Genomic DNA, 219,640 nt, shown 5'->3' with positions numbered 1-219,640 from the left:
TGTCTGATTTGATCTTTCACAAATTAATTTGTTCTGTGTGCACTGTAGTGTATACCTAGAAGTCACCTGAAGCACCATATTTCAAAGGTCTCAATTTGCTTGTCTGGTGCCCTAGTGAGTGTCCAAGTCTCACAGCCATAGAGAGTTGTTTAAATGACAACAGCATATAGTAGACGGAGCTTCATTTTCATTGTGATGTTACTAGTCCAGATTTTCTTCATTTTGCGAGTTGTCCGATGGCGATGGCTATTCCTGTTTTTACTTCTTTTTCTGATGTAGCATGTTCTGTGATGGTTGCTCCAAGATATTTAAAGTGTGTTACTTATTCTAGCTTCTCATTACCAATTTTTATAGATATATCACTGCTACTAGCTTATGTTATCATTACTTTGTTCTACTCTGTACTAATTTCTATTCCATATCTCTTTGTAGCCTTTTACAGCCTTTCCCTAAGCTCTTCTGCAGTTCTAGCTATTAAATCAATGTCATCAGCAAAACAAAGGTTGTTAATTTCTCATCTTCTAACTGACACTGTTCCAGTGAAGTTCTCTAAACCATCTGACATAATTTGTTCCAGATATAAGTTAAATAAACATGGTGAGAGAAGACAGCCTTGGCGTAATCCTACTGATGTTGCAAACCACTCCACAATGCTGTTGGCAAACAGGACTCCACTACTTGTATTGCTGTACAGTTCTTCTGTAAGACTTATCAATGTGGGACTGATGTTATACTTTTTCAATGGCAACCAAAGAGCTTGTCACTACACCCTATCAAAAGCTTTTTTTAAATCTATGAAATTATGATGAAGTTCTTGTTGGTGGTCCTGGTACTTTTTACACATTTCTAAGGTTGAAGATCTGTTCTGTAGTGCTTCTTCCAGATCTAAATTCAGTTTGTTCTACCTGTCCCATGTGGCAACCAGCAAAGTGCAAAAGCATGGGAAATATAGAAATACCTGTAGAACACAGGCACAGCTATGCCTAGATCATCCCTGACCACTGGCTATCCAACCTCTTCCTGAATACTTCCAGTGATGGAGAGTCCACAGCTTCCCTAGGCAGTCTAATATACTGCCTCACTGTTCTAACAGTAAAGAAGTTTTCCCTGATATCCAATCCTAACTTACTTTGCTACAACTTCAAGTCATTGCCCTGTGTACTAAACTCTGCAGTAGGAGAGAAATGGTTTTCCCTCATCTTCATGGAAGGCCTTCAAGTATTTCAAGACTGCTATCATGTCCCCTCTTAAGTGCCTTTTCTGCAAGCTGAACATGCCTAGATCCTTCAATCTCTCCTCGTATGACTTGCCTTCCAAGCCCTTTATCATTTCTGTCACCCACCTCTGGACCGTCTCTAACTTCTCCACAGTCTTTTTAAAATACGGAGCCTAAAACAGCACACACTACTCTAGATGAACTAATGCTAAGTAGAGAGGAACTATCACCTCCTATGTTTTGCACCTAATGCTTCTGTTGATGTATCCCAAAACCACATTTGCCTTTTTTTTCGGCTGCATCACACTGCAGACTCATGTTGAATCTGTCATCTACCAAGCCTCCCAGACCTTCCATCCACCTGTGTCACCCATTTTATATTTCTATTTTCGACTATTCTTCAAACACCTTGCATTTGTCTGCATTGAACTTTATCTTGTTAGCTCCAGCCTAGCTTCCCAATCTGTTGAGATTCCTCTGAATTGAACTTCTATCCTCCAGCATGTTCACAGTCCTACCCAGTTTCATGTAATCTGCAAACTTGTTCAAGCATCTTTATCATTAATAAAGCCATTGCCTGGGCCCTTGTCTTCCACAGGATCAGTGAGAACACAACTTGTGCTCCAAGCTCCTTAGTCCTCCTGCCAAAAGCCTCTGATCTGTTCAGTGTCATTCCTGGTAATATTGTTGGTGCCTGCATGGACAGCAGGAAAGGGTAGTGGCCTGAGAGATGGATGAACTTTGGCTGTCTCTCTATGATATCCTGAATTCAGGGTCCAGGCAGACAGCAGACCTTCTGGAACCCCAAATCTAGATGACAAATTGCTGCATTTGTCCCCCACAGAAGGAAGTCACTAACCACCACCACTCTTCCCTTCCTTCCTGGTGCAGTGGTCCTAGAGCCCCCATCCCTGAGTCCCTGCACTTCCTGCTCTCTAGACTGCTGAGCCCTCTGCCTTGTGCCTGCAGTTGTCCTCTCCTCTGCCTTTTCCTCAGCTGTTCCACCACAGTACTTAAAAGCAGCTGCTGACTTCAATCTGCTTCTTCTCATTTCCCTTTGGCTTCTCCATTACCATTCTCTCCTAACTCCTGTCCAAGTAATCTTCCTTTTCCTTGATGCAATGCAGAATGGAAACCCAGAACCATCCTTAAGTGGGGGGTGAATCAGGGCAATCACCCCAGGCCCCACACTTTGGGGGGCCCTGCAGAGCCAGGCAGAGTGGCCGTGGTAACTCTGTGCCGCTGGCTTTGTGTCCGGCCACTCACTAACCCCCCACCCACACGCCCCCACTGCCGCCAGTGGCGGCAGCTTCCTCACATCCAGGGCGCATGGGATCAGGGGGGAGGCAGGGCCCCACATGAGGGGATTTGCCCCAGGCCATGCACCCTGCTTGGATCAGCTCTGTATAAGACTAGGCCCTATACTGCTGCAAGCACAGCAGCAAGACGTTTCTTTACTGTAAATATTTAGTTATATAAATACCTGTAAATAATAAAATGTTTCTACACCACACACCTCATCAAGATACTGCAGACTACATGTGACAGCTCACTTGTCCTCATCCAGCATAACTGCTGCTTCAGACACAAGATATAGTGCTCAGCCAATAGCTACCACACATTCCTTAGCAACTGTGAGAGGATTAAATAAGGACTCTGTCCCTTCTGCTTGCTGAGACCAGAGGGAAGTAGGAGTCATCTTGCTAGCCATGAGAGCACAATGTCTTCTTACTTCTATTCCTCTCTGCTTCCTTTCCAGTGTAGAGAAATCAGGTTTCCTGCTTAGGACACACCCTCCAATTTTGAAAGGCTGATTTGAGGGAAAAGGGTGCATGTAGTATGCAAGTAAATATGGGAACTTTCCCATAACTAAGGAACCATTACCCCATTCACAACCTCCTCACTCTTCTAAATTAAGGAGCATCTCTAAATTGTAGGTTTAAGAGATCTTACAGTGCTGGGGATGACCACAAAAGGGATAGCTGGAAAAGGCAGCTCAGCATTGTGTATGTGGACATACAGCTGCCAACAAGGGTCTGAGCTGGGTTTAAGGCAGAGGTGGGCAAAATATGGCCCATGGGCTGGATTTGGCCTGCCACACCATTCTATCCAGCCTGCCAGGCCCTTAAAAAAATTAGTAAATTAATATTTATTTGCTCCTGGCTGCCTGTCAAAGCTGACAGGAGACAGAGGCAGTAGGACCCAGGGGGATCCCTCAGCAGAACTGAGCAGCCCAGCCTTACCCCACCCCCCAGCCATTTCACTCTCTTCCTGCCCCTGCCGTGCTTCAGCACCATGTGGCTCCTGGCTGCATTGTGGGACCCAGGAGCACTGGGCCCCACTGGTACGTGTATGTGTGTGTGTGTGTGTGCATGCATGTGCAGGCAGGGGCAGTGTGTGTGTGCAGGCAGGGGCAGAGTGTGTGTGTGTGTGCAGGCAGGCATGGGCGACTGGTGCCACCTTAGCTAGGGGGGGTACATGCCTCCCCAGTGACCAGTCAGCCTGCAGCCAGTATTGCTGATGCCAATCCCGTCAACCAGAGGTGGGGGGTGGTTCCAGATGGGCGATCGCTGAAGCTGATCATTGTGGCCACTTCCACTTCATGGCACTCTGCGCGCGCGGGGGGGGGGCCACCGGTGCTCCTGCCTGGCTCCCCCTGCCCGTCATGTAAGTAGCAAGTGCTGCTGGACGGGGTGCACCGGCACTCTCAGGGGGTGCACATGCACCCCTGTGCACACCCTACACGTTGCCAGTGCAGGCAGGGGCAGAGTGTGTGTGTGTGAGAGTGTGTTCATAGGGCAAGTCCCACATGCACACCCCACCATACACATGCACCAACACCTCCCCTCACACTGCTATACACATAGACCCTCACACCCCGTCATACAACCCAGCCACCCTCCCCCCCCACACAGCCCCCACAAACCTCAAACCCACCCACACCGCACAGCCTCCCACAAAGCTATACACAACCCTCAGGATATACAAAAATAAGACTTCATTTTAAGCTATTGTTCAATCACCTCTGTGGAAAAATACCAAATTATATTCTAAAAATCAAACATCTACTACAACATTCATTAATTTGATTTAAAAAAATATTTTGCCCTGATTTACTTGTGTTTGTGTAGTGTACATAGAAGTCATTGTATAATAGCTTAAAACGAAGTCTTACTCTTTATATTGTGGGGGCAGTGTGGCAGGTGTAGGTGGGTGGGTATAGGTTTGCAGGGAGTGTGGGTGTGTGTGTATGTGGGGTGTGGGGGAGGGTATAGGGGTGTCGGGGGCGTATGTAGAGTGAGGGAGCATGTGGGTGTCTGTGTGTATATATGGAGTGTGGGTGGGTATGGGGTTTGTGGGGGGCGGGCTGTGTGTGAGAGGGAGGGTGGCTCGAGAGGGTTGTGGCATGTATGGAGAGGGACTGAGGTGTGTGACAGGGTGTGGGTTCCAACAACCCCTGCCACCAGTGAGGCCTTGGGGCGCTCAGAGCCCACGGCAGGTGGAGCCCCTACCAGCACTCCTGCCAGCCCAGGCTCAGCACTCCTGCTTCCCCTGGCCCCAGGGCACCAGCACAGGCCCCGTGCTCCTGTCTGCTTAGTCACCGCCACTTCCCCCACTCCTGTCTGCCACTGCTGCCCTTCTCCTGCCACTTCCTTACCTTCCCACTCATTGCTGCTTCCTGGCCCCCACCCTACACACCACTCCGGTACCATGAAGTTCCCGGCTGCATGGCTGGGACCGCAGAATGCAGCAGAAGTGAGCCTGGCCCAGAAGACATCAGAGAACCAGCTGGGAATTGCAGGGGCTGGGCCGGGCTGGTTCCTGCTGTATCCTGCGGTCTTAGCAATGCAGCTGGGAACTGCATGGTGCTGGAGCAGCCAGCAGCTGGGCAGGGAGAAGTGGTGGGCAGGAAAGCAGGGAAATGTCAGTGGCAGCGGTGGCAGGCAGGGGGATGGAGTGGCAGCAGGCAGGCAGGAGTGCAGCAACAGCTGGGCTGGAGCACAGGGCCCACACCATTGGACCAGGGCTAGGGCCAGTGAGGGCCCAGGGCAGGGCAGCAGAAGTGCAGGCCTGGGCTGGCAGGGGCTCTATGGAGCAGGGCCAGGCTGTGCCAGCAGGAAGAGAGGCAGAGCCATCCCAGCTCCATAGAGCCCCTGCCAACCTGGGCCCCGCTCTCCTGCTGCCCTGCCCTGGGCCCCTGCTGGCCCTGGCCCAGGAGCACCAGCATGGACCACACACTCCTGCCCAGCTGTCACTGCATTCCTGCCCACCTTCTGCCACTCCCCTCCACCTGCTGCTGCTGCTGACACTGACATTTTCCTATTTTCTTGCCTACCACCGCTGCTTCTCCGCTGCTCTGGCACCATGTGGTTCCCGGCTGCATTGCCAGTACAGCAGGATGCAGCAGAAGCCAGCCTGGCCCTGGAGCAATCACCAGTAGTTCTTCACCCCCATGTTCTTAGCTGAGTTGCACTCCCAGATGAAGGGGAGAGAGGGGAATAACCCCAGGGTTGTCAGGCCAGGCCAGAAGCCTGCTAGGCAGAGGCTTCTGGTTGCGGGGACGAGGTGGGGAGGGCTGTAGGTGGACAGGGCCAGGCAGGCCTTGCTGCTGCAGCTGCTGGGTCCTGCCACCAGCTCCCCCTGGGTTCTGCTGCCACTGTCACCTTGTCATCTTTGACAGGCAGCCAGGGGCAGATAATAATTAATTTTCTAAATTTTTCAGGGGCCTCATGAGCCAGATAAAATGGCCTGGCCATTCCTGTTCTAAACCATCTGTTCCTAAAGGTAAAAAAAACAATGTTCCAAGGTTTCTGTAACTCCTGGAAATAGTTCCATTCATGGACACTTCTTTCCTACTTAGGAATAGCTTTCCAGATATTCTTAACTGCTAATTCACCATACATTATTCACAAAGCTGCTTCTTTATACTTATAGGGCACATCTGCATGTTACCTATGTCACCAAAGTGACACACTATGTCGCTGTGCTTCATTTTGCTCCCCTATGCTTAACCCTTTTTCCCCCATAGGCATGGTACTACTTGGCCTACTCCTCTAAGCTGATGTGCTCTCCCTCTCCCCCTCCCCTCCCCAGCAAGATCAGGATACCTACCATAGTCCCAAATAACACCTCCTTTGTCCACAATTTCATGACCAAAATAACTCCCTCCATCCTCCTCTCCTTTGCCCAAACCTAACCCTAGCCATGTTTGCCATATCATAGGCAGGCCCTGAGCCTCACTCCCTGAGTGCAATCCTAATTCCACCCACCTTCCCTGTCTTTTGGCCAGCCCTACTTAACCCTCATGCTATCCACCCATACTGCTGGGAACCTAACTAGTGTGTAGCGGCTATGAGGGTGTAGGTTGTAGCTGTGTTAATCTAAGGACATAGGCAGACAAGGTTCTTTAGGTAAATCCGATAACTTTTATTAGACCAACTCAAATAGTTGGAAAAATTCTTCTTAGCAAGCTTTCAGTCACAAACACCCTTCATCAAGCTGAGGAAGCGTCTGTAGATGGTCTGTGCTCTTCCTGGACGGAGTGGTAAAGTATCCAGAGACCAGTACGTATGCAAGAAAGCCAGTCAGTTAAAATGTAAATTGAGGTGGTCAGTAGGTGAGACACGGGGGCGGGGGGGAGATTTCCCCTCCCCCTTGCTTTTTTTCTGCCCATCCTAAGCCTGAGACCATCTCCCCCAGCTAACTCCTTCCCTGGGGAATCCATAGTTTAATGTGGATTGTCAGCCCCAGAGATGGTATAGGAACTGTCAGGCATTGGATAAAGGTGATGAGAATTGGTGGGAAGCAAGTGCCCACACTGACTCCTGCTGCTGCTGCTCCCACCCCACCTACCTGTCCCATGGTTTCCCAGTAGGGTTTTGTGAGCAGCCAAACTTCACACCCTGCCCCCCATCCACATGCTCCCATGCCGAGCCATGCACAAGCAGGACCAAAATGAGCCTCTTGCCCCACCCCACTCAGTGCTGCAGCTACCCCTCCCTACCTGCTGTCCAGAGCACTGCAGCAGGGACAGGATGAGGAGTCGCTGGAGGCCATGGGAGCCCAGTAGTTTCCTGGGAAGTTGCAGCAGTGGTAGCAGCAGCCTTGCCTTGGAAGCTGTGCCTGCTGGCAGGGGCTGAGGCCCACTGGTGAGGGAGGCTGGGAGCACAGCACACGCTGCCCCAGGTTGAAGCGGGCGGGACTTGGTCCCAAACAGAGCACAGCAAGTACAGCCATATAAAATTAATGGGTGCCTGCTTGTGAGTCTGATCCAATCAGCTGGTGGGCTGAATCCGGCCTGCAGGCCATATTTTGCCCACCCCTGCTCTACGCTGTGTTGGCTGGAATATATGCAAAAGGTTACCTTCATGCATGTGTGGTGGAATTACTCCTTTATACAGGGTTTCCAGATTTCTGGAAAAAAAAAAACATTTGCAAAATAACTGGCTTATTGCTTCCTCTTTCACCCCAAAATTTTTCTCCTTGGGATATTTCCCAATCGTTCAACCATGAATCACTGCAGATCACTATGCACCTATCTTATCTCAGCAGCTCAGCATGATACAGCTTGGAAACAAGCAACCCCACCAAACAAGAGAGAATGGACAGAAAAGAATATGGTACATATTCACCATGAAAAAAACTATCTGCTTTGCTAAAGGACATACATGAGGACTTTTATGCCACCTGGTTGCCATGTTACAACTGTCTAACACAAGGACTATAAAAGCATCACAGGCATACTGCAATGTGGAGATACAAGCCGATTAAAAAATGAAGACGGCACAAAACATAGTTGTCTTCTCTCTAAGAAAAACTTAATGGGCAGTCACTTTGAGAGAAACCACTGAAACATGTAGATGATCACAGCTTGTGCCCCAAACGTGCTTTTTATTATGTTTTCTTTATAGATATGTTTTTGATATGACATTAACAACAATAGGAGTAACAACAACAACAACAACAACGTAGCTTTGTTGTTGTTGTTGTTGTTTTCAAACAAATAAGTGAGATTCCTTTTGAATTTCTTTGGGCTGTACAGCATGGTGCATCTCCCATGCCCAACCTGGTACTGCTGGGATTTGTTACCAGGGCCTCCCATACAGGACTGTCCTAATATGTATGGTGCTTGAGGGGCTTCGTTGTTGGGGACTGATACTGGCTGATGAGCTTCTAGTGGTTGGTAACAGATTAGACATTTTTGAAGATGTCCAACTTTCATGTGGTTGCTTCTTCATGGTCAGTTGGTGATATGCTTCTGGAGTGGCAGGGTCAACTCAGTACAGGAATCCAAAGTGGTCCTGTCCATTCTGAAGTTCTGCCACCACTGTTTATTGTCTCATGTCCTTAAGGCTATCCACTCCCACCTGTCAGTGCTTATTTCCCTGTCCCAGAAGTGACAATAAACAGACTGCAGGTAGTCCCAGAGAAGGCCATCTTCCATGGTGTGCTTCACTTAATCCTCTTCAGTCATGCAGCTTTCAAACATGAAGAACATGTAGCATAATGCAAGAAAGGAACTTTTTGAGTGCCACGGTCATGGAGCCTTGAGCTGTCATGCTGTATGTAGCATACCTGTTAGCAGATGTGTTGGACAAGGTGTGAAAGCCTGCCTAAGTGTGTGAGGTCTCTCCATCTTGAACATGAATAAAGTCAGTGAGAGTAGAGGGTGAGAAGTACTCATAGATTTTCTCCTCTCCCTGGGAAGGTGATGCATATAAACCTGCAGTGCAGAAAGGACTGAGCAGAAGCTTGAGGAGATCAAATACCCATAAGACTTTGCCATGCCCACCCAGCTGTCCTCAGAAGCCTCCACAGACACCTGTTCACTAGCCCCCTAGCTGTGGAGTAGCACAATAGCATGAGTTCATCTCACTGGAAGGGAATTCTCCAGGAGCATAGCAATACGTGCAGTTGGCTTGAAAGGCATGGCTGATCCCCAATTATATATTTGGGGCCAGATTTGATTCCACCTAGTAAGCATCTAAGGCTACTTACAGATATAAAACAAACAAACAAACAAATGGCACTTTACTTTAAACTTGGCACGCCCCCACACTGAGCCCAGTGCAACAGGACTTTTGGGGGACATTTATCTAATAGCTGATTGAATCAGCTATTAGATAAAAGTGCCAGAAAGCCCTGCTGAAGCACCCAATCTATACAGAGGCGGTGGAGCTGGGCTGAACTAAGTCTCTGCTTCTTCTGGTAAAGCACATTTTGGGTTTTCCCCCCACATCCATCAGCAGCCTAAGTGAACAATAATCACACTAAGTACTGTTCAAGTCCCTGAAAATCCATTACTTCTGCAAACAGAGGCAGCGGAAGGCCAGGGCCAACAGGGCTTAGCTCCTCAAATGTGGAGCAGTGGGTAGGGCTGCAGGGCAGCCTGGCCACAGGCTATGGGCTGCTGCAGCAGGGGGGAAGGGGGAGGGGCATGCACACTCAGACAAGCAGCCAGGATCACAGCCCCAGTGCGTGGATTACTGCCCAGCACAGCAGCCAGCCTACTCTGTGAAGGGGAAGGCTTGGGGGAGGGCAGATTGAGGCCCCCACAGTATGGGAGGGAGTGGGGCAGAGGCAAAGGCAGGGGTGAATGGGGCCCTGGCCAGGTTGTAGGACTCTTGGAGCCTCGGGCAGCTCATCGGGGGGGGTGGTGGGGGGAGGAGGGCAGGGGCTTGCGCCGCTGCATGCATCCTGCACAAAGCATCCAAATGAGCTAACTGTTATAGGTGTCTGAGCCTGAAGCCATACAAATGAGCTACTGGATGAAGCAGGATTAAAGTTGGAGGGGGCTTGCTATATTTGCATAGCTATAGGCTCATCCATGCATAGCAGTTAAGAGTGTAACAGCTCATATATATGCTCCTGAACAGAATTCCTTTCCCATTTGAATCTTCTACAGATATGTTCATCCATACCCTAAATCCTACATGCTTATTAGGTGGAATATAATCTGAACTTTGTCTCTTAAGGGTGTTAAACACTGATGTAAATTAGACTAGATAGAGGGCTCCTGTAACTTACATGGACCAGGGCATACTTGCTAACATGGTACTCAGTAGCCCAAACATCAAGAGCATGGAGGTGGACTTTATGCTGTCTTTGCACCGTCTCATACCCAACCAGTATTCTATACACTTTAGCCCTAGGTAAAGACCTGTTTTCTCATTTATTTTGAAAGAATGTTGGAAAGATGGAAGACTAAACCAAACTGATGTTGGAACACTGCAAATATCTTTAGGACAGACACCTATTTGGCAAAATGAACTAACTCTACAGCACCCTTTACAATCACCATGCTACTACACATATCAGATTCATACAAAAACACCGAATAATTTTCAAATGTGTTAATTATGAAGAATCTTTTGGCAAAACCAAATTATCACAGTAGTACTCCAAAATAATTCAGAAGTTACAAATGCAGTTTATTTACAACAGCTCTTGTTGCATTTATTATTTAGGAGAGGCGATCAGAATTCATTTTCCGAAGTTTGGCAGGAAGATTATCCTCTAGCCTTGACCCCAAGGTGAGCATACCCGGAGACTTTTGCTGGAACTGAAGATTTCCAGTAGACTGAGTCAAATTCTCGGGTTTGATTTTAAAAGCCTTTAGATGTATTCTTCCATCATCATCTTCACTGCTGGGCGTAGAACTTACTTGCTGAATTTTTAAGAGATCTCCAGTGCTGCAAGCTTTCTCTACATTGCTGGAACTCATTCTCAGGACTCTTTTCTGAAGGTCTTCCTTTGTTGAACAAATTTTCTGAAGTTTATTAGGAAGCTTGTTTTTCTCTTCTAACATATCAATGCAGTCAAGAGAGAAGATCTGTTCCCTTCTGCTTCTATTGTTACCAATGGGAGTATCCAAAGGGGATGGTAGAGACAAGTTTTCTTCCTGTTCCTTTACACTGTAAGGCAGAGTGGGGACTTCAAATGTGGCATGAAACTGAGAGTAATCTACACGAAAAAAGCCATCCTCTAAGGACATTACAGGGAGAAATCTATGGCCCCAGAGGACTTCATCCTCTGTGTAGGAGGTCCTAGCTTGGCATGTCATTCCTATAAAAACATACAAAAATATCAATATTATAAAATGCATGCATAGATAAATATATGACAGAAAATATATAATGAGAGTACATAATAAAATCAATCCTTTTTACAGCTAACAAATACATGAAAAAGAATCATCTAACAGCTAATATTTGACTAATTCTTTTGTGTAATCATGCCAAACTATTATAGTTTGAATAACAGGTAATGTGGGGCATAATTAAGATGAAAGCAAACATACATTTTAGGACTTTTGTCTCAGAGACACTGGTCTGATATTTTATTGATACTAGCATCTCTGAGATGTCAGGTTAGAAGTGAGCTGAAAGATTTATTACATAGCGGAAGTGGGAGGGGAGCCTCATGAAATGATCATGAAAGTCTAGCCAATCTACTCCAATCTTGCCAAACAAAAATCTTGATCAAAATAAATACAAAGTTTTCCAGGAGAGAAGAACTTTGAAATACTAAGTACACAGATTCATAACTAATTAAAAGAAATACTAGGACTGAAGAGAAGGAAGCATCAAAATTAAATGAATAGGTAGACCATATACTTTGTCAAGAATCTTACCAGTAGTTTCAACAATCCCCTCAAGGATGACCACTATCTCAAATTGCTCACTTCTCAGTGATCTTTGTGATAGACAAAAAAAGGGGCTTTTTGAGTTGATTTCGTGACATATTGTTAACGGAGAAACTAAAAACAGTTGGTCAGCTCCAGTTCCAAATCCAACATCCAGCTCACATTGATCTAATGGCAGGAATTCCCCTTCTGGTGTCTGTCGGGACTAAATATAAAAAGATAGTTAGAGCCTATTATGTAACATAAAAAACCATAATATTGTGATTAGATTTAAAAGCGCAACTCTGATAACAATATTTAATACAAAAGCTATGTGTTTTGTTACATGGAGATACGTGCATTATACAATATGGGAACAGTATATACAGACTTATCTTGTTACTTACCACTCCACTAGACTTTAGTATATATAAACTTTACAAGAAATTTTATTGACTCTTCAGATCAATTAGCATTTTGTCTTTGAAGTTACACTCTGTTTAATGATTCTTCCTAAGATGTACTTAGTGTGCATTTAAACAAATTAATGTGTGCTATACTAATGCCATTTAGTCAGAATGCCACATGGCATTATTAAGCCTTGCTGGAGTACTGATTAATACGACCATTCATTAGGACATATACTAATCAGACTTAGTTGAAGTATTGACCAATGTAGGCCTTACAAGAGCTCTGACTGATACATAAACTGCTTACACAAGCTTAAACTGGAATAAGCATATACAATTAGGTTATGTAGACCCCTCACAAAGCTAATAAAGAAGGCTGGTAAGACTGATAGATAGTTCAGGACACCAAAATAAGGATGAAAGGTACAAGGATTAAAATAACCTGGTATAGATGTTCTATTATTTGTTAGCAACATGCTACAGATGTGCATGATGTAAATGAAGGATGTCAAACATAGCCCTGTCATTTGGCACATGGGACTCCTGGAGAGGCTGGGAATTTAGGTGTGAGGTGGGCTGGGGTAGGGCCCACCACCAAAATCCAGGATATGGAGCCCTACTAGGGATGTGTGTCAGTAGCAGGGGGCAAGTGATGGCTGGATTAATAATTCTTGTGGGTCCCCAACACTGCCTAACCTGCCACTGCCTGTCTGCTGCTACTGGAGGTAAATCTGGATTTGGACCATGAAGAGACCCACAGTCTGGATCTGGCCTGGGATGTAAAACCAATTTGACATTCCTGAAATATTGTTACATGTTACAATTACTGTATACTAACGGCATTTAAAACACAAGCATCCCAATGTTAAAGCAGGAAAATCTGGGGTCCTGTTCACTAAAGTCAACAGGAATTTTACCTTTGACTAATATTTTCACTTGAGAGGTTTTTGTCTTTAAGTTTTTGAGTGACTCTCTCTTCCTCACTAGTACCACAAAAACAGCAGAATGATTGGTTGTCTGGCAATTATATAATCAGTCAAGCAGCTATTTAGATATTTTGGCTTTATTTAAGATGATACCAGTGTCAGTCCTTCAAATTCTAGTGTGTTTTTCATATTTTTCTGCTACAAAAATGTGAGTTTTTATCCAGATAATCAAGCTTCCCCTCCCTTAGACAGAAATTACTGTTTCCACATGACTGATGAAACCAATAAAAATGTTAGTAGTATATACCTTTTAAAAACATTCTGGGTGAGTTTCCATGCTTTGAAGCTCAAACAAATGACACCACTAGAAACTGACAGATTTCTGTCTTATAGGGATAGACATTACACATAAACTGGTTTAAGTGATCAGGAACTGGTTTAAAACTGTAACAGAACATGTTCAGTGCACATAAACCAGTTTGAAAATGGCCGAAACTGGCTTGAGATAAACCTGGTTGAATGTAGTATCAGACTTAAGTGATTTCGGTCAAACCAGTTTATGCAATGTCTGTCCCAGAACCCTTCCTGGTTTAAGGTAAATCAGAATCCTCCAGCATCCTAGATGCTTTGCAACCCTGGGCAGGGCTCTGCTTTCTGCAGCTGGCCCCTTCCCTCTGCTCCCTGGCTGCAGCTCTAGCAGAGACTTGCAGGCACAGCAGGGTCTGCCTGGCTTCCTCCAGCTCCACCCCCCTACCCCCCACTCCCTTCTCCCCACCCCCTCCCCTCTGCCCTACCCAGACACCTCTCAGTATTAGCATACCACATGATGGCTACAGTCCTACTATATACGGAAGTGAAGCCCACAGTTGACCCCTGTGAAAAGGCAGAGCTCCTTAATACTTACTTTGCATCAGTATTCCTGAAACCAGGCGAGAACTTGTCACCTGTCTAGAGGCACAGAGAATACGGCAATGATAGCAGTCCACATAAAATCAGTCCCGAACAGGTTCAGATACTTTTAGATCATATGGACATTTTCAAGTTGGCTGGGCCAGATGACCTTCATCCAAGAGTGTTGAAGGAACTGGCTGAGCTCATAGTGGTGCCTCTGGTGAGGCTGTTCAAAGAGTTGTGGAACTCAGGAGTGGTCCTGAATGATTGGAAGAGGGCTAATATGGTACCCATCTTTAAGAAGGGAAAGAAGGATGACCCTGCTAACTATAGACTGGTCAATCTGACTTCGATCCTGGGAAAAATCTTTGAAAAAATTGTCAAGGAAGCTATCAACCACAAGCTCGCACCTGGTGGGGTAGTGAGAAATAACCAGCGTGACTGTGTCGAGGGGAGGTCATGCCTAACAAACCTGGTGTCCTTTTATGACCAGGTAATTAACCAGCTGGATGTGGGACAGGAGGTGGATGTCATCTACCTAGATTTCAGCAAGGCCTTTGATACTGTTTCCCATTAAATCCTCTCAATTAAGTTGGAGTACTGGCCTAGACCAGGCTACAACGAGGTGGGTTGGCAACTAGCTCAGCAGCCGATCCCAGCAAGTGGTAATTAATGGGGTGGCCTCATCCTGGAAGGCCATCTCCAGTGGTGTCCCCCAGAGATCAGTGCTTGGATCTATGCTCTTTAACATGTTTATCAATTACTTGGATGAGGGAGGGAAAAGTGCAATGCTTAAGTTTGAGGATGATACCAAGCTGTGGGGATAAGCAGGCACATCCAAGGACAGGACAAAGATCCAGGATGACCTTTACAGGCTGGTTCTATGGGCTGAATGCAATCAGATAAGGTTCAACAGGGACAAGTGCCAGGTCCTTCATCTGGGTAGAAAGAACCTTTATCATATCTATATGATGGGTGGTGGCTCACTGGCTGGCACTGCATCTGAAAGGGAGCTGGGGGTGACAATTGACCAGAGGATGAATATGAGCCACCGGTGTGATGAAGTCGCCAATACAGCAAATAGAACTCTGGCATGTATCAGCAGATGTTGCAAACAGATCCAGAGAGGTGCTCCTCCTCTTCTAGTCAGCATTGGTGAGGCCACAAGTAGAGTACTGTGTCCAGTTCTGGGCATCACACTTCAAGAAGGATGTGGACAAGCTTGAAAGGGTGCAGAAAGGGGCACCCATATGATCAAGGGCCTGGGGGATAGGCCTTATGAGGAGAGACTTTGGGATTGGGCTTGTTCAATCTGAGTAAAAGAAGGCTGAGAGGTGACTTGATACCCGCCTACATATATGTCAAGGGAGAACACCAGGATCTGGGAGGGCAACCTTTCAGAAAAGCACCTCTTGGGAGGACAAGGTCCAAAGGGCACAAGCCAGTCAAGTAAAAGTTTAGGCTAGACATAAGGAAAAACGTCTTTTCCGTACAGGTAACTAGAATCCAGAACATACTTCCAGCAGAGGTGGTGCAGTCACCAACCCTGGTGTTGTTCAAGAGGAAGCTGAACAAGCAACTCGTTGAGCTTATGTGAGCCCAATTACCTCCTGCCCATGGCAAAGGACTGGATTTGATGATCTTACAGATCCTTTCCAGTCCTTCTTTCTAAGATTCTATGACTAGGTCTGGGTGGATGTGGGGGCATGGGCATACAGGGTGCTTTTGAGGGTAGTGCTTGAACTGGGAAGAAATTCTATGGGAGACTGACAGAAGCTGCTGCTGGTATCTGTGGCTGGGAGGTGCCATTGCTGAAGGCTGGGGAGGGTAGCTTACTCCATGGTGCATTGTGGAAGGGAGCTGGGCAAGACTCATGGTGCTCGGGAGAGGTCCCAGAAGACTGGAAAAGGGCCAATGTGGTGCCAATATTTAAGAAGGGGAGGAGGGAGATACCTCAACCCTGTTGAGGGTGCTGCTGGCCCAGAACTGTAAGGGATACAGCTGACACTGTGTAGGGAGCCCTTGATGGATTCCTTTGATATGGGTGGTGCAATAGCATTAAGTTATCTAGATGCAAGCTAAGCTTTTGATACCATGCCTCATGGGAAATTATTGGCTAAAGTGGAGAGGATGACTGGAAAGAATGGCATCAGTGTTACAATCATGAGGGGGATAAAGCATATGTTTAAAGGAAGCCTGCAGCAGGTTATGCTGAAAGGGGAGTTAGCTGATTAGAAGACAAGTACCAGTCATTGTCCACAGAGAGCTATCCCTGATATTGAGACTAGTCTTGAGCATCCTAAACCATCCATGCACTACATGCCCTTGATGATTTGTCAAGTTGTAGCACTAGAGTCTTGCCCCCACCATGCCCATTAACTCACATGCCATCCCTCTCACTGCCTACAGTGGTGCTGTGATGCTGTTACAGGTACTAGTGTTAACCATGCAATCCTCCTCCTCTGAGTGCCCCAGACCCACTCACCAAGAAGCACACTACAGATGCTCAGGACTGCCAGCTGCCAGTAGCATAGGTGCACAGTTCCACTTGTACTATGATTAACTTGAGATAAAGTCTAAGGCAGGACACTAAGCAAATGGGAGGGGCTGGGTTGGTGTACTACAGTCAACTCCCAAACCTGACTGTAACAAGGCGCCACTCCTAGGGCTGTGGAAAGCCTTTCGAGGCACCCTGGAGTCCCCCTTTTTCTGCCTCACTCTGGGAACAGTCTCCCCTTCACTAGCCTGCCATGTCTTGATGTTCCTTCTGGTTCTCAAAAGGAAGGCTGCCCCAGGACTTCCCATATCTGGTCTCACTATAAGGAACACATGGGAGGTATGGAGGTATGGAGCCTTAAGGGCTAATTGCATAGCTCTATACTATCCCTAGACCATGCCCATGTGTCACAAATTTCGAATCTCCAAAAATGGATAAGACCCTTGACCCAGTATCTCCAAGCCACTCTAAGCCTTTCTTCTTCCTTTTGTCGGGGCTTTAGCCTTCTCAGTTTCTGCCCCTCTACTCTGGCTGGTCCCGCAGCCCTGGCATACTGCTCTAGATCTGGCTTCTGGGCCCCAGCACTCCGCCCTTCTCTGGGTTCACTGAAAGCTCAGGCCTTGAGCCTGCCTGTGGCATAGCTCGAGGCAGTCGTGTGCCTCTTGGGCCATGTGTAGATGAAACGAGGGGCATGTGTGCATTACATTTTAAAGTGGGTTAAATGCTTTTGCACTGCTTTAGTGGTATTGGTGTTTGCACGCGTTGGCAGTGTATTGCGCAGTAATTTCAGCCGCTGTAGCAAATTCAGTGGCGTAATGTGCCTTAAATGACTTGGGGCGCAGCAAAACAAAACTCCTCCAAGGAGTTTTAGTTTGCTGCCCTTACAGCCGTGGAGCGAAGCACCAGGCTCTGTGCAGCTCAGGGGCTCTGCAGGAAGCCTGGCAGCAGCTGGGAAGGCAGGCTCCACCCAAGAAAAAAAAAGTAGTGATTTTTTCTTTTTTTTTTCCTGGAGCCTGCCTGCCTGAGCTGTGTGGAGGCCCAGTGCTTCCTTCTGCAGCCGCGGTGTCCCCCTGGGACCACCCGAGCTGGGTGCCTGCAGGCAGGTGCCACCTGGAGGGGAGCTGCTGCTGTCACAGAGGGAAGCATCAGCCCTCTCCACAGCTCAGGGACCGCTCTGCCTGCCGGCAGCTCTCCCTCCCCTCCATGCCACCGGAGAGGCAGTTATGCACATGGGTGTGTGCACAACGTGGGGGTTTACTTGGCCCTAAATTGAAGCGGTGTTTTTAAACCCCACCACTTTGACTTAGGGCCCCCGCTACACATGCCCTCGGGCACTAATGGGACCTCCAAAAGTACCCCTTATAGTCCCAACCCAAACTACCAGTTTAAACTGCAACCTAAGTGCTAAGCCCCTGGGCTATAACAAGAAAAACAATAGAGGCAGCATGTCTGCTTACCAAGCTTCTCTTTCTCTGTGGGTCATTCTGTCCTATTCCCTGGCCAGCAGAGCTGTTTTCTTCCAGTCTCCTGGCCATTCAGGAGCCCTGCACTCTGCCAGTGCCAGGGCTGTCTGTCTGTCCTGGCTAGCTCAACCCAGGGCTTATATAGCTCTGGTCTGAGCTCTCTCCCAGTCATGAAATAGCCCCAGTTAGCTGCCGGTGGGTGGTGCTCTGAAAACTGTCCTTAAAAGGGCTGCCCCGCTTTCTAGTAACAGGGCTATACACTGCAACTTAATGCCTGCAAATCATGGCCTGGGAACCCATGACTGGCTCCCCACACCACACCCCTGGCTTCCCCATCTCATTCCACCTTGCTTCCCCTGTTAGCGCCTGCCTTGTGCCCCACTCAAATAGAAACAATTTATAAGGAAAGATTAGGCCTTTATTTTTACAGATTAGTAGGCATGTGGGAAGGAGGGAATTTGCAAGGGAGGCTGGCAGAGAGAGATGAAGGAATAGCAAAAGCTGAGGAAGCTGATTCAGTGCAGCCAACCCCCACATCCAGCACCTCCTACCCCCAGTCCTGTGGGTCTTTTCTGACTAAGACAGACCTTAAGTACCGTGGAGTGTGCTTTTAGGCAACCACATGTGTGTGAAGTACTCTCAGTTACATGGTCCAAGCCACAGCTTCTTTCTAGACTCAGACCCAGCGCCAACTTTCAGTCCCATGTATCCAGTGAGTCTAGGGTTTGTGGATGGCAGTGATGGGAGGGGTCTTGGTGAGTCCTACAGTCAAAGTCCCAAGGAAGTGGGTGTCTAGTCATCATGGAAAAGAATGAAGGGGTAGATGCTTACAGTGTTGACAAGCCATACATTTTGAGCCAAGCATTCTGCCAATGTGTGGTTGTAGGGGCTGCCCAACCTATGAACTAAGTGACAGCAAGGTCAAAGTTGTTTTCCTCATGACCCACTCAGTCACAAATGGACCTGACAGCATATTCTCAAGCAGTCTGTCTGCTAGGAATTCATATTCCAAGACAGGAGTCTTCTTTTCATGGATCCCTCATAGTGAGCTTGCCCCTTTCAGGATTCCTGTGGACCATGTCCTCCAGCGAGAGGAGTGAGAACATGGCAGGACTGCCTGCCTCTCCTGGAAATGAATGGCTCCTGCTTTGATGTGGGGAGATTGTTTAGGGTGTAGAACAGAGGGAATGGATAAAGTCCTACCAAGCCCAGTGCACAGACCTAGTCAGTAGCAGCATCAGCCAGGCAAGGCACTGTACCATCTTTCAGGTGCTGCATCTGAGCAGAGTGGTTACAGGAAGAGCTACCCCCACAGCTGTCCCTCCACACACCACACAGTTGGCAGCAGTGGGAGTATGGCTTTGCCAGGCACCCTAACTCATTTGGACACCACAGTGGTAGCAGCCATCCCCAGGACAGCATTTAGCTCGTGGCCGCTAGTCACTGACCCCCAGCCACAATCACTGGTAGCTGTAGTCACTCTGCTAAACCCCTTCAGCTACTTCCCAGTCTCTTTCCTGGGAGTCCTGGGGATAGAGGTGGAGAGGAGAAGGGGGGTGGAGGAAGGGGGTGGGAGGAAATGGGGCGCAGCTGTTCACAGCAAGAGGCAGGAATGCTGCACAAGCAGCTGCACTGGGGTCCCAGCCCAGGCAGCCAGGAGGCTGCCAGGAGGCTGCACTGTGGCAGGCAGCCGGGAGGCTACACTGGGATCTGTGGAGCCCTGGCCTGGCTTGTTGCACACGTGTACCCACTGCCAGAAATGAGTCAGGCCAAGGCTCCATGGACCCCAGTGCAGCCTCCTGGCTGCCCGCCACAGCCAGCCCAGGACCCGGGGGCAGCTGCTTATGCAGCATCCCCACTTGGGGATGGTCTGAAACTACAGTTTAATTACCCTGATTAAGGCTGGAGAAACCATTAATCCACACATTATTAAGCATGGATTAATGGCTTCCCTGGGCTTAATCAAGGTAATTAAGACATGGTTTGGGGCCATTGGGCAATGTGTAGGGAGAGGCAGGACTGCCAGGTCTCCTTAGACAGAGGCCTGCCACACTAGGCCCATAAAAATGCTGGCCAGCTCCAGGATCTGCCCAGAATACGTCAGCCGCTTCCTCAAGTTCAGTACACTTCAATTTATATCCCAGCTTGCCACCAGTACCAGGACCCTGTCCTCCACAGAGGACAGAGGCGCTTGGGGGGTGCAACATCCCCAACCCTGTCCAAGCTCCTTGTCAAAATGCTGGGAAAAGGAAGGGTTTAGGTAAGGTTAGTGCAATGCCTTCCACCCATCCAACATGCATACAGTCATGGCCCATGGCACTCCGTGCCAAGGGGCACCCCATCTCCCTTGAGCACTCTGTGAACAGGGTACAGCACAGGCCTCAATAACAGTCTTGCAATCCTTCATTGCCTCTCACTTCTTCCTTCATAAGCACATTATGCATTTGTTTTGATTTGGTTAATGAAGAGCTTATTTTGGGGGGTTATTTAATACTGCTCGTTTATGAAGAATTTTACTTTGAGCTTTGGTTTATTTAATAAAGGTATACTTGTTAAAGAAAACATTTTGATCCCCTCCCAACCCCCCCCACAATCCCTTGCCCACAAGTCAGCACCCGGGGTAGCTGTCACAACTAGTCGCCCTGCCCTAGTTATCCTACTTGTCCTTGGGAACCTCCAAAGACTGGGCCACTTCAAGGCATATTGCTCTCACCTGCCACCTGCTGGTGAAGCATCAGGACCCCATTCTGCCACTTGCTGAGTAATGCTTGGAAGTGGTTTGCCTGTCTGTCTGAAGCCCTACATTTTGGAACTGCTTCAAACCCTGTGACAATTTAACCCACTACAAATGTCACATCTAAGGGTGAAATTATATTTCCTTTTGATTATCTAGTGGACTAAACCAGGGATCAACAATGTTTTCTGGATGTGGGGGTGGAAAGCAGCTTGAGTCAGAGATGGGCAAGCATTAGGATGCAGTTGCAGCAATCACTTCTCCCTTCCACTCAGCTGCAACATGGTGCAGTGGAAGCCCCCTCCCACCAGTCAGTGCTGTGGCACAGTACAAGCCAAGCCCCCTGCCACTGAAGCCCTAGGCAGCTGACTACAGCACAATGCAGGGAGAACTCCAGGCAGCTGGCTGCAGCACGGAGCAGTAATAGTCCCCTGTTATCAAAGCCATGGCTCCATGGGCCTGATCCAAACTCTAGAGAGGCCAAATTCAGCCTGGAGGCCATAGATTGTCAACCCCTGGCCTAGACACCAGTGGTGTCCAAATGATCCAGCTCTGAGTGGCAAGGGGCATTCTGTGGGCTCGATCCAGAGAATGGAACTGCAACATCTGGCCCAAGGGACTGGAGTTTGATGGTGGCAGTATTACATGGAATTTGATAGGGAAACCTGCAAGCCAGATGACACAGCACCATGGGCTGGATCCAACCCAGAGGCTGTATCTTGGTCACCCCGGATGACATGACCAAAGAAAATAAAACCTAGACCACCAACCGTAATAGTGTCACCCCTTATATTGAATGTGCCTAACTTTCAGCTATTTGTATTCAAAGATATAACCAGAACTAGACCAAAGAACTAACTATCATATTTCTGTGTTCCAAGTACGTGTTTAGTCTGTGATCCAGCCACCTATAACCTCTTATTTAGTAACTACATTTCATGCCCCTTGAGTCTTTCACTGTATGTCATGTTTTCCAATGTTGTGACCATATAACCTTACTATTAACCTTCCTCCCACTGTTTATACCCCAAAGGACTGCATTAACTCTTTTGACCACAGTGTGGCACTAGAAGCTCATGTTCAGCTCATCCACCATGAAACCCAAGTCCTATTCAGTAGGCCTGTGCAAGTCGGCAGTCATCCCATCCGGCTTTGGATCCGGCTGCTTCGGATGGCTGCGATCTGATCTGGAGCTTTGGACCGGGTTTCCGCAAAGCTTCGGAGATCCGGCCATAGGGTATAATGGGGAATCAATGAAATATCTATAACTTTGTTGTTTCTTGTCTGATTTAGATGGAACTTGCAGGGATGGTAGCCTTTGATGAGAGCATGATACCTGTCAAGTGTCAAGAAGATCGGAGCAGAAGTTTGAGGGGAAGTGTACCCCAAATGCTTGAAAGCAAAGCTCCTGTCACGTCTATGTGTTACAACACAGGGGGGTCAAAACTGCAGGGGTGTAGCTCGTAGTGAGGCCACGAAGCCTGCCAAGTTTTAAGGAGATGGGTGCAGGGGTTTGAGGGGAACTGCCCGTCAAGCTGCAGATAAGCAAAACTCGTGCCATGGGTGACCCTGTGTGTGCTAAGACGCAGCGGGGTGACAGCTGCAGGGATGGTGGCCCCTGCTGTGACGCCTGCCAGCTGTGGAGGAGATGGGTGCAGGGGGGTTCTGGGGCCCAGCACCCCTAGCTGCTGACAGGCAAAACTCGTGCCAAGACGGTCTGTCTTGGGGCAATTGATTGTCTGTATTCATTCTTTCTTCTCCTTAGCCTGGTTTTGTAGGTGCTAATTGACGCTCGTTAAGTCGTTATGTAGTAGCTAGGCCCTGTGTATTGAGCTGGTCCCTGAGTCCCTGCGTGAATCACGATTGATTGGTAACTGGGAACACAGCAGCTTAGCAGCCAGGCCTGCAGCAGTGTCTCCCCTCCCTGCCCCAAGACAGACACAGTCAGTGTCCCACAAGCACCCATGGCACCAGTTTTGCTTGTCCTCAGCTTGAGGGGCACTTCCCCCCAAACCCCTCCACCGATCTTCTTGAAACTTGGCAGGCTTTGTGGCCTCAGTAAGAGCTACCACTTCTGCACTTTTCACCCCACTACGTTTTAACACCTAGACGTGACATGAGTTTTGCTTTCAAGAATTTGGGGTGCTGTTACTCCCAAACCCCTGCACAGATCTTCTTGAAGCTTGGCAGGCTTCATCCTCTCTGCAGAGTCTACCATCCCGAAAAATTTCATCCAAATCGGACAAAAAACAACAACGTCATAGATTTTATTGTTTCCCTATTATACCCTATGGCCGGACCTCCGAGGCGGCTCGGAACCGCTTGGGGAAGCCGAACGAGGCAGCGCTGTGACCCGGATGTGCTGCTTCGGACCCCGAAGCCTCTGAAACTTCTCCGGATCCGAAGCTGTGTCCAAAGCCTCGCACAGCCCTACTATTCAGTGTCCCTGTTCCCCAGAAAGCAGAACAGGGTACCTTATAGACTAACTTGTTCAGAGTACAATGTAACATATTTTCTTGTATACAACATGCCCAGAACTAAAATAAGCACTTTTTGAGAGACAGAATGAAGGGAAAAAAAGATCTTTCCTTGTAGCAATCAACTGAATAGAAGCAGCTAGGGAGCCTGTTCTGCTCCCTGTTGATTATAGGCAAACTTTACTTTCGCTTTAACCTGGTCAAACAGCAGAAACTGCTACTACTGTACTTCCTTGCATATAATGCATACGCCATTTCCAGCAGCTGTTTTTGTTTTTTTTTAAAGGTATGTTGTATGTTAGAAAACACAATATTTCATCAGATGTTATGGTAGAGTTGCTAACACAGCCTATATTCTTTGTTCTCAGAGGCATGATTTTACATGTAGTCCTATTAAGACATATGTTGCTTCCTTGCACCACATTTATCAATAAATCCAGATTACTCTGTCAATTACTTGTCCTCTTGCATATTTATCATTCCCTGAATCTTTCTGTTATCTGCAAACTTTCAGTAATATTTTTTTCATCCAGATCACTGATAAACACGTTAAATAACAGAGGACTAAACAATCAGTGCCAGTGGAAACCCACCAGAAAACCCCCCACTCAAAAATTCCAGATTCATGATCATGTTTTGACACCTATCAACCGGTCAGTTTTTAATGCACATCATGTTAATTTAAACAAAATGTCATTCAGTACCAAGTCAAAGGCCTTACAACATCAAAGGTCTTACAAAAGGCCTCTAGAAAGTAAACTTGTAATCTCATAATGAAAAGAAAAAAGTTAGTTTGGAAGATCTATTTTCTATCAGCACTGATTGGAATAGTAGGACAGACAGGTTGCTGCTGCTACCACTAGAGCATTAAAAAAAACCAACAAGAAAAGTTCAGTTGTTAAACAGTTAAAAACTGCTGATATCCTTTGGACAGGCCTGGAGCCTATCCAGCTACTCCTCACTTAATGACAGCTATGTAGGAGTGCAGGGCCTGGGCTGGCAGGGTCTCTATGGAGCCAGGCTGGGCTGTACCAGCAGGGAGAGGGAAGAGCCATCCCACCTGCCTGCTCACTGCCACTTGCCCTTCCACCTGCCGCTGCTGCCACTGCCATTTCCTCACTTTCCTGCCCGCTGCTGCCACTTCTCCCCACCTCCCTGCCCACCAGCCGCTCCGACACCACATTGTTCCCGGCTGCATTGCCAGGATCATAGGACTCAGCAGGAGCCAGCCCAGCCTGGTCCATCCCCCACAATTTTTGGCTGGCTCTGCACGGTGCTAGCTGAGCCAGGCTGGCTCTTGCTGCGTCCTACGGTCTCGGCTATGCAGCTGGGAACTGCATGGTGCCAGAGCACTGATATGAGGGGGGAAGGGGGGAAATGGGGAAGTGACGGCAACAGATGGGAAGGTATGGAAGTAGCAGAAGAAGGACAGTGGTGGCAGACAGGAGTGGCAGCGAGTGGGCAGGCAGGAGCACAGGGCCCACACCAGTGCCCTGGGGCCAGGAGTGGCAGAAGCATACAGCCTGGACTGGCAGCAGTGCTGGCAGGGGCTCTGCCTCCTGTGGTGGGGGCTGTGGGCAATGAGGAAGGGGGTGTGTGTGTGTGTGCTCAAAGGGTGAGTCCCACATGCACACCCCACCATACACATGTACCCACACCCCCCCTCGGAGTGCCATACATGCACACCCTATACCCCCTCACACACCTCAGCCACCCTCTCCCTCCACACATGCTGCAACCCACTCCAGCCACCCTCCCCACAACACAGGCCCCCCACAAACCCCATACTCACCCACACATCCACATGCTCCTTCATCCCACATACACACTCACACACCACAACCCCATACACACCTACACCTCCCACACCTATCCACCCCCCGACACACCCACACCCTCCCCCATACCCTCCATGCCCATGGCAGTGTCTGCAGGCAGTCTGTGATTGCTGCTGGCAGCGGTGTCTGTGGGTGGTTGCCGCTCGCCACCATCAAGATCACCTCTGGCAGTATCATTGGTAGCTACACATAGATGAGCAGCATGAGGTAGTAGTCAGAGAATCTGGTAATCCTTCTGTGACATCTCAGATTTGGACTCCAGACAAGTAGCAGACCTCCCAGGACAACAGGTCAGGCCATGAGATGGCTCCCTCCATCCCCTTCAGAAGGGAGTAGCTAACCACCATCATTACCTGTAACTTCCTCTTAGTGGTAGTGGTCTTGATCCTCCCTCACCTTGGGGATTCCTGGCCTGGCCTCTTCAATCAATGGAATGCTCTCCTCCTCCTCTGTTGCTAGCGCTCCATATCTGTTCTCCAAACAAACCACTGCAGGTGGGGATGACTACTTTTTCTTGCTGCCAGAGGTCACAAGCTTCCAACCTTCCTGGGAGTCCATGCCCTCCCCCTTTCCTAGCACCACCTCTGGCAGTCCTTCCTCCACAGCCCTAGAGGTTTTCTGCAGCATGGAATTGATGAAGTCCCCATTGCAGAGGATGCTTCAGAGCCTTGCTACCTCCTCCTGTAGCTCTCTTACCTTCTCCCTGAGGGACACCACCAGACGGCACAGCTTACATTGCAGGCACTCCCCCACCTGGCTGACACTGGAATGAACTTGAAAGCTACAGTATACACAGCACCAAGCCAGGGCCTGGGTGGAAGAATCGATGGTGTGGTCCCCCTTCCCTGACCAATCTGCTGCTCTGCTTTCTAGTCATCTCCCTGTGATACCTGCCCAATCGTTTGCTCTGCTTTGTGCTTCATGCCCCAGCTGCTATTGCGTACCCTGGTTCCTCTCCATTCTGCCAAATGCACACACAGAGGCTGTCCATGCCACTTGTGGTACCTGCTCTTGCCTGCTAACTGGCAGATGAGCTGGAAAAAGACTCAAAGTGTGTCTAGGTAAGTGATGATGATGTTGCACGTCAAGCAAGTCAGGAAAGACAACACCACCTCGTGCTACTCAGCCATGGACTGCAGGACAAGGAGATGGGAGGTATCCATTCCCAGGTCCCTGAAGTGACTTTACTGCTGCTGTAACTGACCAGCCCTCCAGAGGTGAAACTGACTTGGCCTGCAGAGGAGTACTAAACACAAGCTGGGGATGCAGAATAGCCACTGAGCTCTGCCCTTTGCCTGTAGCCATCCTCAGGAATGTCTAGAACAGTGATTCTCAATGCAGGTACTGTGAGTTTCTTTTAAGAGTTCCACCCTGCCATCACTGCCAGGTGGAACTCCCTTGACATGCCTTTGTTTCTAGATGTCATGTGGAATCAGACTGAAAAGCAGCTCCAGCAGGAGGGGGCGCTCTGCTGCAGCCTGGCATAACATGAGGGTCTGCCATGAGGCTGTTGCTACTGGCCTGCCTGAGACTGGCAACACCACCATGGTTCACAGGGGGCGTGTTTACAAGTGCAATTAATGCACCTGAATTTTCATCACAGAAGATTCAGGCTCATTGAAGCTCTCTGGGGTGCACATCTACACTCGTACACCTGTTGGGAGCAAATTGCACCTGACAGAAGCAGCCCAGTCCAGGGCTTCTCCTGCCCTGCTCCGCCCCCTCACAACAGCTGGATCCCCCTTGAACAGGGACAGTTCTCTTGTCCACATGGGTCTCGGAACCCTCCTGATTCTCATGTGGCTGGCAAGCAGCATTCTGCTGAGCCAGGACAGCTTCCCCACTCCCTGTGGCTTCTTGCTGGCTAGGATGACCAGGATCAATTTGCTCCTGGTCAGCATCCACATGTGCACTACTACATAGTACCTAATGCACCATTAATCTGGTACCTGTATTTGTTAGTACTAGCATATGGCACATTAGCCTAATTTACTGCATAGTAAATCCTGCACACATGTAGACACTGATGCTTTACTGTGCATTAGATTAGTCTAATGCACAGTAAAGTGTCTTATGTAGACACACTCAGGATACACTAAGTGCGGCTCCTGCTCCTGGACTTTCTGGTGGGTGAGGGATGGCCCTGGGCTTCATGCATCGATGCAAAGGTGTGGGGGGGGCTTGTTTACTTACATGGAAGAAAGAAGGGGCTCCCTCTGCTTGCTTCTGCAGAGGATGCCTTGAATCTAAAAAGGTGGAGAAACACTGCTCAAGAGACTTGGGCCCAAAAGGGATACTAGGATTTCTGCTTTCCATCCCCCTAGCTGGAGTCTCACCACAACATGGCCAACCAGCCATTTTGAAGCGCTTCAAAAGGGAGGAACTGGTAAATCTGCACAATGCTGACTTGTTTCAAATTTGAAGCGCTCCAAAGAAGAGTGACATTTGAAGTATTTCTAAAGAATGCCTGTATAAACCTTTGATTTCGGAACCTCACCTTGTAAAATGCTTCCTATTGTTCACTCCAGGAACAACAGCACTGCACTATTTGTCAGTGTCGCTAGGTAACACTGCACAGCCCCAAAGGGTAAGAGCCACCACTATGTAATGGTACCCTTTTAATCCAGTGAGTGCCCAAGGACATAAAGCACACATTCAAAATAAATCGCAAAAGATTAACAGAGTTGTTTTTTTAAAAAACTGCAAAGCATTTAGTGATTCTGACCCACACAGGAATCTTGGAAACCTTGTGCTCACTGGCTAAATATGGGTTCCCTTAAACATACAGAAATTGATAAGCGATATCTCTTAGCATTGCTTCACTCTGAGAGAAGTAAAAATCTGACTGACTAATCAGGTGCAAGAGAAGATCAGCTGTCAGCAAGACTGGACAAAACATAATTGGAAGAGCACAACATGCAAAAAGCACAGGACTCATTAGATAACTCAGTCTATTTTCTAACATGGCACAAGCAGAATATAGCAGTGCGAGAGCAGTGAATATGCCCGCTTTGAGCTGCCATACTTTACATCAAGAGGGGTAAGTTACTTCAGAAAACATGATTTTAGAAAGGCATGGTTAATTCCTCCAATAAACTGGAGCAACCTGTACTATGCTGCCAGCTTCCTAAAAGCTTAGGTGATCCAGAGCCACAACAGGGCCTCCACTTCAGCCTGCTTCCCCCATAACCTGGAGTAGGGTGTGTGGCTGAGCATGTTTCAGCTGCCACAGCTGACGTAATGGGAACAACTGGTAGTTTGCAAAATATCAAGCTACTTTAAAGGGATGTATATGGTAACCATGTTGGTCTGAGACAAAAAGAAATGGAAAACTCTAAAACTTAGTTCAGAGAATGATACCTTTTATTAGACCAACTAAAAACATCACAAAAAAATCTTTTTCTGCAAGCTTTCAGGGGCACATGCCCTTCCTCAGGCTCAGGGAAAATTAAAGATGGTAAAGTCCCCACAGGTAGAAAATAAATTTCATTTTTGCACAGGGGAAGCTGAAGGTGAAAGTCTGTTCCTTTGGGTCCATGACAGTGTCTTTGTGAGTTGCTCTTTGATGTTCAGATTAAAATGATTTGCAAACCATTGAAGTTCTCATTTTGGCTAATATGATGTGGGATCTCTTCCACACACTTTTCTTCAGAATTTCATCATGCTCCACCTCAAGAGAATCTGGGCTCATAATAGCATTTCCTGACAATATAATTGCAGAAAGTCCTGCTTTTAGAAACTGCCTCAGTCTGCCAGACACAACAATGCACATTTGGTTTGAAATCATTGCAGATCTCCAAAGGCCTTGTTGTATGGGACATTTAACACGTGTTTTCATAGTTAGTAGCAATACTGCAAGTACTTGTAACACTACAAGTTAGAACTTCTTCTATGCAATTGCATAGAACTTATGCAACTTATTACAATCTGGACAAGTCTGTAGCAGACTGTGCAGCTGACAAATAGCTGTATTTCAGTCTCAAGCCTGGCACCAGCACCGCACAAGAGTTGGTGAGCACCACTCATATTTAGGGACCACTGTAATTCAGGTTCTGGGGGAAGGGGTGGAGGGAAGCGGGCTCCCTGCAGGGTTGCCAGTGCCAATTTCAGCCTAGGGCGGGCCTTCCCATGCCTCTAATCAGCTGAAGGAGCCTACCACGGGGCTGATTACTATTGAACAGCAGCACAGAGGTTGTTCTTTAGCTGTTTTAAGAAAGTAGAGTTCACCACTTATTAAACAACTTTTAAGTAAAGCTCACTACTTACAATTCTTGATGAAACCATAATAAATAAATGGTGTTAAACAACAACTTTTGCCGAGTGCTAACTTTTACGGAATGCTGACCCTCATGCCTATGCTCACAGCCCCTAGAGCAGGGGGTATTTACCTGCTGTGCTCTGTGCAGGGCTTTTAAACTCCCTGCCAAAGCAGGAAATTGAACAGTCTAATAGGCTGAGCCCTATACTAGGCTGCCCCTGGAAACACGTGGAGCTTCAACAATGTTTCTGGGGCTCTGCTGCCTTTCTTCTCTGTTCTTCCAGTAAGGTTTCTGTTTCTTCCAGTTTGGTTTTTTGTTGTTTTTTGGGGGAAGGAGGGGGGGGGGAGCGGGGGGTTACTTGTTTTAAAGCTTTTTCCCCCATCCTTCCTCTCCTCCCTTGGTCTCAGGCCATTTCCAGCCAAATCACAGTTTTCCAGAGCTTCAGGCAAAATGCTAAATTTCAGAATTTCCCCTGAAATCCAAATTGCAGTAATCCCTACTCATATTATGTCTGTGGAGTGGTCTCACGATAGCTGAACACATTACTTAACACCACCTAGAGATAGTCTTCTTGTGAAAAGTACTAACTCTGCTATGATACATTGGCACTTAGCATGTGTTTTACTGCTTGAACATGTGGACACTTTCATTTTAAATTCAGTTAACACATCCTAAGTGTAACATACAACAAAACCCCAAGAGACATGAAATACCTCTTCTACTCTGAGGTGTCACGTAGGGCCTTTGCTAAAATAGCTTGACTTACCTCTGATGTCCGTGAAATCGTCAAGCTTTAGAAGTTTAAATGACAATACATTTCCTGCTAGCATGAGGCAATGGACTTTATCTGTGTCAGTAAAATAATAAAGGTTTTAAAAACATGACAGGTTTACCTTACAAGTTGGGACAAGTTGTGCAGCTCTTTCTTCAAGATCTCTAGACCCTAATTGCCTTAAAGGCTTTAACTGTGGCCTCCCCTGCATTTGCAGCCAACTACTGTCCCACAGGATCCCCAGTCATCACCTTCTATGCTTACACATAACTACAGAGTGTGATACCCAAAACACCAAGATGACCCTATCCTATGACACAGATAACAGGGTAGATGTGGTCACTGCCAATGCCCTGCCACAACAAGGAAGTAGTCGGTTAATACATACTTCGAAGATCTTAGGAACAGGACCATGCTCCATACTGCAAAAGAAGGCAAAACACTATTAGCCATGCCATTCTGACCAGGGGAAATAATGCCTTCCTGACCCAAATTTGGAAGTCAGTCAGCTGTTGAGCGGAAGGAAAAACCTAAAAAAACTCTAGGTTTTATTGTATCAGCTGAAGCATCAATGCAAACCAGGCAAGAAAATCAAAACGAAATGAAAATGTCTACTGTTGTACTGAAGCATGCAAGTATTTTCCCAAGTGGCCCCGTGCTGCTGTCACTGTTGATATGCAAGTCTGTGTGTTATGGAAGGCCAACTTTAGCAAGCAGTTTTCCAGATTCCAGAGGCGACAGAAAAAAATTACTTGAATTCATGTTCAGTGGCAAAGCGAGGTTTGTTGTCTCTGGTCCCTGTTCTTACCAGTTTTGATTGTCACTTGGACAGTTAACCAGCTGGTCTATTTAAGAATCAGCTCAACTTAGTGAATCTTGCCCATGACAAGTAGCAACACAGTACGTAAGTTATGCCCCCCAAGGTCGCTACAAAAAACAAGTTTTGCAGTCCCTGTATTTATACCCAAAATGCCCATATCTTGTACTAATGTTTACTTATCTTTCTATTGAGATATTCATTTCTACTCATCTCTTTTGGCAAGTGAGGACAACTGCACCTTTGGTTCTTTTTATCTTTGCCTCATTAGTGTGTTTTTACTTTTATGTTACTTCTCAAGTTATTCAGCTACTGCTTTTTGCAACTCTCTTTTTTGACTCACCCTTTTTACTCAATGTGTTGGGGGTTTTTTTGATTTACATTTGTTACCAGGTCAATTAGCAGTCAAGGCTCCTTTCCAGAGCTTTATCTTAACTGTAGCTTGGCCTAACTATGGCTTAGCATCACTGGAAGTCCTACACCTACAGCTTTACCCATGGCCAACATCTCATCTAAATTAATCCATTGGCACTTTGATAGCCATTTGCTTTTGTGTTGTCACTGGGGTTTTGTTTTTTACTCTAAATCTCTCTTCTTCAGTCCCAAGATTCACCCCACCAAAGTATTTGTAAAGAGTAGCCATATGCCCCCCTCAGTCTCTATTTTGCTAAACAATCCAAGCTCCCTCCATTTTCTTTCAAAAGAAAAGGTAAAAGGGTCTTTCCTGGAGATAAGACTGGGAGGTGGAAGAAGTAGGAAGAGGCTTCTTACTTTTGGACTTAAATGGTGATTGGGAAGCTTGGTTAATAATGGCCAGAAAGTTTGCTTCCGTTGGGGGGGTTAGACAAGGAAGCAGTAGTTGGGGAGGAATGGTGGGGGAGTATAACAAGTCGTCCTTCCCAGCACCGTCTTCCCAGTACTCCGCACCTTGCGTGGGGCACCCTTGGATCTTTCTTTAGGGTTATGTCCCGCCCTATATTCATCTGCCACGTCTTGATGGAAATTATGATGATGTTCTTGTGAGCAGGAGGCTGCCTATTGTATTGGGTATGTTAGGGCCTTTCCCCTATGTGAGACTGACTCCTGATTTTCTCTAGCTAGGCCTCCCCATCTAAACCCACTAACCAGGGTTTGACTCCGAGGCTCTAGCCTTTTCTATTGTCTTGAGGCCCGTACCCCTTTTCCTGTTCCAATCTGTAGCCTGGCCCAGAGGCTCGGGCACCAGTCCCACAGCCAGAGGGTCGCAAGCCCAAAATTAGGGGACTACCCCGAGCCCGCAGCCTCCCAGGCCACAAAAAAAACCCAACTACCAACACCAAGCTGCACCACAGGTGCACCTGAGCTGCCCAGCTTCTTTAGGATTGCGCCTCACTGGCGCCAGGGTCTGCGCACCTCTCCGGGGCTTCTCGCTGCCCCCTCTCCGGGGCTCCTCCAAAATGCTGCTCAAATGCTGCCCCCTTCTCTAGGGCTTCTCAAATGCTGCCCCCTTCTCTAGGGCTCACCATACCCGCACGTATCGGCTTCTCACCAATACTCCCTCTCTGGGGCTTCTTGCTGCCCCCCTCTCTAGGGCTGGGGTCAGTGCACCCCGAATGCTGCGCCCTTGCTGGCACTGGGATCTCCACACTGCTGTGGGTCCCCTATGAGGCCTCCTCCAACCCCTAATAGCCTCTCCCAAGCCACCGGTATTAAACAGTAAACAAAACGTGAGTGCCTCGGCTATAATATAAACTTGAGCCACCTGGCTTTAACAGCCTTCACCCTACCGGGAAATACTCCATCCCTCAACAGCAACAGAAGCTGTTCCTGCCACTAGGCCTCTCCCCTTCAGTTGCTCTAGGAGAGCTCCTTCCCCTTTTGCAGCAAGGAGGGAACTGCCCCCCGGCCTCAGTCCTGGTGTTTAAATGGGAGCCAGGCCCTCCCCTTCCTGTCAGCTGACCACCAGCAGGTGTGGGACACTGGCTCCCTCTGGTCGTCCTAGCAACTGGCACCTGAGCAGCTATTCCAGCTCTTCAAGTATCAGGCACCTTAATACCCTGCTACAGGGAGGGATCTGGAGTTGTAGGGTTCTGTGTGGAGAATACCATCTGTAGGTTATTTGTCTGTGGCCCTTCTTTGATCTGTTTCATTTTAATTTAATCTTTTAGGAATGTCAGTGACCAGAACTGCACACAGTATTTCATGTGGAGTCTTATCAACGCCTTGTACAATGGGACAAGTAACTCCTTGACTCTACCGCATATAACTTGACCAATGTACTCTAAGATTGTCTTAGCTTTTTCAGACTTCATTGCACTAGCTGTTTTTTGTCATCTAACCAATACACCCTTTCTTCCTCATTTGTCTCCAGCCTATGCACCCACATCTTATCCTGAGATCCATGGTACTGTTGGCACTGGATTTAAGAACCAGCTACCTTGTTCCAGGAAGACCCAAACCCTCAGACTAACCACTACCTTTCCATTTGATAATAGGTGACTTTTATTGATACACAGTGATAGCAGATAAAAATAATGCAAACAATTCTATATCTACCAGTCCTAGAGCTGTCATCAGAGTCAAGGTATGTCTGGCCAGGACACAAACTTCACCCTGAGGTTCTCTCTTGAATGTCAGATGTCAGCAGCCTGGAGGTAGGAGGCTGAAACCCCCTTCCTTCCCCCACAGTGGAGTGGGTAAGAGGGGCTAGTGGTGTGTCCTCTGTCCATGGTGCCTCAGGTTCCCCTCTCTTGGACCTTTTGCTACTCTGAAATACCTTCTTTTGTAGTCCTTTCCCCTCCTGATGACTCTTCATTTCTGGCCATTGCTGATTGGTCTCTCAGTCGTCATCATACTGTCCATGTTCTGTCCTGTCAACATATTCCTTTGTTTCACAAACCCATCACATGCTTACATCTTAATTTGGGCTTTATCAGTCTTCAATTCCCAGCCTGCATGTCTGCTCACTGTTTGCCTGTATCAGATACAGCGGTCCTTGAAGAAACTTTGTCACAGACAGGCTTTTTATAAATCAGTTAACCCTTGCAGTTGCCCTGGACCATTAGCCTAATGCATATCTACTTTACCTATAGGCCAATTCCCAAAAGCAAACCTCTAAATACCATTTTCTAGCCACCAGGTACTGGTCCTTAAGTTCATGACTTTGGCATTTCATGCTGATATATTTCATTTCTTCTATTCCACAAGATTATCTAAATCTTCCTGTTTAATAATCTGGCCCTATTTCATAATACTCTCAGTTCAGGGTCATTAGCAAATTCCATAAGTTCCAGTATTGAGGTTGCAGATAAAACTGTTGAAAAGGATGGGTCTTAAAACTGATCCCTGACGAGCACCACTGGTAACCACCCTCCAATCACAAAAGTCACCTTTCAACTTTCTTTAGTCTCTCTTTGAGCCAGCTCCTAATCTATCTCATGCTTTGGGCATTGCATTGGTGCCCATCCTCTCTAGTTTAACCAATAATTTCCTCTGAGGAGTGGTACCAAAAACGTTGCTTAAATCAAGACAAAGCAAGTGAACTGCATTACTCTTACCTGGGGAGGCAATTATCTTTTTACAAAAGGATAGCAAAATTATGATTCTCCTCTGACAAAACCATGCTGGGTTTTGTCCCGTTTTCCATTTCCTTCCATATATTTAACAATCCTTTCCCTCAATATCTGCTCTGAGAGGTTCCTTATTGTTAAGGTCAAGCTAACAAGCCTACAATTGCTTGAATCATTCTTTCTCCCTTTTTTGAAAACTGAAACTACATTTACTATTTTCCAGTCTTTGAATATTATGCTGGAATTGACAGATTCCATGAAGATTCATCCTAGTTGCTATTTTCTATGACAATTCCTTCATTATGATGGGATGGAGATGATCTGGACCTCCCCTCCCCTAAATTTTGCTTCTACCTCAAGTATGGTAATTTCCATATTTATGTCCTCCTTGCCAAGTAGCAATCTTGCTAATGTCCTCATTTCCATCTTCATCCTAATTGATGACTGAGGGAAAGTATTTGTCTAGCTCTTGAACCATGCTTAAGTGGTCCTTGATCTCAACTCCATCAACATATAGTGGTTTCCCTTCCCCCTACTGATTTTATTTTAGACGACCCAAAATCTTTTGCGATTATTTTGAATATGCTTTGCAAGATCAAGCTCAGCTAAGCCTTTTTCCATTCTTACTTTGTGTCTGCATTTCTTGACCTCAGAAAGATATTGTTCCTTACCAGGCAGTCTCATTTTCCAATGCTTGTAGATCCTGTGCTTATTCCTAATGGCCTGTGTAAGGTTTCTGTTTATCTACACAGGTTTATAGACCTTGCCTTCCATTTTTTCCCTCTTGCTTGGGATACAAGTCCTGATAGTATTTGTACTTTTGCTTTAGTTAATAAGTTCCACACTACCTTCACAGACAAGTCTCTTAGCTCTTCAGTCCAGTCAAACACCTTAAATAATTGTCTTGTTTTCTCAGAATTAGCCCAAGACCCTTGTTATTTATCCTTGTCCCTCTTGTAGTTTAGTCTAAAATGAATCTGCTTGTGATCACTTGATCTCAGATTACTTCCCACAATCAGTTCTTCTACAGAGTCTTTGCTACTTGCCAAAACTAGATCCAAAGTACCTGTAATGGGTACCCCTATATGCAGTGATTAATTTTGGGGGACATTATTTACATGCATAGATGTTTCTTAGAATTAGATTGACTACTGTCATGTTTGATCTTTATTACAGCTAAGGTTAAGCTATGTTAAGCTATGTTCAGTTTTATCGTCTGTATGAACCTTGGTATTTGGTATGAATATATCTTTGTATTTTTTGAGTCTGAAGTAGGATTATCCCTATCCAAACCATCATGCACAAATCCAAAAAGTAACCCAGGGGTGGGCAATTATTTTGGCTGTAGGGCTGCTTAACAAGTTTTGGTGCACTGTTGAAGGCTGCAAAGGTAGCCCTGACCCTTAATAGGTGCCCCCTCCCCCGCCCCAGTTGCCATCTTGGTACAAGAAATCCCACCCCTAACCCCTCACCTTTGCCACCTGAAGTCCCTCCCCTTGTCTCGGAAGTACTCCTTTGGGGGAGGGTCCCATCGTGGAATCGGGGAAAATAAATCATATACTAAAATAATCAAACATCTATTTTAACCTATTTTATTTCAAAAAATATTTTTGTCCTGATTTATGTGCATCTGCATTATATATATATATATATATATATATATATATATATATATAGAGGCAATTGCATAACAGCTCAAAATACAGTCTTACTCTTGTATATTGTGCAGGTGGAGGGAGGTTTATGTGGGTGGGATTGGGGGAGTGTGAGGTTGGGGAGTGGGTGGATGTGTGTGGTGTGATATGGATGGGTGTGGGTCTGGGGTATGTGGATGGGGTGGAGGGGATATATACAAGGATGTGGGTGTTTGAGGGGGTATGGTGGGGGGTGGGAATGTGTTGTGGCTGTGGGAGGGCATGAACGATGCATGCCCCCGGAGGCTGGGGAGACACGGTGGCTGCCCATAGGCTGTGGCAGCGGTGTGGGGTGTGGTGGCAGTGAGTGGGGAGTTCCCGCAGGCAGCCATGGCAGTGCTGGCAGCAAGCAGGGGGGTGGCAAGCACCAAACGGTGATCAGCAACCATCCACAGATGCTGCTGGCAGCATCTGCAGCAGCCAGCACTGATTGGCAACCACCCACAGATGCCGCCGGTGGTGTCAGCAGTGGGGGGTGGTGAGTGGTGACCGCCTGTGGGCGCCGCGAGCAGTGTCAACAGCACTTCTCTCAGGGGGTGCACCACCAATCTCAGGGGGTGCACATGCACCCGCATGCACCCTCTATGCATCGCCAATGTGAGAGGGTGTGGGTGTGTTTGGGGGTATGGTGGGGGGGTAGAAAGGTATGGGTGTGGGTCCTCAGAGTCCCCAGAGTGTACAAGTCTCTGGAGCTGCATATGGTGGCAGCATGTGGGGCCAGCCTACCTAGTCCCACAGTGCGCATCTTCTGCACTCCCGCCTGAGTCCCCAGCCATATGTGGCGGCAGCGAGCAGGACCAGCCTGATTCAGCCTCATAGTGCACAGCTCCTGCCCAAGACCCTGGCTACATGTGGTGGCAGGGTACAGAGCCAGCCCCACCTGGCCCCACAGCATGCAGCTCCCATGCTCCCGGCCAAGTGCCTGGCTGCACATGGTGGCATCCAGCAGGGCCAGCCCAAGCCAGCACCACAGTGTGCAACTTCTGCAGTGTGTAGGGCCAGCCCAGCCTGGCCTCATAGTATGTAGTTCCTCGCACTCCCTTTCCCACAGTGGGAGTCCCTGGCCTGGTGGGCCCTTACCTGAATTTCCAGTCTCCCAGCAAGGAAGGGCTGGGAAACAGCCACAGGGTCACCAGGCAACAGCCTCTGCCAGGCAGAAACTTCTTGTCTCTTGCACCCCCTACCTTGAGGCTGGGAGTGGGTCAGGCCAGGTTGGGGTGGGGGTAGGTTGCTTAGCAACTGGAGCTGTACTTCAGCTTTCAGAGGGGTAGGGAGGGCTTGGGCCCATGATCATTCTTTTGGCTTACAGAAGGGCCCCACGGGCCAGATGGTATCACCTGGCAGGCCGGATCCGGCCCACAGGCCAGATTTTGCCTGCCCTGACCGAACCTCTTAGCAAAACTACTATCAATCCTAACACACCCTTAACACAACACAAGACATAACACCTTAATCTGCCACAGGTAAAGCAGTGGGACCACGCCAGCCAAAATCCTGCTTCTGTAAAAGCTTGCTTATATGGGCTCAAGAGATTCCAAGTGGAGGGCCATACCCCCTGCTACAGAGGAAGGCAAAAACCCCACACACTGTACCAGTCTGACCAGGGGGTAAAAGTCCTTCCTGACCCCAAATATGGCGACTGGGCTGACCCTGAGCAGAGGGGCAAGACCCACTAGCCAGGAATCTCTGGCTTTGAGTCCTAGCAGGAGCACTGCCACACACCAGTCAAAATACCCAGCCTTGGCTAATACCAACACCCAGTACCTCTGAGGAAGGCTTAAAAAACCCAACACAGGAATCAGAAAAGGGAGTGGGAAGCAGTTGGGGGGGGGAGGGGGGCATGATGGAATTTCAGCCAATGCAGCAACCAATAAAGCCCACAAGCGTGACAAAGACCCAGGGGAGAGCATAGACCTAGCTATACTTATTTCAACCCTGATCAAGTGCCAAGAACACTTCTCATCAGACATTAACAATCTGCATACCAGAAAACTGCTGGCATGCATATAACTACCCAATAGAGTGAAAGCAAACTTTGTTCCTATCGGTATCTTCAGCCTCAGGACTACATCTCACATTTTTCAGTTGTGATAGACAACTCTCCTGTTTTCCCTTGTAACTGGTCTGTCTACTCACCTCAAGAGTGAATCTGGTAATACAGAACTGTCTTTTCCTAGTTTTCACATCTCAGTAACATTTTTCCTTTCACTCTCCTTCTGCCCATCAAACACATGATCTCCCTTGCCATTTCCTTTCTTTTTCCTGGGCTGAGGTCACTTTTAGACTGCGTTCATCCCTTCTTCCTTCCCCCACCTGTTTTGGGATTGGCCCATGCATGACATCCCACTGTCAGATCTCACCTATGTCTCCTCTTCATCCCTCAGTACACTAAACCAATTCCTCTAGTTTACTTCACTTCTGCTAGCTAGTCACTTCTGTTACTTAATTCTAACATTCACAATCCTCCTTGGGTTCCCCTCCTCTTCAGAAAAACTGTCCATGAGATTATCAAGCTTAGCAGGCATCCAAGGCTTCTCATTTGTATGCACACCCTCACATCTCCTTTCTTCCATCACCTGTTCAAATTTCTATCCAAGCTCCAACATTTTCTTGTAGTTACATGTCCAGCCCTTTAATTTTCTCCTCCAATATAACATCAGGCAGCAGTTCATGCACATGTACCAGCCATTTGGCACTGATGCAAGGATAATATACATGCTGCATCTTACACATCCTATCACCTTCATTTCTTATCTTGCTTGGAAACTTTCACATGCATACCAGAGTTGCTATCCTGTGTTCGAGAGAGAGAGAGAGAGAGAGAGAGAAAAGATACCCGTGCAAAGGAGAAAAACAGAACTCCAGTACACAAAACATGCATGCATGTGTGCACCCAAAGAAAGAAAACAAGTGAAACTCATGACCACTACACTACATACTGTCTATGAACTCCCCTGTTTATATTCTGTTTGCTAGCTCTCTTTTTGCTGGTTACTTTGAACTGGATCTGAAATTCTGTGGGAAATCTGCGTGGGAGAATGGAGAACGTCTGAAGTGCTTATATCTCTCTGTGTTACTGAGGATACGTGCTACAGTTCTGTGCAAGCTGAAATTTTCTAAGCAATGAACACATGGGCTACGGACAGAAGTTACACATAAACCGGTTTAAGTGATCAGCAACTGGTTTAAACCTGTAACAGAACAAAAGCTCAGTGCACATAAACCAGTTTCAAAATGGCTGAAACTGGCTTAAGATAAACCTGGCTGAAAGTAATATCAAACTTAACTGATTTGGGTTAAACTGGTTTATGAAACTTCTGTCCCAGGCCCCTTCCTGGTTCAAGCTAAATCAGAGTCCCCCAGCATCCCAGCATGCTCTCCATCCCTGGGCTGGGCTGTGCTGTCTGGTCTAGCAGAGAAGGGGTGGGGTGGGGTGGGGCGGGGCCGGGGGGGAGGGGAGAGGGAGAAAAAAGGAGATAGAGAAGCAGGGGCTGCCTCCCTTCCAAAGCAAACCCTGGCTGGGGTCTGGAGTCAGGGAGGGGGGGGTGAAACCCCACTTCCCCTGAGTACAGAGCTGCCCTGCCCTGCTAAACTTACTGAAAGTTACTGCTGGCTACAACCGTAGACTATAAATTCCACAGGCACCTGGAAGCAGGAAGAGAAAGTGATGAGCAACCCTGCAGAGTTCTGCTACTGTAAGTCTGGTCTGCAAATCCCAGAGACCTCAGGGGCAGCAAGGAAAGTAAGTGCTGTGCTCTAGCACCCCCTGATTTCTGGCCTGAGCCACTGCAGGCATGTGGCTGTGTTTCCTGAATCAAAGGTAAATGTGCATCCAGTTGTTTCTCAGTTTAATCTTTGCAGCTTAGACTAACTTGCAAAGACTGAATTGATTCAGCCTTGGGCTTTTTGACTATCTGTACTTAGCCCTCGTGCCCAGGTATAACCATACTGTGCTGCCTTCCATCTTCTAACAAAATATTCAGATAATTTCTGGTTTGCTGTGTAAGAGCAGAAGCTATGGACTGAGCTGAATAGTTGTTGATTCAGACACCTTTAACCACAGAATACTGGACCATGGCTGCTGACTCTCCAGAATACTTTCCTTTGCTCACCATCATCACCTCTGTCTTGCTCAGGTTCAGCTTCAGCTAGCTGTTCTTCAACCATGAGCTGGCCTCATTCAGCTTGGTGGTAAGAAAATGATCATACATGCTAGATCTGTGTATTTTCTACATATTCCTGTCACTTAATCCCATGCTGTCTAATTCACCTAGGGGCTCCGTGTCAATATCTAAAAGACTTGAAAGAAAATAGATCTTTGTAGAGCGATGCAATAATGATACACCGTAACCTTGATTCCTTTTCCAGTATGAATAGCGATGTTGTCTTTTTTGCAGGCTTTCACATTTCTTGAAACCCATGAGTTTTGAATGATAAATCTGGTAAGTCTTTGTTGCCTGGGAGGCTAAAGGTCTCAAACCACTGCCTTGATGAGGTGATGGTCTGTCCAAGACAATGACTTGGATATCCAAACTGAAGACTGAATCCAATGTCTGACCAGCTGAATGCGCTGAACTAGAGATAACCTGTGAAAATCCTAGGGACGCAAATGAGCTATATTTGCAGCTGCCTCCTTGTCAGTAATGTACACATACTGAAATCTCCCAGGACAATAAGACACATTTAATCACAACTGCTGATATGATATCAGTAAATTCCTTCATTAATCCTTCCATCTGTGATGGTCTGTAAAGGAGCATAAAACCTGTCCATTCTGACTTTGGTCAGGTGAACAAATGTGAATTAAGTTGTCTTAACTCTCTCTGATATGATGTTTGAAAATAAGCATAGTGCTGCTTGTATTCTTCTCTCAGGTTCGGCAATGAGCCAAGCAGTTTCAGGGGAAACAGTGAGCTAGCACAGGGCTTGAGTAGCCCTTCAGTCAGGTCTCACTGCTGCAGAGGGTATCAAAATATTCTTTGCAGATGAGCTTGTGGATTTTTTGTTTATTGGTAACAGATCTTTTGTTGATCAACATCAACTTTACTTATGTGTTGTTTTGTGCTGCTTCCAATCAAGGCCTAGGCAGCATTAGCTATAGGCATTAGGTGTAAGTACCAGATTCCAGACATCTGCTTTTTGTCTCATTGGGTAGTCAAATTTGAACTGTGTTAGGTGACAAAGTGCACCGTGCTCTGGCATGATCTAAGCAGAGAAATGGTTGTCTGGTTTACCAGATACTGTGCAAAAGACAAGTCTGTTGGTTAGCTTTTGGGCAAGCTGGTTGAGGGCTGTAAATGGGTTGAGTTGGTACAGCAGGTTTCAGGAATGGAGGCAGAAGCAGGAAAGGAAATAATAGTGACAATAATATTTGGTTTGAACCCTCTATTTGAAATGGGCTTTCTGTGTTACCATGACACCCTTGTGGAAGGAAAAGGAGAGATGCTCTTATCATTTAGTTATGTCTGAGTTCAAGCTATGAGCAGCTCCTGACCAGCAGCCAGCAGCAAAGCTGGAGAAACAAGGTTGGGCTCCACAATCCCTCTTTGTAAGACAACACAGCCCTTGTGCACCCTGAATCCTGGCAGTGGCCCTGTGCTGGAATTACAGTGAGGTAGGGGGTCACAGCCTTGCTCCCATTGTCCAGAAAATGTCTACATTCCCAAACTTTCAAAGGTGAAATGCAAGCAGAGGCCCAGGGGCCCTTCCACATCGTGCAGACAGTGCTTTCAGGGCTCTTGAGATCCTCTGCTGTTTGGGTGCTGGTACTGGGCCCCGCCATAGGTAGATCCAGGATTGGGGTGAATGGCTACAGTCCCTTTGACTGTGTGGCACATGCACAACAAGTTCTCTTTACCGTGCTTGTAACACACTGCCAAAGGTGTGCAGCTGCACACCCTCACTGCAATCCTGGATCCTAGTGAGCTCTCTGACAGCTCTGAGCTCCCAGGTTGGTCAACACAGGCTCTGGCTGGAGTTCCTGATTTTGCAAGATTCCAGAGCCCAGGGGGTAAGCAATACTGCCGTTCATCCTTCCTCTCCTGCCGCCTGAATTCAGCAGCAGGGAAAAAAGACAGGATCAGGGCAGATCTAGGGTGTCCCAAAGAGGGTGTGGGAGCAGAAACCAACACCACAAAGGTGGCTGCACCCCTTGCTTCCAGCCTCTTTTGCCCCATTAGTGTGGGCAGACCATGATGGGGGAGCCATTGGGGAGTTTTTGAAGTCATAAAGTAGCTGAAAATACCCCCTCCCTGCTCAGAGGTGGCCCTCTCCTCTCCTCTTCCTCCCCCTCCCCCACATGCCGCTGCTGCCTCCTCCATGGTTGGGGGTCAGGGAAGTTCCAGAGCCAGCTGGGCTGAGCAGGGCCTGGGGTCAGCTGGGGAGGAGACAGCAGCAACAGGGAGAGAAATTTCCCCCCAACCTGCCTGGTAACAGAACAGGGGAAGAGGAATGCCCATCCATCCCTGCTGTCATTGTCCCTATCCCCAGATGAGCCAACCCCCTATGCAGCAGGAAGGGATGACTCTGGTGCTTCTCTGTCATCCAGACTTTTTAAAATCACTGCCAGCTTACCCTTAAGACTGAGCTGCAGTGAGGAGGAGGACCTACCCACTTTTTGTATCAACAGTTATTCAAAGGCTCAGGCAGGAATAATTTGGAATAAACTGCATTTAGGTGCATAAGTCCATTCTTGTGCCAAATAGGTAGAACAGAATCCTGCTGTAGGTTTCCATCATCTTGTAGGGAGGCAGTTAGACGGGCCAAAGCTACCATGGAGCTGAGGATGGCATCCCAAGTAAAGGATAACAAAAAATTGTTTTTAGATATATAGGGAGTAAAAGGAAGGCCCAGGGTAGAATAGGACCCCTCGTAAATGGGCAGAAGCAATTGGTGATGGACAGGGGGGACAAGGCTGAACTCCTCAACGAGTTCTTTGCCTCAGTGTTCCTAAGTGAGGGGCAGGACAAGGCTCTCACTGGGATTGTAGAGAAGCAGCAGCAAGGCGCCAGACTACCATGCACAGACCCTGAGATGGTGCAAAGTCACTTGGAAGAACTGGATGTCTTTAAGTCAGCAGGCCCGGATGAGCTCCATCCAAGGGTACTGAAGGCACTGCCTGATGTCATTGCACAGCCACTGGCGGTAATATTTGAACACTCATGGTGCACGGGCCAGGTCCTGGAGGACTGGAAAAGGGCCAATGTGGTCCCCATTTTCAAGAAGGGGAGGAACGAGGACCTGAGCAACTATAGGCCAGTCAGTCTCACCTCCATCCAAGGCAAAGTCTTCGAAAAAATTATCAAGGCTCACATTTGCGAGAGCCCAGCAGGACAAATTATGCTGAGGGGAAACCAGCATGGGTTCGTAGCAGGTAGATCATGCCTGACTAATCTAGTCTCTTTTTATGACCAGGTTACAAAACGCCTGGACGCAGGAGTAGGGGTTGATGTCGTATACTTAGACTTCAGGAAGGCCTTCGATATGGTATCCCACCCCATACTGGTGAACAAGTTAAGAGGCTGTGACTTGGATGACTACACAGTCCGGTGGGTGGCGAATTGGCTAGAGGGTCACACCCAGAGAGTCGTAGTGGATGGGTCAGTATTGACCTGGAAGGGTGTGGGCAGTGGGGTCCCGCAGGGCTCGGTCCTTGGACCGATACTCTTCAATATCTTCATCAGCGACTTGGATGAGGGAGTGAAGTGTACTCTGTCCAAGTTTGCAGATGACACAAAACTGTGGGGAGAAGTGGACACGCCGGGGGGCAGGGAACAACTACAAGCAGACCTGGACAGGTTGGACATATGGGCGGAAAACAACAGAATGCAATTCAACAAGGAGAAATGCAAAGTGTTGCACCTAGGGAGGAAAAATGTCCAGCATACCTACTGCCTAGGGAATGACCTGCTTGGTGGAACGGAAGCGGAAAGGGATCTTGGAGTCCTAGTGGACTCCAAGATGAACATGAGTCGTCAGTGTGATGAAGTCATCAGGAAAGCTAATGGCACTTTATCATGCATAAGCAGATGCAAGACGAACAGAACCAAGGAGGTGATACTTCCCCTCTATCGGGCAGTGGTCAGACCGCAGTTGGAATACTGCGTTCAGTTTTGGGCGCCACACTTCAAGAGGGATGTGGATAACCTGGAGACGGTCCAGAGAAGGGCCACTGGTATGGTTAAAGGCTTGCAGGCCAAGCCCTATGAGGAGAGACTGGGGCACCTGGACCTCTTCAGCCTCCGCAAGAGAAGGTTGAGAGGCGACCTTGTGGCTGCCTATAAGTTCATCACGGGGACACAGAAGGGAATTGGTGAGGTTTTATTCACCAAGGCGCCCCCGGGGGTTACAAGAAACAATGGCCACAAGCTAGCAGAGAGCAGATTTAGACTAGACATTAGGAAGAACTTCTTCACAGTTCAAGTGGCCAAGGTCTGGAATGTGCTCCCAAGGGAGGTGGTGCTCTCCCCTACCCTGGGGGTCTTCAAGAGGAGGTTAGATAAGCATCTAGCTGGGGTCATCTGAACCCAGCACTCTTTCGTGCATATGCAGGGGGTCGGACTCAATGATCTATTGAGGTCCCTTCCAACCCTAGCATCTATGAATCTATGAATCATGTTTCACTGCATATTAAATCATAGAAGCTTTTATGACCATTTCAGTACAATCAGCCTAGTTATTTTTAAAAAATATAATCACTTATATAAGTTCAAACTCGTATTAAATTACATTTGAAGATGATCCAAGAGAAATACACATGAACAAAACCCTCAGGGTTAATACTGTAATTGTGGCCACAGCTTGAATGCTTCTAGTGTCCTATCAAAATCAATCAACAGGCCTTGTGGAAGATCCAGATGAGATCTGGATGCCTGCCAAAATTTGTTACCATTATCAGATTCTTCACAAAGACATGATAACAACCATCCTACACAATGGCACGAAAAAGACCCCTTTACTGCTAGAACTGGAGGCAAGCAAAAGTGTATGATTGCATCAACACTCTTGACCATCTATATTGCAGCTTTTCTGCATCTAATTACCGACAGACTTCCATCTAGAGTCAGCATCCAGGACATCTCATGGATGGGAATCTCTTTATCATCAACTAGTCACATTCCAAAATCCAAAGCAACTAACACCTTCATTACTAAATATGCTGATGATTGTATTGTGTGTGTCCACTCAATTAGAGAGCTCCAGGTACTTCCTGATTGCTTTTGTAAAGCTTGGACTCACTGAGTATGTCTACACGAGATGCTTTACTATGCAGTAGACTGATCAATGCACAATAAAAGTGTCACCGTCAACAGGTGCGCACCATTCACTGCACAGTAAATTACTCTACTGTGCAGTTAGCTATTACCTGTTAATACAAGTAGTAAACTAACTGCACAGTATCTACTACAGTATCTACACATGTAGATGCTGACATGGAGCAAATTTGCTCCCGGTCAGCTCCAACACTAAGGGGCCACTTTATAGCATTAATAGCATATGTAGATGCACTCACTGTCAACTTCACAAAAACCAGTATACTTTTACCAACCCTCCACTCTCTCAAACCAGCTAGCTGCTTTTCCACATATTAGAAGCAGAAGACAGTCCTTGGAGAATGCTGTGTATTTGCTCTACTTGAGTAGGTATCTTTCCCAAAAAAACATACATGATGGTCTAGAACACCAGATAAAATCTGCCAGGACTGACTTTGAGTGCTTCTGATTATGACGACATCAGGACCCAAGCCAAACTTCTCACCTACCAGGTTGTTGTCACATCCTGTAGTATGGGTATGCCACTTGGATAACACATTGGAAACACCTGAAAGCTTTGGAACATTACCTTGAGTGATGTCTTTGGAAAATCTTCTGTATCAATTGGAAGGACAGAAAAATGAAAGCCAGTGTTCTGTTTCAAGGAAATACCACCAGCACTGAAGCCAAGTTTATACAGATCTAGCAAGAAGCTGGACAGGACATCATAAGGATGCCTGATACCTGGCTCCCAAAATAGATCCTATATGCTCCCAACTCACCAATGGTCGCCATTCCAGAGGTGAGCAAGCGGAGAAATTAAAGGTCACTTTGAAAGCCAGTCTGAAAAAATGTGATATTAACATTAATACCTAGGAGACTTAAGCACTAAATCATTCCCAATGATACTACGATGGATAAGGCCTCTATCATTTCAAGCATATTCACCTCACAACAGACATGGATAGACAAGAAAGACCGAAGGAAAGAACCATGATCCAATATCACCAGGATCTACTTCTTCCTCCCAGAATTATTTACCAAATCTGTAACCAAACGTGCAGATCACAGATTGGCCTCCTCGGCCATCTATGGACTCACTGATGACTTCCCTGTTTACTGAAAGACTGTCATCCTTGTATTGAGGGACTGCCAATGAACAAGTGTCCCGTACATTTCAGATTTAAAAGCATTATTGAAAAATGTTAACATTAGTTGACATGGCTTTCATAGATATAGATTAATTTATAGGGTGCCAGACCTGGCAGAACACAGCACTTCACCACTGAGAGGCTCAACAGATCTGAAAACAGTGGCTAATGCACAAACATTTTCTCATACTACAAATTCACTAATCTATCATCTTGTCTCCAGTGACCTATAATAGTGATTGCTGACAAACAGTTTTCTTATGTAAATAAGAGATCTGATGATATGAGAAAAATGATCATTTAACAATTTAAGTATACTACAGAGCTCTAAGAGGAAAGTGTTCATGCAAGAATTCCATGCCCTCTATCCCAAATATCTAAATGCTAAGCAATGTGGTATAATGGAATAAATGAAAAATAGCGTGGCATGACAATGCTTCATCCTACGCTACTACACTACAGTGCACATTTGCTGTCTTGTTCTTTAGGGCATAGTTAGAGCAAGACTCCTCTAGACCTTTTGTTAAATTAATATTGTCATAAGAACACAGTTGCCATGCTGAATCACATTCATATTCCATTTAGTCTAGTCAAGCATTCTATCTCTAACAGTGACTAGCATTAAGTTCTGCACAGGATTTTGCCCATAGTAGGCACTGGTGATTATCTGCCCACATGAAAGTCTCATAATAACCACTCAGAAGTGATTTTCTTTCTTTAACAAATCTTGGTAATTATTAACCTTGTATCCATATACCTATTAAATTGTTCAAATTTTGCTATGTTATTTGTTTCAATGACATTATATGGCAACAAGTTCTACAAGGAAGCTATACAATTCATGAAAAATACTTCCTTTTATATTTAACATTATAAAGTCATCTAAATATTATGATTGATTCTGCATATCAAACCTGCAAAACAAAGTTTCTCCAAAAAACAGCAGGAGGGCATCCTTGAATAGATTAATTTACTACATTATTTCCTTATTCTAAAAACTGAACAACCGTCTATTTATGCATCTTTCTGAACTGATTGAGCTATAAGATTCTCTCCACCCAGCACTCCAAACAGAATACCTTCTTTCTCAAAAACTCTTGTCAAACATTTTTTTCAAAAGCTGTCATGCATGCGGCTTTTACAGCTTTCTGAGGATTTCTATGTTGGTGGTTCTGACTTTTTAAAATTGTCTCTTTGGGTGGTTTTATTCAAGCCCTGGCTTCCTTTATACATGTTAATATTGCCAACACTTCAATTAATTTTGATGATGCCTTCTTTTTTTGCATTCATCCAATAAATTAGAAGTCAGTATTACACTTTGGATGACTTGTGACTATGAGGTTTAGCACAGGCAATCATGTGTCTTGACACAGAGGATATAGGGTCCTTCCCACCTCAGGTTCATGGAGACAGTTTAGCACGTCTTCATCATGAAGTGTCATGATATGGCTGTACCCTCCCTTCCACTATTGTGGCTGTCTCTGGATGAGCCCAGCAACTTGTGCACCCTTTCTCTGTAGCTGGAGCCACTGTGCCTGCAGGGGACACAGGAAGAAGAAACCCACCCTCTGACAGCTGAGCCCAGCATTCTGCCAGCAGCTGCTCCCCACAGCCACCTCACTTTCCATGAAGCCCCATGAGGTGAGAGGAGCAGCTCTTGGGTTTTCCCATGTCCAGATCAACTGGGGACAGCAGCAGTGGGCAGGTCCACCTTCCTGTGCCTGCTTCCTGGTGTCATCCACTGACACAAGGGCTCCACCCACAGGCAACACGTAGGGGGGCATGTGCCCCCCCTGAGATTGGTCCTCACTGGCCGGGGAGTGGGGGTGCTGAGAGAAGCTCCCCTGAGACTGGTGGGGGAAGGGCACTTCCAGCTTTGCTGGCGGCGCTTCCGGGGTTGGTGATTGGCTTCTGGGGGACTCCCCCCCCCCAATCGGTCACTGGTGCCCCCCAAGACTCAGGAGGTACCAATCGCCCATGGCTCCAGCCATGCTTCACCTCCATTTCCCCATCATCAGAGGAGCAGCATGCCACATTCCACATTCCCTTTTAGTGAATCCTCGACCCACCTATGCTCATCAGTACACAAAATCAGGTGGGGTCACCGAGGGAGAAAAGCCACCAACTAAGAAAGCTCCCCAATTCTGAAAAGGTCTGTAAGGAGTCCACACTGCTCCCAAAATAGCTCATGACTAGGGATGTTTTCTCTGTTTAAAAATCCCAAATTCGCTGATAAAAAATTCCCAAATTACTTGATTAAAACCCCCAAAATCCGCATTTTTCCATGATTAAAATGAAAAGCCCCTACTCTATATAAAGCTGAACACAATGTTTTGTTGATATATTTATAGTGTTAAAGCAATTTGGAAGCCTACCACTGCCTCAATCATTATAATAAAATCAATTCTAAATACCTCTATATTTTGGCATTTGACTTTGGTTTTTTGATCATGGAAAATTAGAGCTCTCTCTACCCCCTTCACTCACCAGGAGGCAGGTCTGGCTGCAGCGGTCCCCCTCCACTGCTTTGTGGTGCTGAGCAGTTCTGATATGCCCTGCCTATGCCACTGCCCCTTGCTCTGGACCCACAGCCCCCTGGCCCCTCAGCTGTGCTAGAGGGGGCCCCCAGCTGCTCCCCGCCCCACCTGGCCTCACAGGATGATGATCTGTGGGGACATAGCAGGGATAGCCTCCAGCGTGAGGGGCATATACCATACCTCACACAGAAGCACAGGCAGTGGCTGGGGCACTATATGCTGCCCCGCACCAGCAGCTGGGGCTGGGGTGCCGCGGGTATGACCAGTGCTGTGCTCCACAGCAATGGCATTAAGCCAAACACGGCTCTGGCCTGGGCCACTGCAGGGGCAGGAATCTCTAGCCAGGCCCTGCTGGCAACAGCATGGAGCTGGGCTCACCGGCACCAGCGAGCACTGCCTCAGACCCCCTTGCTCAGACATCTTCCCACAGCACCAACATGCACATGGCACCCCCTACCTCCAATAGCCCTCCCTGCTCTTCCCACCCCCAAGCAGCTTCTTGCAGGCTGGAAGGCTGCCAGCCTGCAAAAGGAAACCCATGGTTTCCCGTGTTTATTTCCTTTAAAGGGGAAATCTGCGTTTTTCTCCTTTAAATGAGAAAAATCTGCATTTTTCCACAGTGAAGGGAAAACCTGGATCCATGCTCATGACCAAATGCAGCTGAGAAATTCACTGATGCAATACAGCCCTCCATGGACCCCCTTAATAGGTCTCATATGAAATTCTAACCATAACTTAAAGCTGCTCTCCTGCCTATTTAAATCCCTATGTAAGTGGAGTGCCACTGAATTGAGAAAAAATATGGAGGTGCCTTGAGTCTAAACAATTTGAGAATCACTGTCCTAGTGAAATTAATTCCAGAAGAATGCAAAGTGAAAAGGCAATGAAGCTATTGCATGCACTACCAACAAGGGGCAGATTCAGGTGGTGCAGCAGTGCAGTCATACCCCTCTTCTGCCATCACCGCTGTCCCTCGGTGACCTGGGCACAGAAGGAACCCCATAGCCACTCCTGCCCCGCTCCACCCACTGGTTGCAGCCATGTGGGGTATCAGGCTTGGCAGTGGACAGCATTGGTAGTGAGTGGGCAGGTTTCTTCTTCCTATACCTCCTCTTTGCCATTCCCCTGTTGTGATCCCTGCTAGTGGGGAATAGGTTTCTCCTCCCAGCACCTGTCTGCCACTGCCGCTGCCCGGGGCTGATATGGGCCCACAGGAAGCCCCCCCAGTCACTGTTGCCCTGCTCCAGCCACAGGCTACAGGGAAGAGCTATGAAGGGAGCCCAGTTCAGCTGGGGACAGCAGTGGCAGCATGCGCATTTCTCCTTCCAGTGCCTTCCCCTGGATACATGTGGGCAATAGGAGCTGGCAGGGAACAGTCACTGGAAGGAGGAACCCATGCACTGTCCCCAGCCCATCCCAGCTCCCTGCAAAGCTGCCTCCCACAGCTCCTAGCTGGAGCATGGCAAGAGAGGCTGTGGGACTACCCCGTCCCCAAATCAAGCCAGCTCCTTTATGCACTTGCTCCCTGCAAGGCTTCTCCGTGTTCTCTGCCAGCCGAGGGGCTGCAGGAGCATCCATCCCCGCCCCGCCATGGTCTGGATCTGCCCATGATTACCAGTGAAATGTGAAAGTCAGCAAGCAGGTTTCCAGCTGAAGAAACGTACCTACTGTCATAGCTCAAACCATAAACCAACTGGGCATAAACTTCCAGAAAACATTTCCTAACACTCTCCAAATAATTATATTCAGAAACTGAATATATTCATTAATTTGTGTTCAGGTGCAGAGTGCTATAAAACACTACAAATACAGAAATCTGTCTTTATCATGGAACTGCATATTGCTGGACCTTACCAAAAAGGGAGGATTTGTCTAATGAGGAGTGAACAAAGAACTCAGAACATTGCTGAGTCTAGCCTATTGCATTGTTAGAGTCTGGGCAATACAAAACGCCCACTCAAATATCAATTGCTGCCCCTGTTGAACCCTGGGTTCTGACAATCAAAGTAGTTCCAAGGCAATTCACCTCCCTTTTTTTTTTTGGATTAAGCTTATTAGAAGTGTCCCTCAAAAGATGATAACTGCTAGATGGAACAGAAAAAACATCTTTAAGATCCTGTTAAATTTACAACAGCTGATGTTCATAAAATAGTGTAGGCTTATCCTTTATTTAGAATCAAAAGGATTCACTCCCTATTAGTGCTGGTTGTTGGGGGTTTAGTGACAGCACAGTCCTAAGTGTGTGCCTCTCTATGAATTTCAGCATCAAAAACTTTTCAAATGGAAAATTCCAATACATTCACCAGCAAAACACTTGCCAGAGACAGCCTCTGCCTGAGTTGTACTTTCACCTTATTTTTGTGCATCAAAAAAATTCGGTTCCTTAGGAAAATAGAATGAGCTATTGAGATATAAGGCAGGGGCAGGAAAATGCTTAAAGGGACGATCAGAACTGAGATCTGGGGGAAACAAGGTGCGTGAAGCAGGAAAAGGGCTGTAGGTTGTAGCCCTATTGATCTAAGGCAGTGGTAGGCAACCCCTGGCACGGGTGCCAGAGCAGGGCACTTGAAGACTTTTTGCTTGGCATGTGTGCCTCTGGGTGGATGGCGGGGAAGAGGCCGGGGCTACGTGGCCACAACAAGGATCAGGCCCTTCGTCGCTCGCCCGCCATCTACCCTTGGCACGCCAACATCTTACATGTTGAAATTGTGGGTGTTTTTGGCACTCTGCCCAAACACGTTGCCAATCCCTGATCTAAGGACATAGGCAGAGGAGATGAAGCTGATCTTCCTTATTAGACCAAGTTGGTTTACTAAAATCGTTGGCCCGAAGCAGGAAGAGTCTCTGGTGCTTTCTTTACCACACTCACTTCGACCCCGTTAGAATTGAAACGCACCTCAGTTTCCAGCCACGTCCTTATTTCCAAGCAGCTGCTAGTTAAGTAACAGCTCCTCTTTTCCCTGCCACCCCCGCCGATGCCTTCGTCCCCGAAGTGCTGCTCAGCCAGTGTCACAACACCCAGCCGAGGACGGAGCTGCTGGCTGGTGCGTTTATTTCTAGCCAGGGGGGAAGAGGAGAAGCAAGCAGCCTCCCTGGCCCCGGGGGCAAGCGGCGGGGTGTCCGCGGGGAGCGGGGCGCCGGGACCGGCCGGCAGGAGTCGCCCCTTTCCCTTCCCCTTCCCCTCCCTCCAGCTCTGCAGCAGGTCGCAGCGGCCCGGGGAGAGGCAGAGCACGGCCGTGCCCCGCCGCCCCTCACCTTGATGAGCTTGCAGCGGATCTGGGCGGACACCATGTGGCTGTTGCGCAGGTTGCCCACGCGGAACATGAGGCAGAGCTTGCCGTCCCGCCGCGAGATGACGGCGGCGCGGCTGAACACGAGCGTCTCGGCCCGCTTCTTGGGCTGGGACATCTTGATGAACATGCAGCCGATGAGGAAGGCGTCCACGATGGAGCCGAGCAGCGACTGGAAGAGGAAGAGCACGATGCCCTCGGGGCAGCGCTCGGTGATGTAGCGGTGCCCGTATCCGATGGTGGCCTCGGTCTCGATGAAGAAGAGGAAGGCAGACGGGAAGTTGTACACATTGGCCACGCAGGGGCTGTAGCCCGCGTCGTGCGCGCGGTGCAGGTCGCCGCGGAGGTAGGCGATGCCCCACCACATGGAGGCCATGACGAGCCAGGCCACCGTGTAGGTCAGCAGGAAGATGAGCAGGTTCCAGCGCCACTTGAGGTCCACCAGCGTGGTGAAGAGGTCGGAGAGGTAGCGGCTGCTCTCGCCGCCCAGGTTGCCGTGCTGCACGTTGCAGCGCCCGTTCTTGTCCACGAAGCGCTGGCGCTGCCGCCGGCCCCGCCGCGCCCCCCCCGCCGCCTCGTACTCCTCGCCCAACTTTCTGCGCGCCGCCGACATCCCGCCCGTCTGCACCCGCACCCGCCGGGCGGCCCCGGGACCGGAGCGCGCGGGGCGGGGAGGAGCCCCAGCCCGCGCCCGCCCCCACGGCTGGCGCCCAGCGACTCGCCGGCGCCGCGGCGGGGGGGCCCGGGGCTGGCTGCAGCGCCTGGGCGCGGGAGCAGCGAGCGGCCCCGGCGCCGCCTCCGGGGACCTGGCGCGGGAGACGGTCTCCTCGCGCCGCCCGAGCCCGCGCCCGCGCCGGCTGCGCGAGAGGAGCGGAGTGAGCAGCGCGGTGAGTCATCCCGGCCCCGGGGACGCGCGCTGCGAGCCGGCCGCCCACGCGACGAAGGCGTCCCGGCCCCTCGAGGCGTCTCGGCGCCTGCCCGAGGGCACCTGCCGCGGCTTGGAAGGCGGTTCAAACCGAGGTGGGTATGTGCAGGCCTGTCTCAAGAAGCTTCAGGTGCGGCTTGGCTTGAGAGGGGAGCCGTGCATCACAGGACGGTGTCTTCCCTTTGCCTCCACCCTGCCTTTTCTTCATGCGAGGCTGGGGGTAGCTTGTCACAAAGCACGAGCGTTTGAATCTGGCGGTCAGTTGTGTGAGTGATGATGGCGCTGGGCGGCATCATTTCCATGCTTCGTTTTCCGCAGGGCTTGATGAAGTTGTGACCCCGGTTCACTGAATGGTTGATGCATTTTCAAAAGTTTTATCATGAGCACCAAGAAAGCTATAATTGACAGCCGGACTGTCTGATACCACCAAGTTTGCACCCAGGAGAATACCCATGAGCGCCGCCTCGCACATCTCAAAAGGGCCTTCACCCAATAAGACATGGGCAAGTCCTGAGTTGGGGGGGGGGCACTTGCCCCCCCAGTGGCCAGCCAGTGACGGGGGGGGGGGGGGTCCCCCTGCAGCTGACTGTGCTGACCGGGGGGTGGGAGTGTCCCCACAACCAATCATGCTGATCCGGAAGTGCCGGGGCACTTCTGATACTCCCACTCCCTGGCCAGAACCCTCAGCAGGGGCACTAGCACTCCCTCCTGCCCTCCCTGCCTCCCGCCTAAGCGGGGAACGCTGGCTGCCAGGGAGTGCACCAGTGCTCTCAGGGGGTGCACATGCACCCCCGTGCATCCCCTATACATCAACCCCCAAGTCACCACTGCAACAAGAACTGAGAGAGAGAGATTGCACTTTTGAAAGAGCCACCCGGATATCACATGAAAATTTGCTGCAGTACAAAAAGAAAATCCCCACAAATCGCACACTATTAAGTATGACCCTTCCCTAGAACCTACACGGAAAATCCTCAAACAATTGCAATCCATACTAGAAGAATACCCAATTCTTACAGAGATCTTTGCAGAACTACCCATCCTAGCTTTCAAACAAGCACCAAACCTCACTAACCTCATCACCAGGGATCCTTGTTTTCCCTGATAAAAAAGATGCATTCTCCACTAAAAAACCCACAAATTCTATAACAAACCCCCCAAAATCTGTGATTAAAATTAAAGGTCCCCCACGCCCCCCTCCCCCCCCAGCTGTGCTCATGCCTCTTACTCCCCCCCCATATTCCCCACAGCCTTGCTGGTGCCCCTTGCCCACCACCCACAGCCCCTTCTCCCCCAGCCCTGCTGGAGGGGGCCCCGCTGCCAGGGCTTCAGACCCAGGTCCGCAGCCCCCTGCCCCCGCTCCCCCCCTGCTGCAGGCTTCGGTGGAGCAGCTCCCTGCCACAGTGCACACTCTTAGGGGACCTGTGCCCCCCAGATCTGTATGCAGGGCAGGCGCAGGCTCTCCCAGGGCCTCCGCAGCCCAGCGGGCACGAGCCAGCGTGGCAGCGAACAGCAGGGCTGCGCAAGGATCTCCTCGCCACTGCAAGCTCTGCACTGCCCTGGTAACACGCCTCCTGTGCATGCCGCTGCTTTGAGGGGCGTGGCCCTGCACTGCTGCTCTCACTGCAGCCCTGTGTGCAGGAGGTGTGTCACCAGGGCAGCATGGAGCTTGCAGAGGTGAACAGGTTTTCCATGCAGCTCCGCTGCTCCCTGCTGCGCCAGGTCATGCCTGCTGGGCTGTGGAGGCCCCAGGGGAGAGAAGCAGTGTGGAGCTCGCAGCAGTGAGCAGCTTCTCCACATGGGCCCACTGTTCCCTGCTGCCCTGCTTCCCTCCCCCAGGGCCTTCACAGCCCAGCGGGCACGACTTGGCGTGCCAGGGAACGGTGGAGCTGTGCAGAGAAGCTGCTCGCCGCTGCGAGCTCTGTACTGCCCTGGTGATGAGCCTCCTGCACGCTGGGCTGCAGTGAGAGCAGCAGCACAGGGTTGTGCATTGCAAGGTCAGCACAGACCTTGCAGTAGCAAGGAGATCCCTGCATGGCTCTGCTGTTCCCTACTGTGCCAGGTTGTGCTGGCTGGGCTGCGGAGGCCCTGGGGAAGGGAAGCAGGGCAGGAGCCTGAGCTTGCAGCCTGCGCCTGCCCCATGTATAGATCTGGGGGGTTCAGGTACCCCCTGCCCACCTAGAGTGCACGCGGCAGTGGGGAGTCGGCCCTCCCTCTCCCCCCAGATGAGCCACCCATGGCCCTGTGCTGCTCCCTGCTAGGGCTTTGCATCCATGCATTGCAACTCCAAGCACCACCTGGCTGGGTAGCAGCCCCAGCCCTGCCCAGCTCCCTCCCTCTCTACAGGGGCCTCTATCCCCATCTCCCTTCCCCCACCCCTTACCTGCTGGAGCTTCTCTGCAGGCTCCCTAGCGCCGTGTACATGCACATGGCACCCCCTGTCTCACTGCCTTCCTCCTGCTCTGCCAGCCTGTAGGGAGATCATTGCAAAATTGCATAATCTGTGGGTTTCTCTGGTAAAACAAGAAATCTGTGTTTGCCTCTGGTAAAAGGTAAAATCTGTGGTTTACTCAATTTTTCCATGGGAAATAGAAAACTGAGATCCCTGCTCATCACCAGAAGCAAACTCCCTATAACCCAAACCACACCTAATGGATCCAGAACATGCCAGGACAAGAAATGCAAAACCTGTCAACACATCTCCACCACTCCCACAATAACTACACCTCACAACAAAACCATCATAATTCCTGGATCTTACAACTGCACCTCCAGAAATGTTATATATCTCATCCAGTGAACCAAGTGCCCTGATGGAAAATATGTAGGAGAAATCAAACAATAATTGTGCACCAAAATGAATGTGCACCATAAATCTATCAAAGACAAGAACACCCATTTACCTGTGGGGACACAATTCTCACAAGACAATCATTCCCTCTCCGGTGTCTCAGTTCTAATCCTCAAAGGGAACTTACAAAACACCTTTCGTAGTTGAGCGTACGAACTTCACGTCATAAATCTACTGGATACAAAAAATCATGGACTCAATGTAGACTTTGGATTTATGACACATTACAACCTGCCTAACATCTGATGTACCAGGTGCCTGCCAGACCTGACCTCTTACACTATTCTCTGCCTCTCCCCCGGCTCCTTATTCTGCCCTTTGTCGTCCTAATTTGCAGCTACTTTTTCACAGACAGCCTCTTTTCTACCTAGAAAATCTACTAATGTACAGCCTCCCTTACTCACCTTTGGCTTTTTCCCCTTTCATTCCCCCCCCCTTCCTTGCTCTACCTTTTGTTTTCCTAATTTCCACCTGTTTACATTCTCACTGACATCCTGTCACACTTTTAGCTTCTTTCCTTCCTTAGAGTCTCGGAATAGCAGAGACTTCCTATGCCTGAAGAAGGGTGATTGTGCCCAAAAGCTTGCAAAGAACCTATTTCCAATGACCCAGTTGGTCTAATAAAACCTATCGCATCTACCCAAAGAGCCTATAATTAACACAAGCATTTCTTAAAAATACTGACTGTAAAATAAAGAGTTAAATCCAATTTCATTTCAGCATCTAAATCAATTGTTCTCAACCTTTTTAGGCTCAAGGCACCAGTCACTGGATTCAAGACACTCCTCCATAACATTTGGGAATTAAGCAGTGAGCTATTTCAAAAACGAATCTGAGTGCTTACCTCTTTGCAGAGGAGCCAGGCAGTGGGGGCAGATTAGTGGCCAGACAAAGACCAACCTGAGCCTGTTATTTTCTCACACCTCCTTATCTCTCAACTGCCCTGGCACCCTGGTCTAAATGTAGACACCTAGCCACATACCTAAAATTTTTGGAACTGATTTGGTTTTAGAATTTAGCAGTGTTCTTCTAGTCTGTTAAGCGTAGTCAACAGGACTGCACTCCAGCCAGACTAAACAAAATTACGCAGGTACTCACAAAGGACCAGTCAAATCCTGAAATATTTTTCAAGTAAAGACTGCAACTAGCCTGTGCTAGATGTCACAGAAAAATAATCAGAGTGGGTCTTTTCAGCTTGTAGCCAAATAGCCTAGTACCCTCAGCAGGGGTTGAACCTACATCTCGTAGTTTTTTAGCAAAAGTGCTCGAGTCACTATGCCATGGACTAGATCTTTACTCATGCTGTTTCCAGCCCCCCTTTTGAAGTTGGCCCACCAGGAAGCTAAGTGTGAAGGAGTAGAGGGCTAGGAGGAATAGCCTAAGCCTGAGGGTGTGTGACTCAATAAGATAAATTTTACCCCTGGATGGGTGGCAGCCTTGATTTCTGGCTGAGTACCTGTCCCCAGTGGTACAGGAATTTCCCAGTCCAGTGCTGCTTGTCCATTTTATCCAAAGAATAGAAAATAGCAAGGTATATTGGATAAGCTTCAAGAGAGAGGAGGGGTATTTGAGTAGTACCTATCCCAAGACTGTTCAGCTGGCAGCCTGTGAAGGACCAGCATGTGGTCTATGGGGTGCATGCAGTCCATGAGCAGTGGCCCACAGGGCGTGGCAGCTGCCTCTCCAACTGCCTTGCAGTGAAGCAGAACCTGTGGATCTGTGCAGGGCTTGCACAGCCCTCTTGACAAGGGGAAGAGGTCCACGCATGATTGACACAGCTTATGTGGTAGGGGGCATGTGCTATGAGCACTACTCAGGAGGCAGGGGACTGTGCGCCATTGGCACGGCTTATGAGAGAGGGAGGTGGAGGAGCTGCATGCTATTTGGGGTGGGGCATCCGAGGGGGGTGGGGAGGGGGAGCCACATGCTGGTGTCACATGCAGCCCCCAGCTATGCCAAAGTTGGACAGCCCTGATCTATCCCATGGCCTGGTGTCTGGAGCATTCAGTGAGGAAGCAGGGGATGCATATTCAACATCCATCCCTCACTGGAAAGAGCCCCACAAACAAGATCTGCTTTCCTGGGCAAGTGCTTGACTACTGGCTTAAAAGTGGGCAAACCACCATTCTTCTCTATTTCAAATGCAGTCACAGGTTGATTCCATTTTGCCATAGGGGGAAATAAAATCCCAAACTGTTTTCAAATGCTAAAAACTGGCTAAGAACACACCACTTAAACACATATAATGAGAAACAGAATTTAGACCAACGTGAGTCTTTCAGGCTGCTTGGGATTCAGTTTTGCTACCTTCATCATATCCTCCACTATTGTATCCAACTATATCTCTTTTTACTTCTCACAAATGTCCATGTGAATGCCTAGCTGCCTTCCAGGAAGAGCACACACCAACTGCTGAAGCTTCCTTAGCCTGACGAAGGGTTTTTGAACCCAAAAGCTTGCTTAATAACTATTTTCCAACCATTTGGGTTGGTCTAATAAAAGATATCAAATTCACCCAAGGAACCTTGTCTGCCTAATTGCCCTCAGTCATTTTGTGGTATTACAGGAGCCATGCTTTCCAAAAGTATGCATAGCACAGACTCCTTTGTATCTCATTTTCTTCAAGATCAAGCTACATAAACTTAGGGTATGTCATAAGCAGATGATCAATTGATTTTCAGATTGAGATTAACAGTGTTTTGCCATTAAGAAAAGAAACAGACATTATAAAAATATTTTCCTTTCTCCAGGAGTCTCTAAGCTAGGAATAGAAATGGCTTTTCCTTGGGAAATAGCAGTTAGAATTTTTGTTAAACGCAATAGCATCTTTCAAGACACAACATTACCTAAAACAGTGACAAAGCTCCCTCATTTATCTCCAAAACTGTATATCTCACAGTATGACAGCAAACATTTTCCTCTGTCTCTAGGCAAGTGTGTCATTCATCCAAATAGGATCTGAATATCACAAGAGGCAGTAACAGAAGCAGGATCTTCCCTTCTGATTTAGTAATACAAAAATACATATATTGGCTTTATTTGGGATTGTAATATCTAAAGCACTTGGAGTAGAAGTTTCTTCTGCCAGTGCTGGAGGACAATGAAGATACAGATAGGCACACAAGATACATTGATCGTAATCCAAACCAAGTTGGTGGTGATCAGAATGTACCACTGTCTGACAGTCGCTCAGGCTATGGCTACATCAATAGAACTGCCACAAAACAGGAAACGGTGAAGTAAAAACCTGGAGGAAACTGTCTACCCTGTGTGCAAAAGAATAATTGCTGTTGGAACAATACTTTGCCCCACAGAAAAATTACCTTAAATTGGAATAAAGATACATTTTCAAAAGTTAGGAGAGATTTACTTTAGTTCAAGTGGTTTCAGCATGTGGCTGTAGCTTTGTTTTACTCAGGGCAGCTGGGGTTTTCTTTGACTAACCTGTTCATGTGTCTAGGACCTCAGCAGTTTTTATCAAGTGTCTTTGTGGCCTCAGAGAATGGAGAAGTGTGTATATTCCTTCTCCTGTTGTCTACTAACAATGGAATGTCTTCTTCATCATTACTCATCAAGCCACTAGCCTTTCCTTCAATTCTCTGTTAAACAAACAATAACAACAACAAACATTTCCATGCAGAGTCTTAGAAAAATAGAGTTGGAAGGGATCTCAGGAGGTCCCCTAGTCTCAAGGCATGATCATTCCTATGTAAACCATGCTAGAGCAGTGTTTATCTAACCTGTTGATTCTCAGCTAGTGTGCTGCAGCATGCTGGGGTGGCTTGAGATCCTTTCAAGTGTGCTGTGGGGTGCTACAAAATGTTAGCACAATTAGGCGTGCAAACATGATTTACAGAATAAACCCAGAGATTTCAAATAGGAAATCCATAGTGTTAAACATATTCTGACTTGTTGCCCATGTCCACATGAGCAGGGGCATGTGTTTACAGCAGCACAAATAGTAGCGGCTGCGGCCGACCTCTTCCTTTCTTCTGCCCCCCCTCTGGTTGCCCTTTCCATCCTCCATTGCCATTAGTACTCTTGCTTAAGGCAGCTGCTAGCATGGCCATTTGCTTCTGTCCATGCTTCTCCTCCTTCTTTTCTGCTATTTGATCCTGGTTCCCATAGACTTTATACACAATTTCCACTAGCTCTGAAAGGGGTTTCCCTGGTCCTCCTTCAACTTTTTGCAACTTCTTCCTTATACCTGGGGCCGCCTGCCCAATAAACAGCATATTCACCATGCGGTGATTTTCTGAAGCCTCAGGGTTTATTTCACTAAATTTCTTAAAGGCATCATACAACCGCTCGAGGAAGGCTGAGGGAGATTCATCCTTTCCTTGGCGGACCTCGCATATCCTGGAAAGGTTTGGTACCCGTGGTACTGCCTTACCCAGAGCTTCTACTATAATCCCCAGATATTGACGATTCCCTTCCTCTGAGTCGTTATCCCAATTGGGACTCTCAATAGGACATACAGCACACAGGTCCCCTCCAGGGGCTACTACCCGCTCCTCAGCTATCTTATCCGCTACTCCCTGTACCATCCGCCTTTCCTCAGAGGTCAGGAGGGTATGCAGCATCATTTGAACATCAGCCCAGGTAGGACGGTGGGTTTGCCCTACTGACCGAAACAGATTTTGCATCTTATCGGGGTCTTCTCTAAAAGAAGGATTTTGATTCTTCCAATTAAACAAATCTGACGTGTGAAAGGGTACGTAAACGAAGGTTGTTCCCCCCCCTTCTCCTGGAGTCACTACTTGTCTCATGGGACAATTGTAATTGGGGTTCTTGTTACGGGAACTCCGGGGGATTTTATCATGCCAGGATTCCACGAGCTTTAACGCTGATTTGAGCTGAGCCAGCCCCTCTGGGAAGCTGTCCATTTCCTCATAAGGGGGAGCTGTTGGTGGGAGATTCTCTGGGTCTTTTCCCTTCTTTTCTCCTGAAACCCCGAGGCCAGTTAGGGGTACTACTGAGGGACTTTCTGACCTCTCCCTGCCCAACAAGTCAGGATCCTCTTGGAATGATGAGGATGATGGTGATGATTCCTGGCTCCTGGAGCTGGGGCTAGAGTCCGTCTGAGATGATGATGGTGACTCCTGACTCCTGGAACTGGGGCTGACAGGTGACTGTGTTCTAACTCTGTGTCCTGGTCCCTGAATCAGATCTCCCTCACTACCAGAATCAGGAAGGACTTGGGCTGTTCTCCCAGTGTCTTTTGCCAATAACATCTTACACATTTTCTTTTTACACTTCTGAACCCATGGGGGAACAGGATTCATTATAGCACTTATCCAACAATCTATATACGGCCACTGATCCCAGTGGCCGTCCCGGGTTATCACATTTGAAACTGCATTAGCTAATTTTACATTGTAAGAACCAACTTCCGGCCATCCAACCCCGAAAGTGGGCCATTCCTTCTGACAAAATATAATCAAGTCATCCTGTGTCATTTCTATTCCATAGTCTCCCTTAAATTTACCAAAATTCCTCAGCATGCATCCTAATGGGGAAGCAGAATCTTCTTCTTGGGAGCTACTTGAACCCATTGTGTCTACCAATATACAAATGCACTCAGGTCCCTGTCCACTGAGTCACGAGGTTCCAGCTGAGCCCCCTTGCATTCGACTCTACCTTGTTGGGCAGAATCGGTGCGGCTAGGCTCAGCTATAGTCTCAGACTTGGTCAGCGGCTCATTTTTCTAAAGGGATTCCCCGGATCCAAAATCCAGACCAATATGCTGGATACCAAAACCAACACTTAAATCCTCAGGGCTCCCCAAATTCCCTTAGAGACCATTCAATTGACACAAGGAAAGCGAATACTCACTCTGCTGGACCCCTGGCGCCGTCTCTTCGGACCCACTCAGCCTGGATGACTCGTTCAAAGGAGTGCCTTTGACCTTTCAGGTGCCCGACTCACGGACCCGGGGGTCGTGACGGACTCCAAGATCAGTCCGGTGGCCACTTCACGACTCCCCTTTGCCAATCTCGTCGTGCCCTGAAGTAGTCCAGAGGGCTCCTGGCTGGCTCGCCAAATGGTTGCCAAAACGGCTAGTTTTGTTCCCCTGGAGGCTTGTTCAATTACCCTCAAGGAAAGAGTCACACATACAGGCTGGGTCCATCTAGGTTTATTGTTTGCAAACAGTTCGACCGAGGAGCAGAGAGCTCAAATCAGGGCCGACGATGAGTCCGGCCTGGAATCACATTTTTATAGCTTACATTCAACAGAGTCTTGACGTACTAGAAGTTTATTGGCTGCAGTACCAGTTCCTAATTGTGACGTCTTATCTTGTAGGCTGTACTTAACTAGTTATTGGTTAATGTGACTTATCAGGGTTAGTACGTGCGCACTCAAAGGTAGAATTGCAGCATGCTCAGAAGAAAAGAGCAATTTCAACAAAGTTAGTTAAACTTTAGTAACTTCTTATCTTAACGTAACCTTAAGGCACTGGACAGAGATGATTTCAAAATGCAAGGCAAGCAGTAAGAACCACAGCTTGGACATTAGACCTCCTGATCTTTACACAAAAGGGTCATAAGATGGTCACAAGACACTTCTATCATATGGTTGTTGCTCAAGCATTACTGCAAAATTATGGGGGCTAACGTCTTTTTACTACAATGCTCCTTATCCATGTGGGCACAAATGACATGACTCAGAGCAATCCTGGCCAGGTCATGAGTGACTACAGGGCTTTGGGGGCTGGGCTTAGAGGGTTTGGGATGCAGGTAGTTTTCTCCTTGATCCATCTGGTTACGGGTCATGGGCACAGGAGGGAGAGGCGTACTGAAGAAGTCAACAGAAGACTGTGGCGTTGGTACCATTGCGAAGACTTTGGCTTCTTCGATCACAGTCTGCACTTCAGAGAGAGAGACAGCTGTTTGTTGGGAAGGGACGGCCTCCACTTCACTCCGATGGGAAAGCTCTTCTTGGCCAGAATGGCCAACCTGCTTGACAGGGCTTTAAACTAAGATTGCCGGGGGACCTGCAGACAATCACCAGTGCAAGCCCAGAAAGTGACAACCACAAAATCAGCAGGTCAGGTAACACAAGGGAACTCACTCCTACCCCAGCCCAAGGACGGGACTCTTCTAAGAGCACGGGGAAGCCCAGGGCTTCCAATGGCAGGCCTAGCTGCCTATTAAAAAATGCCAGGAGCTTGGGGAACAAACAGGAGGAACTGGCCCTTCTGCTAAGCAAAAATGAATATGATCTTGTAACCCAGGCGGTACTCCAAAAGGTACCCCCTCTCCAATTGAAGGGATCAAAGCAGGTGCACAAGCGCTGCGGGAGGTGTAGGGACTCTCCTCCCGCTATAGAGCAGAGCCAGACCACCACTGGGGACTTAAGTATATACCTTTTAATGAGGGAACAATACTGGGGACATAACAGGCATAATCAGGGGGTATAGTGGACACCACAATGCCCCAAGGGGGCAGGATTCAACAAAGGTTAGACACTTACAATCATTGGCAAAAGACAGGGTTAACAAAATACAAAACACAAACAGCAGAGTAAACAATACTGGTTGGGGAAGTATAAAAAGGCACAAAATACAAAATATTAAAGGACAAAGAAATATAGGGCCTAGGTACCTGGAGGGGGAGAAAAGTGGAAAACACAATGGCTCCTTCCTACTGCAAGAGGATTTTTCCCTTGTTAGCTCATGCACCCCAAGTCAGGAGTTGAACTCAGATCTCCCACATGCTAGGCAGGAATGCTGCCACACAGCCACCAGTGCTGGTACTGCTCTAAGCTGCTAGGGGTCTTGACCTTCCTGGAGCCCTGGCCTCATGTCAAGCTGCCTGGTCTCTGATTGGAGGAGCTGGAAGCCAAGCTGGGAACCCCTCAGGTCGCTGCTCAGATCCTCCTGCTGGCCACAGCCTCTTGTAGGAGATCCTAGAGCCCAGAAGGAAGCCTCTCCTACTGGCCACAGCCTCTCATAGGGGATCCTAGAGCCCAGCAGGAAGCCTCTCCTGCAAGCCACATGCTGTGCTGCTGAGGGTCCAACTGCTGCCTGCAGGTCCTGCTCCTTCAGGCTCTTCTGGGGCAACTGTTTCTGCCCCACTTGCTCAGCTCTTTGAAGCTCCTTCCTCATAATCCCTCGCTGGTCTCTCCCTGAGTCAGCCGTGCTGCCCCTTTTATCCCCCTCCAGGTGACCCAGGGGCCAATCAGGGGACATGAGAGGTGAATCTCTGGGGCCTGATTGGTGAGGAAAGGGAATCCCAAGTCTTCCAATCATCTTTTGCCCTTTCAAAACCCCTGGGCTAGGTCACTGCCGGCTAGCCCGTCACAATCTCATAGGGATAACGGAGACCTGGTGGGACTCCACTTATGACTGGACCACAGGTATTGATGGCTATAATTGTACAGGAGGGATTGTGTTGCAAAGAAGCGTTGGGGTATAGCTCTCTATGTGAAGGAGCAGTACACTTCCCCACAAGCAGAGATTGGTACCCAAGGAGGGCAACTTGAGACCCTCTGGGTTAGAATACGGGGAGAGTGGGGTGAAGGGGATATAACTGTAAGAGTCTATTACAGACATAACTGGGAGGAAAAGCTTGACCATGAATTCTCTAGGGAACTGGTAGAGGTTGCATGCTCTTGGTACATGGTCATCATGGGCAACTTCAACCACCCTGACCTCTCATGGGAAGAGCATTCAGCCAAATCTGATCAGTCGTGAAGCTTCCTCACTTGCATTGATGAGCTCCATTTGACTCAAGAAGTCTACAGGCTGACAAGAGGTAAGGCACTGCTGGATCTGGTAGTGGCCAAAGGGGATGATTTAGTGAGCGACCTGAGGATTGAAGGGAAGCTTGATGACAGTGATCACGAGTTGATCACTTTATTCATTGCAAAACTGGCAAATCAGTCAGCAATGCAGAAATCCTCGACTTTAGGAAAGCTGACTTTCACAAGCTCAGGAGGTTGGTTGTCGAGGCCCTGAGAGACCATGATCTGACAGGGAGGGGAAACCATGATGAGTGGTCGCTTCTTAAGGACACAACCATAAAAGCAAAAAGGGAGTCCATTCCAGGTCGTAGGAGAGGTAGCAAAAGGGCTGGGAGACCCCCTCAGTTCAATGGGGAACTCATGGACCTCCTGAATCTGAAAAGAAAAGCTTATAAAGTATGGACGTTGGGAACTACCACTAAGGAGGATTATGCAGCACTTGTTTGCACCTGTAGGGAGTGCACCAGAAAAGCCAAGGCTGAAATCAAACTCAAACTGGCTACAGGAATCAAGGACAGTAAAAAAATCTTTCTTCACATATGTGGGAAGTCGGAAAAAAACCAAGGGCAACATTAGACTTTTGCTGAACCAAATGGGGCAGCTGACAATCGACACCATGGAAAAAGCTAATCTCCTCGACGATCAGTTTGTGTCAGTTTTCCATCAGCCCAAGGGAATCACTCTGCCTGACAGGATGCAGAATTACCAGGGTAAGGGTGAACATATGCCTATAATTGGTGAAGCTGTTGTGAGGAAACAGCTTGAGAGGCTGGACATCCACAATTAATAGATTTCATAGACATTAGGACTGGAAGGAACCTTGGAAGATCATTGAGTCCAGCTCCCTGCCCCAAGAGCAGGAAGTCAGCTAGGGTCAAAGGATCCCAGCAAGATAAGTGGCCTGGATGGAATACACCCAAGACTGCTAAAAGAGTTGGCTGATGTCATAGCACAACCAATGCTGAGGATAGCAACCAGGTTACAAAACACCTGGACGCAGGAGTAGGGATTGACGTTGTTTACTTAGACTTCAGGAAGGCCTTTGATACGGTATCCCACCCCATACTGGTGAACAAGTTAAGAGGCTGTGACTTGGATGACTACACAGTCCGGTGGGTGGCGAATTGGCTAGAGGGTCGCACCCAGAGAGTCATAGTGGATGGGTCGGTATCGACCTGGAAGGGTGTGGGCAGTGGGTTCCCGCAGGGCTCAGTCCTTGGACCGATACTCTTCAATATCTTCATCAGCGACTTGGACGAGGGAGTGATGTGTACTCTGTCCAAGTTTGCAGGTGACACAAAACTGTGGGGAGAAGTGGACACGCCAGAGGGCAGGGAACAACTACAAGCAGACCCGGACAGGTTGGACATATGGGCGGAAAACAACAGAATGCAATTTAATAAGGAGAAATGCAAAATGTTGCACCTAGGGAGGAAAAATGTGCAGCATACCTACTGCCTAGGAAATGACCTGCTTGGAGGCACGGAAGCGGAAAAGGATCTTGGAGTCCTAGTGGACTCCAAGCTGAACATGAGTCGTCAGTGTGACGAAGTCATCAGGAAAGCTAATGGCAGTTTATCGTGCATCAGCAGATGCATGACGAACAGAACCAAGGAGGTGATACTTCCCCTCTATCAGGCGCTGGTCAGACCGCAGTTGGAATACTGCGTGCAATTTTGGGTGCCACACTTTAAGAGGGATGTGGATAACCTGGAGAGGGTCCAGAGAAGGGCCACACGTATGGTTAAGGGCTTGCAGGCCAAGCCCTATGAGGAGAGACTGGGGCACCTGGACCTCTTCAGCCTCCGCAAGAGAAGGTTGAGAGGCGACCTTGTGGCTGCCTATAAGTTCATCACAGGGGCACAGAAGGGAATTGGTGAGGTTTTATTCACCAAGGCGCCCCCGGGGGTTACAAGAAACAATGGCCACAAGCTAGCAGAGAGCAGATTTAGACTAGACATTAGGAAGAACTTCTTCACAGTTCAAGTGGCCAAGGTCTGGAATGTGCTCCCAAGGGAGGTGGTGCTCTCCCCTACCCTGGGGGTCTTCAAGAGGAGGTTAGATAGGCATCTAGCTGGGGTCATCTAAACCCAGCACTCTTTCCTGCCTATGCAGGGGCTCGGACTCGATGATCTATTGAGGTCCCTTCTGACCCTAACATCTATGAATCTATGATATTTGAGAACTTGTGGCGCTCAGGAGAGGTTCCTGAAGATTGGATGGAGGGACAATGTGGTGCCTATCTTCAAGAAACGAAGGAGGGAAGATCCAGGAAACTACAGGCCAATCTGTTTGACCTCAATCCCTGGAAAGATCTTGGAAAAAAATCCAAAGAAATCATTAACAACAGGCTAACAGAAGGCATCATTCTGAGAGATAGCCAACATGGCTTTGTTGCGTGTCTGTCTTGCCTGACCAACCTCATTTCCTTCTATGACCAGGTGATGCATCACCTGGACAAAGGAGAAGAGGTTGATGTAATATATTTAGATGTCAAAAAAGCCTTTGACTTGGTCTCCCATAATATCCTCATGGTAAAATTGGGGAACTGTGGCCTTGACAACCTTACGGTCCGGAGGCTGAGGAACTGGCTCCATGGTCGGACCCAGAAAGTGATAGTCGATGGAACTGAGTCAACATGGCACATGGTGACCAGTGGCATACCCCAGGGTTCAGTATTCAGTCCAGTACTCTTTAATATATTCATAAATGATCTGGATTCGGGTGTCAGAAGCAGGCTGGCTAAATTCACAGATGACACCAAATTATGCGGAAGTACAGTCATGCTAGAGGATAGGCTGGTGATTGGGGCTGAACTGAACAGGCTTGTGAGGTGGGCAGATCAAAACCTGATGACATTCAATCCAGAGAAACGCAAAGTGCTTCACCTCAGGAGAAAAAACCCACATTATACTTATAGGCTTGGCAGTGCTGCATTCAGTAGCACCATGACTGAAAGAAACTTGGGGGGTCATGATTGACCACAAGTGAACGTGAGCCACCAATGTGATGCTGCAGCCAGCAAAGCAAATAAAACTCTGGCTTGCATCTATTGATGCATCTGAAGCAAGACCCAAGAAGTCATCCTCCTGCTGTACTCGGCCTTGGTGAGGCCACAGCTAGAATACTCATGAAAGTTGTATGCCTCCCAAGGTTGGGGGGGCACAATGAGCACCCAGAGGTGGTGGTGGTGGTGGCAGTGGAGGCATGGCAGGGGTGAGCGGGGAGCTCCCACAGGTGGTTGTAGCAGGGGCTAGGGGTGGCAAGCGCTGACTAGCAATTGGCAACCACCCGCAGATGCCATCAGCTGTGTCAGTAGCAGGGCGTGGAGAGTGGTGACCGCCCACAGGCACCACCAGCAGCATTGGTGTTGGCCACTCTCAGGGGGTGCACGTGCACCCCCTACACATCGCCAATGGGAGTATTGCATCCAATTCTGGGCTCCACACTTTAGAAAGAATGTGGAGAAGCTTGAGAGACCAGAGGAGAGCCACACACATGATTAGAGGTCAAGAGAGCAGGCCTTATGAGAAGAGGCTGAGAGGCATGGGATTCTTCAACCTGGAGAAGTGAAGGCTTGGGGTGACTTGGTGGCAGCCTATAAGTATATAAGGGGTGTGCATCAGGAACTGGGAGAATGTTTGCTCACCAGGGCACCTCAAGGGAAGACAAGGTCTAACAGTCACAAACTGCTGGAAGACTGTTTTAGACTGAACATAAGGAAAAACTTCTTTACTGTCCAAGTCTCCAGAGTCTGGAATAGACTCCCCCCAGACGTGATGTAAGTACCTACTCTGGATACCTTTAAGAAACACTTGGATGCTTATCTTGATGGGGTCATCTGACCCCAGCTGATTTCCTGCCCCTGGGGCAGAGGGCTGGACCCAATGATCTCGCGAGGTACCTTCCATCCCTAATGTCTATGAAATCTATGAAACAACCCTGCGGCACGAATAAGGCACAAAGCTTAAAAACATCAAAAAACACCTTCATTTGCCTCAGTTAAAGCATGGAGATGAGGGTACTGTCAGCACTCTACCACTGCAAAGACAGAAAGCAGTTTGTTAAAACACCATTTCCCAACTGGTATGTCATCAGGCACATCCAGGGGTGCCACAGCATTCTGGGCTGGAGCCATGCCCCCCGCCCGTCCGCTGCTAGGGACACAGACAGACAGGGAGTGTGGCTCCAGCCCAAAATGCCGTCCAGCTGGTCATGTGCCACCCCTCCCCGTCAGTGTCCAGCTGTCCGTGTGCCCCCACCTCCCCACCCCCGCTCCACATCCAGAGTGCCGTGGTGCTTTTTAAAATTTAGTTAAGTGTGCTGTGGGGCGAAAAAGGTTGAGAAACACTGTGTTAAAATACATTTGAGATCCAAAGAAGAGGACCATGCCTCATACCACAGAGGGAGACAACCTGCCCCCACAACACACACACACACACACACACACACACACACACACACACACACACACACACACACACACACACACACACACAAAATCCATGCCAGTCTGGCTTTGGGGTAAAATTCCTTTCTGATCCCAGGTGCAATAATCATTCTGACCTTGAGTGGAGGAACAAGACCCTCTAATCAAGAACCTCCAACACACCCCAGTCAAAATCCCTTGCCTTGGCTATAGCCTACACACCCAGTATTTCTAAGGAAGGCCAACCCCCACTTCCCCACCCCCATCCCCACTCGCAACACCTGTATCAATAGGAAAGGGGAAAAAAAATGCTTTCCCAGCCCTCTGTGGCAACAAGGAAAGCCCAAAAACATGGGAAAAACAAACACCCTCCACTCTAAACTATAACTTGGGGACTGAAAAGACATCTCTACACATCATACATACTAACTCAAGAGCCAGAAATCCCCTTTCTGTCATCCTATGCCCCTCATAAATATGCCCTAGCTTTCAGGGACCAGGGCATCAGGCTGGCCAAGCTGCCATCAGCTGGCCCTACTAACCTGAGTTGGCCTGGTTGCCAGTAGCCTAACTCATGGCCCCAGTGGCCTGTAGTGGGTGGCTGTCTTCTTTCAGGCAACAGGCCTTTCAGCACCCAGCAGACTGTTAGGTAAGACAGATATCTCCCTAGCTAGCCTGGGTTTTTAACCCTCTTTTTCTGGTTTCCTGTGCCTTGGGTCCTGCTTCCTGGCTTCATCCTTGTTCTACCAAGGCCCCTTGTACTTCTGGATTGTCTTGCTACATTTTTAACCCCTTGTGCCTCCAGATTCCTATCCTCAAACAGTTAAATACTGGTTGAGCCTTAGCCATGCCGTTGCCCACATCCCAGTCCCATATAGCTATAGCTGCCTCTTCGAGACCCTTTGGTTAGTGACATCAGTCTGGATCCCAGTTCTCTCTCGCTGACTCTACCTTGGTCTGTGGCTTCTGGTCCCTTAGACCTCAGTCTCCTGATCTGCCTCTAAAAGTCAAGATCCCTTGGGGACCTTTGCTTCCTTGTCCTTGCCTGTTCCTGATCCCCTGCAAGATGACCTTCTAGGGTCAACCCCTGATAGCCTATATCCTGTTGCAACCCTGATACCAGCACTTTAATAGTGTTTATTAGCTAAGATGGTTGTGGAGCTCTGTTTTATTCTGCAGCTGAGCACTGAACTCTCCAATTTTCACCTGCTCTATGTAGCAGAGTTCTCAGATCTCCAAGCAATGCACATGTTGCAGTCTCCATGGATTCCAAGTGTTGCTCTTTCCTGCCCACTCTAGGTATCACTGCTCCTAAATCAACTGCAGTAAGCAATTTACCAGTTTTTAAGATTATAGGCTTAATCCAACCATTAAGATCCACACTTACCATATCAAAATAACCCAGGGATAACTGCTCTGCCTTCTCCTTTTCTTCATCCCATTCCCTCATTTGTTACTTATTTCCATTTCTTGTGTCACATCTTAAATTAGAGCATCTTATAATCAGTATTCTTTGGAAGAAGGCTGAGTCTAAGTCTTCCCTTTGGCAGATGAACAAAATGACCACTAGCCTATAGAATCTTGCATGTATGCTCTCTCTATTTCTCTCTCTGTGTTCCAGTAAGAATTTACTTGTGGTATGTAAAGTGCAACAAATTCAAAAAGCCCCATGACAAAACACCCTGTAGACTGGTTGTTGTGGCATTTTGGGGTAGTTGTAAGAGAATTTAAATGCAGGAAGAAGAAGACTTTTAATCTAGGTCTTGCACACCTGGTTGAGAGTTCTAACAGCTGATCAATTGGGTAAGAAAAGACAGGAGCATAGGTACCTACTCCTATGAGGAAGGTGTTTTGTGATTAAGGGCTAGTTTTTTTGCCTAACTCCAAGAAGGAGGTTGTGGCTATGAGTTCCAAAAGAAAGGCCATGTATCCCTATAAGCCAGAGTCAGATGTCCAACTCCCTGAGGTAGGAGTGCAAACTATGCACACTCACCACAGCTCTTCTTCCTGGCTAACTTAGGTAGCTCCCTAACCAGCCTACTGGTTTTTATGGTTCCATTCTTGGATGCCTAACTTGGGTGGTGGATTTCAATAGGCAGAGAAGCACTTGAAAGCTGGGTGGTACTATAACTAGTTTTGAAGCACTGAAGTTTTTTGCAAACCTATCCCTAAACTCTTTTTTTTTTACCTTCTGGGATAGCCTCTCAGTTGGGATTGTAGCACACTATCATTGGTATGTTGCAAATATTTGGAGCGTATGGAGGCTCAGAAGGAGCATTTTTCACCAGCTGGTGGCTTTTATTTGTTCAAAAAGAAAAAGAAAGGTACCTTATATATTTTAAGTTATCTTCATCTTAATACGTTTTTACCAACAATCATAAAGTTAGTTTGTTCTACCTAGAGTTAAAAGCATAACTTATTTGAACGTTTTTCTCCAGTGCAATGTAAGTAGATAGAATGACTTGGGCAAAATATTGCAAACAATGTTCATTTTTTAGGGTTTTGTGGTCAGATACACGGCAAAATACTTTTTTTAAACATACAAATATAACAACATTTTGTTTGGTTTTGATAGGGAGCGGTTTTGTAAGGAATGAAAAAGGTGGTAAAGAAAACTTGGAAACAGCTACATCCAAAGTAGTGTAGGATGGTTACTATGCAATATGCAGTCTAGAGAGGGGCTTGGACCCTCTATATTAAAAAAGTCAAAGCAGAAATGTACAGCCTGTGGGCTGGAGCGACTTGGGACCCTCAGGAATGGGAATTTGGTGATGAATTGATGTTACCGTCCCAGAACTGCACTCTGTGATGTTTACACTTAAGTACTTAAATTCATCTCTAGCATAGTACTTCCCCTTCCCTACAGCAGGTCTAAGATGATCCCAGAACACTTCGGTCAGCAGCTGTCCCTTCCCTTCAGCAGCTACTGAAATGCTCCACACTAGCCACCTGATGCATTTTAGCAGGGGAAGGAAGAAAGTAGCTCCAAGTTGCTCCACAGCTTGTCCTTCTCTGGGTAGCCCTCTATCCTTTACTAGACAACCCTGTGACTAAAATGGATGTATAAAACTAATACAAAGTGGGTTCCTATCCAGTTTAGGGCCCCATGCAACTGCACAATTTGCAGTACCCTAACAACCCTCCTGTTTGTGGCAGCCCCAGAAAGAACATGCACTAAGCTAAGAGAGGTCTTAGCAACACCCTCCCTTTACACTCCAGGAGAGAAGCAGCTGAGAACAGATGAGATGACCAATTACAGCTTCTTGATTCTCTAGTCCAGCTCAGCAGAGGCAGCTTTGACATGCAGTAGCTGACTACAATACTTTTGGGACCATGCACAATTCCAGGATAGTCGTAATGCATCACACTTTAACATCTCCTCATGTCCACCTACAATAGGCCCCCTACGGAGGTGCTAGCATTGCAAGACGTAGGAGACCTTTGTGCTGAGGACTAATCAACAGGAATTTCCTGGTGATATTTCACAAATAATCTGATTCTAGAATTAATTATCTCCCCTTTGACTTTTCTAAGTAGAGGAGATTGGACTTTGCTGTCTTAAATAAAATCATCATGTGGCACAAGGGTTTTTACATTTTTGGTTCATGGGTAGGTTTTCCTTTAGGGCATGGATTTTTCATTTCTGTCTCCCAATAAGTGTTGAAAGTTAGCATATGTTTTGGAAAGATACTGTTCTCTGTGGTAAAAAGAAAATGCTATTTACTTCCAGCTAAAAAAGATAATTATGGGAGATGGAGTGGCCTATAAAAGGGCAGCCAGCTCAGCTTAAAAGGTAGAGGTTTTTTATTGAAGTAGAAGACAGATTGTTATACTGAGCACTGTGACTCACAGGAACCAAGTCACATTGAAGAGATTTAAATAAAACTAGAACTAATTAATATGATGATCCTCTATCTATGCAGTTTTCTTAAGCTTTTGAGCTCTTTTGGCTTGAATTATAATGATGAAATGCAATGTTTCAAGTGTCTTTGTGTTCCCTGTTATTTGGTGACTGACTTTGCATCCATCCAGACTGTAGTGATGTACATTAAAAGTTTTAAACTATCACCAAATATCAGAGCTGTTTCTCTATGATGGATAGCTATTGGAACTATTCAACTTACAGATCTGCATGAAGTTTTTAAAAACAGATATGCCAGAAGGAGGGTGGAAGAAGAATTCATGCAGTATTGCAATAGACACAGGTGGAATACTCCCTCCAAAATCTAATTAAAAAAAAAAAAAAAGCTAAAATTTCTATCTTCTTTTCTTTTACCAGTAACCCTATATACCATGAAGTTAAGGGTGTGGACAGATATTCTGCTTCAATTTTAATTGTTTCACATTCGAAACGTTGTATTATCATTGCAACCAATCATCAACTGGTTTCATATAGATGTACAGGCCCCTCCCAGCTCAAGCACTTCACAGTAGCTGGGAGGCCATGCTTGCAGCATAGCAAAAATCCCAGCATGCCTTTCAGGTCCGGTTTTCTGGAAGCCCCTAAGAACTGCCCAGTAAGACAGGGTGAGTGCTGTCTGCCTGCCTCCCCACCCCCTCTGTTGTCCTGGGTGCTCCTTATCATTGTAGGTCTGGTCAGTTACAGGAGTGGAACAGTCATGACAGGGACCCAGGAATGGACTTTGGCTGAGTTGTTGTCTCTCATGTCCTGCTTGAGGCAGAGTCAAGACACATGTGCTGCAGCCTCTTCCAGCTTGTGCACCAGCTTGTGACGTACAGCATGGCAGAACAGGACACCATGACGGAGGCACTTGAAAGATGCCTCTTTGAGATGTGTTTCCTGCTCTGTGCTGCTGGTTGTAACATGCTTAAGGATGATGTTGCACCAGACACCGTGGGGAACGATCTTCTCTGGAACCAGCTGTGCACTGGTGCCTTCTGAGCCAGGGAGATGAGCAGTGACTGGTGAGAGCTCATAGTCCTGGGGACATGGGATAATGAGCAGTGGTGGCAGAAATTTAGGCTGTGCTGTAGTATCTCCATGGAGATCTATGCAGAGGTGGAAGTGGTGCTTAAGTGGTGACCAGCATGTGAGTACCCCAGCTGTGGAGAAGCTCATAGCTATCCTCTGAAAGCTGGCTTAACCTGCCAGAGTGTGGGCAAGTCTACAGTGAGATAAGCAGTATGTGGGTATTCTGTGCCATCCTAAAGGTTAGCAGCCATGAGCTTCAGACTGCCTCCCACACAGCATCTGTGAGGCCTTTCTGGGGGACTGGGAAGAGGAAGCTTGGTGGATCTGGGGATCAATAAACAGTACCCTTGGGACACAACTATTAGGGACACCCTAACTAGCCACTTTCAGCAGTGCCAGGCCATGGAATAGGAAAACATAATCAAACAAGGCATGGGACACATTCAGTGATTCCTTTGTGAGTCAAAAAGAAATTTTATTCAGCAGCTGAAGTAGTCTGTAACTAAACTATGAAAAGGCATGGAATAAACTGAGGATGCTTTACTAACTGGAGGTAGGGAAAGGGAGTGGGAAGTAGAGCTAAACTGAGACCCACTTAACTGGTGTCTGAAGGGCTATGTCCTTTGGGGTGTTGTGGGGAGGCACAAGGTTGATAAGATGAATCAAAGGAACATGAAGCCCAAGCTGTAGTCCCCTCCCACCTCCAGAATGTGAGAGGGAAGGGTGTTGCTCCAGACCGCAAAGCCCTGACTCCTCAGTGAAAGCTGGGGCCCTTGAACTTGAGCCCCACCTGATCTCAGCCCAGGATCAGGACTGCAGGTCCTCATACTAAGGGTGGAGGTCGGGGTACAGGAAGGCTGTGTAAAGGCTTATCTGAGGTGTAATTGCTAATGTGCCTATAGTTGCAGTTTGCAGGCCTCAGCTATTGTGTAGGCCTTCTGGAGAGGACAGGCTTGCTTTGGTGGCTCTGTGTGAAGTGTTGCCTGACAGTATCTGCAGAGGGAGTTCCAGTATCTTTCATCAAAGAGTTGGGAATTGATGAACATCATCCATTTTTTTTTTTGCTCAGAGAGTGCAACATAACCAGTGCAATGACTGCAAGCATTGCACAGGACCTCCAGGCTCTCCACATCTTTCACATCACGGCTGCAAGCATCCAGAGCACGCTTGACACTACCATTGTAAAGGTTCCCTGCTGAACCTCTGTAGCTCTACAAGTTCCAAGGCAGCCAGCTGAACTGGCCACCATAGTTCCCTGTGCCTAGGGGATTAGTTGACTTCATGAGGTTCCTTCCAGCCCTACTTTCCTATGATCCTATGATCATTTAGTCTAATCCTGTGCCAGGATACAGGATCTGCTGTTTTTAACATCCCTAGCAGATGCCTATTTAGCCTCTACTTGTACATCTCTAAGGAAGGAGATTCCACAGCTTCCCGGGCAACTTGTTTTACTGGCCTACTATTTGGATAGTTAGGAAGTCATTCCTGAAATTTGATCTAAATCTGCTTTGCTTCTGTTTAAACCCAATGCCTTGTGAAGCAAGGAAGAACATTTTCCCTCTATCATCTGTATGGCAGCCTTTCAAATATCTGAAAACTACTAGTTCCCCCTCTCACCCAAATCTCCTTTTAATCAAAGTAAATATACCTACCAATAGTTCTCTCAATATTTTCCTCAGGCAATTTGGATTCCAACATCTTTATGCCTTTATGGTCCCCTCTTGATCCTTTCCAGGTTCTTTACATCCTTCTTAAAATGCAGTGCCCCAAAGCAGACACAGAACTCCAAGGTCTAACTAGCACAAAGTGGATTGGTACTATCACCTCTCATGTCTTGCACTAATGTACTCCTAATTGTATTTTTTTTTATCAAGCTATGTAGTGCAGACTTGAGCAGAGTTTGTGATCTTCCATAACCTCCAGGTCCTTATCAACAGGGCTAATGCCAGCTCAGTTTTTCTATCCTGCATTTGTGCATGTGACTTTTCTTTCCTGTGTGTAGTACCTTACAGATGTCTTTGTTGATTTTTTTGTGCTCTGCAGCTCAGCTCTCCAGTGTATGACCCTTCTGAATGTTATCCTATCTTTGCAGCCCCTTCTAGTGTTGTGTCATCTGCCAGTATGACTGATATATTTTCAATCCCTGCATTTAATGTAGTTAATAAAAATGATAAACTGCACCAGACCCAGAGCAGACCCTGGTGGAACCTCAACTGAGAACTTATTTCAGTCTAATATTGACCCATTAAGAGTTACCCTATGCTTGGGGTTATGAAGTAACGCACCTAATGCTGATTCAATCTAGTCTACATTTCTTCAGCTTTCTGGAAGAAAGGTGTTCCATTAAAAATAAAAAGAGCAGATGGAGACTGGCAATTTTTAACATCCTTATTTGGGGAACTGCTGCAGAGTTGGTGTAGTACTATTATCTGTCACTGTAATCATTAACTTATGTTTGCAGAAATTATATCCTTTTGACTGACTTTATGCATTTTGTAATAGCCCCTCCATCAGCTTATTTGCAAAACCATGGTGAGTAAATCCTTTAAGCATCTGCAGCCAAAAGCAAATATGCATAAAGAATAGTGTCTGACTAATAAAACCATATATACTTTTTGGGCGGTTATTTTACAAATTAAATGAGAATCATGATTAAAGTGATCTATTGGGTAAGTCTGTACATCACTCAGTGCATTATACTTCCATCTATTTACCAAAGCCTTTCCATACCTTTAAAGCATCAGGCATATGAATTTAGAATCTGCAAATAAGTGAAATAGTAGATATTGGGGTCAACAGAGACTGACCCCAATCATGTGACAGAAGTTCTAACCTTTGTACCCAGGTGCAGATGAGGAAATCAAATTGGTTTCTCAACTGTTTCAGTGTGTACCTGACTCTGGGGAGAACATGGGAAAAACTACATTGTTATTTTTGCTTAAGTAAAGCAATATGATGCAATAGTGAAGGAGCACTAAACAGAAAACCCGCTACAAGTAAACATTAGTATCTAATATTGTAGTGATAAACATATCCCTTTCTTTAGGAACAACTTTCCCAACTGCAGATTTGCCTTTTCATTACCATTTTTGCCAGCATGCCTTGTGAGGATTGGTTTTATAAATCTGGCAGACCCAAGCAGCTTTTACCCTAAAGTGGCTACTGTGCAGCTGTTAAGTACCTATTATGTTTTTCCTGTTCTTATTGCTTAGGAGAAGGCTGTCCAACTGGTGGCTCATGGGCCACCTAAGGCCCACATGGGGTTAATATGCAACCCCTGAACTCCCACTTGGCTGCTGCTGCCCTTATCACTCCAGCTGCTTGGGATTCCCCCTATCTCCTCCGGTTTCTGCTGTATGCCCCCACCCCACACAGCCCAGGGTACGCAGGGAGCCAGGAGCCTGAAGTACCCATACAGCGTGGTGCATCAGGGGAGCCCATGGCTGGGCAGCCAAAGGTAAGGTGCGGTACCACACACAGTGCAGCAGAGGGAGGAGAGCTCACCTGGTTGCCTGTGCACACAGTGCAGCAGGGGTGGGAGAGAATACCCATGTGCATGTCTGGCATGCAGCTTGGGGGAGCCATGGCTCCTGCTGGTATGGCCCCTGTGGCATGCATCCCCTGGCTGCTAAGTTGGACAGGCCTAGCTTAGGAGATGGCATATGGTACTTCACAGAGAGAATAGTGATGATGGGTCAGTAAGGTTAATCACTTTCTGGTACAAGACAGGGCTGGGGCAGGGGGTAGAAGGTGAGTAAACCATCTTTGTGACATTTAGATTCTGGAACTGCCTGACTAATATGGACCTGTGGTATAGGTTGATGTAGCTAATTGAGCTCTCTTTCTAAATGTTGATATTGGTGGCTATGACTGCATGTGTGACATCTCCCAAGAAAAAGATCTCCCTTTCCCCTTCTGGCTTACTAGAAAGAGGTAATTTTTATATGTTCGTTTTTAGGATTTTTATTTTTTGTAACTGCATCTTGGAGAATAAGTGTACATTTATGGATAAATAAGAGAAAAACTGTTGCTCTAATTTAGGCTGGTTGCTCACAGTTACCATTAAAACCACAGGAGGTAGGCAGAAAGATAATAGCCAGGCACAGAGATGTTCTGGCTATACCTCATCCCTTAATGAGAACGGAAGCTCAGGGTGTTGCAGCATAGGAGCCATTTCAGTCTGTTAAACCAGTTACTATGCCAATATTTACTGTAGAGAAGGCCTGAGGATCTGACCCAATATTCCTATTCCAAACAGTTTACAATCCAGACTCACTATGATATAGAGCAGGGGTGGGCAACATGAGGCCCGTGGGCCAGATGTGGCCCACCAGGCCATTCTATCCGGTCCGCAGAGCCCCTAAAAAATGTAATATTTATCTACCCCCAGCTTCCTGTCATGTGGCCCTTGATGGCTTGCCAAAACTCAGTAAGCAGCCCTCCGCCCGAAATAATTGCCTGCCCCTGACATAGAGCAAAGAGAAATTATGAAAGGAAGTATGTTACCACCATTTATTTCTAATAATTTTTTTTTTCTCACTTGCTGTGGTATACTATTTGTAGTTTTTCATCTTCTTGGAGCTATTACATATAGCATGTATAGAAATTGTGCATGTGTATGTGTAGAGCTTTTATTGTCACTTCCTCCTTCTACCCTTTACTTGAGATACTGTATGAAATATAGCTAGCAAAATTTGACCTATATTCACTGGAGGAAAAAAATCTTTGACTAATTCTATGCAGGTAATTCACATGTCTACTTAAAAAGGGAAAACCTACGAAGTAAATATTCATTCAAAGAAGCAAAATAATGAGGTACAAAAATGTATGTGCTGTGCTTTTTCAGACTGTAATTTGAAAAGGTGACATAATTCATTAACTAACAAGTTTCTGACAACAGAAAATGCTCCAGAATGAATACACATTACTGTAACTGCATACATTCAATAGCTGCTGCAATCTGATTTCATGATTATACATATTTACACTCTCAAGGGTATAAACTGTTTAATTACGCAAGTATTCAAAAGCCTCTGGACTTATATTTTTAATAAACTGTTTAATTACCAACTGAAGTATTCAAAAGCCTCTGGACTACATATATTTTACTATGTCACGTCACAATTTTGAGAGCCTGAATTTGCACCCTTGATGTCAGTCAGTGCTTTTTGGGGGGGGGGGGTTCCAGGTCTATGTCTTGAACACATGTGAAGGAAAGAGGAACATGAACAAAACTTATAAAATAGGCTTCTACAAACACGTTATTGGATGCATTTATCGTGTTCTAAATTTTTTTTAAGAGCAATTCAATACAAATAAATAAGAGAAGGAAATTGTGCATATGTGCTGCTCATTTTAGAACTTAACGGGTTATCCAGCCCAGAAGGCTTCAGTAAATGAAACAGTCTTTTTTTTAGAAAATTGCATGTCACCATAACAATTATATATTTCAGTCTCCTAATAATATAAAAAGAAGGGTTTATTCTACTCCTATATTGTACCTAAGCGGAGTTGTACATTCATAAAGAATTAAATCATTTAAAATGCAAGTTACAAAATAGCTTTTGACCCAGTATCAAGAGTTGCAACATTTCTGTGCATAGGCTGAAATCAGTATGAATGTGTGAAACTTTCATATCTAAATGTTTGTATACACAGGGAGCTAAATACTATTTCACCTATTAGATCAGTGAGGGCCAACCTTTCTGGCAGGAATGCCACAATTTAGTCCTGCACCCTTCCCAAGAACCATTCTGATCCCATTCCCCCGCCAGATCTGTTGCTCTGCTTTCTGCCCTATTTGCTGTTGTCTCCTGCCTGATCTAGTGTGTGCCACATAAGTAGGGACTTACTGACTTTGTGAGTTCAGAGTTTGTGGATTCCATGAAATCCAGCATTGCCCTCAAAATGTGGGCAATGCCTGTGGAATCCACAGGGGAAAAAAACAACTTATTAAAAATAAAGTGCTGGCAAATGGGAGTGGCTATCCACTCAAATTGCTGCTGGCAAGATGGCTGCAAGCCCTCCTCCTCCCCTTTGATTAGCTGCCAGGGCTACCTGTTATGTGGCCTCATCCTCTGCACCAATCAGCAGTGAGGGGTGAGACCACAGTCAATCAGTGGTGAGAGGCAGAGCCACTGAGGCCCCTGGGCCAATCAGAAGGATGGGGGCCCTGCCACGCACTGCCTGTGAGATGGCTGCGCAGGCCTGCAGTCTGCCTGTGCAATCAGGGGACAGACAGCCCCTGCGGATTAGGTAGGTCCCTACACATAAGGCTGCCTGTTCCACTCATGGCACTTAGAATCATAGGGTGTGTGTAGATGAAACGGGGGCCCTAAATTGAAGTGGTGGGTTTTTAAAAACACTGCTTCAATTTAGGGCCCTTTAAACCCCCGTGTCCTGCACACACCCAAACTTACCTGCCTCTCCAGTGGCGGGGAGGGGAGGGTGAGCTGCCAGCGGGAGGAGAAGTCCCTGGGCTGCAAGGGGTGGGCAGGGAGGGACTGGTGCTTCCCTCTGTGGTGATAGCGGCCCCCCGCAGGCGGCACCTGCCTGCAGGCACCCAGCTCAGGTGGTCCCAGGGGGCACCACACCTGCAGAGGGAAGCACCGGGCCTCCATGCAGGTCAGGTAGGCAGGCACCAGAGGAAAAAAAAGGTCAGGCTGGCCACTTTTCTTGGGCAGAGCCTGCCTTCCCAGGCTACTGCCAGGCTGCCTGCACAGGCTCCCTGCAGAGCCCCTGAGCTGCACAGAGCCAGGTGCTTTGCTCTGCGGCTGTAGGGCAGCAAACTAAAACTTCTTGGAGGAGTTTTAGTTTGCTGCAGCCTAAGTTATTTAAGGCGCATTATGCCACTGAATTTGCTACAGTGGCTGGAATTACACATGCAAACACCAATACCATTAAAGCAGTGCAAAAGCATTTAATCCGCTTTAAACTGTCATGCACACATGCCCCTCGTTTCATCTACACATGGCCATAGAAAATTAGGGTTGGAAGGCACCTCAGGAAGTCATCTAGTCCAACCGCCTGCTCAATGCAGGACCATCCCCAACCAGATCAGCCCAATCAAGGCTTTGTCTAGCCAGGTCTTAAAAACCTCCAAGGATGGTGAGTCCACAACCTTGCTGGGTAACCTGTTCCAGTGCTTCACTACCCTCCTAATGAGAGTTTTTCTTAATATCCAACCTAAACTTCCCTTGCTGCAACTTGAGACTATTGCTCCTTGTTCTGCCATCTGCCACCACTGAGAACAGTCTAGCTTCATCTTCTTTAGAACCTCCCTTCAGATAGTTGAAGGCTGCTATTAAATCCCACCTCAGTTTTCTTTTCTCTGGACTAAATAAGCCCAGTTCCCTCAGTCTCTCTTCAGAAGTCATGTTCCCAGGTCCCTAACCATTTTCGTACTCCACGTAGTACTCCATATGTGGCCTCACCAGTGCCAAATAGAGGAGAATAATTACTTCCTTCAGTTGCTGGCAATACTCCTACTAATGCAGTCAAGTATGCTGTTAGCTTTCTTTACAACGAGGGCACACAGTTGACTCATATTCAGCTTATTGTCCACTGTAACCCTCAGACTCTTTTTTTTGTAGAGCTGCTGCTTAGCCAATCAGTCCCCAGCCTGGCTCAGTGTTCCATGCTACACTTGTGACTTAGGTTGGCCACCCATATATTACATGATTAAAATGTGGCTAGCAGCGCCCTTGACTTGCATGACTGGGCCCAGGACAATCCAATTTCCTACACTGTTTAGCTAGGTGCACTCTGTTCCCCAGCCCAGGCTGCCTACCTCAGCCTTCCTCTATGCCTCCCTCATGGCCTCCCCCACCTGCTTTGGTCTCTTTTCTGCTCCCTCACACCTGGTCTCTACAGCTACACTGCCTGTCCTGTACCTCTCTGATCCAGCACAGTTGCCTATCTCACTGCCTGGCTCATGCTACAGCCAATTAATGCTGGTCTTAGCTGCATGAGGCCCCTTGTAGGACCTCATTTAGGCTATATAATTTTTACATATGTGGGCTATATAAGAATTGGTTGCAAAGCAGTACCAGCATCTGCTGCAAACAGCTATCTCCTTCTCATGTTCAGCTGTAGGAGAACTATATATGCTGTCTTTGAAAATTATGTAATTGTATGATTAAAAATTACTGTAATGCAGACAGGATCAGATAGGCCAGATTTGAAGCTGTAGAAACAAATTTAAATCTGTTTTGCTTAGACTTTTCATGTAGATTTTAATGGAATTGCCAAGTTTGTTAAGAAAAAAATGTAAAAACCCTAAATGTTTCATTAGATTCTGTAATTTGCAGTCCTGAGCTAATACGTCATGGGCTCACTGAATGCACAGCTTCAAGGACTGAGGAAGAGCTCGCTATTCCATGCTACACACAAGCCACGTCTACACAAGCAATGGACTGCACAGTTGTTACTGTGCAGGCTTTTAGTACTTGCCTAACCAAGTACTGAATGATTGCGCAGTAACCGGCATTAATGTGCAGTAGTGTCTCTGCATGTTTTTTCTTATGTTACTGTGCAATAGCTTGTTACTACTATGCCTTAGCACAGCCCCAGTGTTGTTAGTTATGAGCCAACATATACTGAATGTCTAATGCATACCTTAAAGAGATGCCCAGATTTAACAGCTGTAAAAGCCATGTGAACATGAACAAAATAGCCTTTCTTTGCTTAAAATGAAATTCATTCCTGTTTTGTCTCCTCCTACATGCTAAAACTCTAATTCAGTGCTTCACCTTCTCAGAACATAATTGCTGTAATTTTCTTGTTTTGGGACTTAAATGCAATCTGGTTTCCACTTATCCTTTCAAAATGATGCTGCCAAAATAACTTCCTGGCTTACTGAACAGACTGAGGCTGCCCAACTTCCAGGCAGCCGGGGGCCAAATGCCATGTGGCCACAGAACCGGGGGTCACATTCCACACAGGTATCCCCTTGGATCCCCCCCCCCCCCACTCCATGGGCTGTCCACTGGCACTGATTTCCCAGCTACATGCACTGGATGGGCTGCGCAGCACCTTTTCCACCACCCCCACAACTCCTCCCTTGCACATAGCCCAGGTCCCGGCACAGCCACACAACCCAGATAGGCAGCCCCTGTTCTGTACAGGCAGCCTAGCTCCCCCTGCAAGGTACATATGAGGCTGGCAGTGCAGGTAAGGGGCAAGCTGCCTATGCTATAGCGCTGCCCATGCTGCTCACAGGATAAGCAGGGTGCTGGCCAGCCCAGCTTCCCCTCCCCCAACCCAGAACAGGCAACCTGGCTCCTGCATGGTGCACCTGGCCTGCAGAGGAACTTGCAGCACGCACAGCTGGGAAAGGGTGGAGCCAGGCTGCCCAGTGCCATCCCTGCCCTGTCCATGTTCACAGCATGGGCAGCAGCATAGCACAAGCGCAAGTCTCCCCACTGGCTCCGAAGGATGGGGTTGCTGCAAGTGTCTGGGTAGGGGAGAAGCTAAGCAACCCCATCTCCCCATCCTGCATCCTGCATGTACAGCCTGACACCCTACTCCCAGCTGCATGCACCAGGCACCCGCAGTGTAGGTGGGAGCCTGTAGGCCTCATACAATCCCTCTGGGGGCCACATGTAACCCTTGGGCTGCCAGTTGGACAGCCCTTGTGCAGACTACCAGGGATGGCCAACCCATAATATATATACCATAAGTATCATGGGCGGCCTTTGTGTGTGTGGCACATGGCAGATTGTGGAGGGAGCAGGGAGAACAGCACCATTTAAGGGAGGAATTCTTCTCATGCTTCTACACTACATTTGACCATTTTGTTACACATGCTTTTGCTCATTTGTTGTACCTTGTGATGTCTTTCATTGTACACGTGCCTTCAAGCAGGTGTTGCATAGTCTAAGCCTCTGTGCTGCAGTCACAGGTGGTTGAACCAATGGTGTAGCCCCTCTTCTTCATTAGTTCCTTGAAGCATCCGACTCCGGTACATAGGCAGTTGAGGCATCACCACCTTTGCCATGGTTTCTAAGCCCCCAGTGGCTTGGCTGCTGCAATGTCCATTTTCTGCTGTCATGTATTTTCTTTTGCCTCTCGCTCCACACTTGTAGTTGTGTCTCCTTGGGTGCAGCATCAAGCAGTTGGGTGCTGGTGAGGAAACTCCTGCATGACTTAAGATGTTTGTGTGCTGTGGGATGGTCATATAGCAGGTGTCTCGCACCTTCAGTTTGTCTCAATTGTTCTCTCCTGCTGGCCACTGCTCTTCTCATGTCAGGTAGAGTGATGCCAGCCAGCATGCTGTTTAGGCTGGCAGGCTTCAAACATCCTGTGAACCATTAGAAGCTGTTGTTCAGAATGAGGTCAAGGCGCTTAGCGTGTATGGATCCGTCCCATACAAGGCATGCATACTTGGCAGAGGCGAAGCTGAAAGCCAGAGCTGTGGTTCAGATGGTTGAGGGGCTAGCTCCCCATTTTGAATTGGCGAGCTTATAAAGAATGTTGTTCCCAGTGCTCACCTTTGCATTTGTCTTCATGATGTGTTCTTTGTATGACAGGGTTTGATAGAGGGCGACTCCAAAGTAAACTGGATTTGGACAGTACGATAGTCCCAGACCATGTAAAACTGAGCTGGCAGTTCACTAGGTTGGTACGTAATTGGTTTTTAAGGGAAGAATAAAAAAACAGAGCACCAGATTGGGCAGGAGAAGGGGATCAGACTGGTCCTTAGGGTGGCTACTCTGTCCTCTACTGATACGAAACCCGATGCCTTTATATCCTCTATTTTGATCTTCAAGAGAAAAACAGAAGACATAAAGGTGTTGGATTTTGTATCAACAGAGGACAACCGGACTGTCCTCTAGGATGGCCACCCTACTGGCACTCAGGGAGGGTGCAGGACTTACCTTTGGCATGCTGTGACCCCCGGCACGCTTACCAAAAGGTTGGCTCCCTTCACTGGACTACGCCATCCCTCTTTTTGCATCTGTCTACTGGCTCCTCACTTTCCGCCACATCAAACACAAGTTAGCAGTCCTTACCTTTAACGTTTTCCATGCCTTTGATTGTGCCCGACCTATGAACTCAGCCATGGTATCAAATGACCATCTCCTGCTTTTGTCCTGCTTAGTGTCTTCCAGTTTTCTACTAGGCCCTACCATCATGCAAAGGAGCTCCAGGTGCATGAACACCACGTGCCCCTGGAGGCTGGGGGGCACGGCGAGCTCCTGCAGGCGGCAGCAGCACTGTTGGCAGTGAGAGCGTGGTGGCGGCAAGTGGGGAGCTCCCACAGGCAGCCGCGATGCTGTTGGGCGGGGGCAGGTGGCGAGCGTCGACTAGTGGTTGGCAACAACCCACAGACGCTGCTGGGAGTGGCAACGGCGGCCAGTGGCAATAGCGGACTGCCCGCAGACACCGGCAGCAATGTTGGTAGCAAGGAGGGGGCAGCAGTGAGCGGTAACTGCCCGCAGGAGCTGCTGGCAGTACCTTTCCTCAGGGGGTGCACCGCCATGCTCAGGGCACCTGCGTGCACCCCTGACACATCGCCAATGTCCAGGTAGAAATAATACTAATAAAAAGGCAAGACTCCTTAAAACTGTCACAATACCCTGCGATACGGGCGCAGTAATGGCGGCTCATGACAGAATCTGCTTGCCCTGCTTCACAGCTGTCCTTTCTGGTCATGCTGAGCTCTCAAGCTCCTGGGAGCAGGGACACCCTATGATGGGGTGGGCAAAATGTGGCTGGCGGGCCGGAGGCAGGCCCGGCAGGCCATTCTATCCGGCCCGCGAGGCCCCTAAAAATGTAGAAAATTAATATTTATCTGCCCCTGGCTGCCCATCATGTAGCCCTCGATGGCTTGCCAACACTCGGTAAGCGGAGCGGCCCTCCGCCTGAAATAATTGCCCGCCCCCGCCCTGCGCGGCCAGACCCTGAACCAAGGTGTGCTGCAGGCCTGGGGCCGCTCCTCGCTCTCAGGACAGGACGGGCCTGGGCCTGGGCCTGGGCCTGTGCCGAAGGGCCCCTCCTTCCCTTCCCTTTCCTTCCCGTCCCGTCCCGTCCCGCCCGACCCTGGCTCTCGCTGCCCGGGAGGCAGCGGCCGCGGGGTCGCGCCGGGCTCGCTGGCCGGCGGCTGCGCGCGGCGAGGAGCGGCGGCCGGGGAGCCCGGGGGCGGCGCGTGCGGCTGGGCGCTGCAGGGGCGCATGAGCGCGGGGACGCTCCGCTCCTCCTTCGCGCGCGGGAGGAGGCGGCGCTGCAGCAGGGACGCCGGCCCTCGGCCCAGCAGCAGGTAACGGCCCGGGCCGCGGCGGGAGCCCCTGCCCGCAGCGCTGCCCCGCGCTCCCTCGTGCGGCCCCGGGCCCCCGCGCCTCCGGCTCCGCTGGGCCGCGGCTGCACCGCCCCAACCTGCGGCGGCCGCCTCAGGACCGGGAAACAAAGCGGGGACGCGGCGGCGGCGGGCGCCTTGTTCGCCCCGCGCTGCCAGGTTCGGGCCGGGCCGGGCCGGGCCGGGCCGGCGGGAGCCTGGCGGCGGGGCGGGGCGGGGTGTGGGGGCCTGGCAAGTATCGGAATTCGCACCCCGGGGTGCGGGGCCGGGGCCGCGACTTGGGTTTCATTCTTCGTGCGCTCGCATGCCCCAGGTCTGACATGTCTGAAGTGATGGGAGGAGGATGATAGCGAAGCACCGAAAAAGGCCCGGCCTAATGCAGCTGCCTTGTGGGAATTAGCATCTTCGCCGGAGCAGCAGTGATTTGCATACCAAAAAAAAAAAAAAAAAAAAAGATCCTAGCGACTTCATTCTGCTTTCCAATACCGTACTTAAGCGCATCCCACGGTTCAGGAAAAGATTGGGTGGGCCATGCATTGCATTTTTTGGTGAACAAAGAATTGCCTCACAGCTGGAAGGCATGAAATTGCAAAACACCCCAAATCGTTTGCAGGTGCCTTTCCTGCGCTGCTTTCCAGAGGGCTTTCTTTGGAAAAGTTGTTAAAATGCAAAAGCTTAAAAAAAAAAAATAAATAAAAATGATTTTTATTATCCATTTTGGAAAAAATACCTCCACAATCCTGAAGCTACATTGTACGTTAACCTATGAACCCAGATTGACAGGTAAAACCATAGGGCATTTATACACATGCTCAAAAGGGGCATCACGTGCATCAGCATCCCCATGCTGAAAAATGGCAGCTTTAACTAGAGCTCATTGGACGAGCTTTATTCAAACAACTCCGCCACCATTTTTCAGTGCAGGGGCAGCAGTACGTGTGACGCTCAAGTCTGCTGGAGCGCAGTAATTACCACGCTTCTGCAGACTTGATTAATCAAGTCTGCTCCAACGCACTGTAATTACAGTATGGCCAAGCAGCCTCACCGCATGCCTATAGGTCCCCATTATAGCAGGGGTAGGCAATTATTTGGGCTCAGGGCCACTTAAATAGTTTTAGTGAGCTGCTGCGGTGGTTGGGGGGGGGGAGATGCTGACCCCTGCCTGGTGCCCCTGGCCTATCCACCCTGCACCCATTGCTGGGGGTACTGGGCGAATAGGCAGGCAGGGTTTCCATGGAGATCGGTCCAGGACTGGCTTGGGCAGGGTGTGCTCAGCTGTGTGGTCAGGAGCAGGACAGATGGGGTTGGGGCTGGGATTGTAGGACTGGGGTCCGGGGCAGAGCTGCAATCCACTCCCCACGTGTCCCTGCTTGCAGAACTGGCATTGGTCATAGGGATGTGCGGGGAGCCGCCCTGGCTTCATCAACCTATTCCACTCCTGATGCTGCTCCCCACCCACCTGTGGCCCCATCCCATATGCCTAGCCAAGCGTGCTCTGCCTTTGGGGGTCACAGATGAGCTTCCGTGGAGACCCTGGCTTCCTGCTCTGTTCAGCACCTCTGGCCATAGGTGCGGAGCAGACAGGCTGGGGTGCCTGAGCAATGGGGCTGGGTCCAGTGGTGGTGAAGATACTGGCACTGGCAACCAGGAAGGGTGAGCCACTGCCGTGGGGGCTGCCGGGACCCTGAGTCTAGCTTCTGCGCCACCCCCACCCTGCTGTGTGCCTGCGGGTGGTGGGACTAGCTGCATGCGCCACAGCCTAGGCTGCCACCTGTAGCTGGGCCAGGCAGGGCTGAGGGACCCACCGCAGACTGGATAGAATCCCTTGGCACTTGGATCTGGCCCAGGGGCCGTATTTTGCCCATCCCTGCATTATAGCAAAAATTAATTTAGCTAAAATGTTTGGCTCTCCAATGGGGTTATGCCGAAGTGTGTTAGAATAATATTCATGTTTCTCAGACCACACACAAGGTCACGGTGGACCTTGTAAAGGGTCATACTTTCGAGGGATTGCAGGTTAATCATTTGCACGTTCTCTATTTTCAGTACAAGAAATACAAAAATTACTCAATTCAGCCTTGGCTACATTCTTAAAGCTCCAGTCTCCTCCCATCATTTTGAGGGGGTTGGGCTGGGGAGGGAAGTACAGAGGAGAAATTGCTGCATATAAAGCATTTCTGTACAAATGACAGGTCATAATATTTTACAGTATGAAGCAAGAAATGTTAAGCATAATATAAAGTGTCCAACTGGATATTGATAAAGGAATAGTAAAAAAAAAAATGCTATTTTGGTCATACATAGATATTGCCTTGAAGACAAGGTTTACTCACCTGGAATATACAATAAATACAGCAAACAATGCAAAAGAAAATCTGAAATAATGAAATTCCCGATCAACCATGGTTCAACCTTGGCATAAATCTATTTAAATCAAATGGACAATATTACAACCTATTACAGCTACTTGGATTTTGTTTGAAGCGAGTCATTGCACAATTCTGAGTGTAGCCATGGAATAACTAATGTAAAATTCAGTTTGGATGCTAAAAGATTCAGCTTTAGTTTAGTAATGGATAATGGCCCACAGTTCAACCATACAGTAACTCACTTCAGCAGTTCTTACTTAGATGCATGGATTCAAGTGTCCCATGTGCTTATTAAACATCACCAAATAGTTTAGCAGAAATAATTAGTATGAGCACCCAGTTTCTTTGGTTTGCTTTTGAAATGTTCATATGGCTTCAAAGAATCCGTGTTTATCATTGTCATAATTCTTTATTTGTCCATCAAGTATGATCAGGATAAAAACCGTGGTGTTAATATAGTGAGCCATACAGTCAAGCCTGGAGTAGTTACAAGAGAGTTATATGACAAGAAATACCTAATTGAAAATGCCAAATAGGATACTGGCACTGCAAGTACGATTTCAAGTGGTCACTGCTGTCTTGTTAAAGAAACAGCTGTATCGCTTACACCAAAATTCTGTATTGTACCTACTTCCATAATTTAAAACACTTAAGATCTGCAACCTAATGTATCAATCTGAATTTGGACAGAAACCTTACCATAATCTCTTGATGTTGTCGGAGACAGACTATTGGGTCATATGATCTATAGCAGGGGTTGGCAGTCTACAGCCAGTGGACCGAATCTGCCCACGGAGCATTTTATCTAGCCCATGGACATGGGAGTTTGGTGGCATTAGGTGGTGGGAGACTTAAACAGCAGTTACTTTCCCCTCATTGCACAGGGAAGAGTGGCAGTGGATGTTTTTCCTGTGCCGGTGCAGGGGAATAGCAATGGTGGCAGGCACTTTCCTCATGCAGGCACAGAAAAAAGTAGCAGCAGCCAACATTTTCCCCCATGCCAGCAGGGTGGAAAAACTAGAGCAGCAGCTGGGCTCACCCTCTGGCACACCTCTCACCTGAACTGGTTCAATCCAGCTGGCAGCCTTAAAAGATTGCAGACCGCTGGACTACAGGGCAGTACTCAAATTTAGGAATACTCTAGCCCTGTTCTAGTGAAGCACTTAAATCATGTTTTGACTGTATAGCATGCGAGTAATCTCATTAACCTTAGTGACACTACTTATATTTGGAAGAAAACACATATTTAACGTCTCCTTTTGGCTTTGTTCTTATGTATTTTATTAGAAGGTTTGCATTTATATAGCTGGCTGAGGAAAGAAAGGTCTCACTGTTCTGATGCATGCACCTCAGGAAGGAGCTTTCTTTCCATTAAAGATATATTGAGTGTGTTTAAGGTTTCTTGTGCTGCAACAGATTTTCATTAGAAAGCAAGCCTGTGGTCAAGGGCAGCATACAAATCAGAAGTTTCCTGCCTTAAAACAAAAAGCTCAAATGAAATTGGGTAGAATAGTTGTTGAACCAGCCATTTAATGGTTCAGGAGCATGGTGGAGCACCTTTGGGTACCTCACTAAGGGCTTGAGCAGGCTGAAGACCAGCCTGAAGGTGGGAGCAAGTCCAATCAGGCAGTCACATGGCATGACAGGTGAGACAGGTGGGCAGACTTCCCTAGACAGGTGGGCAGTCAATGTTGTGAGTTGTAACCGGCCTCATGACGGCTCCGTCACAAGGAGTTAAGGACTTCTTTTTATGGCATGTGGTGTGAGATGTGCTCTAAGCAACCATAAAAGCAAATGATCTAAGACTCTTGATGATGACCATTTAATACTACTTAATATGTAGCCCTTGAAATGTTTTCAAAGGAAGTGATCCATTAATTGAAGAAAATTTTCATTTCTGTCACTATTCATGAACTTGAAAGGACTGACGTAAATTTTCTTTGGCTTAGTCCATCTGGTTACTGACAACATGGCATTTAAAAACGTGGTGAATCAATATGTCAGAAAGACAAGTGAATCATAGAAAATTAGGGTTGGAAGGGACCTCAGGAGGTCATCTAGTCCAACCTCCTGCTCAAAGCAGGACCAGCCCTAACTAGATCATCCCAGCCAAGGCTTTGCCTAGCCAGGTCTTAAAAACTTCCAAGGATGGAGAATCTACATCCTCTCTGGGTAGCCTGTTCCAGTGCTTTACTACTCTACTAGTAAGAAAATTCTTCCTGATATCTAACTTAAATGTCAATTGCTGCAACTTGAGACCATTGCTCCTTGTTCTGTCATCAGCCACCACTGAGAACAGTTTAGCTCCATCCTCTTTCAAACCTCCCTTCAGGTAGTTGAAGGCTGCTATTAAATCCCCTCTCAGTCTTCTCTTCTCTAGACTATATAAGTCCAGTTTCCTCAGCCTCTCCCCAAAAGTCATTTGCACCAACCCCCTCACTGTTTTCATTGGCCTCCTCTGGACTCTTTCCAATTTGCCCACATCCTTTCTGTAGTGGAGGGCACAACTGAATACAGTACTGCAGAAGTAGCTTTACCGGTGCTGAATAGAGGGGAATAATCATGTCCCTTGTCCTGCTTGCAACACTCCAGCCAATACAGCTCAGTATGCCATTAGTCTTCTTGGTAACAAGGACACACTGTTGGCTCATATTCAGCTTATTGTCCACTGTAAACCCTAGGTCCGTTTCTGCAGAGCTGCTGCCCAGATAGTCAGTCCCCAGCCTAAACCAGTGCATGGGATTATTCTGTCCTAAGCGCAGGACTTTGCACTTGTCCTTGTTGAACCTCATGAGATTTCTTTTGCCCCAATCCTCCAATTTGTCTGGGTCACTCTGAATCCAATGTATCTATTACTTCCCCCCAGCTTGGAGTTATCTGCAAACTTGCTGAGGGTGCACTCTATGCCATCTTCCTGGTCATTGATGAAGACATTGAACAAAACTGGCCTCAGGACCGACCCCTGGGGCACTCCACTTGATACCGGCTGCCAACTAGACATCGAGCCATTGATTACTACCCTCTATGCCTGATGCTCGAGCCAGTTTTCTATCCACCTGTGAGGGAAAAGAAGAACAGAAGGGGTGGGGAACGAGCTTACCATGACAGGAAAAATCACAAACAAGCTGTGACCAACCTGAACATTATCAGGAGTGCACAGTGACACCCCACCCCTTTTTGAGGAAGCAAATAGCTTGCATGTGGGCAGGCACTGAGGATAAAAGGAGGAGGAAATGGCAGCCCAAGAGAGAGAGAAGGGGAGTGAGGACCCTTGAATGGGATTGATGGTGTGTTTACAGACAACCCATTGATTAAGGACTCTGTAGAGATGAGAAACTCAGGTGGTATTGACTTCAAGTTTAGTGTGGTGTGCTAGAAGCACTTAGACTTTTCTGTTGCCTTAAGCATTTTACTTGTTGCCTGTGGGTACCTTAGCCCCCAAAAGCACTGTGGGGATAGGCTGACAGTGTTTGTATAACTGAATGCTTGACACAGGGGGTAGGAGGGTATAGTGTGGTCAGCAGCAGGGGTGGTTTTGAGGCTAATGGACATGTATATGATATTATGGAGCTGAGACCAGGAGAGAACTCCAGGAAGTGGTGGATTTGGGTGCATGGTATGACAAACCCAAAGCTGGTCAGAAACTTCAGGGATCTGAGCCTTAGAATATTTCAGGAATGGTATAGTAGCTGGGCAGAGTTAATTTTGGGATGCCCTGGATACTTTAGACCCCTATAACATCAACAGGACTTTGGGTAAGAAGTGCTCATAAAATTAACAACAAGAACTGCACCCCAAGTGGGTTCGTTTTGTTTTGTTTTGTTTATCAATATTGTGTAAAGGAAGGCTGCATGCTTTCATTTAACGTTGGACTGGACCTATTTTTAACATTGAGGTGGAGGTTGGAGCCCCAGACTCCTACAAATGGTTAATAGTCCATCAGCTTCCATATGAAGGACTTAGGACTGGAATAAATGGAGCTGAACACTTAACATTGGTAAAAACAAAAAAAGCGTGGCAGGCATTTTTATTTTGAAGACAGCCCTGAAATCCAAAGAAAAGGAAGCATGGTGGCTCCTGTATGAGAAAAGACATTTGGAAGCAGTTGGTGAGGTCGGGGATGTGGTCCAGTGGGAACATCACCTTACAACAGTCCATTCATCAAGGCCATACTTCCTTAGCTTGCCTGAGAGAATGTTGTAGGAGACTGTATCAACAGCCTTGTTAAAATCAAGGTGTTACCACATCCACTGGTTTCCCTGCATCCAGAGAGCCAGTCATCTCATCACAGAGGACAGTCAGGTTGGTCAGTAATGACTTGCCCTTGGTGAATTCATGCTGACTTTCCTAATCACCTTCTTCTCCTCCATGTGCTTAGAAATGGATTCCTTGAAGACCTGCTCCATTATTTTTCCAGGGACTGAGGTGAGGTGGACCTGTTTGTAGTTCCCTGGATTCGCCTTTATCCCTTTCTTAAATACGGGCACTGTGTTTACCCACTTCCAGTCATTCAGGACCTCTCCTGATAGCTGTGCATTTTCAAAGATAATGGCCAGCAGCTCTGCAGTCACATCAGTCAACTTCCTCAGCACCCTCGGGTGCATCCCATCCAACCCCACAGCCCCATGGACTTGTGTATGTCTAACTTTTCTAAATAGCCACTAACCTGTTCTTTAGCCGCTGTTGGCTGCTCATCTTCTTCCTAAACTGGGGAGCTGACCTTGCTTGTGAAGACTGAGGTGAAAAAGCCCTTGAGTACTTCAGCCTTTTCTGCATCCTCTGTCACTAGGTTCCCTCCTCCATTCATTAAGTGACCCACACTTTCCCTGATCTTCCTCTTGTTATTGACATACGTGTAGAAACCCATCTTGTTACCCTCCACATCCCTTGCTAGCTGCAACTCTAATTGTGCTTTGGCCTTCCTGACTTTGTCCCTGCATGCCTGAGCAATGCTCTTACACTCCTCCCTAGTTGTGTGTCCAAGTTTCCACTTCTTATAAGCTTCCTTTTTGTGATTTAGTTTACTGAAGAGTTCCCTGCTACGCCAAACTGGTCTTCTGCCATACTTGCTAGTCTTCCTGCTAATTGGGATTGTTTGTTCCTGCACTCTCAGTAAGGCTTCTTTAAAGTACAGCCAGCTCTGCTGAACTCCTCTCCCCCTCAGACTGGCTTGCCAGGAGATCTTGCCTATGAGGTCTCTGAGCAAGTCGAAGTCTGATTTTCTGAAGTCCAGAGTCCTTACTCTGTTGCTCTCCATCCTTCCTTTTCTCAGGATCCTGACCTCAGTCATCTTGTGGTCACTGCTGCCCAAGTTGCCATCTGCTAGTGCATTCCTGACCAATTCTTCCCTGTTTGTGAGCAGCAGGTCAAGAAGAGCACAACCCCTAGTCAGCTGTGCCAGCACTTGTACCAGGAAGCTGTCCCCACACATTCTCCAAAAATTTTCTAGATTGCCTGAGCATTGCTGTATTGCCTCCCCAGCTGATGGCAGAGTGATTGAAGTCCCCCATGAGAATCAGGACCTGTGATTGGGAAATTTCCACTAGCTGTTTGAAGAAAGCCTCATCCACCATGTCCTCCCGGTGTGGTGGTCTATTGCAGACCTCAACCATGACATCACCCTTGTTGTTCTCTCCTCTGACCCTAACCCAGAGACTTTTGACAGGCCTGCCTCCAGTTATACTGGAGCTCTGAGCAATTACACAACTCTTTTACATAAAGTGCAACTCCTCCTCTTCTGAATAGTTTGTACCTATCCATGACAGTGCTCCAGAGAGTCAGGTCTCTGTTATTTCAGTCACGTCATAGTGCTGTGACTGTGCAAGGATTTTCAATTCTTCCTGCTTGTTTCTCAGGCTTTGTGCATTCATGTACAGGCACCTAAGGTAGCTAGTTGATTGCCCTGGTTTCTCAGGAAGAATGAGAACACCTCCTCTGTTGCCCCTTCCTGCCTGCTCTTCCTCCAGGTCGCCCACTTCCCCACTTACCGCAGAGCTTTGGTCTCTATCCCCCAGCAAACCTAGTTTAAAGCCATCCTCACCAGGTTAGCGAGCCTGTCTGTGAAGATGCTCTTCCCTCTCTTTGTCAGGTGGATCCCATCTCTTCCTAGTGATCCTTCTTCTTGGAACATCATCCTGTGGTCAAAGCAGCCAAACCTGTACTGGAAACACCACCTGTGTTGTGGCATTGATTTGCAGGATACACCTGCGCCTGCCCAGGTCCTTTCCCTTAAATATGTCAGAAGTCTCTTCAAGAATTGGAAGAAAAGCTTTTTGCATTTTCAGCATTTTATTACCCTCCATTCTAGCAAACAATTCTAATTTGGGCAGATAGGAAAGACTGAATAGACACTTATATTTTTTTGAATACCACAATTCAAAAAATGGAAGAAACAGGTTAGAGTGATCACTGTAGGAAATGAGAAGCAGGAGATAATTGTAATACTCTGTGACAGCATATGGACATAAATTGTCTTTATATGTAGTTTGTGAGTGCAAAAGCCAGCCATTAGAGAAATTTTCAAAAGGAACTTTTGTTCAAGCACAGGTAAGAGGATGGATAACAGAAGAGCTTTGATCCTGAATTGGCCCCAGCAAGTATGGTTTGGGCAGTCTGCTGTCTGTTTGAAACTAAATTCAATACCTGTGATGGATTCTTAAGAAAGACATACAACTGATGATATTTAGAAAACCTGACCCCACCACAGATTTGATTATCATTCAAGGTGGGATGATATCACAGACTCAGCCTTTGGATATCTGTGTAAGCAAGTCTTTTAAAGATACATTTTAAAATCTTTATCAGAAATGGCTTCCAAATGGCAGAAACAGCTGATTCTAACTAGCCAAATACAGTGTGTGATTCTTTCTCTTGTGTGAATGGATTATTAAGGCTTGGTGATCTATGAAGATGGAGACTAATGTGATGCTTCAAAGATGTTACATCTCTAACTGACTCGGTGGAAGAGAAGTTAACGTTGTTTGGGAGATGTCAAATATTGTTCAGTTTTTTGCAATGAAGTGCTACAAATATATTTGGTTATGTGTATTAGATAAAAAAAATCGAATAAAGGCATGTTTGCAAGGATATAAATTACTTGCCAGAATTTATAAAGCATATAAGTGCAAGTGTACGTACACACATGCACACGCACACTTACTGATTGTCCGAAAATTTGGGTGCATCTTTCTGTTTGAATTAATACAGTAGAAATGAATTTTCATTACCCTTTATAATATACAGATGGCAAAGTACCATATAGGCATAAGTAGCACTTTGGGCACATGCTTATAGTTTGCAATTCCTTTAGCTGTGCAGTTTGAATGTATATACTGCTACACTACTACTGATCATGTGCGGTAGGCTGCACAGTGGCCAGGCAGGTACATGGCTATGTATCCCCTGGCTGCACGGACACCTTCCCCAGCAGTGGCATCTCCCAAGTAGTGTGGTGCTGATGAGGGGCTGATGAGGGGACTAAGGACATGAGCCCTCAGCTGCTGGACCCAAATCATAGGTGCCACACATCTCAGTAGCAGCATCAAGCAGCCGAAGAGGGTGGTACCCCCTTTCAGTCCAATCTGGTACCCTCTTAACATCGGAGCCTGGGGCTTATGCCCCAGTTGCCCACTGTTAAGTTAGGCTATTGGGTGCAATGGGACCAATTTTAGCTCCATTAGCTGAGGGGTTAGGGCGTTTACCCAGGAAGCAGATGATCTGGGTTCTAAATTCCCATCACCCAGAGGGGATTTGAATCAGTGTCTTGGACTTTTTAGCACAGTGCTTCAATTGCCACACTGCAGGTTAGGCATTATCTGCAGCCTTTATCAGCCTTGCTCTTGAAGCTGGATCACTGGGGATCTAAAAGAGGGAGATAGGTGGGGCTTAGTGAGACAGATATTGCTCTGTGTGCTAGCCTGGATTGTTTCTCCCAGTGGGGCCAAAAATCCATTGCTGTACTTCTCGCCATCAATTTTATTCAATAACTGTCAAATGCAAGGTGCAGTGTCTTCGCTTCAGAAGGAGCACTGAAGGGCAGCTGTACAATATCTATCCTGTACTGTTGGTTACAGTACTGTGCTGGAAAACCAGTGATGTACAAGTTCAAACCCCCTCTGCCTAAGATGAGCCTGGGGCCCAGGTCATCTGCTTTCTGGTCAAGTGCCCTAACCACTCAGCTACTGGGGCTAAAACATGGGAGGGTCCTCTGTTTGTTTTTTTTTCCAGGACATTCAGGGTGCTTGTATATAGCCCTGTACCTGCCTGGTCAGCGTGCAGCCTCCTGTGAATGCTCCGTAGAATGAGGTATATGGTTATGCAAATGAAAGCAGAACTACATTACTTACTGGACCCTGAACCTAAGAAAGAAAGAGGCACTGTATGAAGCTTTAGCCCTACTTTCATAGATGGATATAACTTTTACAGGAAAGGCAGGAAGAGGTGGGAGAAGGAGACAGTGTTGCTCTGTATGTAAAAGAGACATATGCCATGTCTGAGGTGCAGTATGAAGCAGGAGGAAGACCTGTTGAAAGCTTCTGGGTAAAGGTCAGAGAGGAGAATAGCAAGGGTGTCTGCTGAGGTCTGTCAAAGCAGGAGGAAGAGGTAGACGTGGCTTTCTTTAAACAACTAACCAAAGTTCCCAAATCTCAGGACTTGGTTCTCATGGGGGGACTTTTCATTTTGGGTATTAGGAATAACTTTCTCACTATGAAGTCAGTTAAGCATTGGAACAGGCTGCCTAGAGGGGACCTCTGAAGGTTTTAAGAACAGATTAGACAAACACTTGAGTACTATTGGTTTTTTCACATGGCTAAGATCAAATGTAGTTCCTGTTTTTATCCGTTTAATATCTGACTTGTTCTATCAGTGAGAACTTCACATAATATTGGTTTTGTCAAGGAGGATCCTATCTTCAGCAAGCATTTGATCTAGATCTTTTGAGGTCTCCTCCAGCTCTACTTTTTCAATGATTTTGTGATCTCTTTGTGCCTGATACCAGACTTCAAACATTATTTTTGCTTATTTTAGGATTTACTCTGAATCACAGTCCAGGAAAAAGAAATACTCATTTTGATTGAAGTTGAACATTTGCCTCCAGGATTAAGAACAAACAGCCATGCCGGTGCTTTCAGAAGATGCAGGTATTTAGTTTGAATTTTTCTCTAATTATAAGAGTGTTTGAAAACTTAGGGTGATTACACAAATTATTTTTCACAGCATCGGGCCCCTGAAAATTCTCTACAGTCATGACATAACACACATGCATGGCTGCAAAGCACTTTTAAAATGGCCATCGCATGATAAATGAACCCTGGTCAAATCATGAAATAGATGAAGACACTCCAAGGCAGAGTGCCTTAGAGAAATAGTGTTCCCTCCAGGATTAATTTTTCTTCACTTTGAGAAGGAAAAAAGCCCCTTATCTTGGATTAGAGCAGGGTTCAGCAACCCCTGGCACGCGAGGCCATTTTGCTCGGCATGCCACTACCAGCCCCGGCTCTGAGTAACTGCTGCCAACCATGGAGCCCGGGCTGCTCCCAGCGGAAGCTACAAGCCCTGCTGGAAGGAGGCCAGGCTCCATGGTTGGCAGCAGCTACCCAGAGCTGGGGTAGCTTCCCCCCCTCACCCCCCTGTCTGCTCTGAGGCGCGTGTGCACCTGTTTGCAGATTCCTGGCTGCAGCCAGCCCCAGCTCTGGGTAGCTGCTGCCAACTATGGAGCCCAGGCTGCTTGCAGCAGGGCTTGCAGCTGAGCCAGCCTGATTCCCACCCACTCCAAGCCCAGCACTGGCTCAGCCCCCCTACTGGGATGAGGCTGGCACTGCCCCTTGCCAGGAGCGCCGCACCTTTGCGGGCTTAGCTGTGTGGAGTGGGTAAGTGGTTGGACTGATGGGTAGGCTCTGGGTCAGGGCCTCAGCTGGCCGCACTGCAGCCCGGGGGCTGGCTCCCCAGGGAAGCACAGGGGCTCCGGTAGGCCCAGGACATTGTTGGGTCGGACTTTGTCCGGTGGCCCAGCAGCTCGACTCTGTGCACCCATGCATCTGGTTCTGTATGTTTGTCTGCCTCTGGTTCTGTGTGTCTGTGTGTGCACACATGTGTCTGGCTCTGGATGTGTGTGTGCATGTGCCTATTTTGGTTCTCTGTGTTTGTGCACATGTGGTTCTGTGTGTGTGTGTATGTGCCTGATTCTCTCTCTGCTCTCCTCTTTTTTTTTCTCTTTCCCTCTTTCTCTCTCTCTCTCTCTCTCTCCCACTGCAACATGCTTAACAAAAAATGTACACAGCAACAAAGGCAACATTTATGATTATTAAATATACTAATATGCAGTGCGACCTGCCATGTACTGTGCCCCACCCCCAAATTTTGTTTTTCTGGCATGCTGGCACTCCGGCACCTTCCAAGGTAGACATTGTGGTTTTTTGGCACTCTGGCCAAAAAACGTTGCCTACCCCTGGATTAGAGTATGAGGCAGCAGGGGAGCAGGCAGCTGCTGTGGTTTTGGCTCTGATCCTGCCCCAGGCTTGGGGCCACAACCTGCCCCCACTGCCTCCTCCTCCTCCACACAACTTCTGCTCTCCACGCTCCCTCTTCTCCTTCAACAACCTCTGCTCAGCCCCCCTCATGCTCTCCCCACCTGCTCTCGCACCTCTTACCTTTGCTGGAGCCAATTTATATGCAAAGGTAAGTGGCAGAGGTGGAGGTGTTGTGGGGGATGGGAAGGTACTCAAGGCTTTGGTGGGGCATGCACATGGGGGATAAGATGAGGTCAGGTAGTCAGGGCAGAGACGCATTAGGGGACAAGAGGCAGGGGTCAGGCCCCACCAGCACTGGGGAGGATAAATTTAAAATGAACCTCTCGTCCATGTATAGAATCTAATTATGGGGGGGGTCATCTTAAATTCTGGGTTGTCTGGGATTTGAGTAAATACAATAATTTTCTCTCATGGGATACAATTTTAGTTTAAATCAATTCAACAATCTTAGTTCTAATTCAGTTAAATTTTCTGTCAATGCAGTTACTGGAAATCAAATATATTTTAGTATAAATGAAACTGGAAAGAGAAGATCAGATTTCAGGAGGGACCTAGTTTGGTATGACACTTGGATCTCAAGGGTGCAAGCTGTTGCCAGGCTCCCACTGGACAAATACAAGTCTCTCTCAGCTGGTAACAGTGTAGTCAGTCACACCAGTGTTAAAATCTCATACCACTTTCTACCCAATGAAAAAAATGTAATAAGCATTAAATCAAATGAGGAGAGGCTAATGTCCTAACCTAACAACAAGTGGTACAACAAGCATTAGAGTTATAGGAGGAAAAAGATCTTTACTGAGCTTGCACTGAGATTGCTGTTACTAGGGAAAGGTCTGTTTGACCAGTGGGAGGAAATATAAGATAGAAGGCATAGGAGAAAGCAGTTGGCAAGGAAAATCCCAGAAGGTTTGTATCCATTTGTCAGATGGATGCAAGCTCATCGCCTGTTGTCCACCAGGAAAAAAACTTACTAGGTTTAACTCTTAATCCTCTTTGGACGACACCTGCATTATTTGCCAACTGAAAATGCCTTGCTCTCAGAAAAAGAGCTACTGTGTGCTCTCCAGGCAATGCTGTCCAAAAGTCTCCTGTCTTTACCTCTTTGCACCGCACCTTAGTTTCTAACAGGGGCCAAAGAATGAGTAGGGCCAGGGTGGTATTTCTAGGCAAAGTTACCTGATTAATATAAATTGTAGTTGTGCTACAAAACAGGCAGTCATCTGATGAACCTCCTATGGCTTTCCCAAGTGGAGCCTAGTCTGGTGGCCCTTATTAGGTCTGAGATCAGATCTTTCATGAACAAACATCACTTGGGATTACAAGGACATAATGATTAGGGTGAAACACTTAGAACAAGGAACATCAGTATGTAAAGAGTACCATATTGAGTCAGGCAGTATCCTGTCTTTGACAGTGGCATAAGTAGGTGCTTTTGATCAGTGGGACCAACCTTTTTGGCAGGCATAGACAAATTAGCCCTGCACCCTTCCCAAATGCCAGTCTGATCCCTTTCCCTTACCTGATCTGCTACTAAGCTTTCTGTTCCTTGTCTTATGTGCCCTGGCTAAGCTGCTGCTCTGCTTTCTGATTTCTGCCCTTTGCTTCTTGCTTGATCTCATGCTCTGCTTTCTGTTCCTTGCCCTGTTTACTATTGTGCTGCCTGTCCCATCCCCAATCTAATGCATGCCACACACAGGCTACTTGGGGCACTTGTGGCACCCATGTTTCAGGTTGGCCACCTCTGCTTTAGAAGGTGAATGTATATATATACAGGGCATGTCTAGAATAATCCATGCCCTGTCATACCCTCCAGGCACATCTACACATGTGTTTTACTGTGGAGTAGTCTAATTTGCTCTGCAGTGGGTATGTATACACATGATTCTTTACTGCGCAGTAGACTAATCTACTGCGCAGTAAAGAGTCATCATCTACACATGCATAGCATTTGCTGCACAATAAGTTAGTCTACTGCATGTTTGGCTACTATCTGTAGATTAACCTCACAGTAAATACTGTGCAGAAGTGTGCATGTAGATGGTGACTCAGGCATAAATCTGTGCCCTGTCAGACTCTCACTCTGGCCCCTGTTCCACCACCTGCCTGCCCCCTGGGCATCATGCTCCTCAGCTGCGGGCATGTGCTAAGCCCTGCTGGCACCCAGAGTTTCTGCCTGAGTCCCCAAAGTCCGTGGAAGTAGCCATGATGGCAGTGTCCCCAATGCTGCAGGCAATGCCTTGGGGCCCCAGCTGGTCAGAGGGAGAGACCACTGACCTCATCACAGTGTGGGGTGAGACTGACGTGCAGAGGCAGTTTGCCCAGGGCAGCCGGTCTAGCGTCCATATCTATGAAGACATGGTGGTCTGCGTGCAGGAATGCGGCAACTAGTGGTCACATAAAGGTCAAGGTCCTGTGGGCCCAATGGGTCCGCATAATGTATCACGACTAGTGCTTGGGGCTACCTGCAGGACTATGGCCTTTATGTGGCAGCTGGACTAAATCCTGGCCACAAGGAACCCTAGACATGGCCATCATGTCTGCTCCAGCACAGGCGGGCTGCCAGAGCCTTTGTTGGGACCCAGCAGTGATGAGCAGTCTCCTGAGGAGGGCCCTTCAGGGCATAAGGCGCAGGTCCCAGTGCACTCCCTGTCCCCGGCCTCATCTGCAAACTCAGGGAGCATGGGCCAACACCTGCCCCGCCAACTTGGTGTGCGCACCCCCTGTGGAGAGGACAGGTTGGGGATGGCCCCAGTGGTGACCAGCTTCAGCTGCTCTCCGGAGGGGGCCACTGCACAGGCAGCCAGGTGCCGTGCCTCCACACCTTGGGACACTGTAGGCAGCCGCAGCACCTCGCCACCTACAGGGACAGACTTGGACCACTAGGATCGCCTGCCACGCCCATCTGGTAAGCCCTGCACAGAGAGGAGGGCTGGGGGTGGGTAAGGGGACACTGCGACCACCCGTGCCTATGCCAGCTCGTCCACCCATCCCTGGGCTGCATGCCTGGAGCCAGGGGACCTGCACAGTGGGGGTGGGGGCCCCCATTTCCTCGCCTCCCTGCCCCTCCCCCCGCCCTGCCTGGGCGAGATCCACCCTGCCGCTCAGAATTTCTTTCTCCGCCTCCCTCCCTTCCCCCCTCAATACTTACGGAGAGGGAGGCAGTTCAAAACTTTATTGAGATGCCAGCACCCTCCTAGCTTGACAGCCAGGGGCCTGTCGCATGGAGAGAAACTCACTGATGGCAGCGACAATCTCCTCCTCAGCTGCAGAGGTCAAGCACTCACAGTATAGGCAGAGATGCCCCTCAAGGTGGTGACGCACATTGCGGGGAAGCATGTGCTTGCCTAGAGCACCATCGAAGCCCAGGGCCCCGTGCCAGGTTCTCAGCTGTGCATGGGGCACCATGGTGATCATCATCAGCAGGGCATAGTGGGTCGGGCACCCCTCAGAGTGCTCAAACAGTTTGTCGTGGTGTGCCTGGGGGACTTTCAGAAGGGGTGCTGTGCAGTGGGAGCCCTGGCCCAGGCCGCATCTGTGGAGAGGGCTGCTGGGAGGGAGGGGGAAAGGTAGGAGGTTTGACCAGCTCCGTGTCCCAGCTGTGTGGGAGCCCCTCACCCCCTGACCCTGGGCAGCATGGGCCTAGTGCTACTGGAGCAAATTGCCTGGCCTGTAGGAGGAGAAGCGGGGAAGTGGTCCAGAGCTGCTGTGGCAGCTGCTGGCAGGAGCCAGCCCTGGCTTGGCTTGGGTAAAGGACTGGGAAGTTAGGTTGTCTGTAGCAAGCACCAAGTGGGCTGCCTGCCCCTTTGGATGGAGTGGGGATGGAAGGCTAGGCCAGCGGCCACCTGTGGCAGGACCTACCCAACCAACTTACCGAGGTCCCTGGGCACCTGTGTGTTTGCAGCCCCTGATCTAAGACTGGGCAGTTCACAGCTTCTTAGTACAGTGCATATTATCTCTGAAGTGTTGCAAATTCTCACAAAGAACCTCTGTCTCTTGGCTCTGCAGGTCCAGCAGCTGCACATGGGGGAGAAGCACCAGCCACCGGCAAGGATGCACCTCCAGGGGCACCTCTACCATTGGCAAGCTCCCTCCGCATGTGCTGCCTCCTCCAGTGGTGCACACAGGACTGCACCCTTCTGCTGGATCAGCTGGCCACAGTGGCAGAGGAGAGCAGCTAGTGGACTCATGGGCCCGGTGAGCCCAGGACCTGGAGTGAGGGTGGTAAAGGGAACAGGAGGACCATGCCTTCTGGGACAGACTCTTCACCTCCTTGAGAGGACGCTTGAGGCCCAGGAGCTGGAGGCCACCGTGGTGGCCTGTGCAGTAGAGACAACGGAGGAGGACCACCAGGTGCTGGATACCATTCTGGACCTGGTGGTCTCCTTCATGCTGCCCACGGTCCAGCCCCTGGCCCCGACTCTTCCTGGCCCCTGGCAGCTGTCCATGGCCTAGCCCCTGACCCCAGCCCCAGCCCCATCTGGCCCCTGGCAGTCACCTGCAGTCCAGTCCCTGGCCCTGCTTGCCCCCTGGCAGCCGCCCAGTGCCTACTTCCTCCAGTGGGCCTGGGGTGAGGTCCAGTGCCTTCTGGAGTGGCCAAGGCCCCTTGCCCCTGCTTCTAAGCCAGGTCCCCCAGCAGTCTGCCCCACCCCCCACCCCCAACCTGGGCCACTCCCTGCTGCTCACCCGGGTACCATGCAGCTCCTGAGTGGGAGTTGCTTGCAGTGGGGCAGCACCGTATGTGGGCCCTACTGACCCCAGCCCTTGGTGGAGGAGGAGCAGGTTGCACTGCCTTCGCCCCGGCCAAGCCCCACAGCCTGCTGGTCTCACCGCATCAGCCTCACCCTTCGTGTTGTGGCCAGAGGCTGGGGTGCCAGGCACTTCTCCCCAGGATCCATCCCGTAGGTGCCTCCACTCCACTGTTCCCCCTGGGAGGTCACACACTACACTGTATATAGTTGTATGGGGAAGAGGGTGCTTTGTTGGTGGGCAGTGGGGTTGGGGCTGGGGTGGGGTCTGTTGTTGGGAAGAGAGGTGGGAGGGAGTCTGTTGTTGGAGATGGAAATAAAGACTTTTGCTTGAAACTTAGTGTGTGTGGTCTTGGGGGTGCCCTGTTGGCCTGGAGTGCATGGGCAGCTGCCCAGGCACCCTACTGCGGGGGGTGGAAGAGATGGCCCACAAATGCCTTGTGGACACGGTGCCCTGTCCACCACCATGGGGAGACCAGAGAGCATCCATGGTGCACTGGTCACAGGCTCCTGGGACAGCATCCCCTGCCAGGCTGAGTCTGTGCCCCCGGAGAACCTGCTAGGCTGAGCCTGCCTCCCCCAGCATCCCCTGGCACCCAAGCAGCTGTGGCCAGTGCCTGAAGGTTCCCCTGGCTGCTGCAGCGGGGCAGAACAGGGCAGGAGCAGGCTGTGCTTCGGAGCAGAAGCCCCACCTTCCGCCATGGGGCTGCACTCAGACTGGCTCCGCCAGGCTCACAGAGCTGAGCCTGGCAGCGGGAGGCGGGGGAGAGCCACTGGCTAGGGCTGCGCTCTGAGTGGCTCTGCCACTGGCTCTCCTGCTGCCTCCCACCACTGGGCTGAGCTCCGTGGGGCTGGCAGAACCGGTCGGAGTGCAGCCTGGCGGCGGGAGGTGGGGAGAGCCAGGACTGCGCTCTGAGCAGCTCCACCAGCTCCATGGAGCTCAACTTGCCCTCCCAGTGCTGCTGGACTCCTTCCGGGGCATGGGCCCCCAGATCTGCATGTGAGACGACAGGAGGCTGCTGCTGCTGCCTGGGGCCAATGGCAGCACCAGTCTTCCCAGTGCTGGGTGTGGGCTGCACCCAGTGCCAGTCCTAGGCAGCAGCCTCCTGTCATCCCGTGCACAGATCTGGGGGCTGCACGCCCAGGAGGAGTCTGGCATGGCCCCACACCCCTACAGATCTGCATGGGATAACAGGAGGCTGCCGCTGTCAGCAAGTGACACGAGATTTGCTTGTCAGCAACTTGAGATGCAGTTTCCCAGACACCTCTGCACCTATCTTCTTGAAACTTGGCAGGCTTCATTCCCTCAGAAGGGGCTATCATCCCTGCAGTTTTCATCTGAATCAGGCAAGAAATGACAAAGTTATAGGCATTTTCATGATTCCCCATTATAGCTTATGGGAGAAAGGTTGAAACGTGTTGACTCAGTGAAACAGTTTTGGTGAAATGAAATGGAACAGTGGTTCAAAGCTAAACAAAACGATGAAATGAAACACTGTCCCTTCAAAATGGCAAACCAGAAGTCAAAATGAAATGGTGCTGGTTCGCACAGCCCTACCGGAGACCAAAAGCACAGGGCAGTCTTTTATGGAGGAGGGTTGGCACCCAGCTGTCTAAACCAGACTCCATTGCAACATAATCAGGTCTTCAAGCTGGTCTTCCTGTCCCTGGGAATTTTAGAGCATTTCAGAATGTTGCTCTTACCCACTGCAGGAACCTTTCCCCTTTCTGAGGGACCTCCAGCAGGCATACCAGTTTGTAGCCTGAATGAGCCACATACATTGCTACACGTACCTTGGGGGGGGGGGGGGGGTGTGGCTGGGTCAGCCACACTTCCCTTGATGCTCAAACTATGGTAGACAAAAAACACTTTACCCTCCTAGCCCGGATACAGCTAGTTCAGCAAAATTATGTTTTGTGTCAGTGGAGCAAAACCAATGCTCACCAAGTAAAACAAGCTACACCTGTACAAGGTGGTACCACTGGTATAACTTCATTTACCTTTGTAATTTCTGGCCAATATTTTTAGTTTGATCACGGATCTCACCTAACATATGCCTGACCAATATCAGCCCAGTGGTGTTAATTTTATGTTGGGACTGCCTCCTGGAGCTCCCTGTGGCTGTTGCAAGGAGGCAGAGCAGAGCAGGAGCAGTCCTGGTCTAAACTGCTCCCCCCACCTCAATTTGCTCCTGACCCAGGTGCGCTTGTACAGACTGCACCTGGGAGTAGTTTACTGCGGAGCAATTTGCTCTGTAGTTTATTTGTGTGCATTACTTTCACATGTAGATGTGCCCTCCCTGGCATCATTTGTTCAGAGGATGCATGACTCTTTTACGTAATACCTATTAGTGGACCTGTCCTCCATGGATTCATCTAATTCCTTTTTTAATCTAGTTATGCCCAACCTCTACATTTGTCAATGCTGAAGTTCAGTTGCCACTTTTTTGTCCACTCACTCTGTTTTGTGAGATCTTTCTGCAGTTCCTTACTATCAGCTTGCGATTTGACTACCCAGAATAATTTAGTATTACCTGCACACTTGGAGATGTCATTGTACACTCTGCTTTTCAAGTTGTTGATGAAAATATATAGCAAAACCAGGCCCAGCACAATTCCCTGGGGGAACCAATGTATCAACTTTCCTCCATCCTGAAAAATGACCATTTAAATGACCCCTTGTTTTTCTTAACTAGCTTTTGATCCACCAAAGGACTTTCTTTCTAGTCCTATGGTGAAGGACCTAGTCAAAAGATTTTGAAAATCCACATATGTTACATCAGCTGGATCCTTGTCCATGTGCTTGTTAACACCCTCCAAGAGCTCCAATAGATTGGTGAGGCAGGATTTCCTTTTGTAAAAACCATTTTGACTCTCTTCCTAAGTATATCATACTTATCCATGTGACTGCTGATTTTATAGAAGTGACACTGGTCTGCAGTTCCCAGAAGCCCTTTTTTGAAGATGTATGTTATGTTGGCATCCCACCAGTCCTCTGGCATAGAGACAGTTTATAACAATATTTTAGATGCTATTGCCAACAGTTCCACCTTTATGTTTCACATATGATTTCCTTCAGAACACCAGGGAGAATAACATCTGGTCCCAGTAACTCATGTGTGCTGATTTATTGATTTATTCTAATACCTTTTCTGTTGTCAAATTCTTCAGACCTGTCTGCTAGGAAGAATTGAGCTGATGTGGTAATCTCTCCAATATGCTGTATAATAAAGACCAATTCAGAGACTTCTTTAGTTTTTTTTTGCTATAGCCCTTTTTCTCCCTGAATGTACCTTTTTCACTTTGGTCATCTGCAATAATGTCATTGATTAGCTGGCTTCCTGCCTCTGATGTATTTAATGTTTTATTATTAACTTTAGCACCTTTTGCTAAATGTTCCTCAAATTCTTTTTTTGCCTGCCTTATTACATTTTCACATTTGACCTGCCAGAGTTGGTGGGCTTTCCCATTTCCCTGATTTGGGGACATCTTCTGTTTTTTTTGACAGTGCCTTTTTGCTGGGGATCACCTCCTTAACTCTGCTAGTAAACTATGCAGAGTGTTGATTTGACTGCTGGTTGTCCTTTTTGGCCACATCCACATGAGCACGGACATTTGTTTTACCTGGGGACAAGAAGCAGCAGTACACCTTGTTCCTGGGGTCAAAAAAACCCTCCACGCTGCAAGATAGCAGCATGGAGAACACCTGAATGTGCTGTGCGTGGCACTGCAGATGGGCTTGTGGTGCCACATACCACATGGCTACGCTTGTCTGGATGTGGCCTTTGGTTTTCAGTCTATACTATTCCTGAGCCTCTAATATGGTGGTTTTAAAGACCTTCCAGGCTGCCTCCAGGCCTTTTACATTTTTGACTGCTCCTTTTAACTTCTTTCTAACTAACTTACTCATGTTTGTCTAATTTCCCTTCCCAAAGTGATATCTTCTTGGGGTTTTTTTGTGTTTTGTTTCTTTTTGTTTTGTTTTGGCTTACTCCCTCCTACTAAAATATTGAATTTGCTTATATTATGATTGTTATTACAGCTTACCAGCAAATACATTTTGAACCAGGTTTGGTACTTTACTTGGAAGCTAGCTAAGTTTCTAATATGGAGCATAGCTGAGGCAGCGTTGGGTAAGAGGAGGTGACAAATCACAGCACATTCATCCTTCTTCCTGTAATTCTAGGTAGATTAGATTGAATGTATTAATATGATTCCTAGTTACTTAAATTGTGTTAGATTCAGCTGTTATAAGGTCTGACAGAAATAGACAGAGGAAAGCTACATTTCAAAATGACTTATTAAAGAACCAATCAAGATTCTGTCTTTCAGTATACCAGATATCAGATCTCAAAGAGGATCAGCTGTTTAAGAAGGGAGACTAACTTTGAGAGAAAAATACCTGAAAGTTAGCTGAAAATTTCAATATAATGTTGGTTATCAAAAGAATGGTTTTTTTGCATGTGGACTAGTAAAACTAATGCAGAGTTTATAACAAACAGTAAATAAGATACATTACCTAAAACATTTTTGTTCTGTATACATTGTAATTAATTTAGGATTACATGAAACCTTAGCCCTATTGACATCTCAGCTAAGACCTGATTCAAATCACAAAGAAGAAATGGGATTCCTTAAAGATGTCTTCAGTGAGAAGAGTCTCAGTTACTTAATTAAGGTAAATTATTTCTTGAAATAATTTTTTCTTTATGGGGAGTAATTTGCATTTCTTTGAATTTTTTTAGCCATGGTAATCTGCAAATACTTATTTGTTATGGAGCAGAGCAGACTAGATATAGACTGGTGTACTTCAAACTGTTCATGTTTATATTTAAAGCGGTATTTTATGAAAATTAAGTCTTATTTGCTCTAGACTTGGGGCATTTTTACACAAGTAAGAGCTGCAGTGCCAGGCACTTTGAAAAACACCAAGTGCTGTGACACTTGTAGTTGTAGAAGCAGCAAAACTCATGTCAGTGCTGAGAAAATGGCAGTGGTGCGCTTTTGAACTAAAACACATTGAAGGTGCTTTAGTTCAAAAGCGCACTGCTGCCATTTTTTACACGCTGACACGCATTTCATCACTTATACAACTGCACATGGTACAACACAGTTCGCATCAGCTCACATGTGAAGCGGACCATATTAATCGAGTCTGCTTCGAAGTGGTGGATCTCTGGTGTGTCACGGCACAAAAAAGTATGTGTATAAATACCCTTAACATTTCTGACTATTCCTGAATTAAGATAATCTTGAAGCTGGAGAAACTGTCTTCTTTCCAACTCAGAAAGGGCATGGAATTCTCTATCCTCAGTTGATATTTTTCTTACATTTAAATAATTGCTTTTTCTGTATAGAAATTTCACTTTAATGTCATTGATAAGTGCAAATTTCAGTGTCCATAAATTCATTTCTTTTTGTGAAATCTTACATTTCCTTTGTCAAAAAGAATCAGCTCTACATTGACTGATCTTCAGAACTGATGGTTGTTTATGTGAAATTTTCAGAAATGTTTGATATTAGATAAAAAAAAATTTGATTCCTGTGGCAACCAGATGGACCAAGGTTTAATGAGGCTTTCAGAAGATTAATGGGGGAGGGTTCACAATAGAATAGAATAGAATAATGACTTACACATTATGATAGTATCCATTTCAATCTTTTTCTGTCTTTCTGTCAGAGCTAAATAATTTATCTACCAAAACAGTGTCTTGATCCTAAGTCAAGTGTGATTGATGTCTGAACATGAGTATAGAATATTAAGGCAGAAAGATAAGCATTTGTGCACTGTCTTCAATTTTTTTCCCTTCCCCCAGGTTATATAGGAGAATTTCAAAAAGCGACAAGGGATTTAATGGCGCAAAATGAAAGTTGTGCTCCGAACTTTTTTAGGTAGTTTTGAAAGGTTCCCTATGCATTACTGTCACCTTGATAAACTTTCCTTTGTACATAATTCTTTCTGATGCAAGCAATAGAACTTTTAAGTAATTACTTTGAACATGTTGCAATGGTGAAAAATTCGGGTATTTTTGCATTTCCATATTGTCATTTGCCTAAAAACCTCTCTGTTTCAGATACATGAAAAGCTCCGTCATTATGAAAGGCAGAGTCCAACCCCTGTTTTACATAGTGCAGCAGCTCTGGTAGAGGATGTAAGTATGTTTTATTCCTATTACTTTATTCATAAATGATGTTATTTTCGTTCTTAGATTTGAAATTTATACAGGAAAAGATTGGAAGTCTCAAACTGTAGTCACTCATATGAAAACTAAACCTTAATATATGACTTGTTCGCATGTAAAGAAAAAAAAGGACTTGCTGCCAGAACAGCAGCATTCCCTCCTTCAACAGTTATACTTCTAAAAGAGGATTTGAGAATTAATTTAAATGATTTAGCGTATATAGGACTGTGAAACTTATTGCTACAAATTACTATGAAGTTCAAGATCTTGGGTTTAAAAATTATCTGGTCACACAGATAACAGAAATATCCTTAATTATAATAGTAGTGTAAGCATTATGTTGTAACTATGGTTGTTCAGAAATTATGCAAGAGGCAAGGATTTCTTAGAGTGATATATTTTATTGGGTCAGCTATGTAGTTGGGATAGATTCATAGATTCATAGATTCATAGATGTTAGGGTCGGAAGGGACCTCAATAGATCATCAAGTCCGACCCCCTGCATAAGCAGGAAAGAGTATGATAGAGTTAGATAGGCTTTCAAATGAATGCTGTGCTTGGCTTGTTCTGGTTGGACCTGATTAAGAATGTCTTGTATTTGAAAGCTTGTCTAATTTTGTCCTGTGGCAGGGCACTGGTGGTGCTGCCACTTTAAGGACCAAGCCAGGGAGGGCCAGGTGCCTGCTGAGGATGGCCATTTTAAGGCCCAGCTCCCTGAGCTGAGGGCAGTTCATAATCAGCCAGCAGAGACAAAATACCTCTCTGCTGAGCTCTGCCAGGAACATCTTGGAGGTAAGGGTGGAGCTATGGGGATGGTTTGGGAGGCCTCATTGGTCCTAGGCAAGACCTAAGACTGCACCCTGCTGGGGCAGGAGGGCCTGGTAGGGCTGCTAGTGGCACAACAGTCCCCATATAAATGCCAGGAATGAGCATCTCCCCGGTGCCTTAACCTCATTCCCCATCTTCGGGTGGGTTATTTAATGCAGGGAAGGCCAGGCAAGCTTCTTGAAGCGCCTGAGCCTGCTGGTGTGAGTGATCCCATGGGGCCAGGCATGCTTCGTGAAGCACCTGAGCCGGGAATGGGGGACCCCTGAAAACAAGCAAGCAGCTTAGACCTGACCCGAGGTACCCAACTGGTCCATGCTGGGGCCAGGACCCAGAGAGGGGTCAAAAGGGCCAGGGGCCCATTGCCAGGGATGCCCACAGAGCAAAGAAGCTCGGGGTCCTGACTGGCCTGACATGGGGTCTGGGCCTAAGGGGGAGCTGAAGGTCCCAGAGAGGGGACCACAGCTAATGGGCAAAGGGTACGGTTGAGTTAGCTGCCTGGGATGCCATCTGCGAGGCTTTGCCGCAGTGTAGGAATGGAACGGAGCTCCAGATAACCCCCTAAACGTCGGGGTTTAAAATGGGCAGCCTCCTGCCTAATTAACACCTCAATACCGTTACATCAAGGCGTGGCGGATGAGTGAGGTGGGTGGCTGGCTCATAGACAGGAGGGAGGCCAGTGTTTGCACTGGGCATGAAAGCTTGCCCCTGTCACATATCCCAACAATAAAAGAGATCACCCTAAAAAATCCTTGCTGCTTGTGTAATTTCTAGACCATTACGGCTACCTCAACATTCTTACACTATCTTTTGAATGCAAGGAATTCTCTATCAGCTTGTGTAACTATATCCCAACCATGCATTAGTCCAATAAAAGACACCATCCACAAAAATCCTTGCCCCTTGCATAATTCTTGGACCATTATAGCAGCAACATCACTCCAACTTTATATCTGAAAGCACTCACTTTTAAAAGTGTCAAGGGTATTTATTTATTTGCCTAGTTTATATAAAATTAATTCTCAATTTTGATTACATTACACAAATTGATCTTGTGACAAAGCAGCCTACTTGTGGCCGGTCAGCATACTGGCCTGCCCCTCTGTCTAGGGCAGTCTTCCCTGTCTCTTTTGCCACGACTTGTTGTAATAAACTTGATGTAAAATACAGGAGGCTGCCCATGTAATGCCCCAATGCCTAGGGTGTTACACACAGCTCCAACCTTCCCTATACTGTTTCCCATGCCTCACAGATGGCATCCATATTGCACAGTGCCTCACACCAACCTGTGCTCCAGGGTCTCACTGGGACTGTCACTCCCTCCTGGAGCTCACTGTCACTATGCTGCCACACTGCGTACTAAGCTACCTGCTATAACTCCACCGGCCCCTAACTGGCTGCCTTTGGCTGTGGTTGCCCTAGGTATCCTCAGATGTGCACTGCATATCCTCTCACTGGGGCTAGCACTCCTCTGCCCCCTCGCTGGGGCTACTCCTCCATCCTCTCACTGGGGCAACAATTTAGTCCCCTCACTGGGTCTCACTCACTGATCCACTTTAGTGCAGCCCTTCAGGTGACCCCTTGCAACCCTACTCTGTACCCACTACTGCATAACCTTCAGGCCTCCCTTGCGGCCCTACTCTATGTGGCCTGTTCTCTTAATCTGCCCTCTCACTGGAACCAACACTCGACCCCCATGCTGGGGCCTCGGGGTCTTACACTCCTCAGGCTCAGCTGCCTCTCCCTAGATGTGCCTGGCCCCACTACCAGTTACCTTCCACAGGCTTCGGTGTCCGGAGGCGTGCCTGGCCCACTGCTTGCTCTGTGCCCAACTAAGTTGTGGGGGCTGGGGTTATAAGGTGCCTCCACCCACCTTTCACTGGGGAGGCAACTGGCCTGCAATTTCTGGGGAACTGCCCTGCCACAGGCAGTCCCACCAAGCCATCCTTCCCCAGCAGGATGTAGTTTTCGGTCATACCCAGGCCCAGGAGCCTCCTGCCATCCCCATGGCTCCTGCTCTTACTTCCAAGGATGTTCTGAGCAGCAGCTCAGCTGGATGGTGTTCTCTCCAGCTGCTTGCAGCAACTCCTGCCTCAGCCTTGAGGGCCTGGGTCTAAAGTGGAGGCTCCAAAGGTGCTCTGCCACAATCTAATAGACCACAGTCTCGGATATCTGACTGCATTCAGATATTATAGTAATGGCAGGGCATAAGCACTTAATAGAACAGGAAAACATCCAAGACAAATCTTTCTTGCTAAGGCAAAATTATTAGAACCCATTAGTATCTGCCCATAATAGTTCAGGTCACTCTTAAATGTCACCTGAAGTTAGTCTTTGGGGAATGTTATGTATGGAAAATCCTGAAAACAGTTGAAGTGTCTAACATTGTTTATTAAATATTGGTTAAAGTGTATCAATAAAGGATAGTTGTTAAACTTACCCAGTTTAATTAAAGTGTATTTGTGTACTGTTTAAATCAAGGATGCTGATCTTTAACAGTGTTTCCATAATATAAATCATAGTGAAACAGGTTAGAATCATATACATCTTTCAGAATGTGTGCTTATTTCATTGAAATTGCCTTTGAAGTGTACCCTTAATTACTTTTTCTGCTTTGCAATATAAATGGATAGACATGGACCAGAGATTGCAGAATATAGTCACTTGTTTATCTCTTATGTTGATACTTTTTAAGGTGATAGAAGAATTGCAGACTGCACCAGCAAACAATGAAGAAAAAGAACTACTTCAATTATTATCAACACCACATCTGAAGGTAAGAACATAACCTACTAAATGTTACTTTTCTTAGCATAATCACCAGAAGGGAAACTTTGTTAAAGGAAGGTTAAAACTAACAGTGCCTGAAGCCCTAACTGGGTTAAGAGAAGCCTGGAGCTTAATTGAGTGTGGGACAATGCAAGGAGGTAAAATTGATTGAGCAGAGCCCAGGCTGTGCTAAGGAAGGCTCTGATATTCATTGAAAGCAGGACAAAGCAAGGAGAGAAAATTGATTGATCAGAGCCCGGACTGTGCTAAGGACAGCTCTGAGATTTAGCGAGTGTGGAACAAAGCAAGTAGAGGAAATGATTGAATTACACATGGACTGTGTGGCGCGAGTTCCTATAATCATCCAAGAAACTAGATCAAGGGGCAAATTGATCACCCATGGTGTGGACTGTGTTATGGGAACCTAAATGATGGATAGACCAGAATCTGGAAAGTTGATCAAGTGGAGTGTGGTCCGAGATATGAGATGACCTGATATTTATTGACACTGAAACAGGAAAAAAGATCTGTCAAGTGTAGGAAAGGCCACCTTATTTGCCAATTTAAGTTAAAGTTGTACGTACAATCTCATTGATTATGGATCTGACCAGGGATGAATCTGGTGAAAGGCCAAGAGATGGAGCAGAAAGGGGAGTTGTGGGAAATAAGCCCTTGGGATCAATCAGTAAGGCTCAAGAATGCCATTTGGGTGAGTGATGGACACCAGGGTGTAGGGGAGGAGGAGCCCTGGAGAAATTTACCCCAAGGACTTGCATCAGTCCAACCCACTAATTGTGCAGTCCCTCTCTCTGTTCGTATTAGTAACATCATAGCACGGTGGCAATAAATCGATGAGAAGTGGAGTGGAGAGAGCACAGAAGAAACAGTTAGTGACTATCAAGTGACCACTGCTACAGGCATAATCTTAGCTGGCTAGTGGGGCATAATACTGAGCAAATAATGTGCCCAGCCAGCCATCTTACTTCGTGCTCCAAGTCAAACTCAACTTTAACTTTCTAATGTCCCTGACTATGAGCAATACTGGTGGATCTTGTGGATATCTGTAAGCAACAACTCTTTATTTTTCTGCATTTGATCTTGAGTAGATGAAGCAATTAAACTATCTTATCTGTCTTCTATGATTTTGTTTGGTTTTGTGAAAACTGGAACACTGAAAACTGGTCTCCCCCATGCTCCCCCCTCCCAGCCACACACTGTAGGTCTCCCCTGCATGTGCCAACCCCCACACTCCAACAGCATGTCTCCCCCATACTTCCCTTGCCATATGCCCCCTCCTTCAGCATACAAGGCACCCTGGCTCAGGGTAGGCGGTGGCTAAGTTCCAGCTTCAGCCCCAGGCTAGTACTAAAATCTATGATGAGGCTTTTTTCCAACTTGTGTTGACTGGGGGGCAGAGAGGAGGATCTTGTCTTGGATTCAAGTAAATATACTAATTTAAAAAAGAGTGGCTTGAAAGGGTACTTACTTTTTTACAAGTGACTTGTTTGTCATACCCAGTTAGCTCATGATCCTGTTCTTAATGCTGACAACAATACAACTTCCATTACTTTTGAAAGGTTCAGGATCCAGGTCTTGAAGATTACAGAAAAAGGAAACATTAATTTCTTTAGTAACATAGATGACTTTTTAAAAAGCAAACTGGATGATTAGCTTCCTTTTTGACTAATCTAGGTAAAGCAGAAGCTCATGAAGTTTGCTACAAACTTTTGCCAAGAAAGTAACAAATTATGCTTACAAGAAAACTTGTTATTGATTTTTCACCAAATGAGAACCTTTTTGTACTGGCTGTAAAGTTGGGAATGAGAAAGATTCTCCCCAGTCTTTCCTGAAGTATTTTACATTTTCTTCTTTTTCTTTTTATTTCCTTTTTGAATAGGCAATGCTTGTTGTACATGACACAGTTGCACAGAAGAATTTTGACCCAGTCCTTCCACCTCTGCCAGATAATACTGAAGATGACTTTGATGAAGAATCTGTGAAAATTGTTCGTCTAGTAAAGAATAAAGAGCCTTTGGTATGTAAAGAATACCCAATCCTTCATCCAAAAGTGGTCTGACCCTTTGTGAGAAAGGAATAAGTCTCAGGATGTGTTCTTGAATGAAGTGGCTGGAGTAACAGAATGAAGGAGGAGAGTTGGGCTTATCTATACATCAGACACTTCAGGTCAAATCCTTGACATTAAAAATAGTAAACCCTTAATTCTTCCACTGTACTTAAACCTCTAAAAGTTATGTAAGTTTTGTCCAAGAGAAACTGTCAATCTTCCTTAAAACCAAAATCAAAAAACCTGTAAGCTTCCAAATCTTTCAGAGTAATTTAAAGATCTTTTTAATAAGGAATATAATGTTTAGGAAGCTTCTTTGTTGCTTCTGCCACTTCAGGGGAATTTGGCAGAAAGATGGGAGAGCTGCAAGGCCTTTAGAAGTGCTCCAGAGAATGAAGCGTTTCTTTGCTACTGTACTTGAGAGTTTATTTAATAGAAAGCCATGCTTATGCTTGCTTGCTTCACTTTGTTTATGCAAGTGCAAAGCCTGTGAACCTAGCAAATGGATTGAGCAGTAGAAGCTAGAAAAGAGAGTGGAAATGCAGGCCAGTGAAGTCATGAGTGGAGCCAGAGTGTCTGTGGCTAACACCCCTTTGGCACTATATAGATGTTTTTCAGAGCACAATAACGCAAAACATCTTTTGTACAATAAAGCAGAACATATTCTTCCTGTCCATTAGTAGGGTCATACTACAGTGGTTTAATCAAGGATGATCCTTCCTTGAGCAGGGGGCTGGATTAAATGACCTCCCAAGGTCCCTTCCAGCCCTACTTTTGTATCATTTTATGATCCTGTATGCTAGGTATCCCTCACTTCCTTGCAAAGGGGCAGGACATTACTCATGTTTGGCAGTGATGCTGCCTGGGGGAATATATTGCAGGTTTCTGTCTAAATCATGAAGCTGGTAAAACAGAAAAAAATACTGAAGTTGTCTGAAGACCTGATTATCAGGTAACTCCTTATATCATTGTAAGCATAGCATTTCTTGTTAATGTGTCCATGGGAGCTGCCACCTCCAAGGTGAAAACGAAGCCAGGACTAGCCTTGTCAATGGATTAGATTGTGTGCTTTGATATCATCTCCTAGCAGATCAATGCTCTGATCTCTGTTTGGGGGAGGTTAATATCAGTAAATCAAACTACCTTTTCCCTTAAAATTGTAAAGTATGAGAATTTTAGAAGGAATTACAGAGAAAATGCCTAGAAACTGCATTTTAACAAATAAACAGTAGTAAATAATAATAAGCAAGTAAAGCAAATCTTAGTAAATACCTATTCACCGATGTGCATGAGTCAGTTGATTAAACATAATTTATACCATGCAGTGAACACTTTATCTGAGTGGAAAACATTACAAATGAATCATCTATGGCCATGGGCAAATCCAGGATCAGGGCAAGTGGGGTGTGACCACAGCCCTTCATAGGTTCATAGATTGTTAGGGGCTGGAAGGGACCTTGCAGATCACTGGGTCCAGTCCCCCCGCTCTAGGCAGGAAGACAACTGGGGTCAAGTGACCCCAGCAAGGTGACTGTCCAATATCCTCTTGAAAACCACCAGGGTAGGTGACTGCACCACCTCTGGAGGGTGTTTATTCCACAGTCTGGACACCTTGACTATGAAGGAGTTTTTCCTGGTATTAAGCCTGAAGTGTCTCTTACCTTCTTGTTCCTTACCTGTTCTGTTGTGCTGGCCTCCCCATGGCTTTCAGGTTCCCAATGTTCTCCTTCTTCAGGCTGGGCTGTCCTTGTGGGTGCCACATGGTTTGGTGGTCCACAGCTTCCCCTGCCCTCGTACTCCCCTCCCCCCGACGAGCCTAGTTTAAAGCCCGCCGGAGGAGATCCGCCAACCTAGAAGAAAACACACGCTTACCTTTGGGGGACAGGTGAAGCCCATCCCAGCTGAGCATGTCCCTCGTCGTGATGTGCGGGTCATGGTCCAGGAAGCCGAAGCCTGCCTCGAGACACCACTGCCGAAGCCGCCAGTTGGTCTCTCTGATGCAGTTCTCCTGCCGTCTTCCTCGTCCGGTCACTGGTAGGATGGAAGAGAAAACCACCTGGGCACCGAACTCCTTCAGCACGCCGCCCAGAGCACAGTAGTCCGCCATCAAGTGATCGGGGGTTCTCCTGGCCGCATCATTAGTACCCACATGGACTAGGACCATGGGGTAATAATCGGTGGGCTTGATCCTGGCCTGGATTACCTCCGTCACATCCCGAATCTTTGCTCCAGGGAGGCAGCATACCTCTCGTGCCGAGGGGTCCTGGCGATAGATGGGTCCTTCCGTACCTCTCAGGATGGAGTCTCCTATGACGAGCACTCGTCGCCTCCTCCTCTGGGTCATCGTGGATCTCTTGATCTGTTTGGGGTGTGAAGAACGTGGTGTTTCTTCTTGCCCAAGGGTGTCCTCCTCCCCTTCCATCTCCTGCAGGGTCGCCAGGGCCTCGTACCTGTTCACCAGTCGGACTGGAGAAGCTGGTACCGGTTCACTGCGTGCCGCTCCGGTCCTGGCTGTGACCGTCTGCCACTCTGCTGTGGAGGGTATTCCCCGGGGTGCTTCTTCCTTGGGTGCCTGGGCCTGCAGGGAAAGGAAATAACTGTCAATTTCCTCCTCCGCCTCCCTGATCCCCCTCAGCCTGCTAACCTCCTCCCGGAGCTCCCTCACCTGCGCCTCCAGAGCCCTAAGACGGGCACCTGCTGGACAGGTGTGGGGGCCCCCAATCTCTGCTCCCCCCGGCCCTGCTGGGGATCCCCCACAGGCCAGGAGGTAGGGGGACATCAGCTCCCCCATGGGCTCGGTCTGGGTGGAGGCCTCAGACCTGCCCCTGGTAGCCTTGTCCCCCTGGGCAGAGGCCCTAGCAGTACTCCTCGTAGACACCATTCTACAAGCTGCTGTTTGTAGACCTGCGCGGTGTCTACGCCCTACCCCTACAGGAGTCCCACTCCTGGCCCTCCTGGCCCGCCTGGCCCGCCCTCCGGTGCGAACGCCCGCGCAAACGCCGGCGTGCTCTTACAGAGTGCACCTGTTTGCGCGCTCTGTTCGCGCCGCGCGGCTCGGGAGCGCGGCTCCCTACCGGCTCAGCTATATGGGACCCGGGGGGCTTCCCCTCCGGATCCGGCTCAGCTGCGCCGGGTCCCTCCGCCCCACTTACCTTCGGGGGATCAGCTGCTGCTGCCCCCGCTGCCGATTCCTCTGTTGTTGCTGCTGCCGCCGCCGACTCCGGTCAGTTGGTTGGTAAGCAGGGCACACGTGCGTGCGGGACACACGTGTGCTGCCTCCTCTCCTTCCCGCTGCTGGTTCCCGAGTGCCATGGGACTGGAAGCGGGGGGCAGCAAAGGCGCCAGTCGCAGGGCTCAAGTGCCTATATACTAATGCTAGGAGCATGGGGAACAAGCAGGATGAACTAGCGCTCCTGCTTGCACTAAACACCTATGACTTAGTGGGGCTAACAGAGACCTGGTGGGATTCATCCCATGACTGGGCGGTACATATTGAGGGCTATAGATTGTATAGAAAGGACAGGTCGGGGAAGAAAGGGGGTGGGGTTGCACTTTATGTCAGTGAGCAATATACAACCCTCATCAAGACGGAATCCGAGGCTGAGGAAGTAGAAGGATTGTGGGTTAGGCTACATGGGGGGCAAGGAGAAAGGGATTTGGTGGTAGGGGTCTGTTACAGACCCCCACACCAAGGGGAAGAAATAGATGCGGGGCTCCTGAGGCAACTCTCGGAGACCATAAAAGCTAAAGAGGCGGTAGTCATGGGGGACCTAAACTACCCGGACATCTGCTGGGAGACGCAGACAGCAAGGTCCCATTGCTCACGCAGGTTTCTAAATTGTGTACAGGACCTCCACCTGACACAGGAGGTGTATGGTCCCACTAGGGGGAATGCCATACTGGATTTGGTATTGGCAATGGGAGATGACATGATAGGGGACCTCCAGATTGGTAGCTATCTGGAAGACAGTGATCACCTTATGATAGAATTCAACATAAGACGGTGAGTGGGTAAGGTAACTAGTAGGGTGAAAGTGCTAGACTTTAGGAAAGCTGATCTCATTGCACTCAGGCGATTAGTCAAGGAAGCACTGCAGAGTAGGAGTTTTGATGGGATGGGTGCCCAAGAAGGGTGGCTGTGCCTAAAGGAAACAATCCTTTGGGCACAAAGCAAGACGATCCCCGAGCGAGGCGAAAGAGGGAAAGGGGCCAGGAGGCTTCCATGGCTGACCAGAGAAATCCAGGGCAGCCTAAGGGCCAAAAGGGGAGCACATAAAAAGTGGAAACAGGGTGAGATCACTAAAGATGAATATACCTCCTCTGCTTGTGCTTGTAGGGAGGCAGTTAGGCGGGCCAAAGCTACCATGGAGCTGAGGATGGCAACCCAAGTAAAGGACAACAAGAAATTGTTTTTTAGATACATAGGGAGTAAAAGGAAGGCCCGGGGAGGAATAGGACCCCTGCTAAATGGGCAGAAGCAATTGGTGACAGATAGGGGGGACAAGGCTGAACTCCTCAACGAGTTCTTTGCCTCAGCGTTCCTAAGCGAGGGACACGACAAGTCTCTCACTGGGGTTGTAGAGAGGCAGCAGCAAGGCGCCAGACTTCCATGCGTAGATCCTGAGGTGGTGCAGAGTCACTTGGAAGAACTGGATGCCTTTAAGTCGGCAGGCCCGGATGGGCTCCATCCGAGGGTGCTGAAGGCACTGGCCGACGTCATTGCAGAGCCACTGGCGGGAATATTCGAATGCTTGTGGCGCACAGGCCAAGTCCCGGAGGACTGGAAAAGGGCTAACGTGGTCCCCATTTTCAAAAAGGGGAGGAAGGAGGACCCGGGCAACTATAGGCCGGTCAGTCTCACCTCCATCCTTGGTAAAGTATTTGAAAAAATTATCAAGGCTCACATTTGTGAGAGCCCGGCAGGACAAATTATGCTGAGGGGAAACCAGCATGGGTTCGTGGCAGGCAGATCGTGCCTGACCAACCTAGTCTCTTTCTATGACCAGGTTACAAAACGCCTGGACACAGGAGGAGGGGTGGATGTCGTATACCTGGACTTCAGGAAGGCCTTCGATACGGTATCCCACCCCTTGCTGGTGAACAAATTAAGAGGCTGTGATGTGGATGACTGCACAGTCCGGTGGGTGGCGAATTGGCTAGAGGGTCGTACCCAAAGAGTCATGGTAGATGGGTCGGTCTCGACCTGGAAGGGTGTGGGCAGTGGGGTCCCACAGGGTTCGGTCCTTGGACCGATACTCTTTAATGTCTTCATCAGCGACTTGGACGTGGGAGTGAAATGTACTCTGTCCAAGTTTGCAGATGACACAAAGCTATGGGGAGAAGTGGACACGCCGGAGGGCAGGGAACAGCTGCAGGCAGACCTGGATAGGCTGGACAAGTGGGCAGAAAACAACAGGATGCAGTTCAACAAGGAGAAATGCAAAGTGCTGCACCTAGGGAGGAAAAATGTCCAGCACACCTACAGCCTAGGGAATGACCTGCTGGGTGGCACAGAGGTGGAAAGGGATCTTGGAGTCCTAGTGGACTCCAAGATGAACATGAGCCGTCAGTGTGACGAAGCCATCAGAAAAGCCAATGGCACTTTATCGTGCATCAGCAGATGCATGACAAATAGGTCCAGGGAGGTGATACTTCCCCTCTATAGGGCGTTGGTCAGACCGCAGTTGGAGTACTGCGTGCAATTCTGGGCGCCACACTTCAAGAAGGATGCGGATAACCTGGAGAGGGTACAGCGAAGGGCAACTCGTATGGTCAAGGGCCTGCAGACCAAGCCCTACGAGGAGAGACTAGAGAAACTGGACCTTTTCAGCCTCCGCAAGAGAAGGTTGAGAGGCGACCTTGTGGCTGCCTATAAGTTCATCACGGGGGCACAGAAGGGAATTGGTGAGGATTTATTCACCAAGGCGCCCCCGGGGGTTACAAGAAACAATGGCCACAAGCTAGCAGAGAGCAGATTTAGACTGGACATTAGGAAGAACTTCTTCACAGTTCGAGTGGCCAAGGTCTGGAACGGGCTCCCAAGGGAGGTGGTGCTCTCCCCTACCCTGGGGGTCTTCAAGAGGAGGTTAGACGAGTATCTAGCTGGGGTCATTTAGACCCAGCACTCTTTCCTGCTTATGCAGGGGGTCGGACTTGATGATCTGTTGAGGTCCCTTCCAACCCTAACATCTATAAAGTGTCCTTCCAGGAGTTTGTATCCATTGGCCCTGGTCTTCCCCAGGGGTGCCCTAGTGAACAATTATTCATCAAGCTCCTGATGTACTCCTCTGATGTAGCAGTAAGCCGCTATCAAGTCCCCTCTCAACTTCCTCTTCTTTAAGCTAAAGAGGCCCAGGTCCCTCAGCCTTTCCTCATATGGCTTGCCTTGTAAGTCCCTGATCATATGGGTGGCTCTTTTCTGGACCCTCTCAAGTTTTTCAACATCCTTATTGAACTGCGGCACCCAGAACTGGACACAGTACTCCAGCTGCAGTCTCACCAGTGCTGGGTACATTGGGAGTATCACTTTCTTAATTTTACACTTTATCTGGCTGAGCCCCTGCCTTCATGTAGCTCTGAATTCAGCAGCAAGGGAAAGAAGGGATGAGCAGGAACACTACTTACACCCTGGGCTCAGAGCTGTGTGAAAGCAGGGACTCCAGCCAGAGCTCTCATGGATCAGGTGGTATGCTCAGAGGCCTTACAGCATATGCAAAGCTCTGGCAAAAGCTACAGTGACATGCCAGTGAGCTCAGAGAGTTCACAATATATGCACCACACAAACACACGACTGACGCAGGGTGTGACTGCACTTCCGCAAATCCCTGGATCTATCCCTGGCTATGGCTTATAGGTTTTGAAAGTAGAGTGAACGTGCATGTAATCTTTTTCTGATATTTTAAAAGTGACTAAATGATGGAGAGAAAAATCCTTTCCTGAATTGAAGTCAAGGATGTAGAATGTAGTGCTGAATTCTGTCCACACACAGTTTGATCAGGTAAATACTGTGAGAAGTTTTGTACTGAATGAAAATCTTTTCTTCTTCCTCTAGCAAGAAATAGAGCAAGCAGTTGTGGTGAAGGACATTAAAAGCATAAATTTCTTTCCTCTACTGCAGACAAGGTTCTTTGGGTAAATCTTCTTAACAAGCTTTCGGGTATAAATACCTTTCATCAGGCTGAGGAAGCCTGTGTCCTTGTCTTGTCCTTGTCATAGCCTTGTCTGCCTATGTCATTAGACCAACACGGCTATAACCTATACCCCTGTTTTTTCTAAGGCTACGTGAATATCTGGTTTTGTTGCAAAGACCTCAGGCCACAATGGGTAAGAATGCTTTTCAAATAGGAAATCATAGTTTTAAATCTCTGGCTTTATTTTGTGAATCATATTTGCACACTTAATGGTGCTAACATTGCGTGATACTCTTGAAAAGATCTTAAGGCATCCCAGGGTGCTGCGGCATTCTGGTTGAGAATCACTGATCTAGATGGACAATTGAGTGAAGGAACTAGAGACATACAACCCCATCCTATAGGCTCACCAAGCAGTGCAAACACAGAGGTCAGATTGTTGGTGAAATTGGTGAAAGAGAAAGATACTTGTTCAGTATGTTCCCCATTTAAAATAACAAATTCCACTGTCAAAAGCTTATCAGATTTGTCATTACCTCACCATTGTTACCCCATGTTCAACATAAGTGCTTTACAGTTTTTGTTATGTTGCAGGGAGCAACCATCAGAAGGGATGAGCACTCTGGGGCTGTGATCGTAGCAAGGATCATGAGAGGGGGTGCAGCTGACCGCAGTGGTAAGGTTCTGAATAGAAGGAACTTTAAAATGCTGTTGCTAAACTACACTTCAAAATTTTTAAAATAAAAACTTATAGCAAATCAAATGGTTAATTTCTAGCAAAGCTAACCCTTTGATCATCAACGTTTATTATATGAACAACCTACTAGTTGTGCAGCATGATGTGTACAGTCCATATAAAACATGTCTGCAGTTGAATTCTTTTACCTTGCACTTCTCAGAGATTGATCATTTAGAATTTTAGAGGTTGATCATTTAGAATTTACCAGATGAGCTCATCTGAACTTGTATGCAGTCCACTATATTCAGTAAATATAGTGAATAAAATATTTAGGAGTCCTTAATCTTTTAAAATACACTAGTAATATATTCCCAGAACTACTGTGATGAAGAAGTATTAGGAAATTACAGTTTTCTTCTAGTCTGCTGCTATTAGCATTTTTCACAGTAGGTTAATCTGACAAATTTAATATGAAGGGACTAGAACAGTATAGTTAACATTTCCGTATGACACCGGTAATGCTCTGTTTTAATCTGATAATCTTGTAATATGGTTAACAGAAAAAAAATCTTCCCATAAAATGAGGAGGAGCAGTCTCCAACTTTATTTTAAAAGGATAAGACCACACAGAAGCCTCTCCCCACCCCCACCTTCTTTTATGTCAGTACCTTGGTATCCTTTGGAGCGCTAACAATATTGATGTGCTGTATGTGTGCTCTGATGACAGCCTTTCTAAATATTAATGTGTAATAAATTTAATTCTTTGTTTGAGACAAATTTACCTACCCAGTTACCCTACTGTAAATACTAAGTTGTCTCGCTGTTAAAAGTAAGAGTAAGCCAAGTTTCATCAAAGTAGCCTATATATGTCAGTAGAAGTACTAAACAGTGGGCATGTCAGCATGTACCATTAATGTGAAGCAATAAACTCTGGGGCTTATAGCTCCAGAATTTACTGCTCCTGGGTGCACCATTTGAACATGCACTTGGGACCACAGCACATTGAGCAGGGTTGGGGCAGCCCTGGTTGGCAGGGGGCCCCAAGGGTCTCCTGCCAGCCCAGCTGTGCTTCCCCCCTGGCTCAACATGCTGAGGAGGGGCTGGCTGGGGCACAAGGGTGCTCCAGTGCGGGAGTAGTTGCCAAGCAGCCCCCTCGCTGAAGCACTCTCATACCTCAGCCAACAAGGGAAGCATCTACATGTGTGCTGCTGCAGAGTATTCTGCAACATCTACTATCCTGCTGTAGAGTTGAGTAGTTTACTCCAGCTTAAATACAATTACTATGTGTAGATGTGCAACATTTATTGAGGAGGTAATTAATCTACTCTGTAGTAAACATCTCGTGTAGACTCACCCAGCGTCACTTTGTGTGTGAAGTCACAGCAGTCTTGAGCTGTAACATCTCATTTGGATTAATGCAGAACTTCCCATCGGTATCAGTGGGAAAGGAGGTCCTTTTAAAGTAAATGGAATGATATGGCTCTCTAAAACAAGCATGAACTGCTGTTTTATTCTGAGGTTCTCACATGATCATATTAAATTGCTAGCTGTAGTAAATTGCTAATTGGGCTGTATGAGTAAAGCTATTCCTGGCATTGTTTCCTTCATATTTTGGTTTTAAAATTAACCTAGCAACCTTTCTTGGATCAGCTAGTGATGATCCTGTCTTTACATAGCTCACTTAAGTGAACTAGAGATTTTTCAGCAGGAAGAATCAGCAAATTCTGGATATGCTGATATCTTTAAGTTCATTCAAGTGTTATTTGCCCAGTACAGACAGAACATGCAGAAGTATGCACAGTGAGCTGAATCCTGCTTTACCCACTAGCCTTGGAAATGCTACTTACATGTCATTTACCCTAAACTTCTGGATGAAATTCTATTACATTAATTTTTAATTTTGGAATTACTGCTATGCAGGTAAGTGCATTACTTGGCTGTATGCTAGCTGGAGATTTTCAGCCTCTAGCTATGATCCAGAGGAATTCAAGATGTTTCTGTGGGCACCAGAAGCTCTTTATGTCTTACAGCAGTTTAGACTTACACCTGTAGGCATCCAGTCTCTGCCCAAGGCTTAGGAAAGCAGAAAAATTTTAATCATGCCTTAACCATAACTAGTAGACCTTAGCTGTACTCTGCAGATGCTGTTGTAACATTGCTTGGTGGTGACTCTGACTTATAAGTGCCCTTGGGAGCCAGGGTGCATCTGGCCAGACATGGCCAGGAGACTGGGAGGTAATCTTAATGGCAGGTGGGAGTGCCTGGACACTTGGTTACTTAGGTGGATGGGACTTTTATGGGAATATTCAGTGGAGGTGACCAGAGAGCAGATTAGGACATGCCACGGCACCCCATGTTTTTTGCCCTCCTGCAGCAATGTGCTCCCCAAACCTTTTTGTGGCTCTCACTCTGTTAGCAAGTCAAACTTCATATATACTAGCTATGCCATACCTACAGAGGGATGAGTGATTGAATCTGCACCCAGCTGTTCTAGCTCACTCCAGGCACCAAATACTGCATCTGCAACAATTTTGCCCTCTGTCCCCAGCGAGATCTGTACAGCACTAGCTATTCTGGACTCAGACCTGAGGGTCAGTGACTAAGCCATAGATGTCAGCCAGTCCACCCTGGATTATATCATATTCCTCCCTGCTGTTGTCAGCTAGTGACAGACCATGCTGGACGCTCACCAGATTGCATACTTCCCTCAAGTCCTGTTGCTGTAGATGGCACATCAGTCAACAGCAGAAAACCTGTGCTGGTCTTCCCCATTTATGAACAGGAACCACATTTTTACAATGAATGAGATGGTGGTCAGCCATGCCCTCCTCAAATTCACTAGTGCCATAGCTAGGCTCCTCTGTCTGTAATTAACCCCCCTAAGAGGATTTCACAATGGTGATTTCATACCTGGATGGAAGACTGCTAGGTAAGGAGTTCCATCTTTCTGTCTCCTGCCATGCCTGTCTTGCCCCTGCAGCTTCACACCTCTGAAGTGTTTGTTAGAATGGCATGTAGAAGGAGCTGTGCCTCTGGGGACTCTGGTTGGATAGCCTGGGCACCATTTTCATTGCCACATGTCTCTTGTCCATGCACAGATGATCAAGGAAAACCCCTCCACCCTTGGCACCCCTGGTGCATCTTAAGGACAATGTTGAACTGCAGTACAGTTATGCTTGCAAACTCACCAGGTCAGCTGTGGAGAGAACTCTAGGCCTGCTTAGAATGTCCTGGCAATGTTCATCTGTCTAATGACACATTGCAGCCTGGAAAAGGGATTGTCACACCATGTTGTCTGCTGTACAATATAGCTGTACAACATGGAAATCTTTTGCTTGAGGGGCTGGACACAGAGAAAGAGGGGGCAGGAGCTGACCCAGGAAAAAGAAGAGGCAGAAGGGAGGGGAAGTTTTGAATCCAAAGTATGCAAAGACATAGTTCCAGAAGCAATTGAGCAAAAGCAGAGGGTGCTGTCCCACTCAGGCAGAAATGCCACAGAAGGCTTGCAGGCACTATATGAAGGAATAGCATTGGAGGCAGTCAGGGTCAGCCAAATTCAGGAGGTGTTTAGTTAGCCCTTGGCGTAACATGCTGGTAACATTCAGAGAGAGAACTGCATCAAGTCTACTGGCTCAATTTGGGCCAGTTTCAGTCAGACCTATAGTGCTGGAGAAGAGGCTGCTTGTGGTCCATAGGAAGTCAGCCAGAAGCCAGTCAAATGTATCTGTAGGAATGAGTCATGGCAGGCCACACACCATTAGGAATCTGCAAGGAATGAGGCTACCCAGTAGTGGTGAGTCTTGGACTGGAATAAGGGGTTTTCAGCATGGGTGCAGGCCCAAAAGGAGGAGGTTTGTGAAGGGGGGTCCTTATATCTCTCTCCATCTCTTAGCAGCAAGAGGATTGCTGACCTCTCTACCCCATATGCCATTTTGTGACCAACCCTGCCTCACCCTGTACTTGAGATCTATTTGCAAAGGAAATTGTTTGATTCTGATTTGAAGTGGAGTTTCCTGGGAGCCTCCACTCTTATCAGCAGCAGATTGAAATGGCTGCTTCTAGGGCCCGGTGCCACCCAAAGGTAGCAGCTCCACTAAACCGCACCAATGATACTGCATTCACTATGTCATGGCCTGCACAAATGACATTGCGCACCTCTATGAGAGGGTGCATAATGTCTGTGACCTCCCATCAGTTTTATGATCTTCTGCATCACCATTACACTTTGTGTGATTAGGCTTTCAATGTCATGCTCTATGGTCAAATAGATAGGTTCCCCAAAACCAGAGATGTGGGACGATGCAGACAAAGATTAGGGATGACAGATCTCGGAAGGGGTGCTGTCCCAACCCTAGAGGGTTCTGGATGCAGACTGAAGCACGAGGGTGAGGAGAGGACTCCAAGGGTCCGTAGTCAGGGTAGTTGGTTGTCATATCTTGAGCTCTTGCTGCAGGGTTCTGCAGGATGGTGAGAGTCTCAGGGACTCTCCCTCCCAGGTGCTGATGATGGCTGCAATCCAGCACCCACAGAGCTCTCGCTTACCTCTATTATGGAGGCAGGTGGGTGGTGGGGGGGACTGTGAGTGGGTGGAGTGTGGGGCTCAGCCTCCTTTGAGATGGAATCTAAATCTGTGAAGTAAACACAGTTTTTCCTCAGGTTCCTGATTGGGATCCTCCAGCAGACTGCACCCAACTATCACTCTGTATGGAAGTGCATTATTTACTGGAGAGTCCCTAGACTTCTGAGTGGACTCAGTAGTCCATCCCCGAGCTCTTAGGGAGTTGGTGCATTTCCACAGCTCCCCTGAGAAGAGTTGCACTCCATGGTGTGTGGAGCCTTCTTTTCCAGCTCCACTGGCTGCTGAGCCAATAAGGTAGGAACTAGGACCAGTGCCAGGAAGAGGGCAATTCTATTTCTCTGCTCACTCCCCCATCTTTGATGTGATCTGGGGTAAGATTGAGAGAGACCTTTGCCAAAATAGATGCTGGCTGGAATCTTCTCTTAGGGTATGCCTTCAGGGAAGTCAGAGGGGGAATTGTCCTGTGATGCTGTGTGCATAGCAGTAGCCCCCCTTGGCAGTGTTTCAGTTCTGTCTTGGCTGCTGTGCAACCAATCAAGTGGGGCTGCTGCCATCCTAGGCAGCTGGCTTAACTTATTTATGCTTTACCAGGTCAGTGTGGCCAGCTGGTGGCTCATGCCATAATCTGTGCAATCATATAGTCTGTCTGCTTTGGTGTCGTGGAGAGAGTGCTGAGGTCTCCCAGATGGGGCATAGAAAATTAGGGTCGGAAGGGACCTCTAGCAATCATCTAGTCCAACCCCCTGCTCAAGGCAGGATCCAACCCTGGCTAAATATCGTAGGTTTGACAAACACTTTTCTAATTTTTAAACCTTGGGCAAATCTTATACATAACTACCAGGCAGCATTCCTGAAATACCAAAATTGCTATTTAACTTGCCACAGGTAAAGCAGGGGGACAAGAGCACTGTCAACCTCTTCCACTGCAAGAACAAGAAAGAATTTGTTAAAATACACTTGAGAGATCTAGGAAAGAAGACAACACCTCCTGCTGCAGAGGAAGGCAAAGACCCCCCTCACCATCCACATCAGTCTGACTATGAGGCAAAATTCCTTCTTAACTTCAAATGTGGAAACTGGTCTCACCCAAAGCAGAAGAGCAAGACCCTCTAGCCAGAAACCTCTAGGTCCCAGCAGCAGCATTCGTGTGCCTTAGTCCAAACTCCCAGTCCTGGCTGTGGCTAATACCTAATGCTTCTGAGGAGGGTGTAAAAACACCCTGACACTTGTAGCAACAGGAAAGGGAAAACATTCCTTCTTGGACCCATGTGGTGACCAGAAAAGCCCAGAATCATACAGTAATAATCAGGCATTCTCTACTCTGCACTATGACCTGGTGACTGCAAGCTACTCCTTTATCACACATTCTAACTGAAGAGCAAGAAATTCCCTTTTTTCTTATCCTGTCCTTTTCATAACATTATCCTAACTCCTTTTAATCTTCTTTCATAACCAAGCCAGTTGTGGAGCTCGGCTTCATTCCCCTGCTTGCTGAGCATCATCCTCTAATTTCCATCTGCTTCCAACTGTAGAGTTTTTTCTAGTGGCCTCTGAACAAGCTGTAGGAAGTCTCCAGGGTGTTCTTGCTCTGCACAACAGCCAGTGGAGCATATGTCTTTGTGCAGCCTACAGTAGCAGCTTTACATCTTTTAGGAGCCACTTGAGAGAACCCATTGTTTTCCTTCTCCAGGTGGTATGTGGGGATCTCATAGGGAATTGGCTTTTTCAAGGTGCTGACTGTCTCTGAGTTGGCTGCAGCATACATCAGCTGTGAAATGCTGCACTTTGAATCACCTAGTGGAGGCATGTAAATCACTTATTCTTTTTTATGGATAAGACCTGGGTGAAACAGGATCCATCTCTAGAGATGTGCAATCCCTGATCCTGGTTGCATAAATCAGGGCATGGCCTGCAGCTACACTTTAGTCATCTAATGTGTGATTTAGGATTTTGTCCAGTAAGTTTCCAAAGGGGTTTGGTAAACCTGGCACTGTGCTAAAATGCCAGCAGACAGAGAAGCCCACACTGTTCTACAATAACCTGTTATCCACTGGCATTGACACTGGTTGCAAAGTATATTTCTTTTCCATTGTTAGGTGACTGTTTCCCTGGGGAAGAGTACCAGATGGTGCAAGGGCAAGAAAACGAGCACCCATTTCTAGCAGCAGATTATGGCCATGGAGTACTTTGATTCATGAGATATATACAGTGCTAACATGTGTACATGTTAATGGGTGTGAGCAGAAACTATCAGCCAGAGCATTCGTCTTTACATAATTATTTTCTTTGTAGGTCTTGTCCATGTTGGAGATGAATTAAGAGAAGTCAATGGGATTGCTGTGCTTCACAAGCGACCAGAAGAAATCAGTCAGATTTTGGTTTGCTATTATTTTTGTTTTGAGATTTCTTTTTTTAATCAAAGGAACTTGTCAGTACAATTAGATAGATAAAATTTGGCTGTCAGTTAAACTATATAAGAGTTAATATGAACAAAATTTGACCTTTTTGTCCATTAGCTTTTTCCATATTTAGCTTTCAGTTTTAGCATTAAGAAAGTACCATGAAAGTTTGAAATCATTCTAAATGTGATGCATACAAAAGATTAGCTTGGACTGAGAGCTTCCCTTTCATGGTTTGTTTATGGCAAGAATAGCTGATTAAAAATATGTCCCCACAATAAATGCTGAATAATGATTTCCCTTGTTTATAATTTTCAAAAGTGGCTTTTGTTTGAAAGTGCAAGAAGTATCAAGTTGGTGTGGCTGTTTAAATAAAACACCCAAAGGAATATGTGGAAAATATGAAAGACTTCAGAAAGAAACATTATATTAAATGTTATCTCTGCAAAAGTGAATATTTTACTAAAATTATACAGAAAGTTCTACTGTTCTGTCAGTTACACCTGATTTGAAAGCTAGATGTAATTGTTAATGTGAAATCAGGGATTTCCAGTGCAAACCTTAGTACACTCTTAGTTAGGAAGTTCTTATGTATTCCTTCAGAAGAACAAATATACTATTCAGGCTTCTTGGGCCATAATAGGAACCCCCACATTAGTACTAATAGCTCTGCTCCAGGTGAAGTGCATTTCTCTTATATAAAAGAAATAAGGGATTTACCAGGTCCAAATAAGTAGAATCTGAATAGTCTGCAGCATTCCTTTGCAATTCTTCTATTAAAAGAAATATTTATCATTTTTCAGGCTCAGTCTCAGGGATCAATAACATTAAAAATAATTCCAGCCATCAAAGAAGAAGATCGTCTAAAGGACAGCAAGGTATGCAACTCCCAGAAATAATGAAATCTATTTTTTACAAATATAGGGCACATTTCTATAGTCTTTGTGAATGCAAGACTTGCTGATTTAATTGGGGTGTCCAGCTTACAGAATAGAATCTGTTACAGATCCATTGAAATATTTTGTTTGCATTTATGTTAAAGAAACCTTTCAAAGCCAACTTTGAATCCTGTAATGTTGCAAATAGTTTATGCAGTGTTGCAATCCTACCATTGTTACCATCTCATTCTCTCTCTTCTTAAATTTCTATATCCAGTTTTCATATTTTGTCCTTATTTTGACTGTAAACTATTTTCAATTAGGATAATCTCTTATTGATATTTGTGCAATGCACAACACTCCATGGCCCTGGTTCTTCTTTGAACCTCAGGAAGCTACTGTATAACAAATACTTAATTTTCCCAATATCAGGGGTGTAGGTTGTAGCCATGTGGGTCTAAGGACATAGGCAGATAATGCCTTAATTTCCTGCCTTAATTTCCCCAAGTGCTTTGAAACCAAGGGTTGAATTCTATTTCCTTCCTGGTTATTTAAGTGTCCATATTTGGCCATCTAAGTACTAAAAATGGCATTTACAGGGTAGAATTCTACTTCTGAATGTGTAGCTCTGTGCACATGGACAAGTGTGCAGTTATTCAGATTGGGTGCGTGTGGTAGTAACCAAGACTGTGTATGTGCCCCTTTTTGCTTTGTAGTGGCCTTAGCTGCTTGAAAATGGAGTCAATCAAAACTTGTGACTATCCGACTTATGCTCAGGAACAGAAAGGGTTAATCTTTCTCTATCTTTGTCCCCATGGCTCCATTGGTTAGGCCACTCACCTGGGAATTTCTAGGTCCTGGTTTCTAGACCCCCCTACTCTCCCAGAGGGAGTTTGAACCTAGATATCTATGACTTCCCAGCATAGAATTGTAAACACTCTTCCACAGGTCAGCTATTGTCCTATCTCCGGTACTCCTTTTAAAGCTTGAGCCACTAATATAGCCCTTGTAGGGAGAGGGTGAGGAGGAGAAATAGTATGAAGAGCATTGCAGGGAGAAGTTTTTGCCTCACTTGGAAAAGGAGTTCAGGCTGGAATCCAGGGCTTTTCCCTTCTAAGCCAGCAGCCACCTCGCTGAACCACACACCGTCTTTCCTCCTGCTCCACTTATCTCCCTCTTGTGGCTACCCAGGGGGCAGCTTCAATAGAGTACCAGAGAAAGTACTGGGTAATGGACCCCCAAACAACTTTTGAGTGATGCGGAGAGGTCCAGAACAGAGGGCCTCCAATTTTCCAGGGGAGAGCCCTAGCCACTGAGCTATTGGGAGAAAAACTCGGAGAGCTTTCTCATTTTGTTGCCAGTATGTATGACCAGTCTGTGCGCAAACTTAGATGTCCATGTGTATGGGGCTATGCAGCCAGGAATAGAATTCCAATCCATGTGTAACTGCCATTTTTGGCACATAAACTGCCATGTACATCAGTGGTTGGGAACCTGTGGCCCACAGGCCCCCATGAAGAGGTTGGATTTGGCTCAGGAAGACCTGACTGGGTGCATAGCTGCACTGTGCTGTGTGTCCCCTCTGCAGTGCTGCCCTCTGCAGCCCTCCCTGATTCTCTCTTGTGCTTGCCTGCCCTTATTACACAGTTTTCCTGTCCCCATTGCTACTGGGGACAGGGATCAGCAGTGTGAGTAACCACTAGAGATGCACTGATAGAGCTTATTTGGGCCAATACAATAGCCAATTTTTAAGGAGGCATATCGGCCGATACTGATCCAATCTCCAATACCAGCCCGGCAGCTTGGAGAGCTGCATGCAGCTGGTAAGTCTGTTGTGGTGGAAGGGGAGTGGGGAGGGAAGGGGCATGGCTGGGGGGCAGATCAAGGACCCCTGCAGTGAGGGAAGAGTGGGGCTGGGGCAAGCACTGCCCGGCTGAGTGGGGGGGCGGGGCTTGGGACAGAGCCACGGGATGGAGCCGCGGCTCATCTGGGGTGTGTGGATGGGGGCGGCTCCCGCTGCTGCACTCCACTTGTCTGGGAGGGCATGGGGGGTGTGCCTCCAGATTGGGGTGGGGCAGGGCTGGGGCTGGGCGGGGCTCTTTCTGACCCACCCAGAGCAGATCTGAGGGCAGATCTGGGGGCACAGGTTCCCCTCCCTCCCATGCCCTCTTGGATAAGCGGCAGGAGCAACAGCGGGAGTCGCTGGACAAGCAGTGTGCAGCAGTGGGAGCTGCCCCACCATGTCCCCTGGACAAGCCGTGGCTCCATCCCGTGCCCTGTCCCCCACCACTCTGCCCCAGCTGGGCAGCGCTTGCCCCAGCCCCTGCCCCAGCCTCAGCTTCACTCTTCCGTCACCACGGGGGCATTGATCTGCCCCATCACATCCCTTCCCTTCCCTTTCCCCTTCCTCCACAACAGACTTACCAGCTGTACACAGCTCTCCAAGCTGCCGGGATGTGGTCCTCACTGCCGACGTGCTGCGCTGCAACTGCACACATGCACTGGCCATTTATCAGCAAAATTATTGCCCATATCGCCAATTTCCGATACAGACAATTTTCTTTATATTGGTGTCAATCTGTTATTGGACCAATGTATTGGTGCACCTCTAGTAACCACTGGTGCCTTGGGCACTCCGAGGATGGGGTGGAGATTTGGGGCCCATGGCAAGAGGCCGTTTCCCAAACTCTGGCCCAGAGCAGTAAAAGGTTGCCGGCCCCTGATGTAGATGACCGAGTCTAGACATTTAAAAGAACAGCAAAGAATAGAATTCCACCCCATATGTCTTCTGCATTATAACTTGGGCAAATGTAGCTTGATATTTCTTCACATATACATATAAAGCTGTATTTAATACACTCAGTATATGACGATCGGTAGAGATTGCATCTTTTTATAGGTGGGGCATGATAACTATGGAAATATCGTTTGAAAGATGGTTTTAAAATTCTAAACAGAACTAGAAGCAAGGAGTATATTGTTTTTTCTTTAAGGTCTTTATGCGGGCACTCTTCTGCTATAATCCAAAAGAGGACAAAGCCATTCCCTGTCAAGAGGCAGGATTGCCATTTAAGAGGAGACACATCTTAGAAGTTGTGAGCCAGGATGACCCAACATGGTGGCAGGCAAAGCGTGTTGGTGATACTAACCTCAGGGCAGGATTGATCCCCTCAAAACAGTTTCAAGAAAGGTTTGTCAATAAAAGTTACAGGATAATATTTTCATTAATCATAACCATAATGTTAATAATCTTTATGCTCCTTTTATTATCTCAACTCATTAGTCACTTGTCTGTGGTCTTCTGACAACTTTGTTTGAAATAATGACCCCTAATTTCATAAGGGGAACTTGGGAAAAGCCAAACTGGATCAGACCTACTAGATGTCTCAGAGAAGTCCAAAAACCCTGGATGCAGACAAATTACATTTTTTGCATGATCTGGTCCCTGAAAGTGCTCTACAGCTGTGACATAACACATGTGCATGACTGCAGAGCCCTTTCAAAATGGCATGAAAAGTTAACCTTCATTGAATCGGCTGAAGGTGCTCTAGAGCAGAGCCCCTTAGGGAACTTCTATAGAGTTTCCCTGCAAGGATTAAGTGTGGGCTGTTCCACCTGCATGCTCCCTTTGTAGCAGGGGAGGGAGGAGGAGATCACATGTGTATGTGGGGGAGGAAGGGGTTTGGGGAATGCCTCCCCCTCCCCCCCCATCAGTACCATTGAGCACCAGGGACAATTTCCTTGCGGAAGGTCCCAGCCAGGGCTTCTCCAGCCCCTGATTGCTACACTACTGCTTCTCTGCATGCCCAGAGACCAGCCATGTGGGTGGGTGGCTCAGGGTATATCCCTCCGCCCATTGGCTGATGCCATTGGCCACTGGGGACACTTTTCTGGGGGGAGGGAAAACCCAGTCAGGATTCTCCCACCCCCAGTTGCTGCGCTGCTACTCCTCTGCCTACCCAGAAACAGCTGGCTCTGGTTAGAACTGTCCCCCCGCTGCCAAGGAAAGTGTCCCCAGTGCCTGATAGCACCAGCGGAGGTGAGGCGCGCACACCCTGAGCCCCACACATTGCAATGAACAAATGTTGAGTTGCTGTCCCAGCTACCTGTCTCTGGGCAGGTTGGGGAGCAGCAGTTCAGCAGTTGGGGGTTGGGGGCCCCTGGCTGGGACCGTCCTCTAAGGAAAATATACCCGATGTCCAATGGCACTGGCGGGGGCAGGAGCACACTCCCCCTCCTCCCCTATGGGGGCAATGAATACCAGCTTGCTCTCCCATCCAGCTTTCTCTGGGTGGGTGGGAGAGCGAACCCGGGGGCACTGCCTGCTATTGCCTAGCAGCTCAGCGACTGGGAGTGGTGGGGGAGGAAGGGAGAAGGGGCACTGGCCTGCTCCACAGCAGGCTGCAGTGCTCCCTGCCTCCTGGCCTCCGCCAGCATGGGGGGGTGATCACCAAGGGGTCAGTGCATTGAGGCACAAAGTCCCCACCGTCAAATGCAGAACATCTGTTACTTTCAATGACACCGTAACTTTGAGTGTTTTGTGTAAAGCGCAAAAAGTTACAGCATGATTGAGATGACTTTTCATAACTTCTGTAAGTGCCCCTCATCATGAATAGTTATGCAGTAAGCTTCTTCGCTTTTATTAGACCATTAGGCCTGAAGCACAATGGCTGATACACTACTTAAAAACAAATATATAAGGAGAAATTAGTTATGTATCCCTTGAGGCTTCTTGAACTCTGTACTTTAAAGATAATATGGTAGTAGTGCATTTAAGGTCCATTATATATAGGATAAACAAAGCATTTCTCTCTATTCTAAATTTAAACATTAGAAATATTTTCTGCAGGAAGAATTAGTCACAAATGTATTATAAAACAGATCTCCTATGAGAGCTCTTTATTTGAACTTTTAACCTCGAAATCTTCCTTGTTTCCATATTGCAGACTTTCATGCCACCTAAAGCTGTGGCGTAGCATAACCACTGCCTACTGCTGTTGTCTTTTATAATAAGCAGACAGTTTGCTGCATTAGTCTGAAGTCAAGCAGAAGGCAGAGTAGATTTGCACCTTATAGACTAACCAAAATAGGTGTATATCCATTTTGGTGAGAGAGAGAGAGAGAGAGAGAGAGAGTGTGTGGATAATTAGGGGTCTACCAAACTTGAGGCAGCTGCTGGTTGATTTTGTGGGTCTCCTCACACCTCTGATTGGCTAAGGGGCCCCAGAAGTTCCATCCCTCCCTACAGATTGCTAGATCGCACCAAACCACTGCTTAGATTCTAACGCATCAATGAACGCCAATGAAGACCATGGAGGCCATTAATTGATGCATTATTAAACAATCTAAATTGTCGTTAATGGCTTCCATGAGCTTAATCAAGGAATTAAGCCCATGGAAGCCATTATTTGATGTTTTATTAAACAATGGAAGCATTTAATTAAGGTCTGTAATGAAATATCTTATTAAAATAAAAGGCTATGCGCACCATGAATTGCAAGTAATATCAGCTATATACACTTTAGTAAGTAATGCCAACCATATACACTTTAATAAAGGGCATTTTAAAAAGGAGTTTACTGAAACTAAATGCTAATCTTGAGACAAGTAGTTCATGCTAAGTATTAAATATGAGCAATCTGTACCCAGCCACAGTAGCTGCAGACATTCTCTGTCTCTGTGGGGTGAACACTTGTCCATACACTGAGACGGTACTCTCAGTGTTCACCAAGTTTGTTGGAATTGTGAGGCAGTATCTTGCCTGGGTGTAGAGATGTGGAAACCAGTCATAGTCAGAGTCCCACAACACAGACCTGGGCCTGGACCCAGGCACAGGCACAGGCACCATTCTTTGATGAAGTTCATGTAAGCATCATGTTTGTTGTCATGCTCTTTCCCCTGTCCCAGGATTCTTTTCAGTAGCTGAGGGTTACAACTCAGAATAGGCACCCGGTTGGGGTCCAAGATGCTAATAGCACTAAGGAAGGGGGCAGCCAGTTGTCTGAACTATGGTGGTAGTGACAGATCATACCTGTAGTACTGGTTTGGCTTCACAGCTATTGCCTGGAACAAGTCCCTTCTGCACTGGTTTTCATGAGGACAGCTTGACAGTTCTTGCAATGCCTTGTCTTCGAGCCAATTTAAGAAATCCATCAGTTTGTTGCATGTGTGGTGGAGCACAGCATGCCAGCCTTCAAACCACATCAGGAACTTCAGGAACCAGGTGACATTGTCAGCTACAAACATCACTTCATCTTGTGTGTTGCCTTGCCCTGAGAAATCATGAAGCGTAGGTATGCACTGTGTGCTGGGTGTAATTTCCAGTTCCTCGCTCGCAAACTGCTGGTAGTGCTGCACGTTCCTGGTGTGGTAAACTAAGAATTACCTTCACAATGTCTTGGGGCACGGTAGAAAATTTGAAAGATGTGAGGTGGTCCGGCTCAATTTGAAAGACAGGCAGGTCTTTCTCTGTCCAGATCCCTGGTACAAATACAATGTGCAGCACATAGTTGGCGCACAGAAAATTGCCAACATTTGACATGTTTTGGTTAAGGTGGTCCCTTAACTTTGAGTTATCAAGTTTCTCCAGCAGGATGTTCACTGCCACGAAAGCCTCCACAACAGAAAATGCAACCTCTCACCTTGCCAAGCTGCTTTCTGTGGTCCTTTTAAACAGGGAGGACATGGTCACTAGCTTCTTGCTCTGATCTTCAGCCTCTGCAACAGCCTTCCCCTTCATGCGTGCCTTGGGCTCAAAGGGCGTTTTCACATGTGCTCTGGGAGTGCTGGTGGGGGGTGAGGGGGAGCTTTAATTAGAGTGGCTCTGAGATCCACTTTAAATAAGGCACCTGCAGCGTCTTATGTATCATAGTAGCTAGGGTCAGGAGGGACCTGAACAGATCATCTAGCCTGACCCCCTGCCACAGGCAGGAATGAATGCTGGGTTCACAAGACCCCAGACAGGTGATCGTCCAACCTCCTCTTGAATATGTCCAAGGTAGGGGCGAGGACCACCTCCCTGGGAAGTTGGTTCCAGATTTTGGCCACCCTAACTGTAAAATATTGCCTCCTGATCTCTAACCTAAACCTATTCTCCATCAGCTTATGACCATTGTTCCTCGTCACCCCAGGTGGTGCTGGGGAGAAAAGGGCTCTGCCTATTTGCTGTTGATCCCCCCTGATGAGCTTGTAGGCAGCCACCAGGTCCCCCCTCAGCCTCCTTTTGGTGAGGCTGAACAGGTTCACGTCCTTCAGTCTCTCCTTGTAGGGCCTGTCCTGCTGCCCTCTCACCAAGTGGGTGGCCCTCCTCTGAACCCTCTCCAGGCTGGCCACATCCCTTTTGAAGTGCGGCGCCCAGTACTGGACACAGTACTCCAACTGCAGCCTGACCAAAGTTGCATAGAGGGGGAGTATCACCTCTCTGGACCGGCTTGAGATGCACCTTTGGATGCATGGCAAGGTATGGCTGGCCTTGCTGGCTGCGGTCTGGCATTGGCGGCTCATGTTCATCTTGGAGTCAATAATGACTCCGAGATCCCTTTCTGCCTCTGTGCTTTCAAGAAGGGAACTCCCCAGCCTGTATATATGTTGTGGATTCCTTCTCCCAAAGTGCAGCACCCTGCATTTGTCTACGTTGAACCCCATCCTATTCTCATCTGCCCACTTCTGTAGTCTGTCTAAATCTAGTTGAAGCCTCTCTCTTCCTTCAAGTGTGTCCACCTGGTCCCACATTTTAGTGTCATCAGCAAACTTGGACAGCGTGCTTTCCACCCCCTTGTCCAAGTCACTGATAAAGATGTTAAACAGTGCAGGCCCAAGGACCGAGCCCTGGGGTATTCCACTGCTCATATCTCGCCAGGTTGAGTACAACCCGTCCACCACTACTCTCTGGGTGCACCCCATCAGCCAATTTTTTACCCATCCAACTGTGCAGGCATCAATGCCGCAGTCACTTAATTTATTGATGAGGATGGGGTGAGAGACAGTGTCAAAGGCCTTCTTAAAGTCTAGAAAGACTACGTCCACAGCGACACCATCATCCAAGGATTTCGTTACTTGGTCATAAAAGGCAATCAGGTTGGTCTGGCAGGACCTGCCTTTGGTGAACCCATGCTGATTGCCCCTGAGCATGATCTCCCCTGCAGGCCCCCCACAAATATGTGGAAAAAAAAGTGGAAACAGGGTGAGATCACTAAAGATGAATATACCTCCTCTGCTCGTGCTTGTAGGGAGGCAGTTAGGCGGGCCAAAGCTACCATGGAGCTGAGGATGGCAACCCAAGTAAAGGACAACAAGAAATTGTTTTTTAGATACATAGGGAGTAAAAGGAAGGCCCAGGGAGGAATAGGACCCCTGCTAAATGGGCAGAAGCAATTGGTGACAGATAGAGGGGACAAGGCCGAACTCCTCAACGAGTTCTTTGCCTCAGTGTTCCTAAGCGAGGGACACGACAAGTCTCTCACTGGGGTTGTAGAGAGGCAGCAGCAAGGCGCCAGACTTCCACGCGTAGATCCTGAGGTGGTGCAGAGTCACTTGGAAGAACTGGATGCCTTTAAGTCGGCAGGCCCGGATGGGCTCCATCCGAGGGTGCTGAAGGCACTGGCCGACGTCATTGCAGAGCCACTGGCGGGAATATTCGAATGCTCGTGGCGCACAGGCCAAGTCCCGGAGGACTGGAAAAGGGCTAACGTGGTCCCCATTTTCAAAAAGGGGAGGAAGGAGGACCCGGGCAACTATAGGCCAGTCAGTCTCACCTCCATCCTTGGTAAAGTATTTGAAAAAATTATCAAGGCTCACATTTGTGAGAGCCCGGCAGGACAAATTATGCTGAGGGGAAACCAGCATGGGTTTGTGGTGGGCAGATCGTGCCTGACCAACCTAGTCTCTTTCTATGACCAGGTTACGAAACGCCTGGACACAGGAGGAGGGGTGGATGTCGTATACCTGGACTTCAGGAAGGCCTTCGATACGGTATCCCACCCCATACTGGTGAACAAATTAAGAGGCTGTGATGTGGATGACTGCACAGTCCGGTGGGTGGTGAATTGGCTAGAGGGTCGCACCCAAAGAGTCGTGGTAGATGGGTCGGTCTCGACCTGGAAGGGTGTGGGCAGTGGGGTCCCGCAGGGTTTGGTCCTTGGACCGATACTCTTTAATGTCTTCATCAGCGACTTGGACGTGGGAGTGAAATGTACTCTGTCCAAGTTTGCAGATGACACAAAGCTATGGGGAGAAGTGGACACGCCGGAGGGCAGGGAACAGCTGCAGGCAGACCTGGATAGGCTGGACAAGTGGGCAGAAAACAACAGGATGCAGTTCAACAAGGAGAAATGCAAAGTGCTGCACCTAGGGAGGAAAAATGTCCAGCACACCTACAGCCTAGGGAATGACCTGCTGGGTGGCACAGAGGTGGAAAGGGATCTTGGAGTCCTAGTGGACTCCAAGTTGAACATGAGCCGGCAGTGTGACGAAGCCATCAGAAAAGCCAATGGCACTTTATCGTGCATCAGCAGATGCATGACAAATAGGTCCAGGGAGGTGATACTTCCCCTCTATAGGGCGTTGGTCAGACCGCAGTTGGAGTACTGCATGCAATTCTGGGCGCCACACTTCAAGAAGGATGCGGATAACCTGGAGAGGGTACAGCGAAGGGCAACTCGTATGGTCAAGGGCCTGCAGACCAAGCCCTACGAGGAGAGACTAGAGAAACTGGACCTTTTCAGCCTCCGCAAGAGAAGGTTGAGAGGCGACCTTGTGGCTGCCTATAAGTTCATCACGGGGGCACAGAAGGGAATTGGTGAGGATTTATTCACCAAGGCGCCCCCCGGGGGTTACAAGAAACAATGGCCATAAGCTAGTAGAGAGCAGATTTAGACTGGACATTAGGAAGAACTTCTTCACAGTTCGAGTGGCCAAGGTCTGGAACGGGCTCCCAAGGGAGGTGGTGCTCTCCCCTACCCTGGGGGTCTTCAAGAGGAGGTTAGACGAGTATCTAGCTGGGGTCATTTAGACCCAGCACTCTTTCCTGCTTATGCAGGGGGTCGGACTTGATGATCTATTGAGGTCCCTTCCGACCCTAACATCTATGAAATATGCTCCTTGATGATCCTCTCCAAGAGCTTCCTGAGCACCGAGGTGAGGCTTACAGGCCTATAATTACTTGGGTCCTCCTTCCTCCCCTTCTTAAAAATAAGGACCACATTAGCCAGTTTCCAATCCCCCGGCACCTGGCCAGATGACCGCGAATGCTCATATAGCCGGGCCAAAGGCTCCACGATGACCCCTGCCAGCTCCCTCAACACCCTTGGGTGGAGGGCATCTGGACCTGCAGATTTAAAAATGTCTAGCCCTTCCAGAAGATCCCTAACTACATCTGCACTGACTAAAGGCTTGATAGAGCTATCCCCAAGATTGTCCCTACCTCTGGTAGGTGGGATATCCCGGTCCCTGTTCAGGAAAACAGAGGCAAAGAAACTGTTAAAAATATCAGCTTTCTTGTCTGGCGTGGCCATCAGATTACCGTTTGTGTCTTGCAGGGGTCCTACATTGCCTGGTGCCCTCTTCTTGCTCCCAGTGTACTTGAAAAAGGACTTTTTGTTATCCTTAATCCTGGACGCTAGCCTGAGTTCCATCTCTGCGTTGGCCTTCCTAATAGCCCTCCTACACTCCCCACACTTCCCACACCTCCTATCAGCGTCCCCACACTTTAAAATGAAAGTGGGGGCACTTTAAAGTTTGTCAAATGAGCTTTAGTTAAAGCATCTCTGTTGCCATTTTGAAGCACAGGGGTGCTGATACATGAGACGTGGAGGCTGGCTGAAGTGCGCTAATTAGTAAACTCCAGGAGACTCAATTGGGAGCCGATTTATGCTGGTTTTCCTGAATGCATTTAGAGTTACGTTGCAGGAGGTACAGAAGAGTCTGCCTCCATCTGAGTGTTAGGTCCCTGCAGGATACTGTCTTGCATGGTTCAGAGCTGAAACATATTTGTCCATCTTGGAAGAGTGTTCATCATCCCTGCTGTTCCTCAGTCAGGAGTATGCATGCTGCAGCAGCATGCTGCAGGTGCTTTAAAAAATCCAGCACCGAAACCCTCCCACTTCCCAGACTAGTTCGTGGACTGAGCCTACATCAGGGGCTCAGCCTCTGATTTGCTCCTTCTTCCCTTTTCTCCTCCCTGTCCCTGTGTCATGTGTGTGTGTGTGTGTGTGTGTGTGTGTGTGTGTGTGTGTGTGTGTGTGTGTGTGTGTGTGTGTGTGTAATAGACTTTGATTAGTCTATAAGGTTGAGATCTACTCTGCCCTCTACTTTTCAAAATGAGGACATATTGCTTTCTGTTGAGAAATTGCAATAACTAGTATGTATATGGTGAAAACCTGATATTATGAAGCAAGACAGAATAGCTATGGAAGGTACAGGAAAATAGTATGGCCCTGTGCTTTAAGTGGAGACTTCAGGAGGTGAGAGTCCTGGATTACATTACCAGTTTTTCTTTTGACTACTCATGTGAAACTGGGAGAATCATTCCATCTCTCTGTGCTTCCCTTTCTAACTCCAGAGAGACTGACCTTCTTTAGAGTAAGGACAGATAATTTTAAGTAAGTTGAAACACTGTGGTTACAATGTCATATTGGGGGAAAAATGCTGTTCCATTTGTTATATTGTATTTGTCAGGTTACACATCACATTCTCCAGTGTTGTGTGAACGGAAGACTTGATTATGTATGCAGCAGAGATAGCTGATATTTAGGAGTGGATTTACTTTTTGGTCCTTGGTGACATTGCATGATTTAGATTCTGAATCCTTGTGTCCTCTATTTTGGAAATGTCCTAGAGCTAGGGCCTCTGTCCCTTACACAGCTCCAATTACACAGATGTACCACCCTTTTCCTAAGTGTGTGTAGGTTATGAGATATTTTTATGCTGACTAAATGCTCTTTTTAATGCTATTTTTTTTTTACCACTTGTCAGTTTGGAAATAGCCAAAATGTTTTGAGGTGAAACATGGCAGAAAAACTGTCAGTCCAGTGGGATAATCTTATAAATAGAAAATATGTAAATTTGCTATACCACTATATACAAGAATGAGCTGCAGCAGACTATAGTTCATAATTCAAATATCTAATATGTAGAAGACATCAGCCCAAAGTAATAAGTCTGAGAACATGAAAAATAAAATGACCCAGATCTGCTTTTGGCATAATGACAAGCTAGGATGCTGCCAAGAAACATGATTGATGGAGAAAGTGAAACATTGTCCAGAATTTTCCAGAATACTGGAGAGAACATTTGAATATCTGGAATTATTTTCCCAAGAACAAAAGAAAAGAACAAATACTAAACAGAAGGTAATATGAAAACTAGTAATATTACTAATATTAGGGCAGCTTGAAAGTTGAGAACAAGCTCATCCTACCTTGAATGTCACTTTTGTAAAGAACTAGAGAAAAGATCTTAACTATGGATCAGATCTATTTGCTTTTGAGTAGCCCAACTTCTTGTTAAACTGTGGGTTCTCAGTATGACTTAAAATCATCAAAAGTATGTATGTTTGGTTTCTGCCTTGTGTTGAAAATCATTTTATTTTTCTTATAGATGTTCTCTTACATGTCTAGAGTAGAGCAACAGCAAAACTGGAAGGGGGGTATTTTATTTTTATATCAAAATATCCATAGAGGTTATTTGAACTGGTAGCATTTAGTTGCAAATAGCAGGGAGGGGTGGTGGGTGGGATTGAATTAAGCAAGACTTGACTTTGAACTATGATGCATTGAAGATAATCCAGGCAGGAGGACACAGATGTTTACTTTTTAAACTCCTTGAAAGGGGCTGTCCCAAAGCCACCCAGAGCAGGGTTGATTTTTTGGAGTTTGCCATGCATCATGGATAGATATTTTCCCAAATTAGATTCACTGTTGTGATGTTTGGTTTCTTTATATTTAATCTCTGAGAGTTTACACTGAAGTTAATATCCATATTCTCCCTGGATGGTCATGGCAGTGTGGAAGCAAGCCCATTCCCATTACATTTCAGAGGGAAAAGTAGTATCAGAATGAATCCATTCTCAAGAGACAAACACCTGGATGGAATCTCATCCACAGATTTATATTTTTCACCCATGAATAGAATGTGTATTTATCTCGCTGGAATAATTTGACAGCTGAGAAAATTGGTTTAGCAGCATATAAGATCTGAGAGTATGTAAATATTCCTAAATTTCTTAGATATAATTGTAAAGCAGGGATATCACCACACCTGACAGACAGATGTATATCTAGGGGGAGGAAGTCATCTAAGTAATGTACACACACTCCCTGAGAACTAAATAGGAAAAGAAGTATACAAGGCAGTGGTTAGCAACTTTTTCAGACTGTGGACCAGAATGACTCAGCTTAGGTCAGAAGTGGGCAAGTAGTCATTAGGACTCTGTTGCTGATGCCTTTGCTTCCCCAACCAGGGAGAGGTAGTTACCGATACCGCTTCTCGCTCCTGCAGCTCAGGAGAAGCCCCCGCTGCCAAAGGCCCACATCCACAGCCAGATCCGGTGTCTCCAGGGGTTGGATCTGGTCTGTGGGCCAGAGGTTGCCAACTCCTGATATACGGCAGCGGGGCCAATGTTTTTGGCAGGCATGCCACAAATTAGCCCCACACCTTCCTCGAGTGCCAGTCTGATCTTTTTCCCCTTACCTGATCTGCTGCTTAGCTTTCTGCTTCCTGACTTGTGCTCCCTGCCTGACCTGACACACTGCTTTCTGTTCCCTGACACAGTGCAGCCTGTCCCCTCCCCACTGCTATTTGCCATACACACAGGCTATCCCTGCCACTTGTGGTATGTGTGCTGCAGGTTGGCCACCTCTGATATAAGAGATGCCTTGGGACAAGGTTCTTTTAGCAATCACTAGCCTTAGTGGCTGCTTGCAGACATTTAAAAAAACACACACGTTTTACCAGAAGAAGCAGCGCGTTACTTCGACCTGCACCTGCAACATCTGTATAAATCAGGCACTTCAGTGGGGCTTTTTTGGCTATTTTATCTAATAGCTGATTCAGTGCCAAAAAAGGCCTCACTAAACCACTCAATCTATACAGACGTTGGGTAAGCCAGATCCAATTCATATGCTGCCTCTTCTGGGCATGTGCTGGGCTTGGCACGGGAGTGCGCAGAGTTTAAAGTAAAGTGCCAGTTTTGGGGTTTTTTTAACATCTGCAAGCAGCCAATTGATGTAGTTCCCCAGCTAGAAGAAGTGCCAGTGCTGCTAAGATTAAAGTGTATAGAAGCTGCTGCAGGTAAATGCCACAGCTGGTGAAGCTGGAACAAAGAGAAACAAACCAAAGCTCCTCTGCTGTTCCTGAGAAGGGGGATGTGGCTTTCAATTTTAATTCTCAGGAAAGTTCTGCTTAGGAAGGTGAAACCAGGGCTACCTGCTCAAGTTAGGACTTTTTAGAGGGACAAAATCACTGCAGCAGCAGAGCATAGTAAAGAAACCTCCCTCTTGTTCCAGTATTCAGCGATATTTTGAAGAATCTCTGTGGCAGACAAGGATACAAAATACAAAGATAAGAAAGCAACTTCAATCCTTGCTACATTCTCCTCACTGGGTGCGTGTATATGTTCATTAATATGCCGTAATTACAGTGCATTAGGTTTAGTACCTGTAATTACAGGTACTAACTTAATGCGCTGTAATCAGCATGTGCATTAGTACAGATGAACAGTTTTTATGTGAAACTAATGCATAATAGATTAATTAATTAATTATGCTGCACATTAGTGCATTAGCGCGCTGGTTTTGCCAGCTTTGCTAATGCGCAGTAGAATTACTGTGCTGCGATGTTATCGTCACTGTTAAATGTTTCCACAAGGTGTTGAGGCAAAGTGTGTCTTAAACATGAGATCTGGAAATGAAATGGGGTGGGGGAGATCCTGTCGTGATTTCAAAAACGATTTTTCATTATTTTTTGCACAAGTTGAAACTAAGGAAAGGATCATATTTTACCATGAGCTAAAACATTAATTTTATGGGTCATGTAAGCTTCAGATTCCTCTAAAGGACGCATTTGGTGATAAAACAGACAAATAAATTGGTCCCATTTTCTAGAAAGTAATGTTGGGGCCAATTGCCAGGCATTGGGACTCCTTAGAGTACTGGAATTCCAGACGTCTTCACCATTCAGGCCAAAACTGGCCTGAACCCCTGATCCCACAAACTAGCTCTGCTTTGGGACATATGATGCAGGGGCTGAAGGGAACTGTGCTTAATAGTTACCATCCCATGTATCTCCCCTCTAACAAGTGTTGCTGACTAAATCATAATATGCTGTATGACCACAGCTTAATGCCTGAGAGGACTTGGGGAGATCACTTCCCGGTGCTTCAAAGATGCAGGGTCAGGAGAGGAAGTGGGGTGTCCACACTCTTAACCCCTCACTTTTAGTGCCCTGAAGTACATGTACAGATAGAATGGTTAATGCCAGGTTCTGTAAAAAGTGGATTTCTGGGCTTGGGGTGTTTGCATGTAATTGTAACTTACTTGGCCTGCAAGGGTTTCCAATGAACTGGGTTCAGCTGTTAGGAGAGACTCACTGATTATCAAAGTTACTTTTTTAATTAAAAAGGTTTGGCATATTTCCTGCCATCATTTCATTAGTGAACACATGCTGGAGATGTGAATGTAGAAGCCTGGCTGTCAAGCCATATTTCAAAGTAGGCAAACTGCTTGGAAAAAGCTATATTTTATCAGTTACAGTCCTCTGTTCACTGTATGAACTCGCTGTTCATAAATATCAGGGAAGTCAAGCTGGTATTCTTCTAATTTGTCAAGATAACTTCTTAGAACTTTGACAATCTTGGGAAAGTCTCAGTTTCAAGAGCTGATAACCCCATTCTTAGTAATAAAAATAAAAATGTGGGGGATCTATTTTTCCAAAGCTTTGACTACTCTGCATTTGTGTAGATATGTGCAACAGTTAAAAATATTTCAACACTTTCCCCACCCCTTATTAATTATCATGAAAATACCTAGGCATTCTGTTACAGCCTCAGTGATTTATAGAGTTATAAACCACTAAGTGGTTAAACCACTTAGTGGTTTATAACTGTATGTTCAAAATTGAAAGTTTGAAGTTGCTTTAAGCTGCGCAATACCAGCACTTCAGAATATTTAACTCATTCAATGGCTCTCACACTTAATCCTGTACAAGTTGACTCTTTCCAGACAGAACAGATGTATCTTTTAATTTTATGGAATAAGCATCCCTTCAAGCTGATGTGGCAGGCACTAGGTAACACCTTAATATTACATATTTACAAATTATTTATTTTTGACCAGATTTTGTTTTTTTTCATGTTTGGATACTATTGCAGTGGGCTTGGAGAATGTGAAAGAGCAGTTTTTTGCATATCTTGCATAAAAATGATAAGGGGAATGGGGCATCTGGCAGCTTTTTATTTTACCTTTGGTAAAATGTTGAGGGGAAGACAACAGAAACCCAAACAAACATACTTTGGAAGTAGGCATACTTTTCATTGTATCTGTACTTCTTTTAGTCGTTCCCTGGTGTTCATGTTTTGGCAGGTCCTTCTTCACCTTTTACTAGCAACAGCAATCTGAAATCATTACATTTACCATTTTTAAAAGTGCAGCTAAACCAAACAATTTATTACTTCTTGCAAAGTGTTGCAAGAAAAAATCTTATCATTCTTCATTTTCTATGCCATCCCATGTATAAATTGTCTATAATTAAAATGTTCTGTGCATGTCGCTCATCTATAACTATTAAATATTTAGGCGGTTAACTTACCGAAGAACTATGGGCACCCTGCAAAACCCTAGAACTATGAAGAAACCATTATGTAAGTTTCAACAGCTCTTTAGTGTTTTTGTGAATTCACTGGTATCAACTTTACAGTGCACGTATGTGATTTTTAGTTGTGCTGTGCTTAAATATTTTTGTGCATAAACTATTTGCTTGCAAATAAGTTGCCATGTGGGAGGATTGGGTTTGAGTCCTATCCAGTGTTGTCAATTCCCAGCAACCAAAAAACATGATGCTCCTCCTCCCCCCACCCCCCCCTCCAAATTTACCAATCTTGAAACAATATTTTTTAGGCTTTTTATTTAACATTTGAGGTTCATTTTTTCTACCTTCTCTATGCAAGCACAAAGGCTGGAAATACAATTACATGTCAAATAAAAAAAAATCTCCATGAGAATCTCTGATGCCTGTATGATTCCATGTTCTGGGGCTTTAAGAAGGTTTTCCAAATATCCCAAGATTTACAGTAAATATCAAAAGAGTTGTTAATAGTGCCTGGACTTCTGCATGTCAGGATACAGGGAGAATTAAACATTTTTGTCTTGTCCCTCAGTCCAGTGATTCTTAGCCATGGTGCTGCACCACTGGGAGGGGGGGTGCCTTGAGATCCTTCAGGGGTATTGCGGAGTGCCTTGCAATGTTACCACTGTTAGTTGTTTAAAAATGATTCATAACGTAAACACAGAAATTTCAATTAGCAATCCATAGTGTTAAAACCATCCTGACCTACTGTGGTCTTTCTGAGTCCTTTGCAATAGAAAAATTGCTCTATTATTTTTATGTAGTCAAAAATCAAATGAAAACTAAGAGCTGGAACTTCTCAAGGGGTGCCTTGAGTCCAGTGAGACCTGCCTTGTGTCTAAAAGAGGTTGAGAACCACTGCTTTAGTCTGTCTTAAGGAAATGTGAGTTTGGAAGGAAATACCCATTGGTATTTTCTGTATTGCAACTGTGGCTAATGCTTGGGGTAAGGAGGGTGGCAAATAAAAGGACCTTAAAGAAGAAAATGATAGCACATTCTATGATGAAAGGCAGGCTGAAGGTTCTTTATTACCCTGTAGTGCAGTAATTTTCAGCCTTTTTAGATTCAGGGCATCACTCCATAATTTGAATTTGGCGGCACCCTGGTTAAGAACTACTTCAGCTTAACTCAGTGCTTCTTATCTGAGATGATGCTGTTGCTGCTATCACCAGGGCCAGGTAGAACTACTCCATGCACCTTATGCATAGTCCTTCCTGATCTGGCTGCAGCAAGAGTGCATGTTCCTACCTGCATTAAGGTTATCTGATATGCCTAAAGCACCCAGTCCTGCTGCAACTCTTCTCTGTCCAGGCCCTAATCTCTCTCACTTCTCTTGGAAACAGACGCCCATGGGACAATTCCCTCTGTCTGTGTGCCTCTATTTCTGGGAGGTCAGACCAGGAAGGGCTGTGGCAAGACTGATTGCTCCTGCCTGCTTTAGATTTACCAGATAGACAGCCCCAGTGCAGATAGGAGCATGCACTCATGCTCCAACCCTTCCCAATCTGGCGGTACACGTATGCATGGGGTGCTTCCGCCTGGCCACCACAGCGGAAGCCACACTGTCGCACCCTTACAGGGTTTTGCTGTACCTGAGTGGAGAACTACTGCCTTAGTATACCTGATCAAATGCTGCCTTGGATGCTTCTATGCAGTTCCTCAAAGTTAGGGGTAGACACATGCACAAGTGAGGCAGACTGTCCCAATATTTCCACCTTGTAAAACGTAAAATGTTACCATGCACAGAGAGAGTTGGAAGTTGTTCATTCCCAATGTTGTAATCAACTTCTGTCCCTTTCTACCTGGGAAATCACATGTAAGATGATATAAATCATCTGTTTTCTTTAAGCTACAAAAAGGAAGGAGTATGCACAAAACCAGTTATATGACAGAACTATAAATTAATAAGTGTTTTCAAATTGGCTCCCATTGCACTGAATATTAGAATGCATATTATGAAAACTGCTTCCTGCTGTTTTAATTAGACACTTACAAGGAAGTCAATTAATCAGAGCTGCTGGATTTAATACACATTTTGGCAAAGGTCCCTTGTCTGTTGGTGAGATATTAAGGGAAGATGCATTACTTCATAGATTTCTGTAGCGTAATTTTAATAGCTAGTTATATAATCAAGAAGCTCTTTCTCTTCTTCCCACTGTGATGTCACTCATTTGTCTGCCCATCTTTTTAATGGTGTCAAACTCTATCTTTTATGCTAACTGCAGATGATCAGTCTTCAGAAAAAGGTAGGTACACTGCTTGTCCATGTATAAATAAGAAATACCTTTCCTAATTATACAGGAACACCCAAAGCAAAGGTTAATAACAAATACAAATTGTTCCTATAGATATTTTTCTGAATTTATTAAACTACTTTCATTGAAATCATAAAGTACCTATATAAATAATGAGCCTCCATCTCACTCCAAATCTAGAATAAGTGGTTTGAGTTACCTGCTATGGACTAGTTCCTGTGCCAATTTACACCTTGTCCGTGGCGCTACAGAGCAGTGTGGTAGCATGCAGTGCTGGCACTCCATACCCGGGGGCATGGTGCACAGGTGTTGCAGCATGTCTTGTGGGGGCTCCAGCCTCTGGAGAGTCCTGGAGAGAGCTGAGTGTAGAGCAGTACACTGATTGGCTGCTTGCCAGGGGACTCCTCTCTCCTCCTTCTGGGATTCAGAGCCATAGCATGCATGGTCAATTCTGAACTGGTTGACTTGTTCAGGATCCCTACCTCCCATGCACCCAGCAAGTCCAGCTCCAGGATCACAGGCAAGTTCTGTATATGCTATACTCATTATGGCAGTCTGGAACTTCCAGTGCATCTATTGGCAGCTCCTAAAGCTTGGGTGCAGGCCTCTTCCAGCCTATTATTCATGTGGTCCTCTATCTCTAAGGAATATGTGGCAGTATCCACCACCCACATACTGGCCTCCATGGTCTTCCATACCTGAAAAAGGGCCGCATATGTAGCCTGGGCTATATTCACCCTAATGAAGACAGCACAGCACTCCTAGTGGTGCCTGATGCGGGCTTTCCACTCCTCTGCAGCTGCAGTTCTGCTCTCAGAAGAGACTATGAACAATACCAACATCTCCTCCTTACTTTGCCTCTGCCTTCTCCTATGATGTGCCATTTGCTGCCAGTGGTCTCTTGCTCTAGCCTTGGGATGTCATTGTCCCCAGAGCTGTCCATCATGCCAGACACAGGTGTTGTGGCTGGAAACAGAGGGAAGCAACAAAAAGCCATATGAATGCGTCAGATTTTTCAGAGAATTTGCAGCAAAACACAACTTCTGAGTAGGAAGAGCTCAGTATCTTTCCACATACTTGCACTGGCTGAAACTTGGGAAGGTAAGTTCATGAACTCCCTGTGCAGCCTGTGATCCGCATCTCATGCCCACTACCCCTTCCCTTTCTCAGTGTGCATACTGGAGTGGCATTCCCCCCTCCAATCGTGTAAAGGAAGAGTATCAGGCTGTTAAGTTACCAGGGATTGCTGCCCTTAGACAAGCAACAAGCATCAATGCTTTCACCATACATCCCTCCCTGGCAGAGGGAGTTTAAGAATGCTGTGGGACTCCCCATCCCATGCACCCAGGATTTCCTGTAAGTCCTGTTTTCTCATTGCAAGACTAGAACATCTGGCTGATGTATCCCTGACAAGTTTTACCCTGCTCCAGAAGACACAAGTTGTTCTGCTTAGTAAGAGGGAGGCTCCCTACACCTTTCTTCTGGAGGACATGGTGCTGCTGGATGATATTGAGTTGTGGAAGGAGATTGTAAGCTTTGATAGGTCCATCAACAGGTGAGGCAACCCTGGAAATACAAGAGCTACACTTCACAGCTATCAGAAGATATGCTACCAGTTCATTGCCTTGCCTGACCTGCAAGCCATCAAAGCTGGTATCGACCTGTTGTTTGTCTAGCAGCCAGTTCCCCTACCATATCCCATCCCAGGGCATAGTGCACTGGTCTATGGATGCCATGACCTTCCATCCCAGTGCAAGCACTGCAGCGTATCCTGGTGAAGTGTTGACTGCCATGACCATGCAACCGCTCCCTGTGTAAGCAGCCATGTGATTTCCCTCTACCCCATGCCTCTAGTGCTGGGCATGAACTGCACATTCCCAGAAGCCTCCACTATTCATCACATGTGAGATCTGGGAAGTTGGGTGGAAGGGAGCCAGGGGCAGCAACAGGGCATCATCTGCTTGGGACCTAGGTTCCCCAGTCATGGCATTGTGCGAAAATGAGGCGTGGTCCCAACCACTTTCCAGACATCTTAGCAGATGAGAACATCTCAAAGAAGAGTGGATATGGGAGCTTCAGTCATTACTGCAATATTAGCACTGAACTCTGTGTTTTGACTGCCTCATGCCTGGCTGCTAGGAACTTGTCTCTACAAGAGGTGACTCTTATCAGAGAGAGGAGGTATTGTTGGAGTCGGGGGTGGGAATGTGCCTTGCTGCTGCAAAGTATCTGTTGCTTGTACCATCATCCATCCCCCTTCCCAGCCTCCTATCCTTTTCATCATCTAAGAGTAGTAGTTTGTGCCCCACCACATTCTGACAGGGATAAGCCTCCCCACAGAGGGAGGAATGAGCAGAGGGCAAACCTCCTCATTGGCTGAGACAGGAACCTCATGATGAGAGATGACGAGGTGGGTGTTGGGCAGGCCTAAGGAAAGAGAAGATACCTTGGGGACTGTATCAAATCTTGTTAATCCATTAGCATCCTGTGATGACAAGGTGTGAAGTGCCCCATTAGCTAGGTACCTCTTAATAGCTGGGAAACTCTTGAGAAACCTGCTACAGAATTTTCAGTGGTTCACACAGTTAACAAAATACTCAAGGTGCAGAGAGAAGTGCAGCTCCCTGCTGTAACTGAGAACTCTTTGCAGGAAGCATTGTGAGTTGCAATTCTCCAGACCAAACAGAAGTTCACTGTTGGTTCTAGGCAGAAAAGGAATGTAGCTGCTAGCTGCAGCCCAAAGCAGGTTTCCTTTACCTGTCACCTTGGGAGGTGCTCCGATACACCCATCCCACTCTCTAGTAGGGGCTGAAAACCCCCCAGACCAAACTTATGACGCTCCTTTTCTCCTCTCCCATTCTGAAAACAGTTTGAGGCTGGCAGGCAGTGCAGACAGAAGTTATAGAAGACACTCTGTTTTGAAACGTCTTCATCTGACCCCTCATGCAATGAGGATTCAGATTTTCACCCCATGAGCCATTTTTTAAGCTGTCTGCAACTGTGCACTTGTGTTTGATCATGGCTATAGACCACTTTTGTGGCCAGATCAGGCAAAAATTGCAGTATTGCCAACCCCACCATGTCAAAAATCATGAGACAAAATCTTAAAAATTAAGAGATTTGGAATGTAAATCATGAGATGCTATTTTTCAAGTGTGTGTGGGGGGGCCTTATTTGTGAAGGTGTGGGGGGAGGGTAGTTCCCTGCACACCCTGGTAGCATGCAGGGTACTGTGGGTCAGGAGTGAGGGGCAACAGCAGGGCTGGGGGCGCTGAGGCTTGGGAGTGAGGAGCAGAGACACAGATACATAGACACACACAGAGACATACTGACACACAGATGGGCTGGGGTAAGTTGTGTGACAGAGCCGTGTGTGGCTTGTCCAGGAGCACAATATGGGGGTGCGGCTCCCTGCCACTGCATGCACCCCTGGGGGAGGCTTGGGGGGCACATGCCCCCTGGATTTGTGTATGGGACAGAGGCAGGCTGCCTGCTGGGGCTCTCTGCCCTGCTGCCTTTGCCTCGGGAGCCGCATGACAACATCAGGTGGGCAGGGGATGTGCAGCATGGTTAGTGTGTGACTCCCAGGGCCAAGGCAGCAGGGCACAGAGCCGCAGCCCACCTCTGCCCCACATACAGATTCCCCCTCTGCCCCCCGTGCTCCTGGACGAGCTGCCCATAGCTCTGTCGCATGACCAGCCTCAGGGTCCCATTCATCCCAGCCCCTGCCTCACCCCCTCCCTCACCATGGGGGGCCCCCCTGCCCCTTCCCCCTCCCCTTCCTTCCCCCTTCACAGACTTACCAGCTCAGTGCTCTCTACATATGTCAAAAGAAAAAAATCCCATAATTTGATCTCTCTATTCAGAGATCATAAGTCAGAGTTAATTTGACTTGGAAATCAGGAGTCTCATGATTTTTCTGCAAGCGTTGGCATTACTGAAATTGTCACTTCTGTCTGTGCCTTCTGTTCCCACAGACTCCACAGCTTGATGTCCCTTCCATTATCACTCCATCTCTTAGAAAAGTGTTGCGGTTGGGAGGGAAGGAATGCACGTACATGTAGAGCTTGTCAGCCTCCTGAATACTCTGGAGAGAGACTAGAGGATCTGGAAAATACTTGGCAGCAGCACAGGAAAGGGGCTCTACAGCATTGCATTTTTTGCCTGTAGCTTACAAGGTGGTGGCCCTTTACACAGGATTGATGTGCTTTCAGATCCATTCTCCTGCACTTGTCCCAGGAAGACATGTACCCCCTCCATTGTCACAACACAGCCCTGCAGTAGTGCACGGGTCACGAGAGGGCTTGGTGTGCCTTTGTACTTAGTAGCAAGTGACTGTGACTGATGATGACATATGAGTTCATCTTTCCAACCCTGAGCAATAGACTTTGGTATAAATCACAGACACACCCTGGAGCTCGTGGGGGTGGAGAGTAAAGTCTTCTGGGATGCTGGAGGGCTAAGACCCGCCCTGTAGGACTACCTAGAACTGCATATATTACATGTGCGACAAAATATTGCACTACCAAGAAGTTTGTGTTTGAAAGGAATGCTCTGGTTGCAGATCAGCCACTTTTTTTCATACTATAGACAGTGTGAACAGTCACTGCTTTCAGTGCTACCAGGGCATTTGTAGTGCTACAAATGTAACGTCTGCCAATGGCCTCAGAGCAGGAAGTGTCTTGTGCTAATCAGATCCACTGATGCACAGGAGAAGTTAGAACCCTACCTCTTTGAGTGGGAGAGTGTTTTGTTTTGGGTTTTTTGTAGGCTCATAGTGGACATTGCAGCATCATGAATATTAACAGCCTGAGTAACAGATATGGTAAACGCTAAGGAATACACATCTACAGGAAACCTTAAATTCTGAAATGTTAACTGAATATAGAAACTAATTGTGCTTATGTAAGCTATTAGGCAAGAGATAAGCCCTTTTCCATGCCATTAACATTTTTATAGAAAATAGTTTGTATGTAATACAGGACACAGAGCTTTCCCCAAACTATGTAACGTAAGGCACAGTGCAATATTTATCTTTTCTTTTTCTCTCATTTTTGTTAACAGAAGACTGTGACTGTGAAGGATATTTCAATGGGCAATATATAGGTAAGAAGCCTAATTCCCATTTGTCTTCCCTGTAGAATGTGGCATGGATCGTATTGCTTTTGTTTTAGAGCAGCTTATCAGTTCTCTAGGTTTGTGCAAATTGTGTTAACTGGATTGTGTAGAGGTACAAGCCACAATCTGACTTTTGGCACGAGGCCAAGAGACTCAACAAAAATTCAACCTTTGTTTTGGAGACTCAAGTACATCTTACCCTAAACAGTTTCCCATCACATAAGCAAATATATACATTTGTTGTCTGAATTTGCTGTGGAATGTGCGTCTTCTTATAATTTGCTGTATTGAAGGAGTCTGTTGCGTCCTTTCAACAGCATTCTAAGGACCTCACTATTCCCTTCTATACTGAAGCACACTATGCACCAAATTGTTTGTAAACAACAAATTAGTCTTTCTTGAAGCAAGGCATATTGCTAATATAGCAAAAAGGGCTTTAAGCTAGGTTCAGTGAGGGATGGAAACAAAAGTTCACAAACAAATAAAGAACAAAAAGATGTGAATGAAGGCTAAGGAAGAAAAGACAATGAGGAGTCTTCACCATATTGTGAGATGGAAATTAGTAGGGCAATCAGCAAGTCTTCTAAAATGTTTATGTTAGAGAAACACGTGGGGAAGTACACAAAATGATGTTAATGGAATAACAGACTTGTTGGAATAATTCATGTGATTGGAATATTGTCATGAGTGTGAGTTCAACTTGTTTTATTGTTACAAGTAAGAAAAAATGAGGTGTGGTTGCCTTTTATATTAAAAGATGCATAAATTTGTATTGAGGCAAAGAATTGAGTGAGAGACACAGGCCATAGATTCATAGATGTTAGGGTCGGAAGGGACCTCAATAGATCATCGAGTCCAACCCCCTGCATAGGCAGGAAAGAGTGCTGGGTCTAGATGACCCCAGCTAGATGGTTATCTAACCTCCTCTTGAAGACCCCCAGGGTAGGGGAGAGCACCACCTCCCTTGGGAGCCCGTTCCAGACCTTGGCCACTCGAACTGTGAAGAAGTTCCTCCTAATGTCCAATCTAAATCTGCTCAGGGGCACCTTGGTGAATAAAACCTCACCAATTCCCTTCTGTGCCCCCGTGATGAACTTATAGGCAGCCACAAGGTCGCCTCTCAACCTTCTCTTTCGGAGGCTGAAAAGGTCCAGTTTCTCTAGTCTCTCGTCGTAGGGCTTGGTCTGCAGGCCCTTAACCATACGAGTGGCCCTTCTCTGGACCCTCTCCAGGTTATCCGTATCCCTCTTGAATTGTGGCGCCCAGAATTGCACACAGTACTCCAACTGCGGTCTGACCAGTGCCCGATAGAGGGGAAGTATCACCTCCTTGGACCTATTCGTCATGCATCTGCTGATGCACGATAAAGTGCCATTAGCTTTTCTGATGGCTTTGTCACACTGCCGACTCATGTTCATCTTGGAGTCCACTAGGACTCCAAGATCCCTTTCCACTTCCGTGCCACCGAGCAGGTCATTCCCTAGGCTGTAGGTGTGCTGGACATTTTTCCTCCCTAGGTGCAGCACTTTGCATTTCTCCTTGTTGAACTGCATTCTGTTGTTTTCTGCCCACTTGTCTAACCTGTCCAGGTCTGCTTGCAGCTGTTCCCTGCCCTCCGGCATGTCCACTTGTTCCCATAGCTTTGTGTCATCTGCAAACTTGGACAGAGTACATTTCACTCCCTCGTCCAAGTCGCTGATGAAGACATTAAAGAGTATCGGTCCAAGGACCGAGCCCTGTGGGACCCCACTGCCCACACCCTTCCAGGTCGAAGCCAACCCATCCACTACGACTCTCTGGGTGCGACCCTCCAGCCAATTCGCCACCCACTGGACTGTGTAGTCATCCAAGTCACAGCCTCTTAACTTGTTCACCAGTATGGGGTGGGATACCGTATCGAAGGCCTTCCTGAAGTCTAAGTATACAACATCCACCCCTACTCCTGTGTCCAGGCGTTTTGTAACCTGGTCATAAAAAGAGACTAGATTGGTCAGGCACAATCTGCCTGCCACAAACCCATGCTGGTTTCCCCTCAGCATAATTTGTCCTGCCGGGCTCTCGCATATGTGAGCCTTGATAATTTTTTCAAAGACTTTGCCAAGGATGGAGGTGAGACTGACTGGCCTAGAGTTGCCCGGGTCCTCCTTCCTTCCCTTCTTGAAAATGGGGACCACATTGGCCCACATTGCATGTGTGGCCATGTCCACACATGCATGCATGTGCGATTTGTGGCACCAGAAACCATATGCCTTGCATGTTAAACCATGCGCTGCACTACTAATTGCAGTGTGGTGGCAAAACTTGCTACCAGAATTTGCCAGTGGTAAAAAAAAGAAAAAAAAAGGCCCTGATAAAAAAGTGGGGCAAAGCGTGCAAAAGAAGCCTAATCCCCTGTCTCCACATGCTGCTTCCTAGCTGACTAGGACACTGGGCACCTCAGTATGGGGGCTGCCTGCTGGCTAGGCCCACACTGAGGTACCCTGTGCCCCAGCCAACCCTCCACACAGCCCATGGAACCTGACCGGGAGCCAGGAGGGGCTGGCCATGGGCAGTTTGCCCGAAGTGGGACAATCTATCCCTCAACAAACTGCATGTGCAGGGGCATGTACTGCAGCATAAATTTGTGCAGCTACCATTTCTGCCGCTGCGAGACAATACCCCTACTTGTCTGGACTGTTGAAGCCTATGGTTAAAGTAAAAGGGGAAAACTGCAATCACAGATGCTGTGATAGACTCTCACACCAGAAGGAAGCACTTTTTAAAAACAGATTCTTCAGATAGCAAAATCACAGGACTTAGTGCTTACGGGGGAGTTTAATTATCAGGATATCTGCTGGAATATCAGCATTGCACAAATAATCAAGCAAGTTTTGGATTGTTTTGGGCAGCAGTTGGCAAAGTTTTGCAGTGACAAGCCATATCAACCTGATTCAGGTCCAAAGCAGGCCAGTGCTTCTGATCTAGTCACCGCCACTGCAACTTCTCCCTGTTATCTAGTCATGGCATTAGCAAAGCCCCTCATTCCAGTGCCCAGGCTGGATGCAATGGCTGGATTCAGTCCATGGGTCATATGTTGCTGACCTCTGGTTTTGGAGGCAGCTTTTTGAAGCAGACAGTAGAGAAACCAAGTAAGGGGGAGAACAAACATAAATAAATAAATAATCGAAGGTCCAGAAAATGTGGTGTAGAAGGAGAGGTTGGAAGAAGTGAATTTATGTAATCTGGAGAATAGAAGACAGAGGGAGTTGATAATAGTCTTCAACTATCAAGAGGGTTCTTATAAAGAGGATTGTGATTGATTGATTGATTGATTTCTGTGGATACAGAGAAAGGAAAAGAAGCAGTGGTCTCAAATTATATAAAGGGAAATTTAGGTTGAATATTAAGCAGAAATTTCTAACTGCCAGGTGGTTAAGCACTGGAACGAATTACCTAGAGAAACTGTAGAATCTCCATTACTAGAAGTTTTAAAACTTAGGTTAGGCAAACACGTGTCAGGCTGATCCTACCTTGAACAGGAGGCTGGATTAGATAACTTTCCAGCGCTATGATTTTATGAAAGACCACACAAGCAACAGAAGTTTAAAGCAGTTTAGCCAATGAGCTGGGATGAGACTTGATTTAACATATCTGATACTTTGCTCTTTAGCTGGGTTGCGGAGGAGCTTTAGATTAAGTCGAAAGGAGAAACAGAACAACCAGATTGAAGCAAAGCAGACGGAACAAGCAGATACATTGGAGCTACTAACATATGAAGAAGTCACGAAGTATCAGCAACAGCCTGGAGAAAAGCAGAGACTCATTGTTCTGATTGGTAAGATACAGACCTGGCCAAACATTTTTACTAGTTTAAGAGTGATAATTTTTTTGCTTCCCCCATCAGTGGAAAATGGCTTTTGTTGACAAAAAAAAGTTTCTAAAAAGGTTCCTTTTTAGTCACCTTTTTATAATGAAAACATGAAAGATTTCCCTTCTAGAAGCTATAATGAAGAGCTCTGTAACATGGTAATGTCCTCTAATTTTCTCCAGTTTTCTGTAGTAGGGCCTTGTTTTCTCCCATATCTAGGCTTGGATAGGCTCACTGACAGGTTTGCCTCATCAGCAGGGATCCTGGTTTTTTCTGATAAAAACATCGCAAATTCTCTGATAAAATCCCCAAAATCCATGATTAAGATGAAAGGCCCCTCACACCCCTGCCCCTGCTGGTGCCTCTCATTTCCCACCCCCTCTAGTCCCCTGGCCCTGCTGGTGCTGCTTACTCCCCCACCCACACACGCACACACAGCTCCATGGCCCTGCTGGTGCCATTCACTCCCCCCTACAGCTCTTCAGCCCTATTGGTGTCCCTCACTCCCTCCCCACAGCCCCCTGCCACCCCCAGCCCTGCTGGAGGGGGCACCCAGCTGCCAAAGCTATGGGGCCAGTGACCTGGGTCCACAGCCTCTTGCCCATGGCTGGAGGTGGCAGCTGCTGCAGTGAAGCAGAGCCTGACTTCTCCACCCCCCGCTGCCTGCTGCAGGATCAGGTGGGGTGGGGCCAGCTCCCCACCTCTGTGCACACTTTGGGGGGCAGGAGGGACCAGTGCCCCCAGATCGGTGCACAGGGTGGGGTGGGTGCACACTGCCTGCTGCAGGCTTGGGCTCCTGCCCTGCTGCCCTCCCCCAGGGCCACTGCAACCCAGCAGGTGCAACCTGGCACTGCAGGGCACAGTGGGGCTCTGCGGGGATCTCCTTGCTGCTGCCAGCTCCGTGCTGCCCTGGCGATGCGTCCCCTGCTTGCGGGGCTGCACTGAGGGGCACAATCCCGCATTGCTACTGCCACGCATGCAGTGTATGCATCGCCAGGGCAGTGCAGGGCTCACACAGCCCTGCTGTTCCCTGCAGCACTGGGTTGCGCCTGCCAGGCTGTGGAGGCCCTGGGGGAGGGCAGCAGGGCAGGAGCCCGAGCCTGCAGCAGGCAGCCTGCTTCCACCCCAACCCTGTTCACAGATTTGGGGAGCACAGGTCCCATCTACCTCCCGGAGTGTGCACAGTGGCGGGGAGCTGGCCACACCTCTCCACCCCCTGAACGAGCCTCCTGCAGCCCCGTCCTGCTACCCGTCAGGGCCCTGAGGCTGCGAATTGCGGTCCTGGGCCCCAAGCCCCGTGCACCCCCTGGCTGGGCAGGAGCCCCAGCTCCAGCCCTGCCCTACTCCCTCCCTCCCTATGGGGCCTCAGTGCCCCCCACTCCACTTACCTATGTGGGCTGCTCTCCAGGCTGCCTGATGGCCATGTGCATATACAGGGACATGGCGCCCCCTTGCCTGACTGCCCTCCTTCCACTCCCTCCCTGCCTCTTGCAGGCTATAACTCAGCCAGCCTGCAGACAGCTCTTTGCAAAACTGCAAAATCCATGGGTTTCTCTGGTAAGATGAGAAATCCACATTTGCCTCCGGTAAAAGGTAAAATCTGCCATTTTCTCCATTTTCCTCATGAGAAATGGAAAACCCGGATCCCTGCTCATCAGCTGTTGCATCAAAGACCAGAAACTGCCCTATGTTCCCAGCTTCCAATGGGGTGCTGGGGGGACAGTTCTGAACATTGCTCCCTAACCCACAGGAGCTGTGGCAGACCTGGGTCCGGGACAGAGCCACACCCTGCCTGGTCCCAGTACGCTGGATGCTCTGACAGCTTACTGCTGGGCAGACTGTCAGGAAGCCAGCTACTCTCATTCCCCCCCTCCCATTTGGCAGGCAGAAAGGAGAGCAGGGAACTGTGGGATAGTGGTGAACAAAAATACCTGTTCACATGTAAATTTGTCTCAGAAAGCCTTCCCAGCTGTTGATTTAAATAGCAACATTTTTTTGTTGTAGAGCCACTATTTTAGGGTTGGAATGGCCATTTTTTAATAGGATAAAAAGCCTGAATGTGTGGCCACAGACTATGGGTGCCAACTTTTATTTTTGCTGGTGGGGGGTAAGATGATGGACTTACAGAAAGTTTTATGCATTTCAGATGACAGCCCTCTTCCCAAGTGGGGCCAAGGCTCTCAGGCCCCCACGTACACGGTACCTCTGGCACAGACTTTTTGTTGTTCTAAAACAACAGATAAAAGTGGGCCAAAGTAATATCGATCTAAGCCTCTAGTGACTAGTAAATGTCTGGCCTGTAGGTATTTGAGGATTTAAGCAGCTGATGTTGATGCTATTTAAGGTAGAAGCAAGTGAGCCCTAGCATCTCTTGTCTCTCCACACTTAAAGATTTTTTTCCAGCTTCCTCCTAAATAGTGTATTTTGTTTACATGCAGCTGATAACATTCCTTTAGTTTGCAGAATTTATTTTCACACAGAAGCTTTTTGCTTTTATTAGGTTCATTGGGAGCCAAACTAAATGAGCTCAAGCAGAAAGTTGTATCAGAGAATCCACAGGAGTATGGTGTTGCAGTTCCACGTAAGTGAAATCTACAGAAGTCTGTATTTGCGAATCATTCTGTGAATCATGCTCAGTAGTAAAATTACTAGTTAAAATGCTGTTCAGTAATCTATTACCATTCTTATCCTCATTTATGTGCATCTTTAGGACATAGCTCATTTCCTTTCCAACCCTTGCAAGCATTTCCTTCTCTCAACAGCCCAGTTCATATAACTTTCCCCTCTGGCACACAGACAGAGTCTGGAATCTTGTCAACTGAGTCAATTTTTTGTATTACATTTTCCTAAGTGAACAGATTGATTTTTCTCAGTACCCATAACAGAAGTGACACTGAATTACTAGGAAATGAAATTAAATTGTAAATTTCAAAAGTTGGAATAAAAATGAAACATTTTGGAAAATTCAGCAAAAAGGAAACTTAAGCTTCACTGTTCTTTGTTAAAATGGTGTTTATCTACAGTCTTGCTTCATCAGTTAAATTAAGGAGAAAAATATTAATCTTAAGTAGAGAGCAGTGAAGCAGACAAGTTCCTGTTTAGTACTCTGAAGTCTTGATTAGCATATTAATTCTATTTATACACAACCACAGTCACTTGCAACTTGGAATTTAAAAACCTATTCCAAAAAGTGGTGGTAGTGCTTTTATGATGTATAGATTAATAGTCCAGATGGATGGTGATAATGGCTGCTGATCCAACATTGAAATTATTACAGAAGTTTTCTAAATAATGCAAATAACCATCTCAAGATCCAAACCTAGCTTAGGGTTCTATCATCCACTTCTGTTATCCTAAAAATGTAATTATGTCAATGGCCCTTATGTTTAGACAGCAGGTGTGTGTGTGCATGTGTATGTGTTGACATTGCTAACATATACTGTTGGCTTTAACTTTCTTTTTCAATAGCCCTTTACTGAAGACCTACAGTGTACACTAGTAATTACTTTTAAATTTGAATGTAATGCTTAATTGTCACATTTGAAGTGCATGTGCATATATTTTCAAGAGCAGCTTGTCTTTGTATGTATTTGGATAATGGTCAACAAAGTCTTCTGTTGAAGTAATGAGAATAATGAGAAGAAATGGCAATTTTAAAGCTAGGGAAAGAGGCAGTCTAATTAGTAGTACAGGCAGTCCCTGGATTTACGACACATTTGGTTCCTGAAAACCATGTCTTAAGTCGAAATGTTGTAACTCGGAACCAATTTTCTCATAAGAAACAATGTTATAAATGGGGGACTGGTTCCTGAACCAAGGCCCAATACCCTATTTTCACCAAAAATAACTCAGTATTTTGTACTCTATCAGTTATAGATGAGTAATATAGGTACATTAATGTATTTATATTGTAAATAGCAATCGTATTGATTTGGAAGAACTTCTTTGAGGTGACTTTGCTGGACTTTTTGAAACGCTCTTAGTTGGGCTTTTTGAAGGGTTCTTGGCTGGAGTCTTTTCAGGAGTCTTGGCTGCAGGTTTTTCTGGAGTCTTGTCTGCCTTCTTAAAGAAAGTGTCCAAGGAAGTTTGGACAGATGCTGTCCAGGGAGATGAGCGATGCAGCGAACTTGTTGACTGGCGTTGCATCGCATCTGTTCAAGTGTTGTAAAGTTGAAACTGACGTTATAAAGTTGAAATGGTGTCAATTTATAAAAGTTGTAAGTGTGAAATGTAACTCAAAACGTAAGTTGAGGACTGCCTGTATTATGTATGAACATAATATAACAGCAAGAAGAGGTCATCAAAATGATACAGGAGTTAATCAGGTAGATAATTTAGCAGTGCTAGGAAATGAGCCAAGCTATAGTAAGGAGGTAAACAGAAAATTCAACAAAAAGAGGGGAAAGGGAAATGTAGACAAAATATCCAAGGTGGAATGAAAAGGTTCATATTGTGATTCTTTTTTTTCACTTGGCTTCTTGAACTCTAGTCCCTGATTAAATAAATATTACTGCAACATTGGTCCTAATGAACACTCAGCTAGCAATCTGATTTTTTTCTCCTATGAGGTCTAGGATGTTCTTAATATATCTCTATGGTGCTTGTGCATATGCAGAATTTCTCAGCACAGTAGAATGTATTCATCTTCAGGGGCAGATCCAGGGGGGAGCAGTGGCACAGCTGCACCCCCCCTTTTGGATTAGCATGTACCACAGGAGCCTCCCGGGACTTTTTAAAGCTCCTAAAACAGGTGAAAATCCTCCCTCTCTTCCCCTTCCTGTTCAGAGGCATGCCCTCTTCCTGCCCCTTCCCTCCCTGCCTCCCTCACATGCCTTTCCCCACTGTCTCCAGTGGGTGGAGGGAACTAATCTCCAGCTACCTTGTTGCCACTGTCACCTCCCCAGTTGAGCCCAGTCCCTGCTTAGTCCAGCTGGCTCTAGAGCTTCCCTACTCCTGAATAGTGGGGAAAGGAGAAGCAGTAGGCAGAGGAGTGGGAAGCACGGAGGGGTGGGGGGAAGAGGAGTATAGGAGACGTGTCTGAGCAGGAGAGTGGAGGGGCATTTTCACTGGGTTTAGGGTTTTCAAAAGTCTCCAGCAGCTCCCACCATATAGTCTGCCCCCCGGTGGGGGCAGAGGAGGTAGGGATCAGGGGGTGCAGCTTCCTCTGCAGTGTGCCTTGCTGCTCCTGCCCCTCCTTTTGGGAAATCCTGAATTCATCCCTGTTCACTTTAATATTTTCTACAGTCTTTTATCCTAACTTGAAGCAGAGGGTCAACACTTTAAACCAGGGGTGATCAACCTTTGCCCATGGGCCAAATGTGGAGCCTTGGAATCTGTCCCACAGGGCTCACTACAGGTTGGGAAATTTGGCAGTGGTAGAGCCGTGACAGTACTGCCAACCCTTCTCTGCTGCCAAAATTCCAAGCCCTGGGGAGTGGGTCTGAGCTAGGCCATGACCCTCCCCTTGCACAGTGAAATCAGAGCCAAGCCATGACCCCTTCCCTTCAAGCCATTGGGTTGGGGCCAAGCTGCACCCCCATCTTCCCACAGGGCCAGGATACGCTTACTCCCCCTGACACACACAGGACCAGGCTGAGGCTGGGCCATGTCCCCTTCCTTCTGTGCAACTGCTTTGGGGCTGAGCCCCCCATGGCCTCCCTCCATGGGGCCAGGTTGATGCTGACCCAAGCACCCTTCCACCATGCAGCTGGATCAGGGTCAGGTTGCTCCTCTGATCCCCTCTGCACAACTAGATGGGGCCCTGCCAGATTTGAGCTACAGAGGGATCGAGCATGCCCCATCTGGCTCACTGCCCAAAAAGGTTGTGCACCACTGCCTTAAGCAGTGTGCACTCGAGCACATCTAGCTTTGAGGTATAAATGCATGAATGCAACTAATGCATACTTTCAAAAGCCATTAGTTAAGGTCCAAAACATCAGGAGAATGATCTGTCTTAGAAAATTCCTGTCTTAGAAATGCTGTTCAGTTCATCCATGCACTTATCAGGAACTTTTTCATATGTTCCAAAACTTACACAAACAAAGTAACCCTACCAGACCCCTTATATCTTAACTTTGGGACCCTCATGAATGAAATATTGTCTCTGGAAGATTTCTACACCAACATCAAATTTCTGGATACCACAGTCCATATCTGGGATGACATCCTACAAGCCACTGTATACAGAAAACCAGTGAATTACTTCTCTTATGTTCATAAGACTGATAGCTACCCTAGACACACTAAGAAAGCTATAATCTATAGTCAGGTCCTCAGATACGACATCTGCCCAAAAGGACATAAGAATTGCCATTTACTGGGTCAGACCATAGGTCTGTCCTGCCAGCGTCCTTTATCACACAGTGGCAGAGAGTGGATGCTGAAAGGGAGAGTGAACTGGGTATGACCATGGTTTTTTCCTCTGTTCCTCTCTCACTTGCAGCCTCCAGCATTTTAAGGTCTGGGAACTTCTGATTCAGAGGTTATATCCCTAACTCCTGTACTCAATAGCCACTGATGCCTGTTTCCTCCAAGAATTTGTCCAGGCCCTTTTTCGAATCTGGCTAAACCAGGGGTGGGCAAAATGGCCAATCCAGCTGGCAGCTGGACGCCATTTCCCACAGCCCTTGCCCTTATGGCTTGTGCTGGTCTCCATGGAGACCCAAACCTCACCTGCACAGGAAAGCTTAGGCTGGGGTTGCCATGGAAACCAGCCTGAGCCGCGCTGGCAGTGTGCATGGCAGAGCAATGCAGGGGGCTGCTCTGGAGCTGCTGGGAACTTGGGATGGGGGCAGCTTGCTCCGCAGCCAGGGCAGAGCTGTGCTTGTGCAGGCTACAGATCGCGACTCTGCCCTGGCTCTGGATCAATCTGCTCCCATCCCAAGTTCTCAGCAGCTCTGGAACAACCCCCTGCGCTGCTGTGCTGTGTGCACTGCCAGCATGGCTGAGGCCAGTCTCCATGGCAACCCCCAGCCTGAGCTTTCACATGCCGGTGTGGCTGGGGTCACCATGGAGACTGGCACAAGTCATGCGGGCAGAGGCGGCTGGGAAATGGAATCTCAGCCAACTGGATCCAGCCTGTGGGCCGGACTTTGTCTATCCTTGGGCGAAACTCAGCTTCCACATTTGGTGGCAATGAGTTCCATACTTTAATTACACACTATAGGTGCATCTACACATGCAGTTAATGTGAAGCAATAAACTCCAGAGTAGTTTGAGCCTGAATCAACTGCTCCCAGGCATTGCATCTGCACATGTGGCAAAGCTCAGGGGTTGGGGGTGGTAATTCCAGTCCCAAGATGGTGACCAGGGGACAGGGCACCTGTCAAGAGGCGGGGATACCCATGTAGCCTTTGGAAGCTCACTAAACCCTGTTAAACAACCCTTCAGCTGAAATAATTGCCTGCCCCTAGCTTAGCCTCTTTAGTTTCTCCTCATATGGAAGCTCCTCCATACCACTGATCATCGTTGTTACCCTTCTCTGTACCTTCTCTAGTTCTTCTGTATCCTTTTTGAGGTGTGGGGACCAGAACTGGGCACAGTATTCAAGCTGTGGATGCACCATGGATTTATAAAGGGGCATAATACTTTCAGGTTTGTTTACAGTTCCTTTGTTAATAATTCCTAACATTTTGTTTGCCTGTTTGATGGCTGCTGAGCAATGAGCTGATGTATTTAGCAAACTGTCCACAATGACTCTTGGATCTCTTCCCTGTGTGGTAAAAACTAATGCAGAGTTCATCATGGTGTAGGTATATTTTGAGTTATTTTTGCCTATATGTATAACTTTACACTTAGCTACACTGAATTTCATCTTCCATTTAGTTTCCCATTTGCTAAATTGTGCCAGACCGTTCTGTAGTTCCTCACAGTCCTCCTTGGTCTTTACCACTTTGAATACTGTAGTTACTCAAATACAAGATGAGTTTTATTCCTTCAGCTGACATGGGGAAAATGCCCTTCATTTTATAATGACATACAAGGACATTTTGCTAAACACATCGTCTGTCATTAAACTGCTGCCAAAGCCAGGCAAACATGCTGATGGGACCTTTTTATTGGGGTGGTATCCTGTGTACAAGCCCCAAAGCCTTGGAGTTCAGATACCCCTAGTCTTGCTTACTCCTAGCCAAAATCTATGAATTAGCTAAGGGAAAAGTGTGAAAGTAGTACTGCTCCAAAATTGATGGGAACCTTAATCGATGCACCTAATCTACATATACATTTTGGAGCATCCCAGTGCTGAGCTGTCATGCTAGGGTCACGCTAATCATTGGGCCCAGCCCAATGAGCTGTGTGGCAAATTATGAACCTTTGGCTTTGGACGCTTGCTCACTTGCATTGACGAGCTGTATTTGACTCTAGAACTCTATGGGCTGACAAGAGGTAAAGCGCTGCTGGATTTGGTGCTGGCCAAAGGGGATGATCTAGTCAGTGATCTGAGGATCGAAGGGAAGCTTGATGATAGTGATCATGAATTGATCACTTTTTCTATTGATCACAAAGCTGGCAAATCATTAAGCAATGCAGAAATCCTTGACTTTAGGAAAGCTGAATTTCACAAGCTCAGGAGGTTGGTTGCTGAGGCCCTCAGAGACCATTATCTGACAGGGAGCGGAGTCCACAATGAATGGTTGCTCCTTAAGGACGTAATCCTAAAAGCACAAGGGAAGTCTGTTCTGGCCTGTCGGAAAGGTAACAAAAGGGCTGGGAAGTCCCCCTTGGCTCAGTAGGGAACTCATGGACCTCCTGAATCTGAAAAGAGAAGCTTATAAGGGATGGAAGTTGGGAACTACCACTAAGGAGGATTATGCAGCACTCGCCCGCACCTGTAAGGAGTGGACCAGAAAAGCCAAGGCTGAAACCAAATTCAAACTGGCTATGGGAATCAAGGACAATAAAAAGTCCTTCTTCAAATGTGGGAAATTGGGAAAAAACAAGGGCAGCATCATACCCTTGCTGAACCAAGTGGGGCAGCTGACAATTGACACCCTGGAAAAAGCTAATCTCCTCAACGATTACTTTGCATCAGTTTTCCACCAAGCCAAGGGAATCACCTTGCCTGACAGGACACAGGGCTACTAGGGTAAGAGTGGACATACACCTATAATTGGTGAAGATCTTGTGAGGGAACAGCCTGAGAGGCTGGACATCTACAAGTCAGCTGGCCCAAATGGAATGCGCCCAGAGTGCTAAAAGAGTTGGCTGATATCATAGCACAACCAATGGCAAGGATATTTGAGAACCTGTGGCACTCGAGAGGTTCCTGAAGATTGGAAGAGGACCAATGCAGTGCCTATTTAAGCAAGGAGGAAAGGAAGATCCAGGAAACTACAGGACAATCTGTTTGACCTCAATCCCTGGAAAGATCTTGGAAAAATCAAAGAAACCATCAACAACAGGCTAACAGAAGGCTTTGCTGTGGGTCGGTCTTGCCTAACCAATCTCATTTCCTTCTATGACCAGGTGACGCATCACCTGGACAAAGGAGAAGAGGTTGATGTCATATATTTAGATGTCAAAAAAGCCTTTTACTTTGTCTCCCATGATGTCCTCATGGTAAAATTGGGGAACTGCAGCCTCGACAACCTTACGGTCCAGTGGCTGGGGAACTGGCTCATGGTGTGACCCAGAGAGTAATAGTTGACGGAACCAAGTCTACATGGCACATGGTAACTAGTGGCGTCCCTCAGGGCTCAGTACTCGGACCAGTACTCTTTAATATATTCATAAATTATCTGGATTTGGATGTCCAAAGTGTTTTGGCTAAGTTTGCAGATGACACCAAATTATGGGGAAGCGTGGTCATACTAAAGGATAGGTTGGCAATTCAGGCCGACTTGCACAGGCTCACAAAGTGGGCAGATCAGAACCTGTTGACATTCAACATGGAGAAATGCAAAGTGCTACACCTTGGGAGAAAAAACTCACATCATATTTATAGGCTTGGCAGTGCTACACTTGCTAGCACCATGACTGAAAGAGACTTGGAGGTCATGAATGACCACAAGATGAGCATGAGCCACCAGTGCGATGCCGCAGCCGGCAAAGCAAATAAAACTCAGGTTTGCATCTACTGATGCATCTCAAGCAAGATCCAGGAAGCCATCCTCCTGCTTTACTCAGCCTTGGTGAGGCCGCAGCTGGAGTACTGCATCCAATTCTGGGCTCCACACTTTACAAAGGATGTGGAGAAGCTTGAGAGAGTCAAGAGGAGAGCCACGTGCGTGATTAGAGGTCAAGAAAATAGGCCCTATGAGGAGAAGCTGAGAGGCAGGACTTTTCAGCCTGGAGAAATGGAGGCTCAGGTATGATTTAGTGGCAGTCTATAAGTATATAAGGAGTATGCATCAGCAACTGAGAGAATGCCTTTTCACCAGGGCACCCCAAGGAAAGACAAGATCTAATGGTCACAAACTGCTGGAAGATCATTTTAGACTCACAGTAAGGAAAAACCTCTTTACTGTCAATTCTCCAGAGTCTGGAATAGACTCCCCCCAGAAGTGGTGTAAGTACCTACTCTGGATACCTTTAAGAAATGCTTGGATGCTTATCTTGATGGGGTCATCTGACCCCACCTGATTTCCTGCCCCTTGGGTAGGGGGCTGGACCCAATGATCTTGCAGGGTCCCTTCCAGCCCTAATGTCTATGAAATCTATGACTAATATACATAGTGTGAAGAGAAGAGCTCCCAAAGTACTACTGGAAGTGTGTTTATGAGACACCTGTGTTAAAACATGCAGCAGTTTCAAAAAATGGGAACGTGCATCAATGCTGGAACTAAGTCTATAGGTACTATATGCAAATTGCTACAATTATTTAATTCATGGGTTTCAAATTTGCTTCTCACTTCCACTGTTCAGGGAGAGCAGGGTCTCACAGTAAGGAGAGGGGGAAGGGGCTACTAGGGGAAAAAGTTGAGGGGAAGTAGAGCAAAGGACTACCTGATTCCCCAGATTTATTTTCCTTGCTGTAGCAGTGGGAAGGGGGACAAATTCAACAAGGACAAGTGCAAAGTCCTGCACTTAGGACAGAAGACTCTCATGCACTACTACAGGTTTGGGACCAACTGGCTAAGCAGCAGCTCTGAAGAAAAGGATCTGGGGGTTACAGTGGACAATAAGCTGAATATGAGTCAACTGCATGCCCTTGCTGCTAAGAAGGCTAACAGCATATTGGGCTACATTAGTAGGAACATTGCCAGCAGATCAAGGAAAGTAATTATTCCCTTCTATTCTGCACTGATGAGGCCATATTTGGAGTACTGTGTCCAGTTTTGGGCCCCCCACTACAGAAAGGATGTGGACAAGTTGGAAAGAGTCCAGTGAGAGCAACAAAAATGGTTAGGGGACTGAGGCACATGACTTGTAAGGAGAGGCTGAGGGAACTGGGCTTACTTAATCTGGTGAAGAGAAGACTGAGGGGGGATTTGACAGCAACCTTAAACTACCTGAAGGGGGGTTTCAAAGAGGCTGGAGCTAAACTATTCTCAGTGATGACAGATGACAGAACAAAGAGCAATGGTCTCAAGTTGCAGCAAGGGAAGTTTAGTTTGGATATTAGGAAGAACTCTCAATAGGAGAGTGGTGAAGCGCTGGAATGGGTTACCTAGAGCAGTGGTAGACTCTCCATCCTTGGAGGTTTTTAAGGCCTGGCTTGACGGAACCCTGGCTAGAATGATTTAGTTGGGGATGGTCCTGTTTTGAGCAGTGGTTTGAACTAGATGAACTCCTGAGGTCCCTTCCAAACCTAATTTTCTATGATTCTATGAAATTCAAGGCAAATCTCCAATAATTAGATTCTGTACCTGGAAAATTATAACAAATTTATAAATTTTCCATATAATCAAATTATTTTTTTTTGGGGGGGGGTGTCGTCTTATAATCAGAGTCATCTTCTGTTTGAGTAAATATAGTGGTTTTGCATCATCTGCAAATTTGGCCACTTCACTACCCACCCCTTCTAGATCATTTCTGAATATGTTAAATAGTACTGGTCCCAACACAGATCCCTGGGGGATCCTACTGTTTACTTCGTTCCATCCTGAAAATTGACCCTTTATACTCACTCTTTGCTTTCTATCTTTGATCTGATTTCTAATCTACACATAGATGTTCCCTCTAATCCCATAGCTACCTACATTAGTTAAGAGTCTCTGATGGGGGACCACATTAAAAGCTTTTGGGAAGTCCAAATATGTTATGTAAACTGCATCTCCCTGATCCACCTTCTTAACACCATCAAAGAGCTCTAGTAGGTTGATGAGGCATGATTTCCCTTTGACAAAGCCACGTTGATTCCTCCCCAGCAAGTCATGTTTCTCTAAGTGCTGAGCAATTCTTTTTTTTTTAATTGTTTCTACCAGTTTTCCAGGAACAGAACCCTCCAGTCCTCTGGTACTGATGCAGTTTTTAGTGATAGGTTACATACCACACTTAGGAGCTCAGCAGTTTCCAATTTTAGCTCCTTCAGGACCCTAGGGTGAATGTCATTGGGTGCTGGTGATTTGCTGCTGGTTCCTGTATGACCTCATCCATTGAAACCTCAATGTGGGTTGGCTCCACTGTCTTGTCCCTAGAGAAGAATGGATCTAGTGACAGAATTTCCCTAACATCTTTCACAGTGAAGACAGATGCAAAGAATTAATTAAATTAATTAATTTCTCAGCAATGTTCCTATCATCTATTAGAGCCCCTTTTACATCCTGATCATCCAAAGGCCCAACTGATTCCCTGCAGGTGCTCAGCTTCTATTGTACTTAAAGACATATTTATTGTTATCATCTGTGTCTCTAGCAAGTTTCTCCTCAGCATCTTTCTTAGGGCCTTGCTACACGATGATTTTGGGTAGCTCCTGGAGCTCTTAACTCCTGGATTGTCCCCACATGAACACCTGAAACTAGTTTTAAGCACTCATTATGCATCTCAATGTTATGCCGCTCCAAGGCAGGAAGATCTGATCCATGTTACCCAGTTTGTGTTACACTAAGGTGTATCCACTCTAGGATACACTTTAATGTAAACCCCCCCTCCCCGCAACTAGCCTGGATCACGCCCACTGCTTGCCCTCCCCAGCACCCCAGATAAACCTACCCTGGCTGCTCCCCCAGGACAGACAGTGCAGGTAGGGGTGGGGAGGGGCAGGAGGGAGCCCCAGGAGTAAGGGGCAAGGGACAAGTCCAGAATGGGGGGGGCATAATTCTTACCTTTCAGTCCTCCAGGCATCTGTTGGCCTGAAGCGTGACTGTTCCAAATTCAAGCTAGCACTATCACTGATTAACATTTGTGCAGTTCACAGTGTAAGGTGCAACAAGGAGTTTATCTTGTTTTATTATAGTTTTACATTTAATTTTCCAGAATTTATTCTCTTTTATTTATATTTTCCTCATTAGGATCTGACTTCCATTTTTTGAAAGAAGCCTTTGTTCTGCTTATTGCCTTTGCAACTATGCCATTAAATCATGTTGACTTTCTTTTGGTCCGCTTTCCGTTTTGCAGTATGCATTTGCTTTGTGCTTCCATTATGGTGTTCTTAAGCAATTCCCATGATGCTGCTTACAAATTCTTCATCTCCTTAGGGATCCCTTTTAACTTCCGTTTAACCAACTTCCTCATTTTGGTGTAGTCTCCCTTTTTGAAGTGAAAGGCTACTGTGGTAGATCTTGTTCTTGTCTCCCCTCCTGCATGGATGTCAAACCCAATTACATTGCGGCCACTATTGCCTAGTGGCTCAGTAAGACTCACCTTTTGCACCAAATCCTGTGCACTGCTTAAGACTAGGTCAAGAATGGCCTTTCCTTTTTTTTTTAGGTTCCAGGACTAACTGCTCCAGAAAGCATCAATAAATGTAGTCTCTGTATCCCAGCCTGATGTTAGATTAACCCAGTCTATTTGTGGGTAGTTGAAGTCATTCTCTCTCAGAATAATGCTTGCAACACCCACTTCAATCTGAAAAAAATGCCTTTACCTGGCAAGGACACTGCAGCAGAGAAATAGATCATATCTTTAAACAAGACACACAGATACCCAGCTATAACCAACTGTGATACAAAATTTACAAAACACTTCCAGAAGATAGACATGGGAACAGGAATTCATAATCTTACCAACAGTAAAAAATCTGGACTTAATATAGACAGTGATTTTGTAGCTCATTAAACCCTAACAAAAACTGTTATTAATATCCCTGCCTTTAACAGGTAGCAACTAGCCTTTCCTTTGTCTGGTCTTTCTCTGACAATAATTAGATTGCCTATTTTACTGCACTACTTTTATATTATAAGGGCCTCTAACAATACCTCTTTATTCCTAGTTCACACCCCTTCTTCATCTTTCCAAGAAGACAGTTTGCATTTACATGGAACCTTTTCTCTGCTATCTAGCTCAGCCTACATCTACCTTTTTCTTAGGGTGAAGTTACATGATATACTTAAACAATACCAAGGGCACTTGAAATGGGAGCATCATGCTAAATGCCCTCTGAGCATCTCAAAGTTACGTCACTCAGGCGAGAGTTAACTCTGAGCTGTGCTATATACCTCATGTGAGGGTAAATTTCAGCCTGCTTCACAGAGATGAAACAAGCAATTTGCAGCCCTCCAGCATCCCAGGATTCACTGCTCCCAGATTTCCCCCCAAACATAAATACCCAGAGCAGTGATAGAGCCCAGGTGTTCTGGCTCCTAGCCATGCCCCTACTTGCCAGCCCTCTATAGAGGCAAATGAGAGCTGTGCAGGCAAGAAACAGTATTAATCCTTAACACTCAACTGCTCCCAGCATGTTCAAACTTGAACACTGCTTAACATTTCATTGATTTAGTGTGGTCTAAGTGTAATGTGTAACCCTTAGACATGAGGAAGAGTCTAATGCCCTCCTGATCCCAGTCTGCTCGAGAACTGAAGCCACCCTGCTTTGAAAGTCTTAGTGACCTGCCTTTCTTAACAGAAACCTTCTAGGCCTGTGGGATTTAGAAAGATTTTAACCCCAGTCTCCCTTGTCTTAAGTGGGCCATTGTGCAGGAAGGTGTAAAAGCCTGAAAGGTTGTCCAATAGCTCTTCCAACTAAACAGCTGGTCCAGTAAAAGATATATCTTAAAAATCCTGGAGTTTAAAAAATTGCAGTTCTTATTTGTAGTTTTTATTTTTGAGCCATTTTAGGAGTTTTGTCTTTTTCCAAGCTTTTTCTGCAACTGTTAGGGTTTACATTTTTAATTTAAAGTAAAAATTCTCAGTTACCTGACTCCAGGATCTAGTGGTTTACCAAACACGGTACTATCAAATATCATGGGAAACTCAAATAATGAGAGTTGGCAACAAGGATTCTAATGTACGTTTATATATCCAAGTCATCCACATAGGTTTAAAGAGTTGGTTCCATGTATTTTTACAAAGTAATTGTAATGTTAAATTTTGAGTTTTAACTATAAGAGTTAAGAGCTCCACCTCCCTCGTCTTAGGCAAGCAATTGTCTTATCTCTCAGCTCTGACTCCCTCAACTGTGGAGCCAGGGCTGGGAGATAAGGATCTCCCGGCCCCCACTCCACCATGGTGTAGCAGGACCTGGGAGCTCCCTGCTGCTGGGGCAGGGGGACATTGTCCCCACCTGGGCTCCAGTGGTGGAACCTGCCCCAGCAGCAGGCAGCTCCTGGGGGCAGGGAGCAGTCTCACAGCCCCTGCCAGGAGACAACTGTCTCCTGGCCCCGTGCTCCCTGCCAGCCCCTGGCTGCTTCAGGAGGCCAGTGCAGCGCTGGTGGGGGGCAGGAGGAAACTGCTGCCATGAACAACAAATCTGCTCCTGCTTCCCTGCAAATGTAAAAACCTGGCCAGGGTGGGTTTACACAGCTCAGAGCATTTGCACGTACAGACATGCCCTGGGATACTTTAGTACAGTATGAAAATTTGATATAAATGAAGCCTACAGTAAACTAAATGTAGTACAGTGGTCTCCAACCTTTTTATGGTGAAGATCAGTTTTTAGTAGTAAAGGGCACCCCAGGATATACTGTACTCACCTACCCCCTGCCCAGCCCACCTGCGCTCAAGGCGAGGTGGCAGCTGCTGCTGCAGGCTACCCGCTGTGCTTGGAGCACAGTGGGGGAGGTATGGGCCCCTGGGGCCTCCACTGGGTTGTGTCCAGCAGTGGGAGTCCCCCCTCACACCCCTGGACTACCAGATCTTCCCAGACCCAGCTGGGTTGGGGCCACCCCCATGTGAGTCCCCATTGCTGAGCTCAGCCGTGCTTGCACATGGCCAGCTGCAGCGGGCCTCGAGGTGCAGCAGCAGCCACCTCTGCCACCTCCGCCCCTGTAGAGATGGGGAGGGAGCTCCCTCATGCTCCTGGAGGAGCCCCCAGGGCTCCAATCCTCCCACCACCTGGCTGAGCTGGGGCCCAAGTTACCTTCCCCTGCTTCTGGCTGGGCCACACGGTCAGTTGCTCATCGCGGGGGCCTCTATCTGGCTCCCTCCCTCACAGATTGACCTGCTGGGGCTAGGGGAGGCAGGTGTGTGCATGCGTGCATGCCCATCTTTCCCCCCATCCCAGGATCAACCCAAAGAGGCTCCAGGATCTACCTGTCAATAGGGATCTCCAGGTTGGTGACCACTGAAGTAGTACATTTCACAATGTGTCCTATGTAGCCTCAGAGGCAGGCTGCATCCAGTTGAGTGTGGCCGTGCCACATGTGGCATCGCAGACATGTCTGAGGTGCCACATACTGCACATTCAGCTGTTCTCCATGTTGCAAAGGAGCAACGTTGGGGGAGCGGGGCAGTTGACCCCTGGATATCCAGGGGTAAAAAAACAAACAAACCTGGGATGGGAGAAGCAGTGTGGTACGCATGGGGCCAGTGCACACTGCTCAAAACCAGAGCTTGGCTGGCCAGAGCCACTCTCCAGCTGCCAGCTAGGCTCTGAGCAGCAGGATTGTCACTGCTGCAGCCACAGGAGGCCCCCAGGTAAAGCTGCTGGGGCCAACCCAGTGCTGGCTTCAGCCTCCCCTATGTCACCCGGGGTAACCTGCTGTGTGCCAGAGGGACCATGGCACAGGTGTTCCCCAGGGACAACTAGTGGCAGCACAAGATGTCCCACTGCTAGTTAGCACAAGATGTCCCACTGCTAGTTGTCCCTGGGGAACCAAATGTCCATGCTCGTGTGGACATGGCCAGAGGGGGCAATGGGCAAATTTGTTCCTGGTTGACCATCTACATGTGCCTTACCACACAGTAACTACTCCGCAGTTAATTCACTACCTACATTTGCAGGTAGCAAATTAACTGTGGAGTAGAGCAAATTACTGCACAATAAGCCTCTGCGTGTATAGATGGTGACACTTACTACGTAGTAATTTGCTCTACTGCACAGTAGTGTCTTGCGTAGACACGCACAGAAAATACTTTACTTTCCACTTGAAACTGCAGAGAGGAGAAAAATGGTATTTAATTTGAGTAGCTACACAGAAGTAGATAGTTACAATTGCATAAACAATTTTTAAATTACCTAAATTTTTAAATTTTAACTAAATTAAAGCAAGAACACTAAAAATATATGACAATGTGTTATGAAAATATGAGGACATGTGAAGAGTACCTGAGGAATGTAGTTTGGATGTGAAAATAGAATGCATCTCAAGGACTAATAACAACTGCTTATAATGCCATCTGTGTCAGACCAGATTTAGAATATTCATTTCACCTCAAAGAAGTATCACCAGAAAATAAAGAAGAAGAAATAGCTATTTAAAAATAAGGCAAAAATCCAAACCCAGTATTGTAGTCTTAATGTCCTTGAAGAGGAGATAACCAGGCATCAATAAATCTGTTATGGTTTTTAAAGTTTGACATGAAAAATTGGGAACACACTCATGCTGTTTTTAAAATAATTATTTATATCCAGTGTATCCATGTCCTCTTACTCTTTAGGGTCTAATCCAAACAGCAGTTCAGTCATTGACTTCAAAGGGAACTTTTATGTTGCATGTTTTTGGTTTGTTTTTTGATGTTGAAGGGAGTCTTATGCAGTTCAGTTTTCTGAAAAGTAGTAATGATGAAAAGAATCATTTGCAGGTCTTATTTACTAGAAAGGATACCATTTCCCACAGAAATATGTATGCTGCAGTTACCAGGTATAGGAAATTTAGTATGAATCTTAACTCTTGTGAATGCTCTGTTCTCTTAGAAGAACTACATTGATTTGGCTTTAAATTTGGATTTTTTTAAATCCCAAATGGAAAGGTTTTTTTCAAAATACCAAAACAGGAACCCAAATGTTATAACTGGGGGGGGGGGGGGGGGGGGGTCATCAACCTTGTTGTCAGGCATGCCACAAATTAATCTTGCCCCTGCCCCTCCCCCCCCATTGTCATTTTGATCCCCTTTCCCAATCAGCTGCTTAGCTTTCTGTTTTCCTGCCACGTGCTCCTTGACTGAGCTTTGGCTCTGCTTTCTACTCCCTGCCTTATCTACCACTGTGCTGCCTGTCCCCACCTCTAAACTGCCGTGTGCCACACCCACAGGCTGCCTGTCACGTGGCATAGGTTGACAGTTGGCCACCCCTGTGTTACGCTATTGTATCTAGTGCAAGCCAACATAAAAGAATTACTGATGCCAAATCTCATTGTTTATCAGTCTGATCTTGTAATCTGATGGATGTGACTTAAAAATGCCAGAAAATTTCACCTGGCAATGCCTGTTACAGGCCCGTTTCCTGTAGTGCAGGGAGCAGAAAACAGAGCAGAGCTTGGTCAGGGAGTGCAGGACACAGGGCTTCAAACAACAGAATCATTGACTTGTGTAGAGCTTTGTGTGGGTGCAGAGTTGGCCTTGTAGAACAATTTACAGGATGGGGGCCTAAAACAAACTGAGGCAGAGTCTGCATGCCCTTGCCTGTTTGCATAAATGTCCAGTGACCTTGACAGGAGCTTTTTGGTGCCACCTTAATACATAATGATCACAAAGTACATAACAAATTTTAAGCCAATTTTAAGGTTTTGTTTGCAATATAAATGAAGTTTTTTTTTTCCCCAGCCTTAACACGCTCCTTTGTGTCCTTTTAATTTTGGATACTTAAAAGCCCAGACTAAACAAAGGCAAGTAAGCCTGTGTGAAGTGTCATTTTATGTTTCAGGTCTTCTTTAATTTTGTTTGCACTCTTTTCCAGATACAACAAGATCAAAGAAAATTCATGAAAAAGAAGGAGTAGAATACAATTTTGTCTCTAAGCAATCATTTGAGACAGATGTACAGCAGAATAAGTGAGTTGGTTTTAAAACATAGGCTTAATCGGGTTACATTTTAAGAGTAATTTATTAAAAAGTATTGTCTATGCCAGCCAGTTTCAGCCACTGAATTAAGAAAACAGTAATGGGAAGATTTTTTTCTAGTGAAAGTTTTTTTCAGTTTTGAATGTACATATACATGCAAAAAATTTAATGGAAGACAAATAAGGAAAAGTTGAGGATTGAAAAGGCTCAGGAACCAGAGTCCTTATCTAATTATTTGTAGTCCTTTTAATTACATGCACTGCTGTTTTCTGGTACAACTATGCAGTCAAGTTTTATTTACATTTTCACTGTAAGTGCCCCTGACACCAAATTTGAGGATGGACTAGATCAGGGGAGGGCAAAATACAGCCTGCAGGCTGAATCCAGCCCACCAGGTCATTCTATCCAGCCTGCAGAGCCCCTAAAGAAATTTAGAAAATTAATTATTATCTGTCCATGGCTGCCTAAGCTGACAAGGTGCCAGCGGCAGCAGAACCCAAGAGGAGCCAGCGGCAGGACCGAGGGGCAGCAGCAGCAGCAAGGCCTGCCCAGCCCTGCCCTACCCTACCCCATCCCACCCCACCCCACCCCATCCCATCCCCAGACCCCAACCAGAAGACTTTTCCTAGCAGAGGTTTCTGGCCTGGTGACCCTGGGGCTGTTCCCTTGCCTCCCTCCATCCAAGAGTGCAAAGTCAGATAAGAACAGGGGGAGGGGAGGGAGGGTGCCAATCGCCCCAATCCATGGTGGTCATACCAGCTCGTGCTGCATTCTGTGGTCCTGGCCATGTAGCGGGAACCGCATGGTGCAGAGCAGCAGGTGGGCAGGCAGGCAGGTGGAGAGAAGTGGTGATGGTGGGCAGGAAGGTGGGGAAATGGCAGTGGCAGTTGTGGGGGAGTGGTAGGTGGGAGTGCGGGGCCCATGCCAGTGCCAGTGGGGGCCCAGGGTGGGGTGGCAGGAGTGGGGAGCCTGGGCTATCAGGGGTTCTATGGAGCTGAGCCGGTTCCCCTGTCTCCCTGCTGGCCTGGCCATGTGCAGTCCTGGGGCTCGCCAGGACCACACACCACCGGGGTCTCTGTCTTCTGTGGGCCATGAATGTCGTATGGCCTTGCTGTCTGCTGCTGCTGGTAGGAGGGGGGGACAGTGTTTAAAGGGGGAGTCCCACATGTACCCACACCACCCTTGCATCACCATACACACGAACCCACACCCCAGCCACCCACACCCTCCACATGCCACAACCCTCCCCAGCCACCCTCCCCCCACACACTCACAGCTGCCCACAAACCCCATACCCATCCACACACCCACATGCTCCCCCACCAGGCATTCAGAAAGGCTTTGTTTAGGCATTCCCAGCTTTTACACGTTCTGTTTTATAAGGTAAATGTAGCTCTCTGTATTCTTTGGTGAAGCTGTCTGCAACTTCCCTTAACTACATCTCCAGCACATGTGATGATTGTCAGGTCTTTGCTAACACTTCCCACCTCTCAGTCTGGTTCTGCAGGTCTTAGCTCTGAGCTCACAGCTGCATCCCTGCCTGGTTGCAGGCAAACTGCAGAGACTACAGCCAACCTTCTCAGGGGGGAGAGGGGAATTAACTTTGTCCCTGCCTGGCTGCAGGCAAGCCATGGAGGTGTGGCTGGGTCTGGCAAACCCCAGTTGCAGTCTCTAGAATATACCAGCAGAGGGCGGGCAGGCGTGGAGGGTGGAATTTGCCTTGGGAGCCATGGCAGGCCAGCATCTGGCAACACCCTGCCCCTGCTTCAGCTAGAGAGCAGAGTGGAGGGGCCAGTCCAGCTCACTGGAGTAGAGCTCTGCCCAGCCCAGAGAGCATACCAGGATGCTGGTGGAGTCTAATTTAACTTAAACCATCAGGGGGTCTGGGACAGACATTTCATAAACCAGTTTGAGCCAAATCGGTTAAGTCTGATACTACATTCAACCAGGTTTATCTCAGACTGGTTCAGCCATTTTCAAACTGGTTTATGTGCACTGAATGTCTGTTCTGTTACAAGTTTAAACCAGTTTCTGATCGCTTAAATCAGTTTCATAGTTGGTAGGGTCGGAAGGGACCTGAGCAGATCAAGTCTGACCCCCTGCCATGGGCAGAAAAGAATGCTGGGGTCTATCTAGCCTCCTTTTAAAGACCCCCAGGGTAAGAGCGAGCACCACTTCTCTTGGAAGTTGGTTCCAGATCCTAGCTGCCCAGACTGTGAAGTAGTGCCTCCTAATATCTAGCCTGAATCTACTCTCCATCCACTTATGGCCGTTATTCCTTGTTACTCCCAGTAGTGCTCGGGGGAACAGGGACTCTCCCATTGCCTGCTGGTCTCCCTTGGCCAGTTTATAGACAGCCACCAGATCCCCTCTCAGCCTTCCCTTGTGGAGGCTGAACAGGTTCAGGTCTCATAGCCTCTCCTCGTAGGGCCTGCCCTGCTGCCCCCTGGTCATGCGAGTGGCCCTCCTCTGGACCCTCTCGATGTTGTCCACATCCCTCCTGAAGTGCGGCACCCAGAACTGGATGCAGTACTCCAACTGCAGCCCAACCAATGTCATATAGAGGGGGAGGAACTGGATGCAGTACTCCAACTGCAGCCCAACCAATGTCATATAGAGGGGGAGGATCACCTCCTTGGACCTGCTGGTGATGCATCTGTGGATGCATGACAGGGTGTGGTTAGCCTTCCTGACTGCATCTCCACATTGGCAGCCTATGTTCATCTTGGAGTCTATAATGACTGCAACATCCTTTTCTGCCTCTATGCTGATGAGAGGGGAGTTCCCCAGCCTGTAGGTATGCTGCTGGTTCTTTCTCCCTAGGTGTAGTACCTTGCAATTGTCAGTATTGAATCCCATCTTGCTCTAATCTGCCCACCCCTATAACCTGTCCAGATCCAGTTGCAGCCTGTCCCGCCCTTCTAGCGTGTCCACTTCTCCCCACATCTTAGTGCCATCTGTGAATTTGAACAAGGTGCTTTTCATCCCCTCGTCCAAGTCGCTGATGAAGATGTTGAACAGTGCAGGCCCAAGGACTGAACCTGGGGAGACCTCACTGCCCACATCCCTCCAGGTCGAAAATGACCCATCCACCACCATTCTCTGGGTGTGGCCCTCCAACCAATTGGTGACCCATCTGAATGTGTAGGCATCAACACAGTTTGTGTAATGTCTGTCTCTAGTCAAAATATATGGGAGAATTCTAATAAAATAAAGGGCTTAGTCTGTCTGTCTGTCTGTAACACTTTTGATCAAGTACACATGCTTCCCCAAGAGGGCCAGCAGCAATTGGCTGGGCAGGCTCCACCTCTTCAGGCAAGGATTTCATAGATTTCATAGACATTAGGGCTGGAAGAGACCTCGGAAGATCACTGAGTCCAGCCCCCTGCCCAAAGGGCAGGAAGTCAGCTGGGGTCATAGGATCCCAGCAAGATAAGCATCCAGTTTGCTGTTGAAGGTGTTCAGTGTAGGCGCTTGAACCACCTCCGGTGGCAGGCTACTACCCTCTGGGTCCAACCACGGAGCCAATTTTCCAGCCAGTGGATTGTGGTGGACCCAAGGCGACAATTGGCCAGTTTCGCCAAGAAGTGATCATGGGATACCAGATCGAAGACTTTTTTTAAGTCAAGATATATGACATCAATCTCTTCTCCCTTGTCCAGGTGATAGGTCACCTGGTCGTAGAAGGAAATGAGATTGGTCAAACAAGACCTACCCGCGACAAACCCGTGTTGGCTATCCCTTAAGATGTTGGCGTCGGCCAGTCCATTAAGAATGGCCTCTTTAATAAACTTTTCTAAGATCTTCCCCGGGATAGAAGTCAGGCTGATGGGCCTATAGTTAGTTATATTTGGAGATGGAGGGAGCCGTTAGGGTTTAATATTTACTTGCTCCTGGATGCCTGTCAAAGCTGACAGGAGCCAGGGGTGATAGGACCCAGGGAGAGTACTCAGCACGACTGAGCAGTCCAGTGTTTGTGTGTGGTGGTGGGGCAGGGGCAGTGTGTGTGTGTGTGTGTGTGTGTGTGTGTGTGTGTGGGCAGGGGCAGAGTGAGTAGGGGGGTGTGGGCAGGGGCAGGATGTGGTTGTGTGTGCAGGCAGGGCAGAATGTGGGAGTGTATGCAGGCAGGACAGAATGTGGGTGTGTGGGGGTGTGTGTGTGCAGGCAGGGGCAGAGTATGTGGGTTTTCATAGGGTGAGTCCTACATGGGCGCTCCACCATACACATGCATCCACACCCCCCTTGCACAGCTACATACACAGATCCCCACGCCCCCCTCACACAGCTGCAGCCACCCTCCCTGCCTACACACAGCCCCTGACAAACCCCACCCACATCCCATATATCCACACCCACATGCTCCCTCACCCCACGTATCCACACACCCACCCACAGCCCCCCACACACCTATACCCACCCTCCACAACATACAAAAAGACAACTTTATTTTAAGCTATTGTGCGATCACCTCTATGTATACAACACAAACACATGTAAATCTGGACAAAAATATTTTTGAAATCAAATTAATGAATGCTGTAGATGTTTCCTTTTTAGATGGTAAACCCCCTTTGTGAAAGGACTACTTCTGGGGGAAGGGGCAGGGACTTCTGGTGGCAAAAGTCAGGGGTTAGAGGGCGGGACTTATGGTCACAAGATGGCTACCAGGGGGTGGGGCACCTGCCAAGGACTGGGGCTACCCATGCTGCCCTGGACAGCATGCCAAAACTCTGTAAGCAGTCCTCCACCCAAAATAATTGCCTGCCCCTGATTTACATGGCCAGCCCCAAAGGGCGAGTGTGGGTGGGACATGTAAACATTCCCTGAAACACTCTGTCATTCATGATGGGCAATTGGCTAGTTCTCCCAGATTTGTTCTCCTGGTAGAAAAACCCAGTTGCAAGTGTATGGACATTAAAATACTAAGGCCCTGAAGAGTGGAAAACTTGCAGTGCTGACGCTTTGCATCCATGGAGGGGGGCCTTTGCACACATCTCAGTGTGCTCTGCAGGGTCCGTTAGTTTGTCTTGTGACAGATGGCAACAGTGCATAGGGAAACCACGATTGACTGACCACGGTCAGCCTGTATTTCCCTGCAGCATAATGTGGATTGTGAAGAGGGTGTGTTCTGCTCCCTGCTGGAGCAGGAGAGTCCAGCAAGCAACACATTGGGTGTGTCTACACATGCATTAATGCACTTTTCCTAATGTGCATTTAGTACCTCTAATATGAGGGCACCTATACACAAGCACAGAGGCTGCTCTGACTCACTGGAATTCCAGCGCGTTGGAGCACACTTGATTAATCAAGTCTTCTGGAGTGTGGCAATTGTTGCTCTCCAGCAGCCTCCTGTGTCTTGTGTATCAGCATCCCCATGCTTAAAAATGGTGGCAGGGGTGCTTGAACTAAAGCTGTAATTAAAGCGCTTCCCTTCCCCACCCCTGGAGCATGTGTAAAAGTGCCTCAAGATACTAAATAAATATGCAGTAGCCTGCCATAATGCACAGTAGTGAAAGCGCATGCTTTTTAAGTGATGCTTAATGCGCAGTAGCCTCTTTTCCTACACATTAGCATGTTTTTTTCAGAAACATGAATGCACAGTAAAATAGGCTAGTGCACATGTAGATGTGCCCACTGTCTCCTTTGAGAGTGAAATTCTAGAAGACTCTTTTCTTTTCTGAGAAAAGCCACAGCCTGTACAAACATTTTCTCTCCCAGGAGAAACTCTCCTGGGAGAGATTTAACCCTGGTTATTTGCATGTTGTTTTTTTCATGGAGCAGCCATTTTTACTCTGGCAGAAAAAGCCTGAACATCTGTACACTTGTGGTTTCTTTTGGAAGATCAGTGATTCTCCTAGGAGACACTGAATGTCTGTACAAGGCCTTAAATTAGCATCAGCTCTGTATACCTTGATCTATATCTAGGGTAGTACCCTATAACTAGGTTAACCATAAGGAAATCTGGGACATCCAAGGCACTGCTTCCTCCACCCCGTGCTCTCACAAGTTGGTGGGGGCAAAGGGGGACAGCATGCTGGGCAGGTAGCAGTGCCTGCCTACCTGCCTGCAAGGTGCTCTGCATTGCTCCAACTCCTGGCCAGACTGTGCCCCAGGGTGCATTTCCAGGGTGCCCAGTAGGGCTGTGCAAAACAGCACCATTTAGTTTTGATTTTCATTTCACCATTTCAAAGGGACAGTGTTTTTGTTTGTTTCAAAGTACTGTTCTGTTTTGTTTCGTTGAAACTGTTTCACTGTTTCGACGCATTTCGATATTTCGCCCATAGACTAGAATGGGAAATCATGGAAATGCCTATAACTTTGTCATTTTCTGCCTGACTCGGATGAACGGTGCAGGGATGGTAACCCCTTATGAGGGCATGAAGCCTGCCAATTTTCAATGAGATAGGTGCAGGGGTTTCTGGGAAACTGAACCTCAAACTGCTAAAAGCAAAACTCATGTCAGTTGCCGGCAGCGGCAGCCTATGTCATCCCACGGGCAATCTGGGGGCCCATGCCCCTGGGAGTGCTATGGGGCTGTGCCAGACTCCTCCCAGGGGTGTGTGCCCCCAGATCTGTGCTCAGGATGACTGGAGGCTGCTGCTGCTGCCACCTGGGATCGGTGCTGGGCGCAGCCCGCACCCATCACCAGGAAGAATGGTGCTGTCATTGGCCCCAGGTAGCAGCAGCAGCCTCCTATCATTCTGCATACAGATCTGGGGACCTGCACCCCTGGGAGGAGTCCAGCAGCACTGGGAGGGCAGTTTGAGCTCTGTGGGGCTGGTAGAGCTGCTTGGAGCACAGCCCTGGCTCTCCCCACCTCCCGCCACTGGCTGCACTCCGACTGGCTCTGCCAGCCCCATGGAGCTCAGCCCAGTGGCGTGAGGTGGCTGGAGAGCCAGTGGTGGAGCTGTTCTGAGCACATCCCTGGTGAGCACAGCCCAGCGGTGGGAGGCTCTGCCGCCCCATGGAGCTGAGCCTGGTGGCCGGAGGTGGGGGAGAGCCACTGGCCAGGGCTGTGCTCCGAGGAACTCTGCCACTGGCTCTCTGTCGCCTCCTGCCGCCAGGCTCAGCTCTATGGGACTGTGCTCACCAGGGCTGCTCTCAGAGCAACTCCACCACTGGCTCTCCAGCCGCCTCCCACCACTGGGCTGAACTCCATGGGCCTGCGGAGCCTCCAGCCGCCAGGCTGTACTCGCCAGGGCTGCAGTTGGAGCCAGGGCTGCGCTCTAAGTGGCTCTGCCAGCTTCATGGAGCTCAGCCCAGTGGTGGGAGGTGACGGAGAGTCAGTGGCAGAGCTGCTTGGAGAGCAACCCTGTGGCAGGAGGCTCTGCAGCCCCATGGAAGGTGGGGGAGAGCTACAGGCCAGGGCTGTGCTCCATGCAGCTCTGCCACTGGCTATCCCGCCGCCTTGCTGAGCTCCGTGGGGCTGGCGGAGCTACTCAGAGCACAACCCTGGCTCTCCCCCACCTCCTGACACCGGGCTTCTTCGAAACTCCAAACTTTTCTAAACGTCTCGAGTGCCTTCATTCAGTTTCAAAGCTTTTCATTTTGATTTCGCTGTTTCGAGCTCGAAATGTGTTGAAACAGCTTCAAAACAAAATACCCTTCAAAATTTTGCACAGCACTAGTGCCCAGTATAATTCTCAACAGCCAGCTGGGACTGGCCCATGAAATCCAGGACTGTCCTGGCTAAACTGGGACATATGGTCACCCTACCTGTAACCATATGCAAAAACAACCACTGGTCATCACATTTAACTCTACAAAACTTGTAATTATTCCAATGATACCTGGCAGGCCTTAGATCTAACATCACATCTTCTCTGAGGAGAATATTTGTGACATACACCTCACAAATCCTACTGCCTTTTCTGCAACAAAGACACTTTGCCAGAGAAATAGATCACATCTGTGGAAGAGGTACCCAAATATCCTGCAAAAAGAAAACTAACTACAATGCAAAAATATTTTTAAAAATGCCTGCCACACACCCATTTTTCACATACTATCCCATGCTGCAACCTATAAGGAGGATCATCGAACAATTGCAGCATATACTAGAAGGGGATCTTGAATCTTTTGCAACCCTTCTGGGCTTTCAAAAACCCCAGCCTCACCCAACTCCTCATTAAAAGTTAACTTCCCACCTATCAAACACCAGATGGAACAAGATCTGCCTAAATAATGAATGCAACATGTGCCAACACATTTCCACCCTGGCCATGATTAATCCACCCCACAGCAAAACTGTCATGGATCCTACACATGCCTATCACAAAGTGTGCACATCATCCAGTGCATCAAATGCCCTCTTGTCAGCTGGGGTGTCGGTTGTAGCTGTGTTGATCTAAGGACATAGGCAGACAAGGTTCCTTGGGTGAATTTGATATCTTTTATTAGACCAACCCAAATAGCTGTCAGCTATGTAGATGAAACTATACAACCTTTACACTCGAGTGAATTCTCACAAGCACAGATAGAGCACAGAAACATCCAATCACCCAGTAGACAACTCTTCATAGAACAGCTACTTTGTCTGTGATCTCACAGTGCTTGGCCCAAAGGAAAACCTGTGCAAAACTTCCAAAAGATGGGCCTTGGAACAAAAATATATAGTTTCACTGAACAGCAAAAATATTAGACCTCACACAGGCAGTAGTTTAATGGCTTATTATAACTTACCTGCTCTCTCTGCTCACCTCTCTATGGTTCTGTTCCCTTTTGAATGATCTTATTGTTTTATGTAAGAAGGCTCATTTATTTCAACTGTACTTGGTCTATTAATACCTCTAATAACTTCACATTATGCCGGAGGTTTACTGCCTACCTTGCTTTTTAAGAGATTGCTTTCATTTGCATAATTATGTTAAAAGTAATTTGTTAGAATTTGTTTTTAACCTAGGCTACATCTGTATCTCTGAGGAAAGGCGTTTTATGCTTGAAAACTTGACATTTCTGTCAACTATAAATTAGGCCACTAAAGGTATTGTCAAATCTTGGGTTTGGGGTATTTTTTTGTTTGGTTGCTTGGTTGTTATTTGTTTGTGGGGAGGCAGTTTGCTAGCATGTAAATCATTTCATGTATTCCAACAGAAATATTTTCTCTTTGGATTCTTTTGCTCAGTAAGCTTCCCAAGATGAAAGTTAACTCAGTGGTACTTTTGTATTTTGTATTTGTTTTTCAGGTTTTAAGAGAGGAAGGAGTGGAAATGGAAGTGAGGAAAGCTGGGTTCTAGTTAGACTTTCATGGTCTCCAGTTCACTGAACTTTTTTGTTTCAGGTTTTCCTATTAGGTTGTGAATTTTGTTCACAATCCATTAACATTCCTGGAGCAGACTGAGAGCTTCAGAATGGAAGATGTATAAATTATACTGTCATAGTTTTCTTATCCCCACACATTACTACTCTACAGAGCCATGCATTTTTTCATGGCTTTCCCTGGAGTTGACTAATGCAACTGTCTAGGGAGGAACAAACACATTTCTTAAATTTGCTTTTCTTTGTGGCCTTTACTTATGAAGTACAACTGTCTTCACTTTTAGATTTGTTGAACATGGAGAATACAAAGAGAATCTCTATGGAACAAGTCTTGAGGCAATCCGGTCCGTCATGGCCAAAAATAAAGTTTGTTTGGTGGATGTAGTACCTGATGTAAGTTTAAATCTTTCTTATGACTTTCTTTGTTTTCTGGGGGATGAAGCAGCCAGAAAGGAAGGGGGGGGGGGGGGGGGGCGGTACCACTGTACCAATTTCTGTCTCACAAGTAGATACTGCACAGTAGTTAATGTGTTGGAAGTTCACGTTCCATTTCACCATTCACACCCCTGTTTTGAAAGGGGAAAATAGGGAACAGACATCACAGTGGTATTGCTTTCAATGGATCCTGATTATAAGCTGTTACAATGTAGAGTGTAACTTTTAACTGCTTTAAAATGTAAGGAGGAACTGCTGCTCAGGGGGTGCATCAGCTGTTATGATGCAACTGCTAGGTGTGAATGGGGCTGCAGCCATGCCTACAAGCTGGGAAAGCTGAGCAGCTGCCACATTCTAACAGTTGAATGTGCACAAGCTGGAGAGATGTAGGTAAACAACTCCAACTTTAACCCTTGATGAGTCTGTTTTGAACCTGGAGTTATTTTGCTACCTTTGTATGACTCGTAGCTTGTGCACACAAGTGTTAGAATAGCTGCTGTGAACTTTCGAGCAACATTTCCCCCCACCTCTCCCCCTGTTTTGAAACCATTCTAAATGTGTGTTTGTCTATACCCTTTTTGCATGCTGAGTGAAACAGGGTTACGGTGGCAATCAGTTTTCTGCACTCCCATTGCTACAAGAGCATGTAAACATAACAGCTATAGTATAACAGCCTGTATCAGTACAATTTCACAGATTCGCACAGAAATTTAGGGCTGGAAGTTGTTACATCTCTCTATACCCTGACATTTATATCTGTATGGTCCTGTAGTGATACAAGTGTAGTAAAGACATTACAACTCTAACTCTATTTCTTTCAGTTTAAAGTTACAGCAATTTAACTAGCTTTCTATGGAACCATGTGATAAGAGTCATAGAGAAGTAGGGCTGGAGACCTGGAGAAGTCATCTTGTCCAAACTGGTGCCTGAGGCAGGATCATCCCTATCCAAACCATCCTATACAAATCCATAATCTAACCTCTTAGCAAAATTACACAGCCGACCCTGACCCAACACACAGACATAGAAGCACTCTAGTCTGCCACAGATAAAGCAGGAACACTCTGGTATCTCACATCTTGCTGATGCAAAGGTTGTTGTTAAATATTCCAGTAAAAAGGCCATGCCTCCCAGTACAGAGGAAGGCAACCCAACCCACAGTCCATACCAATCTGGCTATGGGGTAAAATTCCTTTCTGACCCCAAATATGGCAATCAATCTAATCTTGAGCAGAGGCCAAGACCCTCTAGCCAGAAACAGCCGGGTTTAAGTCCCAGCAGGAGCACTAACATCCCCTAGTCCAGGGGTGGGCAAAATACAGCCTGCAGGCTAGATCCAGCCCACAGAGGGGCTTTGTCTGGCCCACGGCGGGTCCCTAAGTCCTGCATAGCTGAGGCACCACCCGGTCATGGTGTGTCCTGCCATGCCTGGCACGCAGCAGGGCTGGGACGGCTTGACTGCCTTTCTAGGCAGCCCGGGTGGCAGCGACTCCTGGTTGCCACTGCCACTGGCCACAGCCCCATGGTACCAACAGGCGCCAACATGTGCAGCCCCAACCCCGCATGCCCTGCACTTGCTCTGGTTTTGCCTGTCTGGGCTGAGCAGCAGCAGTGTAGGACAGAAACTGCTGCTCATCGCAGGGTAAAAGCAGCCCCTCCCCTCGCACTGCTGGCTCTTCCTGGTGTAGCCACCTGGAGCCCACGCAGGGCTGCCCTGCATCTACGCCATATCACCACCACCTCTGGGTGCCCCTGCAGGGCAGCGGTGGCAGCACAAACTAGATGCAGGGCAGCCCCACAGACTCCAGGCAGCCACACCAGGAAATGCCGGCAGTGGGAGTGGGAGGGGCCGCTTTTACCCAACGCTGAGCAGCAGTTTCTCTCCTGCACTGCCACTGCTGAGCCTGGCCTCCCTTTCTGCTCTGGGCTCACCTGTCTGAGCTGAGCAGCGGCTGGGCAGAAACTGTTGCTTGGCACCAGGTGGGGGGAAAGTGGCCCCTCCCTTTTGCTGTCACTGCCCAGAGCCCACGCTGTACCGATCTGTCCTGTGGCTCCATCACCACTGCCTCTGGGACGTCCAGCACAGCAGCAGTGACAGTGGAGAGCAGCTGCAAGGCAGCCAAGAGGCACTAGTGATGGAGCCGCAAAGCAGCCCCGCATAGCATGGGCTCTGGGTCACTGCAGCAAGAACTGCCCAGTAGCGGCAAGGGGGAGGGCCACTTTCCTCCCACACCAGGCAACGGTTTCTGCCTGGCCACTGCTGCCACTGCTGCTGCTCAGCCCGGACGGGTGAACTCAGAGTAGGGGGGCACGTGGGATCAGGGCTGCAAATGCACAGGTCCCCATCAGTACTGTGGGGCTGGGGGCAGTGCATACCCACTGCAAGCCCAGGGGCAACAGGACATACCATGTCCAGGTGCTGCAGAGCAGGTGTGGGCTGCATTGGGGCTGCCCACTGCTGGTAGTGGCAGGGAGGCACCCACCCATACCCCCATACGCCTTCACACCCCTCCACCCTCCCCACAGTATACAAGGGTAAGACTTCATTTTGAGCTATTATGGAATCACTTCTATATATATGTACACAGCACAAATGCACACAAATCGGGACAAAAATAATTTTTTAATAACATTAAAATATGTTCGTAAGGATGTTTGATTTTGAGTATGTAATTTGTATTTTTTTTCTGGTCCCAAGATGGCAAACCCCTTCCCAAAAGGAGCACTTCCAGTGGCAAGGGTTAGAGGTTAGGGGCAGGACTTTTGGTGCCAAGATGACAACCAGGGGCAAGGTACTTGTCAAGGGGTGGGGGCACTCTTGTGGCCCTCAACAGCTCACAAAACTCGTTAAGTGGCTCGTCGGCCAAAATAATTGCTTGTCCCTGCCCTAGTCAAAATCCCCAGTCTTGGCTGCACTTAGTACTCTGTTTCTGAGGAAAGCCAAGAAAATCCCCTTGACACATGTAGCAGCAGGAGTGGGGGGATCTTCTGGACCCATGCAGCAACCAGCAGAGCCCAGAAACATGGGAAATACTCATAGTAGAACATCGGTATAATTATGCCTGGATCATCTCTGACAGGTGCCTGTCCATCCTTCTTCTTGTCCAACACCTCCAGTGATGGAGATTGCACAACTTCCCCAGGCAGTCTATTTCACTGCCTCACTCTTCTCACAGTGAAGAAGTTTTTCCTGATACCCAATTTAAACCTACTTTGCTGTAACTTCAAGCCATTGGGCTGCATTCTGCTCTCAGCAGCAAGAGAAAGTGTTTTCCTTCTTCTTTATGGCAGCCCTTCAGGTATTTGAAGACTTCTGTCATGTCCCCTCTTAAGTATCTTTTCTGCAAACTGAACATGCCTAGCTCCTTCAACCTTTCCTTGTATGACTTGTTAAGTCCTTTATCATTTCTGTCACCTGCCTCTGGAGCCTCTTTAACTTCCATGTCCTTTAAAAGTGGAACCTGAAACTGCACACAATACCCGAGATAAGGCCTAACCAGTGCCGAATAGTGGCAGTATTACTTTCTGTGTTTTATACCTAATACTTCTGTTGATGCATCCTGTGGCAGGACAGTAGAGGGCGGTACTACACTAAGCCACCCACCTCACTGTACCCAACCAAAACCCCGCTTCTGGTGTCTGTCCTGGGGCGCCTCTTTCCTGGAGCACACCCACAAGCCTGGGGTAATTAGTGCCACCACCTGGGCCTTGGTCACTGTTAGGGCTCTGTGCAGCCAGACTCTGCAGACCTAGGGGGTGTTTAGCCCACTGTGGCATTTTGGGGTGCTTCTTTTATCCTAAAGCATTCACAAGTAGCCTTCTGTACCAGAGGGAAGTAGAAAAACACGCCCACCATAGCTAGCTGAGCAAAGGGAGCTATAAATGCTAGTCTCTCCCTCTTAAGCATCCACAGGTGTTGTGCTGTAACAGATAGCTTTACTGGTTAAAGAGGGAAAAGATAAGAAAGGGGTATGTGACAGGAGTATTGAAAGAAAGACACCTTGAGCAAAACAGAGTGGGCTTATTGGCACTTTGTAACATGCAGCTAAAGTTACACAACCCTAATATACTAGCTAAATTTCAGGAAAGTTACTTACATGTTCATCCAGAGACTGATAGAGCTTGGGAGGTTTTTTGCTTGTTTCAGTGTCCCAAAATAGACGACTTCCCGCAAGACGGAGTGACCCTTTTTTATAACCTTTTTCATAGATTTCATAGACATTAGGGCTGGAAGGGACCTCAGAAGATCATTAGGTCCAGCCCTTGCCCAAGGGGTGGGAAGTCAGCTGGGGTCAAAGGATCCCAGCAAGATAAGCATCCAAATGTTTCTTGAAAGCATCCAGAGTAGGTGCTTGCACCTGGTGTCTGTTCCAGGCCTTGGAGACTCAGACAGTAAAGAAGTTTTTCCTTATGTCCAACCTAAAATGGCCTTGCAGGAGTTTGTGACCGTTGGACCTCGTCATCCCCTGGGGTGCTCTGGTGAACAGGCATTCCCCCAGACCCTGATGCACACCCCCTATGTACTTATAGGTTACCACCAGGTCACCCTTGTGCTTGTGCTCCTCCAGGCTGAAAAGTCCCATAGCTTGCAGCCTCTCTTCATAAGGCCTGTTCTCTTGCCCTCTGATCATGCGCGTGGCACTCCTCTGCACTCTTTCAAGCTTCTCCACATCCTTCCTAAGTTGTGGAGCCCAGAATTGGATGCAGTACTCCAGCTGCGGCCTCACCAAAGCCGAGTACAGCGGGAGGATGCCATCCTGGGTTTTGCTCGAGATACATCGGTAGATGCAAGCCAGAGTTTTGTTTGCTTTGCCAGCTGCAGTTTTTGACCATCACTAAGTTCCAACCAGAAACAGGGACTGCATGATGCAGACCAAGCCTTTTAAAAGTAGTCAGCATTCCCAGGTGGAGGGACCAGGGTCACATGGGAAACTCAGGACAAAGGAAGATTGAGCTCTCCTCTTCCTTTGGAATTTTTACAACCCAATCACCCTGGTGATCACGGAGATCCAGCAGCCTGAGTTTGAAAACAGAGGCTGGGCAGACTCAGAGCAGAGAGGCAGGCAAAAAGGGGAATTTTTTTCACACATCCCAAAGCTGCATTTGCATAGCTGTATCATACTGCAGACTTGTATTGAGTCTGTGATCTACCAAGAATCCCAGATCCTTCTCCATAGTGCTGCCATCCAGCCAGGTATCACTCATTTTGTATTTGTATTTTTGATTATTCTACCCAAGTTGTAGCACCCTGCACTTGTCAGCATTGAACTACATCTTGTTAGCTTCAGCTCACCTTCCCAATCTGTCAAATTCTGTCTAAATTGCCCTCCCGCCCACAGTGTGTTTGACGTTCTTCCCATTTTCATGTCATCTGCAAAGTTGCTCAAGTAGCTTTCTATGGCAGTGTCCAGATCATTAATAAACATGTTGAACAGCACTGGGCCCAGGACACCTGTGCCACTCCATTCAAAACCTCCTGCCATTTTAACATGGATCCATTTATAATTACTCTTTGCTTTATTTAGTTGTCTATCCACTTTATAGTAGTTTTGTCCAGCACACATTTGTACAATTTAAGAGAAGGTCATGAGGGACCTTGTCCAAAGTGTTACTGAAATCCAGTTGCAGTAACCACAGCATTCCCTTCATCCACCCAAGTAGTTTGTCAAAGAAGGAGATCAAGTTTGTTTGACACAGTTTGTTCTTGGTAAATCCATATTGGGTGCTTGCAATCTGCCTTTCCTCTTCCAGATGCTTGCAGATGGACTTCCTTAGGATATACTCCAGTAGCTTCCTGGGTATCAAGGTAAGGCTGACTAGTCGGTAGTTCCCCAGATCATCTCTCTTGCCTTTTTTAAAGAGGGACACTATGTTGGCCACTTTTCAGTCCTCTGGTACTTTTCCTGCTTCCCCTGACTTTATTAAAATCATTGCCAAGGACTCCAAGATCTCCCCTGCCAATTCCTTCAGTATCCTGGGATGAAGTTCATCAGGTCCTGCTGACTTGAATTCATTTAGACCCATCAAAAGCTCTCCGATTTGTCTCTTGCTTTCTCATCCCTCAGCTGGTCCCCTTCTTTATCCATATTAGGTTTCTGACTGCAGCCTCATTTTTTTTGTGAAGACTGATGCAAAGTAACTGTCTAGCAGCTCCACATTCTTTGCACCTTCTGTTAGGAGTTCTCCCTAGCTAGTTAACAGTGAACCCACAGCTTCATCGGTTTTTCTTTTCTGGCCAACATGCTTATTTAACCTCCTCGCCAGATACAGCTCATTCTTTATCTGTACATCTGGACTTTGCTACTGTAGGGTCTTGCTATTTCCTGATATGCTCCCTTGGTAACCTGCCCATTTTCCTATTGCCTGTATTGTTAGGGATACTGGGAATAACTTTGGGTTTGGGGGGTGAAGTGGTGTTTAAGACCAAGGAACCATTCCAGTAATTGGCTTTATTTTATTAACAAACTTGCGCAGTAAACAATGTCACATACCATGCAAACACAGCTGCAAGTAGGATAGGAAGACTTCAGCACTAGGATTCTCAGGGTCCAATGGCCAGGTGTCCAGGATATCCTGGGAAATATTTCAGCAAGATGTTAAATGAGTGCTGTGAAGCAAATTTCTGATGATTCCAACTGGCTTCAGAAGCTTAGGATTTTTATATTTTATTGAGAGTGAACTAATCACCTTTGAACAAGCCAATCACGTTTCACAGTTCAGTCTAAGTTCTATGAATTTATGTATGGTTTCCTGGCAACTTTTGTGGTCTCTCATTGTACCGTACCAGCGACCAGTCATTTCACTTGTTTATGTGCAACTTGCACCATGCTGTCTCTGGATGGTTCCTTGGACATCTGTCAAAGTCTGAGTCATGAAAACTTGCCCTCTTGCAGCTTGCTTACTACCAGGAGTTACAAACAGGTCACAAAATTCTATCTTCAGAGATACACAGAATAGCTAATTAATTATGTCAAAGCATTAGGGCTGTCAAACGATTAAAAAAAATTGATCACAATTAGTTGTGCAATTAAAAAAAATTAGTTGGAATTAGTTGCTATTTTAATCACACAGCTAAAAACTCAAAATTATGCTCAGAAAAACCTCAACATTATGCAAGTACTTTGTATGAATGTGGAGTGGGGAATTTGTGAAAGTGTGGGGGGCTGTTGGGTGTGTGTGGAGGGCGGGTCCCTGCATGCACTGGCAGGATGTTAAGTACTGTGGGTCAGGAGTGAGGGGTAGCAGCAGGGCTGGGGGGATTGTGACTTGGGAGGCGCACACACACACACACACACACACACACACACCACCCGACAGGTAAGCCTGGGGAGGGGGAGGGGCTGGGGGTGCAGATCGAGGCCTCCACGGTGAGGGAGGGAGTGGGGCAGGTGTAGGGATGGGTGAATGGGGCCCTGGGGCTGGGGCGGGTCATGGGACGGAGCTGCAGGAGGCTTATCCAGAGGTGCTGGGGCACTGGGGGGCATGGCTCCCTGCCACTGCATGTACCCCCTTGGCTCCTGGACCCTCTGGTCCCAACTCAGCCTTTTCCAATCAAGTGAGGGCTGAGCCCCCTTCCAATCAAGTGAGTCCCTCATTAGCTCCCCCTCTGCCACCTGCAGGCAGCTTCTCTGGCTGCTTATGCTCTTAAAGGAGCAGGTACATCCCAGCGCCCTGTGACAAATATATAGCAAGATGTATGCTTAGTAGCACAGTCCTAGAGATAAATGAGGCACTGACATTGTAACCTTTTTTAATTCTTCAAGAGGGTGATTAGTGTTCAGACTGGCAGTATGTAACACTATATATTACTTACTTAAGTAACTCTGTAAAAGCGAGTTTAAACAGATGATTAAAAATGCATACATTGATTTATACAGCATGATATGAAAGTATTCCTTGATCAAAAGATGCTCATTTAAATTTCTGCTCACAGGCAGTAAAGCACTTGAGGACTCCAGAATTTAAGCCTTATGTTATTTTTGTGAAGCCTCTGATTGCAGAAAAGAAAAAAAGTGTGCCAACATCTCCAACTTCAGAAGAAATTTCAGCTCCACTTGTAAGTATTTCGACCTCTCAATCTCTGTTCTTAAGATATTAAAAAAAAGGATTTGGACTATTAATTTTCCATACGAAAATTCCATAATTTGGACTATTAATTTTCCTGTCCCTCCTTTTCAGTAAGCATAAGTGTCTTATGATAGGAAGGCAGAATAGAGCATGTTAATGTGTCTGATATCTTAGAACATCTTCCTCTGCGTTCCTCTCAGTTACACCACATTGCTGAGGGGTGTATGTAGACAACAAAGCATTCTCTTGTATGACATGCCTGATGGGTTATGCAAGACCATGTCAAAACAAAGCCTAATTATGTGACAGTGCATAAAACCTGAGTCTGAAATTTTCAGAGCTCCCATGTTACAATCAGTGAACATGGAATCACAAACCATAACCTCATCTTCTCTCTCTTCCTATCCCATGCTCAGTGAGTTAATTTTCCTGAAATGTTTTGCCTTTTAATTTGAGAAGTGCTTTCATGCTGACTGTACTGCTCCTCCAAACACAAACATTATAGTACCTTGGCAGAAAGAGTGATTGCATTAAATATTAGATATGTGAAATAAGGGTTAGTTTTAATTTTCCAACAACCAACATATATTTCAGCCAGAAGATTCAGGATTATGTTGTGAACCCTAAACCTAACAGAACCAGCAGTGAAGAAAAGGAGTATGAATTCCCATTTGCAGTAGCATATAGTCTTCAGGGTTGCCCCAGTGGGAGCTACTAGTGTAATCAGGTACCTAGTGACCCTCTATTTGTTCCAGTGAGCGGCTCCCATGAGTCTGGCCAGAAGGTATTCAGTTAAAAGGGGAAAGTGAAAATCAAGCAGAGCAAGTTATTAATTAGTGGTACTTGTGCAACAAGTAGCATGTAAAAATCTTGAAAGGAAAAGGAACTGAATTATTGGTTATTAGCAGCATTTAAGTTAGAAAAACTAATATGCTTTTGCATAGGTGACACGTAGAGGGGGCACAGAGGGGCACATGCTCCCCTGATATTGGCCCTCACTGGCTGGGGAATGGGGGCACCTTGAGAAGCACTGGCCAGTGCCCCCGCCCCCCCCCCCCCCCCCCCCCGAGATTGGCACTGGCTGGGGAGTGAGGGCTCCAAGAGAAGCGCCAGCAGCACTTCCAGTTTTGCCGCCAGCACTTCCGGTTTTGCTGCTGGCGCTTCTGGGGTCAGCAATCGGCTGCTGGTGCCCCGCCAGACTCAAGAGACATCAGTCGCCCATGTGCTGTTGTATCATTTCTTTCTGTAATAACCAGGTGCATGACCTCACATGCACATTGCTTTGAGCAAGTTTTCAATGAAGCCTTCAGCTTTGGGTTTAAATGAGGCTGTTGCACTATCATTGTTCTACTTGCCTGTTATTATTGGTGAAGCAGGACATTTGTTACTTCATGAATGCAGTGTCTCAATTTAATTTTCTATTTATAAGCTTCTCGCATGTTCCCAGCCACGTCTTCCATTCCAAGATATCATATCAGTCCCAGTACTAAGCACATTGCTTATTAATTGTGATTGCAAGGTTTTGTTTTATCGTTTTTCATTGGCAACAGCTTTTGCATTTCCCTTCCTTTTTATTCTCTTTGGATTCTCTACAAGCTAGTCAGTAGAAAGGTAGAATGAATATTTTTCAAGTTTAATATCTTCTTCTCACACATTGGTCAGCAGGATGAAGAACAGCAAGAAATTATTAATTCAGCGGTATTCATTGAAGAGCAGTATGGCCATTTAATTGACACTGTGTTGGTGAAAGAAGATTTCCAGAGTGCCTGTAATCAACTGAAAATTGTTCTAGAGAAGCTGAGCAAGGACTCATTTTGGGTGCCGGTCAGTTGGGTCCGGTTATAGCCTGTTGTTATGCATTTAAACAAAAGTTTGTATAAAACTTGTTGTAAATACAAGAATTATAAACTGTAAGATGTTGGTTGCATTTCAAAACTGCCAGTTAGTCCAGGAGGTAATATGAAATATTCTATAAGTGGAACCAGGCAGATCCAGTCAGAAGCTGACACTGGGTTTCTAAACCAGAATTTTTAATAGCAAATATCAATTAAAATTGTATTCAGTATAACTGATTAGTAAACATTTTGATTATTTGTAAACTTTGTAAATACTTTAGTTTGCAGTATGAAGTGGAACTTCACATGGGTCCCGTATTTAGTCATTGCAACACCAGGCCTGTAGACAGCCTGCCATCCAGGATAATCCTCAGCTCCCAGTTACAGCTTTGCTTTCAGTGAATAGAGAGAGTTTAGGCACCTATGGAAACGATTTTCAGGAGTGCTTCAACTAGCCAGGAACTCATAATGGCACTTTGCCTTCTTCCTGATGGCACCCTACCTCCAGCCTCCTAACATGGGGTAGAAAAAAGCAGGTGTTACTTATTATCTAAGCACACCTACAGTAACAAGCCTTGCTAATGAGATGAATATTCTGTGTCTTTAAGAATCACGACTTGGCTCAGACAAGGGGTGCCTGTAGAGGCTGCTCCAGCGTGCTGTAATTACTGCATGTCGGAGCAGACTTGATTAACTGAGTTGGCTGGAGCATGCTAAATAGTGCGCTCTTCAAAATGGCAGTGGGGGCACTTTAACTAAAGCTCATCAAATGAGCCTTAGATAAAGTGTCCCCGCCACCATTTTGAAGTACAAGGATGCTGATGCATGAGATAATGTGGGAGCTTTAATTAGAGCGGCTCTTGGAGTTGCTCTGATTAAAGCACCCTTCCCCTACCCCCCACAGCATGTGTAAAAACTCCCAAGGGTTCTAAGCAGCATATTAGTCACCTCCATATGAGGTAACTTTGCAAATGCCAGTTACCAAGGAACTTGGGTACCTACAGTAAGTTGGCAGTGTGGACAATGTCTCTGGCATCTAATGATGGACTGAGCACTCAAGTACCTTTAGGTACACTGGCACAATACTTAAGGGCATTTTCTGTACAGCACAAGGCAGTGCCATATAGAGAGAGCCTGCACAAGGCTACACCCTTTCTGGTTCTGGAGCTAGCATAGATTCTGTTTTTGTAGGACAACATCTCAACATACATTAACACACTCTAAGACACCATGCTTCTGATAATTAGGGATGTGTGCATCCCAGCTCAGATAAGAGGTCCCAGAGCATGCTATGACTTACATCAAGTTTTGGAGATAAAATATGCACAGCAATATTTCAGAAGTTTGAATATATAGAATTTTTAGTATATGTATGAAATGCAACTCTCTTATAACTTTGGCAGTGAGTGACAGTGCTTTGAAGTCTGTAATTTGATAACTGTATGGTATTATTTCTAAACAGATTTATGTAACACATCTAAGAGGTGCTGCTTTCTATTTGCCTGCCACTTTTGATCTTCTTATGTACTAAGTCCCCTCAAATGTGTTCAAATCTAATCATCCCATTATTTTGTCCTAATGGTATGAAAATTATTATTGTTCCAGCAAAATTGCTAGGATACCCCAACTATAGAAAGTCCTAATACAAAGTCACCATCTTCTCCTTCCAAAAATAAGGATGAACTTCTTCCCTAGGTAAAGCCACATTTAATCAGTTATTCATTCAGGGCCAGGTATTGACCCTTATTGACTTTTATCTTGAAAGGTGCCATGTAGTTAATCAATCTCTTGTGATCCCTGCCACTGTATCAGGAGATAGTGTATTCCATATTTTTCTCATGATATTCCTGAAGCTTCTTATGTGACATATGAAGTGCCCCAGTTTTTTACTTAATCTTTCAAAGCTTTCATGTTTTTTATTCATTATAAAATGTTTACTTGCGATATATTGCTTTGTTACTAAGTTCATTCTGGTCAGGTACTGAGCATGCTGTAAGGGAGTCCATATTATCTTTAGTGCATTGGGCACTATGAGGAAAGGGCCCAAACCCAACTGCATCTTTAGATGTGTAGGTAACACACAGCTAACTTTAGCCACAGAAGTGGTGTTTTAGGCCACTTATGCATATTTTTTATCATAGTCTCCCTGGATGGACATAAAATTCCATGAGCAAACTGAGCAGTAAGCAGACAGCAGTGGCTCTGGGATAAGAAGCTCAGGTGTGGGACTGCTTTGAAGAAGCTTTTCTCTTTGTTAGTGACTTGGGGTGGCTGAGTGGTGCTGGTGTGTTTGCCTAGTGCTTGGTGCATGTATTTCAGGGTTTATTCCCCTGATGTGGTGTATGATAGCTTTTTTTTTTTTTCCTTCTCTCTCCTCCTCCTTCTGGAGTGACTGAATTACAGGGCTTGCTCTGGGTGGGGCTGGTTTAGGTAACCAAGGGGTGGAGCTGGATAGGCAACCTTATATCGAACTATGGGAGCAGGGAGCAGAGGGCACCAGAGTAGGAGTTTGCCTACGGAGTTTGCCCCAGGAGGAAGCCAGGGAACAGGAGGCTCTGCGCATATGTGTTTGGGTGGGATTGTGGACAAGGACCTTGGTGCAGGCGCTTGGTGTGCAGTTTCTTGTGGCATGTCGTTTTTTTCCCCTCCTTCCCCCCGCCCCCTCTTTTGCTAATCTTTACAACACAGTTGTGCTCCAAGGAGCAAAGGAGGCACAAATAGAGTCAGGGTCAGGTGTTCACAGATTCACAGAAGTTTAGGGCTGGAAGATCATTGGGTCCAGCCCCCCTGCTCTGGGCAGGAAAGACTGCTGGGTCAAATAACCCCAGCAAGGTGTGCATCCAGTCTCCTTTTGAAGATCTCCAGGGTAGGTGCCTGCACCGCCCCCACTGGGAGTCTATTCCAGTGTGGTCACATGAACTGTGAAGAAGTCTTTCCTTATATCCAGTCTGAAACCATCTACTAGGAGTTTATGACCACTGCTCCTAGTTTTCCCCTGGGGTGTTTTGGTGAATAGTTATTTGCCTAGCCCCTGATGTTCACCCCTCATATATTTGTAAGCTGCCACCAAATGCCCCCAAAGTCTTCCCTTTTCAAGGCTGAACAGTCCTATATCTGTTAGCCTTTCCTCATATGGCTTGCTCATATTCAGACCTCTAATCATATGAGTGGCTCTTGTTGTGATCTACATGGAATGTGTCATGTTCGTGTTCCTCCCAGAGGGTCAGGAGCACTTCATCTGTACCAAATGTAAGATGATGTCTGCCCTGGAAAAAAAAAATCACAGACTGGAAGCACAAGCATTCATGCTGCATTGCATCTGCGACCAGGAAGATTACTTGGACAAGAGTTATGAGGGCCTGTTACTGGAGGGAGCCAAAAGGCAATGAGCAGAAGTGTCAGCATGTAACTACTTGAAGGAGGGCCCCAGAATTGAGGAGGAGCAGGTTGAAGTCAGCAACTGCTTTCAATCATTCTGCGATGGAACTGCCAAGGAAGAGGCAGAGGAGAGGATATCTGAAGGCATGAGGCAGAGGAGGCATCAGTCTAGATAGCAGAAAGTACAAGGCTCCAAGGACACGGGGCTCCAGGATCACTGCCCCAAGAAGGAAAAGAGTTGTGATGGTTGGTGGCTTCCTTCTGTGGGGGACAGAGGCATTAATTTGTCATCCAGATTTGGGGGCCTGGGAAGTGTGCTGCCAGCCTGGAGCCTGAATTCAGGATGTCACAGAGAGTCTTTCAAAGCTCATCTATCCTTCAGACCACTGTCCCTTCCTGCTTGTTCATGTAAACACCAAAGATACTGCCAAGAATGACACTGACCAGATCAGAGGTGACAATGAGACTCATGGCAGGAGGACTAAGGAACTTGGAGCAAAAGTGATGTTCTCATCAATCCTTCCTGTAAAAGGCAAGGATCCAGGCAGAGAGCGTCATATCCTGGAACTGAATGCGCGGCTGAGATGTTGGTGTCAATGTGAAGGCTTCAGCTTCTTTGACAATGGGTGGATGTTATTGGGAGGAGGACTGCTATCAAAAGATAAGGATCCATCTGATGAGAATGGGGAAGAGCATCTTTGGGTATCATCTGGCCAACCTAATATGGAAGAGTTTAACCTTGGTTTCATGAGGGATGGTGATCAAAACCCTCCAGCAACAGAATGTGCAGTCCAGAGGGGAAAGGACTTGAAGAGGCAACTCAGCCCTGGGAAAGGGCCAAAGAGCTGCAGGACTGCAACAAGTGGCACAAAAAGAAATTGAGGAGCTCGAAATGCAAAATACATCCGATGTATTTATACAGATGTGAGAAATATGGGGAATAAACAAGATGAGTTGGAAGCTGCATCCTCTAAAAAGAGCTATGATGTGATTGCCATCAGTAAGACTTGGTGGGACAGCTCTTATGACTGGAATGTGAATATCCAGGATTACACTCTGTTTCGTAAAGACAGAGTTCGAAGAAAAGGTGCTGGTGTGTTGCCTTATATGTCAGAAACACGTAACACTTACTTGTTCCTTGGTTCAGGAAGAAGATGGCAAAACAGAACACATTTGGGTGAACATGAAAGGTGAAAGACACAGCACCAATAAAATGGTGGGAATTTATTATAGGCCTCCTAATCAGAAAGAGGAGGTGGATGAGGCACGCTTCAAGTAGATGAAAAATCTATCCAAAAGCTATTGTATGGTACTCATGGGAGACTTCAGTTTTCTGGACATCTACTGGAAGAACAATGCAGCCAAACATAAAATGTCAAGCTGTTTCCTAGCTTGTGTGGAGGGCAATTTTGTCTTCCAGAAAGTGGAGAGTACAACTAGAGGATCATATATTTTGGATCTTGTTCTGACCAACAGGTAAGAATTGGTGGACAATGTGAAGGTGATGGGAAATTTGGGAGGAAGCAATCATCATATGCTAGAATTCCAGATCTTGAGACAGGGAAAGCATGAGGTCAAGCAAAATTAGGACACTAGATTTCAAAAAGGCAGATTTCATCTGACTCAAGGAGCTAGTAGTCATAGTGTCATTGGAGGATAGATTGAAGGATAAGGGCACTCAGGAAGGCTGGGAGCTTCTAAAGGGCAAGTATTGGAAGCCCAACAAGAAACTGTCCTGACACAATGGAAGCACAAGAAGAATGGCAAAAGACCAATATGGCCGCACAAGGAGCTTCTAAAATGCCTTGAATGCAAAAGGAAAGCATAAAGGCAATGGAAGAATCGGCAGGTCACCAAGGATGAATACCAGGAAATAGCAAGAACCTATACTACCAAAATCCAGAGGACAAAGATAAAGAACGAGCTACACCTGGCTATGGAAGTTACAGGAGGAGGTTCTATAAGCATGTTGGCCAGAAAAGAAAAACCAAGGAAGCTGTAGCTGTTAACTAGCCAGGGGGAACCCTTAACAGAAGATGCAAAGATTGCTTCAATCTTCACAAAAAACTAATCGGCCAGACACCTATGATAGATTATGTGGAAAAGGAAGGGGGCAAGCTGAGGAAGGAGATAAAAAAAAGAGCTGGCCAGAGAGCTTTTGTTGGGTCTGAATGAATTCAAGTCGGCAGGTGAACTTCATCTGAGGGTCCTGAAGGAACTGTCACAGGGTATCTTGGAGTCCTTGGCAATGATCTTTATGAAATCCTCAGAGGTGGGCAAGGTACCAGAGGACTGGAAAAGGCCAAATGTAGTGCCCCTCTTTAAATAAGGCTAGGAGGAGGACACAGGGAACTACAGACCAGTTAGCCTCACCTCAATACCCAGGAAGTTACTGGAGCATATCCTAAGGACGTCTATTTGCAAGCATCTGGAGAAGGAAAGTCTGATCACAAGCAGCCAGCGTGGATTTAAGAAAAATAAATCATGTCAAACAAACCTGATCTCCTTCACTGACAAAGTAACTACTAACAAAGTAACTAGTGAACATGGATGGATGAAGGGAATGCTGTGGATATAGTGTGTCTGGACTTCAGCAAGGCTTTTGAAAAGGTCCTGCATGACCTTATCATAAACAAATTGGAGAAATGTGGGCTGGATAAAACTACTACAAAGGTGGATAGACAACTGATTTAATAGCCAGAAGCAAAGAGTAATTATATATGGATCCATGTCAGAATGGCAGGAGGTTTTGGGTGCTGTTCCACAGGGGTCTGTCCTGGGCCTGGTGCTGTTCAATGTGTTTGTTTGGATGCTGGCCTAGAAAGCTTCTTCAGCATGTTTGCGGGTGTAAGGGAAAAGAGACACCGGTGGCAGAGAGTAAGACCCCGGGGTTGGAAGGGTGCTTGCAAGCAGCCATCCTGTCGCCAGAGTTGCACAGAGCCATGCAGAGATCCTTCTTCTCTCAGTATTTCTGGAGGGGAGGAGGAAGGAACATGAGCTCCACCATAAAGAGAGACTCGGAGCAAACAGGGGAGGGAACACCAGAATAGAAAGTTCCTGAACCTAACAAAGTGAGAGTGGGAATGGCTGAGAGTTTTGAGGAGGCTGCAAAGAAGTCTCTTCAGGGAGTCAGCTCTAGTGAGAAAGTTGACAGGGAAGAAGCCAAGACAAAGCAGCTTTCAGGTAATCTGAAACCTCAGCATACCAGCCCAGTGAAAAGGACTGAGAAAGAGATACTGTAAAGACCTGAATAGCAGGGCTCAAAAGGGATTACCAAAAGGGATTACCATTTAGACTTCAGGAAGGCCTTCGATACGGTATCCCACCCCATACTGGTGAAAAAGTTAAGAGGCTGTGACTTGGATGACTACACGGTCCGGTGGGTGGCGAATTGGCTAGAGGGTCGAACCCAGAGAGTCGTGGTGGATGGGTTGGTTTCGACCTGGAAGGGTGTGGGCAGTGGGGTCCTGCAGGGCTCGGTCCTTGGACCGGTACTCTTTAATGTCTTCATCAGCGACTTGGACGAGGGAGTGAAGTGTACTCTGTCCAAGTTTGCAGATGACACAAAGCTATGGCGAGAAGTGGACACGCCGGAGGGCAGGGAACAGCTGCAAGCAGACCTGGACAGGTTGGACAAGTGGGCAGAAAACAACAGAATGCAATTCAACAAGGAGAAATGCAAAGTGCTGCACCTAGGGAGGAAAAATGTCCAGCACACCTACTGCCTAGGAAGTGACCTGCTGGGTGGCACGGAAGTGGAAAGGGATCTTGGAGTCCTAGTGGACTCCAAGATGAACACGAGTCGGCAGTGTGACGAAGCCATCAGAAAAGCTAATGGCACTTTATCGTGCATCAGCAGATGCATGACGAATAGGTCCAAAGAGGTGATACTTCCCTTCTATCGGGTGCTGGTCAGACTGCAGTTGGAGTACTGCGTGCAATTCTGGGCACCGCACTTCAAGAGGGATGCGGATAACCTGGAGAGGGTCCAGAGAAGGGCCACTCGTATGGTTAAAGGCCTGCAGACCAAGCCCTACGAAGAGAGACTAGAGAAACTGGACCTTTTCAGCCTCCGCAAGAGAAGGTTGAGAGGCAACCTTGTGGCTGCCTATAAGTTCATCACGGGGGCACAGAAGGGAATTGGTGAGGTTTTATTCACCAAGGCGCCCCTGGGGGTTACAAGAAATAATGGCCATAAGCTAGAGCAGAGAGCAGATTTAGACTGGCCATTTAGGAAGAACTTCTTCACGGTTAGAGTGGCCAAGGTCTGGAACGGGCTCCCAAGGGAGGGAGTGCTCTCTTCTACACTGGGGGTCTTCAAGAGGAGGTTAGATAGGCATCTGGCTGCGGTTATCTGAACCCAGCACTTTTTTCTGCCTATGCAGGGGGTCAGACTCAATGATCTATTGTGGTCCCTTCCGACCCTAACATCTATGAATCTATGAATACCTGAATAGAAGGACAGAGATGTTAGCTTTGTTTTCTTCACCCGAGAGAAGAGGGAAAGAATCCTCCTTGACATGGAGCAATAGTGAAGAGAACTATCTGCATCTAAGCCAGGAGGTTGTTTAAACTCAAGGCTGTTCATTTTTTTCTAAAGCCCTGGTGGAGGCTAACCAGAACTAAGTTAGTCGGGACTTACTTGACCCAGAGACATAGGAAGGATTTTGACAGACTCTGGCAGAGTATATGGACTATAACTTAACACCCAGTGGAACAGGAGAGGGTATAGGGGTTGTTGGAGCCCTCACTATACTAAGGCAGACATAAGGACTAATTGGGCAAGAAGGTACACACCCAGACATTTCTTTTTTTCTCCCTTATCAGCAAATCGGGGTAGGCGAGAGCGTGGGTGTGTGGAATACTGCATCAAGAAGGGTCCTGGCAGTCTTCACGTAGCCGGTTGAAGAGCAGTAACTGCCTTAGTACAAAAAAAAAAGAAAAGGAAGACCTTATGGAGAAGGTGATAATTACCCAAGACTAATTGACTACCTAAATTGAGGCGAGACTGACATCAATTATGCATTAACTTTCATCAGGAATGGACAGCGAGCAACAAGAAATTGGGAAGTATTGTGAATACGGAGGTTGTGAGTGCAATTCAGAAGGATGCCAGAAGATTGGAAAGTCAGGCTAGAGCTAACAGGATGAAGTTCAGTGTAGACACATGCTAGGTGTTACACCTCAGGAGGAATAATCAAAAACACAAATACAAAATAAATTTCATAGACAACAGGGGCTGGAACCTTGCAAGATCATCAAGTCCAGTCCCCCTGGCATAGGCAGAAAGTCTGCGGGGATCAAATGATCCCAGCAAGATAAACATCCAAACACCTTTTGAATGAGTCCAGAGTAGGTGGTTGCACCACCTCCGGGGAGAGTCTTTTCCAGACCCTGGACACTCGGACTGCGAAGAAGCTTTTCCTTATGTTCAGTCTAAATCGGCCTTCTAGGAGTTTGTGGCCATTAGACCTTGTTATTCCAAGGGGAGCTCTGGTGAACAACTGTTCTCCCAGATCCTGATGCACTCCTCTTATGTATTTATAGGCTGCAGCACTCTTTCCTGCTTATGCAGGGGATCGGACTCGATGATCTATTGAGGTCCCTTCCAACCCTAACATCTATGAATCTATGAATCAAGTTCCCCATGAGCCTTGTCTTCTCCAGGCTGAAGAGTCCCATGTCGCTCAGCCTCTCCTTGTAAGGTTTGTTCTCTTGGCCTTTGATCATAAGTGTGGCTCTCCTCTGGACTCTCTTGAGCTTATCCACATCCCTCCTGAACTGGGGGGCCCAAAATTGGACACAGTACTCCAGGTGTGGCCTCAGCAAGGCCAAGTAAAGTGGGAGGTTGACGTCCCTGGTTTTGCTTGAGATGCATCGATGAATGCATGCCAGAGTTTGGTTAGCTTTGCTGGCCGTGGCATCACATTGGTGGCTTATGTTCATCATGTGGTCAATCAAGACCCCCAAGTCTCTTTCGGTTATGGTGCTAGTGAATGTAGCACTGCCGAGCCTATAAGTATGATGCTGGTTGTTCTTCCCAAGGTGCACCCTGCACTTTTCTACGTTAAATGCCATCAGGTTTTGGTCTGCCCACCTTGTGAGCTTTTCCAGATCAGCCTGTATCCCCAGCTTGACTTCTAGTGTGGCTGCCTTCCCCCATAGTTTAGTGTCATCTGTAAACTTTACCAGTCTGCATCTGATGCTTGAATTCAGATCATTAATGAAGATGTTGAAGAGTACTGGGCCGAGAACTGAGCCCTGAGGGACTCCACTGGTCACCTTGCACCACGTTGATTCATTCCCATCAACTAATACTCATTGGGTCTGACCCTGGAGCCAGTTCCCCAGCCATTGGACTGTGAGAGGGTCAAGGCCGCAGTTCCCCAGCTTAACCATGAGGACATCATGGGAGACCAAGTCAAAGGCTTTCTTGAAATTCAGGTATATGACATCAACCTTGTCTCCCTTATCGAGGCAATGCGTCACCTGGTCATAGAAGGTGATGAGGTGGGTCAGGCATAAAGTCATGTTGGCTGGCATTCAGAAGTTTCCTCCCGTTAGCTTGTTGCTGATGGATCCCCTGATGGTTTTCTCCAGGATCTTTCCAGGGATGGACATCAGATTGACCTGTAGTTCCCTGGATCTTCCTTCCTTCCTTTTTTGAAGATTGGAAACACGTTGGCTCTTTTCCAGTCTTCCGGTACATCACCCAAGTGCCACGAGTTCTCAAATATTTTTGCCCTAGGGCGTGCTATGATGTCCACCAGCTCCTTCAAGACTTTTGGGTGCATTCCGTCCGCGCCTGTGGACTTATGGACATCTAGCCTTTCAAGGTGTTCCCTTACCTGATCAACATCAATTATGGGCGCACCTCCCGCTCCCTGTAAGTTTTGCATTCTGTCTGACAGTATGACCCACTTGGGTGGGTGGAAAACTGATGTAAAGTATTAGTTTAGGAGATTGGCCTTTTCCTGAGCGTCAGACATCAGCTGCCCCATTTTATCTCGCAGGGGTCCAATGTTGCCTTTGTTCTTTTTCCAACTTTCCACATATCTGAAGAAAGACTTTTTGTTATCCTTGATTCTGACAGCTAGTTTGAGTTCAGTTTCTGCTTTGGCTTTTCTGAACTGCTTTCTACAGGTGCAGGCAAGTGCTGAATAGTCCTCCTTGGTGACAATTCCCATTTTCTGTTTGGTGTAGGCTTTTCTTTTAAGTTTCAGGAGGTACATTTCCCTGTTTAGCCAAGGGGCCTCTCCTGCCCGTTAACTGCATTTCCTGCGGGATGGGATGGACTTCCCTTGCGCTTCTAGGATTGAGTTCTTAAGGAATAACCATTCCTCGTGGACTCCCCAAGGAGTCATGGTCTATTAGTAACTGACTGACCAGTCTCCTGAGTTTGTGAAAGTCTGCCTTCCCAAGGTTGAGGATTTCTGTTTTACTGAGGGATTTGCCCGCCTTGCATTGAATGGAGAAGGTGATCAGTTCATGGTCGCTATCACCAAGATTCATCTTGATCCTCAGATTGCTCACCAGGTCATCCCCTTTGGCTAGAACCAGATCCAACAGTGCCTCTTGTGTAGTCAGCTTGTAGGCCTCCTGTGTTAGGAAGAGATCATCAGTGCAGGTGACAAAGCTATCCGACCAGTCAGATTTGGCCGTGTGCTCTTCCCAGAGAATGTCAGGGAAGTTGAAGTCCCCCATGACAATCATGCATTGGGAGCATGTGGGCTCAGCCAGTTCTCTATTGAACTCTCGATCCAGTCCCATATTTTTCTTTATAGATTCATAGATTCATAGATGTTAGGGTCGGAAGGGACCTCAATAGATCATCGAGTCCGACCCCCTGCATAGGCAGAAAAAAGTGCTGGGTTCAGATAACCGCAGCCAGATGCCTATCTAACCTCCTCTTGAAGACCCCCAGTGTAGAAGAGAGCACTCCCTCCCTTGGGAGTCCATTCCAGACCTTGGCCACTCTAACTGTGAAGTTCTTCCTAATGTCCAGTCTAAATCTGCTCTCTGCTAGCTTACGGCCATTATTTCTTGTAACCCCCAGGGGCGCCTTGGTGAGCAGAGCCTCACCAATTCCCTTCTGTGCCCCCATGATGAATTTATAGGCAGCCATAAGGTCGCCTTTCAACCTTCTCTTGCGGAGGCTGAAGAGGTCCAGGTGCCCCAGTCTCTCCTCATAGGGCTTGGCCTGCAAGCCCTTAACCATATGAGTGGCCCTTCTCTGGACCCTCTCCAGGTTATCCACATCCTTCTTGAAGTGTGGTACCCAAAACTGCACGCAGTATTCCAACTGCATTCTGATCAGTGCCCAATAGAGGGGAAGTATCACCTCCTTGGTTCTGTTTGTCAGAAGTGCAGTTAGCTTTGCTGATGACTTCATCACACTGATCCATGTTCATCTTGGAGTCCACTAGGACTCTGAGATCCCTTTCCACTTCCATGAAGTCTAAGTAAACGATATCTACCCCTACTCCTGTGTCCAGGTGTTTTGTAACCTGGTCATAAAAAGAGACTAGATTAGTCGGGCATGATCTACCTGCTACGAACCCGTGCTGGTTTCCCCTCAGCATAATTTTTCCTACTGTGTTCTCACATATATAAGCTTTAATAATCTTTTCAAAGACTTTACCAAGGATGAAGGTGAGACTGACTGGCCTGTAGTTGCCTGGATCCTCCTTCCTCCCCTTCTTGAAAATGGGGACCACATTGGCCCTTTTCCAGTCCTCCGGGACCTGGCCCGTGTGCCACGAGTGCTCAAATATTCTTGCCAGTGGCTGTGCAGTGACGTCAGCCAGTGCCTTCAGTACCCTTGGATAGAGCTCATCCGGGCCTGCCAGCTTAAACGCATCCAGTCCTTCCAAGTGACTCTGCAACACCTCAGAGTCAACACTTGGTAGTCTGGTGCCCTGCTGTTGCCTCTCTACAATCCCATTGTGAGACTTGTTTTGCCCCTCGTTTATTTAGTCTGAAATAGAAATGCAGCAACACATTCAAGTAGTAGTTTTGCAAAAGCTTGATTGTGGTTTTGTTCCATTTGAGACAGCAAAATTTGGGAATTTTTAACCCAGAGGGTCTCAAGGCTCCCTTCTTGGTTAGTGAACCAGGTTTGTAGGGAGGTGTACTGCTCCTTGATGTAGAGAGTGACACCCCCACCCTTCTTCTCAACACAGTCTCTCCTGTACAAGGTATACAGACCAGTCGTATGTGGAGTCCCACCATGTCTCTGTTATCCCTATAAGGTCGTAATCTTTATTGCACAAGAGAAGGGCCAGTTCCTCTTGCTTGTTTCCCAAGCTCCTGGCATTTGTGTACAGGTAGTTGAGTCTGCCATGGGAAGACCTAGACTTTCTTGTGTGATGGGACATGGCCTTTCCTTGAGCTGTTGTCCAAGTGGGTTCCCTTGGGCTACCTAAGCTGTTACTACTGTGATTGATATGACCTGGGCTAGAACTGTTAATTGACTGCCCATCCCCCAGTGATCTTAGTTTAAAGCCCTGCTGAGTAGGTCAGCCATTCTGGCCGGGAAGAGTTTCTTCCCTTTCCAGGTGAGGTGGAGGCCATCTCTTCCCAACAGTTCACTACTTCTCTCACTGAAGTGCAGACTGTGGTCAAAGAAGCCAAATCCCTCGCAATGGCACCATTGCCGGAGTCTTCTGTTCACCTCATCAATGCACCTTTCCCTCCAGGTTCCCGTGACCCATGACCGGAAGGGTTGAGGAAAAAGTTACCTGAGCTCCCAGACCCTTAAGCCCAGCCCTAAGAGTCCTGTAGTCATGCATGACCCAGCCAGGATTGCTCTGAGCTGTATGATTTGTGCCCATGTGGATGAGTAGCATGGGATGGTGGTTGGAGGGCCTCTCAGTCACATCCCAGACACGAGCCCCAGGGAGGCAGCAGATATCATGAGCTAAGGGGTTGGGGTGACAGATTGGGCCCTCTGTCCCCCTCAGGAGGGAATCACTCACTACAATTACTCTGCATCTTCTTTTGGACACATTTGCTGGTGGCTCTCCATCCTCCCATGCTGAGGCCAGCTGCTTTCCTGGCTCTGCCGACGTGAGGGGCTTGAAATGGTTGTGCAGCTCCAGGGGGGTGGTCACCCTAGTGCAGTGCCTCCTTGGGCCAGAGACTATCTTAGTCTAGGCAACCCCTGGCTAGACTTCATGGTGGCTGTATATTTCCACCATGGTGTTATCAGCTGTCAGGTGGAGAGCCTGGAAGTAGGTGTCCAGTTCCAGTTCTGCATCCTTAATGGTGCGTAGCCTCTGCACAGTTGCCTGGAGGTCCCTAATCTGGCCACCATTGAGCACACCCCATAAGAGGAGATGTCAGTGCTCCCAAACCCAGCTGCCCACATCTGTGCCAGGCAGCCTTCACAGGAAGCCAGGGGCTCCTTCTGAGTGGAGGTGGGGGCCATGGGTCTCACCCAGGTGAGAGCATGGACCACAGACTGTTTGCGTAAAGGCCGGAATCATGGGCTCTGTTTGGGTGAAGACCCCAGTGTTACCAGAGCAGGGGGGTCCAGGTGCAGGGGAGAACTTTGGGGTGCAATGTGTCCCTCCCACCATTGTCCACATAGTAGTCTAGGCTACTACTGTGCAGACCCTTCCCTTGAGGCTCGCTGCCTGGAGCTTCATGCCCTCCTGCGCGAACTCCCGTGCTAACTCATGCACCAGGCCCAGAAGCGCATCTGTTTGCACACTCTGTTCGCATGACTCCCTGGGGGCCTGGGCGAAGTAGGAGCCAGGGGGATGTGACGCTCCTCTCAGCTGCCTCCCCACAGCTGTACTAACTACCACCCACTGCAGGCCCCGCTTAACTCTGGCTATGCTGGGGGTCAAGGCTAGGGTCCACAGGTCTGCTGGGGTTCCCTAAGGGGTCCTGGGCTCATGGGGGTGTGATAGGCTTCCGCCCATGCATCTCACTCCAGAGTCAAACCCCAAACCCCAAAATGGGGAACACCTGACTGGATGGCAGCTTTAAGGAAAAGGACTTGGAAGTCTTGGTAGATCACAGACTCAATATGAGTCTGCAGTGTGATGCAGCTGCACATAAGGCCAATGTGGTTTTGGGCTGAATCAGTGAAACCATTAGCTGCAAGACACAGGAGATAATAGTGCCTTTCCACTTGGCACTGGAGTACTGTGTGCAGTTCTGGGCTCCACATTTTAAACAGGACATGGAGAAGTTAGGGTCCAGAGGCAGGCAAGAAAGATGATCAAGGACTTGGAAGGCAAGTCGTATGAGGAGAGGCAGAGGGAGCTAGGCATGTTCAGCTTGCGGAAAAGGCGCTTAAGAGGGAACATGATAGCAGTCTTCAAATACTTGAAGGGCTGCCATATAAAAGACAAAAAACACTTTTGCTGTAGAGAGGAGGATGAGAACGAATGGCTTGAAGTTGCAGCAAAGTAAATTTAGATTGGTTATCCGGAAAAACTTCTTCACTGCTAGAATAGTGAGGCAGTGGAATAGACTGCCTAGGGAAGTTGTGGGCTCTCCATCACTGGATGTGTTAAAGAAGAGGTTGGACAGCCACTTGTTGAGGATAATCTAGGTGTAGTTATGCCTATTTTCTACCATAGGTATTTCCTATACTTCTGGGCGTTGCTGGTTGTTTCCAGCCTCCCCCCACATCCCTGTTTTTTCTGCTATCTGTGTCAGGGTGTTCCAAAGCCTTCTCAGAGGCATTGGGTGCTATCTGTAGGATAAGGATGGGGACTTCAACTGGGGTATATCAATTCTCCTGCTAGAAGCAAAGCCAGAGGTCCCTAGCTTCAGGGTCTTACCCCTTTGCTCAGGGTCAGACCAATCACCATATTTGGGGTTGGGAAGGAATTTTACCCCATGGTCAAATTGATATGGACTGTGGAGGTTTTGCCTTCCTCTATAGCAGAGGGTGTGGCCTTCTCCCTGGGACCTCTTGAGCGTATATTGACACCATTTTATAGAAGCAGGATATTGGGTGCCATTGTTCCCGTTTTACCTGTGTCAGGTTAGGGTATTAGGTTTATGTTGTGTTAGGGTTGAGAGTAGTCTTATGTAGAGTTTAGATTATGGTTATATGGGATCGGTTGGATAGGAGTGATCATGCCTCAGGCAGGAGGTTGGACTAGATGACCTCTGGAGGTCCCTTCCAGCCCTACTTCTCTATGACTCTGGGCACAGACAAGTTACATTTTTTGTGTGATCGACCCCCTGAAAGCACTCTACAGCCATGCCATGATACACATGCATGGCTGATTGCATGACAAATTAACCCTCTTCAAATGAGGTATCAGATGAAGGCACTCCACTTCAGAGCGCCTTAGGGAACTTGTGTTCCCCAGGGTTCATTTGTCATGCAATTGGGGCTGGGCGGATGCAGCCCAGCCCTGCCCCAAGGGCTGTCAGCAGAAAGGGAGGGCATAGGGGGAAGCCAGCAGCAGTGAGCTGCTAACTGGGGTTTGCCTGGCCTGAGCTGAAGCAGGGGTGGGTGGATCAGAGCATCCCCTGCCTTGCAGCTCCCCTTCAGGCTCCCCACTTCCAGCTCAGGCAAGACAAACCCCAGCCAGCAGCTCATTGCTGTTGGCTTCCTCCTCCCCTTTCCCTTCCTGCTGACAGCCCCAAAGTTGGGAGGGGTGGAGAGCGGGGCTGGGGAGAGGTCCACTCCTCTGCTGGCTGCTTGCCTGCAGGCAGACTGAATTCCTCGCCCACTGCCAACCCAACAGGCAAATGTCTGTTGGGTTAGGGAGATGCTTTAACTCATGGTGCTTTATGCAAAGCACCATGAGTTAGAGTGCGGATTTGCACGTCCGGCAGCGCCCTCTAAGTCATAGAGATGAAGAAAGAAGACCTCATCCACTATTATCCCAAAGACCTTATGATTAAGATACTCACACAGTGAATGGGGCCTGGCCTCTGGCTGCTGCTTATGCTCCTGTTTCCAATGGAGCAGAAGCTATTCCACTGCTGTCTGTCATTTTAAATTATTTTCAAATGCAAAATGCAGAAAACATAATTGGAGGTAGGGGCCAAAACTAGGCCTTCTCTCTTCCAAGGCAGTGCCCATCTCATTAACTCACCCACCTTCTGACATGATCAGCTTTAGCTTCACTTATCTTCCTCTCTTGGCTGCACAGTGGATCAGCTTCAACAGGAGTGGTGGAAATTATTCTTGATAGGACCAGGCCCATTGGCCTAATAGTTAGGGTACTTTTCTGGGAAGTGGATGGGGGAATGCTGAGACCCAGAGTCACCCACTACCTAGCTGAATTTCCTAACCACTAGACTGAGATGACCAACATTCAGTATGCAGTTGGTTCACCAGCAACCCCTAGAGCTCTACTCTCCCCCTTTCCCCACAGCTCTGAGAAGCCACTTCTAACTCATGCTGAATTCCACTGATATGGGGTCACAAGACTTAGGGAGGTGAAAATCTGCTATTTATAGCCAACCACAAAGTTATGCTATTCTCTCATTCTGCTGGATGGCCACTCCAAGGACTCAGCCTCCACCCTTGCAGAAGGGTGCCAAGGACCATTTGGAGTACGTCACCAGTGGTCTGTACCCAGTGTCATCAGCACTGTCAAGGGTACATTGATCGCTCACTCTGAATGAGCCAACCAGTCCATCGCTTCCCAAATGGCTGCTTGAAGGCACAACCACAGCTGGCACTAGTGCTGTGCCAAAGTCAGCATGCTGAAGGCCTAAGGCACCAATGAGATTTTGGGCACTTAAGCATGGTATACACTCACCACAGGGAGCTTTTGTGGATTCTGGTGGAGGATTATTCAACAGAGCCTCAATAGGCTACTGAGGACTCAGAACATATTCACTAGGGATTCAGGGTCTACAAGAGGAGGTGATAAAATACCATGGAACTTGGCATTTCTGAGGAGGATGTCAGTATCCGGGATCCTGTTTAAAAATTGCAAATTCTCTGATTTAAAAAAAAAATCACAAACTATGACTGATATATTTACAGCTATAAAGCAAATTGGAAGCCTACCAGTGCCTCAATCACTACAATAAAATACATTCTAAATAACTATATATTTTGGCATTTGATTTTGGGTTTTTCATCACAGAAAATCAGAGTTCCTGCTGAGACCACTTTGTACAACCCAGGGAATTACAGATTTCATAGACTTTAGGGCTGGAAGGGACCTTAGAAGATTGAGTCTAGCCCCCTGTCCCAGGGGCAGGAAGTCAGCTGGGGTCAAAGGATCCCAGCAAGATAAACGTCCAAATGTCTTTTAAAGGAGCCCAGAGTAGGTGCTTGCACCACCTCTGGATGCAGTCTGTTCCAGGCCTTGGGGGCTGAGACAGTAAAGAAGTTCTTCCTTATGTCCAGCCTAAAACAGTCTTGGAGGAGTTTGTGACCGTTTGACCTTGTCATCCCATGGGGCACTCTGGTGAACAGACATTCCCCCAGATCTTGATGCACACCCCTTATATACTTATAGGCAGCCACCAGGTCCCCCCCTGAGCCTGCACTTTTCCAGGCTGAAGAGTCCCATGGCTCACAGCCTCTTATCATAAGGCCTGTTCTCCTGCCCTCTGATCAAGCACGTGACTCTCCTCTGGACTCTCTCAAGCTTCTCCACGTCCTTTTTAAATTGTGGAGCACAGAATTGGATGCAGTACTCCAGCTGTAGCCTTACCAAGGCTGAGTACAGCGGGAGGATGACATCCTGGGATTTGCTTGAGAAGCATCTATGGATGCAAGCCAGAGTTTTGCTTACTTTACCAGCTGCAACATCGCATTGGTGGCTCATATTCATCTTGTGGTCAGTTATGACCCCCAAGTCCCTTTCGGCCGTGGTGCTAGCAAGCATAGCACTGCTGAGCTTATAAGTGTGCTGCAGGCTTTTCTTCCCAAGGTGAACTACCTTGCATTTTTCAGTGTTGAATGCCATCAGGTTTTTGTCCGCCTATTTTTTGAGCCTTTCTATGTTGGCCTGGATCACAATCCTGTCCTCAGGTGTGGATGCTTTACCCCAAAGTTTAGTGTCATCGGCGAACTTGGCCAGTCCACTTCTGATACCAATATTCACATCCTTAATAAAGATGTTAAAGAGTATAGGCCCAAGGACGGAGCCTTGGGGGACACCACTGGTCATGGTGCACCACAGTGATTTACTTCAATCTATTACCACTCTCTGGGTCCAACCTCAGAGCCAATTCCCCAGCTATTGGACTGTGATGTAGCTGAGGCCGCAGTTGGCCAAATTTCCATGAGATGATCATGGGACACCAGATCGAAGGCTTTTTAAAAATCAAGATATATGACATCAATCTCTTCTCCCTTGTCCAGGTGATATGTCACCTGGTCACAGAAGGAGATGAGATTGGTTAGAGATGGTCACAGAAGGAGATGAGATTAGATTGTTCCTGCAACAAACCTGTGCTGGCTATCCCTCAGGATGTTGCCAAGGATGGTCTCTTTGATATTTTTTTCCAAGATCTTCCCTGGGATAGAGGTCAGGCTGATAGGCCTGTAGTTCCCAGGATCTACTTTCCTCCCTTTCTTGAAGATAGGCACCACATTGGCCTTCTTCCAGTCTTTGGGCACTTCACCTGAGTGCCACAAGTTCTCAAAGATCTGTGCCAGTGGCTGAGCTATGATGCTAGCCAGCTCCTTAAGTACCCTGGGGTATAAACTGTCTGGGCCAGCTGACTTGAAGGTGTCCAGCCTCTCAAGGTGTTCTTTCACATGGTCTACACTGATGAAGAGTAACAATTCTCCCTCACCCTGGCCATCCCATAACATATTGAGATGGGCTGTCCCTTGGGGCTGGTGAAAAACCAACCCAAAATACCCATTAAGCAGGTTGGCTTTTTCCCTGGCATTGGTTGTCAGTTGTCCCATCTGGTTTAGCAGGGGTCCAATGTTGCCCTTGCTTTTCCTCCAGCTCCCCACATATCTAAAAAAGGACTTTTTATTGTCTTTGATACGTGTAGCCAGTTGGAGTTCAGTCGCAGCCTCGGCTTTCCTGGTTCGCTCCCTACAGGTCCAGACCAGTGCAGAATACTCCTCTTTTGGGGTGGATCCAGTCTTCCATCCTTTATAGGTCTTTCTTTTTAGACATAGGAGGTCAACAAGTTCCCTGCAGAGCCAAGGGTACTGCTGTGCCCTTTTGCTGCCTTTCCTCCAAGATGGGATAGACATTGCTTGTGCTTTCAGGATTGCTCTCTTGAGGAGCAACCACTCATCCTGAACTTGAACTCCCCTCCCCTTTGGGTCATGCTCCCTTAGGACCTTGCCAACAAGCTTCCTGAGCTTGTCAAAGTCAGCTTTCCTGAAGTCAAGGACTTTTGCATTGCTAACTGACTTGCCAGCTTTACGGTGGATAGTGAAGGTGATCAGCTCATGGTCACTGTCACCCAGATTCCCTTCGATCATTAGGTCACTGACTGGATCATCCCCCATTGCCAGTACCAGGTCAAGCAGCACTTTGCCTCTCGTCAGTCCATAGACTTCTTGAGTCAGATAGAGCTCGTCCACGCACATGAGGAAGCTTTGCGACTGTTCAGATTTGGCCGAGTGCTCTTCCCACGAGATGTCTGGGCAGCTGAAGTCTCCCATGACAATCATGCCCGGGAGCATGCAGCCTCAGCCATTTCCTTGGCGAATTCCTGGTTGAGCTCTTGATCCTGGTTAGTAGGTCTGTAATAGATTTCATAGATTTCATAGACATTAGGGCTGGAAGGGACCTCGGAAGATCATCGAGTCCAGCCCCCCGCCCAAAGGGCAGGACGTCAGCTGGGGTCATAGGATCCCAGCAAGATAAGCATCCAGTTTCATCTTGAAGGTGTTCAATGAAGGCACTTGAACAACCTCCGGTGGCAGGCTGTTCCAGACCTTGGGGGCTCGGACAGTAAAGAAATTCTTCCTTATGTCCAGCCTGAAACGATCTTGTAGTAGTTTGTGACCATTCGTCCTCGTCATCCCTTGGGGCGCTCTGGTGAACAAACGTTCCCCTAGATACTGATGGTCACCCCTGATAAACTTGTAGGTGGCCATCAGATCACCCCTGAGCCTGCGCTTTTCCAGGCTAAAGAGCCCCAGGGCTCTCAGCCTGTCATCGTAGGGTCTGCTTCCCTGACCTCTGATCATGCGTGTGGCTCTTCTCTGGACTCTCTCAAGCTTCTCCACATCCTTTTTGAATTGTGGAGCCCAAAACTGGACGCAGTACTCCAGCTGCAGCCTCACTAAGGCCGAGTACAGGGGGAGAATGACGTCCCGGGATTCGCTTGAGAAGCATCTATGGATGCAAGCCAGCGTTTTGGTCGCTATACTAGCCGCAGCATCGCACTGCAGGCTCATGTTCATCTTGTGGTCAATGATGACCCCCAAGTCTCTTTCTTCCATAGTGCTAACCAACACAGCACTGCCGAGCCTATAAGGATGCTGCGGGGTTTTTTTCCCAAGGTGAAGAACCTTGCATTTATCGGCGTTGAACACCATCAGATTCTCATCCGCCCACTTGCTGAGCCTGTCCAGGTCAGCCTGGATCATCCGCCTGTCTTCTGGTGTGGATGCTTTGCCCCAAAGTTTGGTGTCATCGGCGAACTTGGCCAGTCCGCTTCTGACTCCAGTGTCCACATCATTAATGAAGATGTTGAACAGTATGGGTCGA

General features: G+C 47.3%; 2 protein-coding genes across 6 annotated transcripts; one reads left to right on the top strand and one right to left on the bottom strand.

The window, feature by feature from the left end:
* Window positions 1-8,080: 8,080 nt before the first annotated feature.
* Window positions 8,081-69,126, bottom strand: LOC102566434 (G protein-activated inward rectifier potassium channel 1). Of its 2 annotated transcripts, XM_006268591.4 has the most exons (3): window positions 52,361-53,083; window positions 11,850-12,066; window positions 8,081-11,281 (listed from the first exon to the last, which is right to left on the bottom strand). In XM_006268591.4, exons 1-3 carry the CDS (start codon window positions 53,006-53,008, stop codon window positions 10,680-10,682), a joined length of 1,467 nt encoding a protein of 488 aa, XP_006268653.2. In that variant the 5' UTR covers window positions 53,009-53,083; the 3' UTR covers window positions 8,081-10,679. The 2 variants fall into 2 exon arrangements, 1 of the variants encoding a protein (XP_006268653.2); XR_009461963.1 differs by lacking the exons at window positions 8,081-11,281; window positions 52,361-53,083 and adding an exon at window positions 59,616-69,126 and having other exon boundaries at window positions 11,991-12,066.
* Window positions 53,196-200,575, top strand: MPP3 (MAGUK p55 scaffold protein 3). Of its 4 annotated transcripts, none has more exons than XM_019500484.2 (19): window positions 53,196-53,415; window positions 97,970-98,082; window positions 108,776-108,894; window positions 110,291-110,368; window positions 113,919-113,999; window positions 115,890-116,027; window positions 123,782-123,863; window positions 130,738-130,823; window positions 131,648-131,722; window positions 134,716-134,912; window positions 148,510-148,574; window positions 150,784-150,804; window positions 155,878-155,919; window positions 159,581-159,745; window positions 162,279-162,359; window positions 178,932-179,025; window positions 188,577-188,685; window positions 196,661-196,783; window positions 198,457-200,575. In XM_019500484.2, exons 2-19 carry the CDS (start codon window positions 98,058-98,060, stop codon window positions 198,637-198,639), a joined length of 1,764 nt encoding a protein of 587 aa, XP_019356029.1. In that variant the 5' UTR covers window positions 53,196-53,415; window positions 97,970-98,057; the 3' UTR covers window positions 198,640-200,575. The 4 variants fall into 4 exon arrangements, with proteins under 4 accessions (XP_019356029.1, XP_059582804.1, XP_059582802.1 ...); XM_059726821.1 differs by lacking the exons at window positions 53,196-53,415; window positions 198,457-200,575 and adding exons at window positions 86,141-86,537; window positions 194,479-194,533 and having other exon boundaries at window positions 196,661-196,749; XM_059726819.1 differs by lacking the exon at window positions 53,196-53,415 and adding an exon at window positions 86,145-86,537.
* Window positions 200,576-219,640: the final 19,065 nt, after the last annotated feature.

The sequence above is a fragment of the Alligator mississippiensis genome, chromosome 4 (genome assembly GCF_030867095.1).
Source record: "Alligator mississippiensis isolate rAllMis1 chromosome 4, rAllMis1, whole genome shotgun sequence".
NCBI classification, from domain to species: Eukaryota; Metazoa; Chordata; order Crocodylia; family Alligatoridae; genus Alligator; species Alligator mississippiensis.
Note: the sequence above shows the minus strand (reverse complement) of the source record. Positions and strands in the feature narration are given on the sequence as shown.

What these genes read in the sequence shown, in the direction of transcription:
- LOC102566434 (XM_006268591.4), bottom strand. Translation starts at nt 53,008, where the DNA reads ATGTCGGCGGCGCGCAGAAAGTTGGGCGAGGAGTACGAGGCGGCGGGG. An exon ending in TCCGCTGCAAGCTCATCAAG is followed by an intron (nt 12,067 to 52,360) that starts GTGAGGGGCGGC and finishes TTTTATATTTAG; the next exon opens with TCCCGACAGACACCAGAAGG. An exon ending in GGGGATTGTTGAAACTACTG is followed by an intron (nt 11,282 to 11,849) that starts GTAAGATTCTTG and finishes ATGTTTTTATAG; the next exon opens with GAATGACATGCCAAGCTAGG.
- MPP3 (XM_019500484.2), top strand. Translation starts at nt 98,058, where the DNA reads ATGCCGGTGCTTTCAGAAGATGCAG. An exon ending in GTCTCAGTTACTTAATTAAG is followed by an intron (nt 108,895 to 110,290) that starts GTAAATTATTTC and finishes TCTCTGTTTCAG; the next exon opens with ATACATGAAAAGCTCCGTCA. An exon ending in ACAGATGTACAGCAGAATAA is followed by an intron (nt 179,026 to 188,576) that starts GTGAGTTGGTTT and finishes CTTCACTTTTAG; the next exon opens with ATTTGTTGAACATGGAGAAT.